This window comes from Delphinapterus leucas, chromosome 1 (genome assembly GCF_059928025.1).
Source record: "Delphinapterus leucas isolate spDelLeu-1000000601 "Yukka" chromosome 1, BTC_Dleu_Yukka2, whole genome shotgun sequence".
Classification (NCBI taxonomy): Eukaryota; Metazoa; Chordata; class Mammalia; order Artiodactyla; family Monodontidae; genus Delphinapterus; species Delphinapterus leucas.
In genome coordinates, this window is record NC_143129.1 from 52,041,627 (window position 1) to 52,329,984 (window position 288,358).

General features: G+C 41.0%; 2 protein-coding genes and 1 pseudogene across 12 annotated transcripts; all 3 read right to left on the minus strand.

The window, feature by feature from the left end:
* Positions 1–27,857: 27,857 nt before the first annotated feature.
* On the minus strand, positions 27,858–180,495 carry C1H1orf21 (chromosome 1 C1orf21 homolog). 3 transcript variants are annotated; one of them, XM_089910059.1, is made up of 6 exons: positions 175,288–180,495; positions 156,841–157,059; positions 124,273–124,367; positions 40,604–40,680; positions 32,464–32,524; positions 27,858–28,203 (listed from the first exon to the last, which is right to left on the minus strand). In XM_089910059.1, exons 2-6 carry the CDS (start codon positions 156,932–156,934, stop codon positions 27,991–27,993), a joined length of 540 nt encoding a protein of 179 aa, XP_089766185.1. In that variant the 5' UTR covers positions 156,935–157,059; positions 175,288–180,495; the 3' UTR covers positions 27,858–27,990. The 3 variants fall into 3 exon arrangements, with proteins under 3 accessions (XP_089766185.1, XP_089766184.1, XP_089766179.1); XM_089910058.1 differs by lacking the exon at positions 175,288–180,495 and adding an exon at positions 166,947–172,654; XM_089910053.1 differs by lacking the exon at positions 175,288–180,495 and adding an exon at positions 166,695–172,654.
* Positions 70,815–124,361, minus strand: LOC111184650 (geranylgeranyl transferase type-2 subunit beta-like; annotated as a pseudogene). Its single transcript, XR_016392924.1, has 3 exons — positions 124,273–124,361; positions 77,331–77,894; positions 70,815–77,156 (listed from the first exon to the last, which is right to left on the minus strand). The product of XR_016392924.1 is annotated as a geranylgeranyl transferase type-2 subunit beta-like (transcript).
* On the minus strand, positions 157,864–239,675 carry LOC149750504 (uncharacterized). Of its 8 annotated transcripts, none has more exons than XR_016392921.1 (4): positions 238,152–239,675; positions 227,008–227,062; positions 201,214–201,264; positions 157,864–167,007 (listed from the first exon to the last, which is right to left on the minus strand). XR_016392921.1 is itself a non-coding variant. In XM_089910037.1 (3 exons), exons 1-2 carry the CDS (start codon positions 239,209–239,211, stop codon positions 201,236–201,238), a joined length of 1,089 nt encoding a protein of 362 aa, XP_089766163.1. In that variant the 5' UTR covers positions 239,212–239,674; the 3' UTR covers positions 157,864–167,007; positions 201,214–201,235. The 8 variants fall into 8 exon arrangements, 2 of the variants coding, with proteins under 2 accessions (XP_089766163.1, XP_089766165.1); XR_016392918.1 differs by having other exon boundaries at positions 185,102–201,264; XR_016392919.1 differs by having other exon boundaries at positions 204,061–227,062; positions 238,152–239,674.
* Between the last annotated feature and the right edge of the window lie 48,683 nt (positions 239,676–288,358).

Here is a 288,358-nt window from a genome sequence, read left to right on the forward strand (position 1 = left end):
CATTTCCTGTAAAGCTTTGGTGTCTCATCCGTGGCTGGCGGTAGCCTCTGAGTCTAAACCAGCTGCAGCTGGTCACTGGCATGAGGTCTTTTTTTGAACACACAAAAGAGTAAAGGGAATATTTTCCAAACACACACCCTATTTCCCCATATCTGCTTCAGTTAATTTTTTAAAAGACTGAGACATTGTTAACCCTCCCCTGTGCCACTTCCTGTCCTCCCTCCCCCCTCCCTTTCTTGAAATTGGTATTTGTCTTTCCCATGTATGTTTTCCTATGCACGTTATTATACACGTAGGGCATTCACGCACAATATATGATACGATTTTGAAAACTTTCAAACTTTATATGAGTGGCATCATACTGTATCCTCTGCATGTTTTCCACTCACTGCTCTGTTTTTGAGGTTTATTCATGTTGATACAAAATTAACTAAACTACTGTTTACCCATTCTCTCTCTCTCTTTTTTTTTTTTTTGCGGTACGCGGGCCTCTCACTGTTGTGGCCTCTCCCGTTGCGGAGCACAGGCTCCGGATGCGCAGGCTCAGCGGCCATGGCTCACGGACCCAGCCGCTCCGCAGCACGTGGGATCCTCCCGGACCGGGGCACGAACCCATGTCCCCTGCATCGGCAGGCGGACTCCCAACCACTGCGCCACCAGGGAAGCCTGTATCCATTCTCTTTTTGATGGGCATTAAGAGTGCATTCTGTTTTTCCGTTAGAAATAATGCTACAACATTGTTTGTAATGTATAGTTTGGCGCACATCTTCCTCCCTCCTTCCCTTCCTTTCTCTTCCTTTCCTTCCTTCCTTCCTTTCTTTCTCTTCCTTTTGAAGTATAGTTGATTTACAATATTGTATTGGTGTCAGGTGTACAGCATAGTGATTCAGTGTTTTTGCAGATTATACTCCATTATGTTATTACAAGATAATGGGTATAATTCCCTGTGCTGTACATTATCTCCTTGTTGCTTATTTATTTTATGCATCTCCTTGCACACAGATGCTCCACTCCACTCTCTCCCTGAATACTCCCTCGATGACCATCACAGCTTTCAGATCTGCTACCTGCCTGCTCTGGCCTCTGCCATGGACTCACCCTTCCTCAGTACCAGCAACTCGGCTCTTAGTGTTTGAACTTGACCTGGTTTCTAGGCCTCACCTTACACTTGGAGACCTAGTCTTACACCACACCTCTCTGTGGCTCAAGCCTCTCAGGGCTTCTACCCCCCCCCAACACCTGGCCTCTGCTGAAAGGGGAGTTCTTTGGCAGGAAAGATTGGCATGTCTTGGGCCATAAGACGAGGTCTCATACAAGTGGTCAGTTTTAACTGGACCTCAAAGGAAGTTCAATTTTCTGTAATAAGGAGAAATGGGAGAATTTTCCTGAGGGGAGAGCAGGAACCAGAGTAGGAAAATAAACACAGCAGGGTAGTATAGGGTGAGGACCGGCTAAGAGCAGTGGCCAATGGAAGCTGGGTTCTGTCAAGAGAGTGGGTAACATGATGTGAATCTAGTAAGTTAAAACTTCATGTTCCTCACCAGATGACTTTAAGCTTTCGCGATGGAAATGGTGGGTGGGCAGTGCCCGTGGCAGGGGTGATGGTGGCCGGGAGACCCCTGAGGAGAAGCACCCATCCTCTACAGCCATCTGCTGGGCCAGGCTGAGTGTGAGCACTTGTGGTCTCGTTTCACTCACTTCCCTCCAATTTGTTGATGAGGCTTTATCAGATCAGTCTTCCTCTTCCCTCCATCACTCATGTGTCACTTCCCGCCACTCCCGCTTCCAAGTAAGAGAACTCCAGGCAACCACGTGCAGGCTTCAGTCCAGCTACGACCAGTGGACTGGACGCTGACATTGCTTACAAGAGCTTGGGGAGCGGACACGAGGGGCAGTCCTGCGGTCTTCTCTGCAGCTTGACTTCTCTGTGGCTTGAGATTAAAGTAAGCTCCCAAAGTTCCCAATCAGGGCTACGGGGGACCAGCATGTGTGTATGTGTGTGGGGTGCAGTCGGGAGTGAGGTGGGGTTAGGAAACCCTTCAAGCTTGGCTGGCCTTGTGATTTCAAGCGAGCTTCTGCAGGGAGAAACAGGCTTACTGTTTTAGAAAGAACAAGCTTAGGTCCCAAGTTTCCTCTGGGCAGAAGCTTGGGCTTTTGCCTTGTTTGACAACCTGTCAGAGGCGAACAGGCTGATGCTACAGGGAAGACAGAGCCAAGAGAAACTGCTTCTGGCTTCATGCTTTGAGACTATGTGTGTGTGTATTTCTCTCTGGTAGATCCTGGAAGGCGAGCATAGTGGGAGAATCAATTGTTTTCAGCGTCCAGAATGTGCCAGATAGTCATGGAGTTTGAGGGTGGGGAACGGGAGAAACTCTAAGGCACATACCTCATTTTTCATACTGCTCCCCCTGCATCTGACTTTGGAGAGAGGGGAATTCCTTAATTCCTCACATCCCTGAACCCCTACTTGGGAGACCCCAGTGCCCGGCATACACTGTGCAATTAACAAATGTCAGCTGGCTGAATGAGTGCCTTCAGGAAGTGGGTGGTTGTTTACTGAGCATTTACTATGGGATCTCCTCAAATCAAACCTATGAGAAAAGTATTGTTTTCAAGTAGGTTCAGGAAGGTTAAGTAACTTGTCCAAGGTCTCACATCTAGGACTGTGTGTGTGTGTGTGTGTGTGTGGTGGAGGGAAAGGAGTGTACAAGAGATTTGAGAGGCTCATGGCATCATTTTTTGTCATTGCTCTTTTTTGCAACTTCATCAAATCTATGAATTTATGAATTTGCAGAAGCTGATGGGACTGTCCCTGAAAGCTGATGGGACTGTCCCTGAAAGCTGATGGGACAGCTGAGTGGGCTGTCCCTGAAAGTTGGAGGCAATGAAAACAAGGTTGGGGGCTTTCCAAGTGGGTGCTTGATGTAGTACATCTCCTGTAAAAACAGAACTTGAACTTACGTACACACAGTAGGGAAGAAGACAGAGGAGTAGAGGGACAGGAAGGCCCCAAGATCTTTTGCAGACATTTATAACAGCCCCTTCCCTGAGATCCAGGGAGAAAGAAAGGCACAAAAGAGAACAAAGCCAGGTCATCTGTTAAAAATTATTTAATAGAAAGTCCAATGTCAAAATGTAACAATAAACAAAAATACACATGTATAAATATGTATATATATAATTAGACCTGTATACTTCCTCAGACCCTTTTCAAATGAAACAGAATCATCATCATATCTTGGTGGTCAAATCAAAAATAATATTCAAGCGACGTGGACCCACTGGTGCTGTGGGGAATAATAGTACTACTGAAGAGCTTTGAGGGTTCAAAGAATTCCAATCATGAGAGAGCTGGGGATATTGCCAAATGTCCTTTTCTGGAGACCCAGAGAGGGAATATGAGCAACCCCATGGCTCTGTACAGTGTACCTGATCTTTTCTTAGCACCTACAGCCACTACTGCCTAGGGAGTCCGCTCTCCTGTCGGATGGGGTTTTGAATTGTTTAAGTTTATGCTATTTGAGAGTTTGCTTGCCCTGTCTCCCAGATTAGAATCTCCTGGGGGTTTTGCTTTAAGACCTTCCTATTCTTCAGGCCAAGTACCAGCACAGTAGTTTGGGATGGATGCCATCAAGGTGAGGATTTGCTCTTGAAATGGTGGTTGGTATCCAAAGTGGCTGTGCACATATAGGGGGCAACCAAACCCTCAGGGCTTCAGAGTGAAAATACCAGAACCTCTGTCTATAATATTCTGTATCTTACTCTTTAAAAATTTCTATGTTGTACGCTTTAAAAAATGTGCCTAATGTTTTAGTACAGAAGTATATGAATATATACTTTAAATTAATAAACATACGGGGGGGATGCATCTCACAAGGTTTTTGCTGACAGGCACGTGTGGTCCAAACAGATGGGCACCCACGGCTTTACAGAATTCACGTGCATGTGGAGGGCTGGGCAGGCTTCCCTGCGGGGCTCCCACGCCCACCTGAGGAAGCCTCTGCAGGTGCTCAGAAGAGCAATGCCTCAAGATTATCTCCCAGACCTGAATGAGAGCTGATGTCTCCTGATCCTGCCACCAGATTTTCCTTGAATGTAACGCCTTATCCTAAATAAAACACAGATGCCCTTGGGAAGAGCAAATACACAGCCACTGACACCTGGCAGGGAAGCATTTTGATCTCTTCCTGGTGATGGAGAGGGAATTGGACCAGGGCAGACAATGGGGAGAGGGTGCCCTAAGGCAAACCTGGACGTATTCCATGACCACACCCCGACCAAGGGGACCTTCCAGGACCTTCATTTTAAAGTAGGTGTATTTGAGGCCAAATATTCTGTCAGTTTCCAGCATCGTGATTACTACAGGCCGAATTCTAATGAAAACGCCTAGGCTGGTGGGATAGTCGCGTGGGAACCACAAGACACAGAATTAGAAATTGCTCAGTAAGGAGCCAGAGGAATATCTGGGAAAAGAGTAGGTGTTTGAGCGACAATCTTTCCAAGGGTCCAGATGGCTAGTGAATATGCCAGGCTGCACCCAGGAGGGCAGGTGCAGAGGTCTTGCAAAATAGGTGAGCCAATAGGTGAGCCCCAAGCCGTCCTCAGGGCCCTCTGGGGTCAGGAGACCTGAGCCCCTCAGCTAGGAAAACTGCCTTCAGCCCCCGGTGCCTCCAACTTCTCAAGGAAATTATGTTACCTATTGTGGCCTTTTCTTGAGTTTCTAGCAACCATGCTGCCTCACAGCTGGTATTCTGATTCATCTAATTCTTTTTCTTCTCCTTATAAAGTTTCTAATTATTTGTCTGGGGGCAAAGGGAAGAGAAACCCAATGCTCTGAGCCCTGAATAGGTTCTTTGGAAAACCTAAAAGGCACCACGAGCTGTCTAAACAGAGAGACTCTGTCTGCTGTCCCTGAGCCTTCCCTGCGTCACTCCCAAAGAGCGCGGGGCTCCAGGGGCCTCCCCGTCCCCACGAGGCTCACGGCAGCTGTCTAGGCTTGCAGGTATTTTCCATGTGCACACAATCCACGTGTGCTTTTTTGTTTTCGTTTTTTAATTCCCCTTTCTTTGGCAGGACACAGGTGCACACTGCAGACACAGCAGAGGCTTGGCCACCAGGTATGACCCAAGCCGGGGAAAGGCTGTCCAAGGGAGGCTGCCCTTCGGTAGAATGAATGAAGACTTCACATCCTGAGTTGGGAAGCCCTAGGCGGCTTCCCGTGTATTTATCTTAGGGTGCACCCTCATCCCAGGGTCTAGGCCGGCCTGTTCCCTAGAGGTATTTTTAGCCTTGGTGGTTCTACAGCCAGGTCAGGATGACCCAGAGCTGTCCCCTGTATGTCTCTAAATCCAGCCCAGGTTAAAGCTCTTGATATCAAACAGCTCTGGGGGAGAGGACAAAGAGCTGGGGCAGGGGTGGAGGATACACAGGAGTAAATCATCTCAGCAAGGAACTGTGTACCTCCACAGCACGGAGGGAACTTCTGGTCCTGACGGGGATCACACTTATCTCTCTGGGTGGCCTCAGCAGTGGGCTTCAGAGGGGGCAGAGCATCACCTACAGCTCTCTTTATGCCCCCTGGGCTGGGTCACTGATTGCCCTGGCCACATCCCTCTCTTCTCCCTCCTCAACTCCTAGCTCCAGCTGCTTCTCTGCACACAGGCCCTGGCAACCCACACTGTCCCTCCTTTGGCCGAGTCCCATGCTGTCCCCTCAGCCTGGAAGGCCCCTTGCAATGCTCTCCCTCAGGCCTCTGACAACCTTGAGCTTTGATGTCCCCTCTTTTAGGAAGCCCCCGATTTCCAAAGCTGGGCGGCTGCCCCTCTGAGAGCCTCCCGCGGCACCCAGTAATTCCCTACAGTGGCACTTCCCACACTGTCTTCCCCACTAACGGTGGGCTCCTTGAGGGTGGGAGCTGGGCTTGGGTCAACCGTGTATTGCTGGGGATTAGCTCAGTGCCTGGAGTATACTAGGTGCTCCATATAATCTGTTGAATAAGTGAGTCCCCGACACTGGAAGAGGCAATGCTAAAAATGTTACATCTGGGCCAACCTAGACGAAGGGGCCCCAACCCCAGTCGCTGGTGTCCCAGTGTCCCAGTGGAGCTGCTGAAGTGCCACAGTCAGGGACATACTGGCTGCGTGGGAGAGTGTGTGAGAAATGCTGGGGTATATGGCTAGACCTGGCACGTGTCCTGAGGGATGGGTCCTATATGTGCCTGGGGTTGGGAAAGGCTGCCAGAGTCCAGGTTAAAGCCCAGGTGAGTGAAAGATGCTAGTGGCAGGCATCCTGGCACAGAGAGGGCACAAGACCAGACGACCAGCAGACCTTCATCCTCCTATCCGAGTCTAACTCAAACTTTCGTGAGAGTGATCACTAGGTTTTCCTAGTTTGGTATTATAATTACACTAATGCTTTCCTAGGCATTATCTTAGAGATTACAATACGGCAAAATGCAGCTCTTCCTTGAAGTACTTCAATGATAAAGTAGTTATATATTTTTTCTCCATGTATCTTTCTGTGGGGGGTGTGTGTGTTAGGAAATTGATCCAAATTTAGAGTCCTATAAGGCAGCTGCCTTGTTCTGCTCTAGGAAAATAGATACAGAAAAGCTGGCTTGCAATCTACTGCGAAACTTCCCTTGCTCACTTGACTGTCAAGAGAGAACAGTCCCTGAAGATCTGGACTGAAATGCCAGAAACCAGGGGCTGTTCTATCACTTCTGGGTCTAAGCCCAGGGGTCTCCGAGGTTCTAGAGCTATTCTCAACCCTAGGGACCCCTAAGGCAGTTCTGGCTGAGTTCACAGTGTTCTTTTTACTGCCTCTAAGTCTTACCCAATCAGATGCAACGCCTTGGGCTAAAAACAACCCCTGGAAAGGAAAGAAGGGAGAATTCAGAGTAGAGAGGGAAGACAGTATTAGAATAGGGCCTTTGGTTTAGGGGTGAGTCTTGGTGAATTAAAGCAATTTCTCTGGCTTCGAAGAGATAAGAGCCATTTCCTACATCATCTTGAAGGAATTTGACAGCTACCATGTTAGAAAGAGGCAGGAATCTTGGCAACGGTTTTCATAAGAAAACTGGACATAGCACCCCCTTGACACAGGAAATTCTTTTGATTCTTTCAAGCTAAGTAAGTGAGGGCGGAGGCGGGTCCCCTCTAGGCAGCACCTTTAACAGTTGCCATGGAGACATGAGTCATTTTCTTTAGAGGTTGTGCCTTTAGAAGCAAAGAGAGAAACTCTGGGGAATTCTTGGGCTCTTCTGACCTAGGAACAAATTAGTTAAATGCCTATCCAAGTCACTACCTGACTATCTAAAACATTTAAGGTCTTGAAAGAGATTCACATCTAGTTTCAATGCTTAAACTAGCCTGGAAAATACAGAGGCCCCAGTCCAAAGATCAAAAAGAGATGTCAAACCCTAGCTCACAAGAAAGGATTTCAAGTTAATGGTCCAGGCATTGTCTTTCCTCCACCTTTGGAGATCAGATTCTCCTAAACTTCTCCGGAGGTTAAGGCTTTTCACCTTAAAAAGATGCATCCTGGGATGAAACAAGCCTTGGGACCCAGGAAAGAAATCAGAGTACTCAAAAGCCTGTTCTGGTCACATCTGATACCTAACTGCAGATACCAGCCTCCTTTTCCACATGCGGAAAGGATTCCAAGGAAAGAGATATGCGCCTAAAATCCCAAAGCCGTTCTCTTCTGGGCACTAACACCCTGCTAGCCTCTCCTGGTTTGTGTGTAGCTTATCAGATATAGGAAGGCCAAGTAAAACACTCCCTACGAGGAAACCAAGCTGGTGGTGAGCCAAGGAGAGATTCTGGAAAAGGGAGATGCCCCCAAAGGGTTGTTTTCACAGTGTCGCGTTGCAAAGGGCATAGTAATAATAAAAAAAATTAGGAAAACACTTGAATGACATCTTTCCTTCTTTCAACATGGCCATTTATGTTGAATATATGAATTCTACACTTAAGATACACCACTTAGAACACGGGGGTAATAAATTCACTTCCCAGGATTATTGTGACAAGACAATTATAAAAATGCCTAGCACAGTATCTGACACAGAGGGAGTTTAAAAAATAAATGTTAGTTCCTTTTCCTCTTTCCCCAAGATTAGATTAGATCCCAGATAAGGTACAAGAGTCTTCTGAAAAGCATGGCATAGCTAGTGAGCGAGTCCTAAGGTCTGTCACAAAAGTAAATCTGTTTACCCACAATCCTCATTTTCTTCCACAGCTTTCGACCCTCTTCCAGAGACATACAAAAAGGTGACTGAAGTCAAGGGCATTTTTTTCCCCCTTGGAAAAACATGTCCATTCATTGGTAAAAGGCAATTCATAGACCTTATCCATGAAATTCCAAAGGTCTACGGCAGGGACATATTTGCAGGGTGGAAGCCAATTGCCTCACCCGGCTTTATACAAGCGCCGGGAGTGGAGGTGGGGAGGTCCAGTAATCCACCCATGACATTGAGAAGCCATGTTCCTGCTTCAAGCCACCCTTTCATTATGCCCTTAAATATATAGTCCCTGTCCCCAACCAGGCCTTATTCTTCTACTAGGGTTTTAAGAAAAACTTAGCAAAAAGTTTAATTTCTGAGACGTACAAAGAAATAAAGCTCTGAGCATGTCTTCCGGGGGAAAAGCATGTAGGGCAGATTTTATGTAAAATTATAGAGTGCAATCTGATACCTTTTTTTTTATGAGGGAGTTGGGAGGAGGAAGGAGAGAGCCTTAGATACCAATTGTTTTGCCTTTCATAAAAAAGATATCAGAGTCCCGGAGTCCAAGATTCAGAGTCAGTATTTTCCTAGATTAAGAATTTGATAATTTTTCTTCCTATGATACTGACAAGACCAGTAGACATGGAAACGCTCTTTTAAATTCTTGCCCAGTGTCTAAGCAGGACTTATAATCAATATGCCAACGGGCCTCATAGGCTGCTGAGGTAAACTGCATAAGAGGTATAATCTCTGTTCTTAGCAGGCTTATGGGAGAGTGTGGCCCTAAGAGAAAATAAGTCTCAATGAGACTGTAAGGGAGACAAAGTTATAACTCAAACTGGGACCGAAAGGGGGGTGCCATCATCCCTGGACCTGCTCCCGGGGGCTGTCAGCTTGCAGCTATGGCTGCTTCTGACCCTGGGTGAGCCCCTGACACGGAGGTGCAGGAGGCTGGCACCAGCACGGAGGACTAAGGAGCCGAGGCTCCTCAATCAGGGCATCAAAGCTCCGTCTCAGACCCTGGGCACTGCAGACGGGGAGAGACCTGTCTCCCAGCAGGCTGGTGGGTGGCCGCTGCTATGTCTGAGGGCCGACCTAGTTTTCTGTCTCCAGACTTTGTACCTTCTTTGTCCTAAATAGACCGTAACACCACCCTACGCTCCAGCCTGGGGCTAGGAGGCACCATGAGGTAAAAGCCTCTTTCAGGGTTCTCTGCCAGTAACAAACACGCATTCAATTATGACAGCAGTACTCCATGATCCTGAATCTCTGCCAACCAAAAGAAAGCTACGCACATACTGCTGAACTTTTACAATTCTACAACTCAGAGCCCATAAGGCATGTGTAATCTAGCTGTAAATCTTGCCTACAGTCTGCCCCACCCACTGGCCACTAAAGCAGCTGGATTTTGAATTGCACCGGGCACACAGCCATCGCCCTTCTCTGTCCTAAATGCCTCTCGGTCCATTTCTCATTCTTTGTCTATACCTCCATCCGCCAGCCCATTTCCCTCCCTCCTTCCTTCATCTCCCTGAGTCCTCAGAGATGACAGCCAGCAGAAGCACCAGCTTCTGGAATATTCTTTCACTGCATCTAAGACAATGGGCTTAATGTTCAGAAACACAGGGGAAAAAAAAGGCAAATGTTTGTGCATGAGACCTTTTCAGAAGGCATAAAAAAATAAAGTACAAACACAGATCCCTTGACAATTTTATGATTAAAACCAACAAATGGAAAACAGACAGTTTTGAGCGTTGCTAACATAGTCAAGTATTTCACGCCAACTGGCTCCGTCACCCCATTTCTCAGATCTGTTTCTAGATGTACCGAATGTGTCTGCAGATGACATCACTTTTGCCCATCAAAGAGGTACCCTGTGTTAAACCCGGGAGACAGAACTCCAGGTGAAAAGCCACTGGCTCACGGGCACACCACTTCAGGTTTCACGAAACCCTCAAAAATCAGATTCCCCAGAGACACGTGGTTCTGTGTACACGTGTATCATGTCAAAATGTTAAACGTGACCGTTAGAAAAATGATGTGAGCCTGTTTCATCTCCACGTGGAAGGTGGTGATTTTCTGGGAAGACACTGAGACACCAAATAGAGGAGCGAAATGGAAGACGTTTAGTGTTTGCTTCATTCTTGCCGGATAAGAACAAGGAATCTCGGGAAAAGGTCACCCTAGGAACAGTGAACAAGTCACTGGCGCACAAGTTTAAGGTGGGGCTTAGCAGTTCGTTTACAGTTGGGGAAAACTATTTTAGTCACTTGGCCAAAAACCATAGAAAGGGAGGGGACATAAAACCCTAGGCGACTCGAACTCTCCCTGCGTTTTTCCTGCTCGAAGCTGGATAAAAAGCCTGAAGTTTTGGCTGCGTCTCTATTTATGTAACAACCACAGCTGCTCCTCCAAATCGCTGCCGCTGCTGGCTGGAAGAAGGAAGGGCTTTTGTTGCTAACATTTGAGTCCATTTTCTCTGGTGCCTGACTGAGTTTCCCTCCCCTCACTTTTGGTGTGTGCCGGGTCTAAAAGGAGATAAGGAATCTCCCCCTGAACACGTTAGTGGTGCCACCAGCTCTGTGGATGGATTTGCAGGTCAAGGCTCATCTTCACAGCAAGAACACACTAAGCTTCTTATTCTATTCTGTGGCAGGTGATCTCTCAACTACCCAGAGCGTATTAACTACCCACCCTCGGAGGGTGGCAGTGTGGCTGATGCTGAGGCCTTTTGCGTTCACAACCCTGCAAACAGAGAGACACACAGTGCTTTTGCTGTGTTTCTTTTTGTGGGCCAAACCCACACCTGGACGGCTGGCGTGGCACTGAATAGGGTGCCCTCCCCTGAAAGTAACAAAGAGAACCCTCGTCAAAGCTATCGAACATGTTAAAAATATACAAAAGTTATTTTCTCCTTTTGATTGCTATTTTACTTGTGACAACATTTGTTAAAAATATTATTTCTGTCTTTGAGAAGAGACCATTCTCTTCATAGAATATGGAAAAATAAACTCTACCAAACCCACAGTTCATGTTCCCCACTACTGCCCGGGGCTTTGGCTTTCGCATCTCCAAATATCATCACCAGTGTCCATGTACTATGTTTTCTAGTCGGCAAACGCTTTTCACCACACCATCCAGTGCTGCAAGTAAGAGAAAGGAAGTGGCAAGGCCCACGTGCCATTTTGAAGGGAAGTAGGGTGGTTTATTTGCTAACAGGATGAAAGCTAACAGGGTGGTTTCAGGCCCTCCTAAAAAGCCGTGGGACGTTCCCTCACCTCCTCTGACCACTGTCAGCACTGCGAATGCTTGGTGGGTTATAAATGGGATGGTAGGGAGCCACTGAGGAGTCATTGCTAAGGAGGGCTCGTCTTCCGCACCCAGGATCATCATAAAACACTAAGCTGGATGAATGGGAGAAGACAAGGAAACATAAAAACAGTAAAATGTTTATTTTCTTAGAAAAAAAAGTAGGCAAGAGGGATTCAAAATGATTGTGATCACACTTCCGTCTGCATCGGAGCAAAACTGACGCTGCAAGCTTGATCTTTGATTAAGAGACCCAGGAAATGAAACCACCTGCCGTTCGCTCCTATGTCACCTCCAGGAGTCATGTCACAACATGCTTTTAATCGACAACAGCGTCTCTACTTCTTCTTCACAGAGAAACAAGGCTTTTGCCATAGCAACCGTCCCCTCTCCAAAGCGCGACACTGCCAGTGAGAAGCAAGGCTTTGGACTGCTCAGGGGAAGGCAGGGAAGGAGGAGAGAGGGAAGGAGGCGCTTGTCTTAGAAGCGGAACTGGTCTAGGACAGAAGTTGGATATCTGAGTTCACCACTACCTTATCTTATAGAAAATAGGTTGGAGAGCATCTGTAAAACCAACAGTATCTTTAAGGTGAAATTGCAGAATTTTGCTGCAGACCTGGACACTGAGAGAAGTGGAAAGTTGCAACAAGTTTTAACTAGCAGCAACAAAGAAAGTTCGATAACAGTTTTTTTTTTGTTTTGTTTTTAGCAATATTCCTTTGCAAGTTCATTAAGAAACATTGTAATTTAATGGGGCATACGATATGGAACGATCTTCTTTTGCTATAGTGCTGTTCGCTGAAGAGAACCGACCTTTGCAAAGATTTCAACGTGGGGTGTAACCTATTTACACAGTAGTAGCTCCCAGTTTGAGTGGTAGAATTGGTGCTATGTGATATCTTCTTCTTCCGAACAGTAATCTCGACCCTTGAGAGGAAAAGAAAAGAATAAGATGTGACTGAGAATCCAAAGCAAGGCTTGAGATAGTTACTTGCAATCGGTTGTCTCTCAGTATATGTCTCCCTGCAACAGGAGCCAGGCTCCGTCATTGACTACTGAGCACCAGGTAGGTTAAGTCATAAATACGTGTTGGCTGATTTATAAACTGTATATACCTCATAGCATGGAAGTTTTACCAAGCCCCCAATAAGCCCTTATTTTGTATTGGTAAGAACTTATACTAGGCACAGGAAAGACTCAGCCTTTCACCAAGTCATTACCAAATGGATTATCCATTCTGGAGACCAATTTGTCATGAACAGGAGAAACCAAAATGAACAGTGAACGGAGTCCCTTTCTGCTCGGGCTGTTCACACTCCACAGCTAAATCTCCAAGCCCAGAACTTATTACACTTTTACAGAGGAGGATGGCATAATCTAGGGATGTCTTAGTTTTAATCCACCCTAATGTGTTGGTGGTTTTTTTTTTTTTTTTTTTTGGCCACACTGTGTGGCATGGGGGATCTTAGTTCTTCGACCAGGGATCAAACCCATGCCCCCTGCAGTGGAAGTGCAGAGTCTTAACCACTGGACCACCAGGGAAGTCCCTTAATCCATTCTAAGTTAAAACAGGGATTAAAAAACAAAGATTCACTGAATATGTATAACATATCTAGGACTATGTTTGGTATGTGTGGGATGCACAAGGAAGGCAAAAATGCTTTTAATGCATCCATCCCCTAACAAAACAGGTTACTTGAGGGCTTAAGAACTATATCCAGCCGTTACTTTTGAACATATTTCATCCTCTCTCCAGCAGGTTATATACTCTATGAAGGCACAGTTAGGCCTGGGATTTAAGCTCCATGTCTGACATCACCGGGCTGTCTTGGTCAAAGCACATGGCTCCTTGGTCTGTAGTCTCTCACAGAGAGCACGGAAACAAGTCCCTGTCCTGCCTGTGTCACAGATAAAGGCTTTGTGTAAAGTCATGTATTCATACTATTTATCTCCTTTGACCACTTTCTTTTTTTTTTTAAAGAAAAAAAAAAAGAGGAATGCATTGGAAAGATACAAAGGTATCCCAAAGAAGTGAAGGTTCAGTAACCAAGGTTGGAAAGGACAGATGTGGGAACAACATGGACCTTACCTCCTGAGAGTGGCTATTAATGTGCTCTACTTCCAGTGACTTCCAGTCTCTGTGTCTGTTTGTTGTTTCAAATTTCCTGGAGTGACAATCATACTGGCTCAACTGGACTGAGCCCTCTACTCCTGGATCACACAAGTGTGAACAGGTAACATCCCACGATGCTCAAGTTTGCCGAATGCTCTCTCCATGTTGGGTACTGTGCTTAGCACTTTTCAAGTATTGCTGATTCTGCCACCACAGCCCTATGTCTTATGTACTGTTGTGTCTCCCATTCCTCAGATGAGAAAAACAAAGCCCAGAGAGGCCCAGAAGTTTTCCGAAGTCATAAAGCTTTTACCCGACATCCAATCTTTGGCATGCCATGCACATATCTTTAACTTTCTGACTAGACAGCATAGGTGGTAGCTGGAGTTGGTCTCTGCAAACATCCCATGTTAATACCTTAGGGTTTTGCATGAGTGATCAAAGTCCACGTCTTCTTTCCAACAGAAGTCAGAGCCATGTCCTGACTGTCTAAAGCGCTTGGCATCTAAGCCTCCCCACGACCTAGACAAGGGCGGGAGAAACATGTGGAGAGTAGGCTTGACCATGGATGGCTATGGGCAGGAGCAAAAACAGCTAGCTCAGCAGCAGTGGAAGGGGAGGGGACTGACTTCTTTCTTTCTTTTGTTTTTCTCGTGATTTTTTTTTTTTTTTTTTTGCGGTACGTGGGCCTCTCACTGTTGTGGCCTCTCCCGCCGCAGAGCACAGGCTCCGGACGCGCAGGCTCAGTGGCCATGGCTCACAGGCCCAGCCGCTCCACGGCATGTGGGATCTTCCTGGACCGGGGCACGAACCCATGTCCCCTGCATCGGCAGGCGGACTCTCAACCACTGCGCCACCAGGGAAGCCCCGACTTCTTTCTTTTTAAATACACACTACATGTTTCAATTCTGGGGGGAAAGTTCCTTTAAAAATAAAATTTTCTTTATAACTGGGACTTGTTACTAAAAGTATCTAAAACATAAAGAAAATAATAATTTCGCATACAGCTATTTCTCAAACGTATGACATGTTTCTTTGTCACAGTTATCTGTATATTGGAAGTAGCTCACATTCTCCTAATATTTCAGCATCATTCTAATGCATGACAGTACCACCTGGCTGGGCAGTCATCCTGGCTCTGTGACTCACTAGCTCTGGGATTTTGATCAAGTTACCTCTCTGTGTCTCACTTTTCCCATCTGTAAAATGAAGATAACAACAGTACCAACTTCACGCGGTTGCTGAAGATTAAGTGAGTCAATAGTAGTAAAGTGATTAAATCGGGCCTGGCACATAATTTTATACCTGTATGTGTGTACACATGTGTACACGTGTGTCTGACAAATAAAAAAGTGCTGCCACACCAAGAAGTCTTCGGGGCCTGCAAAAGCACGAGGGTGGCCCGTTCCCGTGCTAACCGGCCCCAGACTGCGTGTTCTCTTTGAATGATTCACCAATTAGCAGATTTTGGTTTCTTCTGCTATCACCTTGCCAACTCTCACCCCTGCTCCTTGCAGAGTTTTTGAGCCTGGTGTCATCTCCAGGCTTGTTTTACTTGCTGCGAAAAAAAGTCTCCTGGGCAGGGAAGCTGGGTGAGCAATCTTCCTGACAAGAGAAGTGTGTCCCCAATGACACCTCCCTGGTGACAGTGTCCAAGCAGATGCCAGCTGTTGCCTTGGCCCAGACCACCCAGGAGACACTCCTTGAGCCGCATGATGGAGAGCTAGAAAGGAGACCCTCGTGGACCCTGACCGTTGGGAGTTTATTCTCCACTGTGGGCAACAGGACACATCCAAACCTATCAGAAATATATCAGACGATGCTCTCCACGTATCCTCAACTCATGGGGCTCAGACAGTAGACCTGCGAGTGGCCTCTGAGCGTCTGGCTGGAGGGGAAAGGTGGGCTCATGGAGTTTACGTTAGGAAAGGAGAGGACTTCTCCAGTGTATATGTGGACACACACACTGTTGTGAGACACTGGGCAAATCTTCGGGCTTTGGTTTCCTGGGGATAATCATGGTCTCTGTTTCATAGGGTTGTGATCAGGATTACATGGGGAAAATACCGTTTCTAGCAGGTGGTCAATAAATATTAGCTGCTGCTATTATTACTCCTACTGCTGTTAAAGCCCCTGTTTGTCCAGGCCCTGGCAGGAGGATAGGGACCGCCTTCCTTACGGCGGTTGGGTGGGTGAGAACTGCCGTTCTCTGCCAGGTGTACTCTGGCAGGTGTCAGGGAGCCCTTCCTTCCACCTCGGCCTTGCATCCCAGACGGGCCAGAACCCCATGTGCTCAAATAAAGCTTCTATGGCAGACCCCTCAATCCCTTCCCTTCTTAAGAAGCCTCAATCAAAGCAAAGGCCTAGGTGGCCAATGTTGGGGTTCAGAGGGCATCTTATCCACAAGGAAGAACTTGGATGCAGTGACAGACAGACAGACACACACATGAACTGGTGCACTCGCTGATACAGCGGTGTCTCCAACTCTGTAAATGAGTTATAGGGTTAAACAGACCCTCCAAGTTTACTGTTACCATAAGGAAGTGCCCTCTTTTGAGGGGTAGGGAAAACAGGGTTATTATGGGATTATATGAAATCACGTGTGTGAAACTTTTGAAAATTGTAAAGCACTATAGAATTTAAAGAATCTATCATTCAATAAAAAAAAAAGAAAGTGCCCTCTTTTGAGGGACAAATCTCTTGTAAACCCCCTGCGTCAACCCAAACTGCAACTTTCATTTCTCAAGCATTTGCTCCTCTGAAATTATTAGAATTACTATGAGAAGGAGAAGGAAAATTGCATCAGCTGCTTTGCAGACACTATTTCATTGGTTACTCACACCAACCCTGCAAAATAGGTAGGAGTCCTGTGTCCTGTTACTTGTGGGCAAGCCTCAGAGAAGCCCAGAACACAGGGCTAATCCTTGCCTCTTTTGTTATGACTGTAGTGAGTGGATAACTGAATTCAAATCAGTTTTATTTTTGTTATTATCACCTGTCAGCAGCTCTGAGAAGCAATTATTTTACAAACAGAAAACTTGGAAATCAAAAACAAGGAGAGTAAGAGCTCCCATATGGCCAGTGTCATTTTAAGGGGAACCCAAGAAAACGTACCGAAGCAGCCCCATCTCAGCATCACAAGGGCCCCACCTGCACACAGGCTCTACTGGGCCAGATAGGGAGATTGTTTCTATAATATGACTTCACGTCTTATTGAAATTTTTAAAGAACGATGCTAAAAAGAGAACCTTAAAACCTGCAGCTGTCAGACGGCAGGAAGTGGGAGTGAGCTGGGTTTGGGAGCTACACAGCAATTCTCTTAGCCCAAAGCATGCCCTTTCCCCTTGAAGGGACTACAAAATAGAAGTCTTTGTAAAGACACTGTGTGCAGCCAGCATTAGGGACTGTTAGACACAATTCCACCCTTGTGCAAAGGACACACTGAAAGCTACAGACAGCCAGGTCCCCACGAGACCCCACATGTGGGAAGAACGGAAACGCACGAGGACGCTGACAAGGAAGGGTCGTATGAAGAACCACAGAGGCGTTTTGGTGTAGACTCAAAAAATCTCAAGGAGCTTTTTGCCTACCAGTTTCCCTGACCACAGCCCTACTCTGTAGAGTTTCCATGCCCTCTTCAACTGTCTGCATTATTTTCTTGGAAACTGGAAGTTTATGTCAACTCATACATTTCTGAGGTTCTAGGGTGAGGATTTTTTTGTTTGTTGAAATGTCTAGGCTTAGAATTAGCAATATTAAGGTGTAGCAAAGGAAAGGACATTGTCCTAATTCTGCTAGTTTAAAGAGGAACAGATCAAAGAGTGACTTCAAATAAAGGAATTATTCCTCCAAAGTGCCTACAGTACTTCTTCTCCTCAAGTTTACGCAGGCAAATAGTCTAGGGCTGGCTGTCCAGTTTCAGGGGTGAGTTTATCACAGGAGTCTCTAGTACTTCTCTGTAGATGTGTGTGCATTTGGCCTAATACATACACCTCAAGCATGTAATAGTCAGCTGTGAACTGAGTATTTCCCCAATGGAGTAGGCTAGAACAAGATGAAAGTTCCAGAGAGGAAGCAGTGAGCTCCAGTTTCCCCATCTGTAAAATGGGGACAGTAAGACCTAACTTGCAGTGCTGTTGGGAGACTTAGGAGTAATACACATAGGTGTTTGGTAAAGCTTGGCACATGGTACTTAATAAATTATAGCTCTTATGATGATATTGAAAAATGAGGTCAACAGATCCAACTGTTAATTAACTGACTATGTGAGAAATTGGGCCACCGCTGGATTACTCATTTACATCCAGGCCCTCAAACAAGCTGGCACCTCAGGGCCTGGATGCCTGTCCTTCCTGCAACTTCCAGCCTGGCTCCTCCTGCCCACAGCCCTCATCCCATCCATCACTTCACATTTTCTAGACCTCTGCTCAAATGTCACCTCACTGTCTTCCCTGAGCTCCTTATATACAATAGCACTTCTTACTCTGTTTCATTTTTATTTATATTACTTATCATTACCTGACATCATTAACGTATTGCTTTATTCCTTTATTGGCTGTCTTCCCCCTTGAATAGATGCATCCAGTGGGCTGAAAGTGTTTTCTGCACTGCTGCATCCCTAGGACTTAGACTAGTGCTGGCGACATATTAGATGATCAATAAATATTTGCTGAAAAAACGAAAGGAGGAACAGTATCTAGAGAGTTCTGAGATTTTGGAGTTGGAAGGGGACCCAGAGGTCTTCCTCCCCTACCTTGCATCTAATGTAGAACAGACCTCCACTGACAATATTATAGGCAGGGAGCCTTCTCTTTACGACTGGAACATGTCAGATACTTTTCCAGCTACTCATGAAATTGTTCACAGCTGAGCCCAAACCCTGCCTCTCTGTAACTCCCACAGAATGGCACGGTCAGGGCCTTTGTAACCAGAGGCTAGGTCTTCCCAGACTGATAGCATCCTTCGGTCCATTACCTGTGAATAACGAGGTTTCCACCTAGGTCTTACTCCCTTGCATGTGTGTCACTTTTCTCATGTTCTTTTTAAAGTGAAGCCGTCAAAAACATCACCAGTACAGAATAAGATATCCTGGTAATATGGCCTAAGATATGTAAGAATTAAGCATTTGACAAAGAAGGTCACCAGAAGTGACAGATTCCAAGAGAAATGATGTGCTAAATCTTAATAATAATACAAAACAGAACATAAAACTGAGCTTCTGTCAAAGCTCTGGAGAAGGAAATAACTCTTAGCCTCAAAAGCATAAAAAAGATCACGTAGAAAATAAAAAGATGAACATATTTCATCATGTAAAAATGAAACTTTGCATACCAAAAGAAAAAGAATAAAACAAAATAAAAAGGCAAACCTCAATGGGAAAAATACCTGCAGCATACAATGTGTAAGTGACAGGTTACATGAGAAGCTCATATCAATAAAAAAAGTTAATGTAAGAGGATTTCAACAAGAGGGAAGGGCACAGAGTGGAAATTCATTTAAAACAAAGTCAGCAAACACACAAATAGAAAAATGGTCTGCTTCAGTAATAAAAAAATCCAAATGAAGACAATTAGATATTATTTAAAAATAGCGATACCCAATTCTTGGGAGTGTACAATGAAATGCAGCTCTCATACACTGCTGGCAGCCTTGTAAAGTGGTATGGCTGCTTTGGAAAGTAATTTGGTAATATGTATTATGAGTCATAAGAATGTTCATACCCTTATTATAGCAATCATAGACATCAATATTAATGATAAACTCCCAAATATATGTTTTTAAAAATATATGCATTTATTCCCTGGGGCTGGAGATGGGAGAGGGGATTGGCTGTATGCTGGCAGGAGGGATCTTACTGATGTGATGAAAATGTTCTAAAACTGGAATGTGGTGATGGTCATGCAGTTTGGTAAGTTTACTAAAAATCATTGAATGGTACGTATAAAATAAGTAAATTTTATGGCATGTAAACTATATCTTTATAAAATTCTTAGAAGTGTACAAATATTTTCATTGCAGCATTTTTATTAGGCATGGAAAAAAACCATCTAATATCCCAAAGAAAAAATGGTTAAAACATATAAAAGACGAACAAAACAACAGGATCGGTCATCCACTGTGTCCGAAACTGGCAGATCCTTCTTGTACATCCTGCATTTCCACATCTATTGCTTTCTTCTCTCATACTCCCTCCTCCCCAGACTTCTCTTAGTGGCTACTTAGTCTTACGATCTTGTTCAACATCATAATTTCAAGTGAAAGCTCTAGGGAGAATTGGTCTCTTCCCCTCTCAGTCATCCTTCCATCCCACCACGTATTAAAAGTAATTTTAGCCAAAATGTTTGCTTCCGTTACTATAGGGGGCAGAGCAGAACATGTCTCTTATTCCCCTTTGTCTTTTTTTTTTTTTCTTTTTTGCTGATAAAGCAAAAGACTTTATTGGGAAGGGGCACCCGGGTGGAGAGGAGCAGGGTAAGGGAACCCATGAGAACTGCTCTCTCCTCTTTGTCTTTCTGACACTCAATGGAATCCCTGTGTGGCCCATAGAAGTGTGCTTTTAATAAGGCTTATTTCTGCCTGGAAGTGTGCACTGTTATACTCATGATACAGCAGGCTAACTGACAAATGAAGACTCTTCCCCTCCTCTCCTGAGCCTCTCTGGATGACTGGGAAGCTCCATAGGTTTCTGACCTGTGCATTATTTGAATTCTCCTACCACTTGTCTGCTTCCTTTATATGATTCATCTTCCTCCTCTCTCTTCCTAACTGTGGGCTTAGTGAGTCTGTTTCTTGACTTAGTCAAGCCTCCTTGGTAGCCTTCTACCCTGCACTGTGGGGCAGTCTGGCTTTCTGGGCACCAAAGAACATCTTGATTAATGAAACACAATTATCCCAACAGTATTTGGTACAGACGCTTAATGGGCCGTCTTGCTTCTCTGCCCACCTAACATCTTTCTCCCCAAAACTTTTCCTCCATGTATCACCATCCAGCGGCAACCTCGGATCTAAGTTTCTATGGGAGCCTGAACATTTAAACTCTGTCGAACCAGGAATACAGGGGCACGAGAGCTGCATTCCACAGCTTGAGCATCTGTGAACCACCAGCCAGAATCCAGAACAAAGATGATGAAGAAGAGGCGGGAAGAGGGTGGAAAAGCGAAATGAAGGACACCCCCCAGGGGCTGCTGTTTAATCCTCCTTCTGTAGGGCTGTGGGCCAGGAGTCAGGCGCCCTCCACTGCTTCCTCGGGGCTGCAAGTGTCAGAGCCTCTTCAGTCAGGGAGTGTTTCAGCAGCATTTTCGTTACAGCACAACAACAATTTATAACAAGTTTTGAGGCAATGCCGAAGAAAAGCAAAAATAATTAGCGGTGCTGTTCAAGTCTCCTCCCCTGGCTTATTTCATTAGAAAAATCAATCAAGGCATTAGTGGCCAAGCCTGTTTCTAATGAGCTTTATTCTAATTAGACTTGTGCATTATCATTTCAGTTGGAAAAAGGAATCGTTCGTAATGACCAGTAGGGGTATGACAGCCTCTGACTGTTCTGTTGACCATGTAGAGGAATGATCACCAAGATAACAACCACAGTGACAAGAACCCTAGTATACTGGCCTTTTCATTTCCAAGAGAGAATGTATTGACTAAACAGCTTTAAAACTCCCATGAAGTGTTTATTATACCCAAATCCTCATTCTACTGATTCTGTCCTTCTAAAAAGGATATTTTAGAAGCTTCAAGCGGCCTATTTCTCAAGGTCCTGCTTTGCCTGATGTTGGCACTCAGATGACTTCGATGATGCTCCTTTCCCCACGAGGAGGCGAGCAGGAGTGAGGACAGGGAAAAGCAGGGATGGGACTTCCTTGGCGGTCCAGCGGTTAAGACTCTGTGCTTCCAATGTAGAGGGCACAGGTTCGATCCCTGGTCGGGGAACTAAGATCTCACAAGCCACCGCATGGCAAGGCCAAAAAAAGAAAAGAAAAAAAAAAAAAGCAGGGATACAGAATGCAGGATGCCCATGTCTCTGGGCCATACTGAACTGATGTCCTAGAGCAGGGTTGGCGACTTCCTCCGTGAAGGACCGAAGAGTAAATAATTTAGGCTTTGCATTCTAAAGGGTCTCTGTTGCAACTCAGCTCTAGCTATAAGCATGAAGGCAGCCACAGAGAAAAGTAAAAGAACGAGTATGGCTGTGTTCCAACAAAACTTTATTTGTGGACCCTTAAGTTGGAATTTCACATGATTTTTCACATGTTAGAAAATATTATTCGGCCTTTTGTTTCCCCCAACCATTTAAACACATAAAAACTATTCTTGTCTGGCAGGCTAGATTTGGCCCATGGGCTGTATTCTGTCCACTTTTGTCACAGAAAATACAATTACCATCTGTAGGTTCAGAGGCTAACTCTGTCACGGGTTCGGTCCCTCTTCCTAAGAGCTCACACAGCAGAGATAAATTCCACCTTGAGAGACATTTCTCTCAAGATGGGGCCAGGGTTCTTCTCCAAAAGGTTGTTTTATAAAATTGTTCTTATAAACCAAAAAACCATCGATCAAAATCAAAATTAAATTTAAAAATTTTCTTACAACCCCGTCTTGCTAATAAATTAGAAAGTTTTCAAGTTTCATTTAAATCTCTGTCCATATGTATGTCATTTTTATATAGTTTCAATCCTATGATAGACAACAAATTTTTAAATTTTATTTTATTTATTTTACTTGATATTATCTTATAAAAAATTTCCCTGTTATACCTGATTCCTTATAATGATAAAGAGATACACCATAAAATTTTGTGTAATTCTTTGCAGAAGATTTCCAGGTCATTTGATGGACTTAATTCAAAGAGATGTCTTAAATTAGTCTATTCTCAGGTATAAGAGTTAAGATTTAAATACCACCCCTAAGCCAGCAGAACCCACTTGGTGGGTTGGAGCCTCATGGGTCTCCCCTAGGATTCACTTCCTCTAGGACATGAAGCTTCATGGGTCTCCTCTAAGACTCACTTACTTCAGGACAATGGCTTTAGCAGGCCTGGGATTTCAATCTATATGCCTCTTGACAAAGATGTGCCTTCCAGACAAACTCTTTAGAGCTCTTTGTTCTGAACTAATTGCTTATACCCTAGAATTTATTTTGAACATGGCTGGAGGTTTGGGGAGACTAAGAACACACCTACTTTCCTTATAGTTTTTAACTGAGAACAGTCAGTCAGATGAGAATCAGCGTTCTTGCTGGATTAGAGAACCCAGCAGGCTCTCCTTATCCCCTCTCCTCCCACCCCCCTAAGGCCTTAAGGATGGTGACTGACTCACCCAGTCACAGGTGGAGAGAGTAGAGAATGCTGGGTTTGCCTGTCTTAATGCTCCATGGGCTAGCCTACCAGACAGGGGAGAATGTGACAAGTTGGTTCCTTTCCCTCTTGACTACACAGAGGAGCAACACTGTTTGCTGGACCACAGCGCTCACCTTCCCTTTCCTTCTTCTTTGCTTTCAGAATAGGAAGCACATGCATTTGGCCGGCACAGAAGAGTGAACTTGCTAGATATGAGGGAGAAAAGGCCCAGAGAGCAGTGAGGAGTGGGTGTCCTGGGCCCATGGTTGGGGAGAACATGTCCGTTTGGCTTCCTTCCTCTTCCAGGACATGGCTAAGGTGGGCAAGCTGCACCCTAAAAAGAGGAAGAAAAGCAGGGTCCGTGGGATTTCATGATGGATCCTGAGGTTTCTATTGGCCTGATGAATCTAATACATTTCCTGGGAATTAATACTTTGGGAGGATAACAACTGGGGGAGGCCCAGAGGACATAAGAGAAGCTGGGCAAACAGAACTAACTGAATTTGCGGGGACTGTTTAGGCTAATAAGTTATGAAGCTCTGATTAAATTAAGGCTTGTCACACATTTGATCAACTGGCCAATAAGAACAGCAATGAATAGAGGTCAACTCCATCTGCGGCCGTGACTATCAGAGCCCGTGGAAATGGGAGCGGTTTCAAATGAAATTAAAACAGGAGCACTGGGCTTCCTTGGTAGTGCAGTGGTTAAGAATCCGCCTGCCAATGCAGGGGACACGGGTTCGAGCCCTGGTCCAGGAAGATCCCACGTGCTGCGGATCAACTAAGCCCAGGTGCCACAACTACTGAGCCTGCGCTCTAGAGCCCATGAGCCACAACTACGGAAGCCTGTGTGCCACGACTACTGAAGCCTGCACACCTAGAGCCTGTGCTTCACAACAAGAGAAGCCACCGCAATGAGAAGCCCATGCACCGCAAGGAAGAGTAGCCCCTGCTCGCCACAACTAGATAAAGCCAGCAACAAAGACCCAATGCAGCCATCAATCAATCAATCAATCAATCAAAACAACAACAACAACAACAAAAACCCAGAAGAACTTCAGGTGACTTAGAGCATGCCTTGGTGCCCGTGTATTAGTTCCTCCTAAAGGTTTTCTTCCACCAAACTGTACATATGTGGATGCAGTGGAAGGTGTGAGCAACGCCAGTGACCACTGTGTAATCTGCTTGTTTTCCACCTGACATTTTGTCATACACATATTCCTCTTTTCATAGACTTCTCTGAATTTTGAGAAATTTAAAAGATACAGAAAAGTATAATGAATGTAACAAGCACTGCATTTCAATCACAGGCATAAGAACTAGTAATATTTTGTAACATTGCTTCTAGCTGCCACTCTCTCCCTGAAGAAATGAAACTACCATCCCAGTCCCATTCCCCTTCCCCCATCCCCAGGTACAACAATGATCATGGGTTTGGTATGATCATTTTGATACTTTAATAATTGTATCATATTCATAATATACCAAATAAACTATACATCTTATATATGAATGTTTACGTATAAAACAGATATAAATACATGCCATTTATAAATATATCATACAAAAACGTACTATAGTAATGTGTGCACGCACACGTGTATGTATAACTGGTGTTTAATAAATATTTGTTGAATGTCCATCTAAAAACAGTGTATGGTTTTTTTAATTTGTATGGTGTCATACAATTTTTATCATTCTGCTTATTCCTCTATTCATTTAATAATATGATTTGAGATCTATAATTGTGGAGATATATATATATATGCACCTGGGTCATTTCTTTTAACTGCTGCATGATGTACTGTGGGACTATAAAGGATTTTATTTATTCATTCCTCTAGCGCTAGGCACTTAAACTGCTTCCAGGTTTAAAAAATTTTTTTTGCTACTGAGCATAGTATGTATGCTTCAGTGAACTTTATTGCACACATGTAAGAGAATTTCAAGGATATAGACTCATAACTTTAACTGATGGTTTTTATTGGTTAGCATTAATAGCACTTCCTTATATATGCTGGCTACAGATCCTCTTCATGTTTTAAGTATTGCAAATATATTCCAAACTTAGTTTACTAGAACCTCTGCACTTGGGAATTATGAGACTTATTAATAAGACAGATACTGACCCATGATACTCACCTGACTCTCTGTGTCTATTTTAAATTTGTTAACAACCCACAAGGGAGGCAGAATATGATTAAACATCTCCAAACCTCCAACAACCAATTTCGAGAATATGAGTTTAAAGTATTTGGTACTCCTCTTTTGACTCTATTTAGAAAAATGGAATTAAAATGAGGGCAATCTAGAAGTGTCTGCCCCAAGAATGCTTTCTCTAGGAATTCTCCACAGAATTTCAAAGAGAGGAATAAGTATCCCACAAATAACAAGATATATCAGAATAAACATTTCAAGAGATGTACAAAACATATGTTTTATAATTCCTTCCCAATTGATATAAAGGGGCATGCCTCATTCTTTGCTGCAGAGGGTTCTGTTTAGTGGGAGTTTGGAAAGTTGCGGGTAAATCAGATAAGATACTCTCTGAAGTTCCTCCCAACTGAAAACTTTATGCTGCTAGATTAGAAGCTCCCTAAAGGCAAGGACCCAATTTCCTAATTCCTTACGGTGCAGCTCCATGGCCCTGGCTCATCTCTGCGTCCAGAGAACACATTCCAGATAAGCTTGTTAAATGAATCAAAGAAGTTAGTCTTATTGCTTTAATGATCTTGTTAGGGATCCCCTTTCCTAACTTTGTGTTGTTGTTATAAACATTTTAAGACTAGTATTAATGAATATTTGCAAAAGCAGGTTTTAAGCAACCCACAAGAATTAAAAAAGAATGAGCCCTCCAAACAGCAAAAATACAGATAGGGATTCAGCTGTACCCGGGCCACTGACTCACAGACTCATTCTGTAATCAGCTCAAAAGCTGGCACAGGTAATTTAATGGCTCTATAAATGTTCACACGAATCTAATTCCTTAACGTGTTTATACCACACAGGAGGGAGGTGGGCCAGTACACCGGAAAATATCCTGTTCTAATCCTCTGTCTACAAGGAGACATCTATACCACAGGAAGGCACTTGCTCAAGCAAGGTTCAATCTGATAAGGTCTGCATGTTCAGTTTCAGTCACCACCTCCCCCAAATCCTTCCTCTACAAATGGCCTTTATGATGTGGATACAGGCAACTTCAACCAAAATAAAAGCTACCAATCACAGAGCACATACAACACATCAAACACTCCGCTATAGACTCTACATGAATTTTCTTTAATTTCCCGGACAAGTCAGTATTACTATCCAAATTTTTTGGTGAGGAAACTGAGGATCAGAAAGGTTAAACAATTGGCCTGAGGTCACACAGCTACTACTGAAGTGGGTCTTCGGATTTGCCTGGGGTTTGAAGCACAGGCTCTTTCACTTGCTCCGTGCTGCCTCTTTTCTTGACTTTTCTCAGTTCTGTTTCTTGGCACTGTACCTACTACATACCTGCCATGGGGCTCCTAACTGTTAAGAGCCCCTCCTATTCACGCTGAGCCCTCTGCTACAGGAGTCTGCCCCATCACACCTCCTTCCTTCGTGTGCTTCTGCTTCTGCTAAGCCCAGTGGTCTTATTTGCCCTATTCACTCATTCAACAAATTTATTAAGCCTCTGTTCTGTCCCAGGCCCTGTGCTAGGTTCTAGGCAAACAAAGAGACCCAATTTTTATCCTTAGGGAACCGTCTATGTAATGCTTCGAGTTCTTTTAGAGATTCTTAAATAATAAATCAGCAGTGACAGAGGCTGGCACCCTCTGTCCCCAAGGGCCCTCTGTAGGGCTAAAACAATGCCCCTGGATGCTAAGCGCAAAGAGTGGAAAGGCCATGGGGAGGAGGGGAAACAGATAGCCCAGGAAGAGGACGGGAAGGAGAAACCGAATGGGAACAAGACAAAAAAACGACACAAGCCAGCATCACTGTCTCTCTGCTCTGAGCGGTACCCTGGGCCACCTTCTTTTGCCCAAGTACTACACCCATGGCAAAATGACACCATTCACCGATTGTGCCCCAGGTTGCTGTTGAGTTCAGAGCACTGTCAGCCTCACTGCATTCATAAAAATGGCATGGTTTTTATTTGTATTCATGTACTCCACTGTTCTGGAACCTGGGCTCTTCTCCTTTGCTACTCCCTAAGGCACCAGGCTGATAGAACCTCAAGAATTCTCTGAAAATCAAGCCCTCCAGAAAAAAGAAAGTGAGCGGAGACTGGGTGTGTTGCATTCTTCTAGGCTTGCTGCCTCCTTTATTTTCCTTGGCTGCATGACCTATGACTAGTAGCTACATGGAATGCTGGGGAACGCTAGGATCCTCAAAGTCCACGGTGTGCACGCACTTCGCCAGTGGCTCCTGCACCAATGTTATCATAGTAACTATTAAGAAGTCACCTGCATAAAGCTATGCGGTAGGGAGAGAAACAAAACAGGGCTGAGTCACAGCCTTACCCTTGTAATTACAGCTTTACTCTGACCAGCGAATGAGGAAAGGTACGTACAGGAGAGAGAGCAGGCAAGACAGGGGGATGAAGGGGAAGGAGACACAAAGCAGGGTTTGGTTATTAGCAAAATTAAGGCCCTGCTGTGTTTCCCATGGAGCAAGGAGCTGTTTAATGGAATAACGGCAGCCCAGCCCAGTTCCAAAACACATATGCCAGCAAGAGCATCTCTCTGCCAGAGTGCTGAAGGCCCTGGTTGTTACGGAAATTGACAAGCTAGTGGGAGGGACATGCTATGACTTCCTCTGTACACATGGAGCAGGCCGGGTGACATTCTTCAGGATCTGATACAACAGTCCCATGTTTCTCATCACTAGCGGCACTGAGGAGACCTGTAAACGCACCACCAGAAAGTAAAACCTATCATCAACGCAGGTGCCAAATATTATATTCGATTCTATAGCAGCTCTGCAGTTAAACAGTCTTCTTCAGGAAGAGTTTATATATAGAGCCAAAAATCATGGCTCATAATTACACACAAGTCACTCTCTTTACCAGATGAAAAGCAAACACCTTCGGATCTCTGACACACTGATTCATAGCGTAGTTCAGACTGATCTGACATAATATTAAGAAAAGGAGCCCTTGAAATAAATTTATAAATGCAGACTTACCATGTTTCTCACCAACTAGGTTAGTTCTGGGGCCAAGGAAATCAGGCCACTTCAGGAACCCAAACATTTTCTAAGTGTAAATGATTTTTCAACAGATGTAAAAGGTCTATAGATAAACATATTTTAAAATCAGCTGATTTTAAATCCATCCGCTGCTCTTTCTAAGACATTTCCTCAAAAGGTCACATTGAATAATTCCAGTCAGCAGAGGCGGAGTCTCAAAATCGTACAGGAATATGCGAGGCATGGTGGCACGCTGATGGCTCACCCTCGGGGGGTGAAGTACTATGAGCTATTCTCAAAGAGGAGAAGGGAGCGATGAAAGGAAGGAGAATGGGTTTTCTTGGAGTTACCTGTGCTTAGTTTCCTAATTTTCTTTACAGTCAGAGATACATATGGATAAGATCAGACCCTGATGAGACTCGTGGGTGCTCATGGGTATAGTTGGGCCCTGGATCTGAGCAAAGCCCATAAGTGAAATGCACAGGTTCTTTGCCTGGGGCCCAAGGACAGGCTCCAGACAGTTAAAAAACTCTAAAATTTTACTTAAGAATTTTGTGTATATGATATCATGTGCAGTTTTATAGGGAGAGTCTTTCTAACTTTTACAACATTCCAAAAAAATGCCCATGACCCAACAGAGCTTAAGATGCTTTTCACAAGGAAAACTAACCAGATGCAACTGGCATTGCACTGAGACATTCTTTATTTAACATTCAGGGCTCTCTCTGAGAGAGCAAAAGACTTCTCAGTTGTCAGCTGTTCTTACATCTTCCTAAAGCAAAATATAAATCCCTGCGTTTGCCTGGGAAAGACAGTATTAATGCAGATACTTAAAAAATGTATTTACTTTTTCTGCTTCTTACAAGTAAACAAATATACCGTAGAAAGCATATCTTAAGATCTGATGTGATCTGTCTTTGGTATGATATTCAGAAACTCCTCCACAGGGCCAAGTTTTAATCATCTAGATCTCTTCTTTCTCCTCTAAATACAGTGAAAGACGAGAGTTTAAAATCATTATCTTGCTCTACAGTAAACTGTCATTTTCTTTAAGCTGTAAAATTAGGCAAATGTCACCACTTCACATAAAGTTCAGGAGCCTGTGAACTGTCAGGGACAACAACTACAGATTGTAATGGAATAATGGTTAGGTATCCAAGTGAAAAATAATGAGGTAAAGATAAATGAGGTGCTCCCATTGTTTCACAGCATTTTTTTACTCTCCAAAAGGAAAAGCAAAAGTAGATCAGAGCTTACAATGCTCTTTTGAACTCTCACTGCTCTCCTGACAAAAATCTCTCTCGTGGTCATCTCCAGATGCAGCTCAGTGTCCTGGCTTTCTTCACGCCAGCATAGTGAAATGGTGTCAAGTGTCCAAGGATGTCCCAACTGCCTGGTTCACGGACCTCAAGTTTCAGCACTTGACCCCTGAAACACCTACGTTCAATACAGGAGGACCTGACTCACGGTGATAATGGTGTAAGGGGTGATGGAAGAAGGACTCCTCCATTGGTAAAATAATGACCTTTTCAAAGAAATCTGCATTTAAAACTGAGCTCCTCAAGTCAAGGGACTCTTTCCTACTTATTCTGTATCCCTTAGTTCCTATCTGTTTTTCTATCCTGAGTCACAGCATAACCTGGTATGCTAAATAATTAAACGATGCTAAATAATTTAGCATCAAAAGTGCTAAATACTTTGTTAATGCATTTTTGCTACTTGCTTTTCTTCGACACCAGTAACTTCTTAGAAAACTGCTTGCCCAGCTGTGGTGCAAAAGTAAACTGCAGCTCGGCACCATGATCATTTTTGATTTAGAGTAGTCCACATTAAGTTTCACTGTAAGTATTAAACCACCTAGCAGTCCTTGTTTCCTTATACTAATGGTACGTTTGCATATATTTGAGAGAGACAGAACAGAGATTTCTCTTAGTATGGAGAGGAGAGTTGAAAGGTAAATCAAACTATGCCCCGTAGACATTCAATAAATACAAAGGATGAATCAAGGAACGGCAGGTTTAAATCTCTACAGATTCACTCAATTTTGCTTCTTACTATTCCTGGATATTTCTGAGAAAGATTATATCTCAAAACTCAAGGCCTCTCAGAATGACTCCAATTTGCACCACGAAGCTCTGAGTTTAGTTTTTTAAAATCAATCCTATATAACCTAAAGAATAGATGTGAATTGCATTTATGGTTGTCTAAATATTAGTTGGACCAAAGAAATATTTAGCAATGGTAAAAAGTCAGGAAAATGATTCATAAGAATCCAACTTCCAATTTTGGTTATATAAACTATGGTGAAGGCTATACTAAGCTGAACACATATATTAAAAAGGAACATTTCAATTTGGGGAGGCTTAATGTTTAGATGAGACATAGGATAGCATATTCACAAAATTCAGAAGGATGAACTTTAGGTAAGAGAGCAGAAATAGGAAAGTTTGGTTCAGAGAAGATACAAAATTCCCTTAGAAATTTGTAACTGGGCACGTATCACAGATTATATAACAGCTCATTTTTGAATATAAATATATTCAATATATAGTGGGAACACTGTATCCTGAATCTACAAATGCTCCTTTGTCCAAGGAAAGTTCCATCCAATAAATGATCAAGTTATAAACTTTGCTTTTGTTGTGCTAAACACATCACAGTCTACATCCTGGATGCAAAGTAAGAAGGGAAGTAGAATTCCAGATGGGAACAATGAATTTCAGTTTTGAGTAACAAAGAGGTAGAATTTCAATTATGGAAACACACCAGAAAGAGATTAGATCACTTAAAACACCTTGTCAGGGTCTGTAAATGTTGTTTAAAAAGATAACTTACAATTCAGGTCTCAATTTTTACAGACTACCTCTGACTACTAAGCAAATATTTTTATTGCCAAAAAGCTAGTGGAGGAGAAATAATCCAGAGAAAGAAAAGATCTTCACCATTACAGTAGGAACAAAATATTGCTTTTTATGCTTCTCTTTACTGAAAACAAAATGTTACTGGCAAGTTGAACAGCTTTTGAACCAATATGTGAAACCTGGTAATTATTCCTAGATGATGTTTTCAATCTAAAAAGTCATGCATAAGCTAAAATTTCACTAAAAGTAAAAAAAAAAAAATTATATATATATATATACTCAAATGAGAATGTAAGCATAGCCAAGGAACACTATAGATTAAACTATTACTTTAGTTCATTACCCATTTCTATTTTTCACATTGGTAATAGATGCTGGTCTTTTAATGGTGCATTAGAAGATTATATAATGACTCTTTCAGGAGAGGTCCACCTCAGAGAGGAGTCTGTTACTGAAGTACGGATGAATTTAAGACCTCCTTCACTATCTTCCATTGACTGATATATACATAGCCTAGGAATTCATGAAGAAATGCTCAAGGGCCACAAAAAGTAAAAAAAGAAGTAAAAATTAAAATGGAAAACATTTCAAAGGTAAAATTGGCCCGTGATGCCTTAACCATAGTCGTGATATGTTCTGAATTTAGAATTTAGCTCTTCTTCAGAATAAGGTTTTCAAATTATAATTCTCAGATGTATAACTTTAGTATTTAAAATTCACTCCCTGCAGTGATAAATTTAAACTCTCTAAGCACGTAAGCCTTTAATGATTACCATATTGAACCCTTCATTCAGTTAATTCTCATATGGCACTCTGAGATCATAAGTATGGGTTAAATTTCCACATGAATCAACTTTGTGTCTTACTGTCACTCTAAAAACCACACACTTTTAGAGAAGCAACCTGGAGACTCTGCTTTGGAGTCAGACAGACGTGGGCTGGAATTCCAACACGACCGCTATTAGCCTTGCAAACCTGGGTAAGTTACTCAAGCATGAGCCTCAATTTCCTTATCTGTAAAATGCAAATATTACCTGTCTCATGGCCACTTCCCTGAGGTAAGGTATTGACTGCAACATGTTTGCAACATGTGTCAATAACTCAGAGCAACATTGGGTATGTAGAAGACAGGTACTAAGGACCTCCCTGCTTGCAGTCTGAGGTCCGAGCAGGGCATCAGGTGCAGACAATACACAGTCATAGATAGCAACGCTCTGTTTCTAGGCAAAGGCTCTTACCAGTCTCTACCTGACTTTCCACACTTTAATGAAAGATCAACGGTAGCCCAGGATCCTGGGAAGCTCTGTTATACATTAAATATTCTCCTAGCCACGCTGTGATGTGTGGACGTTTGTTTTAACTCTAACCATCCCCTTGTAAGAAAAGCTTTGTAACAGAAACCAGAATACCGTTACTCTAACTCATGAGGCAATATTTCCCTTGAAACATGTAATTTTACTTCTTACCTTTTCAATTTTTTCATCCAGCATTCTGAAGAATTCTTGCTGGCTTTCAGAGATGTGCATGCTGAAAAACAGAGTAGGTAAGTGCGTATTTCAGTGTTTTCTTAAACCTAGCTCCCTCAGATGAAAAATGCTGAGTCCCTAAACTTCGGGGCAGTCATTTATTTCTTGCAGACTTTTCCACTGAAGTACTCTGAAGTCACACTAAGGATAAACGTCATTACAGTAACCCTGCAAACGTGTTTCATAACAGTCTATCAGTTCCTATGATTTAAGGAACGCAATTTCCTTTCAACGTACACGTTATTTATAGTGGTGCTACTCGGAGGTGTGTGCCCAATTTTTGCCTTGTACTTAAAACAAAAAGCACAGGCAAGCAGTACATGGCATATTTCAACCCTGTGTGGAACCATAACAAGAAAATATATCCTAGTTATTATATTAAAATGTGTATTTTACACAGGCTGTCAGCATGGTATTCAGCTGACTGTATAGGTGTGGGCTGGCAGCAAACGGACCGAGAACTTGACCTGAATATCTCCTGTACTGGTGACAGCAAATGCACCTCTTTGGAACTGAGATCCACTGGAAGGTGAGAGTAAGTGAGGAGGCATGTCTGAGTAGCCCTCGCCCTGCGTGTTTCCCTGTTCTTTGCTATTTAACACCATACTTAATGAGATGGACGTGGTTGGTGAGGACAAAACTAAGAAGGTAAGGAGAGCAGAGAGGATTCACGGACAGGAGGGAAAGGGTCTTGAATGGAAGGGTGACTTATGTATTCTCAAATCCCGATGCACTAACTGAGCTCTTTCAGATAAACTGTTATCCCTGGAGGTGCAGCAGACCCTGCCAGGTGGAGCAAACGCCCACCACGGAGATCCTCGTTACCTGTGTGTTGTCTTAGAGATGGTGTAACCAGACAGCGTGAGGCTTACTCTGCTGTTCTTCATGCGCTCCTTTCAGAGAGAAGCCCTAAATCTCTTCCATAGGGACAGAGACAGAACTTTCACCCTGATGAAGTAAATTACCCTCTATCGACTGACTCCCGCCTAGGTAAACAGGGGCCCTCCTCTCACGTGGAAACTATCAACACAGTGGCATTAATAATAGTTCTTACCTACCAGGGTACACATCGCACTGTGAGAAACAGTCCCTAGGTAACAACTTGATCCTTAAACCCCTTCTGATGGACAAGTTGATGATTGTTGAGTGAGGGGAGGAGATGGAAAAGCATGCTGGGCTGGCTTTACTGTCTTTCTTCAAGATTTAGGATGGGATAATTGGATTGTTTCTCATTTAGTTTATAAAGTATGAATACTAAGGGCTTCCCTGGTGGCGCGGTGGTTGAGAATCCGCCTGCCGATGCAGGGGACACGGGTTTGTGCCCTGGTCCAGGAGGATCCCACGTGCTGCGGAGCCGCTAGGCCCGTGAGCCATGGCCGCTGAGCCTGTGCGTCTGGAGCCTGTGCTCCGCAACAGGAGAGGCCACAACAGTGAGAGGCCCACGTACCGCAAAAAAAAAAAAAAAAAAGTATGAATACTTGATGCTAAGATTAATTAGATCTAAAAATCTTTTCTAAAAGCCTGTATGTTGGGATTTAACTACTACAGCTTAACAATTTCGGCTATTCCTATTTCTCTGTAATTACTAAAATTCCACCTTGGAAAACACAACGCTCCCCTGGAACATTTCTTTTTTATTGAGGTATAGTTGATTTGCAATATTATATTAGTTCCGGGTGTACAACACAGTGACTCAAAATTTTTATAGATTATACTCCATTTATACCCTGGAGCATTCTTGTGGCTCCCAGCGGTCCCAGCAAAGCTCTTGTGAGTTAACCCTGCCATCAGAGGCTCTTCTTTCTGTGACTTGTCAGTTTCCTGAGACTAGGGTGATGATGCTATGGAATCTTAATGACAAGTAATCAAACGAAGGAAAGGTGGACAAAATGAGCTCTAGAGCTGAAAGATACATGGCTCCCATTTTAAGTGACTTAAAAAAACAAGCTTCCAAACAATAAACACCTAAGCTGCCAAAGTATAAGAAGGCAAGGTCTTAATTCCCAAACACTTCACCTGCAAAAATGAAATTCCATTACTCCTGACAAATCTTAGCCTAAACGCAGTTATTTCTTTTTTTTTTTTTTTTTTTTGCGGTACGCGGGCCTCTCACTGTTGTGGCCTCTCACGTTGTGGAGCACAGGCTCCGGATGCGCAGGCTCAGCGGCCATGGCTCAAGGGCCCAGCCGCTCTGCGGCATGTGGGATCCTCCCGGACCGGGGCACGAACCTGCGTCCCCTGCATCGGCAGGCGGACTCTCAACCACTGCGCCACCAGGGAAGCCCCACAGTTATTTCTTCATGATCATCATTACTACTTTTCAATTGCACCTCAGGGGAGTGGGGTAATCCTAATCCTCACAGCAGGACACACCCTGGCTAGTAGTTCATGGCTCACTTTTATTGAGTTATTTTTTAAAATAATAGTATAATAAGCACCCATGAAACCAAAACAAAAATCCAAAGCTGCGATTTTTATTTTTTAACATCTTTATTGGAGTATAATTGCTTTACAATGGTGTGTTAGTTTCTGCTTTAAACAAAGTGAATCAGCTATACATATACATATGTTCCCATATCTCCTCCCTCTTGCGTCTCCCTCCCACCCTCCCTATCCCACCCCTCTAGGTGGTCACAAAGCACTGAGCTGATCTCCCTGTGCTATGCGGCTGCTTCCCACTAGCTATCTATTTTGCATTTGGTAGTAATATATAAGTCCATGGCACTCTCTCACTTTGTCCCAGTTTACCCTTCCCCCTCCCCGTGTCCTCAACTCCATTCTCTAGTAGGTCTGCGTCTTTATTCCCGTCTTGCCCCTAGGTTCTTCATGACCTTTTTTTTTAGATTCCATATATATGTGTTAGCATACGGTATTTGTTTTTCTCTTTCTGACTTAGTTCACTCTGTATGACAGACTCAGGTCCATCCACCTCACTGCAAATAACTCAATTCCGTTTCTTTTTATGGCTGAGTAATATTCTATTGTATATATATGCCGCACCTTCTTTATCCATTCATCTGTCAATGGGCATTTACGTTGCTTCCATGTCCTGGCTATTGTAAATAGAACTGCAACGAACATTGTGGTACATGACTCTTTTTGAATTATGTTTTTTTCAGGGTATATGTCCAGTAGTGGGATTGCTGGGTCGTATGGTAATTCTATTTTAAGTTTTTTAAGGAACCTCCATACTGTTCTCCATAGTGGCTGTATCAATTTACATTCCCACCAACAGTGCAAGAGGGTTCCCTTTTCTCCACACCCTCTCCAGCATTTATTGTTTGTAGATTTTTTGATGATGGCCATGCTGACTGGTGTGAGGTGATAACTCATTGTAGTTTTGATTTGCATTTCTCTAATGATTAGTGATGTTGAGCATCCTTTCATGTGTTTGTTGGCAATCTGTATATCTTCTTTGGAGAAATGTCTGTTTAGGTCTTCTGACCATTTTTGGATTGGGTTGTTTGGTTTTTTTTGATATTGAGCTGCATGAGCTGCTTGTATATTTTGGAGATTAATCCTTTGTCAGTTGCTTCATTTGAAAATACTTTCTCCCATTCTGAGGGCTGTCTTTGGGTCTTGTTTATGTTTTCCTTTGCTGTTCAAAAGCTTTGAAGTTTCATTAGGTCCCATTTGTTTATTTTTGTTTTTATTTCCATTTCTCTAGGAGGTGGGTCAAAAAGGATCTTGCTGTGATTTATGTCATAGAGTGTTCTGCCTATGTTTTCCTCTAAGAGTTTGATAGTTTCTGGCCTTACATTTAGGTCTTTAATCCATTTTGAGCTTATTTTTGTGTATGATGCTAGGAGGTGTTCTAATTTCATTCTTTTACATGTAGCTGTCCAGTTTTCCCAGCACCAGTTATTGAAGAGGCTGTCTTTTCTCCATTGTAAATTCTTGCCTCCTTTATCAAAAATAAGGTGACCATATGTGTGTTGGTTTATCTCTGGGCTTTCTATCCTGTTCCATTGATCTATATTTCTGTTTTTGTGCCAGTACCATAGTGTCTTGATTAATGTAGCTTTGTAGTATAGTCTGAAGTCTGGGAGCCTGATTCCTCCAGCTCCGTTTTTCTTTCTCAAGATTACTTTGGCTATTCGGAGTCTTTTGGGTTGCCATACAAATTGTGAAATATTTTGTTCTAGTTCTGTGAAAAATGCCATTGGTAGTTTGATAGGGATTGCACTGAATCTGTCGATTGCTTTGGGTAGTGTAGTCATTTTCACAAAGTTGATTCTTCCAATCCAAGGACATGGTATATCTCTCCATCTGTTTATATCATCTTTAACTTCTTTCATCAATGTCTTATAATTTTCTGCATACAGGTCTTTTGTCTCCTTAGGTTTATTCCTAGGTATTTTATTCTTTTTGTTGCAATGGTAAATAGGAGTGTTTCCTTAATTTCTCTTTCAGAGTTTTCATCATTAGTGTATAGGAATGCAAGAGATTTCTGTGCATTAATTTTGTATCCTACTACTTTACCAAATTCATTGATTAGCTCTAGTAGTTTTCTTGTAGCATCTTTAGGATTCTCTATGTATACTACCATGTCATCTGTAAACAGTGACAGCTTTACTTCTTCTTTTCCAATTTGGATTCCTTTTATTTCTTTTTCTTCTCTGATTGCTGTGGCTAAAACTTCCAAAACTATGTTGAATAATAGTGGTGAGAGTGGGCAACCTTGTCTTGTTCCTGATCTTAGAGGAAATGGTTTCAGTTTTTCACCATTGAGAACGATGTTGGCTGTGGGTTTGTCATATATGGCCTTTATTATGTTGAGGTTAAGTTCCCTCTACAAAGCTGCAATCTTTTTTTTTTTTTTTTTTTTTTTTTTTTTGCGGTACACGGGCCTCTCACTGTTGTGGACTCTCTCGTTGCGGAGCACAGGCTCCGGACGCACAGGCTCAGCGGCCATGGTCACAGGCCTAGCTGCTCCGCGGCATGTGGGATCTTCCTGGACCGGGGCATGAACCCGCGTCCCCTGCATTGGCAGGCGGACTCTCAACCACTGCGCCACCAGGGAAGCCCAAAGCTGCAATCTTAACAAGAACCTAGAGGTTACTTACGTCCCACCCTTGTGTGTTTCTCCCAACTCAAGGGAACTATCATGCCCCTGCTTTCCTTTTACATAGCTTTACTCTATCTCTCTATGTGCTTAAAAAGCAGATGATTTATTTTAGTTGTTTTTAACTTTATAGAGTGCATTATGCTCTGTGTAATGTTGCAGGACTTACTCTTTGTTCTAGTGCTATATTGCTAGGGTCCATCCTGCGTTGTGCATTGCTGCAGTGCATTCGTTTTAACTGCTAATATCCCACTGTGTGAATACAGTGTAGTTCATCTATCCAATTACCTGTCAAAGGGCATTTGGGTTGTTTCTGATTGTTAAGGTGTTCTTACCAAGTGTCAGACACTGTGATAAGAACCGGGTGTACATTATTTCATTTAAGCCCCAGCCCTATAAGACAGGATTTTTCACCTCCATTTTTCTTGGAGAAAACTGAAGCTCACAGATATAAGGTCACTGGCCTGAGATTACAAAGTCAGTAAGAATGTGGTCTACGTGGTGCATCATATGAAGATGTGAGCATTATCTGCCTTCATTATTAATAAATCTGCCATTATCAGGTATGGGATTGTCCTTCCACTCATGGGGAAAAAGCCTCATCTTATTTTATACAGCTGCATAATAAAGAATAATTTCCTGGAACCTATATTATGTCAACGAGTAGAAAAAGTAAAATCCTTCTCTTAGCCCTCCAGAAATATTTCTTAGTTGAATTCCAGAAACCCAATGATCTGACTCACAGTTTAAAATACACACACACACACACACACACACATACACACATACACACACACGAGCATTATGCTGTGTGAAGAACAGGGGATTTTCTTCATAATTTTAATGTAAACACACAAGCCAATTTAATCAACTTCTCTGAAAGCTTCAGCACATGCGTGTCTGCAAAGCATGCTATTTCAATGTGCCAAAGTTAAATAAGTATTTGTTTTAAAGGAAAAAAGAAATTCTCAATAGAGTCTTTTTCTAGAAGCATTTAAAAGGAGCATATATCTAATGGCTTGGATGAAAAGATGATTTGGTAGTGTTATCAGGTATCTGTTGTCCTCAGAGGCAGATAAAATTAGTGTAGATAAAAGTGATTACAACTGAAGTGGATTAGGTAGGTTGTGATTATAGCATGACATTTACCTGAGGGTGAAAAAAATCGGTTGTCCCATTATACTGACACTGTAAATGATAAATGGATTTCAAAATGTCCAGTTTTCTTTGGAAGTAAAAAATTCAATCCCTGAGCTCATTCACCACCCCTTGAAGAGTCCTAACCACCATATCACAGTAGCCATGGCTGCAGCAGTTCCAGACACTCAGCCAGGTTAAAGTGATTATGTTATTTTTGTCTCAACCTCCTGGGAAGAACCAGAGAACACAACTTTTTCCACTTATGATATTGATTTACATATATGTCATAGTTAAAATTATTTGGGGATGGTGGTGACTGTGTCAGTTGTACTTGTGTGATCAGCACCCTTAGGGAATTTGTTCATATTTAGGCAGAACAACACAAGAGAGGTTTGCAGCCTCTGGGATTACAGCTTCTTTGAAGAAAGGGCAGGTAGCTTCAAAGTCACACAAGTGCATTTTATCACCAAGGTAGACTCAGTTTTAGAACAATATAGAAACTACTCATTATTCTCTTTAGCATTTTAACTGTGAAATACTTAACACATAGAAAAGGAAACATATAATGTTATTTGTACATTTTCAAATAATAATAATTAAAGGAACACGCATGTAACCACCACTCGGATTAAGAGATAGAACCTCTGGTCCCACTGTCTTCTATCCAGTAGAAAGAACCACTATTCTGAATTTAATGCCTCTTCATTTCTTTGCTTGCCTTTATTGTTTTACCATGTACATATATATAATATATGGCTTAGCTCTGCCTGTTTTTGCACTTTATATGCATGAAACTGTACATAGGCAGGTACTACCACTTACCTTACTGGTACAACCTTACATTTCATGAGATTCCTCTATCTTGATCTGGGTTGCTATTGGTCATTCATTTTCACTGATATGTAGCATTCCCATCATAAGAATATACCACAGTTTTGTTATCCACTACATGTCTGATGGACATTTGGGTTTTATTTCCAAGAGCTTTTTTTTTTTTTTTTGGCCATGTCACCGCCACGAGGCACACAGGATCTTAGTTCCCCGACCAGGGATGGAACCCATGCCCTGTGCAGTGGAAGCGTGGAGTCTTAACCACTGACTGCCAGGAAAGTCCCATATCTTCAAGAGCTTTAAGAGCTCATGTAAACAGTGCTGCTATGGACATTTCAAAATATGCCTGCTGGCACACATGCACAAGAGTTTCTCTAGGGTATACACCTGATAGTGGAGTTGTTTTCCAAAGTAATTGTACCAGTTTATATCCCTACATTCTGGTAAACATTTTAGTATCATTAGCCTTCTAAATTTTTGCCAATCTTGTGGTGTGAAATGGTATTTTTTCATATGCATTAGCTATTCATGTTTCCTCTTCAGTCAAGTGGTTGTTTACGTCTTTAGCCTGCTTTTCTATGAGTTCTGTCTTTTACTTACGGATTCATAGAATTACTTGATACATTCTGGAAACCCGAGTATTGTTAATTATACATATTGTAAATATATTCCATCATTTTGTGGCCTTTTACTCTCCTACAGTATATTTTGATAAACAGAAGTTCTTAATTTTAATGTAGTCACAAAAATTAATCATTTTTCTTAAGATCTGCATCCTTTGTGACTTATTCAAAGTTTTTCCCTACCCCACGGTTATAAAGATATTCCCCTTCATTTTCTTCTAACTGATGTGAAGTGTCAGCTCTGTCATATATTGTGGGTCTGTTTTGGGTCTCTCTATTTTGTTCCATGAGACTAAATCACACTGTCTCAGTTACTGAGGCTTTATCATAAGTCTTGGTTACATGGCAAGCAAAATGGAGCTCACTCTAAAAACATCTTTAGCTTTAAAAACAATATAGGAAAATAGGAACTAGCACTTACTTTGCTCTGGGTTGATGAACTAATCCCGGAATCTCTTTATTAGTTTTAAGTCTTACATTTGAACTGGCACTTTTTTCCTGAAACACATAAACACACATGTAAAAGACAAGATGAGAATCAGCAATTAAACAAGAGCATAAATTTTCATCAACAAAACGTTAGGTTTGTTTGGGAGCCTCTGAGGTTGGGGAGGGCAAAAGTCCTTACAAAGATGTCACACAGTATAAGTAGAACTGCCAAATATTTTAACAGGGAACGTTGTCATGAAAAGAGGAATTAACTTTTATAAGAGCTATGGCTCCTTTTAGAAAATAACGTGTGAGTAATATTTGATTTTTAGGTGGAGTTACTGAAAACAGTAAGAGAATCAAAGAACAGAAGATTCTAGTGAAAAAGAACAGCGGTAGTACAACCACAGCCATTGTTTGCTTGCCCAGGTTAAGTGATTTTGTGCATTTTATTTGTGAAAGACAACTGCAGTTACTGACACATAAAGTTTGCATAAGGCCCTAGCAGTGACAGGGACAAGAACATGACTAAAAATAGCCAATATTTTCCATGTATAATGAATATTGAGATTGAATTTAATTAAATTAATGAAACTCAATACTAGCCTGTATTCCAGAAATACTTCTTTGGCTTTTAGCCTGATTTGATTTCTTATTCCCAGTAAACCAGCCGCATAGGAAAGAAATACTCTCAAATCTTAAAATACAAGTATATCAGTAAGCACACTGTCTCAATACTACTACTGCTTTGTGTTTTTCCATTATCTTTAAAAAAATATCTAAGGTGCTCTAAAATTTGCTCTCTAAATATACCCCCGAAAATGAAAGGAAGGACTATTCTAAACCTACTTAACAGGTGACTATATACACTCAAGCAACCTGAGGTGTGGCAATAATTAAAGACCTGGGGTAGGTAGGGGCAAGGAATAAAAAGTCCTGTGGGCCGACCCACCATTCTCACCACAGGCAGAGTGATGTGGGATGGCACATAAACAGATGGTCCCCAAATGAGCTCTTTCAAGAGCTCATTATTTCTCCTAGGATAGCAGAAGCCACGTAAATCAGTGAAAACTGCAACAACTTACATGCCTGGTTGTTTGCTATTTACCATCAAACATGAGCATATCTGTATAACGTCAGTCCTCCAAAATAGACGGTAATTTTGTTTGTGATCTTCCAGGAGAAGAAACAATCATTACCGTTCTTTTGCAGTCTAGCTTACCTTCTTTACCTCACACTAAACTCGAGAATGTTTTCATGAACATTTAAAAAGTATAAAATATATACTGTTCTCTCTGCTGATGTAGTCAGTGAACAACAGATGAACCACCTCATTTTTTTACAAAGAAGGTGGGAGAACAATTAGAAAACTTCAATGCACTAAGTCCAGGAGGGCGGGACCCACATCCCTTCTTTACAACTGGGACAACAGTGCCTGGCTAGGGGCCTGGCACTCCATGGGAGCCACTCATCGAATACTGGTAGAACAAATAAATGATGTCAGCACATAATTAACTTTTCTAAACATAGATAAAAATAGCTCAACTGTAGTCTCTCTGCAGGGCTGAAGATGTAGGTTCCCTCCAAATGAGTCATTTTCTCCCTTAAACTTTATGTGTGCTTGGATTAAGCACTGAAAATGGATGTATTTGATGTGACAGAACCTTATACTTTTTCTCTATTCACATAATTTGCTAAAAACTCTTTGAACTTAAATGATGCATCATAATTTTAAACATTGCTAAGGCAGGAAAGAGACTTCTAATTCTAAGAATGCAAAGACATATAATTATACTCTGTTTCTATTCAATTTATTAAACTGTACCCTTCATAACTATACTGTCTCACCAAATCTTCCTTAAAAACACATTGTGTGGTTGCTAAAAAAAGAAGGAACTGCCCCAAACAGAGACTCAATAGATGGGGAGGACACTTTAGGACATCTCAATAGATGGCAAGGACACTTTAGGACATCAGGCACAGATGTGCCCTTCCAGGAAGTGAGAGTACCCAAGGTGAGGCAGAGATGGGGGGTGAGGGCATGGGGGATGGGGAGGAAGCAGCTGGGGATTTCTTGGTTACAAATATATATATAATTACATAGAGATTTCTATCTATTTTGTACTTATAATGTATTTGTTTTTACAAATTACCACTCATCAAGATCAGTAACAACTCACCACATGTTATTCTAACTGGTTGCATACATCAACTCATTTTAACGTTCACAAGTATATATATATTAATTTACTTTTATGCCCACATACCTCTCTGAGATAGGTATCATTATTTTCCCCATTTTATAAATGAGGAAGCTGAGCCATGGAGAGATGAAACACTTACTGGGATTCTACAAGTAATAAGTAATAGCGTTGGGATTTGAATCCATGCAGAATGGCCCCAGAGTTCATGCTATTAGCCACTAGGCCAGTAGTCCTCAAAGTTTTTAGTATCAAGACCTCTTACCTATATTCTGCAAATTTTGATACATTTCATTACACAATATGAAAAAAATCACATTTGTTAAAATCAGCATCAATCTCATGAGAAAAATCTTTCCTTTTTTTAATTTTAATTTTTATTTTTGGCTGCGCTGCGCAGCATGCGGTATCTTAGTTCCCCAACCAGGGATCGAACCTGCGCCGCCTGCATTGGAAGTGGAGAGTCTTAACCACTGGACCACCAGGGAAGTCCCTCATGAGAAAAGTCTTGACAAAAGGTGTCAAGCTCATCGTGGTGGATACAAGTTTTCCAAAATTCTAATTTTGGTTTAATATTCGAATTTTATGACCAGCAACAAACACTGACAATTGTTTTCTTTGGAGTAACGGGCTCTATTTGGTCATTTTTGAGAAACTGTTTGCCAAATACCCAAGTCTGAATATCCATAATTTGTCTGCCAGGCACTATTTTTCTACAGTAGAGATGGTGTCCCACAAAAAAACATCTGCAAGTTCAGCTTGCAACTCAATCAATTGCAGAAGTGCTTTCCCTTGAGATAAAGATCTTATTAAAAAATAAAAAGATATGCATCTAAGATCTAAGAGTTAAAAACTTCAATAATTTCTACTGCTTCATTAAGGGCATTCTTTTTTTTAAGAATCAATTTTATTTATTTATGGTTGTGTTGGGTCTTCGTTGCTGCCCACAGGCTTTCTTTAGTTGTGGCGAGCGGGCTTCTCATTGCGGTGGCTTCTCTTGTTGCGGAGCACGGACTCTAGGGCATGTGGGCTTCAGTAGTTGTGGCTCGCAGGCTCTAGAGCGCAGGCTCAGTAGTTGTGGCGCATGGGCCTCAGTAGCTGTGGCTTGCGGGGTGGAGAGCACAAGCTCAGTAGTTGTGGCACACGGGCTTAGTTGCTCCATGGCATGTGGGATCTTCCTGGACCAGGGATTGAACCCGTGTCCCCTGCATTGGCAGGTGGATTCTTAACCACTGCGCCACCAGGGAAGTCCCCAACAAGGGCATTCTTAAGTGAAAATAGAATATATTCTTCCACTATGCTTGGTGGTGGTGACTACTAATAACTACTATTAGTACTACTAATAATAGTACTACTATGACTACTAATAAGGTGTGGTGCCAATGCCTGGATTTGTGCTAAGGCACAGGCAGTTTTACCCACCATTGCTTTTGCACCATCAGTACAAATGTCAACAGCTATTTGCCTTCAAAAAGGCAAATAGCTTCTTTATTATTAGGAAAATGACTTTGAAGACTCCCTGAGAATATTTCAGGAAACTCCAGGGGTCTGCAGGCCACACCTGAACTATATATAGTGCCTTTCTATTTCTTTTGCATAGAAAAGAACTTTCAATTATTTAATTGTGGTATATGCTTTAAGAAAAAATATTTAACTGCCTTATTGAGATAAAATCTACATTCCATACAATTCCCCCATTATAAATGTATGATTAAATGATTTTAGTAAATTTATAGAGCTGTGCAATTATCACCACAATCCAGTTTTAGAACAGTTAGATCAGCCCCCAAAGTTTCACCATACCCATTTGTTCTCATCTGTAGGCCCCGGCCACCACAGATCTGCTTTCTGTCTCTACAAATTTGCTTTGTCTAGATTCACATAAATGGAATCATACAATATATAGCCTTTTGCATCTGGCATTTTTCACTTAGCATAATGTTTTCGAGGTTCATCTATACTTCATCATATTTCAGTGTTTCATTTTTTTAATTGCTAGATAATATTCCAATGTCTGGATATACTGTATTTTGTTTATCCATGCATAACGTGATGAACATAAGGACTGTTTCCAGTTTGTGGCTCTTATGAATAATGCTGCTATGAACATTCGTATACAAGTCTTTGTGTGAACATACATTTTCATTTCTTTTGGGTAGACTCTAAGGAGCGGAACTGCTAGATTATATGATAAGTTTACATTTGACTATTTAAGATGTCACCAAACTGTTTTCCAAAGTGGCTGTGTCATTTTACATTCCCACCAGCAGTGCATGATGGTTCCAGTTTCTCTACCTCTCTGTCAACACTTGGTATTGTCTTTTCAATTAATCATTCAAGTGGGTGTCTCATTGTGGGCTTTATTTATTTTACAAATTTTATTTGTATTTGTTCTTATATGTCTTTCTATCAGAACACCTAGCACCTTGCTACATGGGAGCATATATGTGCTTACTGGTTCGCTGTATTTACATCAAGAAGTCAGTTTTATATTTGCTTACAAACACCAATTAACTTCTGCTTTGGGTTTGTTTGTTGCGGAAGGCGAAGTTTAAAGAGACCTGTCTTTAAAAAAAGAAACAACAGGGCTTCCCTGGTGGCGCAGTGGTTGGGAGTCTGCCTGCCAATGCAGGGGACACGGGTTCGTGCCCCAGGCCGGGAAGATCCCACATGCCACGGAGCGGCTGGGCCCGTGAGCCATGGCCCCTGAGCCTGCGCGTCCGGAGCCTGTGCTCCACAACGGGAGAGGCCACGACAGTGAGAGGCCCGCGTACCGCAAAAAGAAAAAAAGAAACAACAAGCAAACAAACAAAACCAAGAAAGGCGAGAGGAAGGATGAGACTGATGGGAGTCTCAGATGGAGCAGATCCAACAGAGAGGGCTGAGAGCCATGCCACATTTGGGGTACTCCAGGAATAGAAACAGAGAACTAAATTGGGAGATGACAGAAGAGGTAACTAAGATATTATTTCCCTTGGCAAGAAAAAACTATTTTAATGGCATTTGACACTCATAAAATAAGTATTAAAATAAACTGGGACCAAGTGGGATTAAGATGAAGCCACTGAAAGGGCCCTCAGCAGGCAGTTTGTAGAGCTGTGTTTTTATGATCCATCCATATTGGTATCAGAATCATCTAGGATGCTTGTCAAAATACAGATTCCAAGGCCCTACACAATACCTCCTAAGTGTCAGATTCTGGGATTGTGCCCAGGAATCTGCATTTTAAACAAGAGTCCTAGGTGACTCTTAACTCAAAAAAGTTTGAGGACTTTTATTTTAGAGAAAAGGTACCTTTGTACCTTAGAATTCTCCCTCTTGGCCTTCCACAGAGCAGTTTTCAAACTGAGCCCTGGGGTTCTGCAGAGCTGCCTCAGGGGTCAATAGCAAGGTCTCTCAGAGCAGCAATCCCTTGAACTGTACATTCAGGGGCTTTCAACTGATGCTGGACAAAAACATCCATTTCTCAAAAATGTTTGCAAACTAATGTCAGGTAGTGACAGGTTTATTTAAACAGCAAATCAAACAACTTCTCCTTTGCTTGCAATTTTATTTCTTTATGAACAGAACACACTTCTCAGTGTCTAGAGTAAACTTATCATTCTCTTCTTAGCTTCTCTCATGTTGAAGACAGTCAAACCGAAATATATTTATTCTGTTGCTTCCAATCTCGGGGGGCATTTCCTAAAGGGAAAGTCAGAATTCCAAGAGAAACTGACAGCTTCTTTACAAAGTCCTCTTGAATTTCAGCTCCTTAATTCTGAAGGAAGCAACACAACACATTCAGGGAGTTGAAGAAAGTACTCCACTCCCTGTTAGTGAAAGAAGGAGCTTCTTTCCTCCTATCACTTCTTTGCCTGTGTCGTCCCACTGAGTCTGGGTCCTGGGAGGTTCCCAGAGTTGGTCTGGGTTGGAAGTGTGAGGAGGAATTTCTTTTTTTTTTTTCTGGGCCCAATGGCAGGAAGTTCTGTCTTATAAAGAAATCTCAGGGGCCAGATGGATGGAGGAAGCTGGAGGCCTAGAGAAAAATAGTGGGAGTTGGAGTACTAGCTTCTGGAAACTGCTAATGAGGGGGCCACACAGAGAAAAGATACAAAAGCACTAAACACAAACTCTCAGTGGGTTTTCCTCTATACAAAGACTCTGTGTGTGTGTGCATTTTAACCACTGCATTTCAGAAAGTACCTGAAAACTAGAAAAGGTAAATACTTTAACTAGAATTAGGAGATTTTTGGGGGGTACACACACATTTAAAAATAAGAACATGTTCAGCTATAACATAAATAATGAGCAATCATTCCAGCTTCTGGGGAGTGTCCCATACGATATACTCTCTGAGAAAACAATCTCATTTGATGTTTTACAAATTTGTGTGATTTCCTAAGTAGTATTAACACAAGTAGGACACCACCTCCTTCAAATATAAAGGAATAGTATCTTCTATCTTCAGAGAGATGGTGATTAGCTGAGCCACATTTATTCTACCAGAATTTCTGGATGCCAGCAAATGGCAAGGCCCAAGCTACTCAATGCAACTGTTGACTTGGGCCCACCGGTATCATGATTACGTGAGGTCAACATAATTATAATTACCTGTCCATGCAGATTATTAGAATTATTAGTATTTTGTTAGAATTATTTAGTAGTGATGAAATTGGAATGGAAAGTCTCAACCTTATGGAAATTCTTTCTATAAATTAAAATATAACCCTGTACCTCATTTTATATCAAGTAAATGTTAAGTGGACCAAATCAGTTTTAAAGCATCGAGTATTTTTCACATAGTTGTTTCACAAGGTAGATTGGAAACATTTAAAATAATCTTTAAAAAGTAAACAGAGTTTTAAGAAATTGCTCAGAACAGATTTCACTGTTTACCAACAAACCTAGAACCAAGTCTTTAAGTTACTATGTCAGGAATTAAAAGAAACAAGCTACATTCACAGAAAGATAGACAAGATGAAAAGACAGAGGGCTACATACCAGATAAAGGAACAAGATAAAACCCCAGAAAAACAACTAAATGAAGTGGAGATAGGCAACCTTCCAGAAAAAGAATTCAGAATAATGATAGTGAAGATGATCCAGGACCTTGGAAAAACAATGGAGGCAAAGACTGAGAAAATGCAAGAAATGTTTAACAAAGACCTAGAAGAATTAAAGAACAAACTAACAGAGATGAACAATAAAATAACTGAAATGAAAACTACACTAGAAGGAATCAATAGCAGAAAAACTGAGGCAGAAGAATGGATAAGTGACCTGGAAGACAGAATGGTGGAATTCACTGCTGTGGAACAGAATAAAGAAAAACGAATGAAAAGAAATGAAGACAGCCTAAGAGACCTCAGGGACAACATTAAACGCAACAATATTCACATTATAGGGGTCCCAGAAGGAGAAGAGAGAGAGAAAGGACCCAAGAAAATATTTGAAGAGATTATAGTTGAAAACTTCCCTAACGTGGGAAAGGGAATAGCCACATAAGTCCAGAAACACAGCGATCCCCATACAGGATAAACCCAAGGAGAAACACGCCGAGACACATAGTAATCAAACTGGCAAAAATTAAAGACAAAGAAAAATTATTGAAAGCAGCAAGGGAAAAACGAAAAGTGACATACAAGGGAACTCACATAAGGTTAACAGCTGATTTCTCAGCAGAAACTCTACAAGCCAGAAGGGAGTGGCATGATATACTTAAAGTGATGAAAAGGAAGAAACTACAAGCAAGATAACTCTACCCAGCAAGGATCTCATTCAGATTAGATGGAGAAATCAAAAGCTTTACAGTCAAGCAAAAGCTAAGAGAATTCAGCACCAGCAAACCTGCTGTACAACAAATACTAAAGGAACTTCTCTAAGTGCGAAACACAAGAGAAGAAAAGGACGTACAAAAAAACCCCCAAAACAATTAAGAAAATGGTCATAGGAAAATACATATCGATAATTACCTTAAATGTAAATGGATTAAATGCTCCAACAGGCTTGCTGAATGGATACAGAAACAAGACCCATATATATGCTGTCTACCAGAGACCCATTTCAGACCTAGGGACACATACAGACTGAAAGTGAGGGGATGGAAAAAGATATTCCATGCAAAGGGAAATCAAAAAAAGCTGGAGTAGCTATACTTATATCAGATAAAATAGACTTTAAAATAAACAATGTTACAAGAGACAAGGAAGGACACTACATAATGATCAATGGATCAATCCAAGAAGATATAACAATTATAAATATATATGCACCCAACACAGGAGCACCTCAGAACATAAGGCAACTGCTAACAGCTATAAAAGAGGAAATCGATAGTAACACAGTAATAGTGGGGGACTTTAGCACCTCACTTACACCAATGGACAGATCATACAAAATGAAAATAAATAAGGAAACAGAAGCTTTAAATGACACAATAGACCAGATAGATTTAATTGATATTTATAGGACATTCCATCCAAAAACAGCAGATTACACTTTCTTCTCAAGGGCACAAGGAACATTCTCCAGGATAGACCACATCTTGGGTCACAAATCAAGCCTCAGTAAATTTAAGAAAATTGAAATTATGTCAAGCATCTTTTCTGACAACAACGCTATGAGATTAGAAATGAATTACAGGGAAAAAAATGTGAAAAACACAAACATAAGGAGGCTAAACAATACGTTACTAAATAACCAAGAGATCACTGAAGAAATCGAAAAATACCTAGAGACAAATGACAATGAAAACACGACGATCCAAAACCTATGGGATGCAGCTAAAGCAGTTCTAAGAGGGATGTTTATAGCTATATAAGCCTACCTGGAGAAACAAGAAAAATCTCAAATAACAATCTAACGTTACACCTAAAGGAACTAGAGAAAGAAGAACAAACAAAACCCAAAGTTAGCAGAAGGAAAGAAATCATAAAGATCAGAGCAGAAATAAATGAAATAGAAACAAAGAAAACAATAGCAAAGATCAATAAAAGTAAAAGCTGGTTCTTTGAGAAGATAAACAAAATTGATAAACCATCAGCCAGATTCATCAAGAAAAAGAGGGAGAGGACTCAAATCAATAAAATTAGAAGTGAAAAAGGAGAAGTTATCACAGACACCGCAGAAATACAAAGCATCCTAAGACACTACTACAAGCAACTCTATGCCAAAAAAATGGACAACATGGAAAAAAATGGACAAATTCTTAGAAATGTATAACCTTCCAAGACTGAGCAAGGAAGGAATAGAAAATGTGAACAGACCAATCATAGGTAATGAAATTGAAACTGTGATTAAAAAACTTCCAACAATAAAAGTCCAGGAGCACATGGCTTGACAGGTGAACTCTATCAAACATCTAGAGAAGAGCTAACACCCACCCTTCTCAAACTCTTCCAAAATATAGCAGAGGGAGGAACACTCGCAAACTCATTCTATGAGGCCACCATCACCCTGATACTAAAACCAGACCAAGATACTACAAAAAAAGAAAATTACAGACCAATATCACTGATGAATATCGATGCAAAAATCCTCAACAAAATACTAGCAAACAGAATCCAACAACATATTAAAAGGATCATACACCATGATCAAGTGGGATTTATCCCAGGGATGCAAGGATTCTTCAATATATGCAAATCAATCAATGTGATACACCATATTAACAAATTAAAGAATAAAAACCATATGATCATCTCAATAGATGCAGAGAAAGCTTCTGACAAAATTCAACACCCATTTATGAGAAAAACTCTCCAGAAAGTGGGCATAGAGGGAACCTACCTCAACATAATAAAGGCCATATATAACAAACCCACAGCAAACATCATTCTCAATGGTGAAAAACTGAAAGCATTTCCTTTAAGATCAGGAATGAGACAAGGATGTCCACTCTCACCACTATTATTCAACATAGTTTTGGAAGTCCTACCCATGGCAATCAGAGAAGAAAAATAAATAAAAGGAATACAAATTGGAAAAGAAGAAGTAAAACTGTCACTGTTTGCATATGACGTGATACTATACATAGAGAATCCTAAAAATGCCACCAGAAAACTACTAGAGCTAATCAATGAATTTGGTAAAGTTGTAGGGTACAAAATTAATGCACAGAAATCTCTTGCATTCCTATACACTAATGATGAAAAAATCTGAAACAGAAATTATGGAAATACTCCCATTTACCACTACAACAAAAAGAATAAAATACCTAGGAATAAACCTACCTAGGGAGACAAAAGACCCGTATGCAGAAAACTATAAGACACTGATGAAAGAAATTAAAGATGATACCATCAGATGGAGAGATATACCATGTTCTTCAATTGGAAGAATCAATATAGTGAAAATGACTATACTACCCAAAGCAATCTACAGATTCAATGCAATCCCTATCAAATTACCTAGGGCATTTTTTATGGAAGTAGAACAAATCATCTTAAAATTTGTATGGAGACACAAAAGACCCCAAATAGCCAAAGCAGTCTTGAGAGAAAAAAACAGAGCTGAAGGAATCAAACTCCCTGACTTCAGACTACACTACAAAGCTACAGTAATCAAGACAATATGCTACGGGCACAAAAACAGAAACATAGATCAATGGAAGAAGATAGAAAGCCCAGAGATAAACCCACGCACCTATGGTCAACTAATCCATGACAAAGGAGGCAAAGATATACAATGGAGAAAAGACAGTTTCCTCAATAAGTAGTGCTGGGAAAACTGGACAGCCACATGTAAAAGAATGAAATTAGAACACTCCCTAACACCATACACAAAAATAAACTCAAAATGGATTTGAGACCTAAATGTAAGACCAGACGCTATAAAATTCTTAGAGGAAAACATAGGAAGAACATTCTTTGACATAAATCACAGCAAGATCTTTTTTGACCCACCTCCTAGAGTAATGGAAATAAAAACAAAAATATACAAATGGGACCTAATGAAACTTCAAATTTTTGCACAGCAAAGGAAACCATAAACTAGACGAAAAGACAACCCTCAGAATGGGAGAAAATATTTGCAAACGAATGAACGGACAAAGGATTAATCTCCAAAATATATAAACAGCTCATGCAGCTCAATATTAAATAAAAAAACAACCCAATCCAAAAATGGGCAGACGACCTAAACAGACATTTCTCCAAAGAAGACATACAGATGGCCAAGAAGCACATGAAAAGCTGCTAACATCACTAATTAATAGAGAAATGCGAATCAAAACTACAATGAGGTATCACCTCACACCAGTTAGAATGGGCATTATCAGAAAATATACAAACAACAAATGCTGGAGAGGGTGTGGAGAAAAGGGAACCCTCTTGCACTGTTGGTGGGAATGTAAATTGATACAGCCGCTATGGAGAACAGTATGGAGGTTCCTTAAAGAACTAAAAATGGAATTACCATATGACCTGGCAATCCCACTACTGGGCATATACCCTGAGAAAACCGTAATTCAAAAAGACACATGCACCCCAATGTTCATTGCAGCACTATTTAAAATAGCCAGGTCTTGGAAGCAACCTAAATGCCCAGCGACAGACGAATGGATAAAGAAGTTGTGGTACATATATACAGTGGAATATTACTCAGCCATAAAAAGGAATGAAATTGAGTCATTTGTTGAGACGTGGAGGGATCTAGAGACTGTCATACAGAGTGAAGTAAGTCAGAAAGAGAAAAACAAATATCGTATATTAACGCATGTATGTGGAACCTAGAAAAATGGCACAGATGAACCGGTTTGCAGGGCAGAAGTTGAGACACAGATGCAGAGAACAAACGTATGGACACCGATGGGGGGAAAACTGTGGTGGGGGTGGGGATGGTGGTGTGCTGATTTGGGCGATTGGGATTGACATGTATACACTGATGTGTATAAAATTGATGACTAATAAGAACCTACAGTATAAAAAAACAAAGAAACAAAAAAAACAACTAATACTAAACTTTCTTTGGGTTATTTGTATGGAAATATGTTAATATAAATGTTTCAGACATTACATGAAATTTCTAAAAATCTTGTCATGTTCTGGTATAATGTTATAAGTCATAATTCTAGTTATTACTTTAAAATGTATATCTCAGAAATAACTAAATTTCCTTGTCAATTGCATTATTATGAACTTTCATCGAATCTTTAACCGTGGTCAGTTTTAAGTCTTTTGTCATTTACAGACAGTTCTGGGTGCACTCTGATGCTTTTGCAAAAATGTTCCTATAAAAGGGTTTCATCTTCCAGGAATTCATGGAAAAGACTCTGACAAGTACAGGTTTCTGGTAAGTGACTATACTGCTGAACTGAATGAATAAGCATTTTCAGAACTCTAACGGAAAACTGATGAATTCATAAAAGTGTTAACAAAAGATCAAGATGAAAAAAGAATTAATTACATGGGACTGAGTGAACTGATGAGGGTGATTATATTATTTGTGACTTTCTGTTTGAATAAAACAAAAAATCCCACAAGGACTCAGAGGCAAAAAATATACAAATCAGTTTTCACTGCAAAGTAAAGGAGCTGCTACAGTGGAGGATTACTAGACTGAATGTCAATATTATGACACAGTATGCGTGTGTTTCGTGTTTGGTAATTGCAGTCGTTGTTGCTTTTGTTGTGGTCATCCATTTACAATGCTTGGTGTCAGTTTATCTCTTGTAAAAATAAAATAGAGTGTGTGTGTGTGAGTTGTGGAAAAAATAAAAAAAACAAGCTATAATGTTATAAATCACACTGAGAATTATAAGTTAAGGATGTTTTCCACAAGATGATGTATCTCCAGGTTTTTCTAATTTCGAAGAACCGTATTCAGCTTTTGGCTAAGATGCTGAAAAGTTAGGACAGGGTAGGTTATGCTGCAGTAAAAAAACAACCCCTGATATCAGTAGTTTAATAATATACAAGTTTATGTCTTACACCTGCGACATGTCCAGTGCAGGCTGGCAGGAGAGCTCTGCTCATCCTCATCACTCAGGGACTCAGGCCAGTGGAGGCCACGTGTTTACGTGTGCTCTCATAATCACCGCGGCAGGGGAGGGGAGGATAGAGTTGAGCAAGGTTAAGTGCTCATATATACTAAGCCAAAGCATGTCACAGGACCACAGTAGTCAAGAGACTGGAGAAAGTACAATCCCACTTTTTTTTTTTTTTTTTCCGGTATGCAGGCCTCTCACTGCTGTGGCCTCTCCCGTTGCGGAGCACAGGCTCCGGACGCGCAGGCCAAGCGGCCATGGCTCACGGGCCCAGCCGCTCCGCGGCATGTGGGATCTTCCCAGATCGGGGCACGAACCCACGTCCCCTGCACTGGCAGGCGGACTCTCAACCACTGCGCCACCAGGGAAGCACAATCCTACTTTTTTGATTAGAAGGAGCAGAACTGGAATATTTACAAATAGCCCTAATGATGACCATAATGCTAATTTTTTAAAAAAGTACATTTTCTTAATCAAGAACTACCTAACATTAACCATTGTGATCTTCCTTTCTCAACAGTCTCATGTGTAAATCCATCAAGTATCTTATTTGTACTAAACATGGAAAACAATTATTGAAAGTTCTTGAAATTACTGAAAGGGCCAAAATGCCATGCAGAGTTTAGATTTCAAAACAAAGCTGAAACTAGTTGGTTAGCTGACATTAAAAAATTATGTTAAATGCCACCTAGACACAGTAAGACAGAATGGAGACAAAACTCTGTGGTTTATTCCCCACTCGGAAAACTGCACCGACACCCACACCTACATATCTCTTGATTTTTCCACTTTTCACTTCTCCTCTCCACCCATCAAATAAAACAAAACACATAGGAATGTGAATCATAATCATTGTGATCCATAATAAGAAGACCAAAGATTTTAAGAATCCAACTATCAATGGATTATGGTCCCTAAAAGATTGCATTTAAGAGCTGACTAGCCCAAAATAAGCATGATTTATGCTTGATTTTTCTGGTAGGTAAAAACATAGGCAGAAAAATCAAAATCAAAGTTAACAAAATTTTAGAACAAAGAACTGTATCATCCATCACGCCTTTAATATTTTAACAAATAAAAAGCCATCATTTGTGCAGAATTCCTAACCTTTTCCTGTGGTAAACCAAAATCTTGCAGGTTTTCCTAAGTTGAGAAACTGTAAATGTCAAAGCTAAAAGCAAAAACTTTAAATGATCCAGTTTTTCCTACAGGCATGATCTTTCTTCTTGCATTCACTGTGCTAAGCCAGCCAAAAATCAGACTCCAGCCTTCCTGATCTCTGGACATACCCACAACTCTCTTTAATTCCAAATATGTCAGTGCCCAGAAAACCTGGTGTATTAACTTCCTATTGCTGCTATAGAAAATGGACACAAATTTAGTGGCTTAAAAGAGCACAAATTTATGATCTTACATTTCTGGAGGGCAAGAGTCTAAAAATAGTTCACAGAGCTGCCTTCCTTCTGAGGCTCTAGGAAACAACCTGTTTCCTTTCCTCTTCCAGCTCCTCGACTTCACCTACATTCCTGGGTTCATGGTCCCTTCCTCCATCTTCAAAGCAGCAGTGAAGCATTGTCTCTCCTCTATGACCTCTGCTTCTTACACCTTCTTTTTCTAACTCTGACACTCCTGCCTTTCTCTTTTTTTTTTTTTTTTTTGCGGTACGCGGGCCTCTCGCTGCTGCAGCCTCTCCCGTTGCGGAGCACAGGCTCCGGACATGCAGGCTCAGCGGCCATGGCTCACGGGCCCAGCCGCTCCGCGGCACGTGGGATCTTCCCGGACCAGGGCACGAACCCGTGTCCCCTGCATCGGCAGGCGTACTCTCAACCACTGCGCTACCAGAGAAGCCCTCCTGCCTTACTCTTATAAGGATCCTTGTGATTATATTGGGCCTACTCAAATAATTCAAAATAATTTTTACAGGTCAAGATCCTTAATCTCTTTTCCCATGAAGGTAATATATTTACAGGTTCCATGGATTAGGATGCATACATCTTTGTGGGGAGGTATTATGCAGCCTACCACTGTTCCCCGTGGCTCCAAAGATTCACACCCATCCCATATGCAAAATACATTCACTCCATCCCTAGGTACCTAAGTCTCAGCCCATTACAGTATCAACTCAAGTCTCAAGTCTTACTTAAATTTCATCAGCTTAAAAGACCCATTATGTAATTATCTCATTACCTAAATGATCTAAATTATATATGGATGAGACTCTGGGTATAATCTATCCTAGGGCAGAATTCCTTTCCATCTGTGAACCTGTGGAACTCAGAACAAGATATCTGATCATAAAATACGTGGTGGGACAGACATAAAGTTACAGCTACAGGCGGTCCTATTCAAAAAGGAAGAAAATGGAAGGGAAAAGGGAGTCATCAGTCCCAAGCAATGTCAAAATCCAACTGTGCGAACTTCATCAGGTTTCAAGGCCTTGGAATAATCCTCTGTGGTTTAAGACTCTGCCCTTTGGGCCTGTGGCTCCATCTTTGTAGTCTTTCTTCCTTTTTCTTGAAGGGTAGCACAGGTTTGCAGCTGAGTTGTTTTATCACATTGTTTCCTGCCTACAGAAGTTTGGGAGTGCAACAACCTTCTTTCATTTCACCCTCTCTCTGTTCTTTTCAGTTCAAAGAAGCAGTATTTCTGTTGGTATAACTTCCTTGAGATCCTCATGGGTCTCCTGTGTATGCCATGGGTATTCACTCCATAGCACAGGATGTTCCTCCACAGATCTTTCCTGAATAATCCTATCTCTATTCCTGGCTTCTGCTGAGATGGCTGAGGGAATTCATGCCTAAATCACATGCCTAATCTATTCAAAGAGACATCTGTGTGATTAAATGCTCTGACTTTTTAATCCTTTCCAGAAACTAGCAACATATTGTTCAGCTACACTCTTGGTTTTCTTTCCAGAGCATGCTTTCCAGAGAGTGAATCTCTTAGCTTTAGTGTCTTTCGCAATCTGGGTAGGCTGAGAATTTCCCAAATCATCAAGTCCTGGTTCCTTTTTGATTAAGGAACAGCTCTTCCCTCAATTTTTCTCTTTTCTTTTGCATTTTACTATAAGCAGCAAGAAGAAACTAGGCTGTGACTTGAACACTCTGCTTGGAAATCTTAGCTAAATAATCAAGTTCACTGTTTATAAATTCTGCTTGCCACAATGCTGTAGGACACAATTCAGCTAAGCTTTTTCCTAGTATATGACAGTGGTCCCCTTTTCTCCAGTTTCAAATAACATCTTCCTTATTTCCTTCTGAACCCTCACCAGCAGATTCTTTTCTTTTCTTTTCTTTTTTTTTTTTTTTGCGGTACGCAGGCCTCTCACTGCTGTGGCCTCTCCCGTTGTGGAGCACAGGCTCCGGACGCGCAGGCCCAGTGGCCATGGCTCACGGGCCCAGACGCTCCGTGGCATGTGGGATCTTCCCGGACCGGGGCACGAACCTGTGTCCCCTGCATCGGCAGGCGGACTCTCAACCACTGCGCCACCAGGGAAGCCCTGCAGCAGATTCTTGAATAACCATATTTCTACTAGCTGTTCCGTGCAATCTCGGCTTTTTCTATTATGCTCTTTAAAATTCTTCTAGTCTCTGTCCACTACCCAATTTCATAGTCACTTCCACATTTTTAGGTATTTATTACAGCACTGCCATGTTTCAAGGTAACAAAATCTATATTGGTTTCCTACCGCTGCTTAACAAATTACCACAGACTTTTAGATTAAAACATAAATTTGGAGGTCAAAAGTCTAAAATTGGTGTTCAAGTCTTTCTTCCTTCTGGAGGCTCTAGGAGAGTATTTGCTTTCCACCTTCTAGAGGCTGCTTACCTTGACTCATGGCTCCTTGATCCATTTTCAAAGTCAGCAGCTTAGCATCTCTCTTCTCTGACCTCTGCTTCCATCCTTATATCTTCTTTTTCTAATGCTTATCCTCCTGCATCCCTCTTGTAAGGATCCTTGGGATAATCCAGGATAATCTCTTCAGGTCAAGATCCTTAGTTTTATCAAAGTTCCTTTTCCCATGTAGGGGAACATATTCACAGGTTCCAGGGATTAGGGCGTGGCCAAATTGGGAGGTGTGGGGGGGTCATTATTCAGCCTGTCACATCTGCAAAACTCAGTCAGTCATCTCAGGCCAAACAAATATCAAAACCCAGGTTCATGGCTCACAATGAAAAGTCAAACAGGGATAGAGACATATATTAAAAAATACTAGTAGAAAACTATAGTAGAGAAACCCAATGGCCCATTCTTCACTAAATCACTATTTAATGGTACCTATGTGCCAGGCTGTACTAGGGAATCAAAGGTATGATCTTCACCTACTAAAAACAAAGTGAACAGACATTTAAAAAAATAGAAGTTAAAAAGAAGATACAAGTATGCGTGGTGGAAGCACTTGCAATGACACAACCCAGAGGAGGAGATCAGGGAAGCTTCCTGCAGACGGAAAGGCAGGATTGGGTCTTGAAGAATGTATACCTGGCAGGGAGAGAAGAGAACCAGGCATGTATAGTTGTATGGAGCCCGGTAGATCCACAGAGAGCATGGGGTGCCAGGAAGCTGTGTGAAAGATAGGGTGGTGAGGTGGGCAGAGGCTGGCCCATGAATGGTTCATGTTGGGCATTTAGATTTTCCTTTGACATGAGGTGGAACTACTGCAGGAGTTTATGAAGCTTCTGTCACGTCAGAAGTGTGTTTTAAAGATGGAATCAGAGAGGGCTCGGGGGGTGGGGGAAAATAGGGGAAGAGGATTAAGAGGTACAAACTACTAGGTGTAAAATAAGATACAAGGGTATAATGTACAGCACAGGGAATATAGCCGATATTTTATAATAGCTTTACGTGGAGTATAATCTATAAAAATATTGAATCACTATGTCATACACCTGAAACTAATATAATATTGTAAATCAACTATACTCCATTGAAAAAAAGATGGGATCAGAGAGCTGGTCAGGAAGCTGTCAAGCTAGCAAGACAAGAGGGGACAGCACAGCAGATAACAAGAGTATGGGTTCTGCAGTCAGACTTCCTCTTCACTTTCTACTTGTGTCACCTTGAGCAGATTATGTAACCTCTGTGCTTCAGTTTCCTCACCTATGAAATGGGGATAAAAGTTGTACCTACTTCACTGGGTTGCCTGCTATATAGGAAGTGCATACCAAATGCTAGCTAGCTAGTGCATACCAAATGCTAGTGTTGATAAGATAGCTAATTACTCTGGGAATTAGAGACAAGGGAACAGATTTGAGAGTTATCAAGAAAATTACTGAGTGTCCACTATGTACTAGGCACCTTGCTAGGCTTTGAGGGTAACAACAAGAAAAGACCAATGAGATCCCTGCCCTCAGGGAGCAACTGCAAATATCTGAGAAAAAACTCCAAATGCAAAATGATAATATGAGAATAGAAAAGACTTGAGGTTAATTGAGTGTACACAGGAGATGGAAGAGGAAAAGTATAGTGAAAGATGACAGCCAGATTTTTGGCTTAGCTGACAGCAGGAAATGGTGGTGACTAAATGGGAAATAAAGGAGGTTTAGGGTTACTGATTAAAAGGGTGAAATATGGATATAAACAAGTGCTTTTACTTTCTTGCTACAAATGCATAATGGGTGGGTTGACATTTCAAGTAAAGGTATCTTTTTGGGCAAGCAACGGAAAGCTGACACGTCTGTTAACGCAGAAATGGTCTGGGCAGTGGTGCATTTTTCTAGAAGGGAATGAAACGGAAGCTTGAGGGCCTGTTCCTAGATGTCCTAAAGAATCAGAATAAATTAGGAGACAATTTACTGTCTCTCTGAATGGGTATATTAGAATGCAATTATTTTTTAGATAAATCCTTTACTTATTACACGTAGTCTATCCATGTGGATCCTAAGCAACATTCATGTAGGAGCAAAGGCAGATGAGACTGGGGTCACATCTGTATCAGAGGGATGGCAGAGGAATACTACAGACAGACAGAACACCTGTCTGAAGGCCCAGAATTTACCGGCTTACTTCACAGGGGTGAATCTGACCTCAGACCGAAAGGGATCTAGGTGGTCAAGCAATGCTCCCTCTCTCCCTGGCTCTCATCTTTGCTTATCACCTTGGTTTCATTTTTCAAGACCCTATGGCACTGTGTAATGACCTATATGAGAAAAGAATCTTAAAAAGAGTAGATCTATGTATATGTATACCTGATTCACTCTGCTCTATGGCAGAAACTAACACAGCATTGTAAATCAACTATACTCCAATAAAAATTAAAAGAAAGACCCGGGCTTCCCTGGTGGCACAGTGGTTGAGAGTCCGCCTGCCGATGCAGGGGACACGGGTTCGTGCCCCGGTCCGGGAAGATCCCACATGTCGCGGAGCGGCTGGGCCCGTGAGCCATGGCCGCTGAGCCTGCGCGTCCGGAGCCTGTGCTCCGCAACGGGAGAGGCCACAACAGTGAGAGGCCCGCGCACCACAAAAAAAAAAAAAAAAGAAAGACCCTATGGCAACCCCAGATTCAATCCTTCCAACTCTGTGACCCAACGTGCAAGAGGGACCCGTGTTAGCTCCAGTTACAAGGATCCCAAGGAAACACTGCTGAGCCTGCCTTTCATCAGGTGCCAACCACTAGGAAAGTGGGGTGGGGTCTCTTAGCAGGAGTCAGGGGGCTTGCTGGGGGAAGAGAAGCAATAGAGACCACAACATCGTTTACTCTTCTGCCTATGAACTCTTTGTATGAATTTCTTTTCTATTACTATACATATTTATAAAATATAGAAATTCTCTGTTGCATGTATTATGACTTTTTTTTGTTTGTTTTTTGTGGTACGCAGGCCTCTCACTGTTTTGGCCTTTATGACTTTTTTAAAGTAGGCTTAAAAAAATCTTTTTATGTTTTCACATACAGATGTTTTAAGCTTCTGATGGGTGGAAAAGAACTGATTTCTTTTTTTCATTTATTATCTCTTCCTTCACTTCTATGATGAATCCTGGCTAATTCTAAATTTAGCTCCCAGCCCGTACACTCTCTCCTTTACCCTTCTGTAACCTCTTTCCACCAGAAGTCAGAGGAAATGAGGGGAAGTCGTTGTTTCAATAGTACCCCCAGCTGTCTTGCTACTACAAGCATTAGTTCTGCCATGGTACGATTATTTTACAGTGTGGACACAGTCACTAGATTTTTATACACAGACTTGACAGTCAATAATCAAAGCTGGTGTTGTTCCATTAATTGACGTACTTTTAGCCCAGAGCTAGGAAAAGAATGATTGGTCGCAGCTAGCATCTGGATTGAAAAAGCTCTTTAAAATAGAAATATGGTATTTAGGGCAATAAAGAGTAATAAGCACATCCTTTTTTTTTTTTTTCCTTTTGGAGAAATGTGCCGCTAGAAATATCTTCATTCTAAATGTCACAAATAGAATTGATCCTGAGATGCTTTAAAAAGGAGTGTGTTTGACCATGACTGTCTTTATTTGCTTATCTTCTCAGTCTTTCGGAAGATTTCTAGAGAAGCTCTCATTTTGACCCTTCTCCACATTTTCCCTCAACTTGGGTGTCCATTCCCATCAAACATCAGAGCCGAGAACTTGCTATTGATGTGGGACCATGATTGGACTGGGCCCCCTTCGGCAGCCTGCCACCAAGCTGGGGAGAAAAGGTAAGAACAAGTGACCTATGTCCCCAGCTGCTGTCATTTATCTCTCTGAGGTTCTTTTATTATGAGGCTTTCAAATCAGGGTTTATTAATGGTGCAATAAGCCTTAGCTTACTAAGTCTACCTTATGTAAAATGGTTTCTGAGTGTTCGATCTATTTTCTCCATTCTTCTTACTCTCTAAATCCTCCTAGGCAAATAAGTCTTATTAAAGAAAAAAAAAATTTTTTTTTTTTTGGCCGTGCTGCATGCGGGATCTTAGTTCCTCAACCAGGAATCGAACTCACCCCCCTTGCAGTGGAAGTGCAGAGTCTTAACCACTGGACCACCAGGGAAGTCCCACAAATAAGTCTTAAGAGCCAGTTTGCTTGTTCCCTCATTCTTAGCCTCTTATTTAGGTGAAAATCTTTCCCCATCTGAGTATTAGGGAAAAAAAGGTAACTGGCAACGGGAGAAAAATATGTTAAAATACATGTTTAAGAGCTTTAATGAACAACACAGGCCTAAATACAAGGTGATCCCTGTTCTTCCAAATAAAATATCCTCAGAAATGTGTCTTGGAAGCCTAAATTTATAATCTTTTAGGTATGTGGTTGGAAGCTTCAAGTGACTACTTGTAATATATAATTTATTAATTCGGCTACACATATATATTTAAAATCACATACTGTGTAAAAAATCATATTAATTTAGAAATACTTTTTTCACACTAATATCTCAGGATTTAAACTTTTCAGGTGCATCGGACATTGGTGTTTTCACAGAGTCACTAACTTTTTGAGTCTTCTCATGTTTCCATCTTCACTTCTAATTTGTTTGAAATAAAATGCATTTTGAATTTTTGTATGCTGTTGCCTTGGAAATTTAATTCCAAGCCATAAATAAACATTTAGGAGTGGTGATCTCCACATTGTTCACCACTTACTGCATGGTTCTTTCAAAATCACTGTTAAAAGGTTGTTTACAATGACACAGTGATTTTTTTCTCACCTAGAAGCAAAACTGATTCTGTCAGAAGATCTCTAAAAGCATCTAAAGTGATCCCTAACTAATAAAGTCAAGTGTTTTAGGCTAATATGTCTCTCTCAAACTTCGCGTTTAAAACAACAAGAGAGCCCTGTACCACGTGACTCAAATACAAGGTGGCATCACTTTTCTGAAGGATAATTTAAAAAAACAAAACAAACAACCCTGTTTGTACCCTGGCATATACCACAGCACTGTGGAAATACCACGTGAAGGCGACTTAAAGGATATCTTTGACCAAAATCCAAGGTTTCCTGCATTAAAGACTTTATGGGATACTGACATAAAATCTCAAATGTGAACTGATATTTTACAAGTTGCCCAAGGTCAGAGTGTTATTGGCTGAAAGGGGATAAGAACTCCGCGTATACATCTTTCAATAAGTATTTCACGTTCTTAAAAAAGCCAAATCTATATGAATTAAAGAAGGTGGGAGTAAGCGAAGCTCACGCAACCTCAAACTTCCCCTTTATGTTCTAATACCTAAAGATGAGACACAGGCCTGGAAGGCACATACAATTTTAAAGACACAGGCAAGAACCTTGGCAATCCTCCCACGGCCATGACTGTGAAATAGCATCTGCACCTCCCAGACCAAAGCAAGTCAAGGCCAGGCCAGTAACGAGAGGGGAGGGAGGCCTTGAGTAAACAAGAGGGAACAGAGGGAGCAGGTACAACTGGTAAGAACAGTCATCAGTGAGTGTCTGTCCAAAGGCACTCAAACTTAAATTCTTAAAAATGGTTATTTACGCACATAATACACACATCCAGTGGTATGCTGGAGCTGGCTCTTACTAGGGAGTGCCAACTGTTAAATATTCAGGAACTCTGTGAGTGAACTGCTGGTGGTTTGAAATCAGCCTTTGTGGGTGTATTTACACTATGGAAATTCACAAATGGTATAAATCAGGACTTTTTTCACCCAGAGACCTGGTTTACCAGCACTGTGTGTGTGTATGCATGTGTGTGTATGTGTGTGTATTATCCCCCTAAAATAAATACACTTTATATGTGGTCAAGCGGAAACTCCAATCCAGTGGAATGTTTTAGATGGACCAGACTGGAGTGTCATCATGCTACTTTTTAAAAATTGGGTCAAGAGGACCTAAGTTCTTGGCTTTCCCAGGACAATGCCATGGCCTTCTCCACAGCATACAACCTCTTTCTGCACTGATGGCAGTGAGATCCTTCTCCACCCCTATCTCCCTGTTCTGTCACCTTGGGTCCCAATCTCCAATTACCACCTAAGCAAGACCCGTTTCTATCATCATTATGTCTTGTAGAAAGCTCTACTTGCCCTCCCCCAAATCAGGCAGCTGTCTATTCAGGAATTTTCTCTGAGAGAACACTTTAACCTGGATATGAATTAGTGTTCTCTGTTTAACCTTCTAAAGAAAAGTTCAGTCTCCAACGAAGTGTGAGGCAAATGACAGAATTTAGCTAATGCATGTACAATAGGACATTCAACCCTGCTCTAGAAAATTCTTACACTTCCATTCAATGACTGAGGAGGATGGAAATGCGAGACAAGTGGCAATGGGAACTGCTGCTTCCCTGTCCAAATGAATGGACCACCACCTAGTCTTCTGCTTCTGTGTCTTCCAGACGACTCCAAATCTATCTGGAGACCATGAACAGGAGCTGCAGAAGCAAGTCAAGTTGCATGGTATACTGCAACAGCCTTGTGAAGAAAGGCCAAAAGGCCAAAGAAAACACCATGACGACACCCTCACCCTTCTGGGTGGAAGCACTTCCTCTCTCAGTGTTGCTGGCACAGACTTCTGTGATGGCGCCTTGGCTTACCTGTTCACACATCTCTCTCTTCTTACCACACGAGTTCTAAATGCTTCAACCTAATAGAATGTAAGCCCCTTGCTGGTGTCTTGTCTATCCTTGCATGCAGTAAGTGACAGTGGTAGGTGTTCAATAAAGATCTGTTTTAGGAAAGAATGAATGAACATTTGTCCTCCTTTGTTTGCGTGCTACACTGTTTCACAACATTAATCCCACTCAGAATATGAGGCTGGGCCCTGAAAAGGCAGGGGGATCTCGGGAATGAACTTTGGAGCGGGGTCATGGGGCTGGGGGGACCAAAGGGAAGAAGGAATGGTGCTTTTATTGTAGTTTTCACTAAAATTGTGGTTGGGGCCCCATGGGAGAAAAGAGCGAGGGATAACACCTGTCTGAGCACATGGGCATCATCACTTTTAAGAAGCTGAGTTGTAAGAACCTCAGGAGTTTAAAAACAAATAGTTCATTACTTATTTCAAAGAAGGATAAAGAGCTTAACATATGTCATTTCACTCTAAATACCTTTGAAATATTTTCACCATAAACCTTTTGGGTGCCAACACATGTCAGCTGTTACTCTCTTAATTATAATACTGATCATGTCACGTAAGACCTACAAAATGCACAGCAAACTAGAGTAGTCAAATTCATGGAGACAGAAAGCACAGGGTTGTTGCCAGGGGCTAGGGGGAGGGGAGAATGGGGAGTTAAGTGTTTAACAGGTACAGAGTTTCGGTTTTGCGAGATGAAAAAAGTTCTGGAAATAGATGATGGTGATGGTTGCACAAAAATGTGAGTGCATTTAATGCCACTGAACTATCCACTTAAAAATAGTTAAAACAGCTAACTTTAAGTATTTTTTACCCAATTGAAAAAAATGCACAGCCAAGTTTGGAGGGAGTTCTCACCTCCAGCTGCCCCCAAACTTCTATAAGATTTTCCTGTTTGCTTCATCAAATCTATTTTATGTTCTCTCCTTATTTTTATACACTTCAAAATCAACATTAAACAGAAAACAGATTTATGTACCAAGATCTGTTAAAATATTTCCTTGTACATTTATATAGTCTGCAATCTCAAAGGGCAACTGGTATGTCACATAATCCACTGAAAAACAATGCATCTGCCAGTTTGGCCGCACTGGGAAAAACTACACATCCTATAGAAGTTCAGCTATGCAGAAATTTTAACATGTGTTATTTCACACATGCAGAACATTTTTTCTTTGGCCACACAGTGCAGCTTGTGGGATCTTAGTTCCCCGATGACCAGGGATCAAATCTGCGCCCCCTGCAGTGGAAGTGAGGAGTCTTAACCACTGGACCACCAGGGAAGTCCCACACACAGGCAGAACATTTTAAATGCCCTTGGACTTTGAGAACTCAGAGCAAACTAACTTTTTTTGTTTGTTTGTTTTTGCGGTACACGGGCCTCTCAATGTTGTGGCCTCTCCTGCTGCAGAGCACAGGCTCCGGACGCGCAGGCTCAGCGGCCATGGCTCACGGGCCCAGCCGCTCGGCGGCATGTGGGATCTTCCCGGACAGGGGCACGAACCCATGTCCCCTGCATCGGCAGGTGGACTCTCAACCACTGCGCCACCAGGGAAGCCCTGAGAGCAAACTAACTTTGTGAAAGGCCTGTAGGTCTTGGTTTGTTTATGATTCCAATGCCAATCAACTTTAGGGGGAAACATGTAACTTTCCAGGGAAAGGCAATAAAGCCAGACTAAAAACTGACAGCAGTTGAGAGGGAACTAGAATGAGTGTAATGATCTTACTGGGGAAGCACCAAACAGAGTTCAGAAAAGAGGCGCATGGTGAGGTTTGGAGAACTGGGCCTCTAGATGTGGCCATGTCTTCAAAATCCAGACTGTGCCACGTACTGTCTGTAAATTTTGTACGTAAAAATTCTTAGAGCCTCAGTTACTTTCTCTGCAAAATGGGGTAACAGAATGTCTTTCATAAAGCACTAGTGTCCCATGAAATGAGATTAAATATGATAATGCAAGCATCTGGAACATGGTAGATATTGGATCATTTTTTATTACTTTTTATCTTCATGATTTAAAGTTATTTATTACTACAGATACATTTTTTTATAATTATAGTAGTATGCATGTACACTTCTGAAAAGTAACCAGGTCAGCCTCAAAGACTTGTTCTGAAACACTTTTTGGCCTGATACTGTGGGGTATTTGGGAGCCAGGAAGCCGTGTCTAAAGGTGGTCTAATCTGTCCCCTTTACATTGGTGGTAACCATGGTCTAGAGAGATCAGAGGATTTCGTGAAGGTCATAATATTAGTGGCAGAATTAAAAACCTGTCCTTTAATCCAGGGTTTCTTCCTCTCTGCTGTGGAACTTCCACAAGTGGCAGAGTTATAAAAGCAGGTGAATGTTCAAATCATATCTTCTAATTCTGGAAGTAGGTGAAACAAGTGGAAGGTGACTTGCTCTGTCCTGTGATGGCTGAATGCGTAACGATGCCAGCTGACAGTCACTGAGTGCCAGCTAGGTATGAGGTATACCTGAGGACAAATCCAGGGGTATGCTTGGAACATGCTAGGATTGAAGCAATGAATGGATCCTAAAACCTAAACAAACATACCTAAGAGGCCTGAATGGCACGAGCAAATGATCTGCCTCATGTACACCCCACTATGATGCACCCACGGGGGACTGTGGTCTGGGATCCCTGACTCTGTCCCAGTGAAGCATGGGACGCTAGTCAGCCGACTGGAAGCCCCGTGCACACAGGCTGGGCATGTGGACTGTGGGCTTCAGGGATACGACAGGGCTTTTTAGCTCAGTAACCTCCAAGGGCAGCGTCCTTGGATCTATTTACTTGGGCTGGTAGGGATCCCAGAGAAGGCGCATCTCATCTCATCTTGGAGAGTCTAAACCTCCTTGCCAGCACCCTGGGAGCCAGATAGGGGAAGACAACCAAGGACCTTGGCATTCAGAATGCCGACTTTCACTTAAAAGCCCTGATTTCATTTTGGCATCCTAGCCCTCAATAGTGCCCGGCTGGAAGGAATGTAGAAGGCGACCTGGGAGTCTGCTTTTTATACTGACTTTCAATGAATCCTCTTGTTTTCAGCCCCACTTTCCCCTCCATTTCCAGAGATATCTCTGCTAGCAATTCCTGAGCCTTTCGTTCGTTCTACAGTGTAACTGGCTTTCTTGGGTTTGCTAAGTCAGTTTCCTGACTTAGCTTTCCATCTTACAGAATGTTGATATTTTTTCCTGTTCTTAGTCATAGAGGATTATTGCTATTCTGTAGAGTTCTTTAACTGTTGCTTTATCAGTGTTTCAAAAGGAAATAATGGGTAACAGCTATGATCCACCTGTCCTACCTAGTCTAACGTAGGCACCTTGCATACGTTGTCTAATTCGACAACTCTATGAAGTAGTTGTTATTATCATGCCCATTTAGAGGTGATGAATTGAGTTTCAGCAACTTGCCCAAGGACTCTCAGAGGGTTTGAACTCAGGTCTTTCTGATGTCAGGGCCCAAACTGTAGATCATGACCACATCCAAGCATTCATGGTGAAATAATGATAACAATGACCGTCGATCATCACTGAGCACTCATTAGGAGCTAGGTTTCCAAAGTGTTTGTATTAACTGTGGCAGCTCCCTGAGACAGGTACTATTACTATTAACCCATTTTACACAGGAGGAAACTAAGTCATGGAGCGGTTAAGGAGCCTGCCCAAGATCACAAAACTCAGAGAGTCTGGCTCCAGAGGCTGTGTTCTTAACACTTACCAAAGGCAATTAAACATACTACGTCTACCTTGTGGATTTCCACGATCTGCTTTAGGAACCTCCCCCAGCTATGCTTTTCCTCTTTCCTAGATGACTGACTCCAAAAGAAAACAAAAATCTCTTTACATCAGCCAACCAAAGCAGAGACAATGAATAGAAGACAGCCACAGTTAAAGTAAAATCATTTTGAAAATATTTGCACAAGAAATTATTCTACTAGATTACACTACCCTCTGTTTATAGTTACCTTCAGACATTCAATTCAGGAATAATGTGAAGAATGCGCCAATATAACTAGACACGTATAAAAGACATATACTTTTTAGATAGGACATGAGAACTAGAATCTGCTTCCTAGACTGACAGCCTAAATTTATATATGCTAGGGGGTGCTGCTGAACAAGTTTAGGGTTTGCGTCCATTTGGTGTTCTTAGATTTGCATGCAGTAGTGCTATGGGCTTGTAATTTCTAATTAAAGTCTGTTTAACCTCAGTCTGGTAACTGTTAACCAACACAATATTTCACTGCAGAAGAAATTTTAAAATAAGTTATATTCTTTATATGTACAGTTAGCTCTTATTCATGGAAGAAGCATTAATCACCCATTATTTTCTTTTCCATTTGTATGTCCAAGAACTCAATTAAAAGATAATGAGATGTAGGTGTTAAACCAAAAGAAGGTGGAAATGTCTCTAGGGCATTACGCATGGTGTAAAGACTTGTGTCTTGGGGTAGTTAATGGAATCTGTGAGCTAAAGGAAGCACAAGGTCAAATTAGTGGAACCAAAACACTAGAAATCAGGAAATCTTAGTTCTAACTACCTTGGCTCCACAATTAAGCTAAATGAGCTAAATACTTGTTAAATAAATCATGATGCAGGAAATACACAGGATTAGGAAGGTTAGCAAGCACAGCAGTGCTTGTGCTGAACTGATACAATTTTGGCCACATGAGCTCAGGTCTAAAATAGAAAATGTGATGTAGTTAATTAAACACATAAAAGGCCAAAGAGCATGCAGAACCACCCCCAAAGGCCACACAATTAGGAATTAAGCATATGTATAGATAGATATCCTTCTCTGAACTTTCAATTGTGGTCTAAAACATTATTCATTCTAGACTTGTGCCAAGTTCTACACAAAATAATTCTAGTAGTGGATGTTTAAATTTTTTTGAATGAATAACAATTATCTATTAACTCCAGCACATCACTCCCCCTTATGGAGTAAATGAATTGTTCTGATATTTTATGCAGCTGCTAGAGCAGTGCTAGGCAAAAGGAACCCAATGAACACTTGCTGATGGACAAATTGTATGGACAGAAATGTGGGCTAGTTCCTATGGAGTTTATCCACGTTGATGGGAGCATTCCTACAGTTCAGGGAGAGCTATTACTCTATCACTGCGGTTTAAAGTTGGCAGTGAACAGCCTAACACCCTTTTGCTAAAAGGACCATTTATTTACCTTCTTGGAAATTACTAAGACAAATGTAATTTTTTTTCCTTTCGGTTCTCAAGATAATTACTGCTCCTGATCAGAAGACCTGACAGATTTTAGAGCACTGAGGCCAAGTGGTTTTTCCTGCTAGACACAAAACCACGTGAGATACTCCATGTACTAGTATTTTAAAACTATTTAGTTTGTGCTTGAAAATAGCTTCCAGCAGCATACACAACACACAGGTCCTTTTTCAGTTGGCAACTCTGAAGCTACTATTCTGGAATATAGACTAAAAAAAGAAAACTCGAAAAGGCTTTTAGTGGGTGAAAACTGATTCTAGGGTGATTTTTTAAAAAAAGAAACTGGGGGAAATACCCAAGTGTCATATTTTAAAACATCCTAAAAATATATCTATTAATAGGCAACATCGGACTTTTGGAACCAAAAGTTACTTCTCGGGGAGCAATTTCAAGAATTTAGGAGAGAAAACATTTTGAATATGATATTGGGACTAAGACAAGTGATCTGATTATGTCCTATAACTAACACATCTATTGATCCCAAAATGCCAACTGTGGCTTCATCTTGTCATTGAATGTGTGCTGTCACCTGGGTAACATCTTATCAGACCAAGGGCCTATAGTATAGCCCTGCTCAAGGTGGTTTGGCAAGGTTTACCGCGGATCTGCACTCCCTACCCCTGCAGCCATGGAAATTGGGGGGCGCACTCATGTGTCTTTGAGGAGAGCAGAGGGTTTGGAGATGGAGCCAGCTCTGAATTACATGAAAGTGCCTTCTTGTTCTGCACTGGTAGACTCCCCTTGGACTAGGCAAACCCACTGCCCGGCAATGTATTCTAAATATGGTAAATGTTCTTGTCAAGATGATCTCCACTAAAATTGGATTAGTCCACAAAGGCTGGAAATGATCTCTACTTAAAAGATTTCTCACAGAGAACAAAAGTAGCACTGCAAACAAGCAATGCTTAACAAAATTAAGGAAATAAATGTTTTTCAAAAGGCCCTTAAGCAAATCAGAGGGCATCGTTTACAGAGACAACTGAAGCACTAATTAAAAATAATTCCCGTTTATTCATTAAAACAGGCAATGTAAAAGCTGCCCTTAGTCACCATCTCTTTAATCTACAATCAAAGTTCATTCAAGGTAAAGAGAAGAATTAATGTCACGGGGGCATCTTTGCCAGGGACTGGCTCCTTTTAGACGTGGTGAGCCAGGGATCACAGCATTGTATTTGAGGATTCTGGAGGTCATGACTTGTTGGTCTGGGGTGTCTGGAGTTGATGGTGGGGAAGAGGTTGGTTGCACCAGCTAGGATCTCCTTTACCTGCAGAAAAGACACCTAACAAAGACTCTTTCAGCTGGATTCTCCAGAAAGGGGGGTTACTGTAATACTTGAAAGGAAAAAGCCTGAATTTCCTTGAAAGTATTCTAACCTGCCTTTTCTTTTGGCTCGCATGAACCAGTGTAGCTTTGCTATCATTGAAGAGAAATATTACTAGAAACTCTGAGCTTATACACATCAGAGAATCTTATACATTCTAATAGGTTAATGTAACAGGTTTTTCATTTCTAGGTTTGCAAAAATCTTTCACGTCCTTTCTTCGGTTCTTAGAAGCTCCAAACCTGAATTACTCTTCAATTTCATCTTTATTCTCCTTTATTTACTCCTTTGAGCAAAATAGTCCAATATCTATTAGGCACTAATGTGACAAGCACAGTGCTATACTGTCTCCTAAGGCAAAGCAAACAGAATCTTCTTTTTTGGCCTCTTCAACTAAGCAGGAAACGTGAAGAATCATGATTGTTTAATGTATGTCTACCCTGTATCAGGCAACTTACATGAATTCTCACTAACCCTTTAAAGCACTTGGCATTTGACTGACTGCCTGCTACATCAAGTACATGCCAGGGACTCCTTATCCACATGTTACACAGAAGGAAATCCAAGCTCAGAAAATAGTAAGCATGTTCACAGAACTAGGTACTGGCAGAGTCTGAGCTCTCACCAGTCAGACTGACTCTCACCCCTCCTCTCTCTGCTACTCCAGGGTTCCACCTACAGAGGCAGCATTACGCACAAGCAGTGACTGTGCACTAGCTCTTGCCAGGCACTGTCCACAGGTTTTATGTGTGTTAATTGATTTAACACACTCAACAATTCTATGAGGAAATAACTGCTATTATTACAGTCACCATTTCATATGAAGAAGCAGAGAGCTTAAGATCCTGGCCTCAGCTCACACAAAGCATCTGACAACCCAGCAACCAGAGGGTACAAGCCTGGTGATTGGGAGTTTTCTCCCCTCACAGGGGTGGCAGCTGGCCGCCAAAGGACCCTGTGTTGGGGGTACTGGAGAGAGGTCCCTGTACTGTAGTAGATGGTTACACTTGACCTCAGCCTGTCTTCCTGCTCGATGCTTCTGTATATTTTGACTTTGGAATTCCTGGCATAGAAAATGGATGTTAAAAAAAAAAAATCCTAGTGGCTATCCCAGGAAATAAAAGAAAAAATCTACAACTTGTCACCTTGCCAAGATCAAATGTTCAGTGAGCCTGAGTGAAATTAGCAGTCATTATTCACACAAAGCAGGGCCACAGAAATCATTTATTGATGAACGTTAAGGACTGCGTTCTGCGACTCACGTGCTGAAAGCTTCTTATTGGTGAGTGTTGGGGAAGCTGTGAAGTGGTAGCTGAAGAGGAAAACAGAAAGCTAAGGGGAAAACTGTAAGCTAAGCTTCCACTTTAATGACTGCTAATGAATTAGTGAGAAGGGAAGGAAGAGGAGACAGGAAATGGGCTGGAACGGCCTGGCCCTGGGCACTGCAGCCAGCGGCCCTTAGCTCTTAGCATTCCGAAAACCAAGCGGGTAAAGCAGGACATGTGTTAGATTTTGTATATAGACCTATGCCTGAATTCGTTTAACAAACAGGGGCTTATCCTGATGTCCTTTTAGGACAACTGCACGTTGGTGAAGTTCCACTGCAATTCCCCACTTCATGAGTGAATGGCTGTACCCAAATCACAGTGGGGTTATTGAAAACAATGTTCCTCACTCAGAACATTCTGTGGTAGTACTGCCAAGCTACTGGTGGTGGTTTTTTAAAGTTAAAACAAAATTACTTTAAAATAATCCAAACTAATATATAATCAATTAGCACCAGAATTAATCTAAATACTTCCTAAGTGGAGATTAAAACTGCATGGGAATGATGTTGCAAATGGGGCTTCTTAGGCTAACTCAATACTACAAGAACAATAATAGATCAATTCATGACCCCCAAACTGATATTCTTGAGAGTCAGGGGGCCAAGGCATTTGGTTAAGAATTCCAATTGGAGAGTGCAAAGATGGGAGCAGAGGGCAGCTCACATACATGCCAAAAAAAAAAAAAATCAGTGATAATTCATAAACTGATGTAATGTTTGTCTATGAGGAGAAACTACTGTTTGAAGCAAGAGAAAGGCTGATAGAAAAAAAAAAAACCACTAACATTTTCGGGAACAGAGTGCGAGGGGAGATGACAAAAGGTTAGCAAATCTTGTGATGCTCAGGCCACTTTTATCACAGTGACTCAGTTGAACAAAAAAAAGAAATAGATTTTCTAAGCCAAGACAGTCTTCCATTCATCTCTTCCTTTCTAATATTATAGCCATCTTCCTTAATAGTAAGGACCATGTTTTTACAAAGCGTGGAGTATGGTTTTTCCCCATAGGAAAGGTCTGGTCCTGTTGGGCCCTGTCACTATTCCAGGATTTCTAAGGCTGGTTCTGTCTTCCCTTCCTTCATCTTCTTCAACATACTAAATTGTTTCAAAATAAAACATAATAGCCTTTTCCGGTTAAAAGCATTATAAGGGTACACAAACCTGAAAAAATAGTGAGCAGTGGTCACAGTGGTGGTGATGGTGGAAGCTTCCTTCTTTCTTGTTTTCTTTAAATAAATAGGGGGTAGTCCCCCGATTCCCTTTCTTTGTGTTGGCCTAGCCTCTGGCAGAAGGCCCCTGCCCTCTCCTCTGCCCAGATCCACGAGAGGCACCAGCCTTCTTAGAACAAAGCCTCCTTTACTAGCAGAGGCTCTGTGACTCTCTGCGCTGGAAGCTAGAACAGGTTTCTGGATACGCTTTAAGTTGCAAGAAGCATGCATGGAACAAGGTCATGCCTGTCAACAGGCACTGCATGTTCCTTTTCTTAGGTCGGGAGACTCAAATCCTACCACTGTGGCTGACCTACCCCACGGCTTATCCAGCTCTCACCTGCCTTGGTTTATTTGTCCAAGAAGCCAAATAAAACTCCGTGAGAATATATACTATGGTGAACATTGTGAATGTCTGTGTGTGTGTGTGTGTGTGTGTGTGTGTGTGTGTGTGTGTGTGCTGGGGAGTGAAGGAGTGGAGTGGGCAATTACTAATAAGAAATACCATTTCTTACATATCTTTCTAGAGTACAGTCCAAAATGAAGCAGAAAGGAAGCAGCTAAGCTTTATCACCCTCTAGCAGCCATCCTAGCCGGGGCTAAAGTGAGTTCATCTCAGGGGTCCATTGTATCCAGATGGCCTGGAGGGTCAGCGGGCCGTTCCACACAGTGACAATCTGCAGGAGGTACCACGTGGCCTGCAGGGAAGTTATTTCTCCTGCAGGAGGCTTGTTAGCTAATGCCTCAGTGTTGAAGCGGAGCTGTGATGAATTTTTCCTCACTCAGGACTTCTGATTGAGTCAAGCCTCCCACCCGCCTCACAATAATCTCTCCCCTTAGTCCCAATCCCTGCCCTAGGGATAAAAATAGAAAGGGAGGTTTCACCAGAACCTGAAAGAATTCAGGAGCACAAGGTAGCTCTGGTCCAGAACTTTGGGATAGGAAGGTAACAGGTGTCTCTGCATGTGGGTGTGAGTGTGTGTGCGCTCATTCCCACACCAGCAGAGAAGACTCACAGAACAGTTCCACGAAATGGTGGACTTTGGTGAGGATTCTTCCATAATGAAAGAAGCAGCCTCTGGCTGTGGACATCAGTGCCCTCTGCTTGGGCCCTGAGGGGCTGTGTAGGTGCAGGAAGCAGCAGCAGCTCACGGGGGCTTTGCCTGGCACTGATGGCTTCCTGGGTTTAGGGCTCCAGCAGCAGGTCCCACAGGAAGTCAGAGCAGACTGAGGGGTAGGGGGAACGGTGGAGCCACATGGTAGTGTTGGGAAAAGTCACCCATCAGGTATCTCCTGGAAAGCCCTGGTACAGCTTAGAAACCTAAAAATGGTGGGGGGGGGGGGAGTCCTCTGCTCCAACATAGCAGATAGAGGCAGAGAAATTCATTCATCCATCTATTCATTCATTCATTCTGCATAAATGGAACCGAGTAGCTCTGAGCAAGCACGGGAAAAAAAAAAAAGACAAAAACCTGGTCCCCTAACAGAACTTTCATTGTAGTGAAGCAAGGGGCAATGCAAATGAGCAAACACATGGATAATATCAAGTCAGGTAGTGAGAAGTAGTAAGAAGAAAATACAACAGGATAATAGAGAGTGGGGGGTTGGTGGAGAAGACTACTCTTTAGCTAGAGGTTGCAGTCTCCAGAGTTAGAAAAAATGTTTATGTTGTTCTTAGACATACACACATAACATAGACTTTTGAATTTAATAGTAAACAATAAAAAAGCTTCAATTTTTGTGTCCATTTCCAACCATCACAATTTAAAGAATTTATTATAGGCCAATTTAAGTTACAAGAAGTGATTAAGGGACTGTTCATAATTTTTATTATACATAGATTTTATTTTATAAATTATGATACAAAGGAAGTGGACCATAAAGGTTAAAAATCTTTGCTATACATGGACTTCCTTGAATTGATGTGTTTTATTCATTGGATGAGTGAATGAATGAATGAATGAATGGCGCATGATAGCCCGGTTAAGCAGACAGGTTCAAAGCCATCACTTAGTAACTTGACTTTGAAGCCTCTATTTCTGAAAAGAGGAGTAAAAACCATAAACATAGAATCGTGAGGATAAGATAGCGCCTTTAGAGTGTGTAGCACAGAGCTAGGCAAACAGTAAACGGACACTGACTTTTTTTGATTTAAGAATAAACAGCAGGATGTTATTTTTGTGAATTCTAAACTATCAATAGTTTTTTAAAATAAAAATTTATTTAAAGACAGACTGTGAAATAACTACTGAGCCTAGGATTATTAATAGAAATCCAGAAGTCATTCTCAAGAAAAATAATGGCATTAGTTTATTTCTCTTGGATTTATTTTTAAAGCTAACTGTTCTTTCCTAACCTAAAATAATAAAATACATCTTCCCTCATCCTGGTACCTGTGAAAAGTCACATCCAGATTGCATGAAGAATCAAGGAGATGTACACAGCAGGCTTTGGGCTCTCTGCACATGTATGAATAGAGATTTGAGATCTGAATGTACAGTGGACATTTTCTAAGTACTATGATGAGTACCAGGCATGGACCTAGATCTTTAGAGATGGATTCACTAATTTAATCCTTTTAAACTAATATGCCAGGAATATATGGAAACAACTCTCCTGAACAGGTATGTCCCTTCTCTAGGCCAAATGATAAAAATGTCTATTTTACTTTTGATACAAATATCAAATACGTCATTGTTGTTGTTTTTCTGATAACCAAAGTAACATTTTCTTTTCTTTTTTTGAAATATTCCCAAATTTCAGCCATTTATTTTTTTTCATCTTTTAATTCCTATGGGGTTCATCAATTCTTTATCAGTTAACATTCTCATTGACAAAGACCAATTTATGTTAACTATAGTTATATATAACATATCAAGGGAGTACATGGGAAAATCAGAACACAAGACTTCATCAGCTAAATAGAGTTCAACTCAGTTTGCTGTTATGGAGACAAACAAGATAAATACATTGAAGCATAAACAAAATATTAATGCTCAGAATAACAGCATTCCAGAAGAAAACGGAAAGCTGAAGATACAATAAAGGTCTCTAATTTACAATATGTATAATTATATAATTTATTAAAATCAACACAATTCATGTACAAAATATTAACATGGCAGCCATTAAGTTTGTTAAGCACTTCAAATACTGAAATGTTAAAACAGTAAAATTACACTAAGCACCTTTTGCATCAAGGGATCTAATCTAGCTCACTAGTTCAGGCTGAACATTCACTCCGAAGTATTTCTTCAGGCATGCAAAAAACAGGGCTAACAGGTTTCATCTGTTCTTCTCCCAAAGGTGACAATCCAGCAATTCCAAATAGAGTATGAAAAGGATCTACCATATCTCCTGGCCTGTCCGCATCCTCCCGTTTCTTCATCTTGACATGCTAAAATGAAACTGCGCAGTTTCTCTCTGTCAATCTAATGAAGGCTTCCAATTATCTTTAGGGAAGCCAACACCCACCACGAATAGCATACATCTGGTAACTTCTCTGGCCTTCCATTGAGTCTACCTGATGGAAGCTGTCGTTCACAAAGCCACCAACCAAGTAAATCAGAATTTACTCGAAGCAACTGACTAGTAATAGCCAGGAATCCTGCCCAGCATGGGATTCAGAACCTGGCCTGCAACCAAATCCACCATCAAAGTTCATACATGATAAAACAAATTCGATTGCCTTTTCCACATTAATAGCATCCAGCTTCCCCAATAGAGCCAAAGTTGTCACCGCACAAAAGGAGAATCTTGTGTCGATTTCTCCCTATTATATAAAAGTAGATTTTCACATCCCATGAAGCAGCTGGACTCTCCTGCCTGCACTGCATTCAGCCCTTATCTTTTAGACTGGCCCCCTCTGTTCCAGTACTCCTGTACGCTGATATAACTAGCACAGTGCATGCTGGAACTTCCAGCAGACCATCAACTCCAGTTAGACCAGCTGCTTAGTGGGACCCCAAATATCTCCAGCGAAAGAACCATCTTCTTTCTGTAGACTCTGAACATATTCCACAACTTTATTTACATCAATAACATTACTACTATCATAGAGAGTAAGAATCTGGACAGCACTAAGAGTGTACAAAAGATGAGGATCATGTCCAATACTAGCACTTATTCCACCACACTCGTGTTGACAAGACTTAATAAATGTCAGAATTTCTTCTCTATTCATGCGATGTAGCTGTCCCATGAGATCCATTACAGTATAGATGCCACTCATTCTCAAATATTCAGACATACAGTATTCGTAATCATCTTTCTTTGAGCCATAGGATGCTATATAATCTGCATGCTTCTCCACTAACAGGGTGTCGGGTGCATCTGACTTGATAATAACATCCTTCTGCGGTGTGCCCATGTCTGAGGCCGAAAAGAGGTAACATTTTCATTGTAGGAAATAAATACCTTGCCCTACCAAGTGCCTTAACAATTCGGAATATTTTCTTTGTTGGTTTTACATCTCTTTGTTTCTGTTTTTTTCTCTCTCTCTTCTGTTTATCTACAAAATTGGAATTATGTAAATAACATTCTTTGAACAAATGATTTTTAATGGCTTACACTATTTCATTTACTTCATTATATGGATAAGCTATCAAGTAACCATTAGGTAATATTGGGGATTTAGGTTATTTCCAGATTTCTACCATTATACATAATGCTACAATAGCTATCTTTATACATATCTTTGACAGCCTTTTTCTTCGAAGAATTATTTGATCAATTTGAACACGAGCACCTATTTTCATGGCTTAAAATATTTTCATCCGGAAAGGCTGTAACAATTTACACTCTCAGCAGAAGGATATGAGTGTCTAGCCCACTCTACCCTTGCCAGAATTGACAGCATGATTTTAAAAACACCAAAAAAAGGCATAAAAAAATGTCAATTTCCTAGAGCCAAAAATGTATCTTATTGTTTTCTTAAATCTGCTCCCCTGCTTTTTTTTTTTTGCTACTAATAAGGTTAATCTTCTTTTTCCATGTATACTACTCGTTTTTTTTTTTTTTTTTTTTTTTGCAAACTGTCTATTCATGTCCTCTGCCCATTTGAAAAACTGGATTGTTCAGGATATCCTTATTATCTGACAAAACCCCTTTCTATGTTAAAGATATTTAATATTTTGGGGGTAATATTTGTTGCAATTTTTTTTTTTTTTTTACTGGGTGGTATTTATCTTTTAAACGTTTACTGTATTTTTTGTTCTAAGGAGTTTCAAATTTGCATATATTAGGCATGCATTATCCCTGCCCTGCTCTGAGCCCTTTTCTGTCCAACTCACATTCTCTTCTCAGAGAACTTGCTCCTGTCCAGAGAAGGCAGTGGGTCCTCCCTCCTGCTGGCCTTGGTTGGAATAGCTGGTCCAGGGTGGAACAGCTAGCCAGAAAGAAGCAGGCATTGGTTGTGTAACTGAGCCCGGGTCCAGTGCTCAGATCCCTGGTCCTTCTAGAGTAGCTTCTCTGTCTTAGCCTTGGGAAGGCCCAGCCCAATCACTGTCCTTCCCTGTGGATTAATCCAAGATCCCTTTCTAGTAAACCCTCCATTTACTTGTGGTATTCTTGGTTTAGCTCCTCACACTCATAACTATTATATCTTTAATGAAACATGGTGAAATAAAGTAATTCTTTCACTTGTGGTTTCTTCCACTGCTCTTACATTTCAAAATATGTCCCCATCCCAGTATTGGTTAAATAGTCACCTATTTTTTTCTCCTAGATTAAAAAAAAATTTTTTTTTAAACCCCACATAATTCTCTATTTCTCTGGAGTGTATTTTGGTATGTGGTTTGCTGAATAATCCATTTCTTCCCCTACTGGTTTGCTGTGTTCCAAGTGATCACCAACTTTGTGTGTGTGTGTGTGTGTGTGTGTGTGTATGCGCCTTTCCGTGTATTTCAGGGCTATTTATTCTGTTGCATTGATTCTTACGCCTGCAGTACATTGTTTTAATTATTGCAGATTTACTATATATTTTGATATTTGAGATACCAAGTTCCTTTGCGTTGCTCTTTTAAAATTTTTCATAGCCACCCTGTCCAGAATTATTTGGGTTATCAGAATATATCTTTTGTGGGGGGCTGTGGGGTGGCGGTAATGGGGAGATGTTGGTCAAGGGGACAAACTCTCAGTTAGAAGATGAACAGGTTCTGGGGATCTACTGTTCAGCATGGCGGCTATAGTGAATACTACTATACAGTAGAGTGCTGTATACTCGAAATTTGCTAAGAGAGTAGTTCTTAAGTGTTCTCACTACAAAAAAAAAAGTAACTGTGAGGTGATGGATGTATTAATTAACTTGACTGTGGTATTTCACAATGGGTACATATATTAAATCACCTTGTATACCTAAGCATAGACACATCAAATATACGTCAACAGAGCTGAAAAAATCCATTAAAAAATACATGTCCTGGTCTTCCATCATGTCACTGACTAGACTAGACTATCTCGAGCTCTCAACAGCCAGTTACGGTTTAACCAAGTCCAGTAAGTCCATCTTCACAAAACTAGAAGAAACCTGACTTCTGGGCGGCCAGGTTTACTGCCACAAATTCTGCTCATCAGTCCTGCAGATTAAATCCAGAAGGTAGCTAAGAGAGATTTAGGTAGCAAACGTGCTGTGGGCAGCATTACAATTTGCCTCTTTTTTAAAAGTTGGGTGAAGAAAATTGGGTAGTCGGCAAAATTAAAACAAATTAACGTACTTTCCTTTCAAAAGGTTTTTAAAAACAGACGTTAACAGGCCTTACAATCTGATCTAGCACAAAATGCTTTCCTTGATATTTAAATCTTTTTGATACTTAAACATCTATTTATACCATTTGTTTTTACACAACAACATACAATAGTTACTGGTACATTAAGGAAAAATAACCATTAACATCTCCAATCAACTACTACATTTTGCTTTTTAACTATCATTCTAAAGGCACTTGCTATATATAATTAGATTTTTTGGTGACGTATATACTTATCTAAAATTAGCACTATATGAATACATAAAACAGAATAATTTTGGGACTTTACTGATAAATTTTTCATTAGAAGGAAAAGTGATGGACTAGGGAAAAAACACCTGCCAGGAACGTCCCAGAACTGCCTAGTTGGCAGTACCATCCCTGCTGCTCCACACCTGAATTTCTACACGTCACAAAAGCAATCAAACAAAAAGGCCGACAAAGATATTATTTTACATGCAGAGAATGGGTAAGGAATCCAGTGTTATTTCCTTAACAGAAAAAGAGAGACTAAAATATTTTAAAATGTAACAACTAAAATGGTATAAATGTTAGTATATATGATACTTTCCCTGACTTTATATATTTAATACATACATTTAAATACAGGTTTATTATATTTTAAAACACTGCTGTTAACAGAGAAAACAAAAGGCAAAGAAAACAGATTTGAGGATTTTAAGTGATTTCTTAGTGATTCTACTTTATCAATTTAAAAGCAGAGTACTCTAAACAAGGCCTCACACTTTAGTATATAACTAGAGGGAAAAGAATAAGTCCTTTCCTTAACTGAGATTTTCACCTACTTTACCTACATCATCACTATTATTAAACCATTTTGCAGATAATGAAACTGAGGCTCAGAAGTTACTATTCTAAGGTTACACAGCTAGGGGACTGAGCAGGATTTAAGCCTGGAGCTCAAGTGCTTTCCACCACATGGGGTTCAGAACCTTTTTGTGCCATGGACCCCTCTGGCATTCTGGTAAAGCCAATGTACCTTTTCTTGGAATTGTGTTCTGAGATTCCTAAAATAAACACATGGGGTTATAAAGGACAAAAATTATAACAAAATAGAGTTATCAAAATATTTTTAGGAAAAAAATATGTGATATAGCAATATATATTCTTTATTAATGTATTAAATAAGAAGATACACTATAGGATCTGATAACTATGGTAATTTTGAAGCAGTGATGAGCGTTAATATTTCAACGACTTTAACAAATAGTAATATCTACAATAACTTTAAAGTACTATGAAAACATCTGATTTCTATTGTTGAAAAGTCACAGGTAGTGCTACTGGTTCGTTGCCTACGTTCATAATTACTGTGTTGTTTTCCTAGACACCTTATTTCCTTCTCCAAAGGAAGGTACCCTACCTATTTGTCCTAATCAGAAATCTAAATTTTCGTCAGAGGTTAGTGAAAATAAAGATGTTAATTTGTTTCCCTCAACCATGTCACAGACTTCCTGAATTCTGTCTACAGACCCCTTAGGAACTGGTTAAGTACTCAACATAGATTCCACGTATGCAGCACAAGGACACCTACAACGAAACCGTGATGAGGGTGAGTCAAACAAATGAATGTCCCCACCAGAACACTGAGCAGGGTCAGGCAGTATAGGTTGCTGGCCCACTTCTTTCAGGGCCAATGTAACCAGCCTCGCCTTCCCGACTAGTGTGGGCTTGTGCGTGCACATGGGCGTCTGTGTGTGTGTGAGTGTGTGTGTGTTGCAGATGGGAGATGTGAGTTACTACACTTCCAAAAGGCACCTTTACTGTCCTGCCTGACCAGTGTCTGGTACCCGCCGACTCTTTCCTTCACAGTGTGCAGCTGAGGTACCACCACCAGAAGGTGTCAGCAGGTCTTTGGGAAGCACACCCTATTAGGGTACCTGGAGGAGGAGGAGGGAGGAGGGAGGAGGGAGGAAGAGGGAGGAGGAGGGAGGGGAGGAGGGGGAGGAGGACGGAGGGGGAGGAGGAGGGAGGAGGATGGGGTAAGAGGAGGGAGGAGGAGGAGGGAGGAGGAGGGAGGTGAGGCCCAGCAGAGAGTAATGGCCTTCATAGGGCTGTAGCAACCTCCAGCAGTGGTTACGAGGGGTAGGAGCCAGCGGGTGCCGAGGAGGCAGCAGGGGGCAGGTATCTGTTTCCAATCCCCTGATTCGCCTGCCTTGCAGATGCACATTCTGATGCCCGAGGTCAATCCTTCAGATGGTCGTCGTGAATGTCAAACAATGTCTGATATTCACCCACACCACATTCCTAGAGAACAGCATATTCATTTTGATTGTTCTCCTCATAACTGATAGGATATGTTCACTTAATGTATTCAAGTTAAATTAATTTAAGATGTTATCTAAAATTTTAAATACCTGAAACGCTGCCAGAGTAAAACAGACAAACACATTTGGCTTTATTTTCTCGACTTGGTACGTCGCAGAGAACATTCCTGTGGTTGTGTGCATGTGTGTATGTGTGTGTGGGAGCTGGTCATGGGGGAAGGCACAGACTTGCCTCGTGATTTCCTTATATTTCCTCCTTGGGGTTCTCAGAAACCATGTGCCCAGCAGCAAGCCCAAGAACCTGCCTTGAGCATGCATGCCATTTGCAATTCTTTAGGAGAGAAAGAAGCATTTATGTGCCTTTAATTGGCAAGGAAGGAGGATCATAAACACAAATTTATACAAGCAAAGAAGGATTATACTTAAAGACAAAAAGGAGGCAGAATAATTCAGACCCTCTGCAAATAAAAGAATGGTACTCCAGTCCAAATTTCCTAGCTTGGCATTTGGGGCCATCCTCAACCTGGGCCTCCTGACTGGTCCAGGAAGACCCTGCCCTGCGTGGTGTGGCCTTTTCTGGCTGCTATGGCTTCGGCTCAACCTACCCTTCCGCTCACTCTCCTTCTCTAGTCTCTGTTCCTGGAATATCCTAGGCTCTCTTGTACTTTGGGGGCCTTAGCGTGCAGTTTTCTCTGCCTGGAAGGCCCTGGATAGTCTTCCTCATCACTCCGCCCCCCTCCCCTTTGTCTGGTTAACTTAGCCTTTAGGCCTTACCCAATCCTCCAGATCAGCCAGCTCCCCTTTGGTTGGGCAGACTGTGTTCGAAATAAGGGTTCCTGATAAAGGTGGGCGAGTGGAAGGCTGCTCTACTGGCCAAGTCACATGCCCTGGTACTGGGCTACACACGCCTGGAAAAAATGATTCCTTTGTGTGAACTAGAAATAGGCTCCATCTGTTGCCAAACTCTGTGCCTATACGCTTGCATATACCTGAAGGAGCTGCCTTTTAATTTGTCCACAGAGAGGGCATGGCTTTTTCTAACTTGCACAAAGACACTGTATATCCTATCATTGGCTCTGCAAGTCTGCCTGCTTGACATATGCAACTGGGCTTTTCACTCATAGCACTTACCATCAGTCTGTAGTCACTGATCTGTATGCTTAACTCGGTAGTATCGGTCACTCCCACTAAACAGTAAGGTCGGTTCGGGGAGGGGACATGGCTTTTTGCTTACGATTCTCTCTCCAGTCCCTAACGCAGTGTCCTGGCATAGAGTTGAGGCTAACTGCATATTTGTGGAATGAATTAATGCAAAGGAGAGCCACGGAGATGCTGTAATGGAAGAAATAACCAGACTCTGGGCACAATGGAAGTACCTAGCAAATTTACTTACTCTTACTGAATAAATGAGGATTTGAAAGATAGTAAGAAGCAGAAGCTGGCAGACCAAAACACTGAGTTCGTAACTTCACAACTGAAAGCAGAATTTTCATTGAAGCATTTCACCCCGGGGCTAGAAAGAAACATGCTGCTTCTAGAAGAAAGCAGTTAGGCCGGTTGTACCTCAAGAGCCTGCCTCCGAAGAAAAGGAGTTTTAAGGCAGGATAGCCAGCTGGGAGGAAACCTCAGTGAGACAAAACCCCAATGATTCATGAGATTCCAGGTAGACCAGGCATCTTGGAACTTGCAAAACTTGTTCAAACAAAAATTCTTGCCCAGTTGGCTGAAGACACTGAGGCAGAAAGTGTCCACGTGTCACCCAGTCCGTGCGCCACAGGAAAACGGGCTGCAAATGAACAGCTGGGGCCAGTGTAGGAACAGTCACAGCCCAGCAACTCCTGCAGTCCTCAGGGACTTGGAAAAGAAAGATCAGTGTGGGGCAGGGCTGAGGCACTGATGGTAAAGGGGCAGGACAACAGCAGTGTTAGGGCAGACGTCCGTACCCCAATTCCAAATTTTAAAAAATTACTCATTAGGAAAATGGAGAGAGGGAAAAAGATGAAAGGTCCATCACCAGTAACAGTTTCTCATTCTAGAAAATAAAGTATGCTCTGCCAGATCACATACATACTTTTAAAACATTCATATGAAATATATCATCCTATAAAGCTTCCTCTACGTGAATTCTTTATTTACCTCATAGCATATTTTAAAGATTTTTATAGCTACACAGAGATCTTTTTCCTTTGTTTAACACCTGCAACACATCCTACAGTATAATGTATATTGTAATTTACGTAACATAGAGACGACCATTCAGGCTGGTGATATAGTTCTAGTTTTTGTTTGTTTTAAAGTAGCCACATGTGGTTGGCAGCCTCCAAGGGGGCCCCTGAGAATCTCCACCTCCTGGTTTTCGCACCTTGCATCGCCCCCTCCCACACTGTACCAGTGTTGGTCTATGTGACCCAGAGTCTACGGCAGAAATGATGGTATGTCACTTCCAAGATTAGGTTATAAAAGACTGTGCCTTCCCTCTTGGGCTTCTCTCACATGCTCGCTCTGTTTCTCTTGGTTCATTTGTTCTGGGGGAAGCCAGCACCCATGGTATGAAGACACTCAGGCAGCCTGTAGGGAGGCCCATGTGATGAGGAACCGAGGCCTCCAACAACCAGGAGAGTGAGCTTGGAGAAGAACCCTCCAGCCCCAGGCGAGCCCTGGGGTGACTGTAGCCCCTGCCAACAGTTTGATGGAAACGTCATGAGAGACCTTGAACCAGAACCACACAGCTAAACTGCCCCCAATTCCTGAACTCAGAAACTGTGCGAGATAATAGATGTTTGTTGTTTTAAGCTGTTAAGATTTGTGGTAATTCGTTATGCAGTAACAGATGACTAATACATCACACACAGTAAAGTCCTAGCAGTGGGCTACTTAGAAAAAAGGTATATGCATTCAAAAACCTGAAAGATACTGCCAAATTGTCTATCAAAGAGCAGTAGCAATTTATAATCCGCCAACAAAGCACAAGAGTGTTGGTTTCTTCAAACCTCAGCAGCACCAGATATGGTCAAACTAAAGCAATTTTGCTAGATTAATGGGTGAAAAATGGCATCTGGTTGCTTTGTTTCCTGAATTTCAAAAAATTTTTGGACACATACCACGCATCATCAGAAATGAAAAGGAAAAGGTGCATGGCAGAGTTCTAAATGATTTCTTAAAAAATGACAGAGCGAGCCACCATGCCTCAAGCTCTAAGCCACTATCTTATCATTTAAATTTCTATTAAATGATTAATTTTGTAAAGGAAATAACCACTGAAGTTTGAGTCTGGCAGTAGAAGTCAACATCTCGTTTTGACTGCTTTCTCAAAAATGCACAGAACATTAAGTGATTTCAAGACGCGTGACCTTGAACCTTAAAAGCTATCAGCCTTAAATCAGAAGTGATCTAAATCCAAATATTAATTCCCTTTAATGTTGCTGAACCAGAAGTTTAAAAACAAAAATAGAGTGAGTGATGGGGATCAAATGTATCTGTATTTTCCAAAACTACTTAAAGGAAACATCATAATAGTCTCAAACCAAATATGAACTCAACTAATTCCTTCCTTATTTGGCTTCAATTCCTGGGAAGAATAAATGGTTCTGGAAAAACCTCTTATCTTTTACAAAAAACTATAAAGAGGACTAGAAGTCAGTGGTGCTTGAGAATAGCAAAAATAATCCTCCTTACTAGAGAAAAGCATTTGAAATCACTACAGGTCTTCCACCACCAGCAAACTCTGAGTTTCAAAATAATGAAGACAAATACATATTTAGTTATTTTTTAAAGTAAACGATATTCCTGATGACATTTCACCAAATTATTAAATACATCTATCTGTTTCTAGTGCCAGAAGTCATAAAAAATTTTTTTAGAAAAAAAAATCTACTTCTTGTAACAATACAGTGGACACACTATACCAGGGAAATTCTAGAAAGCTAGAATTTCCCTGGTACAGTATGTCTACAGCCAAAATATCCAGGTATCTAGAGCCAAAAACCAAGACAAATTGGTTACAGATGATATCAAATGATCACTTTAAACACATAAATGAGCAACTCAGAAGGCCCCGAATGGTTATTAAACCAACCAGTTGACTTCTCACTTAGTACATGACAAGTAAGTGACAATATAATTTGATTATCATTGTTGCTTCCCAGGCTACACTGGTCTGAGGAAGGAAATCCCAAGGATGTGAGTAAAAACATGGCCTCCTCTCAGGAGAGGCTCTGGGACCCCCCCAGGACTCCTCCCAGTTTTCCTGGCAGGGAAACCCGGGGCGGGTGTTAGGGCACTAAGGTCTCCTTGCTGCCCTGCCCTGCTCCGGAGTCACCTCTAATGGGCAGCCCCTGCCCCAGCTGGCCCTGACCCGGGTCAGCCTAGGTGCTCCTGCCATGGCTGTTGGCTTCTGTGTCCGGCTCCAGCCATTCCTCCCCATCCACCACCCCCTCTGTCAGCACTCAGGTTTGTCCTTCCTGAGGTGAGGGAGGGCTCCCTCCCCAGCAGTGGTGCATCTGGGCCACTGCCCAATGGGACCTTGCTCTTTCAGTGAGCCTCAGCCCTCGTCTTCGGCTCCCACAGTAAGGTGGATGCCATGCTCTCAGTCCTCCACGGTTTGGGTGGGAGAATGTTCCAGTCATACTCCATAGCGTCATCCTTAAAGCATTCTTCCCTGTTCACAGTCTAAGAGAGTTTCGGATAAGGCCATGGAACTGCAACTCTTTCTTTCCTCCCTAAGGATGCTGTGGCCGTGGAGGCCGGCAGTCTCTGAGCTCTGCAGGACCTCGGGGTCCACTACAGTGGACATTACTCCTTCTCCCCAAAGGTCTGCTGGATCCTCAGGCAAACACAAAGACCACCAGTGCTGTCTCGTCATTGCTACATGATCCACACACGTACTCTGTAGAGATTTTCTAATGAGCTACCTATGCATAAGCTCACTAGGGCTTATACATAACTCTCTGTTATGCAACAACCCTCTGTTATGATACCCACAAAACTCCACTAACTCTGCATATAGAGGGGATAAAAGATTCTCCTACATGAAACTGTCTCGTCCAATAGCAGCTCAGAATTCTGACCTGCTTGTCCGGTAAATCTATAACCTTCTGCTGATAACAAGTAACATGTTCTGCTAAAATACTTCCTTCCTTCCTCTGCATCACGATTGATCCTATACTTTACCATCCTCTAGTGAACACTACGGTGAACTGTGATTGGGTCATTTCAGCTACTAGAGCCAGACTGCCTGGGTGTGAATCCAGGTCCAACTTTTACTGGTTGCATGACCCCAGGCAAGTTCCCTAAGTACTTAAAATTCCTTTATCCGTAAAGTAGAGACAGTAAAAGAATCTTCTCTATAGGTTGTTATTAGTAAGAAATGAGTTAAGGCATGTAAAGTGTCTAGAACTGGGCCCGGCACACAGTACTCGCTGTTAGCATTACTATATGAATCGCCTTGTGCTGTACTATACCACAGGATCCCCACGTCTGGTGAGATCTGCAGGTGAAATCATGCAGAAGGGATGGGGTTTTCACTCCATCACTTGCCTAGCTGGAAGTGGCTAAGCTGATGAGCCTCCCAACATGTTGTGACAATAACGTGCCGACAAGCTAAAGATGACTGCACCCTGTATGGAGGAGGAATTTGCCTGAAACCAAAAACAAGAGCACAGTTCAGGCGATTAATCACCCTCATTCCTTTTCCCCCAGAACATTCAACTTTAGCAAATTCAGCAATTACTGCACAACAGATTGTAAAAGGATGGCTGGCCACGTGGACACGCCACACTTGCCAGAAGCCACGTGGAATGCTGTCACCTTTCCACTCAAGCTCAGACAGTTCTGACTCAGTAACTCTGCACACCAGCCTGTGACACCCGCTGGCTTCCAGATCATTAAATGGAGACACACTCCTCGGCACACCTTTCTCAAAAAGCCAACCAAGATCATGCACTTCCCATCTGGACTGCCAAGTCTGCTCTGCTTATCACGCAAAAGGAGGAATCCAGGGCCCTGCTTTTAAAGTTTTAACTGGAGAACGCGCTGAGCAATTTAGGCTCTCTGGATCTGCAGCGTCATCAGGGGACCACAATGAGATCCCTAAGTAAATATTTAAGGATCTGATATTTTCTTCCTATCATTTTTGCTAGGGTCTGAGCACAAGATTTATATCCTTACTCTGTCACCTGAAGAGATCCAGATAGGCCACCTGCAAATGTCCTAGTCTAGGACCTACTGAAGTGAAGTCATGATTCTACCAGCTGAGATGAGAAGGGCCGGCCAGATGCACAGCAGATCACCAGGTCAAGGCTTATTCTAATAACAATGGAAGCATATTCACTTAGGATGATGCTGTAAATTAGTCCTTTAGAGAGCTTTACTTAAAATAAATAAACAAAAACCAAACAAATAAAACTAGTATTTCTGGGAGGTGGGGGGTGGTGATCACATACTGGTTGTAATTGGAAAATGAGGAAAGAAGTGTAATCAATATTTCATTTGCGCTGCTACTCACACAGTTGGGCAAAATCAACAATAGACAGGAGGACTTTGGGGATTCCCAACACTCCCGCCCCCAGAGGAGGCACTGTGGATATAAATGGAGGCTCGAGGGCCAAATGACATGGGTTCAAGCCAGTTCCTTCACTGGCAACTACATGGGCTTCAGTAAATTTCTTAGTTTTTCTGTGCCTCAATTTTCTTATGTATAAGAGGACTGTTATGAAGATTTAAAGAGATAATTTGTGGAATCACTTAGAATACCTGGTGGATAGTCAACATGCAATGAATGTTAGCTATTATTATTTGTTTTTGGAGTTGGCTTTCAAATAAAATAATTTTTTAAAAGTTATTTGAAAATTTACAAGTATACTTTGATACTTGTTTTAAATGGTTAAAAAATGCTAAATATTTTGGGGGAAAACTGGTATGATGGCATTTATGTTGTTCATGGCACTACCATTCACAGGTTACAGATCAAAAAGTCACCATTTCTGTTCCAAGGTACAGGGCCTTAGAACTACAAACAGAACTTTATAGCATAAAAAGCTTTTTTCCAAAACTAGATTACAAGTTTCTATAACTCAAAATACTGAAAACTGCCAGGCTCAAGGATATACTATGTCTGTCAATTTCTTTTAAAACCTTGGTATATCACATACCCTAAAAATTATGTTAAGATGAGAGTTTAGGAATTGGCATCTACTTAAAATATTGTCACTAACTACTATGAAAAGACAACTAAATTGACTTAATAATTTGAGCACTAGTTATTAGTATTTGGGTAAAAGCTTTTAGAAGGGACAAAAAGATGTGTGCATTATACACTGGATTTCTTTGGCACTTATTAACAATAATGGGTTTTTGTTCAATGATTTCACTTTCATGAATAGAGTAGTAACTGTCCCCCACCCCCATCAGAGGTGGGGGCATTTTTTAGTTTCTATTTGTATCAGCCAGGGGGTTATGCTGTGGTAACAAACATCCCCCAAACTCAGTGGCTTATAAACAAGGTTTCTTTCTATTCATGCTACATGCCCATCACAGGTCAGCAGGGGAGCTGTTCCATGTCACCATGTCATGTCCTCACTCAGGGATGCAGAGGCAAAGTGACCAGTAAGCAAGAACTTTGTCGGTCGCCATGGCAGGCAGAATGGAATATGTAGAATTCTACACTGGCTCTTAAGGTTTTCCCTTAAATGTGACACATATCATCTCCAACTCATATTCCCTTAGGAAAAGCAAGTCACACGGTCCCATGGGCAAAGAGGTGCCCCATGGACTCAGAAGGAGCAGATTTAGCAAACATCCCCAGTGGTAAAACATACACACTGTTAAAAGGAGTTCTGCAGGATCCTTTTACTTTTAAAGGTTAAATATGCAGCTGTAGCTAATTCAAACATCAGCCGTAACACGTCTGCCTTTACAATGCCCCCTTGCTCTATCCAGCCATATCCTGGGCTGGGCAAAGGAGGAAATCAGTAATTTGTATCCAACAGAAACTAACTTGATTCTCCCTTCTAACTGGAAACAAAACTTGGATATGAAAGTAGTAAGAAGAAATTAAGGTCTCAGTTAATTTGTTTCTTGTTGAGTGATAAGGGAAGTATAGAGAGGAACAAATACATTTCTTTGTTTTCAAGTAATCAGTTTTTTTCACACAGAATGTGCTCCATCGGGCTACTCTACGCGAGCTTTACAATGTCACCCTCTGCTGGGCTTTTCTCCGCCTGCCTCCTCTGTTACCAGCACTTTCAAACAGGTACTTGCAGGAAACAGACATGGTCTGAATCTTTTTCACAGGGAGATGAGAAATTAGACCTGGGACTTGCACTTGTTATCATTTATTTTAAAACTGGAAAGGACCTCAAATGTCGTGCCAGGAGACGGTTAGTTGTCCTCAGACATCTGCCCCCCTCCTCCCATATGGAGACGTATAGATGACAACTATCTGATAGGACAGCACCTCACACCTCTCACAGCTAGCTGTGACCATATGACTAGCTGGCTGAGTGGAAGCTAGATCACGCCTTTTAGATCACACCTTTGAAGGAATGGATGCGTCTTCCCCTTGGCCCTTTCTCTCTTCTCATTGGCTGGTATGTGGACATGATGGCAGGCGCTAGGGCAGCATTTTTAACCACCAGGGTTAAAAAGCTAATGGGAAGCTGTGTGTTGAACATAGCGCAGCAACAGGAGAGAAGGACTCTGAGTCTCTGAAACTATGAAGCTTCCGTGACAGCCCTGGAGTGTGTATGCAAGGACTATATGTAAGAGAAATACATGTTTATAATAAAGTGCCAACTATTTCCATGTCAGCTGGTTCAAATCTCCTGTTTTCTGATGAAGAAACTGAGGCCAGAGAGATTAAAAGATGTGTCCATGGACATACAGCTATCCCCTCTGTAGACTGTACATTAAAATGATGGAAAATGTCTCATCTCTCATGTTAATGGCCATGAGAGTAAAATTACTTACAATTTCTTTTTTAATGATTTAATGTCATCATATTCAGCAGAGGGAACAATAGAACTTAATGCTAATAACTACATCACTTCAAGTTTCCTAGGATAATCAACATGTCCTATTAATAGAAATTATTTAATTCAATGTAGATTGCCAGGGTTCAAAGCTAATGGGAAATTCTGAAGATTGAGGAAGCAGTCAAACTCTTGGAAAATATTCTCGAAATACATTTCCCAAAGTCTACCGGAACACAATCAGTGGGTTGTATTGTATTTGTCCTTCTTTCCGAGAAGGGGATAGTAAGGCTTCAGATGGAATTTGAATTTGGCTTTGATGGTGTAAGCACCCAGCTTTTAGTACACATACAAGAAACCACAAACTTAATTACCTAAACTGAAGTCCACCCATTGAACCACACTTGCTTTCAGTTAACTTTTTCATAAGAAAGGAGGAAAAAAATGGTTCTCAATTCACCATTTCTTTGACATCTCATTTGCTGTTTTAAAGTGCCACTCAACAGGAATTATGCTGTTTGACGTGGTTTGAGCATCTGATGCTGTAAAGAGTTGCGAAATGACTGGGAACTGTTTCAAAGAGCAAAAACATCTGACCTTGTTGGTTTAAGCTTTGGATGGTTTATGGAAAATGAGGATTCTTTTTCTCCTTTGGAATATACTTTTAGGAATATACTTTTGGAATTTCTTTTAGGTTCTACTTAGTTGTCCTTGTGTTTGGATGGCTGACAGTGAGTCCTAACATCACAACTAAGACCTCAGGGGACCAGCCAAAGCCATATGGTTCGATTTTATCCACTCCTCTTTCTGATCTCCCACACAGCTGTCCTGAGTCATTTTCGCTGCTAGCAGAAATGACAGCTAGTGTAAGTGGGGTTCACTTTCTCACAACAAATCATTGCTTTTTGCTTCACTTCACTTCTTGCTCTCAAAAATCTCTAATTTGGAACTCAGAATTGCTAGAAGGGAACACGTTAATATCAGTTATTTTTTTTAAAAATCTGATGTCACATACCTGCTTTAAAAAATATCAAGTGCTCCCTGTTACCTAAAGAATGCCTGAGCTTTACCATCATAAGACCTTCAAGTCTACCCATCCTGCCTCTCAAGCCCTATCGTCCCCCATTGCTCCTCTTTGCTACAACTACCTTGGACTATTCTCCACATCAGGGACCCATCCTTCTGTACTTTCTGCCTGGGGTGATCCCCTCTGCCCCCCCCCACCCATTTTTTTCTCTGAGAAGTTATCTTTTTGCTTGGCCTCTCTCCTAGTTTTTCCTACGTCTACAATATCACTGGTTTACCTGTATTTTAATTATTTATGTATCTGCACCCCCTGCTAAGTTGTGAGCAACTCAAAGAGAGGACTCATATCCTAATTTTACTCCAAACATCTGGTACAGTTCTTGGCACATAGAAGATGTTCAATATATGCTTGCTGAATCAATAGATACTTGGCAATAAAAGGAACAGAAAGGTTCCTAAACTATAGAGTCTAAATCATTAAAATGAAAAAAAACCCTAAATGTGTAAAAGAAATCATAATTTATAATAGTGTCTCTTTATCCCATCTTTTATGTTGAGAGAAAGAAGCAAAAAATTTATGGAGCAGAAAAGTTGCATGAGAGGCAATGCATGTCTTTACCCTAGGAATTAGAAGGCAGAGATTTTTTTGAGTTTCAGCTCCTTAACTCTAGGCAGTTTACAGTTATAAAATTAAAATATAAATCCCACCTCATTCTAAAAAAAAACACAAAGTAACTCTCAGGCAACAGTTGGCAAGGAATACTCCTCTGATATTTTCTTTTCCTTTTTAAAATCAGTTTAGAATGGAGATGAAAATACCTGCCGTACCTTCCTCACGGCATGCAAGGTTCCAATGAGCTGGTGGCCGTGAAAGCACTCTATAAACTATAGAATGAGATGTAAATGAAAGGCGTCATTATCCACAGACGGGGAAGAAAAGGAAACAAGTACCTTTCACTCAACAATCCTCTTCAGAGTGGTTACTGTGGACCAGGCAAGGTAGCAGGTATTAGGGATTCAAAGAAAATATGGAGATCAGGACTGCTCTGGCAGGTTCTCCCCCAGACAGATCTCACCTATTCTCAGGTGTACTTACTCTATAACTGATTCAGTCCCCATGGGTCTGGGTGTCATGGTCTGAGGGAAGGTCTGGATACAGCAAAGGAACAGATGCACCTCCAAGGCCAAGACATGCACCAAATACAGAAGAAAAGGCTCCACGATGAACCACCACCAAGCACCCCTCACTTTGCAATTTGAAAGGGTATAGCAGAGCTGGTCACTTCTTACTGGAACTGAGGACTGAAATAGAAATTAATTTTGCATTTTTCTTATGTGAAAGAACCAACAGCTCCAAATATCACGTTAGCACATTTTAAAAAAATTAATTAATTTATTTATTTTTGGCTGCATTGGGTCTTCGTTGCTGCATGCGGGCTTTCTCTAGTTGCAGTGAGCAGGGGCCGCTCTTCGTAGTGGTGCGTGGGCTTCTCATTGCGGTGGCTTCTCTTGTTGCGGAGGACGGGCTCTAGGCACGCGGGCTTCAGTAGTTGTGGCTCGCAGGCTCTACAGAGCAGGCTCAGTAGTTGTGGCGCACGGGCTTAGTTGCTCCATGGCATGTGGGATCTTACCGGAGCAGGGCTCGAACCCGTGTCCCCTGCACTGGCAGGCGGATTATTAACCAATTTATTTTTAAAATTGTTTATGAAGCATTCGTTCTTCCCTCGCATCCAACCTGTCTAAGTCTTGGATCTACAGGAAGTATTAAAAATCAAAGACTTTGCCTCTTTTAGCATTATGTTAAAGATTACGTTTATTCGTTTATCCATTCATTCATCCTACCAATATTTATTTAGCACTTATAACATGCTAGGCAGTAAGTGAGGTACTGGGGAAACAGCCATTAACAACCAGAGGTGGCCTACGGCAAATATTACGCAAGTAACTTTAATTACCATTGTGGTAAGCATTACAAAAGAGCTCTACGGGGTTCCAAGCGGTACAGTGAAATCTGTGGGGAGAAAGCAAAGATGGTGGAGGGGTAAGAGGATGCTTTCCTGAGGCAAGGACCTCAGGGCTGAGACAAGGGTAGGTGGAGCTGGTCAGGGTAAGTGGGAGAGAAAGCAATCAGGGGTGGGAACTGCAGGACTGCAGGCTCCGGGTGGGAAGGAGTTTGGCCAAAGTGTGTGTGGTGGGGAGGAACCCAGAGAGGCAGCGGGGGGTCAACCCCTCCTCCGGTCAGAACCTGAGAGCAACACAAAGCCATTGGAGGAAGGGTGTTAAACCGTAACATGATCAGATATGCAGTAAAAAGCAAAAACAAAAGGCGACTTTCATACCCAGGAGAGTGGTAAGAAGGATAGAGAATTTGAACAGAGTTGAGAGTCCGGAGCCATCCATCATGGTTGCAGGACCCCTTCATTTTATGCATGAAGACGCAGCCCCAAAAGTGAAGTCACTTCACCAAGAACACAGAGGGAGAGATACTGGCAGAACCTCCTTTTTATGACTCTTGGTCCAATGGGGTTTTTGTTGGTTTATTTCATTTTTTCTATAAGAGCAACCTCCACCGTTTAACTGTGAATCCGGAGTCGTAGCTTTCCTACCCTTCGAGTCACACCTACATCATCATAGCACTGACTGCTTTCTCGCCACTTTAAACGTCATGATACTACTAAAAAGAGCAGCAATCATTTACTAGAAACCTGCCCTGTGCCAGGCAACCTGTTAGGTGCTTTCCATATTTAATCTTCATAACAATCTTGTAAGGGGGGTATGATTTTTTACTGTTTTACAGTTGAAAAAACCTGAGGTTCAGAAATATTTTTTAAATTGCCAAGGTCACACAGGTAGTTAAGTGTGATCAGGGTCCACATCCATTTTCCTCTGGCTCCAAACCAATGCTACTATGCCCAATTCTTGTCTCTAGACTGTGTCATTATCTGATGCCCAATTCTTGTCTTTTGCGAAAAATCAGAATGAGAAGGAAAAGATTTCCTGGTATAAATTTTAAAAAGCAAAAACACCTACAGGAAATTTTCTGAAAAGTTAACTGAGTGCATAAATAAATCAAATATATATAGCTAAATACAAGGAGTAGTAAGAACTCAAAAACTTCAGAAGAAAATTTTTATTTTTAATCTACCACACTAACGGCACATTTTTAAAATGCTCCATCGGCCTGTTTCAGGAGATACATATTGGCAACAACCACATGCCGGAACGAGATGAAAAGAGACCCTTCAAATGGTCTGGTCTATAGGCTCAACTAGAATTGCAACGCTGCTTACTGAATAGCAAATGGGATAATGGAGAACAAAAGAGCACCTCTGACAGACCTGATCCCAACCTCCGAACAGGTAGAAATGAAATTTAAAATTAGCTTCCTTATAGTAAACACTCCAAAAATTGAAGAGGAAGTATAAGAAAACAGAAAAAAAAAATCTGGCCCTAATGAGAAAGCTATGTACCCAGAAAAAAAAATGAAAAGCAAGAAAAGTCTTAGAAGCAATTATCAACCCCCTGAAATAAGTCTTGCACACCACGCGAGAAATTTTCAGGGAACAGCTGTTATTCATTCTCAGGGAAAGAAAAAGAAACATCCCTATAAAGAAACAGGAACAGCAGGATGCACTCACTCCATGACAGAAGCAATAAGATCATCATTGCATAAATATTAAAATCAGTGCTGCAGAAAATTGGGTTAGTCAATCAGAAATAGATAAAAGAGGTACATATATGGAGGCTTGAAAAAGTAATTAGACATTGAAAAAGAGGGTAAGAGAAGATGGCATAAAAGAGGGCATTACAAATTAGGTGACAATCCATTTCAAAAAATAAAAATAATCCAAACATGCAAAAGAATAAACTGGCCTTGGGGTATCATTTTTATTCTTAACTAAATTAGCAAGAGTTTAAAAAAATAAAACACTCATTGCTAGAGAGGTTATCAATTCTGTCCCTTTATCTCGGTGTTGAAATTGGCAGTCTCCATTCACTGCTGGTGGAAGGCACCAGGTTATGTACGTCAAAAACAATAAAACTATTCATAATGGTCAACCCAATGATCCCACCCCTGGAAACTTATGTAAGGAAACAAATCAACATAAGAAAATGGCTGTATTTAGGGATATGCTTACAGTGGCATCAGGTACTATATGATAATGAAAAACAGCAAACAGACTAATACCCAACAGCAGGATAAAAGCTAAGGAAAATCAATTTGAAGTACTTTTACACATCCATTAAAATTTAACACGATGACCATAAAGGAAAATGGAAAATGATATGATGCTAAGAAAAAACTGGAATGCAAAGTTACACGCTGGCTATGACTGCCGCTCTGTAAAACAACTATTACTTGTACCTGAGCGAAGACAGAAAGCACCTGACAAGAATTCACAAAATTAAAAAACGTGTTGTGATGGTCAGACTTTACATCTTTTTAAATCAAATTTTAAGACGCAATTGCTATAATATGAAATGAAACACAGGTTCCACACTTTATTAGCTGTACTACCTTAGGCAAGAAGTTTAACTTCCCTGAAATGAGCTTACTCACGTATAGAATGAGAAAACCGTATTTCCATCCCTTAGCAGATTAAATTATGTGACAGACACTTACATAGCACTTACTATGATCCTGGCACTGTTCTAAGCACTTTACAAATATTACCTTTTAAAATCATCAAAACAACATTTTAAGATGAAGCAAAAAGAGGTTCAGTAATCCAGTGACAATAGCAAGAGAACAATAACTTTCACTAGCTTTCCGATGTCCATGGGATCAAATCCAGCAGTAAAAGCAACTGCTAACATTGACTGAGTGTCTGCTAATGTGCAATGTGTTGTGCTAAGTGCTTTCCTTGCATTGTCTTCTATAACCCTTACAACAGCCCCTTAGGTAGGTACTATAAGTGTGTCCTCAGGATATTCAGGCTCAGAGAGGTTACGTAACATGCTCATGAGCGAGAGAGCGAAGATTTGAACATGGGTCTGTGGGAGTTCAGAGGCTTCGTCACTACATGACAGTTCGTTCATTTTTGTTATGATGGTGTACAGTCTTTCAGACCCTGGACCTTGCCACACCTACCTCACTCCAGATCTGGGAGAGTTCTGAGTTGACACCAAGACCTTTTAAGCCCCTGGCCTCTGCTCCTACTTTTCCTCACCTGGTCTTCCTCAAAACTCCTATTCATCCCTCAAGGCTCCTACCTTCCCGGACCTCCAGAGGCACAGTTAACTGTTCCCTTATCTGCTGCTCTTTCAGTTAGAAATTTATGCTTGTAAGTCACCACGTACCATATTGTTTCTACATTTCTTTACCAGCTTGTTTCTTACAGATTATGACTTTCACAAAGGCAAAGACCATGTTTTATACAATTTGGTATACATTGTATTCCTGGCTCTCAGCACAATTCCCAGAACATGACAAGGACCGAACAACCACTTGCTGAATTAACACACACTTCCGGCGCAGAGGATATTCCCAAGAATCACCTGTAACATCAAAGCACCATATGCTATGTACAAAGGATGGAGAATCAAGAGCCCATATTTCTCAATACTCTTTTTCACAGAGCTTTGATGCTGAAGGTAGTTTAGCTAAATGAGAATATAAAAGGGACCTCTCTTGATAGAAGAAGGTCTTCTTCTGGGAAGAAGACTTCCCAGATGTAGTAAGTTTGGGTTCAGTGTGCATGGTACCATGTGTTTACTCATTAGGCCTGTTAGCCTGCTGCTTGGAAACTGCATGTTCACTGGCTTACCTTCTCCTTCTAGACAGTAAGCTCCTCAAGGACAGAAATGTGGGTATTCCTCATAATCTCCAAATCCAAGGACAGTAACTGTCATGTAACTGACTAAGGAATATTTGTCGAGTGACTGATTGAATGAATGGGGTTGAGACATTTTCCTTCCTTACAGTCTTGACAAGACAGTTCAACCTGTAGCATGCTCTATTATACCAGTGCCAGGCTTTAAAAAAAATCTTCAATTTCCTGATATTCCTAAAATTTTGTGAAAAAATTAAATGAACTAAAAAGGATAAACTACTTGTCCATCTATGTTGAATCTTTCTGTACTCTCTTCAATGATTGGGAAATCACTGTGAACCCTAACCCCATAAAGGATTTATTTTTTTCTCTAAAAAATGCTTCCCACTTGAACCTTCTTTAAAGACACACAAAATAAAAAGATTCATTTGGTGGACATGTTCCCTCCTTATCCTGAGATCAGTTCAGGGCTGAGGAACTATTATTGGAAAGCTCCCAGTTGAAGAGATGCCTTCAAAAAGGAAAACAAGATGTGGGATACTGTGTGTTCAAAGCTAATTTTAATTATACAGGCTACTAGGGTTACTGAGATATGCCAAACATTTAGCTAATTAGCAGACTCTTGAGACAAGAGAGCTGCCTAGAGCTACACAGTTTTTCCTCATTATGAGTGATGACAAATTCTAGTTAAACACCCATTATAAATTCACTTTATTTGTTCTTTCTTAAATTCCAATAACATGAGCTAATTTAAACTTGAAAATTAGTCATTAAGACTAAAATGGAGATCTTCCACTTTAAACACAATGATCCAACATCAGCCACCACATGGGAAACGTTTTTAGGAAAGTAAAAAATTATTAATGTTGATTTTGATACTATACTTATAAGTTCAAAGACCTGAAATTGAAATTAATTAGAAAACTTCACGAAAAAATTCTATGGATGATGTTCAACAGAATAGTAAAACCTAAGTTAGTAAACACTGAAGTGCCTGGAACTCTCTAGGAGCTGGTTTTGAGGGCATATGAAGCACATAGAAATCAGGAAGATAGAGATAAGAGGAAAACAGCTATCTTTCGTTAAGCACTTAACGGTGTGCTGCAGCATACTAGGCGTTTTACAAAAATCACCTAATTCCTCAAATCAACCTGGGGAAATCATTATTCCTACTTTACAGATGAGAGACCAAGGCTCATGCGGTCTGAGTAAGGTCATCCAGTTAGAAAGTAACCTGGCTAGGTTTGATGCTGAAGATTGCTTTTCTTAGGCTTGTTTAGATGTCATCTTATATCTGAGAAGACTCAGGAACGATGTAATTAGATACATTTAGCCTTTGGGGTATCTGGTACTTATAGAGGTGTTTTGCTCAGGACCCAAGCATGAGGTAGATGTGTCTCTGTCAGCTTTTCTTTTAAAATAGAAAGTAGATCCAAGGACAAAATCCAGGTTTCTGAAGTCAGTGGGATTTCCCACAAGGCTTTTCACATAAAGTGGTCCCTACCCATGGAAACATCTGAACAGGCTGGTGGTTGTAGATGGCAGTTCCCAAAGACGGCTGCTATAGTATCTCCCATGCCCTGTGCTCTGCAATATAACCTTGCCACTCCCATATCAAGAGGCAGAGCCTATAATTTCAACCCCTTGAATCTGGGCAGGCTCTGTGACTGCCCTGACAAATAGAATTGGAAGAAGGGCCGCTGCCTCTAGGAAGCCAGTTATCTGGTGAGAAGCATGATTACCCTCAGACCACCATGCTGTGAGAAGCCCAAGCCATGTGGAAAAGTCACATATAGGTACTTGTCAACGGCCCCAGCTGACCTCACGGCCAACATCCACTGCCAGCCCTGTGACGAAGCCCAGTTGAGCCTTAGGATGACTGCAACCCCAGCCAACAACTAAATGCAAGTGCGTGAGGGACCCTAAGCAGGAGCTGTCTAGCTAAACCCAGTTGCTCCACAGAACCATGAGATAATAATAACTTGCTATTTTATAGCACTACATTTTTCAGTCGTTTGTGATGCAACAATAATAGATAATCAGAACAGTGGTGGTATTGGTTTCCTTCTATGGGGTGAAGCAACTATTCTTTTAAGCAACTGGGAGTATATATTTGGGGGGATATATTAAAATATCCTACATCCCTGCCATGGTAGCTAAGCAAATTCTCCTGTTGAGGGTTATTCCTTTAAAGAACTGAGAGACTATGAAAATGTACCTATGTGAACATTCTTAAACACAGTGGGTTCACAGCAAAATGACTAGATATATTTGGAGTTAGTTTACCATATGGCTCCCAAACAATTCTCATTTTTTTTAAAGCAGTAATCAAACACAATTTAGTCCCTGAACAACTTCAGGATGCCAATAACCTGATTTATGCTTTGTATTACCTGCCAAATTCCACCTGAGCTGATAAGAGAGAATTCAGCACTAATGATTCTAAAGTAAAAAATTAAAATTTTGGAAACAGAAGGATACTCCAAAAATACCTGTAGGTTAAGTATAAGAGAAAATAATGTTTAGATAAAAAATAAACTCTTTTCTAGGGGATGTCAGAAGGCTAGCACAGATTTAGCCAAATCTCCTCAGCCTCTGGATATATTGTTCAGTTTTTGGTATTTTTAACAACAACCTTAAGGCCAGGGCAAGATAGTGAATCATGAAAGAAAAATTTACTAATACTCAAAATCCTGTACTTACTAACAAAAAAAGGGCAAATAAAATATATTTCAAAAAACTTTCAATAACAAGGCAAGAATAAAGGAATGATGGTACTTGATCGATATACTCTAAACCCTGGGCAATTTGGTTAACTCAAGTTTTCTTTCATTAACTCCAACAATAAAAATTTTAAATTATTGCCACTTTGCTAAATAATGGGAATAGTTTCACAACATTACTTTCATTGTATCTTTTAAAGAATTCCTAAAAAGCAAAGCAATTTGTCCACATGGACAAATTGTTTTTCCCTTCCTAGTTTACAAAGCCCTGAAAAGTTATATTCATTCATTTACCACACCACCTATAGCAGAATGACGTTTCCACTGGTTCTCAACTGAGATGGAAATTGGGTGAATGGTCCTCTTCCCTCTTCTCACAGAGATGTGCATTTCCAGAAAAAAAGCAACTAATATTTGTGGTAGCATGAATGTTGTTCTTCTGCTGTGAATCCTTGTGTTTTAAATGCTTTTTGTATAGTTTCCTTTCCCTGAGTTGTAAAAGTAATAAATGTTCATTAAGGAGGAAAATATTTTAAATGCAGAAAGGAATTTTTAAAAAAGAAGAATCTTCCATAACCCTGCAACCCAGAGATACCCTGCCCCCATATTTTTTTTTTGTTTTTTTGGTCAGCTGACACAAGCAAACTTCTCTCATGGATTCTTCAGATGCATTTCACGATCTGATCACAAAATTCCTGTGTATGTCACAACACTGATATGGCTTCTGCTTACACAATCAGAACCATAAGCCAACCTTTCTTAAGGCTGTTATGATTTCTCGGTTTAAAAAAAAAAACACAAAATCAAATGATGGAAAAGAAAGATGTCATGAAACAAAGGGATAAAATTAAAACACATAATACCGGAAGCTTATGATCCAACCACACTGAAGAGTACACTGCCTAAATTTTATGAAAATTTGATGACAAATTAAGATGTTACACTGGAAGTTAATTTGCCATGGAAACCAATGGTATGAAAATAATTATTATAACAACCAAAATTTATACAAAAATAAAACAAAGGAGGTGTTAATAGCTAATGTTAAGTTTAAAATAAAAGCTATTTTTTTTCCATTCATTGCTGCAGGTACATGTATCTTTGCCTTAAAACAAAGTAAAATATCACTGTACTACAGAAACGTAGATGCAGAACTATTTAAGGAGTAAAAAAAATTCACCATTGCTCCAACTCAGAAAATACTGTTATTGTTAGCAGGTAATGTCAATGTACCCCCCAAACTGAGAGATACCTTAAGAGTAACTTTTGAGCACATTTTCTATGACTAAGTGAGTAAGACCAATAATATCCAGTTCAAAGAGTTCATCTCAGTTCAGTTAGCGGGAATCACATAAGTTTTTTTTTTTTTTTTTTTTTTTTTTTGCGGTACGTGGGCCTCTCACTGCCATGGCCTCTCCCATCGCGGAGCACAGGCTCTGGACGCGCAGGCTCAGCGGCCATGGCTCACGGGCCCAGCCGCTCCGCGGCACGCAGGATCCTCCCCGACCGGGACACGAACCCGCGTCCCCTGCATCGGCAGGCGAACCCTCAACCACTACGCCACCAGGGAAGCCCCACATAAGTTTTGATTCTCTCAGTGCACAACACTGGGTAAGGGCACTCTTCTTCAGGAGTATGAAACCTATTGAATGACCTAAATCTCTCAGCAGTCAGGGAAGCGATGCTGCCTAACCATATTTATATGTTTAATTCAGCACTATTGGAATAACTAACGAATATTTCAAACCTGTTTAAAAAATACTGCTGTCCCAGTTCTTTATCCTAATTGACTGGAAAGAGGTACAGATGGATGGGTGGATGACTGATTCTAGAAGAAGATTTTAATCTGGGATTAATTTCACCTAATGTCATGATTCCCCAAAGGTCACGATTGTTCCCACCTTATGCAATGTTCTTATTGCAATAGCCAGGATCTTGGGTAAAACTCAAATGCAGAATAATAAAGGATGGGCCAACTTATCTGAATAAGATCCAAGGAGGCCATTACTTAGGAATTCCTCATGAAGATATGCAGTTTTATAGTTTCATATTCACATGTAAGAATAGAATTAACAAATTCTTTTCTCCTGCCTTTTTACCCCTAGGGTCCAATGAAAGGAAAACGTTCAATTCCAGCAAAAATGAAACACAAGAAATATGATTTATTCATTAAATGTTTATTAGTATTATTAGTATTAATATTAGGTCCTGAATAAAACAAATAGGATCTCATCCTTGTGGACCTTACATTCTAAGTTATAAACACATTTTTAAAAGTATAAACTCATTAGTAACCAAAAAAAAGCAAATCAAAACAAAAAGATACAGGGTAGCAACAACTAAAAGTTATAAAGTTCCCCACGTGGTAAAGGGTCAAGAAAAATGGACACTCATACTTTGGTGATGGGAAGATAAGTTGGTAAAAGATTGTTTTTGGAGAGAGGGTAATTTGGAATACATATATAAAAAAATCTCTTTGTCTCAGTCATCTTACACATAGGGATTTATGCTAAGAGAATGACTGGAGATACAAAGTATTATGAAAAATCGTTCAGACGAGAGCACTGGAATCACAAGTTAAGTGCTGAACAATCATCGATAGGAAGACACTGGAACTCACCAAAAAAAGATACCCTACATCCAAAGACAAAGCAGAAGCTGCAATGAGACAGTAGAAGGGGAGCAATCACAAAATCAAATCCCATAACCGCTGGGTGGGTGACTCACAAACTAGAGAACACTTATACCACAGAAGTCCACCCACTGAAGGTTCTGAGCCCCACATCAGGCTTTGCAACCTGGGGGTCCGGCACTGGGAGGAGGATTTCCAGAGAACCAGACTATGAAGGCTAGTGGGATTTGATTGCAGGACTTCGACAGGACTGGGGGAAAGAGAGACTCCACTCTTGGAGGGCACACACAAAGTAGTGGGTGCATCAGGACCCAGGCAGAAGGAGCAGTGACCCCATAGGAGACTGAACCAGACCTACCTGCTAGTGTTGCAGGGTCTCCTGAAGAGGCGGGGGGTGACTGTGTCTCACTGCGGGGACAAGGACCCTGGCAGCAGAAGTTCTGGGAAGTACTCCTTGGTGTGAGGCCTCCTGGAGTCCGCATTAGCCCCACCAAACAGTCTATAGGCTCCAGAGCTGGGTCGCCTCAGGTCAAACAACCACCAAGGAGGGAACTCAGCCCCAACCATCAGCACACAAGCGGATTAAAGTTTCACTGAGCTCTGCCCAACAGAGCAACACCCAGCTCTATCCACCACCAGTCCCTCCCATCAGGAAGCTTGCACAAGCCTCTTATATAGCCTCATCCACCAGAGGGCAGACAGCAGAAACAAGAAGAATTACAATCCTGCAGCCTGTGGAGTGAAAACCACATTCACAGAAAGATAGACAAAATGAAAAGGCAGAGGACTATGTACATGATGAAGGAACAAGATACAACCCCAGAAAAACAACTAAACAAAGTGGAGCTAGGCAACCTTCCAGAAAAAGAATTCAGAATAATGATAGTGAAGATGACCCAGGACCTCAGAAAAAGAATGCAGTCAAAGATCAAGAAGATGCAAGAAATGTTTAACAAAGACCTAGAAGAATTAAAGAACAAACAAACAGAGATGAACAATACAATAACTGAAATGAAAAATACACCAGAAGGAATCAAGAGCAGAATAACTGAGGCAGAAGAACAGATAAGTGACCTGGAAGACAGATTGGTGGAATTCACTGCCACAGAACAGAATAAAAAAAAAAGAATGAAAACAAATGAAGACAGCCTAAGAGACCTCTCAGACAACATTAAACATAATACAAATGCACAAACATTCACATTATAGAGGTCCCAGAAGTAGAAGAGAGAGAAAGGACCCCAGAAAATATTTGAAGCAATTATAGTTGAAAACTTCCCTAACATGGGAAAGGAAATAGCCACCCAAGTTCAGGAGGTGCAGAAAGTCCCAGGCAGAATAAACCCAAGGAGAAACATGCCAAGACACATAGTAATCAAACTGGCAAAATTTAAAGACAAAGAAAAATTATTAAAAGCAAAAAGGGAAAAACGACAAATAACATACAAGGGAACTCCCATAAGGTTAACAGCTGATTTCTCAGCAGAAACTCTACAAGCCAGGAGGCAGTGGCAGAATATATTTAAAGTGACGAAAGGGAAGAAGCTACAACCAAGACTACTCTACCTGGCAAGGATCTCATTCAGATTCGATGAAGAAATCAAAAGCCTTACAGACAAGCAAAAGTTAAGAGAATTCAGCACCACGAAACCAGCTTTACAACAAATGCTAAAGGGACTTCTTTAGGCGGGAAACACAAGAGAAGAAAAAGACCACAAAAACAATCCTAAAACAATTAAGAAAATGGTAGTAGGAACATACAAATCGATAATTACCTTAAATGTGAATGGATTAAAGGCTCCAACCAAAAGACACAGGCTTGCTGAATGGACACAAAAACAAGACTCATATATATGCTGCCTACAAGCAACCCACTTCAGACCTAGGCATACACACAGATTGAAAGTGAGGGGATGGAAAAAGATATTCCATGCAAATGGAAATCAAAAGAAAGCTGGAGTAGCTATACTCATATCAGATAAAATAGACTTTAAAATAAAGAATGTTACAAGAGACAAGGAAGGACACTAAATAATGATCAAGGAATCAATCCAAGAAGAACATATAACAATTATAAACATATATGCACACAAAATAGGAGCTCCTCCATACAAAAGGCAAATGCTAACAGCTATAAAAGAGGAAATCAACAGTAATGCAATAATAATGGGGGACTTTACCACCTCACTTACACCAATGGACAGATCATCCAGACAGTAAAGTAATAAGGAAACACAAGCCTTAAGTGACACAACAGACCAGAGAGATTTAATTGATATTTATAGGACCTTCTGTCTGAAAACAGCAGATTACACTTTCTTCTCACGTGCACATGGAACATTCTCCAGGATAGATCACATCTTGGGTCAGGATAGATCACATCTTGGGTCACAAATCAAGCCTCAGTATATTTAAGAAAACTGAAATCATATCAAGCATCTTTTCTGATCACAACCCTATGAGATTAGAAATAAATTACAGGGAAAAAAACATAAAAAACACAAACACATGGAGGCTAAACAATACGTTACTGAATAACCAAGAGATCACTGAAGAAATCCAACATGAAATCAAAAATATACCTGGAGACAAATGACAATGAAAACACCACGATCCAAAACCTATGGGGTGCAGCAAAAGCAGTTCTAAGAGGGAAGTTTATAGCGATACAATCCTACCTCAGAAACAAGAAAAATCTCAAATAAACAATCTAACCGTACACCTCAAGGAACTAGAGAAAGAAGAACAAACAACCCAAAGTTAGTAGAAGGAAAGAAATCATAAAGATCAGAACAGAAATAAATGAAATAGAAACAAAGAATACAGTAGCAAAGATCAATAAAACTAAAAGCTGTTTTTTGAGAAGATGAACAAAATTGATAAACCTTTAGCCAGACTCATCAAGAAAAAGAGGGAGAGGACTCAAATGAATAAAATTAGAAATTAAAAGGAAGTTACAATGGACACTGCAAAGAGTAGCCCCTGCTCGCCACAACTAGAGAAAGCCCGCACACAGCAACGAAGACCCAACGCAGCCAAAAAATTAAAAAAAAAAAATTTAACAAAAAGAAATGAAAAAGGAGAAGGTAAAATGGACACTGAAGAAATACAAAGCATCATAAGAGGCTACTACAAGCAACTCTATGCCAATAAAATGGACAACCTGGAAGAAATGGACAAATTTTTAGAAAGGTATAACCTTCCAAGACTGAACCAGGAAGAAAGAGAAAATATGAACAGACCAATCACAAGTAATGAAATTGAAACTGATTAAAAATCTTCCAACAAAAGTCCAGGACCAGATGGAAAGCTATACCATGTTCCTGGACTGGAAGAATCAATATTGTAAAAATGACTATACCACCCAAAGCAATCTACAGATTCAGTGCAACCCCTATCAAATTACCATGACATTTTTTTTTTTACAGAACTAAAACAAAAAAATCTTAAAATTTGTACGGAGACACAAAAGACCCCAAAGAGCCAAAGCAATCTTGAGGGAAAAAAAACGGAGCTGGAGGAATCAGACTCCCAGACTTCAGGCTACAGTACAAAGCTGCAGTAATCAAGGCAATATGGTACTGGCACAAAAACAGAAATACAGATCAATGGAACACGATAGAAATCCCATAGATAAACCCACGCTCCTATGGTCAACTAATCTATGACAAAGGAGGCAAGGATATACAATGGAGAAAAGATAGTCTTTTCAATAAGTGGTGCTGGGAAAACTGGACAGCTACATGTAAAAGAATGAAATTAGAACACTCCCTAACACCATACACAAGAATAAACTCAAACTGGATTAAAGACCTAAATGTAAGACCAGGCACTCTAAAACTCTTAGAGGAAAACATAGGAAGAACATTCTTTGACATACATCACAGCAAGATCTTTTTTGAATCACCTCCTACAGTAATGGAAATGAAAAACAAAATAGACAAATGGGAGCTAATGAAACTTAAAAGTTTTTGCACAGCAAAGGAAACTATAAACAAGACGAAAAGACAACCCTCAGAATGGGAGAAAATATTTGCTAATGAATCAATGGACAAAGGATTAATCTCCAAAATATATAAACAGCTCATGAAGCTCATTATTAAAAAAACAAACAACCTAATCAAAAAATGGGCAGAAGACCTAAATAGACATTTCTCCAAAAAAGACATACAGATGGCCAAGTAGCACATGAAAAGCTGCTCAACATCACTAATTATTAGAGAAATGCAAATCAGAACTACAATGAGGTATCACCTCACACCAGTTAGAATGGGCATCATCAGAAAATCTACAAACAATAAATGCTGGAGAGGGTGTGGAGAAAAGGGAACCCTCTTGCACTGTTGGTGGGAATGTAAATTGATACAGCCACTATGGAGAACAGTATGGAGGTTCCTTAAAAAACTAAAAATAGAATTACCATATGATCCAGCAATCCCACTACTGGGCATATACCCAGAGAAAACCATAATTCAAGAGGAGTCATGTACCACAATGTTCATTGCAGCACTATTTACAACAGTTAGGTCATGGAAGCGACCTAAATGCCCATCGACAGACAAATGGATAAAGAAGATGCGGTACATGTATACATGAAATATTACTCAGTCATAAAAAGGAACAAAACTGGGTCATTTGTAGAGACATGGATGGACCTAGAGACTGTCATACAGAGTGAAGTAAGTCAGAAAGAGAAAAACAAATATCGTATATTAACGCATATATTTGGAATCTAGAAAAATAGTACAGATGAACCAGTTTGCAAGGCAGAAATAGAGACATATATGCAGAGAACAAACATATGGACACCAGAGGGGGAAAGTGGGGGGAGGGGTGATGGTGGTGTGATGAATTCGGAGACTGGGATTGACATCTATACACTAATATAAATAAAATAGATAACCAATAAAAACCTGCTATATAAAAAAAATAAAATTAAAAAATTGTTTTAAAAAGTATTAAATTATGGCATATTCGAACAGTATATTCATAGTGCGTATAGGACAGGTCCATTATTTTATACTTAAATTTTATAAGTTAGAATGGTTTAACATTTACAGAGAAGTTGTGAGAATAGTAAAGAGTTCCCATATACCTTTACATCCAGTTTCCTCTACTGGTAAAATCTTAGATTAGGATGGTTCATTTGTCACAATTAATGAACCAAACATTGAAACGATATTCAGATTTCCATAGTTTTTATTTAGTGTCCTTTTCCTGTTACAGGAGTATAACCAGGACACTACATTACATTTAGTTGTCATGTCTCCTCAGGCTCCTCTCGACTGTGACAGTTTCTCAGATTACTTTTTGGTTTTGATGACCCTGAAAGTTTTGAGGAGTACTGGCCAGGTATTTTGTAGACTGTCCCTCAATTGGGATTTGTCTAATTTTTTTCTCATGATTATACTGAGGTCATGGGTGTTGGGGAGGAAGACCACAGAGGTCATTCTCATCACATCATAACAAGGGTACATGCTATCAACATAAACTTAACACTGTCACTGTTAATTTTGATCACCTGGCTGGGGTAGTGTTTGTCAGTTTTCTCCACTCTAACGTTACCTTTCTTGCCCCATATTCACAATGTTCTCTCTCTAAGGAAGTCACTGCGCACAGTCCATACTTAAGAAGTGGGAAGTTATGCTCCGCCTCCTTGAGGGTAGAGTAATACATAAATGATTTGGAATTATTCTGCATAGGAGATTTATCAGTTCTTCTCTATTTATTCAATCATTTATGTGTATCAGTATGGACCCATGGGTATTTTTTTGTATAATTTGTATAAAGTAAATGCATTGTGCACTATTCCATATTTATAGCACAATCTAATACTGTATGATTAATTTTGTTGCTTCAATTCTTTCAGCTTTGACCGCTCGGAGCTCTTTCAGTTGGCTCCTGTGTCCCTGTGACATACCCCATCATTGTGTGTCTATATTGTTAGCACTTCCTAATTTGGGCACTACAAAATACTCTAGGATCATCTTACATATTCCCCAGCCCTATAATCAGCCATTTGTCCAAAAAGTCTTGGTTCCTTTTTTTGGAGAATGGTACTAGAAACAAGATCTGGGTGCTGGGTATGTTTGCTGCTACTGGAGTGTCATTGACTCTAGGTCCTCTCAGCTGAGACAGCAAGAAAGTGGTGTGTGTGTGTACATGCATATCTACACCTGTGCATACATATACTACAAATACAGGTATCAACACATGCATGTACAGACATGTATATAAATATATGCATGCCCATACATGTGTCTATATGTTTACACATGTGTTTACACATATCTATCAATATTTCTACATGTATCCATCTATATCTATATTTGGCTAAACATTAATTCACAATGATACCACCAACTCTATACCACTGCCACCGGATGCTTCTAGCCACATCTCGTGTGTGTCTAACCTCTCACTCCAACAGTGAGAAACCTGCCTCCACCATCCAGCATCCACAAATTCATTAATTACAGTGTTTTCAGAATTGTTAACTCTTAGCTCCACTGCAAAAAAGAGTACAGTGCTTATGTTTAAAGTTTCTTTTACTTTTACAGTCTCCATCCATCATTTCCAAAGTTACTTAGGTCACCCTCTTCAGTGAGGTTATTTCATGTACTTGTAATACTGTTAGATTCTTTCGTCAGTCTACATTCCATCTTGGGATCCCCTGACCTCTTAAATTTTTTTTTTTAATTTACAAACATTAAAATTCACTCTCTTTGTTGTAAAGTTCTATGCATTCTAACAAATGCATAGTGCATTTTAACAAATGCATGGTGTCATGTATCTACCATTACAGTCTCATACAGAATAGTTTCACTCCCCTAAAAATTCCCTGTGTTTCTCCTATTCAGCCCTCCTTTTCCCATAAACCTTTGGAAACCACTTATCTGTTTACCATCTGGATGGTTTTGCCTTTTTCAGATGTCATATAAATAGAATGATATCGTATGTACTGTACATTTTTGACTATATTCTTTCACTGAGCAAAGTACACTTAAGACTCATCTATGTTTTTTCATGGCTTAGTAGCTCATTTCTTTTTATCACTAAATAATACCCCATTGTATATAGTTTGTTCATTCACCAGTGAAGGACATCTTACATGCTTCCAGTTTTTTGGTGATTGTGAATAAAGCTACTATGAACACTCACATGAAGATGTTTGTGGGATCACAGTTTTTCAATATCCTAGAAGTATGGCTGTTGGATATATGGTAAGAAATACCATACATAGCTCTGTAAGAAACTCAGGTCCACTTCTGTTCAGAAAAAGATTATATTTCTATGTATTTAGGCATAAAACATAAACAGCTGTGATGGGATTTATGACCAATTTTATTTATTTTTTACTCACTTTTATATTTTCCCAGGATGTTTTTAAGTAATTCAAGCAAGCAGTACATTTATAATCAGGGGAAAATTAATTTTAAAAGTACAATTAAGTAAGAGAGTAACAGGAGTAAACCAAATCCAATGGCTCTGTGCTGTTTATCTTGTTTCACTAGACCACCAGCTCCTGGCCGGCAGGGATTCTCTGATATGAGCTTACGCACTGTGACTGTTAAGGCATCACACGGACTGTGAAGCATTTCACTGTAAAGAGATTCTCTGTTCTTTGTCTACAGCTGGTGTTCCCTGACATTTGTTTTAGGCTCTGTGTTATCTCAGACTCAGGAGAAGTAATGGAACCCTGGTCAGCATTTGGGAGACCCAGATTCCTGTCAGTGTGCCTGGACTCCACTTCTAATAAGGAACGTTCTATTCTGTTTCTATTTTTATTTATTTTTAAATTTATAAAATCTCTTAGTTTCAGGTATACAGCTAAGTGATTCAGTGATGTGTGTGTGTGTGTGTGTGTATATATATACACACACACACTCTTTTTTAGATTCTTTTCTATTATAGGTTATTATAAGATACCTAATATATTAATGTTCCCTGTGCTATACAGCAGGTCCTTGAATTGTTTATCTATTTTATATATAGTAGTGTGTATATTTTAATCCCAAATCCTAATTTATCCCTCCTCCCCTTTTCCCCCTTGGTAACCATAAGTTTGTTTTCTATGTCTGTGAGTCTTTTTCTGTTTTCGTTTGTATCATGTTTTTAGATTCCACATATAAGTGGTATCATGTGATACCTGTCTTTCTTCTGCCGTGTTTCTGAGACCAACCTTTAAACCTCATCTTCCAGTTCTAGTCACTAGATTCCTGTCTTGTTTCTGGTCTAAGTGCCCTCAACTGTACAAATCCATAACGTACTAAAAAAAAAAAAAAAAGGTTTGCCTCCAATCAAGCAAGCCCTCAAATAATCTACTTATGAGCAGATGTTTTGTCAGTAAATGAAAATCTGCAGTATAACATCACACTCTGACATGAACAAAAAAATGAAACCAGCTCATTAAGTTTTAGACAATATATCTGTCATTACCAGTTGTTTCAATTTTCAAAGAAGGAGGAACTTTGGCACCTATTATCATAGAGTAAATAAATTAGATCTATTGTGAATGTGAAGTAGGCAGTTACAATGGCATCTTCATGTATCTATTATAATGTTGACAAGCTAAACAATACATCCCCCCCTTTCAAAGAAGATGTATGAATTTTTTATGCCTGGTTATTTATTTCTATCTTTTCGGAATGACAGGTATAGAATCCATTGTCAAAATTACCAAGAACCTTTTAGAAACAAATCATGAGGCTGTTGGGTACTATACCTCTGTTAATACTAAGTATTAATTACTCACAAATAAAGTCTATAAGAAGAGACACTACTCAAAGCCCAGACTCTTGGAAACATTACCACAGTTTTTGATATTCTCACCTCCAGGGCATAAATTATTAATTTTGGGTGAAGCTACCTCACTGAGTTTGCGAATCGATGAGTGAAACTTATATGCTTTGGTTTTATTTTTAGCATCACAGGGGAGATAAGAGAGAAATACGAACAACCTGCAGAAAAGGCACATGACTGTGTTATTGTTCTAGATACTCTAATCGGTGGTGAGCCTTAGGTGGCCCTCTCACTTGTCACTCATTTCCCCCACTCCACTGTTGTATCTGGGCCACTTGGGTAAAAAATACCCAGGCTAAAACAGCGAGACAAATAAATCCAATATCTAAAATGACCATGTGGATCCAACAGAATCAAGGTTTGAAGAGGGCTTCTTTCCATTGTCTATTTAAATATCATGGTATGGCTCTTGGAGAAGAGGCCAAAATTTTAAATATAAGGTATACCTTATACCTTAATATTTAAATATAAGGTATAATTTTAAATATAAGGTTTGTGTTTGCTGTACTTCCCAAAGTTAAACAGGGAAGGTTCTGGAGGATAAATAAGAAGCTATGCTTTACAGGGCAGAGGAGATCAAGAGTAACTATGCTCAGCAAATTTTAGAAAACACTTTGCATCCAAGGAAGGCATATTTAAAAGCAATCACATTTTGCAACAATGCTGGGAAAAGGGAAGTCATTATCAACACCCTCAACCTTTAAATTAGATGAGCAGAGATCTGTTCTATTTATTCTGTAGCTGCAAACTGGCTAAAGAATGTGGCTATCTGTATACCAGAAATTAATGTGCTCGTTTGGAAGAAAAACAGCTAAAACACACTAACTACCCAATGAACACTTCACAATGTGCTCCATCAGCCTCCACTCCATCAGCCTCCACTCACTATTCATGACACGTCTCTGTGCTTGGCTCCCACTGTCCCTTCTGCTTGAAATCCCTTTCCCCTCCTCATTTGCCAATGCAAACTGCTTTCGTTCAAGGCCCTGCTGCAGGGCTAGCTCTCTGTGAATCTCCTCAGATCTCCCAATCAGTGGTCCACCATTCCATTCCCATTCTCCCAAAAGACTGCATTAGGCCCTCTACTGGAGACTTCCTGTGTACATATCTGTCACCCCTTGAGTTTCCTGAGTTACACTGGTGCCTCGTTAATCCCTTTTTTCCGTCAGCACCCAGACAATACTTAGCTGACAGTGAGAACTGAGTGCACTGAAATAGGAATTTATTCAAGAGATATACTGTAAAAAAAAACTAAAAATAGAGTTATCACATGATCCTGCAATCCACTCCTGGGCATGCATCCGGAGAAAACTATAATTCAAAAAGATACATGTACCCCAATGCTCATAGCAGCACAGTTTACAATAGCCAAGACATGGAAGCAACCTAAATGTCCCTCAACAGATGAATGGAAAGAAAGAAGATGTGGTGTGTATACCCCCCCCACACACACACAATGGAATATTACTCAGCCATAGAAAAGAATGAAACAATGCCATTTGCAGCAACATGGATGGACCCAGAGATTACCATATTAAGTGAAGTAGTCAGAAAAAAACGAATATCATATGATATCACTTATATGTGGAATCTAAATTCCACAAATGAACTTACTTTATAAAACAGAAATAGATTTACAGACATGGAAGACAAACTTATGGTTACCAAAGGGGAAAGGGGAGGAGAGAGACAAATCAGGAGTTTGGGATTAACATATACAAACTACTATTTATAAAATAAACAACAAAGACCTACTGTATAGCACAGGGAACTATATTCAATATCTTATAATAACTTATAATGGAAAAGAATCTGAAAAAATATATATACATGCATGTATAACTCAATTACTTTGCTGTATACCTGAAACTAACACAACATTGCAAATTAACTATACGTCAACTTAAAAAATAGTTATGGAAAAAAGAGAGATGCTGTACCAGGACCCTAACACCGTGTTCACCTGCATAAGGTCGTGTCAGTGTATTAGTATGGAAAAGAGAAAAAGCTATTTGAAATAGGGTTTCAGTCATGTTCTGCTATGCCTAGCTTTCGGGATGATTATAGTAGTTGCTCCAAAAACCACCTGTGATTCATTGATTTCTGTATCTGTTGGGTACAGGTATCCCCTGCTTTTTCAAAGTTTGCTTTACACCACTTTGCTTTTACAAAAGAATTAGTACCTGTTTTCGCTAACCGAAAGAAATGTGAAGAGGATTTTTGCTTTTAGGAAAAAAGGCAAAAAGCGAAAATAGCATTCGGCGTTTGTTTGTTTTGCAGGAGCCATTATAGAGGCAGTGCAGTCCCCCAGCAGTGAGAGTGGCCCTACCACGCTCCTTCCCCAGAAACTACACTTAGCATCTCAGCATGAAGCTGCTGTACCTGTGAACTGTGTCTGTGCTTTACCTCAATTTATTTTGTGCATCCGTTAGCAAGACGTGTCCAAAGGTAAATGCTTCTTCACTTTGCACCATTCCAGGTTACAGGAAGTTTCCCAGTAACACTACTTTCGGATAGTGGGGGGAACCTGTGTACACTTTAATATTGCCCTTTCTCCGTGAGAGAATGAAGTGTGCTATGATGATATAAGTCTTTCTTCGAGGGGACTAGGTATTAACTCTTGCTTAGAACCAGAAGAATGCTGTTCCTTAACTTTGTTTCCACCATGAAATAGCAACTAACCTCAGAAACGAACCTAAGTGTCCTTTTAACTAGTGACAACAATAACCACTATAATTTGTGTTGGACTTTATGTTTACAAAGCACTTTGCGGGTATTCTTTTATTCTCATAACATTCTGTTCCTGAATTAGGAACTCTGCTTCTGTTCAACACTTAAAATTTAGAGGGTTGATTCAACAAATCCCTCCTTCTTAGTGAATTAAACTCTACTCCTGTTCTACTCTAAAATAAACTACCACAGTGCCAGGAGAATCTGTAAGACCTTGAATGTGCCTGGCTCAAGTAACACAAAAATACTAGTTGGATGAAGAATGTTTTCCAAGATCAGTGAAGAGACAGAATTCTTCCCTCCTGTTCCATCTGTGCTGCAACAAAAGAGAATGATGTTGCCAGAACTAAAGCTCACATGTGCTGTTTTTCTCCCCAGAAACTACACGGTTCTGGCCAGGTAGATCATGTCTGAGATCCTGATGCTGTTTCTCTAATTATCTGGAAGAACCCGAGGCTGGTGCCCAAGTCCTATGCATGTGAGAATAGGAAGTGAGAATGAGGCCGCTGAGTTAAAAGCAGGGAATCTTGGGGATGAGTCTTGGGCTAAAGTGATGTTTATGAAGCTGCTCTAGGAAGAGGTTTCTCTTGTCTAAAACAGATGCTCTCGGGAGCATCTTCACCCCCTATCTTCACTTTGGTTTGGGAACCCTCAACCCAAACCAAACCAGAATGTCTGCAAACCAGGAAGTAACTCCTTCAAGTCCAAATCCCACTTCTTCCCTCCTCCACAATTCATTCCAGCCCCAGCCTGAGCCCAAATCCAACCTGTACCTTGAAGGAGGGAGGGGAGGGGAAAGGAGGTGCTCTGTAGAGCTTGACCCTTTGTCTGTAATATCAGCTTTACCCTTGTCAGTTTATTTTACCTTATTCTCAAGAGTGCTAGGAATGTATAAATGACTTGGGAAACTGGGATGATTCAAAGTCATGGTCTTTTGCATTATCTGGTTTCCAAAAATAATTACTTGACCTTCCATGTGAGACGAGCACTCAAAGATAAACAGTCACTCCTAAGATCACCAAGAACAACCTTTAAACCAAAAAGTCAGTTTGCCATTATATTAGTTGCTCTGCAGAGTCATAGGATAAGTAAACATTGTCGTATCTGTTAAAAAGAAGAGTTTAAGTTGACCCTTAAGAGGGTTCCTCATTAGAGAACACCTGGATGGGAATTATATATCTTAGCATAATAAACATTATTGAGTCAAAGTTTACAATGTTCATTCACATGACTTGTTCCTCACCGGCATATTCTAGAAAGAGTGACATGGTGACTGTAGTCTTGAGCACTTAGCTTTCCTACTGACCTACAGGTAATGAGTGAAATTGCAGACTGTTCTCTGGTTTGTTTCAGGCTGTCAATCACTCCAATGCTTTGGAGAACATTAGTCCCCTCCAGGGGACTGCTTCAACCATAGCACATTCCGTGAGTCAGAGCCACTTCCCAGTTTTCACCAGCTGGATGCCACTGCTCCAAAGAGAGCTCTGGTAGCTTGCTGGAAATTTTCCTCTTATCAAAGATGTCTCCTAATCTCTAAGTCTTCATTTCTGCAACTGGATGTCCTGACATTTACTGGAAATGTAACGTACCGGAGATAGGTATAGGAGCTCTTACAAACTCAACAGGCGGGAAGAGGGCATACCTAGAGCTTGATTCATTCTCCTTTTCCACTAAAGCCCATTAGAATGCTCTATTTCTTATCTTGTCACTTGATTGTCCTCAGGAATTGGTAAGTTAGACAAGCATGTTTCAACTCAGTCTTCAACTCTCTGGATAATACTGAAATCAAAAGCTTACCCAACCATGATATGTCTCATTTGATAGAAAAGTGCCTTCTCATTTATACAAAGATATCTGGAAATAGTGAGTCAAAAACTATTATAATACATGTAAATCTAGGAAGCACATACAAAACCCCAAACTCAAACCCAAAAACCCCCCAAAACAAAAAACTAGCATCAGATGATTAACTCCTAAGGGAGGACAGCTTAAGAATGACAAATGTTAAGGAAAAAAATGACAATGTCTTAGCGTGTAGTGAGAGGGAGCACTTCAAAACTATGTCTTTTATTTGTCTTTGGAGAGGGAAGGGGACTGAATAGTGCCAAGACTGGAGTAATTTACCCTTAAATTATTTATATGCAGAACTCTTAACCTACATAAAATGAAGCTGGATGATCCTTGAGCTTCCGTGAGCTCCTTGAGCTTGCCTGCTGTTAATCAGATATCAGAGAATGGTGAAAAACTGAGGGTATTTAAGATAATGAGAAAATGACAATCCTACTTACATTACAGATCCCCAGGTATGCAAGTAGTTACTGGAGTTTTGTTATTATTATCCCCTTTAAAAATAAATTTTAAATCACACAAATAATATGCTCATATTTTCCTTAAAAAATTAAAAGTATTAAAATTTTAAAATATTTTTATAAGGATAAAAATCCCCTAACCACCACACCCAATCTAACTCCACTGTTGACAATAGCCAACATCTGCATTTTCTATGCCAGAAACCGTGCTAAGAGTTTACAGGAATATCTTTTTAATTTTCACAAATTCCTGCTAAAGTGGGTTCAATTATTATCCCCATTTTGCAGAGGAGGAAACTGAGCCATGGCACACTTATGTCCCCCATTAACTCAGGTGCCGACTCTTTTTTTTTTTTTTGCGGTACGTGGGCCTCTCACTGCCGCGGCCTCTCCCGCCGCGGAGCACAGGCCCTGGGCGCGCAGGCCCAGCGGCCACGGCTCACGGGCCCAGCCGCTCGGCGGCATGCAGGATCCTCCCGGACCGGGGCACGAACCCACGTCCCCTGCATCGGCAGGCGGACTCCCAACCACTGTGCCACCGGGGAAGCCCCAGGTGCCCACTCTTAGTAGTTAGGGACACATCCATCCAGGCTTTTCTATGGATCCCTGTACATTTATGAGTACTCATAGCACATGTAGGGTGTTGCTGTTTTGTTTCATTAAAAAACCTTAAACGGTATCATACTATACATATCCAATCTACAATTTGCATTTCTCCCTGACAGTTCATAAATTCTAACTCATTCTTTCTAATTGCTGTCTAGTGTACTACAGCTGTAGCATTCTCCTAGTGACAAGCATGAAGGTTATTTTTGATTTTTCACTTATAGAAACAATGCTGTAGTGAAAGTCTTGTGCAAGTTTTCTCATTCACAAGGGCAGCTGCTTGGGTGGATATCAAGATATGGAAGTGCTGGGTGATGCTGAGCGCATGTTTAAATTTTAAAAGATACTGCTAAATTGTCCTCCAAGATATGTACCACTAGTATGTAAATACATATTTTCCTATTACCATGCCAAAATCTGATATTATCAATCTTCAAATTTTTGCCAAGCTAAGGAATCATGTTTTAATATGCATTTCCCTGATTACAATAAACGTTGTGTTAGGCAACACCATCTGGACTGGTAATTAAATGATAAAGTGAGTTAAAGTAGGGCAACATAAAAAATGTATATATACATTAAGCATATTATTTATTTTAAAATACATAGATGTGCATTCCCCCTCCCATCTTTTGACACAGGAACAAGGCTTCTCAAGTAAGGGATCACTGACTGGGGCTCTACATATACCTTCTGCATTAACCACACCCTTATAATGTACATCTAAGATTCCCTGGTTTGGTTTCTTAAGTGAAGTGAGGACGTGAAAGCCTTGTGAAATAATCTGAGTGCAGAATTTAATTTAATTTAACCGTAAGTTTTTAGTAATTGGCTTCATCAAGATTTTCCAAAGCATTTAATTTAATTTTCACAAAAACAGCTCTCTTTCCACACTTGTGTTTCATTGGTTTATATATTACCTAACTAAATTACATAATTACAATGACATTCATCCAGTATAAGCAGGTTTGGAAACCATCGCACTGGCGCTTGGAAAACACACATTTAACTGAGAGAGCAAAAGCACAGAGGTATTCTAGAGAGTAGCCCACCAGCCATTCTGTGAGCCCACCCTAGACTGAAGTCAGCATCTTTCAGAGGGGTTTGGGAGAGTCTTCTAACGCAGCAGGTTGGGTAAGAGAGTAGCCACTGTACTAGTGATGTGGAACATCTTTTCATATGCTTATTACCCAATATCCTCTACTGTGAACCATCTGTTCATTTCATTTACCTATTTTTCTAGTGGATTAGCCTTTTCTTAATTATTTACAAGTGTTCTTTAGAAATCCCAGTACTAATCCTTTGTCTTTTATGTCATAAATATTTTCTCCCAGGATGTTGCCTATCTATTAACTACTTTTCTGTAGTTATTCTGTCTTGCAGAAGTACTTAATTTTGATCTAATGAAATAAACTATTTTTCTTTCTTTTTTTAATATATTTATTTATTTATTTTTGGCTGCATTGGGTCTTCGTTGCTGAGTGTGGGCTTTCTCTAGCTGCGGTGAGTGGAGACTACTCTTCGTTGCGATGTGTGGGTTTCTCATTGCAGTGGCTTCTCTTGTTGTGGAGCACGGGCTCTAGGGCGTGGGCTTCAGTAGTAGTGGCACATGGGCTCAGGAGTTGTGGCTCGTGGGCTCTAGAGCGCAGGCTCAGAAGTTCTGGCGCATGGGCTTAGCTGCTCTGCGGCATGTGGGATCTTCCTGGACCAGGGCTCGAACCTATGTCCCCTGCATTGGCAGGTGGATTCTTAACCACTGCGCCACCAGGGAAGTCCCACTATTTTTCTTTCTTCATAGCTTTTGCTTTCTATGTCTTAAGAAAGCCTCCCCTGCTTTGCTAAGATTCTGAACATATTCTCCTATGTTTTCTTCTAATACTTCAATAATTTTATGATTCCAGACGAGGAACTTGAAGTTCAGAAGTTTCAGATATTTGACGAAAATTATAAAGCTAGAAATAATCCGGGATCCATATTGATATATATTTATATATAATCTCCAAAGTCAATGCTACTACTTTATACTACTTTCCTGAAGAAGGAATTAAAGTCTGAGAGAAGTAAAGTGAAATACATGGATGTCCAACAGTGGTAAAAATTGGATGAATGCACATGTTTGTACTGAGTACATAAATGGTTGACATATAAATGACTCATCATCAGCCACAGAAAACCAGCACAACCTCTTCCACCCACAGAAACTGTGGTCAATAGAATTTAGATGTCCCAGGTGACTGGACATCGAAATACTATTGAGCAACTACCAGGTACAAAATAATAGTTGGACCTCGAGGTCCAACTTCTCTTATTCATACATTCCTCCATCCACATTCAAGCAAACAAAAATATACCGAACACCTAGCATGTCCCAGGTAACAAGCGCCACACACTCATAGATGTGGACTTTGCTAGACTCCTTTGCATGGATAGTCCGCAAGTTCCTAAAGCTTTGCTTGCTCAAAACCAACCTCTGCATTCGCAATGTACCTTGAGTTGTGGTCATTTAGGTCACATGCCTTCTATCTGCTACCAGAAAGTGAGCCCACTAGGGTGATGAGATTTACATTATGCTCCTCTGCATCCCCCAAAGCACAGAGCCTAAGGCCCTGACAGTACAGGTGTTCTGTTACTGCAGTTACTACACTGTCGTGTGATGGATGCTTCACTTCCTCTCTTGTGGACCACATTTGATCTTTTAAGGGTGGGCAAGAATGAGTAATGAATAATGAATGAATGAACACTTTGTATTTTCATCAAACAAAGCCTTCTTAGTGATTTTACCTTTTCATTGAGGTCACTATTTATTCTCACCACTACCGGTCATCTTTCCAGGTGTCACAGTCTTGTTATTACCATTATCTCCTGAGTCCTCTGTCTTCCTTTAATACCTATAATAAGCTGTCAAATCTTGTTGCTTCTATTGCAACCTTGCCTAAACCTTTTCTATTCTCCCTGCCACTGCCTTGGTTCAGGTTCACTATCTCTTGCAAAAACTATTATGAATGATCTCCCACCCAGGCTCCCCATACTACTCCATATTACACCTGCTGATTCCACATAAACTTTCCTGAATCATAATCTCATTCTGACAACCCCTAGCTTAAAAACTTCAAAGGCTCCCATTAATCCACTGAATTGATTTTGGACCTCTCAGCTGGACATCAAAGCTCTGTGTATGACCCCATCTACGTTTTGCCTCTAATTTCCCGCTGCTCTCCTACTGATGCCTTCTCCTGACCCCTCCCGCTCCCCAATCAAACAGGACCATGTGCTTTTTATTAAATATGTTTTGGGTTTTCCATCTCTGTTACTTCAGCCTGGGGCACTCTCCCTCATTCTATCCTTTGAGGCCCATTGTAAACACCAGCTCTTTCATCCAGTAGGTCCTGATACCACAACAGACAAGATATCTGCCTTCTTTGATATCGGCAGCTCTTTGTGTTGTCTTCTTGGAATCAATCTTGTTTTATTTATCTAACCTTGCTTTATTTATAGACATTAGGTACTTACCTTGTTTACTGCAATACAAGCGCCTTGTGGTAAGAGTCAGTGGTTTCCTTATTTTTGTGTTTATCTGCAGAGTTTGGGACAGAGCCTTGTACACAGAGGCACCCAGTAAGCTACTGGTTGACCTGAACAGTTCCCTCAACTTTACTGTAAGCTCCTTAAGGACAGTGACTTTAAGTACACTGTGTCTCTCAACCCAAGTAAAGGCCTTGTGCATAACAGGTACTCAAAACATACTTGTTTAAGTACTTTCATGGTTCCGGAGCAAGATTTTTCAAAACAGATGTAATACTGGCATTAACCTAAAACATTCACTTAAATCTCTCTCACCAATTAACGTAAAAGAAAAAGAAAAGGAACACTGACTCTAACGTTCATTATTCTTTCCTTTCGTTTTATGTGATAATGCCTAACTCTTATTAGGTGCTTATCACGTACCAGGCACTGCACTCAAAGTTTTACAACAATCACCTCGTGTAATCCTCCCAAGAGCACCATGAAGTACTGTCTTTTTCCCCAATGGGTGGACAAGAGGTTTAGAGAAGTGAAGTAACTTGATCCTGCAATGAGTAAGTGGCAGAGCTGAGATCTGAATCCAGGCAGTTTCTGCCTCCAAAAACCCATGGTTGTCACCATCATGCCATATGCCTTGGTTATGTTTGCCAACCCTCTTAATTTCAACAGTTTGCATAAAAAAAAAATCTTTTAAAAAGTACTTCAAGCCACATCTTAAAATCATTCTTTGAAACATAAGAACATCTTGACTCTCAGATTATTTTAATGGACGTAAAAATAAAGAATTGTTAAGTCTATCTCGTCCACCTTCCAATGTAAGCTTCAAATTTAGGAGGCTGTTTTCTCAAATGGTATGCATGGTCAGTACTTGATTATGCATCCCCCCAAATGGAGGTGACAAAGGTAACATACTTCCAAATAACTGAAAATCATTTAATTTTGGAACGCAGTCTAGAAATCTCAGAACCAAAAATAACCATTTAGTCCCCATTCTCCTTGTAAGTCTTCATATACCTGAAAACTCCTCTTGGTGGCCTGGACTCTGATTCGCTGGCAGAGTAAAGGGGTGTAGGGTTGACATAGATAATCCATGAGTAAATAGGCCAGAATTTCTCTCTTTTTGGATCTCCATTCAGTCTGCATGGAAAAGCAGTAGCACCAATTCTGACCACAGTGATGAAAAAGAATACACGAGCACCAAGGAACTGATAGACTGTGAATCTGACAGAGAAGGAAAAAAAGCTATACTGGCCCTAAATATGATGAGAGCAACACTGAGGAAAAACTCACAAGCTGTAAGATAAAAGTCATTGATTGCCTTCCTTAGGATTTCAGAGATACAAGCATGTGAAGTAGAGATGGACACTAGTAGTTACATCTAAGAAAGAGCCACCAGCAGACTGGTCACCAATGTCTCTTTAGCCTCCAATGGAAATACTATTACTAAAGATGAGATTCATAACTTAAGATGAAATTATATCAAGCAAGGACAAACTTTGTTCAATAAAATACAGCAGAGAACTGACTACTGATGTTTCAACTACTCAGATCTTCTATTTATCTATTCAAAGCAAAAAAAAAAAATTCATGTAAAAAGTCTGATAATATTAACTTCCCTATTTAGTCATAGCTACCTTTTCTGGATTTAAGTATTGATGTTAAAATATACCACAGGTATGATGAACCTCTGTGACTTAAGGGATACCTTAAAATCCAAATCCCATTTATAAAGCAAAATTTTATCAGAGTATTTTTCACTCCTTTAAAATGATCTAAAATAGTTGCTGATACTTGAGTTTTTCAAGTTGCAGATCATATGTTCAGAAAAGAATAGAGGAAAAAGAGTGAGCCTGTTATGTTCATTAGTGTATCATGGAAAAATGACAGCCTTAAATACTCATGAGCACTGGTGAATATTCTGCCTACTCCCTCTGCTGTAGCAGAAATCAGAAAAACAAAGCACATAACGGAAAAAGGAGTTTAAGTGAAAATATTTTATGACATTGCAAACTTCTTAAAAATACATTCACTCAAACATGAAAAAAATAGCAAGCAATTAATCCCAAAGCAAAAGAGAAAAACAATTCTGCTCCAACATAACTGAATAAATGCATATTCTTAACAATCTGTAATCTCTTAAGAAATCAGCTAATATGATAACTTACTGCTTGTTTAAGAGATGGAATATTAAGGTGGAACATATATATTGATTTGTATTAGAGAAAGAGGTTCCTAACTATGTTTCAGATCATTAGAATTCTCACGTTAACTCAAAACCCACAATACCTTAACAGTGTGAATGTGAAGTACAAATTTGATAAAGACCTACCTTCAAAGTACCTTATTTTCCTTTGAAAGGCAACTTCCTTAACAACACTACATATCGAGAATAATGAAACTTAGCCATTCACTGTGATCTGGACACGAGTTAAAGGATGCAGAGAAAAAGAAAAAAGGTAATGCCCCCACCCCCATAAAACTCATTCCTACTTTATGCTTTTTCCTTTAAATTTAACCATTCTGAAATACTAATAATTTTGCTACATTTCCCCTGAAACATTCTCTATGAAGATTAAAGAAGGGCTTGTTCAAAAACAAACAGGATACAGGAGTACTGGTACAGCTTCCAGGCAAGCTATAAATAGCAACGGCATTTTCAAGAAATCTCATGCCAGCGTGTAAGCTGCAGTTTAAACATGCAGTGAAGATTTTATTATAATGCTGTCACCAAAATTCATTGTTATACGAGAAAGTCAATGCTTACCAAGTTTTCTTGGTTCCTGGCTGCTATTTTTTGCTCCTCTTCTGCCCCATTTTTCATGTATTTGACCTCTTCCACCGGTTTGATCCTATACTCATCTGAGTGCCAAAAAAGAAAAGACATTTTATAACTTTTTTCACAATGGGAGAAAAGTGTCAGTAAGAAAAGCCCAACAGCATAATTTGTTAGAGCCCCTTCCCTGCGGCCTTTCTATGGGGTTCATCTGAAACAATCTGGAAGAAGCTTCACCAGCCTCTTTTTATGAGGCGCTCTCCTCTGTCTACTGGGCAAAGCTCAGCAACACGAAGGCAGCTAATGAAAGTGGCACTGCCTGGTCCTTTCACAGAGAGCAGATGGTGGCAGCAGAAACGGAGGTTATTCCATATCTAAAGCCTATTCGGAATTTATACACATTAGGGCATAGCGCATAATGGTTTAAGGAGATTTTTCTCCTTGAGAATATTCGTTCAAAATGCCTGTGGCAGCAACGTTATGCAGTACGTTCACACCTGAATTTCTTTCTTTTGGAAAAACAAAGTAAGACTAAAGAGCTTAACTGATCAACAAATAGATATAAACAATTGGAAACTGAAATTTTCCTGTGATCCCCATATTAAATGTGGAACAGTCTGCAACGATTTCATATGATACATACAGACTTTAATCTCTCTGTAAAGTCACATACATGAAGAGCCATAATATCACACGGCTCTAACTGGTAGGTATATCTATCACTCAAGGCGGGACAGTATAGTGGACCATGGACGGGACCTGGACTTTGCAACAGCCAGAGAGAGAGTACAACAAACTCCAATATCAAAACACATCATAGAACAAACTTGGGAAAACTTGCAATTAAAGTTCCTCTCCAGGGCAGAGGTTTGGTGATGCCAATGATGACATTTTCACCAGATTTCTGTCAACAGGAAATGACTTGGGCACACTAAGGTCAAAAACAGGTGTGACTTTGAGTCACCTTTAGTCCAGTGTGTAGGAAAAATCACAGACATTATGGAATTAGAAAATTTCATCAACCAACAAGCTGATGATTGCCTAGCATATGACATGGAATAATGTCTATAAAAGGCTACCTAATAGACAGATGTCTATCACTAGGAAGTTGCAATATATTTCCTTATTGCCTGTGGTTAATTTGCTACAATGACTATATGCTTATATAATTTCTTGCCTTACTATTTATAATACCATTTCCTATATAGTTTCAGGCTTCCTCATACTATCCCTTAACACGCTACCCCCAAAGATGTTTGTTACAGTTAATATTTCTTCAAGTAATTATGCTGTTCCAATGTTTCTCAAAATTATCATCCTTATGAAAGTAATACATTTGCATATATCTGAATAAAGACTCCATGTTCACAGCTGAGCCAATTGTTTTTTTCCATCTGACAATTCAAGGTAGTTATGGATTCTGCTTCTTTCTAAAGAAATTAGAAAGACTGGTATGAGGTTACAGTAATGAGTCCTTTAGGAATACCACATCCTAAATGTATTAACAAGTTAATCAATGGGTTCTGATCCACAATTACAAAATACAGAATTTCACATTCCAATTTGGTACTCAGAAGAGAAAAGAATAAGAGAAAGTTAATAAATTTGGCACATTTAATTAAGGATTATTTACTCAGAAGTTGGAAAAGCACTTGTTAATTGAAAAAGAAAAGACACTGCCTAATTATGCCTCCCATACAATTAAACAGAGACAAAAAATAAAGGAAAAAAATAATAGCTAAAGATGGGTCTCCCTAACTTCAGTTTGGAACATTAATATTTACAAATGATGGTTCACTGGGATAATTACTAACATTTAACTGATCTAAATTGTGATCTTAATTACTTACAGTGAGTCTCTAATTATTTAAATATAAACACACATACATACATTATTTGTTTTAAACACAATTCCAGTGGACTCTATCATTTTGTCTAGAGGACACAAAACCTCACATGATGAGATGGGGAAAGCATAACATTTTAGGACCTAAGCAGAACCTTCTGAAAGAGGCTTCCAAAAGACGGTCCTTTGCCTGCGGCACAGCAAAAGGTTTCTTCTAGAGGAGACCCGCCCTTGCCTTGCCCGCTGTCCTCTCCCACCCCTAAGCCACAGCCCACAGTAGACACTCTCTAAACAGCTGAGTGATATTCAATCTTCATTCTCTTTTTATCCCTACAGGAAACACAGCTGAATTCAAAGTATCAATAGTAGACAAACTATTAATATTTTTCTAATATTTTTCTTCAATGAAGAAAAGCTGCTGGCTACATGTCTTTCAAAGCAGTGTTATCCCACATACAGACTTTTTATAATATCACCAATTTAGAAAGAGGATAGGTTTTAGTGTGTCATTAACAAACACGCCTGGCTAGCCAATGCTGTCTTTGTGGAGCACGCTATAACTGGATAAAAAAGAAAAACAAACAGCCACGACTGCAAAGCCAGACCTATCATTATTACTTACATAACACACTGCACAGAATCCATCGTGGTATGAAACAAAAAAGCCAGCAAGACCCTTAGATAAACCACAATTTGTATAAAGCAAATACTTAAAAACGGTCTGTCAAGTCTCTCAAAGGCTGGTGCTGGGGATGAAGATGCCCATCTGGAAACAGACAACTCGCCAACCAACGTGTCACACATTTCCATGGCGATGCAGCCGTCAGGAACGGCACTCTGTGTGGACCAATGGAGCATTTAGGGTTATGGCAGTGACACAACCACTACGGAAATCCATTTTTCCTTTTGGTGAGGGCACAGGGGAATCCGTGTGGGACTTTAGCCCCTTCATCAGATCACACACTGGAGGCAACTGCAAGTAGCAGAGCCACTGTTACAAGCCAGAGAGCCCCGCCCGGCAACAGAACAACCTGCCAGCTTAATTAAGAGGAGCCACAAGCAGACTGTCTTCCTCTGGCTCCCTCACACCTGTTCACAATTTTTCTTTTCTTCCTGTTGATCTTGTCAGGTGGCTTCTTAAAATGCACGTCAGGAGCTGTTGGCTAACACCCAGTTTCGAACCTGCTCCCCTTTCTCCCTATGTAAACAGTTGCAGGCTGTGCCAGTCAAAATAGATCTGGGGTAAAAGCACTGCTGTGGTGATATTTTTAGCATTTTATTCCTCAGATTCCATCAGAAAGGGCTACACTTTCTGTGGCAGCTCTATCATGCTAAAGACACACTGTTGCCCACCAAATCTCTGCGCCTCACGTTTGACGTAAAGTACCTCATATATACATATATAAAATGAGGTTTTTAGAACTAGAAGGTGATCAGTTGGTTGGACTTGCTTCAGATGTTATGGAATCATCCCCATTTTCAGGATCCTGTCAATTCTTCCATTGTCAACAACTCACTGGCCCCTATCCTGTCCTCCCAAGTTTTGCAGATGGAAGATCTGCTATAAGGTTACATTTATAAACAACGGAACTGACTTCAAAGTGAGTGAATTAGAAGATGAATGCTGGAGTGAGTTCATAATGCCATAACTATTAAAAGGTTAACAATTCTCATAAAAGTACATATTAGATGGGGAAGGAGGAAGACAGGCAAGAGTTCTAGAAATGCTACTCTTTGAGGTAGGAAGGGATCTTTTTTTTTTTTTTTTTTTGCGGTACGCGGGCGTCTCACCGCTGCGGCCTCTTCCGTCGCGGAGCACAGGCTCCGGACGCGCAGGCCCAGCGGCCACGGCTCACGGGCCCAGCCGCTCCGCGGCACGTGGGACCCTCCCGGGCCGGGACACGTTTACCCGCGTCCCCTGCCTCGGCAGGCGGACTCCCAACCACTGCGCCACCAGGTAAGCCCGTAGGAAGGGATCTTACAGTTCTTTCCTAGAACGGTGAAATTCGTATCTATTGATACTTTCACACTCAAGTCTTCTTCTGATCAATGACATATGTACCAGAATGAATCTTTCCCAGGACTGTTCCGATTTCAAAAACTGCGCTAATGTCCTCATACCAAAACAATCCAACATCTGGGCATCTTCACTGGATTGCTTCATCATCCAAATTTTGCATGAAGATTCTCTAGTAGACTTATTATTATTATATGCTCAGGAAAATATGAGGACTTGGAACAAGAGGTAAAAGAAGTATTTATAAAAATAAACAAACCAGGGCTTCCCTGGTGGCGCAGTGGTTGAGAGTCCGCCTGCCGATGCGGGAGACACGGGTGCGTGCCCCGGTCCGGGAAGATTCCACATGCCGCGGAGCGGCTGGGCCCGTGAGCCATGGCCGCTGAGCCTGCGCGTCTGGAGCCTGTGCTCCTCAACGGGAGAGGCCACAACAGTGAGAGGCCCGCGTACCGCAAAAAAAAAATAAACAAACCAATTAAAAGACTAAACTATTCTGCATTTTAGTGTAAACTCACTTCCCTTGGGTTTCTCCCACTGAACATCCTGTCCCCCATGCTAACTAAATTCAAGTCCCAAAATCCTGGTACGACTTCAAATTCTTGCCTAGGATCTTTCTTTACTTGGTGAGATTTTTTTCAAGAGATGAGTATTCACGGTGGCTAAGAGCTTAGCCTCTAGAGCTTGAATGACTAGCCATATGGCCTTGGGCAACTTACTCACGCTTTCTGTGCCTTGTTTCTTCATTTGTAAAATGGGAATATTTATAGTACCTAATCTCACACATAGAGTCACATGAATTAATATATGAATATACTTAAAACAGTGCCTAGCCCATAATAAATGCTCAATAAATGTTGGCTGCTGTTTTAGAAAAACTGTGCTGGTTCTGCAGGGAACACTATTTCTAATGCACAAAATCCATCAAGGTATAAAAACAAAAAGCATAATGTAAACATCCAAAATTAATTTAACTGAAAATTCTGACTTAACTATGCTAACAAATAAAGTGAGAAGGGAATATTATCGTCCAGGATAAGCCTTTAGCATTTTTTAACTAAATGCATATAGTGCTTTAATTAAAATAAAACATAATTTTAAAACAACAATAAATAACTTTTATGACAGGAAAAAGAAAAGTGATCATTATTTGAGTGAAACCAGGGTTACAAGAAAATAATGTTCCTCTATCTTCCTTTATATCCTAACTCAATTATTGCCATTGGCACAGCTCCTAGTCTCGGCCTTCCTTGAGGGCACAAGAGTGAATGGGTGAGGTTCAGGAGAGTCTGAGAACCTACCATGGGCTGGGCTCTGTGATAAGCAATGGAGGGGGTGTGGAGGGGGGAGACAGTGCCCGGGGAAAACCACTGTCTTGGGGGGAGGCTTATGCTCTGAGAACCCTTCTGCTACCTGGAGCACGTTCCTCAGGCTAGACTGACCGCACAAGTAGGCTGACCCTATTCCACTCAGCCACAGTCCACCAAGACAGACTAACTCTGGAAAACCTTATGCACAAAGTAGAGACTCAGCTGAAGGACCTCATAGACCAGTATCAATTCTCTGAGTCAGGCAGTCCCTTCACGATAATTACTATATCCTCACTTGCAGAAAGTGATTTCGCCCTTTCCAATGTAATAGTTATCATTAAGCAATTTCTAGAGTGTGTCTCAAATCAACCTAATAAAGGAAAACTAATTTCAAAATAAGATTGTCTAATACATGAAGTGCTCATGGTCTAAAAATATAAACTGTTAAAAAATAACAAGCAGGGAAATTATGTTTTCAGACTCCATATTTGTAGAAGATTAAACCCTGGCCACTGGGTCTCCACTAGGGGAATTAGGAAGATTGTACATATTTGTACGTATCCCCCTTTATGATATCTCATAATTGAAAACTGTTAATATCACTAAGAGGGCAAGTCTCATATGTCTACTGTATCCTTATTCACTAGTGAAACCTAATGCTTGGATATATTTGAAAATCAGAGATAGCTAAAACATATAGTCTTGCTTCAGTCATGTAAAACTCATTTCAGCACACCCTCACTAATAAGGGGTATTATGCTTTTTAAAAATATGCAATGAATTGAAGGGTGAAAATGGTATCTAATTTTTATTTTAGTTTGATGTTTCAAAATTTACTAGTGATACTGAATACTTCCCCCCGTTTTGATCATTCATGTGTGCCCTTTGTGATATATCTCTTCATATCCTTTGACTCTTTTCTCTAATTGGAGTTGTAGCATTTTTCCTATTGACTGTGATATGAGCTCTCTGTAAACTATACCAATTTATGGACATACTTCTGGCCCCAAAAGGTCTGGGCAAAAACGCCTCTTGATTTTCATTCAGACATGAGGTGGTGGAAGGAACTAGCAGCTTTCTGTCTTTGAGGCAAGTGCTAGGCTATCCCCTGCTGTCTTTTCTGTGTTTCTTTCCTTCTTCATTTCAGCAATATTCATTGAGCACCTACTGCATGCCAGAGAATGTAGTACTCAGTCCTGGGGTTATGCCTAGGGAAGGGAAGCAGAGCCTGTTCTCAAGGAGCTCACAGCTAGTAGGGGAAGATTTAAGAAAATGAGCAAATAGAGTGCAGAATGTCTGCAGCCATGAAGCAGATGTGTGGGGTGACTGTAATAAGAACAGAAGGGAGGGACCCCCCTAAGCAAGGATGGGGAGAGTCTTGGAGGAGGTAACGTTATCTCACTGGAGCGCTGAGGAACACTAGTGTGTGTGTGGGAAGGACAGGTCTAGGCAAGGCGACGGTGAGTTTAACAACCAGAGAGAGCATGGCAGACAGGAACACTGCAAGTGGTCTAGTACGGCCAACACGCAGATTCCAGGGGGCCTCAAGGGATGTAGGGAGCAGAGGCTGCCAGGGCCAGTGCAGGAAGACCTGGTATGTGAATACTACCAGAGGCAGGCTCCATTCTGAGGGGATACGGTCTCCCCAACCAGGGCCCAGACTGAAGCCACCGGTACAGGCTAAGCTTCTGTCCTCTGGCCTGTCCTCAACCATCTCCTCTGGAGAGACCCCCCAACCATCGTAATCCAAGGCTTTCTCCCTCTCTCTGAAAGAAGGTGTAGCAAAGGTGGAACTTACATGGAGCAGTGGAGGTGGACCAGTCAGGTGAGGAAGGTGAGGAAGGACACACGGAGAAGACTGGCCAAGAGCCAGAGAAAGCAGCCACAAAGAGTCTCACGAGGGTGGAGTTTTTACCTGGAGTCAGCTGGTGGGGCACTGGTGGGGCTGGAGCTTAAGACACAACATCTGCCAGAACCTGTTTCCCGCCTCCCTGACAGGTATGCCTTCAACTGGTGATGGGGAGATATCACAGCATGCAGAACAGGGAGTGGCTGGGATGGGGTGTGATCCATCCTAGGGGCAAAGAAGCTGCCACTGAACCTGATCCCAGCTCCTTCCCCTTTGGCGGGACAGCAGTGAATCACAAGGGACAGAGCACCGGCTTCCAAGGGCCTTTCTCTTCTGGACCTGGCTTGGTGACTTCCCAGCTGTGTGCCGTGGAGGCAGGGGATAGACTTCTCTGAGTGAACGGAGTGCGTTGCGATGCTTGTGCATGGCTGCTATGGCCTCTTAGCATTCTTAGGGTCTTGTCCACGCCTCCGAAGAGGACAAGCTGAGAGGTGTCCACAGCTGCAAGGATGGTGGTAAAGCTTCCCTCATTACAGCACCCTTAATAATTAAGACTGGACCTGCAGGCCTCATTCCTGAATCATTGCATCATTTCAGAGGCCAGATAGCACATCTCCTCCATTCATCTGAGGCTCATTCAGTGACCAGGGAACTACTGGCCAGTCATTAAGGGCCCCGGAACATGCATCTTCTGACACACTCTGACAAAAGACATGCCACCAGATGCAAATCCAGCCTGGACTCCTTTAGGAATGCGTATGCAACCAAGGCTTTCCTATGGAGAGGGGGTTTAATTTTTGGATCATACAGTAATAATTCCTAACCAAGAAAGAGAATGAGTGGCGAGCCACTCCCAGAGAGGGAGGGCACGCATGGTGGTTCTGACAGCCATTTACCCAGCTTCTCAAGAGCCCTGCTCTGACTCTTATGGAGTGCTGGTTTTCCACCAACCACAGAAAAGCTGGAGGCCAGCTAAGTCCTCTCTACTATTCTTGGTGCGGTTCCTCTTATCCTTGATAACCGTTCAAGAAGAAGCCTGCCCAGCTGTCTGTCCTCTCCCCTGCTTTGATTTAATCCTCATGTCGGCCCTATGAGGCTGGTATTATAACCCATTTTCCAGTTGCAGAGATTAGTCCTTGATTGGCTGGTCAAGTGGCAGTGCTGGTTCTAACCCAGGTTGGTTGGAATCCAGGGCCAGGCTCCTAACCACGAAGCCAGTTCTTTTTTTAAACCGCAAAGCACAGGAAATAATTACCCTGAGAAATGGTACAGGCATGAAGTATGAATGGATTCAGAAAGGATATGGACATATTTGCAAATCACAGTGACATAAATAAAAGTTATAAAGACAACTAACATTCATGGGTAACATCAGGGAAACTATCAGATCCCTTGTCAGGTGTCTGGAGCTTCTGTCGGTGGAAGATACCATCCCTGTGCTCCTTAAGTTAGGAATTAATATACCAATCAAAGTAAGGGTTGTGAGACTTTTCATTACAATGCCGATTTGACCACCACTGCATCTAATGGAAGAAAACGGACGCTATTCTACAGTATACAGTAAATACTGCAATGTCTTTACAAAAACTTTGTATTTTGAAAGATAACTTCCTTTTAAGCCTTCTGTTATACACTACAGTTTTGATATATGATCCTAGCATTAAGACCAAGCAATAAATCTAGGATGTCTTCCTTCACTGGAGGTGGAGAAAGAGGAGGAGGATGAGAGCTTTCGTTTATAGAGCCCGTTTTTTGCTTGTTTGTTTGTTTGTTTGTTTGCGGTACGCGGGCCTCTCACTGCTGTGGCCTCTCCCGTTGAGGAGCACAGGCTCCGGACGCACAGGCTCAGCGGCCATGGCTCACGGGCCCAGCTGCTCTGCGGCACGTGGGATCTTCCCAGACCCAGGCACGAACCCGTGTCCCTGCATCAGCAGGCGGATTCCCAACCACTGCGCCACCAGGGAAGCCCCCTATAGAGCCCTTTAAATGTCCCCGATCCAGTTCAGAAAATCTGTTATACAACAGCCCATTTAATGCTCACAGGGCTCTAAGAAAGAGAACCGTCAATGTCTCCATCCTAAGGAAACATTCACTCATCCATCTAGCTATACCATCCAGTAAGTGGTGGGACTGGGGCCAGGCCTTGAACCAGGCAGTCTGACTCAGATCCCAGGCTCTTACTTGACTTTCCCACAAACGTGTAGTAAAGTTAATTCCTGATAAAAACAAAAATTCTCTTTGTTTGCTGATTTCCATTACAGAACTATTAGAAAATGTTATCACAATATGGATCCTCTCCCCGAATGGAAGTCACCTTTAAGATAAAGATAAACCTTTTCAGGTCAGGCATTAAAAAATGTATTATGATAAAATAAGATCTAAAATAAATGCAAACAGTTATTTTCTTTTTAGGGGTAAACTATAAGGCACTAACAGCAATTACGAACAGATACTAAGAGAGGGGCTCACATGCCTTCCTTTGTACATGAAGTCAATAAAACTCCAATGTCATTCCACTGTCAAGAGGGCTTGAAATGAGAGTTGCTTTTCTAGGACTGGCAATAAATTTCTGCTGATTCATTCACAGTTAATCCTTCACTGCTGCCCAAGATCAAGGGTCATGAATTTGCAGGATGGCTGGTCAGGATTAGGAAATTCTATGATCATTCCAGAAACTCTTCCCATTTAATGTGGCTGCCATAGAGTTAACCAAAACATTGAACAATTTGGCCAATGGTGTGTGTGTGTGTGTGTGTGTGTGTGTTAAGGAGGAAGGACATTTTAATGTTGATCTGATGTAATTCCTTTAACTGGGTTCTGACTTAAGTGGATTTCTGTTCGGGAAAAGATTCTCAGATAATAATCCGGATGCTTAAGCATCCCAATCCCCTCCCCCTCTCCCAAGGCACCTCACCAGCAGGCCAGACGTGCTTGTGCTCTTTTTTGATGCAGTCTGGCGATGGGGTGAGGAGGTTAGCGGGAAACTGCAGCAGCCTGGATTTACACCAGAAAGAGCAGAGCTAATGAGAAGAATTGGGCTAGAGTGGAAAGTTTTGCAGAAGATTAGAAAGGGGAGATTTTGGAGGTAGTCCAAAGAAAGACAGACAAAAAGTCACCAGAGTGGCAGAGAGCTAGAGATTCACGGGAATAGATTTCAGTACATTGTGAAGTACGTTTATGAATGAGATGCCTCTGGGATTCTTTATTCAGTAAAAATTTAAATTGCTTTTCAGTGATCTTTGGTGATTCTTTTAATATGCCTCTGGACTGAAGCTCACTTCTGGGTGCTACAGCCATTAGAAATAATTTAGTGGCAGCAAAATCATTAGCAAGAATAGGAAGAAATTGGATAGAGTTGTTTTCAGTTAAAGTAATTCCCAAGGCTATAAGCACTGCCACTGAATTTTTAAAATGGAAAAGCACAGCTAAAATACAATTTGTGATAAAAGAGTACAGCTTCCCTACTTATAAAAAATATTCATGACTCGACGTTCACTGCGGTTCTCATGAAGAAAGGCCCCAGAAGGCGAGGAGAGAGCTCGTTCACATGTGCATATGAGGGGCGAGGAGGGTTCTCGCTCTCTTTCTCTCTCTCCTGCCAAGTCTCTACCTCTTCTCACAAGAGATTCATTCACATAAAACAAAAGATCACTTCCAGTTGCTATGAGTCGCCAAGTTAGATTCCCCTTAGAGACTAAAGTGTGTTCTGACAGCGACAAAGAATAGCTCTTCAGGAATAACGTGTCTGGGTGAGTGGGGGGAACAGCATATTCGAGGGCACTTTAATGGCTAGCAGCACAGTAAATAAGAACACACCATCTTCCACAACCTGGTCGGTTTGAACGAGACTATTTTAGTAACACATTCTGCTCAATTTGTTTGTAAGAGATGGTAGCTGTTTTTATTATTTCTCTTTCGGGAAGGATTCATAAGGGCATTTGAGCGGTTCAGTTAAATTCAAATTGTGCAGTATCGCAATTGTGAGGTAGGCTCTGTACTGCGAGCCTGAGGACACAGAGCTGATGGGTAAGTGGTCCTCAGTGACCCTCACCCACCATCTATATGTAAGCTACTTAAATGTAGATTACGATAGTGAAAGTTCTCCACGGTCCATTTTGCTTCCTCAACGGGGATGTACAGTAGCAAAAAAGAACTGCTGAATCATTTCACACCTGTTAGAATGGCTATCATCAAAAAGACAAGAGATAAGAAGTGTTGGCAAGGATTTGGAGAAAAGGGGACCCTCCTGCACTGTTGGTGGGATTGTAAACTGATGCGGTCACTATGGAAAGCAGTATGGAGGTTCCTCAAAAAATTAAAAAGAGAACTACCATATATATGATCCAGCAATCCCGCTTCTGGGTATACATCCGAAAAAGATGGTGTCAGGATCTCGAAGAGATACCTGCACTCCCATGCTCACTGCAGCATTATTCACAAGAGCCAAGGTATAGAAAAAACCTAAATGTCCATTGATGCAGTAATGGATAAAGAAAATGTGGTACATATAGCCAATAAAATAGTATTCAGCTATGAGAAAGAAGGAATCCTGCCATTTGTGACAACATAGATGGATCTTGAGAGCACTGTGGTAAGTGAAATAAGTCAGAGAAAGACAAATACTGTATATCACTTACATATGGAATCTAAAAAAGTTGAACTCATAGAAGCAGAGAGTAGAATAGTGGTTGCCAGCAACTAGAGGGTGAGGGAATATAAGAAGATGCTGGTCAAAGAGTACAAACTTCCAGTTATAAGATGAGTAAGTTCTGGGGATGTAATGTACAGCATGGTGACTCTAGACAATAATACTGTATTATATACTTGAAAGTTGCTAACGAAATGATCTTAAATGTTCTCAACGTGTGCACACACACATAAACACACACACACAAAAGATAATTAATTATGTGACGTGATGGACGTGTTAACTAACCTTATTGTGATAATCATTTTGCAATGTATATGTACATCAAATCCTCACGTTGTACACCTTCAATTATACCTTCTATGTCAGTTACATGTAAATAAAGCTGGAAATAGTAAAAGAATAAATTAATTAAATTAAATAACTGCTGTAACTTCTAAGCCTTTGAATGACTTAAATCAAACATTTTCAACACATAGAAAAGTATGAAAGGCCCACACCATTCTATACAAACAGGCCAAAGGAGAATTTGGGAGGACAGTTCACACAGAGACACAGAACAGCCACAGTTCCTTAGCACATCTTCTGTACCGCTTTCTTTCAGCTACCTTTCTAAGATACTGCTTGCACACAAAGGCCTGAGTTAGGTAAAATCTCGAGAGTTCAAAGATCTTAAAGTATAATGCATGACCTGGACATGTTCCAAAGTTTCTTTTACATGGTGTAAAGAGGCTTTTAACCTGATCAAGGCCAGTGGGTCATAAGGTTCCCCACTGCTCCTGCAGGATCTGGTAGAGGTACACTCAACGTCTGGGTGTACAAAGTATCTGCCAGACCATAAGAGCAAAGATTGCAAGCTCACCCCTCTTACTCCACCACCATGTCAGTTTCCAGAAACAGCCGACATCACCGTTTGAGGCACCTGTTTCCCGTGGATCAAGCCATGTCACCCACTCTTAGGTGTGGGTTTCAAGCCTTGAAATCCTTTTGACCTCCCCTCAACTGGGGAGGGCCTAGAAATGATTCACTTGTCTCCTTCAGGAAGCTCTATGGGTAGACTTGGCCTTAGCCAGGTCTGACAGTCTACTCCCTACATAGCAGCCAGAGTAAGCCATAACATTAAAACCAAAGTCAGACTACTATTACTCCCCCACTCCCAAAACCCTCTCCTGGCTTCTATCACATTTAGAATAGAATCCAGAGCCCACATTTGAGCTTGGGGGCAACACACAGTCTAACCCAGCGGTCCCCAACCTTTTTGGCACCAGGGACGGGTTTCGTGGAAGACAATTTTTCCACGGACTGGGGGGGTGGGGGGAGGGGGCTATGGTGCAGGCGGTAATGCCAGCGCAGCGATGGGGGAGCGGCAGATGAAGCTTCGCTCGCTAGCCCGCCACTCACCTCCTGCTGTGAGGCCCGGTACCGGTCTGCTGCCCAGAGGGTGGGGACCCCTGGTCTAACCCCAGGCTGCCTCTCTGAGTTCATCACCCACCACTCTCCCCACCTGAGGGCCTCAGACTTTTCCTGGGAACCACCAGCTGCCCCCTCTCGGGGATTTGGCCCTGGTGTTCCTCTGCCTAAAACACTGTTCCTGCGTGTTCTCCTGGCCTGCTCCTTCCTTCAGGTCTCTGCTCAAAAATGTCAACTGCTCAGGCAGACCTTCTCTGATCTATGAATCTAAAATAGCCACCGCGGGGCTTCCCTGGTGGCACAGTGGTTAAAAATCCGCCTGCCAATGCAGGGGACACAGGTTCGAGCCCTGGTCCAAGAAGATGTCACATGTCGCGGAGCAACTAAACCCGTGCACCACAACTACTGAGCCTGCGCTCTACAGCCCGTGAGCCACAACTACTGAGCCCACATGCCACAACTACTGAAGTTTGTGTGCCTAGAGCCCGTGCTCCGCAACAAGAGAAGCCACACAATGAGAAGCTCACACACCACAACGAAGAGTAGCCCCCGCTCACCGCAACTGAAGAAAGCCCACGTGCAGCAATGAAAACCCAACACAGCCCAGAAAAAAGAAAAAAAAAAAAAAAGCCACTGCATCACTGTCTCTTGCGTTTGTTATTTTTCTCATTGTGCTCATCCCCACCTGATAGTGTATTATATGTCTTTCTGTTTACTGCCTGGGTCACTACCTAGGATGTGAACAAAATGAGGGTAGTCATTGTCTTTTTACCTGTTACGTCCCCTAGTAAAAGTCAGTTTCTAGCAATTGCTCAATAAGTATTTCTTGAATGAATAACTGTGATTTTCAGAGTTTTATCTGAGCTAAAAGCATATTGCTTTTCATTTTAATGCTTGGCAACTGAACAACTGCATTAGAGGAAACAAGGCAAGGAACAAAGGAGGAAAGCCATGGTCAAAACTCAAGATCTAAACACTTTTTTTTTTTTGCGGTGCGCAGGCCTCTCACTGCTGTGGCCTCTCCCGTTGCGGAGCACAGGCTCCTGACGCACAGGCTCAGCGGCCATGGCTCATGGGCCCAGCCGCTCCGCGGCATGTGGGATCTTCCCAGACCGGGGCACGAACCCGTGTCCCCTGCATCGGCAGGTGGACTCTCAACCACTACGTCACCAGGGAAGCCCAAAACCTAAACACTTTTAAATAAAGAGACATTTCTGGAGTGAAAGAAGGCAATGGGAAGTAAAAGATTAATGAATAAATATTGTGTTGAACAGCTGACACAATAAAGGCCAAAATGCTGGGTGCAACATTAAAAATAAAATCCTATTTCATATATAATTAGATCATTTCTTCTTTGGTTACAGATCAAAATCAACAGTGACATTTACACAGTGAAGCATGGGTGCCTGTAGCTAGAAGGGAATTTAAATGCAATTTAGCTTGGCTTGAATGTGGTTTTCAAAATGGAAATGCAACATAATGTAAATACAGATTTGTACCACTTTGGCTTTGTTTTACAATCTGAAAAAAATTCATTAGTTTCACAGATTGGTATTTTAGCACCATGCTTTTTCACTTCACCCTTAATCTTTTACCTTCAGTTCTTAATAGCCACGCACATAGCTTTTGAAAATATATTTTAAATGAAAATGTAAATATCTACTTACATTATAACTTAAGCATGACCTATTACTTTTAAGGAAGTGAACTGCATATACTTGTCCCTCTCCACCAATTTCCTTTCCCAGCAATGGCCCTTGTATCTAAGAAAATTTAATTAATACATTGTAATAACCTATAATAGAAACGAATCTGAAAAATATATATAGGTATAACTGAATCACTTTGCTGTACACATGAAACTAACACAATATTGTAAATCAACTATACTTCAATAAAAACTTTAATTATGCAACCTTTATAAACCAAAGACCATTTTTATTCATTGTTTAAAACTGTATCGTTAATTATATGTTAGTAGAATATTATTTATGCATATATTTAATATAACAGCCACAAGACTATTATCTCTTTGTTATCCTTTAGAATTTGACTTTCTATAAGTTGTGACTTTCTCTTGCTTTTTTAGAGTCTGGCTGGACCAACACAGTATAGCTACGTTAAGTCAACAACAAAATCACACTCTGAAAGTGACCAGGTTAGAGTCATCAACCTGGGAAAAGTCATCAACCTGGGAAATTAAATGTTCCCTTTTGTCTAAATTTTGTTTAAAACTATGTCCTATCATACATTTTATTACCCTTTTCAAAAATAGATCTAACATATCCCACTACTACTTCTAACAAAACTTTACAACAGAAAGTCAGCAATACAAATCTCACACTGACCAGCAGCTACACTGTACCAATTCAAGCATCGCTGCATGAAAGATAAACTAATAACCAGCCAGCCAAGATGGAACCAGGGATAGTTAACACCCATATCTCCAGCTTTCTTGCCTTCTACTTGTGGTAATGCTTTGAAGCTACAGAAGATATTGGGAATAATTCTCTCTAAATTTTTAGAAGAAAACAATTATAAAGCAATCAACACTTGGTCAACTTGGGACCATGAAGCTGTTATTTGTTGACCACTACCACCACCATCATTTTTCTTAAAAAAAAAACTCATCAAAACAGTATCATAGGGCTTCCCTGGTGGCACAGTGGTTGAGAGTCCACCTGCCGATGCAGGGGACACGGGTTCGTGCCCCGGTCCGGGAAGATCCCACATGCCGTGGAGCGGCTAGGCCCGTGAGCAATGGCCGCTGAGCCTGTGCGTCAGGAGCCTGTGCTCCGCAACGGGAGAGGCCACAACAGTGAGAGGCCCGCGTACCGCAAAAAAAAAAAACAAAACAGTATCATATATAGTCTTTCCAATGGCCCCGTGGCTCGAGAGAAACTGAGACCACAGAGTCCTGTGAACCGTCCACAGTCTGGGAAGCAGGTAAAGTAGAACCTTTGAACATGAGCGCTCAACACTCTCCCACCTAAGTTCAACACTCACTCCCAAAATGTGGAACTGAGGATGACAGAGATCGCCTTGTAGCAGCCAATCTGCAGCAGCACCCAACCACACCCAAGATCTCCAGCCACTGAGTCAAGGACTTCTCTATAAACTGGGCTTCCTGGGCCACAATCATTTGTTTTGTTTGTTTTAATAAAACCTTAAGCCGTATGTAGCCCACCGTGTGCTCTAAGATAGTTACTTCTGCAAAGAATTACTTACAGTAGAAAATGTGAGAAATGAGAGACTGAGAGTCAAGTCACAAAGGATTAAGGTGGCTCAATTTCGAATTAGTAATCTGTCAAGCCCCACATGACTTCTCCTCTTTATGCTATGAAATGAACAGCAAGACAAGGCCCATTAGCTAAAAATAAACTTCATAGAGGGAATTATATCATACTTATTTCCTATCTTTCAATTTATTTTCAATCTTATGTGACCAATTGGGTGCAGGGCTGAAGACAGGCAGAATGAAACCGAACTGTTTAGTGTACCAGGAGTTAGGAAAGTGAGCAATTTCTTCAGAGCCCTGGAGTTCAATGGGATGGTTCACGGTGAAGTTGGCACTGAGAAGCATGAGACAGAAGAACTTTGCTATCAGCAATAATTCCTAACGAGGGAAAGTGCTACACGTGTTGATACTTCCAGTGGCAACAGGTATATGAAAATACAGAACTTTCTCAATAAGCCAGCATCTTGACCACATTGCTTTTCATATTTTATAACCTATGCAGGTGGTAACTTTAAGTTAAAAAGGACTTGAAGATAAAATAGCATGGCATAGTGGCTGGAGGTACAGATTTGGGGACCATGCTGATAGATTCCTATTGGAACCTACCTCATAAGGTATTCTGAGGATTAAACGAATTAATAAATAACAAAATGCTTGAAATAATGTCTGGCACATAAAAAGTACTAAATAAACTCCTTTAAGAAAGTTTTCTAGGTTATTCTTTCTTTCATAAACAGCATATTCATCTTAACAGTGATGTTCATCATAGTATGTTTTTGAAAATAAAATTTATTTAATTTTTCAAAACACTTCCTTTAGAAAAGGAGGAGTAGATATTTGGAAATACAACAGAAGTGCAAAGCACCGCCTAGAGATAATCATCACTCACCTTTCCTGGTAAATACCTAGAGGCTTGTTTTCAGTCCATGACATTCTATATATACGAGTTTCATAACCAGTTTTTCTCCATTTAACATCAGAGCATCTTAATACAATGAAACGAACAAACAGAAATACCCGAACAAGGAAATGAAGCATCAACTATAGTAAACTCTACTGTCTTCCTATCCCAAAGTCTAGAGAGTTTAGGATTAATTATTTGATACACTTAGGTTTTCATTTGGTCCAAGGAACTGCAAAGCCAGACAGAGCCAGACATGCAGATGAGTTTCCAGACTCTAAAACAGAGGTGCCCTTGACCTTACTCTGGCTCAGATGTAAGTTTCCCAGACCCTAGTCAACAGGCGCTGGCTCAGAAGCAGGGTACAATAAGAGGGGGTGTTTTCCTACCAGTACTCAGTGATTGTTTGCCAGCAACAACAAAAAGAAATTCAGTGTAAAGCATGGCGCATCACATCTGTGGAGCCCTGAAGTTCACTGTCATGGGATGATCCATGGCAGTGAAGATGGCACTGAGAGGACTGGGCCAGAGGACTGCCATCAGATCACAGGGTGAGGGCCAGGATCAAAGGGCCCCACATGTATCAGGGCTCCAGCAATCAATGCTTGATGGACAGACAGCCAGGCTGAGAAAGGAAGAGGTAGGTGATCCACGGCTTTGTTCTTCCATTAGATTGAAAGTTCCTAGAACAGAGGAACTGTATCTTGTATATTTTTTAAAATCCCTTTCTATGCCTAACAGAATGCCTTCCTTGCTTCCCCTTCATAAAAGCACACATTTGTTCACTTAAGTTCTGAAACCAGACACAGCCGAGTTCCCTAGGTTAACATACTACCTGTGTAAACTTAGGAAAGTTGCTTAACTTCTCACCATCTCCATCCCCTCACCTATAAGTGGGCATAACAGCCCCCGGTAAATAATAGATATCATTAATATCAGTTCATTATTATTGAATAACTTACATATCGGACATTATATTATGTTAGGTAAGAGCAGTGTATGATTAAATTAAAAGCATTATCTGCAAGGAGCTCAGAGTCAATGATCATGAACTAATAACGATTTACTGAAGAGTGGCTACATCTTTCTCTAGAAGGGAAATGTCTTTATTTTCCCACCACATTTCACTCTTCTCTCTACCCCAAATGCAAGCCTACATTAATTTTTCCCATTACCCATGGTACCCAAGGATATTCTGTGCCAACAGACACTCAGTGTAGCACTTTGTTACATATTTTCAAGTTTCTATTTCTTGCTGAATATTTCCCGTGCATAAATGGTGTCTTTTCTAAAATAAGGTAAATTCTTTGAGGCAGGTCACTTGATTCTGTTTCCTGTGTATCCACCACCCACGAGCACACAGGGCCTGTTTATAAACACTGATTCAAGTGGAGCCATTCTAACCTTGTCTATCAACAACCACTGAATGAGGATTATTACCTTAGGAATACTGAATTGGATGAAGCAATTTTCCTCACTGTTTAGAATGTGTTATCAGAAACACAATTCAACTGTGACACCGATTTATGATCACAAACTACTCAACTGGAAATATTTCACAGCTGAAAGCTCAGGAAGGCCTGGTGGGTGAATGAATGCTAGACCTACTTCTGCTCTGTCCCATGGGGATGGACCTGCTATTGCTATCTCCTACTCTGTCCCAATCCTCCCCTCTAAAATCTGGGCAAAGATTCAGGGCTCACATGCCACAACTTCCTACATGCCTCTCAAGGCAGTAACTTATCTTTCTTATTTCACCAGACGTGAAGAATTTACACGTGACATATGATACATATAAAATCAACTTTGGAGACATCACCAGTGTGCAATAATAAATAACTGTCATGTTCTGATCCCTGCATGGGACAAATACCACACTATCATACTTTGTCTTGGCTGGCTCTATGATGCTTTAATGATAATACAGTCTCAACATGTATGCAAGATCATGTCCTGGCATTAGTATTTCAAGGTCTGTAATTATCTAACCTGATGTGAGGCTGATCATTTAAATGGCTTAAGGAATTAGCATCGAATCTCCTACACTATCTGTCCAGTGTTTTCTAAATGCTCGGCCAGGGCTTCCCTGGTGGCACGGTGGTTAAGAATCTGCTTGCCAATGCAGGGGACACAGGTTCAAGCCCTGGACTGGGAAGATCCCGCATGCAGCGCAGCGACTAAGCCCGTGCACCACAACTACTGAAGCCCGTGCACCTAGAGCCCGTGCTCCGCAACAAGAGAAGCCACTAGAATGAGAAGCCCGTGCAGAGCAACGAAGAGTAGCCCCCGCTCGCCACAACTAGAGAAAGACCGCGCGCAGCAATGAAGACCCAATGAAGCCAAAAATAAATAAATTAAATAAATTTTTAAAAATAAAATGCTCGGCCAATTTCCAGGTAACATAATTATGGTTCCTATACTGTCTGTGTGAGGTTTTCGGTGTTTTGGAAAAAAAAAATTACAGTGTAAAATTTCCAAATATTAAAATACTTGCCCTAATATGAAATTTTCTAAAGTTATTTCCCCACTGGTTTGGTAAAGCTTCCCAGTCTCCCCTTGACATGCCTGATACATAATGTACCTCTGAGCCTTTTCACTGTCTCTCAGCCTGAAACTCCTGCCACACCTCTGTTTCTTTGTCTGTTTTTCATCTTTTGAGACTCAGCTGCTGAGGCCTTAATCATCCTCTTTTTTTTGTAACATCTTTACTGGAGTATAATTGCAATCATCCTCTTTATGAGTCTTTTCCTACTCCTAAGATAAGAGACCCTTTTGCATTATCATCATAGGACACTGACATTTTTTGTTGAGATGCCCATCTGTTGCATCATTATCAGTTCCTAAAAGAAAGGGACCAGATTTAATCCATCTTTATAGCCTCAGTGCCTCGCACCCTGTCTAAGCCACATGAGATACTAAGCAGTTCGTGGACTGAACGAACTGCTAGGTTTTAAATGAAACCAACAAGCACCACTGATCAGACTCTATTTACCTGGACAAACAAGACTATCAGTTCAATCCCTGTTGCCCTGGGGCTATTTCCAGTGCTAGAGCTCTCTCCTGTGGGATGGAGTTCACATTACCCTGAAAGCACAACTGAAGGCCTTCAGAAGATGGGAACATAAAATTATATTTATCAAAATAAATGGCTGTATTAATGATAAATGTTAGCCACAAAAGAGTTAAATCATACAGGAAAATACAAAAAAAGGCATTAAGCATCACCTGAACCTCCACAATAGAGAGCTTGCCATTGTTAACGCTTTGGTAAACAGTCTTCCAAACACTTCTTTTATGAACTTGCACAGAATTTTACATATATTTTAAACATATAAAATTTACAAACAAGATATGCTGTGTAAAACCCTTTACCGACATGTTATAGACCTCTTTCCATCTCAATAAATAGAGTACTTTAATCCTTAATGGCTGCATTCCATATATGTTTCATCAGTGAGAAAGACCCTTGAGCATAGCCGTTTGCATGCTTGTCCAATTATCTCCTTATGATAAATTCCTAGAAGTGGGGCTGCTGGGGCAAAGGCTGCGCTCATTTAAATTTTACATATTATATATTACCATTTGGTGCCCCAGAAAAATTGTTCTGGTTTGACATTCCCAGTTACAGCACGAGACAGATGCCTGTTCCTGCCAATTTGAGTGCTGACAAATGCTTTATTTTGCTTTGGGTTTTGGTGTGGTTTGTTTGATTGCTAAGAAGTTGAATATCTTTCTGTATGTTTACTGGCCTTTTAAATTTTTTCTTTTTCAATTGCCTGGTCACAAATTTCATCCATTTTTCAATTGGAGTTATTAGTTCTTTCCTTATAGATTTTAAGGAAATTTTTTAATAGATTTTAGTCTTTTTATACTAGTCATTTTAACCCTATTTGTGTTACAGATATTACTCTCACTCACTTTGACATTTGTCTTTTAACTCAGTTCATGGCGGGTGGTGTGTTTGTTGCCATGCAGAGATTTAAAAATTTTATGTAGTCAACTATTTCTTTTAGGGCGTTGGGTTTTGTGGCATTATGAAGACATTTTGCAACCTAAGATTATAAAAACATCCATTTTTTATAGTACTTTTATGGTTTCATATTTTACAGTTCAACCTTTAGATTCATCTGGAAAATTCTAGTATGAAGGGATGAGTTAGAAATTCAATTTTTAATATTATACTTATGAATATAAGTTCATATAAATTCTATAAAATGATTCATATTTTAAAGAAAATAGAGTTGAATATGAATAAAGAATAAAACATAAGTTGAAATAGTATCTAATTGGTGCATCTTTTTATTTCAGTTAGCTATGAATGCATTTATCCAATTACAATCTGTGTCTGTTGCCTCTTGGCCTCTCCACAGTGCTTCACAAAGAAATGTCCTTCCTTCTATAAACATCCTCACTGTACATGATAAACCCAAGACTAGCAAAATGCTGATCACACCATATACAAAAATACAACACACACACAAATTAATGTTTGATAAATGAAAATATGTTTGCTAACTTCTATGTTGGTACTATTTTCTAAACCACACTTTTATAGTGATAAGGCATAATATTATATTCACCACTCTTAAATCATATACTTTAGTCTTTTGATTTAAAGACACATACACACTCACATTTTACACAGAACATAAGCTGGTCTAGGTCAAAAAAGAGAAAGAACAAATCACAGGGACACAAATATTCTAAAATACAAAATAAAGAGCTAAGTATTATGTAGACAATCAATAAACTTTTAAAGTTTGGAGAATGCCACATCTGCAACAGACTGGTTATGCTTTTTCCCCAGCAGAGTCGAGGGAAACTAGGGCCAGATGATGATGATAAATGGGCTTGGGATTTTCCTGGTGGCACAGTGGTTAAGAATCTGCCTGCCAATGCAGGGGACATGGGTTCGTGCCCCGGTCCGGGAAGATCCCACATGCCACTGAGCACTACTCAAGCCCGCGTGCCTAAAGCCTATGCTCTGCAACAAGAGAAGCCACCGCAATGAGAAGCCCGAGCACGGCAAGGAAGAGTAGCCCCTGCTCGTCGCAACCAGAGAAAGCTCGCTTGCAGCAACGAAGACCCAACGCAGCCAGAAATAAAATAAATTTTTAAAAAAATACATTAAAAAAAAAAAAAAGAATCTGCCTGCCAATTCAGGGGACTAAGGTTCGAGCCCTGGCCTGGGAAGATCCCACATACCGCAGAGCAACTAAGCCTGTGCGCCACGACTACTGAGCCTGTGCTCTAGAGCCCATGAGCTGCAACTACTGAGCCTGCATGCCACAACTACTGAAGCCCACGTGCCTAGAGCCCATGCTCCACAACAAGAGAAGCCACCACGATGAGAAGCCTGTGCACCGCAACGAAGAGTAGCCCCCGCTCACCGCAACTAGAGAAAGCCTGCATGCAGCAACAAAGACCCAATGCATCCAGATATAAATAAATAAATAAATTTATAAAATGCTAAAAATGAATGAATGAATGAATGAATAAATAAATGGGCTTCACTCAGTGCATATCATGTGGCAGGTCCTAATCTAAGGGCTTTCCACTCATTGATACATTGAAGTCCTCTGAAGGCAGTAAGTACTAGTACTGTATTCTGCATACTATACAGATGGGGAAACTGAGGCAAGGAGAGCCTTAGTAATTTGTCAAGACTACATGGTACTGAGTAGCCGAGGCAGGCTTTGAAACCCATTAGTCAGATTCCAGGCCTGTGCATTCACCACGAGTGAACTTCAGGTTCACTGAAAATAGCCCTAACTACCACATTAGTCTTGCAACATCCTCATGTAAAAAAAAAAAAAAGCTGAGGCTGAACTCGGGCAGCCAGTTAACAATTGTTTCATAAAGACTCTTGAGCAAAAGTGGGTTAGTATTATTTTTTAATTATTTATTTATTATTTTTGGCTGCGTTGTGTCTTTGTTGCTCTGCGTGGGCTTTCTCTAGGTGTCTAGGCATGCGGGCTTCAGTAGTTGTGGCTCGCGGGCTCTAGAGCTCAAGCTCAGTAGTTGTGGTGCACGGGCTTAGTTGCTCCGCGGCGTGGGGGATCTTCCCGGACCAGGGCACGAACCTGTGTCCCCTGCATTGGCAGTGGGTTCGGATTTAATGACAAAGACAGATATCTTATTCCTGAGAGTGGAATCACCCTTCTTCAAGAGTCTGCATCCTTAATTCTAGGCACAGTCCCACTTTTTTAGTTAAGTGAACTGGCGGGGCTCTTCAGTTTCCTTTTGTACCAAGTGGGGATTATAACTGCTCGTGAAAAGGCCTTATAAACTGTAAAGTGTGAGTCTGTGCTTTTGATGCCACCTAACAATTCAGGGGCAAAGGAAACAGCCATATTTAAGGCTCCAGGTGCAGAAGGTAGGTACTGCGCTTCTCTGTAGAGAGCTGGGGCCTAAATGAGGTCTAAGCACCAGACAGGTATGGCCAGGTGTGCACTGCAGGTGGCTGCTACCAGGTAGGTGCTGCTAGGTAAGTGCTACCTGGCAGGTGCTGATGGCAAAACAGGTCCTTTCTGCCACATCAGCCAGGATTCCAGGAAGAGGACATTGTTTTGAATTTCTGAATTCTTTGACGTCATTCAGGAGAAAATAACTCTGAGGAGAAGTGCTATGGGTACAGAAACCCTCCTACCTTCTCTCTTGTGGCTGAGTCACTTTTTTAGAACTTCCCCCAGCAGAGAACAAGCCTTGCCCACAGCTCCAGTCCTCTGTGCCTTCCACTGGATGGTACCAGGCCACCGGGAGGCACCCAGCAGCATCTCTGCTGCCTTCTCCAGGGCCAAATTCAGTCCTATTTTCTGCCTGAGGAAGGGTTCCAGGCAGCTACAGAGAAGACCAGGCACCTAGAGGGGCAAGGGAGCAATTGAAGGAAAACCTCAAGACATAAAACTGAAGTGACACCACCGAGGGCCCTGCCAGCACGTCCCCGTCTATGGCATCTGAGAACTCAGAGGGTCCCTCATCTTGCAGTCAGGCTGCCTTGTAGCAATAAGCAACAGACGGGCCTACTTTTCGGCTTACCTCTGTATATAATATTAAAAGAACACGCTCACGGTACCGTTGGCAAGGGAAGGAAAAATAGCACTTGGATTTTTCTTTCTTTAAATATATAAAGTATAGTGCATTTTGAGACTTTCTGTCATAGAAAATTTTTCCAAACAGAAATTCAGACTGACTCTACCTCAGCTAGATTAAATTCTGCATCACGTGGCATTCAAGTGTGGTCTGTTTTGAGGTGGCAAGGGGCCAAAGTGAAGAGGCTGGGCCAGGCTACTCCTATTTACAACTCATGCTCAACTGCTAATTACGCCTGACATCTTTCTAAGTGCTTTCCGTGGTTTGATCCTCCACACAGCTCTGAGTGGTGGATACCATTATTATCTCTATACTGTAGACAAGGAAACTCAGGCACTGATGAGACTCCTTGTCAAAGACAACACAGGAAGTGGGGAAGCTGGAAGAAACCCAGCTGGTAGGAGGGAACTCACAGTCACTGCCTTACATGCTCACGGTTTGGGCCTGTCTCCTCTTTCCTGTCAAAGTGATAAGCACCTATCAGAATGGCCCAGGAACGATCTAAAAGCAGAAAACGAAACTAAGATACTGTGAGACCTTCTCTGAGTCAGACACTGGCCTAAGCACTTTCCTTTCGGAAGTGTGAGATGGAAACTCAGGGCCAAGGTGGGCTGACTTCTATCATTTCATTAGCCCCATGTGCACTAAAAGCCTGTAAGACCTTTCTGATGCTCAGCTCAAGACCCTGTGGAATCTTCAAAGACTAAACCCAGGGCCAGGTTGCTCACTCATCTTGACTTAAATATTTTTCAGCTTTTATGACTGTGACCCAGCTCTATCACACACCCATCAAACACTTCTCTTTTAAGGTTCTTTACCAACTCACTGAAAAAAAAAAAAAAGGAGCGGGGGAAGGGGAAGATGTCCACTCTGACCTTTGGGAAATAACTTCAGAAGTCAAAAGAAGCTTCTGGAGGCCAGCAGGAAAGCTACAGGGGAGGCAGCTAGAGAGTACCACTAATTAGCATTGAGAGATGAGCAAGTTAGAGTTTGCTCTACCTCATCTGCCAGGCTGGCTCCCAATCTCTGTCTCGCTCGTGGTCTTGTGCTCTGCATGCACCTCCCACCTGGAGAGTCAAAGCGCAAAATGAGGGCTGCTGCCTCAGCCGAACCCCTTTCCTCTTCAATTCAATAAGAAGTAAACTCCAAAACTGAAACTTGAAAGGGAAGGAAACTGTCAACACCAACACTACCTTCTAGTGACTTAAACTAGCAGTATCCAATAGAAATATAATGTGAGTTATGTAAGTACTTGAAACATTTCCAGCAGCGACATGAAATAAGTAAAAAGAAACCAGGGAAATTAATTTTGATAATAGATTTTATTTAACTCAATATATCCAAAATATTATCCTTTCAACATGCAATCAATAGAAAATTAGTGAGCTATTTTATACTTTTTTACCATAGTAAGTCCTCAAAATCGCGTGTGTAATTCATACTTACAGCACATCTCAATTAGGATTAGCCTTATTTCACATGCTTAATAGTCACAAGTGGCCAGTGGCTACTGTACCGGATGGCAGAGTTAAACATTATGCTCTCTGCTACTATCTCACAAACACAAACACAGATTAATTCATCTTAATTAATCTTCACTTTACACAACCAGAAATTATTACAGGAAGAAACAGTGAATTATTACTTTGCTTCTAACTGCTTTGAATTTCTGTATAAATCTATTTTCTCATTTAATCTTCACCATAACCTGTAAAGTTGGTCCCTATAGTATTTTCTTTCCCTGTAGTATTTTAGATGGGTAACAGATTGGAATAACACCATCTCTCTCTCTCTCTCTCTCTCTCTCTCTCTCTCTCTCTCACACACACACACACACACACACACACACACCCTGCTACATGTTCTCAATTTATGTAGCCAAGGACCAGATCAGAACTGAAGCCACACAGCAATACAGAGCCCAAGTGAAAGACAGCTTTACTGCTGCTCTTTTATACACCACCATTCCAGAAGAATTTACTCTAATAATCTAAGCACTTCCACTTAAGGGGACACATACAAACAAGAGGACCGTCTTGGTCCTTAGTCAGTCAAGGCCACCTCATCATAGGGGAGCTGGCATGGTCAGGCCCCGGCTCCTGGAAGCCTGCGTCCTCTCAAGGTCAAACAGTCCCTTCCTCCAGGGGCTTTTTGCAGCTCATAAGACAGAGGACACACACACACACAAATAATGAGATTAAACATATAAGCAAATAAACCAAATACATAAGTATGTAAAAATGTACTCTGGGATGGCAGGAAAGAGATTCTTTCTGAAGTTATTAGGAAAGCTTTATGCAAGTTTGGAAAAAGAGCAGGATTTAAAGAGATGAACGCGGGAGAAAGGGCCCATGCCAAGCAGAGGTCATGGTGTATTTGACCTGGAGGACACAGGCGTACAAAGTGGTCACAGGGTGAGCTGTCCCTCTGGCTGAAGAACAGGGAAACATGAGGGACAGAGTATGAAACAAGGCTGCCAAGGTGGGTAAGAGGGTAAGAGCCATCGTCAGAGGTCTTGAATGTTAACTAAGGATTTAGGATTTTACTGTCTAAGAACTGAGTGCAGGAGAATTAACATCGACAAAGGAGTACTTCAGAAAAACTTGCTACCATCTGCAAGGGTGCAAAAAAATTGAGAGTTAAAAACAAAAGCAAAGAAGCAAACAAACAACAAAGAGGGCTAATGGAGCATCAGTTCAGAGGACACTGCGTTATTCTGGGTTATGGACTTATAACAACCTGAACTATGCTGGTGGTAGGAAAAGTGATGCTAGGAGAGAGTGAGATTCACAGGTCTGGGAACTGGGAGAGACAAAGGCCTCAAGTTTAAAGCCTCTGCAAGATTAAAGTCTACGTTACTGGAAGAATGATGGCGACCTTGACGCAAATAGGAAAGTCAATATAACTGAAGAGTTTCCCCCCTTGGGGATGGGCAGCAGAAGAGATAATGATCTCAGGTTGGATATGAAAATTTCCCTAATAAGGCCTGAATCTGTTTTGTGCACCTACTTTAATAGTCTAAGTGAATGATGGTTGAAAGAAATCCAATAAGCACCCGGCTTTTCTTAGAACTTGCCTTACTAGTTCCTGATAACTTGAGCCTGTTGGTCACTTACTTTATGCAAGCTGGTCTTGGCAATCTGCTCAGTTGTCCTCTGAATGACCTCAGCAGATATGCTGATCACTTTTCACATCTGCCCTAACCACTGAGGGAAGGAAAATTCCAATCTGGAGATGGAGCTTTCTGGCCCAGCTTTTACTTCTGAAAGGGCCACAAAAATGAGACACAACTTTAGATCTGAAACTTTTTATGCTCCTATACTTAAAGTAGAAAGAAAGTCTATAGGTCAACGTCCGTGATAAAGTTCCTTGTCAATGATCTCCTGAAGTCTATGAAATCTAGGAGTCAAGATGCCCATTTGTCAGTTAATCCTCAATGGTGGAATATTCTATAGCAATTCTGTTCCACACATTTTGAGTGGTGGGTCTCTGATACCGAGCAGGGCCCTGTGGGGCTCCTGGGCACAAAGCCTTTCTGTTTCCCCCATTTCTTTGATTACAGGAAGGAGCCTTCCTTCAGACTCCATGACCTTCCCTGAGTCCCAGTGGGCAGATTCAAACAGTTGTTAATTAGGGAAGGGAGGGGATGTGAGACCAGGGAGAAACAGTCAAGAGAAACAACAGTGCAGCCTTGGGGCAAGGTCCTGGCTCCCCATCAAGGGATACAAACAACATCTTTGAGCTGTTTTGCAAATACTGAAACCCCCTCCAGGTGGGAGAAGTTAATGATGGTACACTACCCACAAGCATGTAGACCCCAGACCAGTTGGAACCTGAAGGTTGATAATGCTGACTCCTACTTACCTCACCACCAGCCCATCAGAAGAATGTCCACAAGCTCATCATGCCCTCTTTGAACCATTACAATAAAACTTCTCACTATCCTCTCCAAGTGGGGACACATAGTTTTTCGAGGCAGGAGCCCGCTGTGTCCCCCTTTGCCTGGCAAAGTAATAAAGCTATCCTTTTCTACTTCACCCAAAAGTATGTCTCTGAGGTTCAATTCAGCACCGGTGTAGAGGGAAGCTGAGCTTTTGGCATCATCTCCTAAATAACCAAAATATCACAGAGACCAAAATGCTTCATATAAATGGAAATTACTATTTGTAAAAACACGCTGCTTATCAACGCTTCCCAGCATGTCCTTAGAAGCTATGAAATTAAATTAACACTTTTAGGAAAAGGATCGAATGTGTGTGTGTACACACACTCAGAGACATATACTTCAGAGCTATCCCCAAATGTGCCACCTTTCACAGACTTGGTCAGCTCTTCAACATGTGGTAATAACGTCTTTCAAGCATTAAGCTTTTGAAAAGTGAATGAGGCCATTTTATTCGGTGGAAAATAGAGGCGTGATTTAGAAAGCAGAATGTAACTGTCCAGGTTGGAATACAATCCAGTCATGAGTTCTCATTGCCTCTATCAATGGGTGTGGTAACCCATCTCCAAAGACGGCTCCCAGCAGTTCTTCGCCTCCCTATAGGCACAGACTCAACAGATGGAGAGCCTTTGTGCTCCCTTGACTCTGGGTTGGTCTTGTGACTTGCTTTGCTCAACAGAACACGGCACAAATAACATTCTTGTACTTTCAAACCCAGGTCTTAAGAGGCCTGGAAGCTTCTACTTCCTCTCTTGGAAGCTAGCTGCCACATGAAAATTTGACTACCCAGAGGGAGAGAGGTCTGAAGCCATCGTGGTCAGTCGAGCCCAGCTGAGCTCCCAGCTGAATGCAGCTGCATGGCTGAGCCCAGGCAAAAAAAAAAAAAAAAAAAAAACAGCAGATGAACCCTAGCCACCCCACAGAATTGGGAAAAATAATAAATCAGTGCTGCTAAGTTTGGAGTCCTTTGCTATGTGATAATAGATCACTGAAACAATGGGGGACAAAAGATATCAAATGGCTAAAAGTGAGCCAGATCTACCATTCATCTGTGACCATCTGTGGTTCTACTGGGATTTTGTAGACTACTGCTTGCAAACTAATTCAAGTGGAGAAACAGATAGGACCTTCTCTTGTCATATTCAAACTCTAGCATTCAGTAACATCTAGGATACTGGTACTGACGTTCACAATGGATTCTGACGATTCTACTCCCAGAACCCTGTAGGGCTAGGAAAACTCTCCCTGGACTGGTACATGAAGCTCTCTCCCTCCCTGTATTCCTGCTTTATCTAACACAATGCCACAAACCTGCAAATGCTGATGTAAGAAAGAGTAACAAGATGATGAATGCTGGAGTGAATGAAACTTCAGTGTGAGTACCAGGAGGATGAAGAGAAGCTGGCAGAGGCCTTGAGTGCACTTTATGGCATGGAGCCACACAGACAGCAATGACTGGGCAGGCATGGGGTAGACTGAATTATTAGTCCCAATTCTTGGCCCTTCTCTACATCCATACCCTTGCCATGAATGTGCTGTGGTCAGATGGACTTCTCTGCCCCTTGTCTTCGAGCCTGTTCATGTGACTTGATTTGGCTAGTAAAATGTGGGTGCAAGTGACAGTGTGCCAGGTCTAAGCCTAAGCTTAAGAGGCATCATGGGTATCACTTGTAATTTTACCCTTTTGCAAAAGAAGAGCATACCCCCCTTGGCTCACTGGTCCCACGAGGAAGCTGAGAGAGACATGGAGCAGAGCCACTCCAGCTGACCAAGCAACTCGTGATCAAGAAAGACATGATTATTGCTGAATGCCACTAAGATCTTGAGGCTGTCTATTACCCAGCAATAGTTGACTAATACAAGACTCCTTTATTAGATGCTAACGTTTGCAAACTACACATGGTACTTTAGAACAACAGAACGTCTTCTTAGCTATAAAAGTTGTAACCATATTAGCAAATGAATGGTTAGATGGTCTCACTGACAAGCAAAATATTAATACAATATACTGAATATCACTAAATTTTTGTTCTCACAAATCTAAGGTTACCTTTCTACAGATTGTAATTTGGTATTCCACATTCTCCATAATTTAACTCTAACTTAGTTTTGTACCCAATTCCCTCTCACTTATATTTTATATTACATTCGAACTGGATTACTTGTAATTCTTGAATATGGGTCACATCACGTCTAGGCTTTCCTCATCTAGTTCCTTCCCACACCCTTCATCCGACAGGTTTAGATTCTCCAGTCCTTTAGGGCCAGGGTCAGCTGTCACCTCTATAAGAAATCTGCTCTGATCCCACCTTTTAAGGCAGTCTCTCAACCCTCTGATTCTTATCATGATGTGTATGTCTTTTCCTTTTCTGGTATTTGGCTTATTCTGCCTCATAACACTTCATCATCCTCTTACGAACTCCTAGAAAGCAAGGTTTATCTCTGTATCCTCCATGGCATTTAGCAAAGGGTCTGACACACCGTGTACCGGCCAGTGAATACTTTTTCGCATTAAAGAATGAGTGACGGATGGGAGGCAGCAGGAAATGACATTGAGAAAGAAATGTGGACTTTGGAGTCTGAGACATCTGATTCTACCACTTAGTAGCTGAGTAACTTTGGATCAGCTAGTCACACTGTGCTCCAGCTTCCAAATCTGTAAAATTAAGATGGCACAGATTTCACGGGATTGTTGTGAAAATTCAACATGAAAATGAATGTAAATGCTTCTTGGTGTCTGACATATGGTGAAGGCTCCATAAGTGGTAGCTCTAATTACAAAAATGACAATGACACAGAACCTCACATAGAAGTTAATTTAAACAAATCCCTGATATTAGATTATTTCCTCTTAAAAGTTAAGTGTTTGAGAGTAACAGTAATGACTCTAGTTCCCATTAGCTGTTTTCCCAGAAGGTGTGGTTTCAAAGAGCTGGATTCTACTTTATTAAGATGCTCATATGTCCCTCTTCTCCACAGTTCTTGTTTCTATTGGTAGTGACCACCAGAAGCAAATTTGTTCCAGGCAACAAATACATCTCCTTAAAACAAAATGAAATCTTCCTCCGTCCATATACATGAGTCCACTTGTAACAGAGCATTACCCCTTCCACATTGTTCCCAATTCTTCCCCAGGGGACTGAAACAACCAATGCAATGGATCAAAAGTTAGAGATTGAAACGCAGTAGAATTCCTTGACAGAGACGGAATAGTGCAACTTGAGTTGTTGACATGTAAACATCATTGCAATGAGGTTCTTTATTGAATAAGAGATGTAGAGGTGCTTTTATGAATAAAAGTACCATGAAAATGTCAAGTCTTGGGTATTATTGTTAAAGTAATTCAGCAAAAACTGCTTCATCTGCCTGGACTAACTGGAATTTTGTACAAACCCATAGCCACCCTGCATCAGGGTAATCATTGATCTTCCAAAGGACAAACTCAAGATTAGGCGAACTCAAAAGGCTGTAAGTGGCCAGGCATGGAACGTCAGTGAGTGAACTGGGCCTGATGTGCATTCACGGGGAGGGCTCAGCCATTTACTGGAGGCCATACTCTGACTGAACCAGCAACTGCTACCCCGTTCCACCAACTGTTGCCTAAGGAAATGGAAAATCAGTGTTGTCAGACCTTCTCAAGAAATTTGGGGTTTTGTGTGAAACATCCTGATTTTTAAAGGCCGCCTTGCTTTTTTATTTTAAAATTCTCTGGGGGCCAAAGAAAATATATTTGTAAACCAGATGTGGCCATGGGTTGGCAGTCTGTGACCTCTGCACTAGATAGTCTCAAGTCACTATGAATCATCACAGGATGGTTAAAAGATGATTTCTAAGTTCACTGTAATTGTGTTTTTGAAAACGAGAATTTCTAATTCACGGAAAGAGTAATTCCTTGTAAACTTATAATAAACTCCAAAACACACGTCATTCCCTCCATTATAAATCCTTGCCCGCTTTTGGACCTCCATGTGCTCAGTCCTACAGTTCTGGACCAGGACACCCTGTGGCCACTGTCCCATGCACCTGTTTATGTCCTACTAGTTCTTCAAAGCTTGATTTAAATGTGAGCTCTGCATAAAACCTCCATGATCCTCCTCAAAGTCTTCTAGGTATAAATTATGATGAAAACTGTCCAATGTAAAAGATCTGCCTTGATTTTTATCATCTCTCATCAGCCCTCTACCCACACCCCCCCCATCACCCCTGCATCCCGCCCCGCCCCCCAGCAAACAGAACACAGGAACACTGCAATTGTTCACATGAAAGGCCTGGATGGAGGGGCCGAGGATGAAATTCAACTGCACTTACCACCAAACACGTCTCCATTCTGGTAGTTCTTCCCTTTCTGGGCTTCCTCTTCATTTTGAACAGTGGCAACATGCTTCGCAGAGGCACAGCCCATAGTCTCATTCGGTCAGCTTCAGCCGGGCTGAACTGCAAAGCATCTCTACAGACACGGGGACATTTTCTTCTCTTTCGACACAAGGAAAATCCACCTTCTTGCTCAGTCGGTCAAAATGTGCGCACCTGCAAGAAGAGAGCGCTAGATCAGAATGTGGGACACGAAGCCAGTGTCTCAATCTCCGTGGTGATTCCCGCCCGACCCCACTGGACTGGGGTGCGGCCAGGCGCTGAAGAAGGAAATGCAGCATGGGTTACTCTCATCTGACCCCCGCTTGAAAAGCAAGGTCAGAAGGCCTGTGCCCTGCACAACACGTGGCTGGACTTTTTTTTTTTTTAATCTTTATTGGAATATAATTGCTTTACAATGTTGTATTAGTTTCTGCTGTATGACAAAGTGAATCAGCTATATGTATACATATATCCCCATATCCCCTCCCTCTTGCGTCTCCCACCCACCCTCCCTATCCCACCCCTCTAGGTGGTCACAAAGCACCAAACTGATCTCCCTGTGCTATGCGGCTGCTTCCCACAAGCTATTGATTTTACATTCGGTAGTGTATATATGCCCATGCCACTTTCTCACTTCGTCCCAGCTTAACCTTCCCCCTCCCCGTGTCCTCAAGTCCATTCTCTATGTCTGCATCTTTATTCCTGTCCTGTCCCTAAGTTTATTAGTACCATTTTTTTTTAGATTCCATATATGTGCGTTAGCATACGGTATTTGTTTTTCTCTTTCTGACTTACTTCACTGTATGACAGACTCTAGGTCCATCCACCTCATTACAAATAACTCAATCTCGTTCATTTTTATGGCTGAGTAATATTCCATTGTATGTATGTGCCACATCTTATTTATCCATTAATCTGTCAATGGACATTTAGGTTGCTTCCATGTCCCGGCTATTGTAAATAGTGCTGCAATGAAGATTGTGGTACATCTTTTTTTTTTTTTTTTTTTTTTACTTGTTTGTTTGTGTTATATACATTTATTTTTGGCTGCATTGGGTCTTCATTGCTGCGCATGGGTTTTCTCTAGTTGTAGTGAGTAGGGGCTACTCTTTGTTGCAGTGTGCGGACTTCTCATCGTGGTGGCTTCTCTTGTTGCAGAACACGGGTTCTAGGAGTGCAGGCTTCAGTAGTTGTGGCACGTGGGCTCAGTAGTTGTGGCACGCGGGCTCAGTAGTTGTGGCTCGCGGGCTCTAGAGCGCAGGCTCAGTAGTTGTGGCGCATGGGCTTGGTTGCTCCATGGCATGTGGGATCTTCCCAGACCGGGGCTCGAACCTATGTCCTCTGCATTGGCAGGCGGATTCTTAACCACTGTGCCACCAGGGAAGCCCCATCTATCTTTTTGAATTATGGTTTTCTCAGGGTATATGCCCAGCAGTGGGACTCTTGGGTCATATGGTAGTTCTATTTTTAGTTTTTTAAGGAACCTCCATACTGTTCTCCATAGTGGCTGTATCAGTTTACATTCCCACCAACAGTGCAGGAGGGTTCCCTTTTCTCCACATGCTCTCCAGCATTTACTGGTTGCAGATTTTTTGATGATGGCCATTCTGACCGGTTTGAGGTGATACCTCATTGTAGTCTTGCTTTGCATTTCTCTAATGATTAGTGATGTTGAGCATCTTTTCATGTGTTTTTTGGCAATCTGTATGTCTACTTTGGAGAAATGTCTATTTAGGTCTTCTGCCCATTTTTGGATTGGGTTGTTTTTTTGATATTGAGCTGCATGAGCTGCTTGTATATTTTGGAGATTAAGCCTTTGTCAGTTGCTTCATTTGCAAATATTTTTGCCCATTCTGAGGGTTGTCTTTCCGTCTTGTTTATGGTTTCCTTTGCTGTGCAAAAGATTTTGTTTCATTAGGTCCCATTTGTTTATTTTTGATTTTATTTCCATTCCTCTAGGAGGTGGGTCAAAAAGGATCTCACTGTGATTTATGTCTTAAGAGTGTTCTGTGGCTGGACTTTTTTTTTTTTAACATCTTTATTGGAGTATAATTGCTTTACAATGGTGTGTTAGTTTCTGCTTTATAACAAAGTGAATCAGCTATACATATACATATATTCCCATATCTCCTCCCTCTTGCATCTCCCTCCCACCCTCCCTACCCCACCCCTCCAGGCGGTCACAAAGCACCGAGCTGATCTCCCTGTGCTATGCAGCTGCTTACCACTAGCTATCTATTTTACGTTTGGTAGTGTATATATGTCCATGTCACTCTCTCACTTCATCCCAGCTTCCCCTTCCCCTTCCCCATGTCCTCAAGTCCATTTTCTATGTCTGCATCTTTATTCCTGTCCTGCCCCTAGGTTCTTCAGAACCTTTTTTTTTTTTTTTTAGATTCCATATATATGTGTTAGCATACGGTATTTGTTTTTCTCTTGCTTATTTACTTCACTCTGTATGACAGACTCTACGTGTGGCTGGACTTTTTGAGGAGCTACAAAATTTCTATTTATTTATTCAAATAAATATTTGAGCACTCCTACTTGCCACACACAAACTTAATGGGCTATATAGGTCTGCTAATGTTCCGGAATCTCAAAAAGCTTCAGAGGGAGGAAAGGACATTGGTGAGATCCATCGAGTTCCAGAGGCTGGGAAAAGTCGTCCAACCTCCTCATCCTGTCCTGCACACAGGCCAGCTCTTCCTAGCTCCTCAGATTTTGCCAGGAGGAGGTGGGTTGGAACATGGGCTAGCATTTCCAGTGGGTTCCATAAATGATTCAATACTTTATTTTACTTGAGGCAATACTGTTTGGGAAGGAAGGAGATGGGGGTAAGGACTTGAATGTACTTTTTGTCAATTTTCTGCTTAGTTAGCTGAATGCTTTAAGGACTGAGCAGATGTAGGAATATGAAGGGAAGAAAACGAGGTGCTCTTCCACCTCTTTCAGAGCCTTTATGCCTCTGTTTGACCTCTACTAAAGGCTGCAAGCGCATTTACGGATAAACCACAAAGGAGATAATCCCCTAGTTAACTGGAGTGAATTTACCTTCCCCTGCCCCGCTCAAGGTCACCATCCAAACTCTCAAGGTGTGTCATGCTCAGGTTGCTCATTTTTATTTATTTTATTTTTTCATCATCCTTATCGAGCCATTCCAGTCTTGTAGACATTCACTTTGAAACATCTACCGATGCCTTCATCTCCATCCATCCCACTGTAACACAGGCCCTTACCCCTCACACCCACGGCAGAGCAAAAGAAGCTGCCAAGCCACCCTCTTAATCTTCATCAGCACCCATATTCCACTACTCTCCTCTCCGCTTTAGGAACAACTGACGTTTCTCAGTGTCAAGAACAGTGCTACCCAAAGGCAGCTGCAAGTTTTCTCTTCCAACAAAATTGGTGCCCCTAAGCCCTCCTTCCTAGAGCATTGACCACATCTATGGACACAGAAATTCTATCATTTAAACCACCTAATCTCAGCAAAGGGAAATTTTCAAATTAGCCCAATACTGAAAGATAATTCTAAATCAATCTAATAAATGAACTTAGATAACACAGATAATGATCTTAAATCAAGCCACGCAAATACAAATTTCAACATCAACTCAATGGCTATAATACTAACCATGTCTTTGTATAGTTCTCCAGACTAGTTTCTATCACTGGTTATATAAAATCATTAACAGAAAGTATGGGGTTAGTTGGTAAAGTTTTACAAACAAGAATGACTTTTTTCCTAGTTAATGCCTATCAGTTTCTCAACACTATTAGGTAACCTCATGTTAACACATTTCCCCCTTTTTAAAGCTATATGGAAAACACACACACAACTATTCTGATGATAGCTAGCAGCAATGTCATTAAAGCTACAGTATTTCCACTGATGGTCTACTCATATTCGTCTGTAGAGCTCCCGGGCCAGATGGGGGAGATGTGCTGACTTTTTTTTTAACCTACACAATACTGTGTATAAGTGCCACGATAAATGATTCACAGGAATCTATGGCAATGTAGAATTCAAGGAAGCAGATTAAATGATGACTGGGAAAAGGCAGGAATTAAAAGAAGTGATATTCTGTAGGGTCTTAACGTTCGGTAGAAACTTGCCAGGTTGAAAGGAGAGTACCATCATCCAGATGTGAAGAACTGCCGGAGCTAAGACACTGGAACTTGAAAGTGCGTGGCAGATGTGTGTGTGTGTGTATGTGTGTGTGTTCAGAGGGGTCAAGGTCGGGGCGGGGCAGGGAAGAGGACTGCACTGCTGATGCTTGTGAAGGCCCTGGAGGAGGCCTTGCTAACTTTATCCAACTTTAAAGATAAACTATAAAACCTCCTAAGATGTAGGAAGTCCATTTGATCCAAATTTGAGCACACTTTGAGAGACATTAAATTAGTAGTGCTGAAATCCACTCTGTTGACCTACTACAGTTTTTAAAGAAACAGCGCTGAAATATGAGACAAGAAGGATAGGAGAGAGGAATCAGTTCTAAAGGCAGAAGGGAGAAAACTCCTCTGTAAGCAGGTGGCTGCTAAGGGTTGTTGTTGCTGCCGCTTGGCCCATCTCCCTCGTTCCCTTTCAGCATCACCACGTAAGGTGACAGGTGTGGGCTCCCAGAATGAATTCCTTACTTTTCCAAAAGGAATGTGGGAAAACCACCTCACACGTACACGGTACACCGCAGAGCAACCCGAAGTGAGAGGGGAAACCTCGCCTCCCCTCCCAGTCTGTTGCCGCCTCTTCAGTATAAACAAAGTAAAAACAGGAAGGAGAGTGGGAAACCCTAGCAAAATCCAGAAGGACAGTAGGAATCCAGAGACAGTTTACAACCCTCCTCTCTGGGAGTCCTCTTCCTTTTCTGTTCCTCATTCCTATTTCACACTGACAGCCTCACAATCTACCCAAGAAGTTAATGTAAGAATCTAAGACGTGAATTACTCTTTGCTATTCCCGAAAAGCACTGTGCACTGTTTCTTCTGTTTTAGAAGTTCTGTTTGTAGCAACAAATCTTACTTGAATAAAAAAAAAGTTGAAATCACATGAAAATCAAACACACTGCAGCAGGCAAACAAAAATAAAACATAAAAAACCTTTTCAAAGGACTTCTCTATTATTCAGGCATGGAAGTGAGAGGCATGTTAATAAGCAGATTAGACGCGATTCTAATTAGACACGTCCAATTCAAGTGATGACTTGAGAAGTCTTCATTTAACTATATTTTTTAAAAAGCACTATCACTCGGGGCTTCCCTGGTGGCGCAGTGGTTGAGAGTCCGACTGCCGATGCAGGGGACACGGGTTCGTGCCCCGGTCCGGGAGGATCCCACATGCCGCGGAGCGGCTGGGCCCGTGAGCCATGGCCGCTGAGCCTGTGCGTCCGGAGCCTGTGCTCCGCAACGGGAGAAGCTACAACAGTGAGTGGCCCACGTACCAAAGAAAAAAAAAAAAAAGCACTATCACTCAATGTGAGTTCTCTCCAAATCACAATTAGGTGTGGGTTTTGTTTTTGAAACACACACATTATGTATTTTATAGCAGTAAGTTAATATTAAGAGTGAGGTTTTCAAGTTTTACAACCTTGACAGAAATATATTTTAATATTTTGCCCATTTCGAAGGAGATAATTATGAAGTTATCTGAGAGGCAGAGGATCTCCAACTCTCAAAATTTACCATTGATCACTGGGGAAAGTTTTTTACTATGTCATTTGGATTCTGCACATAAACACAACTGTCCATTCATTCATTCATTTAATCAATAGATATTTACTGAAAACTACTAAACCGACAGACATGTTTTTGGCAGACACTGGGTATATAGAGATAAACAGGACAAGATACAGTGTCCTCCCCAACCATCCCCATAGAATATGAACACTCAGAGAAAGGTGATCGTGAGAAAGACCAGTTTCACAACCATGTGGTACAGCAACTGCCGGTTAAATATAGGATGACAGGGTAGTTCACCCCACAGGCACCTGATTCAGCCTCGAGATTGGGAATGTCAAGAAAGGTTGAGTTTGAGTCCCGAACATAGCTGAATAAACATCATTAAAACACTTCTGAACTGCATCTCTTTTATAGCCTGATGTAATGCCAAGGTTTCATTTCTACTGAAAATTCTCTTCATTAACCTCAATCTAACTGAGACCTCAAATTGAGGAGACCTTCAGAAATGTACCCCTAATTACTGCCACCATTATCTGCTCAAGCAATTTCCCTTCAGTTTCTACTATCCTTCACATAAATTCCAGCATATTTTTTTAGCTTCCATTGGTTTTGCTCAGCTTTTCTCTCCCAACTCCCACATCATCTATTCATTCACCTCCCTGAAACCAGCCCACTTAGAGAGGTAACTGAGGGTGCAAATGAGCATGCAGAGACCGAAAGCAACAAGAAGATCTGAGTCTCGTTCTCACATATTGTTATTAACAGCATGCTATTTCTGAAGTCACAGATCACAGTGTGAGAATTAAACTGAAGCATCTCTTTGATGTTTGATGGAATCTTCTAATACCAAGTCCCACTGAGGATGATTTTTTAAAACTAAATAATTTATATGATAGGATCACTGGGCACCTCAAAAACACAGGCTCCAATTAATAGTCCACGGCTTTGTGTAAAAATCTCCCCAAGTGGCTATATGGCTATATTATCCTATATCATGAAATTAGAAGTTGTAGTCCCTTCATAATGCTATGCATTAACCTCATACAGTGCCATCTTTATAGAGTAATTTTCTTGCTTCGATAAAATACATTAGCAAATCTGTAAATCCAATTCAAAATTTTTCCAAAAGACTAAAAAACCTTCAACTGTGCACGTTTATCCCTCCTCTCCTTACACTATGCCTCAAGACTCTGCGTACTATTTTAGATATCCTAAGGGGAATTATTGTTCCAGGACACTTCACATTATAACCTGAGGAAGTTCTTTTCTGTATACTAGTAAGTCCATTACTTTTTTATGCATGTTATATATGTGTGATACATTTGCCCTTTTATAAGAAAAGATTATGGATTTATGATGGCTTTTTTCCAGTGCAGATGGGTTTCTTTTTATTTTTTCAGCTTTATTGAGGAATAACTGACAAAACTGCAATATACTATATTCAACAGGATGATTCAATATACTATATACATTGTGAAAGGATTCCCACCAAGTTAATTAACACATGTATCCCTTCACATATTTACTTTTTTTTTTTGATGCATCCACAAGTTCTATTCTTTTAGCAACTTTCAATTATACAATACAGTGTTATCAACTACAGTCACCATGTTATACCTCAGACCTTATTCATCTTATAACTAAAAGTTTGTACCCTTTTACCAGCCTCTGCCTATTTTTCCCACTCCCCAGCCTCTGGCGACCACAATTCTACTCTCTGTTTCCGTAAGTTTGACTTTTTTATTTTTAAGATTCTACATATAAGATTCTGTCTAGCTTATTTCACTTAGCTTAATTCCTTCCAGGTTCATCCATACAGTTGGGAATGGCAGGATTTCTTTCATAATCAGGCTGAATAATATTCCTCTGTGTGTGTGTGTGTGTTGTCTCACATTTTCTTGATCCATTCGTTCTCTGAAGGACACGTTTCCATACCTTGACTACGGTGAATAATGCTGCAATGAACATGGGAGTGCAGATGTCTCTTCAAGATAATAATTTCATTTCCTTTGAATATATATATCCAGAAATGGAATTGTGGATGGCTTTTTTCTTTACCTTAACTTTTTGAACTGGAAGCATAATTTCATCAAAAAACCTACTTTTATAAAATTGGGAAGGAATAAAATATGCAAAATCTGTTTTAAGAAAAAAATCAAAGCAATATCTGACCTTCTTAAAAAAGGCTATGGGAAATATTTCTATTTATGTAATATTATGGATAATTTCACTTTCCACCAATTAATCATGTATTTTTTCATTTTGGATGGAAAAGCCAAAAAAACTATAGACAGTTTCCTTGTCAAGAAGGACACTTCTGAAAAATGAATTAAAAGTGATAAACTCCATAAAGAAATCCTAGGCCAGAAAGAACACGAAGACACCACATGCAGCTTGGAGGGTTGGAGAAAATCGAATTCTGATTGCAATGGGCACAGAGAGCTATGAAGTCAGCAGTTAAGAAAAGGATAATAGGCACATTATTATTAGATCAGGAGCAAAGTACCCCCTTTCTTCCTTTGATTAAAAAGGGAAATCAAGACAAGGCAACATCTAAAAATTCCTTTCTTTTATTGAAGAAAGAGCCAACATCTAAGCTTCACAAAGAAAAATATATACATATAAATAACTAATCAGTCTGTTTGCCCATCTGTTCTGCTTCGCTGTAATGAGTGTTAATACAGCAGCCCACTGGGGGGAAGAAGAAAGACAGCCTGAAAGTGATTCCTAATCTTGAAGCTTTGGTATCCTTGGGCTACTGTTAACACCATTTCACATTTCATTGTGCATGTTAAAGATAATACACAAAGAGATGTCACATTTGACGTGAGGATACTCTGGAAAAGTCAAATCTTCCTATCACCCAGCAATTGCTGGCATCACAGAAGATATTCATTCCTCGTATCACACTCATTTGGTGGCATGACAATTGACAATATGCTATTAACGCCAAAGAAACAGGAATATCTGCTTCTGCTTGCTTTATGGGAAAACTCTCACTTCCACAAGTAATAATTGTACAGAGGTGTCTCCCGAAACATAACAATAGTAAGTCCTATGCCAGATGGTACATTTTTGTTGGGTCTCCGCAGTGAGGTATGAGGACGACGAGACAAGGCGACAAGTGGAAGGAGCACTGGAAAGCGGGTAGGGATGCTGAGCCCTGGTCGCAAGGGTTACATGCCTGCCTCAGTACCAAGGCTGGGCTGCCTCTCTCTGAGTCTCTTCCTTTTTCAATTTTTTTTTTTTTTTTTTTTGCAGTACGCGGGCCTCTCAGTGTTGTGGCCTCTCCCCTTGCGGGGCACAGGCTCCGGACGCGCAGGCTCAGCGGCCATGGCTCACGGGCCCAGCCGCTCCGCGGCATGTGGGATCTTCCCGGACCGGGGCACGAACCCGTGTCCCCTGCATCGGCAGGCGGACTCTCAACCACTGCGCCACCAGGGAAGCCCTGAGCCTCTTCCTTTTATTCTATGACCTACCTGAACTTATGTCCAAGTGATGCTCAGGATGAAATTACCACTTATAAAAAGGCCATTTCTCACCTAGACTCGGTTTATTTAGAAACTTTGTTTCAGCACTTACCCAATTAGGATATACTTGCAAATTTTTTTTTTCCAAAATATTTCAGGAAGCCCTATGAGGTCTAAAGATTATTATGTTTTGGCCCAAGGGTGTTGATTTCAATTGTGTATCAAGTGAAAAAATGAACAAGGCTTAGCTCTCTTATTTCCTCTTTTCTATTCTGCCTTTAATGGATAAAAATAAAATTTTTAAATGTTTCTTATAGAGAGCTGGATAGAAAAAGCTTGTGGAATAATTGTTCTTCAGCTAAGGACTTAGGAGTTTGGTGCCTTTACCCTGTAGCTGAAAACTCTATTCTTGTATTACCTATTTGTGTTCACACAGTTCATGCATGGCTGACACTACTTCTGTGAAGGCAAGAGACGAAAATACCAGATCTTGATTAAAGCCACCCATCCACACCAGGGTGAACCTATGCAGAAGAATTAGGCCGTTTCTGGATTTGCTCCTCTGTGATCAAGGCCAATGGTGGCTATTCGTGGACTTTTTGAGTTCTCCTTCTTTTTCCACCTCCAAGACTCAGAATACCAAGGGGATTTGCGGGAAGCTGCCAACCTGCGTCAGTGCGGAAACTTCTGTACCAAGACACCCATGACCAGGATCTTTTGACAGCTGTGCTGCTGGTTCAGCATGTCACTCGGGACAAATCCATGTGATTTCCTTGTCAGTATCCTAGTAGTAACGGCTGTTTTCCTTCTTTTTTTGGATTGTTTTGAAAATCTAGGTAGATTATGAAATGCTGCACAAAGCACTTATAAAATGCAAGGTAATGTTCTGTTTTCTGCTCTGCCAGATGCCTGACATTACCTATCAGACTCACGGCTTTTCAGGAGCACTGGGTAGAATCAGTTTGCCCCCATATGTGGCCCTGGAGAAAATGAGAGAAAACATTTGGAAAGGAAAAAATAAAAATCAAGAAATGACTAGAACATGTAAATAGAATAAGTATGAGTTACTTAAAAAAGCACAATTTGATTCTAATCTAAGCAGATAAGTCATGATCCTTCCTGAATGGCCAATGAAGGACATCCTGGGCGACCTGTGTGTTGAAATGCATTGTGAAGAACAGATAACGATTCCTTGCCTTTGAAGGGCCAGCATTCAGACAGGGCTAACAGATCATAAACATAATAAAGTAAAGTAAAATAAAATTCCAATGACTAATGGACATGGCAAGGAACAAAGGGATCAGAGATGTTCTTCAAAGTCATAGTATATTTCAAGCTAATTAAATTAGTGCTTGTCTCAGCTTTATTTTATGCAACAAGAAATGTAGTAACATCCAGCAAATGTGCTACTCTTCGCAGACCCTTGGAAAGAGACCCCCGGGTAAGAGACCCTCATTTACCGAGGAGGAGGACAGTGAAACAGATGTCATGTCAGTCTTGAGCAGCTGATCCCCTTTAACAACATAAACTAGAACAGAACTGCAGCTGGATTAATCCCTTGGAAATCTGGATGTTACTTTCGTGGTGCTAAGGACAAGGGTTGAATGCCACTGACCTTTGTCTGATTCACACACTGGAAAAAAGAGTGGGATGTTTTCCTTACTGAATTACAAAGACTCAACTTTTATACAAGGCTACTGTAGTCCACATTTCTGATTCAATTCAATCTCTAAACTTAATGCAGAAACTTGTATCTCAGCCTTAAACTGGTTACTGTGGTAGATACAAAGAAATACAACCAACAGATACAAAAGGTACAAATTACCCAAACTAACAATTAGAAGCAAACGTGAGAACTGTATAAAAACAAGAAAAGCCTGCTGCTATTTTATTTGTGGATTCTGGTGCTAATATTTGAGTACATGTATGTTTAATATCCTCAGAATTATAAATACTTTGAATGAAGCAATGTAGTAACACTTTGATAAGATGCAAACACTAGAAAAAGTGTTTCTCTCAAAATCTAAACGTGCATTCCTCTTTCCTCTCACAATAACCCCTTTCCTCCTTTTTTCCCCTCCCTACTAAAACAAATGAACTCATCCATCAGAGACTGCTGCAAAGTCTGGCCTAACAGTGCTTTCTTTCTCCCAGTGCTCTGCCTCAGGCCACACAATCCCAGGTCTGAGAGGAAGTCAGCAATGACCCAGTGATTGAGTAAACCCATCACTTGCCTGCTGGACTGAGAGCTGTTCACTGAAATGAGTGTCCCTAAGGGAAAGCCTTGGCCATCTGAAATTCTGCCTGCTAGAACCTTCAAGTTCCAACCAGAACAGCTCAATTTCTGGAAGTGGCCCAAAAACGTAGAGAAAGCAAACAGATAAAACCACTTTGTTGGTGAAGGACTCAGTCTCCCTCTGTTCACACACACACACACACACACACACACACACACACAATAAAAATTCTAGAGATGGAAAGATTACCTCCAGCATTTTGTGATTTTGTAAAGGAAAGGAGTTGTGTGGCTTTGGGCAAGTTATTGACTTCACACGGCCTTGGGTTCTCATTTACAAGATGTGATAAGACTGCATGAATTTTGAGGGGAGCAGATGAGACGATATATGTGAAGTGCTTAGCACAGCCCCTGGCAATTAGTAAAAAAATCAATACATGATAGTTACTGTCATTATCATCACCATCATCATGACTTAATGGGATGGTGATGAACTTTACGAAGAAAGGGGCAGAGGCAAAAGAGACTAGAAAGAAGAGATGGAAAGAGAGATGAGAGGTAAACTGTGGCAGCTTAGTTCTCCTTAGGAACTAAACCAAAGATAAGCAGGCAGGACCGAATACAGACAGAAGCCAAGAAACAGCACTCTGCAGCAGAAGAGGCTCATGGCCCCACTGCAGCTCCTGCACAGAGAGCCCTGAGCAGTGCCGTTGTTTCTGCAGCACTGGGGGTGGGCAGGCCAGCCTCTGTGTGGACATGGCAGGGCTGTGAAGGCAGAGGCCGCTGTGTGCAGACAAATCAAAGGTCAGTGAGCTCTCCTACACTTTGTCACAGCCTGGATGACTGTGCCACTCACATCTTCCGCTCTTAGGTGTTTATGTGTCTGTCTCCTTCACCAGACAGATTTCCAAGGTCATGACCATGTCCTAATTATTCCTCTCTAGATTCCCTCTGGCACAGGTCAGGCACACAGTAGGTCTGCAATATATGTTGAGCAGATGCATTCTCTTAGAAACCTCTTTTCACAAAGAGACATGGGGGGCTCTTAAAGAAGGGAGATCTCACATGAAAAGCTGCTCAGCATCACTAATTATTAGAGAAATGCAAATCAAAACTACAATGAGGTATCACCTCACGCCAGTCAGAATGGGCATCATCAGAAAATCTACAAACAACAAATGCTGGAGAGGGTGTGGAGAAAAGGGAACCCTCTTACACTGTTGGTGGGAATGGAGGTTCCTTAAAAAACTAAAAATAGAATTACCATATGACCCAGCAATCCCACCACTGAGCATATACCCAGAGAAAACCATAATTCAAAAAGACACAGGCACCCCAATGTTCATTGCAGCACTATTTACGATAGCCAGGTCATGGAAACAACCTAAATGCCCATCGACAGATGAATGGATAAAGAAGATGTGGTACATATATACAATGGAATATTACTCAGCCATAAGAAGGACTGAAATTGGGTCATTTGTAGAGACGTGGATGGATCTAGAGACTGTCATACAGAGTGAAGTAAGTCAGAAAGAGAAAAACAAATATCATATATTAACGCATATATGTGGAACCTAGAAAAATGGTACAGATGAACTGGTTTGCAGGGCAGAAATTGAGACACAGATGTAGAGAACAAAGGTATGGACACCAATGGGGGAAAGTGGTAGTGGTGGGGAGGTGATGAATTGGGCGATTGGGATTGACATGTGTACACTGACGTGTATATAATGGATGACTAATAAGGACCTGCTGTATTAAAAAAAAAAAAATTCAAAAAAAAAAGAAGGGATCTATCTCTCCTCCGCCTCAGGTCCTAGGTCACCTGCGTGGTCAGTGACCTCTTTAGCGTATCACCAATAGCTATAGTTAAAAATGGTCATCTGAGCCATGAAAGACAATTTAAAATTATGTTCAGTATATACTCCCTAAAAAGATAGGAAGGGAGTTATATGTAATATTATACTAGTATAATGGAATCTTGGAAGCATCTGGCACTTGTATACTTGTCCCTAATCTGCCCAAGAAAACTGTGCTATTTATTTCAACAACCATTTTTTGGTAACTTGTTTAGTTCTCAACATTTCACTAGGGACCAGAGATTCCAAAATGGATAAGTCAGCCAGACCTTGACTGTGCATGTCCTGACTGTCAGTTAGAGTCTAGAGCCGCGCTTCTAAAACTCAACCATCTGAAAAATCAAGGGTTTGGTTTTGTTTTTGCTGAAATTTAAATCTTTGCTAAGCTTTCCATGACAAAGAACTTTTTAAGGACGATGTCCTCAGAGGGCCAAACAAATTGAAAGTATAAATAACCATTTTCAGGTAGCACAAATCAATGTCCCTTTAAAAAACAAAACAAAAAAAAGCACTTCAGTTCTCATGCTGCTCTCAAGAAATGCATAGGACTTTTGGGAACTTCATCGATTTTGTACAGCTCAGTCAAAAAACGCATTCTGTGTGATCATCTACTTAAAGAAAACAAACGGTAAGAAGCTGAGAGAAAACAGACCTAGGAGGACAAAGCAAAATCAGGTGAGGAATAACCACTCCTCCCTAATGTACCAGCAGATGCTCTTCTGCTCCTGACGAGTTCGCTCCTGACGAGTTCGCTCCTGACTCTGCACTGGGCAGTCTTTCCACATACCTACCATGGTTTCGGTGATGTTTAGTGGGGTTTGAGACCACAAACACATAAAGGGAGGGTAAGAAGCTTTTCCCTAGCCTTGACGTTCATCTTCAGCCATTGAAAAGCTATTGAGGAACATCTAGGATTACAGGTTATGAGTTATTAGGACCTTGTAAATGTTACCAAAATTTGCAGTCTACTCTAAAACAGTTATTTGAAATCAGCCCAAATGTTCCCCATTTGAAGTAGCGTAATTACTGAACATGGTGTTCCTTCCCGCTTGTCCAACACAATGTACTTAGAGAAAGAGACCAGAGGGACAAGCCTGGTAGGACCCGACAATGCAGGCAGGAGCCACACGACTGGGGCCCACCAACAGGAGACCATAGCTCAGCATCCAGACAACCTGGCCAGCACCTCTTGGCATTAACACTCTCCAAAGATCCACCTTCAGTTCCAGTCTGACACATGAAGGTTTCAAGTCTTTGTCTGAAAAAGAGAACTAAATGCATGGCTTGATGGTAAACACTTCTGTTGGAGAAAGACATGGCAGAAATGGGTTACGTTTAGGGTCTGACCACGTTCTATTCTAACAAGGCCTTTGGCCAGCTGTCATCTCTGTGGGACCTCTAGCGGGGTCCAGGCTGAGGCAGTTTTGGTCCTGGATATGACAAAGGCACATCTGGCAAGCTTAGTATTCCCGTATCTGGGAGGAAGTCACGCCCATATCGTCTCTATGACATCACTGCCATTACCAGCCTAGGAATGGTACTGCAAAAATCAAAGACATAAATTTTCTAATTCCAAGATCTCCCTGAAAATGTTAAGGAATTTTTACGATTCACAAATTCAATTTTGTATTTGTAAATCATGTTCTGAACCCTTTAAACCTCTCACCATTCATGAGCATTTTCTAGGCCACAGATTTTGTGTCTTTGCTGTTTTGAGAAAGGAAAAAGTCACAAGGCAATGTCCAATGGACATCAGGATGGTCCTATTGGCAGTTTTAAAAACATCAGAACATGATTCAAATTTTTAGTAAAAAACTGTACTTCTCATAAGTTAGTAATTATCCCATTAATTTTCTACAACTAAGACAAATTAAGATTCTTAGTGCATTGATTCTGTCAAGTCCTTCCCCTGGTCCAAAACCCTCCAAGACTCACTCTGCCTCTAGGGTAAAGCCCAAGATACTTGGACTTTCAAGCTAGACATGGCCTCAAGGACCACTGAGGTCAAGGTTCTTAATTTTACGTATGAGAAGACTGAAGTCTAAGGAGCTTAGGCAACTTACTCAGGGTCCCCGAGGACCCAGACCCATGGACTCACTGTTGCCTCTTGCTACTGCTCCAAGGTAACCAGCATCCTTTTCTTCTCAATAGGTGGGTCTCACAGGCCACCCTTCTCCCTCGATATTCTGCTCACATGCCTGCCTCTCTACTTCTGCTTAAGCCTTTACTTATCCAGGAAGAAGACTTCACACCATTTCATGCCTTCCTTCAATCCTCTCTTTCCTAAACTCTTACTTATAGAGTCAATTATTTGGTGTTTCTCAGGCATCTCTCTCTAAATAGACACTAAGTACTTGGAGGGCAGAAACCATCTCCTGTATGTCTCCCCTGCTATGTTGGAGGCCCAACTAGACAGAGTAGGAACTCAATAAACCCGCTTCAAAATAGCCAGCAGCAGGCTGGCTTTGTCTTCCCACCTCTGCACCTGCTATCCTCTGCCTTGAAGGTTCTCCCTCCTTACCTCTGCCTGGTTGAAATTCTGGTCTATATGAGCTGTCCCTCCCCAAAGGTCTCAGAATACCTGATAGACCCCTTCGCAGCCCTCATATAGGGCAAAATATTCTTAATTCCTAACTGCCCATCTATTGGTTCCATAAGTCTAGGGTATAAACTCCTTGGGAGACACAGATTATGAGTTTCTTGCTTCCTACTGTATCCCTAGCTTCTAACAGTGCTTAGCTCAGGATATGTGCTCAGGAAATAAATAAGGAATGAAGGCCCCCAGAAGACAGTCTGAACTCCTCATGGAAATCAAGGCTTTCCATGCACATCTCCAATCTCATCCAGCTTTCTACAGGCATATTGCTCTAGCCAGTCTAGTCTCTAGCTACTAACCCCTGAACATACTTTCATATTCTAACCCGAACTCCCTCTGGCTCACGGTCTCACCTTAGATAGAAAGCCCTCCTGTTATTCATCTCCGCCTGTTTTCAAATTCTACCCATCCTTCAAGGTCCAGAACAAGTCTTATCATCTCTAAGAAAACTTGCTCCAGGCCACGCAGATCTTCCCCTTCTCTAAATTCATCAGCATGTGTTCACATGGCTCATTCATCGCCTGTTCACGTTGCTGCAAGTCCACAGTTATCTTTCCATCTCGGTGGAACCTGGCCTATGGAATCCCCTTTCCTCTGAAGTCAGCTCTTACCTCTCCATTTAGGACGTAATTATATACATGGTCTTGGGACATCTCCTGCACCGTTGTTTTATATTGTTAACTTTTGTGCACTTTTGTCTTGGTATCCTAGTCTACTTATAAATTTTTCAAGGCAAGTCATGCTTTCAATGTCTTTGATCCTCTGCAATTCTTTGCACAAAGTAGGAGATTAATAAATATTCGTTACTTGACATGTTAGCTAGAAAGCAAAGATGTGCAGGAGGAGAGAACTACGGAAATTATAAAAAGTAACTTTCGCCAAAAGTGAAGTTGAAGTTTCTGATTACTAGAGGCTGTCTAATAAGGTCAAATGGTGATAGTATAATTACACCATCATTTGGTAAAATTACTCTCTGAATAAAGGTTATTTTTATATAGAAACTTTTGTCCATATGATAAAAAATTATGAATAGAAAACAACAGAAAAGGAATAAAAAAGGAAAGAAATAAAAACATATACCCAAGATTGACACACACCCCCCGCCCCTACCCCTACATCAGGAGGGCTGGCTGCATCAGCTGACTTATATGACAAGGTCTAGTTCACGACTGAGTTAACATCATGGCTTTCTACAAACACCTGCCCAACAACTCCCTGAACATGAACAAAATAATTCTTCCAGAGTTGCAGGGAGAGGAGGGAGGAGTACCAATCTCTTTTTCCTACTTTGCCATAAACGTTTCCTTACAGTAATTATTTTTTGAGGGACTGTGCCTGACTATTTATTTATTTTGTATCTCACCATACCCCGCCCCCCCCCACGCAATGTGTACAGCATCTGCTTTCAACCATAAATAGCAACTTTAGAATACAAATGCTGTGCTGGGGGATCAGTAATTCAGGGTTCAGTAAGCTAGCAACAGTATGTCAAGACCTCCTAATCTATACCCTCAACTACCAAATGGCCACACACCCCCAAGACACGGGCCTGCAAACCCACTGTTCAAATCAGGGTTGGCTAATCACAAATCGATAGTGGCCAGCAACAGAAATATCACAAAACAGAGGAGCCTCTTTGCTGGGCTCCAAAAGCCAGGGGATAAAGGGATATAAATAGGAACCTAGGAAGCATACACACTAGTAGGAACTAGAGGCCACAGAGTTGCCAGTTAGGATCTGGCCCTGGGAAAATCCAAGTTAGTCAGCATCTAGAACCCTCTAACAACCCCCACCTCACATGGGTTTTATATGCCAAAGGCTGAACACACGTTTTAGTGAAAATGAATTTTAGTTCCATTACCAGGAACGTTCTCCTAGCTGAAGACAAGAAGGAGAGAAAAGGACACTTTAATTTTTTTCTAATAAATTAATGAAAACTGAATTCTCATCTCTGAGACATATTACCAGAAAGAAAATGAAGACTCATGCCCTCCTCCCCGTTGTTTAGTTTGGTTTTATCATCACCTCATCCATCTCGCTTTAATGGACCTGGGTTTCTAGGGGCATTTGTAGTGAAGGGTCCTCCATTTCTTAAAAAATATACATATTTCATTGGTTTCCTTTCCCTGTCCAATAGTGAAGGTCATGATATAGGAAAGCAGCATAACAATGTGGTTTTTTTGGGTTTTTTGTTTGTTTGTTTTGCGGTACGCGGGCCTCTCACTGCTGTGGCCTCTCCCGTTGCGGAGCACAGGCTCCGGACGCGCAGGCTCAGAGGCCATGGCCCACGGGCCCAGCCGCTCCACGGCATGTGGGATCTTCCCGGACCGGGGCACGAACCCGTGTCCCCTGCATCGGCAGGCGGACTCTCCACCACTGCGCCACCAGGGAAGCCCAACAATGTGTTTTTTTAATCAACCACTCCAGCAGTGGCAAAAAGAAATGAAATGTGGGAGGCGGTTTATTAGTATATCGAAGAGAAAGTGAAATTCCCCATAGGGTGACACGATCATTTGTTTTCCCCAATGAAGCAAACAAATGAAATAGAAACAAAACAGGAGCCTACCCTTCATCATTCATGGTGTAATGAGTTCTTGCGATTAACCATTCTCCTTCCTTGTTACACTCACTTCCAAAAAACAGATGTACAATGACATCAGCAAAACAGTCACAGATCATCAATCTGTAAGACAGGAAATGCAGCAGCTAAACTTGCGTCCTCTTTAAACATGAGCTGACTCCTGGCTGGTGGCTGTGGCTCTGCTGTGCAGGAAACGGGCTCACCGATAAGAGGTATTTGGGTAGCAGCAGTGATAAGGAGGATTTATTGGTAGCAGTACCCTAGGACAGGGAGACCCAAACTTGCCACGGCTCTCCACACCAGGTGGCCGCCTATACAGTGTGCTTAAAGTCAAAAATCTTAGACTCATTGAATTCAGTAAGAAGTATGCAGTTGGTACTTCTCCCCCCTCCAACTCAACCACCTGTTATTAGAAGCTGGACACCAACAACATTCTGTCAGGAAGACTAAAGACAGAGTATGTAAGGCATGGGGGAGCCCTGTCCACTGACATTAGGACAGTCTAGTAGATGGACAAGGCTACCACACCGGCATACAAGGAACACCCAGTTCAAGCCCTGATTGACTGATGCTCTGAGGTCCTAAGCAAGAGGTCTGGCCGACAGAATGGATGATGTGGGTGCTCCTGGGTCATGGGAGTAGGGCAAGGTGCTGATACTGAGAATGCTACCCCTAGCAGTGATGCTCAGATGACGGCAGGCATGCAGGCATCAATATTTTCTGCAGAAAAAATGGAGACAAAGAAGACAGGGAAAATGGAGACGAGTTGGAGATATGGAAGGAAACTTGTCCTCAATGTCAAAACAGTGATGGAGAGCTAGGGAATTCAGGGCCCCTGCTGGCATCACAGACATAAGAACAGCTGATGCTTATATACCACTTTACCACGTGTGGAGCCTTTCACACACGCTGGCTCTGTCGATCTGCCAGGGTCTTCAAGCAGATCATTCAGAAGACACTGACAACTCAACTCTAGACGCCAGTAAAGTTAATCCAGATCTAGGGCACCCCTGGCTGGAGAGGTAAGAAAGGGGAAATGCTCCCTTAGGTAAAGGGGTAGTCGCCCCATTTTGATTTCCTCTGCTTGAGAGTAACAGGATTTTAGTGAAAAAGCATCAATAAGAGTATCAGAGCATATTCAATGGCATTTACAGCATCACCGACCTTGTTACCTCTTGCTGGCACCTCCGCAACTCAATTTCTATTGAATGTCTACTGAAGCTGCGTTTTATTGGGGATGTAAATATCCATGAAGGATCCTGATTCTCCTGACAATGGTAGCAGTTGCTTGAAGGAGCAGAGTGAACACTTGGATTGGGGGACACACTGCGTGACTTCCCTCCACGGCTTGCTAGTCCCCCACCCCTAACCTGTTTCTATCACTACCTACCAAGATGATTTTGAATGAAATCTGTGGCTAAGATGTCTAGAGAAAAGCAATGATGGTTTCCAGCATAACAGAGAGGAAATGCGTTGTTCTCTCTAGGATGCGCCCTCGCACTCTCTGCTCTCTTGGTTGTGGAAAGGGCTGTGCAGGTAGTCCCGGTACGGAAAAGTCCTGAAGAACAGAAAGAGTTGGAGAGAAATGGGGTGCAAGGAAAAGACATGCTGAGCAGCCGTCAGGGTGGAGGAGTCTGGAAGCCACCATAGGAAAAGTGAAAAATAAGGGGATGGAGGCAAAAGCTTTTACCACTGCTTTCCTTGCAGAGTCAACTCAATCCCTAGACTCCACTCAAAGTGTCGGGTTTCTAGGAAGCCTCCTGTGATCTCTGTTCCCTGCCCCCACCGCCCGGGTGCCCTCAGCTCTTCCGGCACTTCCCACACCGCGTCCACACTGCCTGCTCATGTCTGTCTCCCAAACTAGACCATGAGGGACAGAAGCACAGACTCTCTTATTCACCAAAAAACCCCAGAAAATAATAATCTATCCCCAACTCCTAGCACAGTCACTGTTGCATAGAAGGTGTTCAACACCTGTTTGCCAAATAGTATGAATCTTAAAAATGGAGATGTTAATAAACAGCGGCCGTAACAATCCCAGGGCAGCTTTGGAATCTTAAACGAATACAGAGCACAACAAACTAATAAAACCCTCATAAAAGATGCTCAACATCACTAATTATTAGAGAAATGCAAATCAAAACTACAATGAGGTATCACCTCACTCTGGTCAGAATGGCCATCATCAAAAAATCTGCAACCAGTAAATGCTGGAGAGCATGTGGAGAAAAGGGAACCCTCCTGCACTGTTGGTGGGAATGTAAATTGATACAGCCACTATGGAGAACAGTATGGAGGTTCCTTAAAAAACTAAAAATAAGAGCTACCATATGACCCAGCAATCCCACTACTGGGCATATACCCTGAGAAAACCGTAATTCAAAAGGACACATGTACCCCAACGTTCACTGCAGCGCAATTTACAATTGCCAGGACATGGAAACAACCTAAATGTCCAACAACAGATGAATGGATAAATGATACATATATACAATGGAATATCACTCAGCCATAAAAGGGAATGAAATTGGGTCATTTGTAGAGATGTGGATGGACCTAGAGCCTGCCATACAGAGTGAAGTAAGCCACAAAAAGAAAAACAAATATTGTATATTAACGCATATAAGTGGAATCTAGAAAAATGGTACAGATGAACCTATTTGTAGGTTGCAGGAATAGAGACGCAGACGTAGAGAACGGATATGTGGACACAGCGGGGGTGGGGGAAGGGGAGGGTGGATGAACTGGGAGATTAGGTTTGACATAAATACACTACCATGTGTAAAACAGATAGCTAGTGGGAACCTGCTGTATAGCACAGGGAGCTCAGCTCGGTGCTCTGTGACGACCTAATGGGTGGGATTGGGGGATATAGGTATACATATAGCTGATTCACGTCATTGTACAGCAGAAACTAACACGACATTGTAATAGCAATTTTACTCCAATAAAAAAAGAAAGTCACTCAGTCACTGGGAAATAAACAAGGAGAGCTGCGTGCAGTTTCTTCAGTATTCCACAAGGCCAAATGAGGCATTTTTATAACTGGCATCAATTCCCTAAGGGTACAGGTTTCACACGTTGTACTCTTTGACCTAAAAGTGTTACAAGCAAGCTTTAAAAGTGTCTGACTAACCCTTCACCTTCCCCAGGAACAACTTATATGTTAGAAAAATATAGCCCATTCTGTTAAGGTAATGAATTTCTTAAATGTCAAGCTATTTACTAAAATAAATTACTCCCCAAACCACTTTCTAATCTACCTTTCTAGTGAAGACAGTACAAGCTGATAGGAAAAGTCATCTATCATGTGAGTGTTCCCCTGCAGAAACAAAATTATTTCATAACATACAACACAACGTGATATGCATAAAATGCAGTCAAATAATGTTTAAGTAAATATGTTTTTTTTAAAACATACACTTTACTCAAGGAATGGCAAAATCTTTGATAGAATTCCCTATAAAACAGAGACACATGATAAAGCTACGAATACTACTCTAATTCCTATTTATTTAAATTTACCACAGACTCATTTATGCAAGAGTTAAATTTCTCACTCTCTCTGAAGTTCCAGCATTCTATGATCATTTTGTTTCCTGACACAAATTTTAAGGCCCCTTAAATTCTGAATTAGTCTAAATTTGATTCGTTTAAAATTCTTTTTATAGCATACATTTAGACATGAATTAAAATTAATTCTGTTATGAGAAATTTCCAATCGCTTGTGATAACTGGCAATAAGCCAGATTGTTGTAAAAGCCAGAGTTGGTGTAAATAAATGAAGATGTTAAATTGAAATACTTTTGGAGCTGCTTCAAATTATAGCAGAGCCAAAACCATATCCATTTACCATTCAGTACACATATGCCAAGCATAATATATAGTTTTTTATTGCTTCAAATAGTCTAGATCTAGCAGTGTATATGTTAACTCCTTTAGAGAAGATTCATTTTATCTGTTTCCCCATTGGGACCCAACACAGATGAATGAATGACTAGAAGATTGTAACAAACCTTTTCCCCCTATCAATCTTTGGTTAAATTCCCAAAGAGAAGCAAATATTAGCAGAAGATGGACAAAAGGCCAAACGCCACTGGAACAATCTGTACTTGACACCACAAGATAGTAATAGTTCTTCTACTGAGATCAGTTATCCAGGCTTTAAATACTTTGGCCCCCAGCCAAAGCTCCATGAGGGCAGGACCATGAGTCTCCTAGGGCCCAAGTATCGCCCACACCTAGCACAGGACACTCGACTCCACTTACAGAGGCAGGATGGAGCAGTTGTAAGAACCCACTGTTTGGAGTCAGACAGATTAGGGAAGAAACAGGATCTACTATTTACCAGCTATGAGACCCAGGGAAAGTTAATTAATCTCTTAAACTTCAGTTTCCTCTTCTACAAAATGAATATAAAACCATCTACCTTGGAGGGTAGTTCTGAGCATTTGAAGCAGTGTCTACAAAGCAACTACCATGTATGCACTTAGTAGATCCTTATAGAAGACAGCTCTCATTATAAATAAGGGAATATGTATCAGGAAGTACACATGTCATTAAATGATAAAAAAGGCTACGACTGCCTAAATGATATTTACACTAAGCTTCACCCCCATAAAAATGCCTCAGGACACTCAAAACTGATGCAATCTCACTTTCCCTTTATCTGTTACAGCCTGTAACAAATCAGACCTAAGATAGGGAAGTCAGCACACTGACAGCTGGCAAGATTCCCATCAAAGAGGCACAAAAAAGAACTATCAGCAGATGCCAAGAGTCCAGAGGAGTCTGAACCACGTAGCACAGGGACAGCGGCTTTCAGCTGACTGAGCCCCCAAACCAGTCTTCACGTGGATGATCACAAAGAGGTCCGATTGCCTGCAGCATACTGATTCCACTTCAGAAAGCAAGAGAGAGAGAATCTATGTAAAAAAAATATTTCTATCCTACTAGTTCACCTCTACCACCCGCAGCTGGAATCCAGGTCTCTTTCCTTTGGGTTCTCGTAGCACTTTGCTTGCTTCTCCACCACAGAGCTCCTTACGGTTTTTCTTTTTTTTTTTGATTTTTTTTTTAACATCTTTATTGGAGTATAACTGCTTTACAATGGTGTGTTAGTTTCTGCTTTATAACAAAGTGAATCAGTTATACATATACATATGTCCCCATATCTCCTCCCTCTTGCATCTCCCTCCCTCCCACCCTCCCTATCCCACCCCTCCAGGGGGTCACAAAGCACTGAGCTGCTCTCCCTGTGCTATGTGGCTGCTTCCCGCTAGCGATCTATTTTACGTTTGGTAGTGTATATATGTCCATGCCACTCTCTCACTTCGTCCCAGCTTACCCTTCCCCCTCCCCATGTCCTCAAGTCCATTATCTACGTCTGCATCTTTATTCCTGTCCTGCCCCTAGGTTCTTCATAACCATCTTTTTTTTTTAAGATTCCATATATATGTGTTAGCATACGGTATTTGTTTTTCTCTTTCTGACTTACTTCACTCTGTATGTCTCTAGGACCATCCACCTCACTACAAATAACTCAATTTCATTTCTTTTTATGGCTGAGTAATATTCCATTGTATATATGTGCCACATCTTCTTTATCCATTCCTTACAGTCTATTTGGTGTTAGTCTACATGTCAGGAGAACATAAGCTTCTTGAAAGCAGGTAACCATTGTTATTCATCTTCGTTCAGTAAGTGTTTGCTGAATGTGCCAATTTTCCTCTCAAGATGACAGATGCAATTCTAGTAACTTCTACATCCCCAACAAGTCCTCTCCTACAAGTAAGAAACTCAGTTCGGAACACACTGTAAATATTGGCAGCTTACTGCTTTACGCAACAACACCATCTTCTTATGGAGCATTTATTTACAATTCTAACATTTTGGCAGCCATGTTACCATAATTATAAGGCAAGGCATAACATCAAACCAAATGATCAGCATCACCTTTTCCACCAAGCTGCCCCAGATAACTTCGCTTGGTTTGGTCTTCTCTCTCCTTCCAAATGCTGCGACCATTCATTCAATTTTTCAGTCAACATTTACTGCTGCTGTGGGCCAGCACTAGATTAGGCACACCTGGACACACATATATATCTATACAGACAAAAGTATTTGCCTCCAGCGGAGCGATTGTTAGAGAGTAAAAGAGATGAGCAAGTAAGAAACTGTGATACCATGAGATGGCTGATATGGCTAGCATAAAGCCAAATAACAAAGGATGCCTGGACGGATTCAAGAAAGAGTGGGCAGAAAGTGGGATCTGAGTGGACGCTCGGAGAATTTCAGCAGGAAAAATATCAAATCTGGGGCTTGTGTTATCATAATTGTTTCTAAAGGGGAAGAGTGGGAATATTTTACTATGAAAGAAAATAAACATATCATAACCTTTCTGAAGATCATCAAGTTTCTATTGCAGACGTGAACTCTTCATGTTGCCTTTAAGCTGTTTGCTATGATAATGAAATTACCTAACTTGGTTAATCCAAGAGGAAGTTAAATTTAAGCAGGAAGCAATGAAAAGACATCACGTGTCAACCTGACAAGTCACAGCAAGTAAGAACCATGTTCCAGTGCATGCATACACACACACACACACACACACACACACACACACACACACACACTCTAGTATATACACAGAGAATTATGCAGCTGCTTTTTATTTTGGTTATCATTGGAAAGTTTATTGGAAATTCAGCATAAAGGGTTTCTTACACTCTGACCTCATCTTGTACAAGCCATATTTGTGATACAGCATATCAGGTCCACTGATCTAAACACAAATGACATGATGAAAGGAGAAACAGCCCAGAGAAAAACAGAACAAAATGAAAACACTCCTATTTTAGGAAAGGCTGATACAATGAGTCTTCTTCAGTCTGTAAAGGTAAAGCTCCAAAGGGGACAGAAGGGTGTAAAAGAGGGAAAAAGAACTTGAGTGACTATACACGCTACACACATCAGAGAATTATGTAGCTTCTTAATGTGTTCCCAGGGTCTATTAAAAATTTGACAGTGAGAACCCAAAATGAAGACTCATAATATCCCCAAATCTGAATGTTATACGTTCATCTAATCATAACCTCTTTCAGCAGATACTTATTCAGGGCCCAGCATGGGCCAGGAGTAATTCTAGGTGCTTGAGATCTGATGGGGACAAGAAAGACATGGAGCTTTAAGTGGTCACTGTGAAAGAGATTATGGTAAATCTTGATATTAGCAACCCCAGAAAGGTAATTATGGTTATATTTTCACTGCTTTCCCCAAAGAGAGAATATACTGGAGCAAACACAACACCATAGGGAGAATGCATAAAAAGAACATAGATATATAAATACGTGTATATGTATACCCTTATCACTTTGCTGTACACCTGAAACTAACACAATATTGTAAATCAACCATACTTCAATAGAAAGAAAGAAAGGAAGAAAGGAAGAAAGAAAGAGAGAGAGAGAGAGAGAGAAAGGAACATAGAAAGGGAGAAAAGACTGATTCTAATTTGCGGGTGGGGGAGGGAAGCTGGCTATTTCACAGCTACTTTCTAAGACTTTATTTCTCAAACTGTGATCTAGGGACCAACAGGATTGGGATTCACCTGGGATCCTTTTAGGAAAACAGAATCTCAGGCTCCACCCTAGACCTCAGAATCTGCAAATCTAACAAGATCCCCAGTGACTCCTATGCACGAAGAAGTTTCATAAGCACTGTTCCAACAGGTTTTATTTACAAGCTGAATTACAAGACAGGTCACCTTACATTTGTGGCTGAAGGTGACCTCTAAGGCTCCTTCCAACTTTGAGACAGTACAGTGACACTGGCACCGAAAGTCTGGAGAGAGCTCACTTAAGCCTTTTAAAATGTCAGGTTAGGGACAAACCTACAAATACTGTATGCTCTTTACCAAGTGGAGCTTTGAGGAATACAAAATTCTGATGACAGGATAGTTATAACAGACATACACGACCCATCACACTTCATAAATTCTAATCCCTAATGTCAGAATCTAGACCTTTTTGAAATAAGGATATAATTAACTTATTAAAAATAGCCTATATAAAAGAAATATATTTACTACCCCCTAATTCCTCCAAAGAATGTCAGTATCTGAGAACAGTTTGTTACTTGCTTGGGATCAGTAATTTATAATTCTAAGGAATTTAGGGAAACTACACCATGGTACCAGACAATGTTGAGAGATCCTATCTCTTTCATATGTTTGAGACTAATGGGTTATGTTGCCCACTGCTGTTGGATTTACCACTAAATTTACCTCTAATTTATCTGTGACTGTAATTACTGATTTGATTTACACCAACTGATAATAGATTATCCATACAAAATTCAAAGTTCCTAATCTACTCAACCATATCTTACTGAATGAAGTGTATCAAATATATCAAAAATATCAAAACTTGAGGGCTTCCCTGGTGGCACAGCGGTTGAGAGTCCACCTGCCGATGCAGGGGACACGGGTTTGTGCCGTGGTCCGGGAAGATCCCACATGCCGCGGAGCGGCTGGGCCCGTGAGCCATGGCCGCTGGGCCTGCGCGTCCGGAGCCTGTGCTCCGCAATGGGAGAGGCCACAGCAGTGAGAGGTCCGCATACCGCAAAAAAAAACAAAAAAAAACTTGAAATATTCCTAGCCTTTCCTTTGATTTTCAGCTTCAATTACTGTATAAGGATTACATTTTAAATATATGTAATTCCCTACTTACTGTCTTTCCAAAAGTAAATAAAACAAAAGAAATTCACTCTCTATATGAAATTTTTAGTGTTTTCCTTATGGATCTGCTGCTATTGGTTTATGTTTAGCATAAAGCACTCGGAGTCCCCACATGATGCATGTTAGCCTTCTATTCATACAATGCTGTGTTTCTTTTTTTTTTTTTAAATAAATTTATTTATTTATTCTTGGCTGCATTGGGTCTTTGTTGCTGCGCACAGGCTTCCTCTAGTTGCGGCGAGCAGGGGCTACTCTTCCTTGCAGTGCGTGGGCTCCTCCTCATCATGATGGCTTCTCTTGTTGCGGAGCACGGGCTCTAGGTGCACGGGCTTAGTTGCTCCGCGGCATGTGGGATCTTCCCAGACCAAGGCTTGAACTCGTGTCCCCTCAATTGGCAGGCAGACTCCCAACCACTACGCCACCAGGGAAGTCCCAATGCTGTGTTTCTTGTTTTTCAAGTTTAGAAAGAAATTTCAATCCATCTCTCCAACCGCCAGAAAGAAAGATTAAATATAACCTTCTCTTTCGGAGTTGACTTTTCAAAATTGCAATTTAAAAACCCATTCTGGGGGAAGCTGGAGAGCAGCCTCCTTAAACTCTAACTGAGGTAGACAAAAGCTGTAACATATCGGGCACTCGCTGTCCCTTAATCCCTGAAGTTTCACACATAAAACTAACAGCTATTTCTTGAACAGCAAGTCAAACACGGCAGCTCTGAACAAATAACCTAATAAAAAAAGAGTTTGGGTTGAGATTTCTTTAGAGATTAAAGACTAAAATAGGTGGCGACGTCAAAGAAAGTCAAGGCTTTGGAACAAAAGAGGATATTAACATCGGTAGGTTCAGCAAAAGACGGAAAAGACAAAACACAGACCTATGTTTACACTGGGTTGTCTCCTTTAGGAAAACGAGACGGTAGTTTCATGAGAAACGTGGATCCAGCAAAAACGTGTTCCTTTGAAATCTCATGGAAAGCAAAGAAAGAACTGCAAAACAAAAGCAAAGCACAGGCAGAGGCATGGCTTTGGGCTCTACCTGCACTTACGGCAATGCTGCATTTACCTGGGGCTCCATGGGTGCCAGCCGAGTTCTCCCCTCTGCTCATAGACTCTCTGGAGGACCGAATGGGGCTCAGTTCTTCCAGATGAGTTTGGCTACAACACAACTCTGGCATCCTCTCCCCGCAGTGGTGTGGGCTGTGGCCCTCACCACTTAAGAGGCATTTCATAGTATACTTCCCAGCTCTAAGATTTTTCTAGAAACAGGCTGTGGCTCCTCGTCAGGCAGCTTGTTTACCACTGAGGAGGGAAATGATCCTAGCCGAATAGACACCAGTGGCCCCTGGAACATAGCAATCCTCTCAGCAAAGGGCTTTATGCTTCCTTCTGACTGAAAGTTTTCCACTCACGAGGCCAGGGAAAGGCCAGCCACAAACAATAGAGGTGAGGCAAAACTACTAAATTTTTAAAAGGCTTTCAAACTTGCTCATCAACTAGAGCAGTTTATAATAAAACTGTGCTGGGTCACAAGAAAGACAGAGAGAGCTCAAGAGGGGACAGGCGGAATCAACAAGCAAGATACAGATTTTGTTCCTACCTCTTAGAACCCGAACAATCCCACCCATCTAGTGTGACACCATAAATAAAGTGATTCACAGAAATTCTTATGTGTTATTTAGCTAGAAAAAGGCCAACCAAAGTTTGTTCTGAGCCACCAGGCACACAAACATGTCCGTGAAAAGGTATACAAATCACACAGCCTGGCTACGTGCAAACAACGCATGTGGTGGTTACACCCTCTTCTGCCACCAGTCCACGCTGGGGTCAGGCTGATAATACACAAGGCAAATATGACCTTATTTCCCAAGCAGAAAACCACAGAGCTTACTTTGGGGCAACCCTTAATTTTGCTGCTTCTGATAAACACAACATTATCCAGTGACCCACATCCTATGGTGACCCCACCAATGATGTGAGAAGTGCCATCTCCCTTTGGACTGGTAAGACCACAATTGCAAAGATGGGGAATTTTGCTCTGCACTAGGCTTTGGGGATTCTAGAAACCAAAATCTTTCTAAAGGGAATAAGCCTTTCATAGGAGACATAGTGGTGATACCATCACTCCTGCCAACCGAACCTTCTACCTTTTGTTAATGAGAAGTAAGCTCCCTCCAAGAAGCAGTCCATAAAAATTTTCACCAGGAACACTTCTGTATCACACACACACGTCTAGGAGTTTAAGATGCATTCTGTACACTACCCAGAGGGGAATTTCATTTAAGTAGTTGGCTTCGACTTCTGATTTCAATGTCACGAAATATTTCACCTTCCAGGGAAAGCAAAAGATCACTTGGGGACTGGCTGGCACTTTTATTCATCTCCAGTAACAAACTAACATTAACATTTATTTCTAAAAATGAAATTATTTATAAAGGATGTAATCACTCAATGGAGCATGTGCTCCTGAAGTTTATGAACATGGAAAACTTCCGCTTTCAGATGCTTATCATTTGCTAATGCCCTTTTTGTGAACTTGGAGCAGAAGAGGCTTCCAGTGCTGCAAGATACTCACTTGGGGGGTAAAATCAGCTGCTAACTTAATTCATTTGTTTTTGAACATACTGTGTACCCATGCCTAAGTTTTCAGAGAAGTGTGTGTGTCTGTGTGTGTGTGTATAGAGTTTTTTAGAGCCTCAAAGCACAATATTACAACTGTTGATGAGCAGATTGAGATTAAAACCAATGTCCCCAAATTGGGTAAAAATAAAAAATTTTAAAAAGAAAAGGGCATGGCGATTATTTTTGTGTAATTCATTTTTTCAAATCAGAGCTTTAATAAGCAATTTTTATGCTGGTGAATTCAGAAGTCAACTGACACTTCTTTTTTCTCCATCCTCATTTCTGATTTTAAAGAATAAAAGAACTCATTAGCACAGAAAAATGAGTTAGGTTTTCTTCCTGACCTTTATAAAGCCTTTCATCCAGATGAAATTTAATTAAGTTCAATACGGATATGGACATAGCAGAGAGCAGGAAAGTTAGAGAAAAGGACAGGCAATTTGGTTATATGTTTATGTTGGTAACCTTTATCTAGCTATGTGTGTTTGCGTGTGTGCGCGCATGTACACCTTTTGGGCATGCCACAACCTACCAGGTAGGTACCTCATCTCTGCTGCTTGTCACCATAAAACTCACAGATTTCTTATTCTTTTTATTAAAGCATTGTTGATATCCATTAAAATGCACATACTGTTGGGCTAACAACATATTCTACCATTAACCCTTCCCTGATTTAGTGCTCCAGGTTAACTGGTTAGACACCTAGCAAGTTCTGACTGGGGGCAGGGGGAGTCCAGGAAAGGGCAGCGATGAGCACCCTGCCTGGGGAGCATTGGGCTTGGAGGGTCCCAGAGAGGCCTGCACACAGTGTGGAGGCCGTGCTCTGCGTTTCACTGACCCGAGGGAATCAAGTAAAGGGGTGCTTCTCTGATGGAACCCTGGGCAACGAAACTTGCATGCAACCTCTGTGTACCATCCCCTCAATGACTGTACCAGGCATCCACCTACGACCTCACTGTGCTGTCTTCTAAACAAATGACTCATACGCCTGGAATCAAAGACACCACACACCCTGATCCTACCATAAAGATACCTCCCTCCATCTTGTGTTCTGTCTTACCCACACCCCACACACCAGACAGAAAGACTTTTATGTGATGTCCCAAATCCAGTGTAAGCCTTGCTTTCCTATTTTCATGACTAAGGGCTAGCAGATCCTGCCTTCTCCACCATGGACCTGGCAGGATGAGGTTACTAAACACTGAAGGAACACTGAAGGAAAACTATATGGAGATAACACAGCTGCTAATATGTAGGCTTATAAAAATATAAGCAATAGAGATCTTAATTTTGAGATAATGTTGTGATCATGGACAAAGCCTTTTCTGACTAAAACTGCTCTCAGAATACTTAATTAGTAATTTTCTGGGAAAACGGCTCCACTATCAATATTGAGTTCAGTGGCTCCTGGGTAGTAAGATAGTTAAACTCCAATTTTCATTGCTAAAAATACTACAAAATAAGTTGAAAATAAAATTCAATCACCCTAATTCATTTTAAAAATATGTGTATGTAGGCAAGATGTTTAGGAAGAGAGTAGTCTTATTTCAAACCCTTTACTCATATTTTAAAGGGGTCACTAGGAAATGGGAGGGAACAGGAATCTAGCCAATATTTTATAACAACTATAAAAGGAGTATATAACCTTTAAAAACTGTGAATCACTATATTGTACACCTGTAACATATAATATTGTACAGTAACTATACTTCAATTTTAAAAAAGGAGAAAAGAAATGGGAGAGAACAGAGGAACCTAGAAAGAGAGGGAAATAATCAAGTCACCAAAGAAAAACTTGTACTGGAAAACAGTCTCCCACCTACCCCTCCCAGTGGCCACTCAGGACACCTCTCTCTTCAGGAAATGGGATCCAAGAGGAAAAGGAGCCCTGCGGTCTCCCTGCCAATATCTCCTTGAAAGAGCTCAAGGTGGCACCCACATGAAGGAAAGAAGGTCCCTGGGGACCAAGGCCATGCAATCAGCAAGCACTTACTGAACACTCATGCCCTCACGACTGGGCAAAAGCTAGAGTCTCAAAGATGCTACAAAGGTAATAACGGGTTAGCTTATAGCCTGTAAACAATTACAAGGCAATTAAAAACAACACCACTTAATGGTAGTTTGTGCAAATGGCAGAGTGAGCATTTGAACAGCTCCCAAGTGCTCTAAGAGGAACATCTGGGATGCCTCTGAGAGAGGAGTTATCCTAACAGCTTGAAGGGTAAAAGCCGTACTTCCCATGTTGATGAGTAAGGTAGGCTGGTGGAAGGGGTGTTGACCTCCAGGCAGAGTGAATATGTAAGCAAAGCCCAGGAGATCTGACGACTATGTCATGCTCTAAATATGTCTGAAGAGGAGTGTCAGGAAATCAGGCTGCTTAGGGAGACAGGGGCTGGATAATGAAGGGCCTTGTAAGACCTTGTAAGCCACTGATGTCAACAGAGAGGTGAAACGATCAGATTTTTGTGTTAGCAACATCATTTCTGGGAACAGAAGGGATTGGGCTGAGGGCAAGAAGGTTGGTAACAAGGATTCCAATGGTAGTCTAATAGCCGGATGAGAGATGGTGCATGTCCAAATCAAAACACTGTACGGAATCTAAAAAAAAAAAAAAAAGGTTCTGGGCTTCCCTGGTGGTGCAGTGGTTGAGAGTCCGCCTGCTGTTGCAGGGAACACGGGTTCGTGCCCCGGTCCGGGAAGATTCTACATGCCGTGGAGCGGCTGGGCCCATGAGCCATGGCCGCTGAGCCTGCGCGTCCGGAGCCTGTGCTCCGCAACGGGAGAGGCCACAACAGTGAGAGGCCCGTGTACCACAAAAAAAAAAAGGTTCTGAAGAACGTAGGGGCAGGACAGGAATAAAGACACAGACGTAGAGAATGAACTTGAAGACACGGGGAGGGGGAAGGGTAAGCTGGGACGAAGTGAGAGCGTGGCATGGACATATACACACTACCAAATGTAAAACAGATAGCTAGCGGGAAGCAGCCGCATAGCACCGGGAGATCAGCTCGGTGCTTTGTGACCACCTAGAGGGGTGGGATAGGGAGGGTGGGAGGGAGATGCAAGAGGGAAGACATTTGGGGATATATGTGTATGTATGGCTGATTCACTTTGTTATACAGCAGAAACTAACACACCGTTGTAAAGCAATTATACTCCAATAAAGATGTTTAAAAAAACAAAACCAAAAAAAACCACTGTACCAAATAAGAAAAGGACACACACAAAAAATATCATTTATGAGGTAAAATAATAGGAGCTTGATAATTATTTAGGTGCAGATGTTCATGTAAGGAAGAAAGTGAAATCTAGGCTACTTCAGAGGTACTTGTCATGAAGAACAACTGGGTAAATCGTAAAACTATCACCCAACATGTTATCTTTGAGGTGTTGGTGGAGAAAAAGAGCAGACAAATGAATGGACAGGACTGAAGCACAGGACAGAGTTGTGGACCAGTGATCAGATCCAAGCTGCGAAATGTGCAAGTAGAAGACAACTCCATGAATGTGACTGTGGAGCACGGCGGCCAGTGGGGTGGTTGTTAACCTTCTAGAATCATATGGACCCTTAAAACTCTGGTCAATGCCAAGAGCCTGACCCCTAAAACATGCCCATTTGCAAATACAGAAAAGGCACCATATTTTAGAGGAAGTTCATCTATGAACTCACAGATTAAGTATTCCTAGTATAAAGCAAGAAGAGAAGAGGGCTTAGATGGAGACAGTTAAGAAACAGGGCACAGAAGAAGAAACTGCAAGAGCTGTCAAGAAAAATTATGCCTCTGCAGTGACTGCAGATCACTCTTTCTAGGAATGTCCATGAAATAACGGGTTGTATACACAGACAGAACTGGGCTTCAAAGTAGAGTTTTAGTTTGGTGTTGTTTTTTTTAAAGAGCTTTTATAGAAAATTTCGAACATATTCAAAATAGAGAGAACCGTAGAATGGGGCCCCTTGTAACCTAAGTCTGAACTTCGAGAATTATAAACTCATATCATTTCATTCCTAAATATCAGTATCTATCTATAAAAGACCACACTAGAAAAGCATAACCGTGGGCTTCCCTGGTGGCTCAGGGGTTGAGAGTCCGCCTGCCGATGCAGGGGACGCGGGTTCGTGCCCTGGTCCGGGAAGATGCCGCGGAGCGGCTGGGCCCGTGAGCCATGGCCGCTGGGCCTGCGCGTCCGGAGCCTGTGCTCCGTGACGGGAGGGGCCGCAACAGTGAGAGGCCAGTCCGCATACCACCAAAAAAAAAAAACAAAACAAAAAAACGCATAACCATGCCAACACTATCACATCTTAAAAAATACTAATAAATCCTTAAAATCAAGTATCCAGTTAGTGTTCAACTTTTCCCAATTGCCTCATATTTTTTTCAGTTTGTTTAAATCAGGATCCAAATAAGGTCTACACATTGTAACTAGATGACGAATCTCTTTTCATCTATAGGTTCCATGAATGTCTTTCTTCATCTTTTTTTTTTTTTTCCTACCCCTTTGGTCATTTATTCTGTAAAGTTGTTTTGTTTAATTTTGCTGATTGCATCCTTGACGGATCATTTAACATTCACTTTATTCCTCTGTGTCCTATATATTGGTACTCGAATATAGAGGTTTGATTAATTCAGGGTCAATATTTTGGCAAGAATACTTCCTAAGGGGGTGTTGAGTTCCAACAGGAGATCTACAAGCAAGATTTTGTAAAAGATGGAGCTGACAAATCATGCTTATCTGCTCTGGCACAGAAGCCAGTGAAAAAGGTGAGGTTGAGGAACAGTAAAAAGCACAGCAAGAAAGACAGTGGATGGGGCTTCCCTGGTGGCGCAGTGGTTGAGAGTCCGCCGGGGGATGCGGGTTCGTGCCCCGGTCCGGGAGGATCCCGCATGCCGCGGAGCGGCTGGGCCCGTGAGCCATGGCCGCTGGGCCTGCGCGTCCGGAGCCTGTGCTCCGCGGCGGGAGAGGCCACGGCGGTGAGAGGCCCGCGTACCGCAAAAAAAAAAAAAAAGACAGTGGATGATGAAAAAAGAAACAGAAAAATATAAAAAGCAACTGCTTCCTCTACTCATAAAGCACCACGCTCTCGGACCATTTCAAGCCGCCCTGAGCACCTCTCCAGAGCATTCAAGGTAATAACTGGCACTCATCGCAATAATCCTAAAGTCATAAAGAAGAAAAGACTACATTATCTTGCATTTACTTTGATGAAAAGTGTGAAGCATTTCCTGATTTTTAAAAAGTCTACCATTAAAATTTTCAGAATTAGAAGTTTCTATGCTTAAAGAATTAATCTCTCAAGAAAATTCATGGAAGAGGGAGCTCTACCATATAACTCATATGGGTAACTATTTTGTCTTATAAACACAAAGTCCATATAATGACATCCCTCAATCCCACAAGGGAAATATTTAGCCAATAATATAACACTGATGTAATTATTACAGTAAAACAGTAATATGGAGCAAGATCTAAGGTTATGTATACCCTTTTAATTAATTTTCACCATTATCCTCACATGACATTCTTTTCTAGGGACCAAAACTTTTATTTTACAAAATGCACCCGTAAGAAACAGATCTCCATTAACTGATGCCCCCTAAGGGACACATTCATTCTGTCAACCTGCCCCCTGGAAAATCTGTCTCATCGTCTGTGACTTTTCTCCTGTCCCTGCCTCAAAAGAACAAATTCTATTTGAACATCTATAGCAAGCATGTTCCCATTCACTGAGTGTCCCTGTGCACTATAATTACCCTGCCATTAGGAACAAGTGCCAGGCCTAAATAAAAACAAAGCATGGTTTAATTTAAAGTGCAGTAGTATCAGGTTAAAAAAGGGGGCTCATATAAATTAAGAGGTTTTTCATTATAAAATTTTATATTCTGAAAACTTTCATCTGAAAACAAGCCTGTTCAAAACATTTATAAACACACTGGCGAGACTATTTTATCAGGATTAATGGACAAGTTAAAAATCAAGGAGTGCTTCTCAGATGCCAGTCCAGAGACCCGTGAGAGCCCACGGTGAAATGCAACATATTAAAGTCTTCATAAAACTTCACTCATCCATCGTGGCTTAACTCAAACATTACCTCTGCTGGGAGGTCTTTCCGCACCTATGGTAGTACTCATCCGCCATCTTGCTATCGTCCCATATGGAGTCACATAGAATATTAGAGCACAAAGTACGCTACACATGACCACTGAACAAATACTGTAACCATACTAGGTGTTTACACACTGAGGATATGACAGGTGAGACGGAATCTTCTTTGCTTGGAAGAGTGCTCTCTTTATCTCCCCAGATAGGGAACTATATTACGCCTTTGTACAATACTAGCACAAACCACTACTCGGTGTTCATCGTGTGTTTGTCGAATGCTTGGATGAAGCACTATCCTTAGGTTCCTCCTAACAACCTTGCGAGGTGGACGGTAGGAATGTAGACTACCTATTCATTTTTACATGAGGAAATCAGGTTCAAAAGTAATGTTCCCTAAAGTCTCACAGCTAGTAAGGTGGCCCCTGGAACCCAGCCCATTTTGAGAGTAGATAAAGATAAGCAAGAGGACAGATGGATGGAGGAAAAAGATTCAGAATCCTCCTTTGCAGAGACTGTGCCGACTGGGCCCTGGCATCTCTTTCCAGGACTCCCTCACCGGGAGGCAGAGCCCTCCAAAGGGATACAAGTTAAACAAATTGGGATGGAAGGAATTTTAGGAGGTGGTACATTCCCTGCACCCACCCATAAGCAGTAATTTTTTTTAATTGAAAGAATTTTCGATTACCAGCTCATCCTAGAAGGCTGTGGTTTACTTCTGATCACTATGGAAAATGCTGCCCATATATACAGCCTGAGCCTCGGGACTGGGCCTTCTCCCTTCCTGCCCAAAGACTCTGAACACAGTGGAACCCAGGCCCTTCAGGCACTGCTTGGATTTCAGTGCCTGATACCCCCATTTCAGGGACTCCAGACCAGTGGGAACCCATCCCTTCTGCAGCTCTGGGAAAGGGGGATAGTTAAAGGGTCATGATGGAATAAACAAGTACTAGGGACTTAAGTACTGTCCCTCCAAGGAAACATGAACGGCGGGAAGGAGAGATGTGTACCCCAGAGGAATAAATTTCCAACAGTGTAATTTGCAGGGAAAATAACTTGGGGTGAAGAATCCTCCCAATGCTCCTGAAAACACACCAAGCAGTCAAACTGTCTTTTACAGGTACGGTGTTTATAAAGGAAATCTTGCTTTGAGGGCTCCAGGAGCCCACCACTGGGTATATGTTCATGATGATCGCTACTGGAGATGAAGTCTCCTTCTGAGACAGAAGGGAGGAAAGTTAACATGGTATTTATAGACTTGTTAGCCGGTGGAATATAAAATCTGGCATCCAGTGTCAAAAACAACTTTGGATTTTAAAACCAGATAACTATTCACATCAGAACAGCTATTGCACTCTCAGTTCCAAAACATTGAAAAGCAGGTTAGGTAAGATCTAACATTACACATAATAATCTCACCCAGAGCTATTTATGCAGGGCACACAGGAACAGCCCAGAGAAATCAAATAAATTTGCACATAAGGAGTAGAAACGCTAAGTATATGATTAAGGGATTTTGCACCTAAACCTTAGGGAAGATTCTGCAAGCAGGGGAACTCCGTTCAGGAAAATGCTTTATTTAGCTGGTTTATTCATGTTTTCTTTACATTCAAAGCCCAGCATAATACTATTGTTATTAACTGACTTCAAACTGTAGCACTTCATATGAAGGTAGACAGAAAGGGAGAACGGAGCAGAGATCAAATAAATTAAAATGTCACACTCAGCATTAAATTATTTAAAATGTTGATCTCCATATTAAATTCTGAGTCACAGGCAACAACCACACAGAGCACTCAACAATCCAATCCACTGATACGCTGCCTGTCACATTCCTCTGCTTTAGAACTTTTTTTTTTCATGTACACAAATATTTTTGTTCAGCACAGAATGTATCCAGGAAGATGGAGATAAAGATCAACTGCAGAAGAATAAGAATTTTAATCTTAACAATCAAGCAAGTGGGTTAGGGTCCTAACAATATTTCTAGATCTAATCAAAATCATGACCCAGAGAGCAAAAATAACTTTCCCAATCAGATCATGGGATTAGAGCCAAACTGGCAAATGTCACAGGGTAACTAAGGTTCAGTGTTAGTAAAACTCTAACAATTGTAGCTAGAGCTGCCCTGTCCCCACAGGTTATCGGCTTAAACGAAGGAGGTCATCACCCTTTATGAGGGTTAATTAGTGCTAAACACTTTACAGATGTCACATTTCATATAATCTTTATCATAATCCCCTGTTAAATATTATCTCCGTTGTACAGATGAGGAAATAGAAACTCACAGAGGCTAGTGACTTGGCTATCGTCACTGCTAGTAGAAGGAGAACTGGTACTAAGTCCATCTGACCCTAAGATCCTTCTCAACTCAGAGATTCTATTGTATGATTATGACAATTATTATTCACAACTGCCATTATACTGAATATTATGTGTAAGGCTCTAAGCAATTTATGTACATTTTCCCATTTAATTTAATCATCACCATAGCAATATGAGGTATTATTATTCCCATTTACACATGAATATATTGAGGTTAGAAGGGGTGAGTAACTTGCAAGGTCATCCAAGAGTAGGGGAAAAGTTGGGATTCTATTTGACCTAAAAATCCATGGTGCCCTCTACTAGGACTGTTCCATCCATCGACCACAACATAACTGAATGGAGTACAAGAGTTTGACTGTGACATTCACTGATATCTACTCATAATATTACTAATGATTATCGACCCCTATAAACATCAGTACCTGCTGGACATGAAGCATTGCAAAATGGGCCTATACATTTCTTTTATTATTGTCAAATGCTTTAACAGCTTCTAAACCGAGTCAAAAAACTGAACATTATCTTGGGTTTATAGCAGCTTTAACTACACAAATAAATTTCCAACTAGCTCAGAATTGTACCTTTACTAGACAGTATAAGCACAGTGGTTAAGATAACTAGCTCTGCCTACTCATCTATAAAATGGGGATGATATCACTTATCATAAATGAAGTCATGAATGTGCACAGCACTGGCACATAATCAGCACACAACATTGCTACCGCCCTCTTACTTTGGAACTGGGTCTTTTAGGTCGAGTAAGAATAACAATCTAAGAAAATAGTGAATAAATTCAAATTGTGTTATAAGACACACAAATATAAGCCTGGAATCAAACACCTGATTTGGGGCAGGTCTGATACCTCATTTCTAGACAAACCAGATATTTCCCTCTTTTTCAAAAGGAACATAAAAAAATTAAAATATTCCTCAGTGTGTGAAGGGTTTAAGGAAAGAACTAAGGGTATTAATTAATGGAGAAAGAGAAGTAAAAGATGCAGCATAGTTAAGCAGGGAATGAGAAGAAGCATGGTAACTCACTAAAAATAACTCAATCACAAAACCAAGAGGAAGCTGCATTGAGGTAAAAAATGAATACGTATCCTGGGAATGGAAATTTCCACCAACCAAAAGAAGCAGCTTTCTTCTATCAGAAGACTTATAATTTTAAGGAGGTACTTCTCCCCTGACACTCTCCAAAGGGAGTAGGTGGAATTTCAGTTTACCCAGGATGTTGGGTCCAACCAAAAAAACATCAAATAGAACCCTTCAGTTCAAATTATAGGGAGAACTTGGTAAGATTTTCCCCCGGTATCTTTGATGTATCTCTGGCACCAACATTCAAAAGGAAATGCAGCATTTCTAGGACTTGATTTTCTTGCAAAATGTAGAATCTGGCTGGTCTCTCAGCCAGGTTCCTTTAATTGAGAAAGGTAATTTTTTTTAAAACATAAATGCTTAATGCATAACTTAACACATACTTTTAAGGGACATACACTTCACAAACTTTACAAAGCACTCCCCTCTCCTTCATATATATATTTATATATGTGTATGTGTGTGTGTGTGTGTGTGTATTTGTTGTTCATATTATAGCCTTTAAAGTGTCAGAAATGTTTTCCCAAACCTATTATATTAGAATGTTTGTTCAACTTCTTAGTAAACTTCTTTCAAAGAAGCTTTTAGAATCATCAGATTTCCTCAGGGCAAATATTTAGACAGTTTCATCTAATACTAAAAAAAGAAAATAAGGAAATTGACGGTTTCTGGTGCTATTCATCTTCAGGCAAGTCTCAATCATGCTAATTTCTACCAAAGCAATCAATATCTATTGTGGAGAAACCAGATATCACTTCCTACTGTCCTCTCCCAACAACCATTTTAAATCCAGCATAGTGGACCCTCACTCTCATGAGACTCAGCCCCAATCAAAACTGGGAAAGTAGAAGCAAGAAACAAGTCTAATATTATTGGGGGGGAGGGGAGTTCTTTAAATAAATTGATTTGTAACCAAGCTGAATTCTTACTTTATTTTCATTTCTTCTAAGTTAACCACCACAAAAACCTTAAGAAATCATCAGGCTCACTTCTCCTACTTTTTCATACCATCTTTATTTTGACCACCTTTGTAACTCTAAAACATAATATTATGCCCAATAATGCATTGATATGATGACTCTCAACTGCTTTACAAATCCAGGCATTATTGGACAATAGCTATTTTAACTAACCCACAAAATCTTTCCCCAAAAAATGCAACCTCTGACTTTTCCAGCGTCTTATAAATGTGTTTGTGTTAATAAAAGAGTGACTTAGAGCAAGGGCTTTTAAGTCAGATAGTTCTAGGGAAGGGCCTGGACTCTGTCACATACCAAATAGTGTTATGCTCATTGCACAGATGAGGAAATGCCCTTGAGAGAGAAAGCAATCTGCTTAGGATGGAACAGCCAATGAGTGGCGGAACTGGAACTCCAACCTGAGCAGTGTGACTCCAGGCAGCCCAAAGATGTAACTTATCAATGAGGCTTAGCAAGAATTCTCTGTGGTTATTTCTCACCGAAGAGATCCTTGTTGCATTTAAGGCAACCATATTCCTGGGCTCTCTCCCAGTTGTAAAGGACTTTTCAAGGGCCTAAAGTATTCAAGAACAACTAAAAACAGCCAACTTGTTAAGGGGCCCGCAATCTAGTAAAGGACTACAGTCTACCAGGAGTGTTTCCTAAAAAGATACCACCAATGGATTCTACATGTGCCAAGATACAAACCCCCTGCTCTGCGCATCCGCCCCAACCCAGGCTCCCCTTCCCATCTCTAGCCTTGAGCAACCTTGTCTATGAACCCCAATTTGCCTTGCCCAGGTGATCATTTTCTACGGGTCCTGTAAAGTAGAAAAAGATCGGGAAGCAGTGCACTATGGTACTAGAGGGGCCAGTCTGCTCTGCCTGCACCAAGTCAACCAGACAAAGCACTGCCACAGAAGGAGAACCAAGGGACCGCCCTGGGTGACCTAGACAAGCTCCAAGATCCCTTCTGGCTCTCAAATCCCTGAAGGGGAAATATAATTGGCAAATGAAAATTTTTCTTGGAATGGTACCTGCTCAGGACTTCCAGGGCAACCCAGGGTTGGGAATTAAGCTAAGTTCTCTATAATATTTGTCAGAAATGAGGAGGAGAGACAATTCTGAGAGTGCCTAAGAACGCGACCTCTTTTAGCCTTCCTGGTTTGTTTTCCTTTCCCCTACTGGAAAAGGTCCGTATAGTGACGTTATGGCTGCAAATGGAACCTAAGTTCCTCTGGGTCCCACCCAACAAGCACACAGACAACCTGGTACCTCCAGCCTTCCAGCCCACCTTCACCCTCAGCTGCGGCTATCTTTCCATTCAGGATGTGACACCAGGGAGAAATAGTGAAAAAGACCCTCAGGTAAGATAGGAATCAAACATACCGAGTTAAGATAGGAAAAACTGAAGCCAAGGGAAGGTCTGGATGAAACTTATTAGAGAAAGATTTCCTTATTTATTGTTCTTTGCTTGCAGTTACTGAAACAAGAGCTTTGAAGAGAGAAGGAGGGAGAAGCAAGAGATTTCTTCCATGATGGGATTGAAACATTTTAACATTTTAATCACCGGAACAAAAATGTCAAGAGGGTTTCCTCACCCCATGCTAACACCCACTCCCACAGGATTGCTCTTTCATCTAGTCTCCCCTTCCCCACAAGGCACAGAAGATGCCCGCACCACCACTGCCAGCTTTTTCCTGCCCTTCAGGTCTCAACTCCAAGGTCCTGTCCTCAGAGGGACCTTCTGAAGTTCCTTCCCCTCTCACGCCCCAGTCACTCAAGCTCACTGTCTCAGTTTATTGACTTTACAGCACTTGGTATCTCAGAAGTATTGTGTGCAATTGTTTTTCCTTGGTTATGGATGCTACCCCTTCTTAGAACAGTTGTTCCAGGGCCCTCATCTGCCTTGTTCACAGCTGAATTCCCAGCACATAGACCAATGCCTGCTGCTGCTGAGTGATCAATGAACGACCAAGGGAGAGCTAGAGGGGTAACGGAGTGGGAGAAGGCCCAGGAAGGGCAAAGGGGAGGAAAAGGCAGCATGTGATCTAACAACAAGTCAATTCAGTGGGGAACGGAGCGGTATGGCACAGATCAGATCGATTTTTTGACCTTCAGGGAAGCGTGTTGCTAAGTCATGGGCTCCTGGGAGGTGGGTTCCAATGCCACTCTGCCTCAGACCACACAGGTGATGACTTCTCCTTACGCTGAGCATTTCTAATGGGAAGCCAACTTCGCCACGCACTCCCTGATGCTCCCTGTGTCTGTGCACTTGCCAACTCTCCACACTGACCACTCCCACTTCTTCAGATCTCAGATTTCCCCTGCTGCTCTCAGCTGATATTTATTACACGCATAATAAAGAAAAGAGGTACCATGAAAAGAGAATTACCCTGTCTTTCCGATGGTAACGCCACCAACTTCGCTGCATCTATTCCACATACTCTGCCTTCCGGCTGGTGACCATGCAAGTAGTATTCCTTCTGCTAATGCCAACCTCCCCTTCCTTTCTCACCTGACCAAGGCTGTCTCTCTTGCATCATCCTCTTTCTCCTGCATCACCAGCACCTCCCTTTCTGTTGGATCATCCTCATCTTCACATCCTACTTTCTTCTCCTCATAGCCCTGTTGGGCCTTGGTCCCCAACATGCTGCTATCCTTAGATGTTTACAGTTCTTCCCATAGGTAATGGGAGCCATTGGAAGCATCTATGTAGGCAAGTATTAATAGTATGTTCAGATCTACACTTTACAAAGATAAGGGACATCACATATGCACTGTATATTTTAAATCAGTCCTTTCTCAGTCCCTTGCAAAGAGGGAATTGGGAAAGAAAGCCTTCTGCATACCTACCCTTCTCTCTGCTGGTCTAGCACTACTCTTGGTGGCCTGAGCAGAGAGAAAAAGGGTTTTCCATGGCTATGGCTTTGGACCAGAGCAGGGAAGATCCAGGATGAATACCATGCACACACATCTTACCCCAACCCACCTCCCCCTGCAAACAGGCAAAGGGCTGCGTATCTGCTGTACCACTGGAGGCCAAGAGGAGATGGTCATGCACTGCTGCCTTGGGCTGTGGCAGACATCTACCTGCCTAAACAATGGCCAGAGTGAGGATGAATCCATGGCTCTGAAGAAAGTTCACCCACCTACGTCTGGGGACAGCTCAAAAACAGAGCACTACATATGGTTCCTCACTCTACAAACTTGACAGAACAAAAGCATGTGCCTCTTGGGTCTGACTTGGATACCACTGATCCTGAACTTTAGTGCCAAAATTCCATGACTGAATTAAGGTTTAAAAACAATATATATATATATATATATATATATATTCTGAAACTTTTCTTTTGATATCAAATACAATAATGAAAACCAGCAAATTCATTATTCCATATTCTCTTTTCCTTCACTAAAATCAGGAAAAGCAAAGCAGAAGAGTTCCTAATAATCTTAAGGATTTTGCAAAACTCTCATGTTCTCCATTTATATTCACCAAATAACTCACCAAAAGCCTATAAATTTTGCAAGAATGTAGAGCTGTAAATTTCCTTCTTCCTTGCAGAGGCACCAGATCTCAAAAGAAAGGATGATGAATGGGTATAGTTATAAATACTCCAAGGCTAATGAGAACCAAAGATGAACTGTAGAAAAATCTGGTATTTGGGGATATAGCTCCTGGCGTGTGCTTGAATTAAAAGGTCCCGACCTCACGTAAATTCCAGAGCTATTTTATCAGATAAGAAAAACAAAGCCCAAAAGTACTCATAAATTACTGTACATTGAAATTTCACCAAATATTATTTAGTCAAGAGAAGCATATTTTTCAAAATGTAAGTAACTGACTGCTAATTGAAATATAAATTACATTTATGGACATTTTAAGGATTTTATTAGAATGGTTGTTTGTCACTTCATTAGTAGTGCAGGAAAGAGAAACATTAATCAAAGCTCCACAAACAGTAAAATGTGAGGAGGGACTCAGACTGCAGAACATTCAGTGGAACATGAGTCAGACTTGACTGACTGAAAACTTTCTTACTATCTGATAGATACTTTTGTGCAGTATTACCTGTACCGAAATGTTCCCAAGATCACAGATTATAGGTGGATGCTGCCAGGGCTGCCAGATTTAGGCCGGAAAAAAAAAAAAAATCACCAGTTAAATTTGCATTTCAGATAAACAACAGATCATTTTTTAGTATAAGTACGTCCCAAAGTATTCCACATGTGATATACTTACACTAAAAAAATTATTCATATTTTTTAATATACTGTATTTTATCTGGCAGGCGGTCTGCTAAGGTGCTAGGACATTTCAACTGAATATTGGAAGGACAGCAGATCCCTCTAAGTACCTTGAGTTGCCCTCAGACCAAAATCCAGTCACTCTTTCATGCCAGATGGCACCAAATGTGACTAAGCAGACATCTCAACACAACATCCATGGCAACACGTTCAGAAACTGTCTGCCTGCTTTCCTAATTTAAGTTAGAATCATACAATTGCAGAATTTTAGAATTGGAGACTTGCACAGATTTTTTTTTTTTTTAAAGAAAAAAAATTATGTCATTCCCAAGTGCAAAGAACTTTCCTACAACCAATTACCAACGTGGGAGTGAGGGGAGTGATGTGGGCACCATATTTAACCACAGGAGAGCCAAGAAGATTCCGGTGCCTCTCCACTCCCAGAATTTATTTATTTTCCCAGTGTCAGCAACTTATTAAGGGCCCTTTTCACAACTGGTGATATAAGCAGAGGAGAACTGGACCGTGAACTCTTTGAGGATAGGATGGGTATTGAATTCATCTGTGTAATCCCAGAGTTTGGCACTTGGTGGGCACTCAGTGAATGTCTGATGAATGAATGCGTGATGGTGTATACGGTCTTGAGTCACCGAGACCAAATGTGTGTTGGTTGGGAGAGAGAGTGAGGTGGGGAAAAGCAACGCGTAGGGAAGCCTGAGGGCAGGGTGATGGAAGAAGGCAGGATGACCACAGCTCCTGCCCCAAGTCCATCTTCCTAACCGAATCCCTTTGTTTGTAATTCCCCCAATAATGGTGCAAAGACGTCATCACTCCCTGCATGTGGGTTTTCAGGAAGGCAACCTGATCTCAGTCCAGTGTCTGCTCAGAGCCAGCTGCCTGCCCTCTCTAGGACCACCTTATCCACCACAAGCACAGGTAGTGGCCCACAGACTCTCACCGAACTACAGAAACATCTGCAACGAGGGGGAAAAACATTGACTCCAGCACACAAAAGGAAATTAGAACTACCAAAATTAGCAAATGTTTGCTTAAATGTCTACAAAATATTACTTTAAGGCAACAATCAAATGCTCACACAGTTAAATATAAAGGATATTTAATATAAGATATGGGTACATATTATGAATTATGATACACTGTGATGTATGACCAGCCCTGTCCATGTTCCTTCCTCCCTCGCATCTGAAGCTATTCTAATGTCAATTACCCGGTAGAGCACGTAGAGCAGGTCCCACAACGTTTGGAAAAAGAATCATTTCTCCTGGTCCCTCCTTGCCTCCTATCCTCTTCCTCCTCAAAGCTGCTCGCTGCAGAAATGCCCTGATTTTAAATGCTGCTTCATGCAGCAAATCTGTTTACCTGTAGAGTTTTATACAGTCTTCTACAGCAAGGTGCCATACGGGACAGCTAAAGAATTCAGTGTAAGTTTGCTGGGAAAAGTTCTAATGGTTGAAGCACAAAAAGAGGCACAAATATTAAAAATGGCTCTTAAGGAGTGCTCCCCACATGTAAAGTACTGTGTTCAGGCAGGGTACTGACACCTCGCAACACCCGCTGAAGTGGGTGGGACCTATGGTCATCTTCACTGTACAGCCTAGGAAACTGGGACCTAGAGGAGGCTAAGTACCTTGCCAGAGGCCACACGCCGAGCCAGGATGTAAACTTGGAAAACCTGGTCCTGTTTTAGATACGTCATTGATTGCTCCAGTCCTGGAGTCAAGTGGACAAAGGGTCATTGCCCAAGAATGATTCAAACCTGTAAAAATGTTAGGATGGCCATGCCCAAAATGAGCGAAGTCTGGGGGGAGGCGGGGAGAAAAGAAAGACAACCAAAGAGATTTTTCCAAGCAAAGACGATGGGAAAGATAGAAAAGGTAAGATGCACACTTCCCAAACTGAAGGCAGAGCTATTGCACCTACTATTTGGGAATTGGAGGATCACTATATTAGAAAGGAAAGCTTCCGAACGCCAGGAGCCAGAGGGAGACACCAAGTTCATTCATTTCAACCTCCGCCCCCCATTTAAAAGATGGGAAGCCAAAGCCAAGAAAGGTTAAATAACTTGTTCAAGATGGCCCAACTGAAGAGTATTCCTGCCTTCAGACTCCACTCCAGGGTTCCTTTCCCCCAACTAACTCCCTGGGCCTGCTGGTGAGAAGTGAAAGGCCAAATAACTTTAAAAAAAAAAAAAAAAGCAATCCAGGACACATAGAAGATCCTGACCTCAGAGCCTCTCTAGAGAAATCTTTGGGGATCCCCAAAGACTAAGGAAAGGAGATAGAGTTTTGTTTTGTTTTTTTTCAAATAGGGTAGATCCAGGAAACTAAACCATAGAAAGATTCCTGTCCAAGCCATAAAGGAGTTTTAGCAGATTTTTGCAAACACTACACACTAATAATTCACTAAGAGTATCACGTCAAGTTAACTTTATATACGGTGTTTGACAGAGTTCTTGGTGAGCAGGAAAAGTCTGGTCCACTTAAGGTGTCAAGATTTAGGCAAGCTACGTGGCAGTCTGATACCTGGAGTTGAAAATGGCAAAATATGGGCTGGATTCAGCTCAAACATAACCTTCTCAAGACACCTTCGCCAGCCCCACCGCAGACCTGGAAACCCCACCCTCTCCACTCTCAGAGGTCTGTACACTCACCCTGTGAGCAAAGGTGACATCTTCCTGTGGCTTGTTTACCTGGTTGAAACCCCTAAGTGGTCTGTGAGTTGATGGATCCAAGGCCCCTGCACACGGGAGAATCCGGAGAAGTATCAGTCCAATGAATGAATTCGTACTTCTGTTTACAGAGCCATGATCTATTGAGCGCCTGCAGTGTGTCAGGCATTGTGCTAAGTACCCAGTGTGCCTTGCTTAACAAGACACACAAGGTCCCTGCCCTCAGGGAACTTAAGAGTCTTGTGGGAGGGATAGGCATAAAGCAAATAATTATACAAATAATTATCAGAGTTACTAAGGGAAAGTACCAGATGCTTCGTGAGGGTGCACTTCTCTGAGGAATGACATTTAAGCTAAGAATCAAGATAGGAACTAGCAAATTAAAAGATAAGGGGAGGAACATTTCTAGAAGAAAAAAAGAGCCCTTTCCCTCTATCCCCCATAAAATCCCCAAAGTAGGAAGATGCAGGGTGCTTTCAGAGAACTGAAAAAAAGGCCTGTGGGGCTGGAATAAGGAAGAGTGCACCCCAGTAAGGAGACAGGGCCAAGCATGAGGGGCAGGCAGGTCCCATTGAAGATTCCTGCCCAGAGAGCAAAGAGGCATGTCACTGAAGGGCTTACAGCAGGGGAGCAACATGATCAGACAGGCTTTTTTAAAAGACCACTCTGGCTGTGTGTGCAGAATAAACTGGAGGGGAAAGTTGGAAGGAGACCAGCTAGGAGGCTCCTGCAGTAATCCTGGCCAGTTTTGAAAGGACAGACAAATTGACAAGAGCACTGTTCTGAGGAGTCACCATTATATAACAATAACCCAAGAGTTCATTCAAGCTTGGGCAACAACTTGAAGGAAGATCTTCATCACACAGGGCCACAATATCTCCTTAGCTCCACTCCATCCATCCCTTCCAACATCTTTATCTTGACGGGAATAAGGTCAGAAGGGAAACTAGCAAAGCTGCTAGTACATAAATCTAGGAGGAATGGCTATGAACTACTATTTGACTCTCTTGTAGGCTCAGGGAAAGAGAAGGTTCATAAAGATGAAAACTATAAGGTCTCCATTCTCAAGGAGCTCTCAGGAGGCTAGTAGGGATATCTGAGCAAAACAAATATTAATACAAGGCCAACTGAGATGAGGGCTATAATGATGCTATAAACGAAGTTGTATGGGGACTTCCCTGGTGGTCCAGCAGTTAAGACTCCACGCTTCCACTGCAGGGGGCACGGGTTCGATCCCTGGTCAGGGAACTAAGATTCTCACATGCCACACAGTGCGGCCGGAAAAAAAAAAAAAAGAAAGAAAGGAAAAAGAAAAAGTTGTATGAACACACACTGGCAATAAAAAGTTAATTCTGGCAGGGAAGTAAGGGAAGTTTTTTCCCAAAATTTACTTTTGACTTTGGCCTTCAGGGCTGAGTAACATTTTGAGGGGTTGGAGGAGGGCAGGGAGGGGGGTATTCCTGGGAGCAGGAAAAACCTGCAAGAACAGAGAGGAGCAAGTTTGCTAGAGCCCAGGGGCAAGGCAGGCCCCAATCCACGTTCTAAAAAATCAGGATTAGCATGAACTTGCGGTTTACAATGCCCTTCCACATATACTGTCTAATTTGATCTCACATCCACACCGAGGTCAGTAGGACTGGTTGTGATTGACATCTGAGAATACTGACGCTCCACTGACCCAACCATATGGGATAGAGCCAGCAGTCACAGCCAAGTGTTCCGGCCCCATGCATGAGCCTTGTTCCACTCTTAACCAATAAGACCAGATAAAACCAACAGTGCAACATTTAATAGAAAGAAAAATAAAGACCACAATAAATTTTTATAAAATTTCAGAAATGCAAGGTGACCACAAACTCAACACATGCTCACAAATACTACGCTTCAGCCAATACAAGCTTCTTTAAGATACATATATCATTAAGAAATTATTTAATAATGGCCCTTCTATGACCATGAAGTCAGAGAGCCCTCACTTTGATTTCCAGCGCTTGCACTTACGAGCTGTATGGCCATGGAGTGGAAATTACTTCCCTCTTAAGTGCAGTTCCCCCGTCTTCAAATTGGAGTACTAAACCCATCCTGTAAGGATTATTGGGAGACTGAATGGGAAAATGCAGGTAATGAGGCTGGCACGAAGCCTGGCACATTCTGTTAATGTTGGCCTTTATTAACTCTCATTACAGCTCTCTCCCAAGGTCGGAACACATTTGAGACACCTCACTCAACTTCTGGTTCCACATTCTGTGAGAGATAGTGAAAATTTATAGAATGTTTGGGAAGGGTTATCAGCAGAGAAGGTTTGAGAGGGCACTACCCTTGCAAGTATGGACACCTAAAGCCTGAGTTCTTGTCCCAGTTTAGCCACTACCTAGCTCTGTGATCTTAGGCAAGTCACAACTTAACCTGTGACTCAGATCTTACCTGTAAAATGATGAAGTTTAAGATATAAATTCTAATTGACTTCTAAAGTCCCATTCACGTCCAAAAGTCCTTAAATTTTATAAATCCTGCCTTACGAGGACCTTTTAAAGGAAGTAGATTTTCCAAAAGAAGAGAGAAGAAGCTGCATGATAGTTTTTAAAATAATAAAAGCAGTCACATAAAAGAAGAGCACACTTAGTGTGTTTTAGAAGAAATAATGAGAAAAGTACGACCAGTAGGAGAGAGGCTCAAAAGCAAGCAGCTTTTGGCTTAGGCTAAGGAGAAAGGAACTTTCCAACAATAAAAATTATTCAATAATGGACATGTGATCATTCAAGACTGGAGATCCTCAACGGCAGAACAATATTGCATTCACCTTGCACTCTCGTCACCTAGCCCAGTAAGAGGCACAAAGGAAACCCTTAAGAAAGGATGGATGGATGGGATGGGTAGATGGGAGGGTAGGTGGGTGGGTGGATGGGCGGGTAGATGAGTGAATAGGTGGGTGGATGGATGGGAGGAACGGAAGGAAGGAGGGGATGAAAGAGGAAAGAAGGAGCTGCCTTAAGAGGTAGTGAACTTCCCCTTGCTGGGTGTGTTCCAGCAGAGCTGGATGACCATCTATCTGTAAGGGGGGCTGCAGAATAGATTTCTATCACGTGTAGGAGGTTCCACTGAAGGTCTATGTGATATTTACTTCCTCACTTTTCTCCCCACTAACTCATCCTACATATTTTTGTCAGATTCATCTTCCTAAAAGACAGTTCTGTTGATGTCACCCTCCTACTCAAAAAATTTACTGGCTCCCCATTGCTTATTCAGTTAGGTCCACAATCCTGATATCTGAGGGCTTCGTTTGACTTTGCCTTAAGGACTTCTACTCATTTTTCAAAACCCAACTTGGATATATCCTCCGTCAAGAAAATGACCACTCTTCACCTTTCCCCCACAGTTTATCTGAATCGTGTCATTGTTGTATACTATTGCACACAATTATAATGCATTTGGCGACAGTTCTCTTCTATGAGGCTGTGACGCTCCTGTGTGGAAGAGGAATCTTTACCTCTGTACTCCAACAAATAGCACAGAACCTGCCTTTCAGCAGTTATTCAATAATAGCAAAATAGGAATTATTTATCTGAAACCAGGAATTCTGTTAAATTCAAGATATGCAATATCTTCCCTGGATCTTTATAACAACTCTATTGGCCCCATTAAATAAACAGGGAAGTGGAGACTGAAGGGAAGATAAATAATTTGCACAAGACACAAAGCAAATAGATGGCAGGGGCTAGATTCAAACCTGGTACTGCACGCCCTAAATTCCTGGATAGGAACCACTCTACAGTGCTGCTTTCTGGGCAGCAAGACCATCCATGACAGCCCAAACATGTTATCCACTTACTCATTCAACAAGCATTTACTGAGCCATTAGGGGACAGGTTCTCTAGGTAGAGGTCCTGCCCTCAAGAAGCTTACAGTTCAATGTGTGAAACAGACAAATCAACAATTATGGTGCAGTGCAATAATGCTATCAGAGAGGTATGTACAAAAAGAAAAACATGTCAATCAAATTGGGAAGACAGGAAATATTAATTATAGCAATGATTTCCAATTAACAAGCACCCACTGCATGCTAAACAAGGGTGCTGAAAATCATATCACAAGGCTTTACAAATAAATAAGCTGTGGCCCAGCAAGGTTACAGTGCATTTAGCGTTGAGACAATAGTTTCTGGTGTCCAAGTGCCATTGTTCTACCCTCAGTACTGTTACTTTCTAGCTGTGTGCCCTTCAGCAAGTTACTCACGCTTTTTGCCCCTTAGCTCCGCCATCTGTAAAATGGGAAGAATAGTAGTTCCTATCTCAGAGGGATGCTGTAGTGTTCAAAGACTAAACCTATGCAAGGCACTAAAAATGCCTCCTGGTATATAGCGTTACATAAATTTCACTTATTATTACATAACTGACCAAGAGCATTGCACGTAAATGTCTGATGCCAGTACTCATATCCATTTCACACAAAGCCTTCCTCCAGAATGCACCTAAGACAAGGTGATGCTTGAGCTGGGCTTTGAAAGGCAAATGAAGGGATAAGAGCAGGGAAGGGTACGATCAGCTTTGGGGACAGCCAACATTCCACAATGCCTTATTGCTGCACTACTGCTCATTCTTTTCTCTGCCTGTCCTTCTCCAACAACCTTGACCCACTGAAATCCTATCCATCAGCCAACAAAGCCATCATATTAGACTTCTTCGATGAATGTGCCCCTGATCACCTTCCCATGCACTTGGTTGATACCTCTCTGGTCAGGGTTAGTCTTATGTATGCGGTTGTATTTATACACTTTCATCTACACAAGTATGCACACACATGTATGCATATAAACAGAAATCTTCAAGGCTTCCAGAATGCCTCACATTCATGGAGCAGGTACTTTATAAAGCCCCACAGATAATGTTCTCAGCTCCAGTTCAGAGATATTTGTTATACTAATTACCATTCCAGAGCTGAATTTAGAAACTACCCCCAAACTGCAGACAGCTCCACTGTAAACAATATTCCCTAATCATCCTAACTCATCATGAATATCTCACTGATGGGGGAGGTAAACTGTGATTTATTATTTAAAACTGCGACTCCATCTAAATAGTTTAAAAAATGGACAAGGAGAACTTGAAACTAAAGAAACTTCTCTCAAATACACATTTATCTGAAATTGTCACATTTGCTTTCTTGGCTTCCTTGTAAACTGGGGTGGAAAAAAGCAGGAAGGAATTTTATATTAAAAATTATCAGAAGCATAATAAAAATTTCCTAATGACAGCCTATGTCAAATGTTTTATTTTAAAGACTGAAGGAATTTTATTTTTCTCATGGCCAACTTTCTCACCGCTGTGGCCTCTCCCGCTGCGGAGCACAGGCTCCGGACGCGCAGGCCCAGCGGCCATGGCTCACGGGCCCAGCCGTTCCGCGGCACGTGGGATCCTCCCGGACCGGGGCACGAACCCGCGTCCCCCGCATCGGCAGGCGGACTCCCAACCACTGCGCCACCAGGGAAGCCCCTCATGGCCAACTTTTGATCAAACACCTCAAGAATGCAATCAAACCAAAGTATAACAGCAGGTCAGAGGGAAAGTGCAACAAAAATGGTGAAACTGTGTAGTTAATGGATGAAATGGACAAATATGAATGTCATCTCTTTTCCCTCTTCCAGTCTAATTATAGGAGTAGGCAGATTTGTGGTCACAATATAGTCAAAATAACAAAAGAAGTAGAAAGTTCAAGAAGATCCAAAATTAGATAATCAGCTCTCCTTCAAAGAATTAACTTGGCCTCTCAGCATTGATTAATCTCTATTTATTACAGTTCTCCTTATTTAAAAAAAAATCATGGGCTTAAAAATACTTAGAAAATTTAAATTTTTTTTTTTTTGCTTTGGGTTTGGCTTTTTTTTTTAAGGCATTAGCTTATTTTTAACAACTTCAGTTTAAGCAAAAGGGAGGATAAAAGTACATTTTGATGCAAAATAAGACATATTGAGGGCTCTCCAAAGGAGAAAGACTGGGGGGGATGGAATATTGACCAAGGTTAAAAATAAAAAGGCCTAACAGGAAGGCAAGTCTACCAAACTAAGTTATTTTTTCCTCCTAACAGTCTAAAATTAGATACCTCAGCAATGCTTGCTGTCTTTAGGTAAAAACGATATCACAAACCTCCCTTTTTAACACCACTGAAGTATTTTAGTTCCCCAACTTCTTGACAGCTAACTTCACAGCTAACCAGAACTAGAGAATTTAAGTCTAATAAAATGTCACAGCCAACCTAATGAAATCTCATCTCTTATTTGAAGTATCCAATCTATAAACCCAAAGCTGTGGACAAACACCCCAAAAGTAATTTTAGGCTACAAAAATGCCTCAGCTTTCTATCTCCCAAAGATACATTGTTAGTAAAACAATGGAATCAGCATTTTTCTCCCCTTTTTGCACAGCCTAAAGCCTGGTTCTCAGGCAGTAACAGGATATTTGGAAGATTTCCTTCCCTTGGGGATCTCTGACACCCATGGCGGTGCAGCAGCAGACCCAGATTCAAAGGCTGAATCCAAATTCTATTCTAACATGAAGGGGTTAAAGGTGACCCCCAAGATCTATGCTTTTCATCTCCACTGCTCTCTGAGCAGCAGCCAGAGTGATCCCATTAAACCTAAGTCAGATACTGTCAGTCCTGTCCTCAAAACTCTCCCTTCACCTTCCCTATCAGAGTAAAACCAAAGCCCTACCATTGGCCTCCAGGCCACTACATATTCTGGCCCCTGTGCCCTCACCTCCTGCCCTTCCCTTTGCTACCTACTCCACACTGGTCTCTCTCTGCACTGGCTGTCCACACCCCTGCCACCTGGAATGCTCCTCCCCCAAATATCTGCATGGCTAACCCTGTCACCGTCAGATATTTGATTAAATGTATCCCTTCCAATTAGATTCATTTAAAATCACATGGCTGGTCTTCCCTGGTGGCGCAGTGGTTAAGAATCCGCCTGCCAGTGCAAGGGACAAGGTTCAAGCCCCGGTCCGGGAAGATCCCACATGCCACGAAGCAACTAAGCCCGTGCACCACAACTACTGAGCCTGCGCTCTAGAGCCCTCGAGCCACAGCTACTGAGCCCGCGTGCCACAACTACTGAAGCCCGTGCACCTAGAGCCCGTGCTCCGCAACAAGAGAAGCCACCGCAATGAGAAGCCCGCGCACCGCAACGAACAGTAGCCCCCGCTCACCGCAACTAGAGAAAGCCCATGTGCAGCAACGAAGACCCAATGCAGCCAAAAATAAATAAATTGTAAAATCACATGGCCTTTAAGCTCTATTTTTTTTTCTTTTTTCCATGGTACATCACTTTCCAACAAATGATACAATTGACTTATTGTTTCTTATTTATTGTCTGTTTCCCCCAGCTGGAGTAAACACTCCTTGAGGGCAGGGATTTGCCTGTGTTGTTCAGTGATGTATCTCGTGAGCCTAGTATGTAGTAGGTCTTCAATAAATATTTGCAGAATGAATGAATAAGATCTTTTCTTGTTCTTACTTCTTACGATTCCATGAGGTATCCAGTACTTCCTGCTTGGTAAGCTGGTAACCAGTTATTTCCCCACAGAAGCCAACCCATGAGACTGAGTCAAAAACATTGGATTAATTGCACCATGTATTGAGAATTTGCCATGGGCCTGATACCTTTTTTTACATGTATTTTTCTCATTTAATCGTCACCAAAAGCCAGTTAGAAAGACATTCCGTTCCTCCCTATTGTCTTAAAGAGCCTAAGGAAATTCAGGCTCAGAAAGATTAAGTAACCGAAGACCATGCTGCTATGAGAGCCTCTGCTGGCCTTTCTACAGACCCAGGACAGTCTGACACCCCATCCTCCCTCCTTCATTTTAAGATGGATTCACTTCTTCAATAGCACCAGATAACAGTGAGACCCCATGGACGTGTTATAGAAAGAATCCAGAGTGCAGTTAATTACACAGAGAAAACCTGGACTAAAAAAAAAATGCAATAAAATTTTGTGAAAGAAACTGTACTTTTATAATAAAACAGTCACTCCTATGAAATCATTCTGTTACTGTTACAATCAAACCAACAGTAACAGAAAAAGTAAGGGAGATGGCATGACCTACTAACTTCAGCACTGGTCTCCCTGAAGACTTGTTGTGTGACCAGGATGAACTGACCCCTTCACTAAGCCTCAACTAACTGGCGTGAAGCCACCCAGCCTATGTACTGCCTGCAGATTTTGAAACACGATGACAAAAATCCATCTGCAGAATGAATGAATTTACAAAAGAAAAGCACTCTGTAAGTTCAATTATCTCCTGATCACCATTTCTGAGGTTGGTAGTAGTCGTTTGAGAGCCATTACCCAAGCCCAACAGAGCAAAACCTACGTCAACTCAGGCAGCTAAGTCCAGCAGCCCCCAGACAGTGGCAGAAATAGAGTAACTCTAACGGAGGCTCTTTTCTCTGAATCATCTCAGTGGTGGACCAAAGTCTTAGTTGCCACCAAGCCACAAAGGAGACAGGGTCCATAAGCAAAAGTTTCTGTTAGGGTCAGCTTCTTTTCAGGCAGAGGAGGAAACAGTCCAAACCCACTTCTATGGCTCAGTGTAGGCTGTGAGGTTAGGCAAGGCCGGAATGTCCTCCCCAAGCTACTGTCACCACCTTAACCAACTTCTGAACTACAGACATTGGGAGGAATGGGGAGAAAGACCAACCGAGGGTTCTGCTGATTCCCACACACAGAGCATGACAATGTTTTGTCCCCAGCCAGACCTGGCCTTATTCCAACACAGTTCATTAGACCTTCTACACAGATTCGCCTGGTGGCTTCTCAGACATTCCATAAGAAAATATCTGCTTTCACCTTTCCCTAGATGCGAGGTGGCAACCTCAGTGACTAGGGACAGAAGTAAAAGGAGGATCTAGCAGACGCTGATGTTGGAAATTGTCTCATCCACATGAAATGTCTGAAACTTCAACGTATCCTATGGATAACTGAAGTTTTTCTTTCACTTGACAATTCCAAATTGTGAGCTCAAATATCTAAAATTAGGTTACACATATAAATGCCAAGAACTCCTTTAGTGATAACTGTTAAAAATCCCAAATTTAAAATGCCTGCTTAAACTGTTTTAATCAAGATGGCAATCCTTAAGTCTTAATTTTTGAAGTCTCTTATTTGCAGACATTTTTACTTTATTAGTAATGTAAAATAAACACGCCTTCCCTAGAAAAAAAAATTTAATTAAAAGCCTTCACAAGTATTCCACAACTACTCTGAGAGCTGTCTTGACGCATGGATGTCTTTGGGGGAGGGGAGTACTTAGGCTCTAACTGTACTTGAAAAATAGCATTGTCGCTATGGAAGCAGCTCAAAATTTTGGCTGTTTTTTCTTACGCTAGCAAAGGCCATATTCTTTACATGCAACTCTTCTTTTCACTGCAAAGGGCTTTGACAGTAATCCACCTAGTTTGTAGCAAGCCCTGCCTTGCCTAGGCAGTCACCCTTCCCTCTTACTGTTCAAGCACCACTCTTTTAGCTGAGCCACAAACATGCAGGTACAGTACAGATGAACCGGAATATGAGCATTCACCAGCAAAAGAAAAAGGTGACTTTCATTCATCAATCATTCGTTCCTTGGAGGAATCACAGACAAGGCCTATTCAGGTTCCTGTCACTGGTGAAACTGGCCTAACTTCCAACCATTCCTTGGGTCTTTTTGGACCCATCACTGGCAACTTGTCAATCAAAATGGAGTAAGCGTGACCAAGTTTTGTTTTAAAACAAATGCTTCAAAAATGTTACATTTAAGAGTATCAGCCTTTTGGAGTGGTCACCTTTAGAAACTAGTATTTCTTCCAGTGACATGACGAAGAGGGTTGCTCAAATATGTTTTGAACTCCCATTTCAATAGCTCAGTGACAGTACACTGTCATTCTCTGAAGATGTCTTTGGGACGCAATCAACAGGCATTCCGAGCCACGCTTGTCAAATAAGGTAGGTTATCATGTTGAGTAATACTGTTTTTCATAAAAATGAGGTGTGACCGTAAAAGTGATAAAACTGGTTTTCTTATGAGGATCATAACTAGACTCTGAAGGCAAATACAAAAAATAAAAAGAGTTCAAATCGTGTTAGTTGATAGATATTCTTGTTTTTAAGCAGTGGCAAGATCTTTGGAATTAGTACAAAATCACCAAAGCTACTTTGAAGACAGTGTTTCCCATTTGGACACACATATGTGAGTATATATAATAAGTTAAATTAAATGATTAATTTCTGCCAACTGCCTCCAAATTTAACATTTTGATTATTTTCCCAAAACTTAATTTTTTTCCCACTATCTTTCTCATAAGTTAAAATCATTCACTGACAGAAAAAAAAATTAAAGTATATGATTCTTTCAAGGAACAAGTGGATTGAATGAATAAAGAAAAGTCTTATTTAGCATCTTAGAATTGAAATGGCTCTAGAAAGCATTCACCCAAAAGATACTTACTGAGCAAATACTACCAAAGAGAGAGATGTTCAGTTTTCCGGGAATAACCATCTAGAACTCCTTTCAGTAAATCCTCTCTTAAGGAAGATGATTTTGCTGCTGTGAGTTTGTCCCTGGCATTATTTTTGGCCTGGGACTATTATTTCCATGTTATCCAAGTTGTTTTCAATAAGTGAAAGGGAGCAGGGCTTCTTATTATATTCATGAGCAGAAGACTCAGGAAGGATCTACTTACTCTGTTATGATACTGAGGAAGTTTCCCCTGCGATGGTGAGATCAACACTTCTATCCTAGGGCAGGTCGGGTGGTACCATCAATATTAAAACCCCTATTCCTGATCAATTCACCTTCTTGAAATAATTAGTGCTCCAGGAATAAGATGAATTCCAAATCTGTTTGCACATTCAAATCAATTGGCAGAGAGTAGGCTTGTTTTCTAGATTCCTGGAAGTAGGGTGCTGCTGTAACAAACACCCAAAAATGTACATAATGGCTTTCTAATTTTATTTATCTTTGCTCTACAATGCCTCTGATAATTTCTCCACTCTTCTATTTCATTTTTAAAAGCTTTTCAAAATCTACTAAATTGATTTCATGACGCATTAATGGGGCACCTCCCATGGTTTGAAAAACAATGATCTACACCAGGTGTTTCTGACAGTGTAACCCACAGACCACTTCCATCAGAACAGAACATGAAAAAAAAAAAATTTCTGGGCTCCATCCCATACCTACTGCAACAGATTATCTGTTGTTAAAGCCCAGGACCTGTCATTTTCATAAGCTTTCTAGGTGATTCTGATGTGCAATGAAATTTAGAAACTCATCTAGACCCCAATCCAGTCATGAGTTATAAGGCCAATAGGTCCAAAGAGGCTTCATGATTTTTCAAGGTCACATTGCTAATTAGTAGTGGAGCCAACAGTGGGGATCCTTGTCTGCTGTATTCCTGGGTAGTGTTCTTTACGTACATAAAGACCACTCATGCCCATCTGTGATCCAGTGTCCCACAACTTTACTCGATGGTCACGTTCACTGCTGTATCTCCAATGCCTAGCACAGTGCCAGGTGTGGGTGGAGATAAGGAAGAACCACAGAAATGTATGTCATATCATTTTGAAAATTAAAGTTCAAAGAACACAAGAGTGCAAAATCACACATATGGCCAATCCAACAACCAGCACATTGTTTAATAAGTACTGATCCTCATCAGATGCGCCTCTGACTTACAAAACAAATTATCTCCAAAACTGAAAACTGAAATAATGGAGGCAACAGTGCTATGCTTTCCCTCCACAGAAGAAGAAAACTTTACATAAATGATTCAACAGTGGCCAAAAGAAGCAAAAAAATTAGTAATGAGAAGCATCACTTTTACTTCCTAAATCACAAAACTTACAAATGGTTTTCTCAGATTTTAACAAAGGAACAGTATCAACAAAAAGCAAGTCAATCTAGCACACTAAAGCTATATGTAAGAGAATAAAAATAGACCATGGAATTGGAAGGTTTACTGCCAAATCCATGGTTTGGTTAGGCTTTGTGATTTTGCCTTTCTAAAATCAAATTTTCCATCTGAAGGGCTCCTCCAGTTAGTTCAGGTTTACATGGGTCAAGCTTTAGTCACGGCCACAGGAATACCTATGGCATGACCAGCGATCTCCGAGGATTCCACCAAGTAATGTTTGCTCCCTCTTCCAAAAACAGCCCAAGGATGGTTTTCGCAGAGTCTAAAATCAAATTAATCCAATATGCATTTATTGAGCAACTATTAACTTCTGGGTCTAGTGTTAGGCTTTTGGAGAGTGGGAGGAGATACAACCAGACTCTGCAGCTCTCAGGTCACATATTCTATTACAAAGATTTCCCAGTGTCTGCATAAGTGTAAGGTTATTATTAATAATCACTCAAGCAGGTACACAATGGCCAACGGATTTACCTGGAGGAAAGAAGGAAGCAGCTGCAATGTGCACACAAGGGGACCTTTTTTTTCCTGGGAAATATTCAAATGTGAGGCCGAGTGACCTTCCCTTGCCCTTCCTCTCTTTCCTTTCAACTTCTCTGTCAAACTATAGGTGAAAAAAGAGGTTTGAAGATGTCCCCACCACACATACACTCATACACACAGGCCATATTTCAAGGGCAGAGAGAATTCTTCACAAGGCTCTAGGGATCAGGGCAAAGCTGACACACACTCTCACTTCATTTCCTGCGTCCCTCTCCAAGATTCCCTGCAGTCTTCTCTGTAAACTCGTGGTCGGTGAGACAGCCAACACTAGCTACAGACTCAATGACTCCAGTTACTGAGCGTTTTTCAGAAACATACTTTTCTGATAACTCAGGTCTGACCAGAACTCCTTCAGGGACTTACTGGCAAGCTCTGCAACTGGTCAAAACCACAAAGAGGGCTTCCCTGGTGGCGCAGTGGTTGAGAGTCCGCCTGCCAATGCAGGGGACACGGGTTCGTGCCCCGGTCTGGGAAGATCCCACATGCCGCAGAGCGGCTGGGCCCGTGAGCCATGGCTGCTGAGCCTGCGCGTCCGGAGCCTGTGCTCCGCAACGGGAGAGGCCACAACAGTGAGAGGCCCGCGTACCGCAAAAACAACAACAACAACAAAAAACCCACAGAGAAATATCCTACAGATTTCAAAGGCTTTTATGAACCTAAAAAGAAAATCAACGCTGGCATCATTTAAGACGTTCAGACAGGACACCTATCCTGACTAAAGCAGTGACTCACACTCCCTTACTTTGGTCATCATTAATACTGTGAGATTTAGCTCAAATAAATTCGACAACTGACTATAAGTACACTGTATAATTTTTATCAGGATGTGAGAATGAGCCTCACCTCTCTGGAGTCTGATGACAAATAGGGTTTTAAAAATCTCTCGGCACACAATATTGTCATACACATACCTACATGCACATCACAACATGCACGAAGCCACAATCATTCCTTCCCTTGAAGAATCTGAGAAATGACTCATGGTGGACGTTGCAGGGTCACCCCTGCTAACACAATCCCACCAGAGAGATAACAGGGAAACAACAGAGATTATATTTCTTTCATTTGCTCTCGGGGGTTTTAGGATAACTGTATCCTGAGGGGAAATCCTTCTAGATGTGTAAAACATGATGCCTTACCATTGCTCCCTGCCTCCAGTAATCAAAGAATTATTTCTAAAAAAGGCTCAGGAAGAAATCTGGATTTTCCCAAGCAAAGATAATCTGTCATCATGCAGTTGTCCATTAACAAGGGGGAATTTCTTCTATATGAGAAGCAGCGACAGTTGCATTTGGGCAAAGAAATGACATGTTTTTATTTTATAACTGAATCTTGTAACTGATGATGTTTCTTCCTCTCCTATGGTTACAGGGAAACTCAGGGCTAGACTTGCAGACTACCTGTAACGTAATTAGGCAGAGCCTTCCAGAACGCATTTCTGGATTTTAACTCTCTTCTGATGTCATCTGTTTAATCCCTATGCCACTGTTGTTCTGGTTTCTTTATCTTTATTAACGTGTTTCTTTAAGAAACAGATAAATGAGTACCTGAGCATTATTTACCCCTCATGAGGCTTCCTCTAAGTGTTCACCACCTGTGAGGATGTTCCCAGGCATGGAGACGTGTTCACATTACCCTGAGTCTATAATTTATATTGTATCTTCAAGCACACATTCCTTACACAGGAAGACCCGCTGCTGGCCTGCTGACAATCCCTAGGGATGATACCCTCACGGGTAACTGTGGGTTGTCTGCTATCTTCATTTGAGTGGTAATTAAACCTGGCTACATCGTTTCCTAAGAACATCCTTGTTTTACCTGACAGGAATTGAAAAACAGGGGTTAGGTAAGTAAAATAACTAAAATAAAAACACAGAAATAGGGCTTCCCTGGTGGTGCAGTGGTTGAGAGTCCGCCTGCCGATGCAGGGTTCGTGCCCCGGTCCGGGAAGATCCCACATGCCGTAGAGCGGCTGGGCCCGTGAGCCATGGCCGCTGAGCCTGCGCGTCCGGAGCCTGTGCTCCGCAATGGGAGAGGCCACAACAGTGAGAGGCCCGCGTACCGCAAAAAAAAAAAAAAATCACTGTAATTCATTTTAATTTATGGAAATATATTCACTTGGAAAAGGACTGGCTTTCAATGTTGTTTCAACACTGCACACCAAATCACAGGTTGAATCTAAGATATTTCTTGTGCTATTACAAATTTGGTCAAAATCAGTCAACATGTTCAAAAGTTATGACTAAAGTATGAAATCCAAGATATCCACCTGAAAAAATCCTTAATCTTAGTATAACCCTTCCTCCCAAGACAAATTCTAATGTCCTGAAACATTTTTAACTATCCGGACACAGGCATAGTTATCAGGACACTGCTTCCAAAGCCATATTTCCTAGATAAACAAACTATTCACAGACCTTTTATCTATTACAGTTCTTTTTTTCCTTTTGCTGACCAGAACAATAAATTCTTTAAAAAGAAGAATTTTGAAGCATATTATTTATTTATCATTTTAAAATTTAAGAACGGACGCTTTATTTCTATTATATTAAAAAAATAAATTTCCTACTGTCCCTACACTTTCTTCACCATAGTCTATCACTTTTATTTCTCGTAAGTTTGCCAATTTTTTATACTTTATCCTTATTCTGCTATAAGTCTTTCCCTTCCATTATACAAATTTATATAAATGGTTTGATCCTCTTCTGTTGATAGCTAACTCTGCAGTGCTGCTTGAGAAAGGGCATAAATAAGAATAAAGCCAACTGAGAGTATAGTTTAGAACAGTAAAATATTACTCAGAAACCCACAGAGAAGGGAAATGAAACAATGAATACTCAGAGCCCCTGGAGTCACCATAACATTTAATTCAATTCCGCATGTATTTCTCGAGGCCTGCAGTTAACCAGGCAACGTGTTAGGTAGACAGTCAGCTTACAGATTTGTGGTGGGCCAGGTGGACTGAAACCCTCACTCTGCAGAGTGATTAATGGGTCTGTAAAGAGCTGTTAATTCATGACTAAGAGAGTTATTTTACTTTGTTATAGATCACTTTCTTGCTCTTTCTGTTTTTATTCACCAAAATCCATTACGAATTCCTTTATTCCAATAGAAGACCTGAAAAATCTATCTGCAGTCATTTCCTGCAGTCCTCCCATCCCCCATCTCAAGCCCACATTGCACACCCCACATACACTCCATTACTACCTCATTTCATTTACTTCTTCCCCAATACTGGGAGGTAATTTCTTTCTACAAAGGCTGAAGATCAGAATCAATTCCAACACAAGAGCCCACTCACTGAAAAGTACAAAGAGAGCAGCTTCCTGATCCCTCAGCTGTAACTCACCTGGACCAAGGAGAAACTACAGTAAGTAGTTTACCCAACTGCTGGCCTGAGGTCATCCCTACACTACAAACACCAATGGAAACTTTCTTTGAAAATTGAGTAAGAATGAAAAAAAAAGTGCTGAATAGATGGAAACTACCCATATTTCACCTTCTCAACTGAAATAACTCTTGGTAGTCTAGTACTGAAAGAACACTGACATTCAAACCCATTAGTTCACTGTGAGAATAGCCCTGTGACTAAGAAACAGACTTTGTTCTAAAATTTTCTGGTGGGTCATTGTCAGAATTAAATAAAAGGATCCCAATTCACCATTTTTGTTATGCATGAGACTTCATCAGATTGGGATGCAAGAGAAAAGGTGGTGAAATCTGACCACAACAGCTTTTTCAAAGGTCATACTATCCCCAAAGGATGGTTAAAGCCTTCAGGGGAATGTGCCTTCACATTCTATCTATTTAGCAGTTCAGTGACTATTCCTATTTCTAAGCGCTTATCAGGGATTTCTCATTCCTCACAAATACCTAACATAGACAAAACATTTTAACCTATAGCTGAATTTAGCAAAGCTCCGGGTCCTAGCAAGTGACCCAAATAATAACCCTTTGTTGAGCTGGATTCAAGATAATGAATAATGAATTTTAAAAATCAAGGTAATAAAAAGCCCAGTAGAGTAGTGTTTTCTCACCAATACAATGGTTCCCACTGTTGAGACACAGAAGTCTCTTTGGGGGCAGGGTTTTGCCAAGAAGCACAAACCCTCCACACCCAGGGCTTCTGCTGCTGTAGAATAAATTCACTCACCTTCTCTGTTCATTCAGCTGTCTGTCTAGTTGATGAAAAGTAATGTTTCAGTTCAGGCTTTATGTTTGATTTGGAAATAAACTACCACCAACAAAAATAAACCATTCCTGACTGTGATGTTACAATATTAGTATACATTTTCCAGTTTTAATAGAGCAATTCTAATGTATTACCAAGTGCATCGAGTTATCTACCTACTCAGCAAGGAAATAATGAATTGCTATGATTTCGATTTAGGACATGTTTCTCATTCTTAGCTGCCCCATCTCAGTATTAATATCATTGAGTTATTAATTCTCCAACTGCTCTTTCTTGTGTTGACAAGAAACAAAGGTAGAGCCAGTCTAGTAAAAAGTGAAAACAAGAACTCTGACTTCTTGTGGCCCACTTGATGGTTTCTAAAACCCTGATAATGGAAGGTTACGGCTCCTTTCCTCACCTGATACCCGTTAGCTCGTCTGCTATGGAATCCCTGTGCCCATGCAGTACAAAAACCAGACCCTGAGTCCTCTTCATCATGACGGTCTTATCATGACTTATCAGTGCAAGGAAGACACAGAACTTTTTATTTTAGACTTCTTTACACTGGATAAAAAAGATAAATGGCCATGTCAAATACAATGTTCATTGGGCATCATGAATGATTTGCTAGAGACCTGGTATACTTCCTTAAATGCCCCAGTCCTACCTCCCACCCTAAAAAAAAATGGCAATATACTTCAAAGGTAAGAGGTTTATTAGAGCTATCAAAATAACCCAAGATGATGTATTTTATTTACTTCAGAGAGAAAACGGTGTTTGTCGATTTCTGAACTACTGTGCATGCGTTTGTTTAGCAGATGCATTCATGGCACTAAGTGGAGGTGGCAGAGCACAGGATGTGACCCGTGGGGAAAGTTCTGTTCAGCTTAGAAAGAAAATCTTACCTGAGAGGTTATCTGAGTTTTTCATATTAAATGTTACCAAATGTAGCTGTAGTCATTCAATTATGGGAAATACCATTTAGGTACCTATTTAATTTTTGCGCACTCATTTTTAGACGTGTAAAATGTTACAGCCACTGTTAGTTCCACATCAAAGACTCAATTCCATAGAGAAATGGGGGTGAGGGGGGCAGTGTAGAAAGGAGGAAAAACCCCACTTAATCTCACGAATGCATCCAAATTTAGACCACAGCCTCTCAGAGTTTCTCTTACTCTTTCACATGCAAGCAGCTGGCCCATTAAAGCACAATGTAACAGAGTGAGAGGCTCAAGTCCTTCCGGAAGAGTCCTTTAAAGGAGCAATCAGGAAAATACAGTCTGAATGTGTTTCTGTAAATTACAAGGTTATCTTCAGGCTAGGTGGGCAAGCAGTGCTATCTGAACTGAATTTCCCTCATAATTCTGACCCTCTTTGCCACTTAACAAATAACCTGCTACAAGTTCTAATAGAAATGCTATTTTCCAAAGAACAACACTTGATCATAAACACCACTGCTCTTTTTATTCTCTTCCAAGGCCATTTCTCCCTCACCCTCACTCTAATGCCACCTTTGTAACTGACAACATCTAAGATCCAAAGAAGAGCCCTCAAAAATCATTATTATAGGATCTAACCAAGTACTAGAAAACCAGTATAAATCTCACAGGCATTTCATTTTCTGGTTATACTCATTTTACTTCCTTCCTAATCATAGGGGTTTATTTAATTTTATTTGATTCCTTTTTAACTTTGTTAGCCTTAGATATTATGCTTTTTAAAAAGTGAAATATCAAAACACACGCAAGGGATTTTATCTTCACACAGAATACCGTATAGCTCTCATTTGAGATTATACAAAGGGCAAGTCTATTTCTTGACATTAAAACCTAAAGCAAACTTGATGCAAGTTCAAATATAATGAAAATAGAAGAAAGATACAAGGATGGCTTCAGTATCACTATAAAAACCATCCTCCTAAGGCTCAGAAAGGCACATACACATCCACAGATCACAAGATGTGATGGGGATTCACCATCTTCACTTGTACACTGACCTTCTCATTTTTATTAAAAAAATGGTTTTTACCACATACGTTCCCTTGAAACAGCGAGTCTAATAGCCCCCAGAGAAAGAGGCTGTGTACATTTAGAAGCTACTGTCATCTCCAAAGTGAACGCACAGTAATCTAAAGAGGAATGTGCCATTGGACAGAGATTCCAAATAGCTCTGCATTTAATTTCTACATAACTTTAGGAAGTCACAAATCCTGAGTAAGCCAGGTTACCTAGCAACCAAATGCTCATTTGAATGCTCCTTCCCACCCTATCCCCTTCATCAGCTGTGTTCTCTCCTGAAAATACCAGTGGAAAGAAGGGGTAGGAATGGGGGAACTTTGAAGCTAAAACATGATGTAACTTCAAAGCATAATAACAATTATTAGTGCTGGGTCTGATAATAATATGCCAAATAACGACTCAGATAAAAGACCAGGAATAAGTTTCATTTGTTGATATCACAATTTGGGATACGTAAGGTAATTCTTGAAGAACCAAGAATAAAAAAAGGTTTTAAAATTTTGACAAGCTGGAGAAAGAGATACATACAATCTTAATGCCAGAAGGGGAAATGGGCTGCAAAGGTTTTGCACAGGCATGGTCAAGAGAGGTTTTAGGGTTCAGGCTAATCTTGGGGATGGAAAATTAGGAAAAGCTTCAAATCAGAAAACCAGCAGAAACCCTGGCAGGTCTCCCACTGCCCAGCCAATCAAATTCTTTAAGGCCACCAAGTGGATAAGAGGACCAACCTATCACACAGAGGGGTAGAGAGCAACTGCTTAATGCTATTGAAGACAGCAAACTTAAAACTGATGTTAAAAATTCACAGAGGGCTTCCCTGGTGGCGCAGTGGTTGAGAGTCCGCCTGCCGATGCAGGGGACACGGGTTCGTGCCCCGGGCTGGGAAGATCCCACATGCCGCGGGGCGGCTGGGCCCGTGCGCCATAGCCGCTGAGCCTGTGCGTCCGGAGCCTGTGCTCCGCAACGGGAGAGGCCACAGCAGTGAGAGGCCGGCGTACCTCAAAAAAAAAAAAAAAAAAATTCACAGACATTGTGAAGAACTGCCACACTAGAATCAGGGATTTCCTTCTCCGAAATGCTAAGGCTAGAAATACGAACTTTCTGGGACAGGCCTCCACTGAGCAAAGGATAGATCAGTTCCTGAAGTTCTTAAAAAGATATTTTGGAATATAAACTGGGAACATGGGATTTGGGGTCAGACAAGCTTTCATGAAAATCCCATCATGTATTTCCTGTGTTGACTTTCTGACTTGCCCTGTGTGGCTTCACATGGGACTATTATCTAGATTACATGAGTTAATGTACGTGTTGCATCTGGTGTATAGCATATGCTTCATAAATGTTTGCTATTTATGATGCTGTCCCTTCAAAAATATTCTCTCTGAATAAAGTTTAAAACTGGCCATGATTATATTTTGCAAAAATGGTACCCAAAATAATTGCCTGGTACCAAAAAAAAACTGCTTCAGTGTCAAAGAACCCATGCCTCTACCTATAGTTGTACCTGGTGATGTGACAGTCACTTGTGTGTGTATAACACACAGTAACATATTTCTTGCTGCCCGACCGAGACACTAAAAGCAAATCTGTCTTCAACTGTTATTCCAGCCAATTAAAAAGTCATTGTCCCTAAATGAGACATGGTGAGAGCCAAGTGTTTCACATCTAACAGAAGTTTTGGTTGAGCATAAATTTAATTATTTGAGTTTTGGTTAGCCTACTCCTGAGTCTGGATTTTTGTTGTTGTTTTGCTATGAAATAATCACATAACACATGCACAATATAATGTATATTTTTAAAAATGCCTATGTAGCTACCTAAAGAACCTTACAAGCACCTTGGAAGTTCTCTGTGTAGCCCTTCCTAATCACACCCTCCCCTTTGCCCCCAGAAGTAACTACTATCTTCCTGCATTTTATGTTAATAGTTCCCTTGCTTTTCTTTAGTCTTCCCATACATGAATCAATCCTTAAACAATGTATTGCTTTGGTTTAGCACTTTTTTTGAATTTTACATAAATGGAATCACACTGTATTATTCTTCTACCTTGCCTCTCCACTCATTGTGTGCTTGTGAGATTCATCCTTATGGATACACACAGTTGTAGGTTACTCCCACGACTATTTACCATAAATGTACCACAATTTCTTTATTCAGTATACTGCTGATTGACATATAGGTTGTTTCCAGTGTTTTGCTGTTATGAATAGGGTTACTATGAGCATTCTTGCACATGTGTAAGTTTCTCTAAGGCACTGCCTCCTAACCTTTTTCACCATCCAATTTATATAGAAAATGATAATATTAGAATGGCAAACTGAAGTTATTAGACAAAACTGCTCCCACTCCAGGCTTGGATCTGCTCTGCTACCTTGCTCTGCTACGCTGAAGGCTAATGGGGTCAGGGGACCATCTCACAAGGCATTCCAAATGTCTTTCAAAAATCATATACTAATTTATATTGTCATCACCATTGTATGTATATTCCCTTTGCTCCACATTCTTGCCCAATGCTTGATGTTGACAGACATTTACCAATCTACTAGGTATGAAATGGTATCTCAACATGGTTTTAATGTTAAAACGTATTTATACTGCCTCTATGATTAAAACTGTAGGGTACTGGAACATGAAGTGACAAACCAATAGAAGAGAATAGAAAATGCAGAAATATAGCTAATTAATTACTCATAGCAATTAACTATAGGATAGGGGCACATCCCAAATCAGTGGGGAAAAGATGAACCTTTTAATAAGTAAGTGGTTTGTGATTTCCAAATAGCCATGTTAAAAAAAAAAAAAGAGAGAGAGAAAATTGGGTCCATTCCCCAGACCATACAGCAAAATAAATTCCAATGGTCACAGATTTAAATGTTAATTGATAAAACCACACAAGTGCTAAAAGAAAATATGAGTGACTATCCTATACTGTGCTGTCCAAAATGAGAGTCATTACCCATACATGGCTACCAAGTACCTGAAATGTGGCTAGGAACTGAATTTGAAGTTTTAATTTATTTTAAATAATTTAAATTGAAATTAAAAAACTGACACTCAACTCAGTTATTAGAAAACTTCTACGTACACTTAGAACAACTTGGTTATGTGAATTTACTTTTTCAACTGTAAATTTTATAGTCTAAATACAGATTAAGTATTTACAACGAAAATTTAGTGACCACACTGAGATGTGCTAAGTATAAAATACACATCAGGGCTTCCCTGGTGGTGCAGTGGTTGAGAGTCTGCCTGCCGATGCAGGGGACACGGGTTCGTGCCCCGGTCCGGGAGGATCCCACATGCCACGGAGCGGCTGGGCCCATGAGCCACGGCCGCTGAGCCTGCGCGTCCGGAGCCTGTGCTCCGCAACGGAAGAGGCCGCAACAGTGAGAGGCCCGCGTACCGCAAAAAAAAATAAAATAAAATAAAAATAAATAAATAAAATACACATCAGTTCTCAAAAATTTAGCATAAAAAATGTAAAATATCTCATTAGTAATTAAAAATGCTGATTACTTGTTGAAATAATATTTTTGATATATTGGGTTAAATAAAATATGTTATTAATTTCACCTCTTTCTACTTCTTTTATTGTGGCTGTTAAAAATTTACATATGTGGTTCCTATTATGTTTTTATTGGATAGTGCTGCTCTACAATCTAGAAGAAAAGTTTTTCCACATCCTGATTCAAATCCAAGAGGCAATAAAGAAAAAGACTGATGTAACTGACTAAATCAAGGAAAAACAATTTACACTAAAAAAACCATAATCAGAGGAAAAAGACAAATGATAAACCAGAGAAAAATTGTCAAATGTTAGGGATAATATCCCTAGTATATAATATTCCTAATACATAAAAAGCTTCATAAAATAAAGGGGAAAAAAAGACCTAAAATCCTATAACAATCGGCAAAAAATATGAAAAGGCAGTTCACAGAAAGAGAAATGCAAGTGGCCCCAAAACATATGAAAAAGAACTCAAGCTAGCTCATAATAAAAGAAATGCAAATTATAATTACACTAAAGTATCATTTAAATGGCAATGACCCAAAGGTTTTTACAACATGTCTACTGGTAAGACTGTGGAGTAAGAAGGCACTCTCATTACCTCTGGTGGGAATGCAAAATTGTGTAGCACCCACAGAAGGGACTTCGGCAATATTGAACAAAACTGCAAATCTATTCATCCTTTGACCCAGCAATCCCACTTCTAGGGATCTATCTAAAGATAAACGGGCAAGAATACGTACATAAATATTCACAAGGCTATTCACTGCAGCACTGTTCATTCAGCTGTCCATTGAGCTATGGAAAAATAATGTTTCCGTTCAGGCTTTATGTCTGATTTGCAAATAAAACCCCACCACCAAAAACAAATCATTCCCAATACAATGTAAGAGCAAAAGACTGAAAATAACTATATATCCAAATGAACAAAGTTTGGTTTATTTACACAGTGGAGTCTCTGAAGTTGTAAAAGGCACTAAGGAATGTTCATATATGGCTTCTGAGTGATCTCTGAAAAACACCATTAAGTGCAAAAGGCAAAGTGCGTAACTATAGTAATGCAACCTTTTTTCTAAAAGGGAAAAATAGAGATGTTTGCTTACATTAAATAGAAACAATATGCACATATGTATATATACATATGTCACACATACACCATGTATATACAAAAACATATCCATACACAAACATACGTATATATCCGTATCTCAGTAGCTAGATATACATACTTATATATTTTTCTAACTTTGTCCACTTGAACAGACCTAGGAATAATGACCAGCCCAGAGGCAATGAAAACTACTAACACCCGTATTGTGGTATCTAAATACCATTTACCAATAAAAAGATCTGGGACAGGAAAAGTACTAGATCAGCCTGAAATACCTTGTTGTACCACAAAGTAAAGACGTCCTCAAAGACCACGAGAGTCATATCAAAATGATTCAGAAGCCAATTTAAAGAGTCTCCTACAGGCCAAAGATAATTTGAACTTCAAAAGAAATAACTTCAAAGGACTATAAACACATGAATTGTGCTAAAATCTATGAGCCCATAATGATACTTTTAAAAAAACCTCATTGGTCTTCTTTGGAAGATGTTAGAAAGTCAACTCATAATTCTGAACATTATTTAAAACAGAGGGAACAAAACTGAGCATTAATTTTCCTATATCCCGAGGTAACCAAGTAATTGATGTGGAAAATTTCTTCTTAATAGAAAAACTCCAGCTAACAAATGAAGAAGGGATGATAGAATATCATCATTTTTCAACTGTTTCTGAAATAATACATCTAAGCAATGGCCAAAGTGGTTTTTGAAGGGCCTGGGGAAGCTTTATAATGGCAAGGTCAGGCTGACAACACCTAAATCCACCAATTAGTCTTAACCTCACAAATACAGAAACAAGAAGGCCTCCTGATGTGATATAAGAGGAAGTACAGAAGAACACTTTCTATGAGGTACTCTTGCCAAACTACCTGATCAAGCTTCCAGTCTAGATCAAACTACAGGAAATACTGGAAACTGAAAAATACAGTGAAGAACACTAAGAAAGAAGATGCAATCGGCAAACTACAGAATGCAGGGAATCCTATAGATTAAATCCCTGTTTCTTTAACAAATAAACTGCTAGGGGAGAAAAAGAAGAGGGAAAAATAGAGAAAGGAAGCCTATAAAGAAAGACGGGGACTACCCTGGTGGCGCGGTGGTTAAGAATCCACCTGCCAATGCAGGGGACACGGGTTCGAGCCCCGGTCCGGGAAGATCCCACCTGCTGCAGAGCAACTAAGCCCGCAAGGCACAACTACCGAGCCCACACACCACAACTACAGAAGCCCGCGCACCTAGAGCCTGTGCTCCACAACAAGAGAAGCCACCGCAATGAGGAGTAGCCCCTGCTCGCCGCAACTACAGAAAGCCCGCACAGCAATGAAGACCCAACGCAGCCAAAAAAATAAAAACATAAAAATAAATTAAAATAACATAAAAAAAAGAAAGACGGATGCATCTCTCAAGTGTGAAACAAATTAATCATTAAAAAAATGTTTGGGCCCACCAGGAAAATTTGGTTACTGACTGCATACTTGATATTAAGAAATTATCGTTAAAAGTTTTTAGGAATGATAATGATATTGTGGTTATGTTAAAAGGAAAAAAAGCTGTTATCATTTCGAGATATAATCTAGTATACACAGACAAGATGACATAAGTGTCTGTGATCTGCTTCAAAGAGAAACAGTAGGTGAGGGGAAAGGAATGTGTGTGTGGTGGGAAGGGCAGCGGGAATGGCGAAAAGACAACTGCCCAGGAGTTGATAATTAAAAGCCTGACTTTAGAGTCAGAAGGCCTGGATTCCAGTCTCAGCACTACCACTTGCTGGCTACAAGACCTTGGTCAAGGTCCCAGAGACCCTAAGCCTCAGTTCTTCTTTATCCATAAAGTAGAGGTAACAGTCGTAGGTTCTTCATAAGGTTGTCGCAAGCATTAAAGACAATGCACGTAAGGTACTTAGCACAGCACCTGGGTACAGAGTAAGCACTCAATACATGTTAGCTTTTATTGTTACTATTGTCAATTATTACCACTGATATTCAAGATCACGAAGCTAGAGTTAGGAGGTGGTGGAAAAGGGATAAAATTTGCTGAATCCAAAGCCCACACTCTTTCCAATACATTTATGATGCTGCCCCCATCTCCATCCAGGGTCTCTCACTGGAGACTGAGGACAAGTAACAATTCACTCTGCAACAAGAGTCTCTATTTCTACCACAAACCTTTAATGACATTGCTACTCAGCCTGGCTTCTGCAACTAGCCGTCCTTTGTCACAATGTTGTCACTCAACGTGTCCTTACTGTGGATGGCTCCTCATCTGGTGGAATGTAAACACTCAAGTGTTTTAACCCCTTTATAAATCACTATGCACAATCATAAATTCACAATGATTAAACACTGTGTTATTTCATCATCCTCCCAAAACATGGCCTCAGGTTTTTACTGCACCAGGTACTGGCATAAATTATATAAGGCAAACCTCAGAATCCTGACATATAAAACTAACAAAGTGATAAAACTTCAAACTTTGCATGCAGCATGAATATAAAAATAATACTAAGTACCTATATCTTGTTATCTCCCATAAGGTAAATATTTCCACTTCTATTTAATAATAGAATTACAAACTCTGAGAAAAACTCTTCAATGCCATTTTACTTCATGGAACAATTCTAAGCACACACCAATTCTTGATCCGTCCTCTCTTCCTGACACCACCTGCCTGGTTCTCTTGCTTCAGTGAGGAGCCTGCACTTTTCAGTCTCCTTCACTATCCTTTCCATCCACAGCCCATAAGAGTTGGTGTTCCCTGGAACTCATGGTTCAGTGTTTTCCTTCTATAATATTTACTTTCCCTGGGCAATCTCATACAAAACCATGTAGCTACAACTACCACAGATTCAAAAACTCTCTCTCATTCATTCATTCAACAAATATGTGCTGGGCCCCAATTGTGTGGTAGGTGTCCTGGGGACACTCTCTGTTCCCCTCCAGTCTTTTACCCACACTCACAAAGGAACCATCTATCATGCAAATTATATGCTAAACAAATTATCTCTCCCCTGTTTACAATCTCTCAATGCCTCTTATTTTGGGCAATGAGTCCAAACTATGTACTGTGAAGCCTTGCATGGTTGATCAGTCTTATCTTGCATCGTGCTGCAAGATGCAGAAGCTCCAGCCACAATGACCCACATCCACGTTTCTCCACATCACTGTGTGTCCTCTGCTGGAATGCCCTACTTCATCTTCCATCTGCCCCCAAATCCCTTTATCCACAAATGCCAGTCTGTGAATTAGTCTATGAATCCATAGTAAATGAGGAAAAACAGTTAGCAAACCAATGTTGGTCCCCCAGTATTTTTGGAAATGTCAGCAATACCCTAGGGGACCCTTGTGCAGCTTTCGAGTGTCATCCAGAATACTTCCTTCTCTGTGAAGCCGTCTATGACTTCTTTATGTTGGAGAATCGTATAATTCATTGTCCAAACTGGGAGACCTTTGAGGGCAAAGGGGGTGCATTAATAACTATGTTGAACAATGGGCACAGACCAGGACTGTCCCAGGGAGACAGGGTGCCGGGTCAGCCTACCTCTAGACAGAGTTGGCTGCTTTCTCCCCTCAACTTCCAAAGCACCTTGACTCTTTATTTATGACATACCATGTGCTTGCCGATTCCCACACTTGTCTGAGAAGTCCACAAAGTCAGGGCCAGGCCTTCTTATCTGTATCTCCAGCATCTTTCCAGTGCCAGGCACAGAGATGACACGAAGTATCATCAACAAAAGTAAATGTTTGTTTAATATATTATCTAAGAGAGTAAGAGAGATTAGATGCTTTAACCTTGGGCAACAAAGGAATTAAACAATTCCCATTATCTTTTCTCATTCCTGAGAAACTCCACTTCCTCATTTGGTTAAAGAGTCTTAAATGAGAGCAAGGTCTTCACAAAGAAAAATTCTAAGCCTCAGACCAATGACCAGCTGTCAATCAACCAACAGCTGCTTATTCAGCATGTTATACTCTTAAGGCCCAGTGGGCACGACAGAAGAGCTGATAATTCGGTGGGGTGACAAATAAACATAAATGAAGACCAAAACTAATAATGAAATAAAATAAACAACAAATAAGTGTTGCAGGAGTTCGTGGAAGCCAAGGGAGAAACCACTCTGGTGGTCAGAGAAGACGCTCCCTGAAGGAGAAGGGATTTGAACTGAGACTCGAGAAATGGCTTGGACCCCAAGAGAAGCCACTGAGGGAGGAAAGCTCAAGGTCGGGCAGGGGTGGGTGTTCGGGCGGCCACCAAGGGTAAGCAGAGCGTTTGTTTTGGGAGCTGTACCTAGACTGTCATGGACTCCTGGCATAGAAACCAGAACATCTGAATTTTCAGTAGATATTAAACAACTCAAAGAGGTTCCTGGATTCTCACCTCCTTCCTCAAAATAGTAATAGTATCCGCCTGAGACACAGAGTTAGATATTATGTAGCTTATTCCTTTATAACCTTTTAATTGTAAGAACTGTTACAAAATTATCTTAGGAAAATTGCTTTTGGCAGAACTTTCAGATAGAACTGCTGAAGTCACCCCTTGGCATGTATTAATTATCTATGTCTTTGAAAAGTTCTCTCCAAACCTCAGCCTGAGCCTGCAGCATCTCCTTACTCTACATCTGGCCTTTCAATCCTCTCCTGAAAGAAACTGTACTGTTGATATAGGAGCTCCCCTGCACTGTCAACGACATGTGTAGATCTCTTTGTCAACTGTGGGGTTCAGGGAGAAGCTTTTAGCTGTGCCTGTGATGATACACACTGCATCTACTGGATGGTTGAGTGGGTGTCACCTACTCCACCAGCATCTGTGATGATGGGTATGAAAGATGCCCTCACAATCCAGCAAAGACCACCAACCTCTCATTCTCCTTCTTTACCCTGCTCAGGGAAAAACATGTCACCAAGTAAGGTAGAAAATGTCCTAATGTAAGGTGTAACAATAAGCTGAAACTACTGCAATAACCACTGCGCTCAAATAAAACATAGATCCATCAAAGAAAGGGAACTCTTACTTAAAAACAATTGTCCTCGTTTAAAGCACCTTCTTCCAAAAGCCCTGGAGCACTCAGGATATTGCGTAACTAGTGCTGGATCCACTTCTGAAGCACGGTTTTGTAAAAAGAGCATAAAAAGAGCAATGTAAGTTCGTATGCCATGAGTCAATAGGCTGTGTTTTTCCAGTAGCAGTCCTCTTTCTCCCACTGACCCTACTGGTAGGGCCAACAAAGGTTATAAATTTATAAGGGAAAGCAACAATGTTAGGTCTTAGCTAAAGAATCCTTGCTTGGCAGAAATGTGTCTAGTGAGCTTATAAAATGTTCATGGAGAGCAGTAAAACCACCACAAATGAGAAAAAATTTGGTTCAAATTACAGTAATGTTTATTTAACCAACATTCATTTAACCAACATTTATTTAACCAAAGGAGAAAAAAATAAGGTACTGAGGATGAAATTAAACAAACCATTCTACCTCTGTGATTAGTAAGTAGATTTGGGTGTACAGGAAAGCCTTTCAATGGTGCCATTATGAAAATCTCTGAAATGCTTCTCAAGATATGTTGTCCAATCTTTAAAAATAACAATAGTCACCTAGATATTCCTTTATCTATTATCCAACATAGGCTGTAATAGCTAAGTGAAGTGAAGAAGCAAGTGCTTCAGCTATGATTAAAGGGCTTAAGAGCCTTTAAAAGTCAAAAATATTGTGTAATCAAAAGTGAAAACAAAAGCAGAAAGATCCCCAAACTTGGGGGTGTTCTAACTCCATTCTTCTAAAGGTACAAAGCATGTATGCGGACTTCAACTCATGAATGCTAAACACATCTGCTGAGGTGGCGTGAGCCTGTGAAACAGGCAGAGGCAGGCATGTGCTGGAAGATCTGAGGGCTTGATGGAGAGAAGTGGGTGGAAGGAATAAGGGAGGTGTAGGGGGCAAAGTAGGACAAGGCAGAGGGGCCCTGAGGGTAGAAAGGAGAAGTGGCTGGAAGCAGAAAGTCTACACTTGAGCACAGAGGTGGGAGGAGTCAGAGGGAAAGTGGGCCTGGAGATGCGGTTCAAGTACTGGAAAACGTCATTCGGAAACACACAACCCAAGTCTTGCAGGCAAAAGTAAGGTGGTGGGAGAAGAAGGAGAGCCTATGGATGAAAATCTGTGGGACAGAAAAACATGGAAACACTTCAGAAAGGATAGGTAGATGAAAGGGACACTTGGCAAAGGGGCAAGGTAAAAGGCAGCCCAAGGAGAGCGAACAGATGTAGGGGCAGAGCCACAGAATGAATGCTGGCAGGTTGAGTGTGCTCGCTGCATGAGACAAGTCTCAACTTTGCTTGTTTTATTTTAGAGGGACCAGCAGTGAATACCAATTACGGCTCCCTTGAGAAAATCCAGTAAACCAAGAGGTGGGGCTACCTGTGAGCTTCCCCAGGACCTCTCCCCGACTCCCTGATGCAGGCATCTTCTGGGAGAGACCCCAGCATGGAAAGCCCTGAGTGCTATGGCTGCAGTACAATGCCAAGTAAGACAAGGGTACATGAAAGAACTCTGAAAACCATAAAGCACCCTATAAATAGGAAGCATTGTTATTCACTGAATGCCTCGGACAAAAAAAGAAAGACCACAATCAGTCACAATCACGAGTGAAGAAATATTTGTCAAATACGGATACTATCTATATTCCAAATCGAGATGACCCTAACTAGAAATTCCTATTTGAGAAGACATTATGCTTGGTATGTTTACTTTCCTGTCCAATACCTCTCAACATTTAAAAACCCTACCTGAGGCATAATATGGAGCTCTTGATAAACTATCCTACTGATTTATTAAAATGGAAATCCGCATCTAATGCATTTCCAAGGAGGTTTTTGACACATTACAGATCTTAACTAATTAGGTGAATTCCATTCAATTCAATCACTCATTGAGTTACTCCAAGTGTAAGGTAGTGTACAAGCCGCCATGGGGGTTGCAGAGATGAGCAAAACAGTCTGCCTCTAACTACCTAGTTCGGTTAGTTAACCTTCTCAGTTTCTATTCAGATTGGGGCAGCTGCATCTCCTCTCACAAGTATAGAGAGAAAGCAATCTTGACATTATGTGACTACCCTACAAACTAGGAAATGCATTTTCCAGGAACACAATGAATTAAAAAGGAAAAAAAAAAAAGGACTTCTTTTTTTTTAATTATTTTTTTTTTTGGGTTTCTGCGCGAGGGCTTTCTCTAGTTGTGGCAAGCGAGGGCCACTCTTCATCGTGGTGTGCGGGCCTCTCACTATCGCGGCCTCTCTTGTTGCGGAGCACAGGCTCCAGATGCGCAGGCTCAGTACTTGTGGCTCACGGGCCTAGTTGCTCCGCGGCATGTGGGACCCTCCCAGACCAGGGCTCGAACCCATGTCCCCTGCATTAGCAGGCAGATTCTCAACCACTGCGCCACCAGGGAAGCCCAAAAAGGGACTTCTTAATACCTGGTGACTGCGGACACTGCTGTGTGTTCATTTCCATGTTCATCCTAGCCCAGTTTACGTGCAACCACTCTTGCCCTGACTGCATAACCACAGCACGTCAAGTTGTTTCTTGTTGCAATTGTAACTTGTAAAATTAAACTTCAGAACCAAGGGAGTCAAGCAAAATAATTGCCTACTTTAAAAATATGTATGTATATAATTTACATGTCACTTTAGATAAGCTCTTGATTTACGATCTCTTCAAGTCACAACTGTCACCAACTTTAAAATACAGTTTCAGTGTACAATTCTCCCTGCACACAGGCCCTATCCCTGTCTTCTCAGTTTTCTAAGTATTATATATTGATCTATTGCAATCTGCCTTTCATGGATTTTTTTTTTTTTTTTTTTTTTTTTTTTGCGGTACGCGGGCCTCTCACTGTTGTGGCCTCTCCCATTGCGAAGCACAGGCTCCGGACACGCAGGCTCAGCGGCCATGGCTCACGGGCCTAGCCGCTCCGCGGCATGTGGGATCCTCCCGGACCGGGGCACAAACCTGTGTCCCCTGCCTCGGCAGGCGGACTCTCAACCACTGAGCCACCAGGGAAGCCCCTGCCTTTCATGTTTTAATGAGAGCCTAAGTAATCACAGCTTTTACTTCTCCCAAGCTCCAAGGCTTCTAAAATTCCAAAGAAGGAACATAAGATGTCCAAAAATGCACTTGCTTGTGCCTCACAGGGTTCCAAATTCTATCGATAAGTTCACGTGAAGCTGGTGATACTTATCACACTTAAGACCCTCTGTGAATAATCTCCTGCCCTCTCCTTTTCTAATGGGTGGTGCCATGATTCTTTCTCTCCAACCTGGGGCATCTCATTCCCTGACAGAAAATAGCTAGAAGAAAGGGGCCACAAGGAGCCTGGAGCAAGCCACTCAGGATGTGACAGTCAAGTCTTGCCTGGTCAAAAATCCAACACAGTGCTGAGGCACCATCAACCTGGAAATGATATTCACAATGGGACACACCACCTTCCTCCTGGGTAGAGTTTCTGCATCAGTCACAGCAAATAGTGCCAATTAATGAACAAGCTTTTGATGTATACCCTGTGATTCTTCAAGAAGCTCAAACCACTTCAGCTGTGGCCTATTAATTCCCAGAAATCCATGCTAGATGATAAAGTGACATCAGGGGTGAGAGGGTAAAGGGTAAATTACTAGCCAATAAAACAAAATTATCAGCTCTCTCAACCACTGAAACTGAGTCAGCTGAAAAGGGAAGCTAGAACCTCAGGATCCTTCTAGGATGAACTTTTCCTCCCTACCAACCAAGTCCAGTTTTTCTTGGGAAAAATGCCCGAATGGAGATAAGCTTGACAACAGAAGCACCCCACTCCTTCGCAGGCATCTGCTCATCCAAGTGCTGAGTCCGCTTGTCTTTGTCGCTTTTCCGAGTAGCCCTCTGGAGCTGCTGGTTCTCCGAACCCAGTTTGCACAGCAGGAAACACTAAGGGAGGTTACATTTCAATGCTGCATTTCTGATCCGTGAACTGCTAGTTAAATGCAGAGATAAATACACTCAGCTGTCCTATCACTGGCACTTACTATTTTATAAGCAGCAAAAGAAAAATAGATAATTAAGTCTAAATTAATTTCCATGCCTGATCAATGGCATTTCCAAACAGCCAACACAGAACATGTTCTATTGATCCTACAATCCAGCTCTAGAAGTATGAAAAAGGGGGGGAACCCCCAGATTGAGCATCTTGAACTTAAAGACCCTTCAGAAACATCACCTTCTCCCCCCAAGAAAGCTAGAGTAGCCCAGGCCCACTCTACCCATAATTTTTTTCGATCCTGGTACATCCCAATTCTACCAACTGAAAGCTTATTCCATTAGGTAGAAGGTGAGCCCAGCCCATGAAGTAAGGAAGTGTTCATAAGATCTGTCTGTGTAATGAACGTGTCATTTCCCCAAACTGCCCAACTGTTTCCTTAAAAAAAAAAAACTATTACATGGAATTTATGGTGTCAGTCCCCCTCCCAAAGTCTGAGTCAGAGTATATGTGTCTTTAGTGAAGTTCTGGGTGACCAGGGTGTATCACTTTCAGACTTGCTCCAATAGCTGAACTTAGGGCCGTCTTCCAGCCACGGTACAAAATAAGCAACTATCTATTTTAAAACAATTTTCCTACCTCACATGCGATGGGAGATACCTCATACACAGGTCGTCAACTTCCTACTGGAAAACAATCATTTCTATCGCAAACTGTGTTTGTCACCTCCCAGGATTAATGCGTGTTTATGTGTATATATTTTTATCCTTGACCGTGCAACTCTTGGAGCAGAGAAAGCCACCCCAATTTTTACCATCGTGCCTGAGACAATTCAGAGCTTTAGAAGAGGGATGAATGGGAGATGAAAGGCTCTAAGCCCAGGGGCTTCTCTCACACAAACAGTAAGTAGAAAAAAAAAAATCCCTCCGAGGAGGGGGTGGGGGCAGGGTGGAAGACCGGCGAAGGACGTCAGGCAACAAACCAGAGGCAGCTGCGGCGGCCGCACTTCGCGAACTGCCTGCAGAAGGGAGTGAAATCTTTCCCCAGTACAATAACCAGGCACCCTCTGGCTGCCTCGCATGGGCACGAATAATAAATACATCGAGGTGGGCAAATCGCTGCATCGAGACAAGTCACCCCAAAAAGGTCAAAACTTCAGAAATCCGGGGGATCACGGCACCCACATAAACACATCAATCAGTCGGAGCGGGAGAAGAGACTCGGAGATTTAGCAGAGAATTCTGAATTTTCCTTTTTCTTTCAAGCTCTGGCTTGCAAAGTACGGCGGCTACAGGCAAAGCTCGAGAGGAGCAGGAAAGGCTGAGGGCGGCGGGGAGTGCGGATGGGAAGGGAGGGGAGTCGAATCCCAGACACCCAGGCCTCAATGTGACGAAAGTCGTCAGCAGCCCCAACCGCATCCCAACCCCTCCGCCCCGGCCAGCAGACGCCCCCAGCAGCTCCCCCCAACCCCAGCTTCCGTCCCCGCCAGCCCCGCAACGGCGGCGGCGGCGGCGGCGGCGGCGGCAGCGGCAGGAGCGGCAGGAGCAGCGGCAGGAGCAGCAGCAGCAGCAGCAGCAGCAGCAGCAGCAGCAGCAGCAGTAGCAGCAGCAGCCCCGGCCCGGGCCGCGCGCGCCGGCAGCGCCACGACCGCGGCTCCCATCCCCGCCGCGCGGCAGGCACCCCGCAGGCCTCCCTCACAGCCCACCCGGGCGCGCCCGGAGCGGAACCCGGGCGGGCTGCGCCGCCAACTCCCCCCGCCCCAGGTCGGCGTGGGCTCACGCTTACCTTGGGCGCTCGCGGGGGGGGCTGAAGGTGGTAAGCCTCCCGCCCCCCGCCCGGATCCTCCTCGCTTGTTTTCTTCCTCCCTTCTCCTCCTCTTCCTCCTCCTCCCCACAGTGAGTCCGGGTCTCCCCCTCCTCCCAGACGCCGGGAGTAAGAGCCGAAACCCCCGAAGCCCGGCCCGCGTGCGTGCGTGCGGGAGGCGGCGGCGCGCGGCCAGCTCTCCAGTAACTGAGCGCGGCGCGCGGCTCCTAACTAAACTGTGAAAGAAGCGGCGGCCGCTGCACGGAACGTCCCCGTGGGAGTGGGCAGGGAGCAAGCCGGAGCTGGTGGGGAGCGAGCGAGCGAGCGAGGGAGGGGACCTGGAAAAAGGGAGGGGGAGGGAGGGAGGGGACCTCCTCGCCCAGTCACTCACTCGAGGGGCGGGGGCAGCCAGACACTCCCCCACCGCCGGCCCCTCCCCGCGCCCGGCTCCCGCGCGCGTCCGGCACCCAGCCTCGCCCCTGGGAACGGCCTGCGGAGGCCGCGAGGGTGCCGCGCACCCCGGAGAAAGGGACCAGGAGAGCGGGGCTGCCAGGGCTGCAGAGAGGGAAGGAGGGTGAGGACGGGCGTGTGTGTGTGAAAGCTGCGTCCTGGGCCTGACACCCGGGCGGTGGCGTGGAAGCCACGGGGCAGCTCGGAGGCCGGGGCGGCCCAGCTTTGCGGGAAACCGAAGCCAGCCCTTGGGCCCAGCCGCGGGGCTGCGCCTGCTGGAAGCAGAGGGAGGGAAGGCCGGGCATCCTCGCCGCGCCGCGCGGCCCCTCCCTTCGCTGGACCGGCGGGCGCTGCCCAGCGGCCCCGGCCCCTGCCCCGCTACCCTGCCCTGGAGCCGCGGCGCCTGCAAGATGAATGAAGCGTCGGCCACTGGGCAGAAGCTGCACTGGGGAGGGGAAGGAGACACCGCCTGAGACTTTGCGCCTTGCGCCCCCTCTTTGCCCCTCCGGCCTCTTGGGACTAAAGGGCGGAGGCCGCGCCTGCAAGGCGCGTTTGGGATGATTGGGGATCCACAAAGATCGCCGCCCACCATTTTACCTGCTCAGTTTTTTGTGGACACTCACAAGAGATCAACCAGTTTCTCACCCTCTGGGAGAAGGTATTTTTTCTTCTTTTCCTGGGCATACTGGGTGTTTCGTGTGCGCCCTGAATTGATCTTTCAACATTGATAGTGGTTGGATGTCTTTTGTGTGGCTTCCCCGCGCTTCGCTGCTCCTGCATTGCCCTAGACACGTGAGGAATGCCAGGCCTCCAGAGTGAGGACACCCAAGAAAACAAAAGGGGCAAAAGATCCTCCCTGGGTCCCGTGGATTACACACAAACCGAATCATTTCTTACTTTGGGCCAAGATGAAGTTGGAAAACAGGAAAGGACACATCGGAGCTGTGACAGTGATGAGACAGTTACTTGAAAAGCAAATTCATAATTTAGTTTAATGAAATGAGTTAATAACCCACCCATAATGTCTAGGAAGTTGGCCTTTTTGAGCAAAAAGAAAAAAGAAAATGGTTTTCCAGTGTGTTTACTTTTTTAATTTGAAAGGCTGGTATCACATTGTTTTTGAAACTCCTTTGTATTCCATTTTTTTTAATTATCCATATTCTCGTTTATTTTTCTCTTTGGAACCAGAATTCTTTGTAATCTGGCTTCCTGAAGAGGAGTGGTTTAGAAGAGCTGGTAGGCTAATTAGGATTCCAGTCAGGCACTGCAGCCACCATCTCTGTTACCTTAGGTGACTTGTTATTTCTTTCAGCCTTCCTTCCCTCATCTGTAAAATGGGATTGGTGATACTAGTTCCTATCTCATAGGCATGTTGTCAAAATAAAAGGAAAATAAAATGAGGTGGCAATGCATATAAAAAACTTTGTATAATGCCTGACACATGGTAAGAACTCAATAAATATGAGCTGTTCTTTCAAATATATAGTTTAATCCCAGATTTGGTAATTTGGTAGACTTTTTTTTTTTTTTCTCTTTGCCTTCCTTCTTAAAGTTGGGAGTGAAAATCCATCTGCTGGGTTTATCCAAATGTAGTCAACATTTCTCTGGGGTTTTTAGGCCACTCCTAAAAACCTCCTATGGTAAGATGAAAGAAGTATATCACTAAGATGTGTGTGTGTGTGTGTGTGTTTATTTACATATAATTCTATATAAAAGGATGCTTGAGGATAACCAGGTTTTTCTCTTTCCCCAATTCTCTCCTTCCCTTATTGTTATTTGAATAGACCGAGCTCTATAAATGTTGAGCTGTGTTGTAATCTATCTTTTCAGGGCTCAGAACAGTGACTGGCACCATAGATTTCTTGAGAGCAAGGCAATGTAGGTCTCCTCTGAATTGATATCCTCAGAAGTAACAGAAGGCCACAGAGCAAGCACTCCATAAATGTATAAGTTTACAAAATCCATACTATGAACTTTTAAAGCAAGTTTTTAATTATTCAAAATAATACATGTTCACTGTGGAAAAATTTCAGAAACTCAGCCAGGTATGAAGGAAATAAAAATCACCATAATCCTACCCTCCAGAGAGAAGTACTCAGTAAGTGCTTCAAGTATATCCATTTTCCCTTCATTTATTTCACTATTATTCAATCAGCAAACGTTTGTTAAGAACCTAGTTTAGGGACCAGACATCTTCCCAGGGCTGAGAACAGGTGGTATGTTGTGTTAATTCTCACTAGAAACTACTCCTTAGAAGCAACATTTTATGTGGTAGTAAGGTTCTCAGGATAGTCACAAAAGTCCATGAAAGGAATCCCATAATTAACCTATAGTGCTGACCAGAAACAATCCAGGTTTTGTAGGGTTTGAATCACTTACAATTTGGGGAGCCACTTTCCAGATAAGGAAGCTAAAAGTGCAAAAGGCCCCTGGGAAAGGCTCATGTGAATAAGGTGTCCTGGAACTTAAGCCCTTTTTGCCTCTCAGTAAACCCTGTTTGGTGCTGGTATTTCTGTAGAAATTAACTGCTCTGATAAACTTTTTTTTTAATGTGAACATTCATTTCTCATTTACCTGGGATCCCTGGGGCACCTTTCCTTTCTCCCCCAAATGTGGAGGACATGGGAGTGGAGATTCCCATCACCACCACAACCATGACACACACACATTTTCTTCCTTTTTTTTGTTTTTTGGGCCTTGCCAGGGGGCATGCAGGATCTTAGTTCCGAGACCAGGGATTGAACCCTGCAGTGGAAGCTTGGAGTCTTAACCACTGGACCGCCAGGGAAGTCCCCTGCACACACATTTTCTTGCACGTAGCCACAGCAGGGGCAGTGGGGCCATGGGGATTTGGGTAAGGACTGCAGAAGAGAGGGTAGGAAGGGTACAGTGGGGGGGGGGGGGTGCAGGCAGGATGGGCCTCTGAGGTGCTGGAGAGGCTTAGGTATGTACCCTAAACCAGTGGTCCTCAACCTTTTTGGTACCAGGGACTGGTTTTGTGGAAGACAATTTTTCTGGGGGGGTTGGGGCAGTGAGGCAAGCAATGGGGAGCAACGGGGAGTGGCAGATGAAGCCTAGATCACTTGCCAGCCGCTCACCTCCTGCTGTGCGGCCCTGTTCCTAACAGGCCAAGGATCGGTACCAGTCCATGGACCGGGGGTTGGGGACCCCTACCCTAAACCACACAGCAAGAGTTGCCTGCACATCTGTTTGGTCAGCACAATCTAAATCTACTATACATTTATATTCGACTGTGCTAATTACTTCACCCCTCTGTGCTTATGTATCTTCAAACACTCTAAATACAATTTTCAAAAAAAAAAAATCTCTTTTGCCCAGAAAAGTTAAGTTTTGACCTTCAAAGGCACTTCTTTCATAACTGATTTTCTTTTATTTCTAAAGCTTTAACTTATAAATATTTGGCTCTATAGAACCATTTATAACACATAAGTTTGAAATTTTTGTTTCTTATGTTTCTTTTAAGTACAGCGTTATGGATTGAATGTTTGTATCCCCGAATTCATATGTTGGAGCCTTAATCCCCGATGCTGGTGGTATTAGGAGGAGGTAGGCCTTTGGGAGATGAGGTCATGGTGGGGAGCAGGAGGCCTCATGGTGAGATTAGTGCTCTTATAAGAAGAACCCAGAGAGCTCTCCTCCACTCCGCCTCTCCCCACCCAGAACACAAGCAAACCGGGAAAAGGGCCCTTACCAAGAACTTGACCATGCTAGCACTTTGATCTCAGACTTCCAGCCTCTAGAACTGTGAGAAGTAGATATATCTTGTTTAAGTTACCCAGCCTGTGGTATTTTGTTTTAGCAGCCCAAACTGACTAAGACATATAGGGTCCCTTTACCATTGACTGTAAAAAAAGAAACCAATGAAAGTACAGGTTGATTGAATAAAAGATAGTAAAATCTATACACTGCTGCCTCCTATAATTTCTCATATGAATTTAAATGAATTCAATTTATGTGATTTCTTTTTTCTTTTTTCTTTTTTCTTTTTTTTTTTTTTGCGGTACACAGGCCTCTCACAGTTGTGGCCTCTCCCGTTGCAGAGCACAGGCTCCGGACACACAGGCTCAGTGGCCATGGCTCGCGGGCCCAGCCGCTCCACGGCACGTGGGATCTTTCCAGACCGGGGCACGAACCCGTGTCCCCTGCATCGGCAGGCGGACTCTCAACCACTGCGCCACCAGGGAAGCCCTATATGATTTATTTTAAAAAAGCTTCCAATCTGGTTAATTTTTCTGAATAATCAAGTCAAAAGTAGCTTTGGCAGGATTATTCAGAAACAAGTGATCCTAAAATAAGTACTACTCTGAAATGTGCTTTCTTTGTACTCGCTCCATGCAATAACAGCTGACACTGATTGTCTGCTGTGTGGTAAGCATGGTATTATGTAATTCATAATGTACATGAGCTAACTCACTTCATCTTCCCGGCAAAGCAATCAGAGAGATATGAATATTATCATCATTCCCATGCAGATGTAGAAATGGAAGCACAGAGGGGTGAGGTAATTAGCACAAGGCCAAGATTGATTTTCACCAAATGCCAGAGCCCACACTCTTAACTGTTGGAAACATGTTTTCTCTTCAACCTCTCCCACTCTTATACCTCAGTCTAACTCCTACAATGGCTGAAGAACCCCAGCCTCTGAGTTTCTGAACCTTTGGAAAATCCATAGTTGCCCTCACTTGCTGAAATTTTACAGACTTATACTACTGGGGTCCCTCCATATCTTTATGGTGGCATCAAGATCAGTAGCTATTGATTTGAGACTAGATAGTTGTGTGTGTGTGTGTGTGTGTGTGTGTGTGTGTGTGTTTAAATGTTTAAATCTTCTTTGGGGGTACCACAATGCACATTACCCAGGTAATGGACCCAATAAGCAGTTGTGGATTGAGTGTTGTTTTTGTATTTTTTTTAATAATGGTTAATTCTAGTGACACCACACAGCTCCTTCTGAATGGTTGGGGCTACATCAGAGCAGGGAGTTTAAAGTCAATGCTAACAACTTGCTAATGGTTCTAACTGGTCTCTCAAGTATGTGTGAAGTACTTTGAGTAACCTGCTTTTCTAGATAGGAAAATTATGATTCTTACATCTGTTTTTTTTTCTTCCTCTGGTTTCTCCTTAGGGTATGTATTTTCTTTATTTCATTTTCAAAATTGGAGTAGATGAAAACACGGACCATAGTCACTTGGAGCAGGAAGTGTTAGGAATCCATGACCAAGGAGTGAGATTCAGCCACAGGTCAAAGAGAAGAATGGAGCAGAGGGAGGGGAACTCCCGGTACCTGGGAGGGGTCGGCCAACCACCACCCCCCACCCCCGCCCCCAGGCTGTCTGCTTCCTCTCCTTCTTGTTTCATGGCCTTCTCCAGATAGCGGAAGTTCGCTTTCCAGCTTGGAGCCCCTTTTCCCAGGTCACACAACAGCTCCACCACTGTGGGTGTAACAGATGAATCTCCAGACGCTGAAGTCATTGGTTCTTACTGGTATCCACTAGAGTCCTATCTTGCTTCCAGCTTTTATGTGCTAATAGTATTGTTATTTCACGTGTTGGTCTTGTCTCTCCAATCAACTGTAAGCTCTGTGAGAACTGAAGACCTTGATGTTCCTATAGCACTCGAGCCAGACAGTGGGAACTCTATACAGCCTTAGGAGTAAGGGTTGCTATTAACTTATTAAGTCACTATGTGGGCTCCTCTTAGTGACAATGGAAAGGAAATATTGACATCCAGAAACTTCAGCAACTGTGATATAACCAAAGGAATGTGGCTAAAGTAGAAAAGGAAATTGTGTGCTTGTGTGTGCGTAAGTGTGGGTGTGTGTGTGAAAAAGAGAGAGTAAAAACAGAAGCAAACAAAAATTTTTCATCTCCATCTCAACTTTACCTCTTTGAAAACCCCCTCTCTTTCCCCTACTCCCTTTCAGAAAGTGAAACAATATTGAGGAGGTAAACATAAAAAGTTGCAGCTTCCTTCACCATAATTAAGCAAGAACCCCTAAAAAAGCTAATAAGTCATTACCTCTCATTACACTGCAGTTCAAAAGCTATACTGGTTCTGATGTTATGGACTGATTTCAGATTCAATTATTGAGAATTAAAGTTTTTATTTTATTTTTCTGTTACAAAGTGTTAGTTTCTTTTTTATTTTCAGTTGAGATATAATTGGAGAATTAAAGTTTTTACAAGTTAATGGAAAATATTGCTGTCATTGAGATATAAACAACCTACTCTTTTCAGATCATATTCTTAAAGGAAAGGAAAGAACTGAAAAATTCCAAAACAAGTGTTTCAAGTGGTTTTTGGGTGTTAGTGTATATCAAGCAGTTTTCTAATCTCCCTCACATGTTTTAACTGATTTAAGCCCCCCTGCAATGCTATAAAGGAATAAAGTTATTAGGAATATCTCCATTTTCTAGAGGCGAGATCTGAGGAACAGCAAGGTTAAGTAATACGGCCAACACCAAGCTTACCCCAACTAATAAGTGACAGAGCTGGGGTTTGCTCTTAGACCTGGTGCTTAGACTACACATTGACGATGGCCACTGGGCACAGAAAAGAACAATTTTATCTTCTGGAATCTGCTGGATGATAGGTAGCCTCAGTACACTTTCTGTCTTCTCCAGAGTGGTCTTTATCACTTGCGAGGGGCCAGAACAAGAAAAAAGGATTAACCCTGTCAGGCCGTGACACCTGCTGGCTATTCAGAAGCTTCCTGTGGGTTCTTCTAGCCAGAAGACTGTTGACAGAGGTAGGAGATTACAGCGCCAGGGTGGCTAGAAGGCTTGAGACATGATGACGTTTCTATGCTTCAGCATTCAATTTAGTTAAATCAGTCCTTAGTCCAAAATACCTCTGTCGATGAACAGCTGTGCCTTATTCAGAACGCTCAGTGTTGATGTAAGGTAAGCATTAGCATGAATATTTAAAATGCTTTCACCAGTTTGAAATGGTGGCTTTATTCTTTTCCTCCTTTCCTCCTTGCTTAGTTCTGCAACCCCAGTCCGGGCCTCAGTCCCTCTCTGCTGGACTCTTAGTCAGTCACCTTGGCTTCAGACTCTCTGGTTGAACACTATCCTTGTTGCTGTCAGAGTCCCTTCTCTAAGGCACAGATCCATTTAGCTTACATGCCTCCAGCTCTTTGATGGTCCAGAATGAATTCTAAACTTCTCCATCACGACACAAAACCTTCCATAATTTAGCCTCTGCTTACCTTTCCAGGCCAATTCTCAGTTCCAATCGCTAACTGGATGGATGATGGCCCAGCTACCCAGCTGATTTGCTGTTTCCCATTCCATATTCTGCTGTGTTCTACCCCTGTGCCCTTGCTCATGTCCCTCTGTGTAGACTACTCAAACCCCTACACATATCAAGAGCTTGCCTCTCAGCTGATCCCAGTATTCTCTGCCACTCACTAGCTCTGTCATGTGGGGAAGACATCTTGACCACTGAGCCTCAGGTTCTGCATCTGCAGCAGAGTGACCATACTATGTATACAGAGAATCAGAAATAAAGGCCTGGTGTTTGGCACACTTAGCTATTTGTAGATGGCTACTGTATTATCACTTGTTCTCTGTGGTATGGCTTAGAAGTCATTCGTTCTGAGAAGCTTTCCAAAGTCCCCCTTGTCAGAATTGAGCTCTTCCTCCCCCACTTCCTATTGAAGTTTTAGGGTTATTTTAAAGACCTTTGAGATTTGGTTTATTTGTTGTAGTACTTAACCCATTCTGACTAATACATGTCAAATACGTGTCTTGCAAATTGTACAATTCAGTCGTTTTCAGTATATCGACATGACTGGGCAACCGTCACCACTCTGTAATTCTGGAACATTTTCACCACCTCAAAGAATAGGAGGGTTCCAATTTCTCCACATCTTCACAGACACTTGTTATTGCCTGCCTTTTTTCGTGTGAAGTTGTACCTCATTGTAGGCTTGATTTGCATTTCCCTAATGACTAATCATGTTGAACATCTTTTCATGTGCTCTTCTCTTGAAGCTTGCTTATAATTTTATGATGGCAATTGCTATAGCCAGCACCTGGTTACCCTTTACATTTCCTATAACCTTTTGCTGAAAGCTTTGTAAATGGTGGGGCTCAAATTGTGTTTCATGAATGAGTTATTTATTCCTAAAATCACCCACTAGGTATCCTAATATGAACTGACTATGGAGAGAAGAGAGAGAACAAAGAACGTATGGAGAGGGCTTCCCCGGTGGCGCAGTGGTTGAGAGTCTGCCTGCCAATGCAGGGGACACGGGTTCGTGCCCCGGTTTGGGAAGATCCCACATGCCGCGGAGCGGCTGGGCCCATGGGCCATGGCCGCTGAGCCTGCGCATCCGGAGCCTGTGCTCTGCAACGGGAGAGGCCACCACAGTGAGAGGCCCGCGTACCGCAAAAAAAAAAAAAAAAAATGTATGGAGAAAAGGATAGAGCAAAAACCCCCAAAGAATACAGTGCCTATTATTCTGAGAGTATCCAAATTACATGTTAAATAATACTTTACAGCTATTAAAGATATCCTGATATTTCTACCAGGTGATTTGCTTTCATTGCATTTTCCCCTCGATTAGTTGGGCAGATTCAATAAGGAGGTATTATGTAAAAATTAAAACTTTTTGGTTTTAAGTGAGAGAAAAAAAGAATTAAACTGGAAAATGTAATTTTCAACTCATGATAATAATTGAGCACAAGGGCTTTGCTCCTTCAAAGGAATTTTTAAAAATAGGAGGAAATTTGTAACTATCTGAGAAATTCAATTAAGATGCTACCACAATCCAGAAAAATCTAAAAAATATTTGTTAGATACTTTCTTTAAATGAAGTGAGACCCATTTGAAAGAAAATAAAGGCAACCCTCAATCTGCTAAATGCAAAAGCAAGACCCAAGGAACTAGAAGAAGGAGTTTGTGATGGAATCTCACTGTCACCCATGCAGAGAGGCTGGAGCTAGACTTGCCAGGGAGTAGTGAATCATCCCTACAAACCTCTTGGAAGTGTACCAAACAGCCAAGTGCAGAGTCAGATCCCACTGCAGTAGTGCTCAGGGCCAGGTGGTAAGGGAGATACTGGAGAGAGAGCCTAGCCCAGGCAATGGTGGGCTACCCCACAATGGGCAAACTCCGCCACTCAGTAGAAGGCTCCCACTCACCAGGGCTGCCTGCCTTCCTTAGAGATCCATGCTTGAGTTTCATGTCCACCTTGTCAGGTTACTGCTCTGATTGGTATAAACTGGTCCCCTCTTCCTGTGCTGAAGAAAGTGGTGGTGTTTTAGTTAGGCTTTGTTCATTGTAAGGAATAGAAGCTTAATCATACTAGCTTGAGTTGGAGGGACTAGGAAGAATTACTGTAAGACTTTAGAAAGCATCATAGGAAGCAGAGTCCTTCTGGAAATTCAAGAACAGGAACCCTATAATGATTAGGCCTCGTGGACACCAGGGTAAGGAGCCACAGCAGGAACCCACAACTGATGGGGTTCCATACTGCTCCTACATGTCTGCCCCACTGTAAAGAATTGTCATGCCTCCTAGGAGTTCTCACCACAAGGAAAATATTTTTTTTCTTTTCTTTTCTTTTTTTTGGTATCTCTGTGAGATGATGGATGTTAACTAAATTTATTGAGGAAATCATTTCACAGTATATGTAAGTCAAGTCATTACACTCTGTACCTTAAACTTATACAGTGTTATATATGTCAGTAAAACTGAGGAAAAAACAATTGTAATGCCAGTAAATGAGAATGATATTATTATTGGTGATATATCAAATAGACTCTAATTCATATGTACACCAATCACAAATTTAAATATTTTATGAGTAGTAGCAATTTACTTTTCAAAATACCACACAGTAGTTCACAGTGGCTGAGATCCACTGTGGTCAGCAAAAGAGAAAGGCTGGTATATTTCCCAAAGTAGAGAAATGGATAGGCCACATTCTTTGATGGCAGTGCAGTAAAACTGGAAATGAATCAAAAGGAGATTTTTTAAACCCACAAAAATTTAAAAATACTATCCTTGTGTGTAATAAAGATGAAAATTCAAATAAATGGGAAAGGCTAGATTATGCTATAAATAGTGTTGGAACAAACTGGTAACAATTTGCAAAATGACAAAATTAGATTCTTACCTTGAGAAATATATAAAAATAAATCCCAGATGGCTGACATTTTTAAATGTGAAAAGTAAAGCCACTTTTATATTCTTTTCGGTAGGAAAATAAATAAATCATAGGTAAATTTTTATATAATCTTGAAATAGGTAAGGCTTATCTAAGCAGAAATCATAAATGAAAAGATCACTAGTTTTGAATGCATGAAACAATTGTACATTAGAAAAACATAAACAAAATTAAAAAGTAGATGACACATGGGTAATATTTGTGATATATTTGATAGATAAATGGTTAGGTCATTAATATGTAAAGAGTCCTGTAAAACAATAATAAAAATGCACAAATTTGATAGAAAACTGGTCAAGGATGTGAAGAAATAATTCATCAAAGATGAACTATAAATTACTAATAAAATAAATAAAAAGTTAAATATTACTAGTGTTTAAAGGAAATAAATTAAAAATATGATGCCATTTTCTCCCTGACAAGGGTTTTTTTTTTTAAATACTGTCTTTAGAGTTAAGGAAGGTTTAGGGAAACAGGTACCCTTATATGCCACTGATAAAGTAATTTATCAATGTAGATCAAAAGCATTAGAAGGTTGCATGCCCTTTGCCTTAGCAATTACTAGCCTTCTAGGAATTTATCATAAGGAAATATTCAGAGATGTATGCTAACACATACCGTGCTAAGGAGTTTTTAATGATATGGGTAAATGTTTGATACATTATACTATAAAAAAAGGATATCAAATTATATGTTAGCAAGATCATAAAAAAGTTAAAAGATATACACATATGCTCTGAAAAATATTAAAATGTTAATGATTTCTGTGGTAGAATTTGGGGTGATTGATTTTAAAATATATTTGTTCATTTTTCAAAGAGCACATTTTACTTTTATAGTTAGAGAAAAAGGGTATTGAAAACAGTCTACTCCTTTAAGAATCTTTCCCTAAGAACAATTAAAGAAGTATAGCTATTGGGACTGAAAACGACCTTTAAGATTTTTAGTTCAAACCCCCATTCTGCTCACTGCAAACTCATTTAGCATTTATACTATAATTAATACGTTTTGAGATTGCTCTTTTTTCTTTAGGTACATACACATATACATTCATATATATGTATATATATGTATTTGTTTATCTAGAGTTTTCAGAGGAGTGTCGTACAAATACAAGACCTTAGTGGACAGGTAAAGAGACAGTGTTCTAAGGATGTAAGGATGAGGGGAAGGAGTGGCTGGCTATTTTAAGTCTTTGCTCCCTGGCAGGGAATATTCTGGGCATGCTTTTTTTAGGTTGATTAACGGCCTGTTAGATACCCTCTACCCGGAGATGGCTTCAGTGGCAGACATTGGGATGCACTCGCAGACTTCCAACCAGAGACAGTTCAGTTGACCAATGCCCCAGCTGTTGCACTCTGAAACCCATGGCTGAGTCTGTGCAGAAGTCATACTTCCCAGTGTCTGTGCCCAGCCAATGGCTGAGGGCAGCAGGGATACTAGCAGACCCATTCCTGGGAGACACAGGACTCCTCTGACAGCCAGCTTTGCCCCCAGGACTCTCCACTCTTTGCTGAATCCTCCTCAGACTGCTCGGCGGCCTAGAACACTTCAACCCAACTTTCCCTTCCTCTCTCCTTCACTGCTGCTCAGACTTGCCCTCCCAGCCTTCTCTGGGCTTCTCCCTATTTTTTCCTCATAGAAGCATTTTCCCTAATAAAATTTTTGCATATTTAATCCCATCTTGGCATTTGCTTTGTCAGAGGACCCAAGCAAACATAACTTCCCAGCAGTTTTGAAATCCTGAATATTGCTGCCCTCCCCAATCTTTAATGTCAGCAATTAATTCAAATTTGAAATGTGTACGGGTCAGTGCTAGCTTGTGGAATACACGTGTTTGTGACTAGCACTCTCCACTGTATTTAACTCCTTTGAAGGCAGACAAAATACACTGACAAGCTAATTTGCATTAAGAGAATTAAACAAAAAAATCATAAAAGCTGCCATTTTGCCCTTTTTTTGTAGGGGGAGGGGTGGTGTCACATATTCTCCAGAGCTTGGGTTAGCCTGTGTTAGAAATATTAAAATCATGTGGTTTCAGACTATGGTTTCTTAATCTCTCTTTGTACACGTATAGTTGCATCTTTCCTTAACATTTCCCTGTAGAAATATAGCTCGATGGGGTACAACACCTTTAAATGCTTGACATAACCATTGCTAACTGAACCCATGGGGCAGAAAATGCTTATTTAAATGCAGTCATTTCAAAGTCCTTCCCACTCTCAGCTGTGAAACAGCTGCAACCTTTTGTTGGCAGAGACAGCCTGTCAGGAAGTCACCTTGTGATGCACCGTTACAGCTAGACGGCTGTAACCCACACTACTGAGGTTCAGAAGTGGCCAACAAGCTGGGGACTGAGCCCTCCATGGTGTCACTTCCCCTGAGGGTGGGGGAAGATGCACCTTATAGGTGATAATGATCAGTGGGCTTTGATACACAGTATGTGCTAGTTCTCTTACCCAGCACCATAAACATTCTGAAGTGCAATCCTGTGTGCCATCCAGGTTGACCACCATATTCCTATAGGTAGGGGATTCAACTCTAGAACTGGGCTCCAAGTGAGAGAAGCTGCCATTTCTACTGGATGTCATGCCTCTGAAGACAGACAAAACACAGTGACAAATTTCTGTGAGAAGCGACCAGTGTTCCCTTCACCACTGGGACTGACCTGCTGTCACCCCATCTTGAGTCTTAAGGAGAAGAAGCCATAAAGCTAGTCAACAGAAGATTCAAGATTTCAACCCACGATTTTCCGATTCCAAGGGTATGATTCTTTCACAATACTCACTGCATGAAGAGCCAGAGGCTCTGGCCTGCACAGATTGCCTGCACTGCTCACTGCTGTGCCACAGCCTTCAAGCTGTTTTAGATCCAACTGGGCTTGGCCATTGGATATGGGGGTGGAATAGCAAAGACTGCAACAGCTTATATGTATTGAGGTTTCCTGTGTCCAGGCCCAGTGCTGAGGGTTTGATCTGAATTATTTCCGTTTGATCCTTACAGCATCTGCATGGGGAAGGTGCCATTAAAATATAGATTTATATTAATTAATACAAATTATATTATATTTAACAAACATGGAAGCACACAGAAGCTTATGGAGTTTAGGTCCTTATTCAAAGTCACAAAGCTCCAGATTACAATATGGGCTTATGTTTTTTACATTTATTTATTCCATACCCTTCCAAAAAAGGATTCGAGGTTGATAAGTCATATCATAGTGATAAATCATAGAAGATACTTTTACAAGGAGAAATGACTTTAGTGGAAAGTGAGGGAAGGATGATTCAGGGCAGGCTCCAGTAAACCCGGCTACTACAGGAAGCAACACATCTAGGCTAGTCTGTGTCAGAGACTAATTTAATTTAGGTTGTTAACTATAAATTAAGGTCATATTTTACTGGATTGCCCATGCTTGGGGTTATTCATCACTCCTCCCTTTCTCACACCTGTCCAATCATTTGGAACTTAATCTCCTCAAATGTGGCCCCTTCTCTGCTCTCATCAATATTCCCTTTTCAGGTTCTCATCATCTCTTGCTGAATATGGAAGTAGTTTCTCAACACTTTTTCCTCCCTCTGTCCCTTTTTTTCTCTACACTATCACCAGAATCCTGTTGCCTTTGCTTCCTAAATGTCTACCTTTCAATTTTTTCTCTGTTTCAACTCAGAACCTACCATGTCTTGCCGGGATAGTGTGGCTATTTAATCTATTTCCCTGCCTTTTGACCTCACTCCACTCCAATCCACCCTTTACATACCAATTGGAAAATATCAATTCTCTGCTTAAAATTATTTAGTCCCCTTTGGTGCATCAAAGGGCACTATCAAAAAAGTGAAAAGGCAACTCATGGAATGGGAGAAAATATTTGCAAATCATATATCTGCTAAGCAATTAATGTCCAGAATTCATAAAGAACTCCTACAATCCTACAACAAAAAAGGCAAACAACCCAATTAAAAAGGCAAAGGATTTGAATAGACTTTTCTCCAAAGGTGATAGGCAAATACCTCATAAGCACATGAAAAGATACTCAACATCAGTCCTTAGGGAAATGCAACTCAAAACCACGATGAGATACAACTTCACACCCTTTAGGATAGCTACTATCAAAAAACCTGTGAAATAACAAGTGTTGGGGAGGATATGGAGAAACTGGAATCCTTGTTTATTGCTGGTAAGAATGTAAAATGGTATAGCTGCTGTGAAAAACTGTTTGATGATTCCTCAAAATGTTAAACATAGAATTACCATATGATCCAACAATTTTACTTCTAGGCATATACCCCCCAAATTAAAATCAGGAACTGAAACAGATACTTGTACACAAATGTTCAGAGTAGCGTTATTCACAATAGCCAAAAGGTAGAAAAAAATCAAATGCCATCAACAGATGAGTGAATTAACAAAATGTATGTATGGGTAGATAGTTAGATAGATAGACAGATAGATAGATAATAGATAGATAGGAAGAAAATTCAGGCTTAAAAATGAACTTCTGATACATGCTACAAATGGGTGAACCTTGAAAACATTATGTGATGTGGACTGGCACAAAAGGACAAATACTGCATGATTCCACCTATATGAGGTTCCTAAAATAGGCAAATTCATAGAGATTGAAAGTAAAGTAGTGGTTGAAAGTAGAAAAGAGTCTGGGGATAGGAGCGGGAAAGTGGGGGAATGTATGTTTAATGAGAAGAGTTTCTGTTTGGGATGAGGGTGTAAAGTTCTGTAAAAGGATGAGGGTGATGTACATACAACATTGTGAATGTACTTAATGCCACTGAATTGCACACTTAAAAATGATTAAAATGTTAAATTTTATGTTATGTATATTTTACCACAATAAAAATATTATTTACTGTCGGGGCTTCCCTGGTGGCGCAGTGATTAAGAATCCGCCTGCCAGTGCAGGAGACACGGGTTTGAGTCCTGGTCCGGGAAGATCCCACATGCCGCGGAGCAACTAAGCCCGTGTGCCACAACTACTGAAGCCTGCGCTCAAGAGCCTGCGAGCCACAACTACGGAAGCTCAAGGGCCTAGAGCCCATGCTCCACAACAAGAGAAGCCACCGCTATGAGAAACCCGTGCACCGCAACGAAGAGCAGCCCCTGCTCGCCACAACTAGAGAAAAGCCACACAGAGCAACAAAGACCCAACGCAGCCAAAAATAAATAAATGAATTTATTTAAAAATATATATATATATATATATGTTATTTACTGTCAACAGGATAAAGTCTAGACTACTTAGCATGGCCAGTAAGACCTTTCATGTCCTCACCTCTGTCAATACCTCCAGGTTCCTCTCCCACATGTCTCCCTGACTATGATAAGGTACTTGAACTATGCTCCTTTCACCATGGGGTTCCATGCCATCCTCCTTCCTTCAAATCTCAGCTCAGACTTCCTCCTCCAGGAAGTCCCCCCCTTGACGCATCATGTTTAACTCAGCTCCCCATATCTGTACTTTCCATATTACTTAAACAAACTTCTACTCATCCCTCAAGATGGAAATTCACTGTAGTCCCTCTGTGAAGCTCTCCTTCCCTTTCTCAGACAGGGTTGCTTCTCCCAGGGTTGCTTCTCATGGTGTTCTCCCTGAGTGTATGTCTGTCTTCAAATTTCTCCTTTTTATAAGGACACCAGTCATGTTGCATTAGGGGCTCACCCTACTTCAGTATGACCTCATCTTAACTAATTGTATCTGCAATAACCCTATTTCCAAATCAGGTCACATTCTGAGGCTCTGGGGGTTAGGACTTCAACATATGCATGTGGAGGTCACAATTCAACCCATAACACCACCTCATTTATCCCTCCCAACAGCTCATTTAAAAATTTGTCATTATTCCCATTTCACAGAGGATGAAATTGAGGGCTGGGGAGGTTAAGCAACGAACTCAAAGTAGAACAACCAGTGGGTTGCAAAGCTCAGGTTCGAAACATGGCCTGTCTGATTCCAAATTCCAGACTCTTCTCATTATATAAGCAAAATACCTCTATTTACAGTCTCTGCCTTATTTCTTCTAGGCTTAGTAAATATAAGCCTAAATATTGAGCCTGGGCCTTTTCACTATTACATAATGAGTTAGTTCCACTTCCAAATATTTACTGAGTGTCTGCTACTGTAAGTATTCCAGGCACTGAGTTCAAAGATGACTTGAAACATGGACCAGGTTTCAAGGCACTTAAAATTTAATGGGAGAGACAGACATATAAGCAAGTCACTGTTTCATAAGGAAATATTAAGTATTAGGTTGAGATTCAAGTAACTCTGCTGTGGAAGTATTAATACTAATTAATGGGATTCAGCCAATAATTTTTGTGTCGTCGCACAGGTGACAAGGGACTGCAGGAAGCACATTTAACTTGCAGGTTTCCTTTGCTCCAGCACGTTGTCCTCCTTCATGGGACTATTGGAGAAGCGCTATCCCCAGAGGAATTAATTTCTGAAGCAGAATGAGCTTCAGAGAAGCCTGATCTTAGCATGATGCTCCTTTCTCTCCATTGAGGTCATTCTACCTTTCTCAGGGAGAAGGATCTGGTTCTGGAGACATTTAATCTTAGTATGAAGTGACTCACTTCTCCGAGACAGATGACGAAGTTTCCACAATAAAACAGGAAGACATTTTCTTCCTTGCCCAGGCTCACCCTGAATGTCACAAATCTGCCCTTCCCTGGGGGAAAGTACACTGGATGTTGAACAAAGCCAATCTTTACCCCAGATCCCAAAGTCAGTCTGCTGGATGAAATATTTCTGACAAAGGCACTTCTTCAAAGCACTGTTATACACAGTCCCTTGCCTTTGAAGTCATCCAGTAAACTAATTACTATAGAACGGACATGACCGCATAGCCCTCTTAAAATGCACACACACAGACACAGACACAGACACACACACACACACGCACACACACCCTTATGCGTCAGAAACTCTTAATGAGCAATGATGGAATTCTTTGGGCTTCAAAGAAAGATCTGCTTGCAGACATGAAAATATCTGCTTTTAAAAAAATATTCACAGGGACTTCCCTGGCAGTCTGGTGGTTAAGACTTCACCTTCCAATGCAGGGGGTGCAGGTTCAATCCCTGGTCGGGGAGCTAAGATCCCACATGCCTCAGGGCCAAAAAACCAAAACATAAAACAGAAGAAATAATGTAACAAATAAAGATTTTTAAAAAATGGTCCACATCAAAAAAAATCTTAAAAAAAAAAAAATTCACAGGATCAGATCACTTAAATTCTGAAATTTCCAGAGAGAGAGAAAGCACGAGAATCGGAGCAAGAGAGGAGAGAGGGGGCACCTCATTCTTAAAAAGGGAGGGGCACTACTTAACACTCGCTGCTTTTAACTAGATGTGGCAGAAAAAGACTAGTTAGTACTTGGTTTCTATCTCAAAAATGGAGCCTCAAATATCTCCAAGTCTCTAAATCCTTCTTGACATGCTATTTGCAAATATAGTTTATTCATGCATTCATCCAACAAACATTTATTGAACATCTATTATGTGTAGAACACGTAGAGAAGGTTTTGACAGACTGATGGTTATGGTAATGCTCAATATCAATGTTAACAACAACAACAACAACAGATAAAAAAAATGCCCGCAGTGGCTTGTTAAGGCCCATCTTTCCTTGTACCTGTGTCTGGTGTAAATGGCACTACCATTCTGTTTTAGGTTGATGAAATATCAAAGTCAATGGCTCACTCAGGTCTTCGTGAATAAGAGTGGTAAAGTACTTAGGGAGACATAGCCTGGTGGTGGAGACAAGCTATGTCTGTAAGGGAAGAAACTAAGAAAGGAATGAGTAAAAAAATTTTTCTCCCAACAGAAAATTCCCCAGTACTAAGATGCATGTTTTTGGAGTAAGCAACCACTTACTACAAGATTCTTCCACATCTGTTTATATGGCTAACACAGATGTATTAGTTGGGGTTCGTTTGGCTGTAAGAACAGCTAATCCACCCAAAGTGGCTTAGATAAGAAGGACATTTATAATCTCACATAACAATGAAATATGGAGGTCAGGTGGTATCCGTGTCTTTAATTCAGCAGCTCAGTGAGTTCATGGGGGAATGAACTCATGGGGGAATTCATGGGGGAATACAGATTCTTTCCCTCTTTCTATTACACCATTTTCACTGTGTTGGCTTTTGGTTCCAGACATATTCTCTCATGCTTGCAAGATAATTACAGCAGCGCTAAGCATCGTATTTTCACAAATCTATATCCAGTGGCCTAACAAGAAACATCTTCCTTTGTGTTCCTTTTGAACAGCAAGAACTTCCCAGAAGCTCCCTCTACTCTCATAATTGGCCAGAATTATGAGTCACATGCTTATTCCTAAACCAATCACTGGCAAAGGAAATTGAATTACCACAATTTATCTAAACCGACAAGATTGAACCCTGGGGACTTCCCTGGTGGCGCAGTGGTTAAGAATCTGCCTGCCAGTGCAGGGGACACGGGTTCGAGCCCTGACCCAGGAAGATCCCACATGCTGTGGAGCAACTAAGCCCGTGCGCCACAACTACCAAGCCTGCGCTCTAGAGCCCGCGAGGCACGACTACTGAGCCCGCATGCCACAGCTACTGAAGCCCGTGCACCTAGAGCCTGTGCTCCGCAACAAGAGAAGCCACCGCAATGAGAAGCCCGTGCACCGCAACAAAGAGTAGTCCCCTCTCACCGCAACTAGAGAAAGCCCACACGCAGCAACGAAGACCCAACACAGTCAAAAATAAATAAATAAATTTAGTAAAAAAAAAAAAAAAAAAAAGGCTGATGAGGAAACCCTTGTTTTAAAAAAAAAAAAAGATTGGACGCTGTGGGAGCTGGAAAGGAGGCCAGCATCCCCTGAAGAATATGGCTATCTGATTCCTGAACAAAATGGAAATACCTCTAGCAAAGAACACAAGGCAGTAATTGGTGGTGGGAGGGAATGGGTATAAGGTATGCAACCAGAGGGACCACCACAGAGTTTCAAAGCAGAAGTACCTACAGGCAAGGAGAAATTCCATTAAGCGGACCTTCTCTGATGAACACTGGGCTCGACCTTGCCTCACAGATGAGCTCTTCTTACAGGAATGAGTTTTGCTGATCTTTAGGTTGGCTGCTAAGGACACCCTGTGCTGTATATTCTGCTGGTTCATATTACACCGCCTTGACCTGAAGCCAAGTTACGCATAAGAGTTCTAAAATGGTTTATGGCTAGGGTAGGCTAGCTGACGTCATTTGTCAAATGTGGCACTCTAGAATTATCTTACCAATATAAAACCATGCAAAGGCTTTTCCACAGAATATTTATAGGAAAATGTGTTTTTGAAACAAGAATGAAACACCCTAGAACTTACTCCATGTGGAATAATGGAGTAACGGACCCAGCCCACTGTAGTAGTGGTAAGGGGAGTGAGGAAATAGTGACCAGTGACCAGGTTTAAACCCAGTGAAAAAGGAAATATGGGTGGTGATTCTTGAGTTGGTCCTTCCTTGTAAAACTGAAATTATGAGCTTCTTTGAAATGGACAAGTTTGCTTTTCATATGCAAATTACTCAAAGGTAGATGGGACCTATTAATATACTTTAAAAAATATTCCTAGTATACCTAACATAGTGCTTTACATGTAGTATGAATAGCTATCTTTTGATCAGTGGATTGCAGTGAGATTCCTTCATAAAATTTTCAAAACAGGAAGAGACCCAAATTTACTGGCTACCTTGGCAATATCATTAGTATTAAAGCTTACTTTAGGGCTTCCCTGGTGGCACAGTGGTTGAGAGTCCGCCTGCCGATGCAGGGGACACAGTTCGTGCCCCGGTCCGGGAAGATCCCATATGCCGCGGAGCGTCTAGTCCCGTGAGCCATGGCTGCTGAGCCTGCGTGTCTGGAGCCTGTGCTCCGCAACAGGAGAGGCCACAACAGTGAGAGGCCCGCATACCGCAAAAAAAAAAAAAAAAAAAAAAGGCTTACTTTACAGGTGCAAAAGCTATCCCCCAAGTTTATACCAGTGGTTCCCAACTCTGGCTATACATTGAATCACCTGTAGGTGATTTCAGTACCTATGCCTTGGTTGCATCCAACAGTCTTTCATCCAACAGCTGAAAAACTATTAACCCCCTACTATGTGCTAGGAGAATGAAATAATTTCACTTATCCTGACAACAATGCTATTATTATCACTCCCATTTTATAGCTCAGGAAATTGAAGCTCAAGAGATATTAACTTACTAGTACATAAAGCTAAGAGATGATGGAACTATGAATCAAAGATTTCTATCAACTACACTGTGTCCCAGAAAAGCTTAGAATTCTGTTTAGAAATGGATGTCTCCCAGAGTGAGTCTAAAAATATAATAAGCACTAAAAACATCTATTTTTTCCCCCAGTGGTTCAATTCAATTTGTTATTGACTGTGTTTCAGGCTCTGTGCTACAAAAATACATGATCTATTATCCCTGCCCTCAGGGAACTTACAGTCTAGTGAGAGAAACAGACATGGGATGAAACCCATACAAAGTCAGAGGAGGGCCTAGACACCAGAGCAGTCAGGCCAGACTTCAGAGTAGAGGTCTTTTAAGGATTCTAGTGTCCCAGATGGACAAGGCTTGGGAAGGTTTGCAAGCAGAGCAGACAGCACTGATATTCCAGCATAGGCAAGTCCCAAATGGAAGGATTTTACTGGCTTGCAGAATCTTCCTGCAGACCGCAGAGCTCACTGTCGCCTTGGCCTCTGCTGTACAAATGAGACAACTGGGCAGCTAACAGAAAAGAGGCCCCTGGCTCAACAGTCCAGGAACAGCCAGTGACCACAGCAGTTAGTGTATAACAGGAAATGTTGGTCCAATTTCAGTGAAATGAGAAACTTTCAACTCTAGTTCATGGTTTTAGGCAGTCATTTCCAAGCAAAGTTATTAAAAGAAGGGGTTATTTAAATTAATGATTAGTGTGTTGGATGGAGAGAGTCGTAAGTGAACATGTGATAATGATCCAAGGGTTGGGTTTCATAGAGCCACTTTTGGCCAGAACAATCCGAAACCACCAATTTTATATATGTCTGATTTGCCATGTGGAGTTGAGGAAGCAGGCAGGATTCAACGTCGTTCCCTGATCTTAGTTTCAAGAAACTAATATTTTCACTTATCATTTGAATTTGATTTTAAGGGTCGAGGTGCAGGTGAAAGCACTAGGCAAGAAATGCTTTCCTGATTGACCACTACTGTGTTCTGAGGCTACAGAGATGAGTAAAACAGAGATTTGTGACAAGGAATTCTCAGCCTGGCCCGGGAGGGGAGAAGGGCACACGAATAGATGATCTCAGTACAAGGAATTAAATGCTGATATCAGGTCAGGACAACACGAGAAGCCAGAAGAGGAACCCCTAACCCTCCAGCGGGATTCAAGGAAGGCTCCTGGGAGGGACAGAAAGCTTGCTCCTGAAGTCTGACGGGGATCCCTTTGATTATCTCTTTGTAACTGTCTGTCTGCTTTTCTTACTGCAAACAACACATCTGGTTTGACCTGGCTTTTAGTAACTTAGGTATATAGTCTTAGAGAAATTTTATCATCCATCACTGAAGTGCACCTGCACCTGGGGAGGTACGTTGAGAACAGCTTCAGGGCATAAAACACCAGAACCCAGAGAACAACAGAGCCCAGAGAATGTACTCACCTAGAAAGAGCTGAGGGGTTATAGGGAAGCATTCTAGAATTTTTCATTTAGATCAGGCATTCCATTTTTTATTCCATATGGTACCTTTTAAAACTTGGGAGATGGTAAGACAGGAATAAAGACACAGACCTACTAGAGAATGGACTTGAGGAATGGGAAGGGGGAAGGGTAAGCTGTGACAAAGCGAGAGAGAGGCATGGACATATATACACTACCAAACGTAAGGTAGATAGCTAGTGGGAAGCAGCCGCATCAGCTCGGTGCTTTGTGACCGCCTGGAGGGGTGGGAGGGAGGGAGATGCAAGAGGGAGGAGATATGGGAACATATGTATAACCGATTCACTTTGTTATAAAGCAGAAACTAACACACCACTGTAAAGCAATTATACTCCAATAAAGATGTAAAAAAAAAAAAAAGAACATCTCAAAAATAAATAAATAAATAAAACCTGGGAGAATAATACATGAGCTTTGGCAAAAATTTTGGAAAATGAAGGAAAAGTACAAAGAAGAAAAAATCATTTATATTAATACAACACAGAATTAATCTTTTGGTATATTTTCTTCTAAACTGTTTCTACGCATATACAGATATATAGGTTCTAGATAACTGAAATGACACTGTATGTATATCTATACACAGTTTCTTTCTGATCATTTAATATTACTTCATATGAATTTTCTCATGATTTCACAATTTCATCAAAATTTTTTCCCATGACATGGTTTAATTACTTTAACCATTCCCTTTCTCTTTAGATATCTAGATTTCTTTCCTAGTTTTTGGCCATTGTAAATAACATGATAAAAAATAACATCATACCTACAACCTTGCCCTGGTTTGCCCAGGAACTTTAAAGGTTTGGGGCACATATTGCCAAAATGCTTTCCAGAGAATCTATACCTTTGCCAGTATTAAGTATTATTATCCTTGAATTTGTACTAAAGTGATAGGTCAGATTGAGTATGTCGTTTTAATTTCCATGTATTACTGTAGTGCTGACCACTTTTAAATGTTTTTCATAGCTATTTTTACTTTTTCTCTTTAAAATTGTCAATGTCTTTTGCCAATCTTTCCATTGAGAAATTACTTTTCTTGTTGATTGTATGAATGCTTTGTAAATGAAGGCTAGTAAACCTTTACATATTAATGAAAATATAGTCTTACTTTTTGTTTGTCTTTGGGTTGTTTATGTGCAGAAGAGTTTAACTTTTACACAATAAAATCTGTAATTTTTTCTTAATGTTTTAATGCTTAGATTCCTTTCTTAAATGTGGGCAAGATAAATACTATTCATCTAAATTTTCTTTTAGTTTTTTCAATTAAAACTTTTTTTTAATTTTCCTGTATGCGGGCCTCTCACTGTGTGGCCTCTCCCGTTGCAGAGCACAGGCTCCGGACGCACAGGCTCAGCGGCCATGGCTCACGGGCCCAGCCGCTCCGCGGCATGTGGGATCTTCCCAGACCGGGGCACGAACCCGTGTCCCCTGCATCAGCAGGCGGAGTCTCAACCACTGTGCCACCAGGGAAGCCCAAAACATTTTTTTTTAACTTTCTACATTTACCTCTTAAATCCCTCTGGAATTGTTTTTTTTTTTAAATATTTATTTGGCTGTGCCGGGTCTTAGTTGTGGCATGCGGATTCTAGTTCCCTGACCGGGGATCGAATCTGGGTCCCCTGCATTGGGAGCGCAGCATCTTAACCACTGGACCACCAGGGAAGTCCCATCCCTCTGGAATTTAGTTTGGTTTATGGTATGCAGTAAGGATCATGCACATATTATTGAGAGAAGATTCAAAACGAAGGCAATGTTCCAAAACAGGAAGGGTCTTTCATTCTAGGTGAAATTCAGTAAGAATCAAACAGCACATTATCGGAATTAACAGGGTCAAAGTTATGTCATGCTGATCTGAAAATGCAAATTCATTATTTTTCAAATGCAAATTGTTTACTAGACAAACTCAAAACCTAGAGCATGTGGGAGAAAATAATATAAGAGGGCCCTTGATATTTATTTATTTTTCTTTGATATTTGTTTATTCAATCTATATTTATTGAGCACTTAGGTGTACCAGGAACTGTTCTTGATTGGGAAGTGACTGACATTACAAGTGCTATGTTTGAGAACACAGTACCAGTATGTGCTACTCTATGGAGTAGAAAAACATTGTCAATTTAATATGTTTCATAAGTTTGCAAGATGCAATTCTTCTAAAATATAACTAATTCAGAAATATCTTATTATAGGGCATAGCAATGGTATGAGGGAATGCAATGACAGAAGTTTCTGGCAAACTCTAAAAATTACTTAAAAGGGAGAGAGGAAGAGTAATATTTTATCAGGTCTTACCCAAGGATGATAATATTTTTTGGTATTATGGTCATTAGAAAGTGATACTATGTAGTGGGTTGGCAAAGTTGTACTATATAGTGGGTTGGCAAAATTGTACTATATAGTGGGTTGGCAAAGTTGTACTGTATAGTGGGTTGGCAGTAGTTTCCCAAACGTAGAAAATATTCTGCAAAACCATCAAATTCCCTTTGGGATTATCCACCCACACTTCTCAGTAGTCTAGGTTCTTTTTTTGGTATCAAATTAGAACACATTATCTTGACCCACTATGAAACTGCCTTCATTGAATTCTGCCTATGGCTTACGCCCTTGGCATTTACTGAGGAATAGCCTTAAGAGGTTCATCGCTGCATGTGTCACAGAAATAAGGACACTGTCTAACAACTCACTCATCCCTCATGTGACAATCCATCCAAAAACTTCCTCCCTCCCTTCCCTACTCCCTTCTTTCATTTCCTTTCTTCTTAACTTCTGAATCCAGTCAATGTATATCAAGTTCTAATGACATTAACTACATAAAGCCATGCCCCTCCTCACGTCTTGACTTCCTACTCTACTTTATAATTCCTTAGTTCTAATTTATTTTCACTTGTGTTATTTTATTTCCTAAATTGTTTTTTGTAATACGTCATTTGCTCTGGTTCCATTCTTACCAAATAATATTCTGATAAATTATTACTTCCTAGGTATTTTGATTTTAGGAAGAATAGCCGTGGCAGAAAGGTTTTATCTTGCATACCAGTCCAGAGCAATGGCAACGGTGGCCTGGAGCACTGTATTGAAGGAAAGGATGATGGCTTAATTAGCAATGTCTGCTGTGAGCATGCTAGGAGAAATTGTTGACACTTCTACCAGGTATTTGACATCTATGTCTTAAACAGAATACGTGAAAATTCTAATAACAAGCAAGCATAAACAAATTAATAAATGTCTTTCTGATTTATAAACCAGTGATTTGTAAGTATCGTTAGCCCAAATCCATTCCCCAAAGCATGACCATAGCTATGTAAAATGAAAAAAAATTGCGTTCCTAAACTTCATATAGAAATGGGCTTCTTTTCATAAATCTTACTAGCACTGGCTTCCTGAACAGGTAAAATGGGATTCTTCCTAGAAGGAGAGATTTAAGGAACCCGGTCCCTAAATCTCTCTCCCACTGGCTTTTCAATATATGAAAGTGTACAATTTAGAGATACATTTCTTTAGAGTCTAAAAGCTAGCTCTTAAGGACTCCTGTTCTAAAAGAAAAGTAGTCCTATAGAAGGGTAATACTGTAGCTCTTACCAGCTAATTGATTGGTTGACTGACAGTTAAGAAGAAGATGGGAGAGTGGGGTTAGGGGGATATTTTAGGAGGGTATGAGTAGCCAGAAGAAGGAGGGACATCAGAGCTAGATTTTGCTTATTTCACCGTCTTGCCTGATTTGTCCAACAGCTCACTTGAGATGAGCAACGAGTAAACTTATAGATGCATCATTATTGGCCCTAAACAATGAGGCATGCAGTAATTCTCTAACAAGGAGTTAAAAGGAATATACAGGTAACCATTAATGATCAAATAATAACTTGTCATGTGCAGATGGAGAATTCTTAAGCTTTTTAGTAGATAATTTGTTATTCAACTTCTCTCAAATCCAAAAGACATATTTCTGAGAGGAGCTGCTTTTTTAATTGAATAATAGGAAAAATGGACACTACCACTCATTTATTCATTCATTCACTGCATTCTGTGAATAAGTTGATCAATGTTCCTTCCGTGCTTACAGGGGTCTGGTACAGTGCAATGCTATTCAGGATGCAAAAGTAATGGAAGACACAGTTCCTGCCTCTGAGAAGGTTACATCTGGGTTGGGAGATGAGTGATTTGTACATGAAACAACTGGGGAAAAATACCGGGCCGGATAAAATCAAGTGTTAGGGTGCTGGGTTCAGATTGCAAGCGCTACAGAAATTCAGAAGCAAGAAAGATCACAGTAGGAGAGAAATCAAAGAGCAGTCACTCTGAAAGAGATTGCAAGAAGCCACTCTTCCTGTCTCAGATGTCAGCAGTAAACTCTGTGGCTCTTATCACCCTGGGAAAGACTGAAATCAAGACTGTGTGATATTCCACACCTGCCCTGGACAATTCCAGCACATCCCACTCTGAGAACAGCATGCTAACCACCCAAAGAAGGAAATCAACCACCAACTATTAAAAGCTCAAAAATAATTCAAAAATGAAAAAAAGAAAACAATTTCTATTTCTTGGTGTGTAAGTTCTTTGTGATGAATTATGAACTTCACTATTCTGTTCTGTGAATTAAGATTTGTATCTACCACACCCACAGACAAAGTCAGGTTCATTTTCGTTCAAATTTAGGAAACTGTTGCTACAGTTCCAAAATCTAAAATGCAGTACATATCTGAAGGTATAAGCCAGCTGTTTGGTAGAATGTCCCTCGATTTGAGTTTTACCAATTGTTTCCTTGTAATTAGTCGTTTTGTGTTTTAGAACTCAACTTAATTTCTACTTTATGCCTCCATCAGGCCCGTCTCTTGGGTAGGGTAACTGAGGCAGTCATTTCAGGCCCAAGCTTGAAGGGTTTATCATTAGGTGCTACACCTTACTCCTGTTGACTAAGCATCATTGGAATTAAATTTTCAAAATCCCTATCTCTAAGGACGTGGGGCGGAAGGGGAGGGTGGGATGAACTGGGAGATTAGGTTTGACATAAACACACTACCATGTGTAAAATAGATAGCTAGTGGGAATCTGCTGTATAGCACAGGGAGCTTAGTTTGGTGCTCTGTGATGGCCTAGATGGGTGGGATGGGAGGGGAGGGAGTTCCAAGAGGGAGGGGCTATACGTACACACATAGCTGATTCACTTTATTGTACGGCAGAAACTAACGCAACATTGTAAAGCAATTATACTCCAAAAAAAGAGAGTATCTCAGAGAGGCTATGAGAGATGCTAACAGAATGGACCCTTTCAAATATACTATCTCGGTTGTACCCTGACCCCCGCTTCCTTCACCCTTTTAGGGATGGTGTTGGTCCTATCACTACATGGTGGGGAAGACACTCTAAGTCCATTTGGAAATGTCACCACTTTTCCTCAGTTCAGGAGTGAGTTCTGGAGGCTTCTGGAGGAGCTAGGTAGTCAGGGTCTGAGGAGGGGGATCTGCTCTACAAACTGATTTCTCCCCGTAGGTGTCTACTGACCTGTCACCATCATGGTTGGTCCTTGATGCTTGGTTCATGAAGGCCACTTTGAAGATTGTCTCCTTGGTCCTTTCTGGACTGCTGGCTCTTTCTACTACTTTCCTATCTCTCTCACACACGGACAGCAGAATCCTTGGTGAGTGAAACGAACCCCCTGACTTCCAAGGCCTTGCTGCCTCCCCAGAGCCCAAAGCAGGCCGAGCCTTTCTCTGTATAAATCACTGACATGTGTGTGCAGTGATCACTTCTCTTCCCACCCCACACCGACCCCAACTCCTCAGTCCAGAAAATCCTTTTTTAACCTGGAGCCAAGGAAGTCTTGCACTTACTCACCTTTTTTGTGTAGACCAGTGGTTCTCAAAGTGTGGTCTCTGGACCAGCTGCAACAATAACATCTAGGAACTTGTTAACATGCAAAGCATCTTCCCCCCTACCCAGCCCTACTTAATCAGAAACTCTTAGAGTAGGGTCCATTGATCCTTGTTTTAATAAGCTCTCCAGGTGATTCTGATGCTAGAGAAACTTTGAAAACTATTGATCTATACCTTGAGTTCTTTTTCTTCCCCTAGTGTGCTGGTTCTCAAATTTTAACGTACATCAGAATGGATGGCTTGTTAAAACAGATTGTTGGGCCCCACCCACAAAATTTCTGACTCACTAGGTCTGAAGAGAGGCCTGAGAATTTGCATTTCTAACAAGTTTCCAGGTGATGCTGAAGCTGCTGGTCTGGGGACCACATTTCAGAGAACCATTGTTCCATAAGAGGTTTTAGCTCTATAATTGTCAATTCCCTTCCATCCGTCTCTCCCAATAAGATCCATCTAGTTATTACTGCTAATGTGTTAATCAAATACATTCTCTAGAAATCTACTTACATGTAGTTATTTCTAATCCAGAACCATCTATCACAAATTTGACAAGGGCTTATGCTAACATTTTTGAAAGCCAAGAGCTGATGTTAGGTCAGCAGGGCTTAAGCTTTTTCATCCCAGGTTCCTCTCCAGTTCAAGGGCTCCCATAGCTAGTCCATCTGTAGGACATCCCACAAGACTCAGAAACAGAACAAAAAGCCCGTTGTTCACCTTGTAAGATCTGTTTTACAAATAGCAGGTCAGAGCTTCATTGGTTTCTTCCCAGAACCCAGAGACTGAGAAGAATATGGTTGCTGGTGAATACAGAGGAGACAGAGAAAAGGGAATGGACAGGAAGATCGGGGCGGGGGGGGTGGGCGGTAAATGAATGAGCAAATGCTTTGAGAGTCATTTGCCAGTTCTTTGAGGTGAAGGCTTTTTGTCATGATTTGGGGCAGACAGGAGGAGCAATTTAACCTCGTGAAATCTTGCAGTTTAATTTTTGGTCCCAATACTCCCAGATTTAAGGAGAATAAAAAGTGGCCACCAACTCCCTTTCCTGCTTAGTTGTGTTTAAATCCATTTCCTTGCCTGCAGCATCATCAGGGTCCCCAAAGCCCCTTGATCCCATTTATTTTTTACCTGGCCTCCTGAAGAGACACAAAGTCTTTTTTGGCTTAATTACCACAGAAGAGTGATCAATATTTTCAGCCTGCTGGGTACAGGCACACTCCTAGCTAGGCACACATTCCTAGCTAGGCAAGGAACCACTTCAGAGAAGTGTTTATCCTAAATTTGGTCTTTTTTTTCATGAAATTCTATTTTGTTAAGTGGCCCACATGGTTCTGAAAGTACCGACCAAAAAACATACTGAATATTAGTTACCATAATTATTTAGACGGTTCAGCATCATTTATTAATAATTCCAAGCACCGTTATTATTAGGATAGTTCTGAGGGTTCCCAGAACAGAAACTGGACTATTTCGCTTAAGGCAAAGTTGCAAAGACTTTTCTGCTGAAACAACAGTCCTATTGCCACTATAGTGATAGATGTGGATTTCTTTCTTTTCACTTGTGTTCCAAAAGAATGGGATTACTTGTGTTTTTCAGATGCTTGCTATGGGTTTCTACCTCTATCTTTTTACTCTCCTTGGCATTGAGCACAGACCCTTTTTCCTCATGGCACGCAATATTTATTGAGTTGAATTACATTAAAATAAACTGTTGAGACTTCCAATTAAAGATTGGAATCAAAGCTTCTCTTTTACTCTGCTCGGTGAAACCAACAATACCAAAACAACAATAGCAAACCACAGAGAAGAATATGAAATACGGAAGGAGCAAAGCCAGGGAACAACAGTCTACGAGGAGTAGCTGTCAATATAGTAATATGTGGACCAAATAATGGGACCCAGCAAGGGTGGGCACATACCTTGACAGACTTGGGAAGCACATGCTTTTTTTCAAAGTAGGCCATGCTGAGAGCCAAACCATTATTTACTTTCTTGTATCAGTAGATCTAGCAGGGTGGAGGTGGAGTTGTGGGAGTATCCGAAACCTGACTTAACACCAGAGAGAGGCAAGAGAGGAGGGGTTGAATGATAATCTGAGTGGACCTGCCATTTCTACAAGAAGAAGCTGTCAGCTTGATAGGGTAGATGAGTGAACAAGCATAAGTGACAATCAGTTCAGCTACTGATGATAATAAAATAACGAGGAACAATAATTACTAAATCATCATTTAAAAAAAAAAACATTGCATACTGGAGACAAGTGAACTTTCTGCTTACCCCCAAAGTGGCTCCAGAACATTAAACTTTGAGAACAGGCAGTGTTGGCACGTACATGGTAGGAAAGTGTGAGAAAGTCCTAAGCCCAAGGTGCCTTCTGTCTCTATTCAGTTCATGAACCATTCCTGCACAAGCTTTTGTAAGTAATTGCTCCAGGAGGAACTGATCTCATTCAAAGTTGAGTAATAACCAAAAAGCATCCACAAAGAAAAAAGTACATGACAAGCAAAAATCAGGTAAAGGATATTCACCATATGAAGACTTACACCACAGAATGTTTCCCCTGATCACAATTAAATTAAAAAAATGTGGTCCCTAGAAGTAAGAAACTAAAGAGGAGATAAAAGTATTCAAATATAAGGTGAAAGGAGATGAAGAGTGAGTAGTCAAAGTTTTGGAAAGGATGAAAGAGTAAAATAAAACCATTATAGATGTAGAAGCCACAAGAGAAGCAGCAAAAGGAATCAATAATAAGGGAAGGGCTTCCCTGGTGGCGCAGTGGTTGAGAGTCTGCCTGCCGATGCAGGGGACACGGGTTCGTGCCCCGGTCCGGGAAGACCCCACATGCCGCAGAGCGGCTAGGCCCGTGAGCCATGGCCACTGAGCCTGTGCGTCCGGAGCCTGTGCTCCGCAACGGGAGAGGCCACAGCAGTGAGAGGCCCGCGTACCGCAAAAAAAAAATAAATAAATAAAATAAAAATAATAAGGGAAAAGAAGACAGGAGAGAGACAAGTACAAAAGAACATAATTAAACAGACTCTGAGACAAGAAGGAACATACAGAAGATAATGGAAAACTATCCTTACTGTATTAGAGGAAAAGAACAGGTTAAATAGGAAAAGGTGCTAAAAGTATAATAGAAAAAGATTTGGAGGATGATGAAGACTTGAATCTCCTGACCTCACCTTCTTCAGGACTTTGCTCAAATCTCACCTTATCAGTAAGATTTTCCCTGATGGCCGTATTTCAAATACCCACCTGGCTTCTATCTCCCTTCCCTACTTTATTTTTCTCCATGCAATACCTGAAATGAAAATCACACTGAATGGGATTAACAGTAGCTTAGACACCACAGGAAAAAGACATAACTTCAAATAAAAGGCAGAAGGGGAAAAAAAAAAACTGAGGGCAAATTGAACAAAACATCACTGTAGTGAGGCAATACCAAGCAGTCTAAAATTTGTGTAACTGGAATCCTAGAATGGAGGAGGAGAAAAAAAAATTTGAAGTAGTAATGGCTGAAAAATGTCTAAATTTGATCAATACTCTAAAGTTGCACATATAAGAAACTCAATGAGCCACAGATTAAATACAAAGAAAGTCACACCCAGGCACGTCATGACCAAATTGTTGATAAGTAGAAAATTGTAAATGCAGACAGGGGCCTGGGGAACCACAATATAGAGAGAAGAACAAAGGTAAGGAAGACAACAGACTTCTTGTCAGAGCCAGAGGACAATAAAGTGGTATTTTTAAATTGTCAAAGGAAAAAAGTGTCAACCTAGAATCCTATAAACTACAAACCTCTCTTTCAAAAATGAAAGTTAAATACAAGTTTTTTAAAGGTGAGTAAAAACTGAGAATATTTATTTCCTGCAGGCTTATGCTATAAACAATGTTAAAAGAAGTTCTTCAGAGAGAAGAATATAATACTAGAAGAAGTTTGGATCTACACAAAAGAATAGAAAGCACTGAAAATGTTAAATATGCGGTTAAACAGAGATACATTTCTCTCACGTTTAAAATCTCTTTAAAAGATAATTGACTGTTTAAAGAAAATAAGCATGTATTGAGAGGTTTATAACATATGCAGAACTAAAATATATGACAAAAATGTGTTTGAGGGGAGAAGTAGGAGTATACTGTTGTAAGGTTCTTAAAATATGTAGGAAGTGTTAGAAAATTATTGGAAGGTAGAAGATAAGATAAAGATGTATGTTATAAACTGTAGAGCAACTGCTACAAAAGAAGTATATCAATAAGTCAATGGTGGATAAAATGGAATACTAAAATTTTTTTTTTAATGTAAGAAAGAGAGAAAAAAGCAGCAAAGGATAGACGGAACAGATAGAAAACAAATAGCAAAAGGGTATATTTAAACCCAACCATATTACTAATTGCATTACACGTAAATGACATGAGATTTCTACAAGAAGTCCACATTGCATAGAAAGATACAAAGAGAATAAAAATAGAAAAGAAAAAAAAACTGATCTGAAGAATGCTGGAGTGATTATATTAATATCAGACAAAAGAGATTTCACAACAAGGAATGTAACCAGGAGTAAATAATACTTTTAAATTTGTTTTATGCTTTGGTTAATTTCTAGAGTTTGAAGTGATTGTTTTTGACAATTTTGTTATGTTTTCTCATTGTTTTGGGGGGATAGTATTTTCTGAGCTTCTCACTCAGGCCTTCTGGAAGTTCCACCCCCTACCTGGAGTGTTATAGGAATGATTGTTGAATTTATTAAATCCCTTCTTTGTGTCTTTGATATGATCAAATTTTTCCCTTTTTGCTCTAACAAATTACTTTGATAGACTTCCTAATGTGCAACAACCTTTGCATTTTTTGAATAAATCCTATTTGTGTTGTTTTATTCTTTAGTTATCCTGCTAGATTCTATTTGCTTTTTTAAAAAAGATTTTTTTGCATTTATATACATAAGTGAGATTACAGTCATCTATTTCTTCTTCAAAGTTTTGGTGTTAAAGTTGTGCAGACTTTGTAAAATGTATCAGGAACCTCTGTATTTTTTTCTATGGCCTGGAATCATTTAAAAGATATAGGAACTAGCTGTTCTTTAAAGGTTAGATAGATTTCAGCTATGAAACCAGTAGGTAACATTTTCAGTGGAAGATCTTTTTGATCTTTCCAATGTCTTCTGTGGTAATTGGTCTATTCGAAATTTTTCATGCCTTCCTCTTGGGTTAATTTTGGTCATTTTTATTTTACTGAGAAATTATCCATTTCCTCTAGATTTGCAAATTTGTTGCCATGGAGTTTCATATAATTCTGTCTCATAATTTTTTAAAAACTCTCTTACATTGTAATTTGTCTCTTTTTTCATCCCTAATTTTTCATATTTTTACTTTCTCTTTTATTTTCTTTATCAAGTTTGCAATAGGTTGTGTATTTTATTGGTTCTTTTGAAATACCAGCATTTGGCTTCATTAATCATTCTACTAAATTTTGTTTCTTATTTTGTTAGGTTCAATTTTTTTCTTTATAAATTCTCTCTTCCTAAATTGCAAAATAAAAAAAAGTTTTAATAATCTTTTAAAATTTCCTATATAGACAGCAAATTTTTCTTCATCTTTTATTTTTCTTACTTAAAATAATAAAGGCATTGTGACTATGCATTATTATTTTTTAACTCTGAATACATCTTTGTGTACCATAAGTTCATGTATGAAGTGTTTTCCTTTTCTATTGCTTTCTATAGAGTTTATCATTTTAGCTTTGAGATCTTCTTAACCTAATGGCTATTTAAAAATATGTTTTTACTTTCCAAGTAGTTAATATTTTCTACTTTGGCTCAACATTTCATTATTTATTCTTAATTTTATGGGTTATTAATAAACTTAATTTATACAGTTTTTGGATATTTATATTATTGATTTCTGTAAATATTTAATGGTATATGAAGACTGTATATTTCTACTTGAGATTTCCAAATTTATTCTAAAGATTTATTAATTTGAATTTGTTGATATACTGTTCAGTCTCTCCTTGTCTTTGAGTACCAGATTCTCTGATTCCGAAAGAAGTATGCTGACTTCTCCCTCTCTAACTGCATTTTAAAAAAAATTATTTATTTTATTTATTTATTTACTTTAATTTTGGCTGCATTGGGTCTTTGTTGCTGCGTGCAGACTTTCTCTAGTTGCGTCAAGCGGGAGCTACTCTTTGTTGCGGTGCACAGGCTTCTCATTGGGTGGCTTCTCTTGTTGCAGAGCACGGGCTCTAGGCGTGCAGGCTTCAGTAGTTGTGGCACGTGGGCTCAGTAGTTGTGGCTCGTGGGCTCCAGAGCGGAGGCTCAGTAGTTGTGGCACACAGGCTTAGCTGCTCCGTAGCATGTGGGATCTTCCCGGACCAGGGCTTGAACCCACGTCCCCTGCATTGGCAGGCAGACTCTCAACCACTGCGCCACCAGGGAAGCCCTCTAATTGCCTTTTAAGTAGGTTCTAGAAGACTTGCCTTATGTATGTAGCTCTTATTTTATTAGGCGTAAGAAAGCTTTTGACCATCATGACTTCTTGATAAATATTGTGCTTTTTAACCATCACATTATATTCATCTGTATCCCTTTCAGTACTTTTAACCTTACTTTCCACCTTGCCTAATTTTAATATTACCACTCCTTTTGTTTGTTTGCTTATTTGTATGTATTTGTCTTGTAACTCTGACAAGTCTTTATTTTTAACCTCTTGAAATCACTTTGTTTGAAACGTTCTACCATGTGTGGGTTACTCCTAGGGTATGTAATTATTCCACTGTGACAGTCGGTGTCTCTTTTGTAAATATTTTATTAAAGTATATTATATACATAGAAAAGTGCATAAATCATAAGTACATGTAGTTCACAGAATTTTTACAAAGTGAACACGTCTGTGACTACTACCCAGATCACAATATAGAACAATATCAGCACCCCAGATCCCTCCCTGAAGCCCCCCTCAGTCCCTGACCACCCAAAGTTAACCATTGTTCTGACCCCCAAAACCAGAATTTACTTTTGCCTATTTTGAATTTTATATAAATGAGATCATATTGTATATCCCCACTTGTAACTGGTTTCTTTGGTCCAACATTATGTTTGTGTATTTTTCCATGTTTTTGTGTGTGGTAGTGGTTTATATTTTTTATTGCTGCATAGTATTCCATGATGTGAACATACTAATGTTTCTTTATCTAGCCTATCATTGATGACCATTTAGGCTATTTTAACTTTTGGCAGTTACAAATTATATTGCTATAATAATTTTTGTACCTGTGTTTTTGTGTACATATGTATGCTTGATCCACCATTTCTATTCCAAAATATATGCCTCACGAAAATTCATAGGGCTACACACCTATGATATATAGTTTTCTGTGTGTATGTTATACTTCAGTAAAATATTCACTTAATAAAAGGTAAAAGGGAGAGAATGCAAATAAGAATCAAAATTAAAAAGCAGAAATAAGGTCAGTCTCAAGAAAGATTTAAAAAAATAAGAAAAGAGTATTATAGCATTTGAAAACCTATATGTAATAGACAAATGCCAAGAAATTACAAGATGTCAAAATTGGCACAAGAAGAAATGGATAACTTAGATATACCAGTTAAATATCAATAGTACTCAATACTTAAATATCAATAACTACTAGCTAAAAGGGTGTCTAAAAGACAAACCGTCCCCTCAGATCTCAAGTACAGATGGTTTTTTACATTAGTATTAGCAACATTTGGAGGAACAGTCAATTTCTATCTTATATAAGTACTTACAGAACATAGGAAATGAATTGAGCAGATCTTTCTGTGAGGCCAGTGTAATGACTTCGGAAGTAGATCGGAATAACACAAAAAAAATACACATAAGAAAATGATAGGTCTGTTTTACTTATGATCATAAATGTCAAACTCTATATAAAAGATTAGTTATCCTTCTTATCCCTGGAATGAAGGGATGGTTTAACATTAGAAAAGTTTATCAACATAATTCACCACATGAGTAGACTAACGTAAAACATTTATAATTGTTTATTAAAATATTATTAATCTCAATTGATGTAGAAAAATCATTTGATAAAACATAAATAAGTCAATACCTGTTTATGGTAAGTCTATCAGAAGACAAGGAACTGTAGGGACTCACTTTAACTGAAAACTCACAACAAAAGCTATACTTGTGGAAAAACTGAAGATGTAGTTACTTTAAAACTGGGAACAAGAAAAAAATGCTATTATTGCTACTATGTAACATAAACTGGAGGGCTTTTCCAAGCAATAAGAAATGGGAAAAAAGAGCTGCAAGCCCTGGAAGGGAAAAACTAAAAGCCTTATTACCTGCATCTTGGTGGTGAGAAAGGACTTCCTAAAAATATTCAGAAACATAAATCATGAAGGAAAGAAAGGTGAATTCAATTTTATCAAAGCAAAAAATTGCTACTTAACAAGAAATAACATTGATAAAGTTAACAGACAGATGATACTTTGGGAGAAAATATTTTCATTGTCTAACATCATTCAGGGAATTATATCCAGCATTAGAAGGGAGCTTTTGCAAAAATCAGCAAGAAAAAAACATAATCCTAGTGGGAAAAATAGGCAAAGGCCATGAACAGGCAATTTCCATAAGAGGAGACCTAAAGTGCTATAATACATATAAGATGCTCAAAGTCATTAGCTATCATAAACTTTCCATTATTTGAGTGATGAAATTCAGAAAGCAGGATAATGCCTAGGTTGGCAGGAACACTGGGTCAGGGATTATGGTGCTGTTATGCATTGCTGGGGGCAACATAGACTGTAGCATTCTGGAGAGCAATTTGGCAGTATATTTTCAAATTAAATATACAAGATTACCCAGCCACTCCACTCTGAAATATATTGCAAAGCAATTCTCACATAAGTCCACAATAATGGGATGCTTATTGTTTGTGGTCGTCCAGAGTGGGAGCCAGGCTGACCTGGGTGTCCACTCCCCAGGGGACAGATAGTCAAAAAGTGATGGATGGACCAGAGAGTAATATACAGAAATGAGAGGACAGACTAGAGGCAACATGCAACATGCAGCATAAACGTATCTTCAAAACATAGCACTGGATTTGAAAAGAAGGAGAATGTGATTTATTACACAGTATCATTTACATAAATTAGAAATATATGTACACAAAACATCAATACACAATTTATAATAAGACATAAAAATGAAACACATTAGGAAGAGGAAGTGCAAGTGGGGAATTTGGACAAAAGGAAATAAGCCAACCAACTAACAAACAAGTGAGGGATCTATGTTGATCAAAGATGATAATGCACCGTGTATTAAGGAGTATGATTGACACAGCTCTCAGTTTTTGAGTTCCCCTTCCCAAACAACAGCAGCAACAATAAAAAAAGACAATGACAAGCAATGAGAGGTTGAAAAGTGGCAGGGATGCCAGATCAAGTAAATTTGAAGGCTATAGAGAGGAGTTTAGTTCTCATTCTACGTGCAGTGGGAAGAAATCATGGGAGGGTCTTAAGGGAGTGAGTGGTACCTCTTCATAGAGACCATTATGGCCACTGCAGGATGAGCAAATGAGAGGATGCAGGGCAGCCAGGCAGGAGACTCTCATCTCAGGTAGGAGGTTGAAGATGGCTCAGATTAGTCTTGTAGCAATGGAGATGAGAGAAGTAGGCAGATTCAGGTTACATTTTGGATAGAAACCTAACAGGAGCTGCTGAGAAATTGAATGTTGGTGTTGAGGGAAGGAGAGAAATGAAAAATGACATGTAAGCTTTTGTCCTTGGCAACTGGGTGGTGCCATTGACTGAGGCTGGGAAGATGGGGATAAAAAGGGGAAACCAAAACTTTGCTTTTTCTTTTTTTTTGGTCCATATGCTTTTTTCTTTAATTGAAGTATAGTTGATTTACAATACTGTGTTGGTTTCAGGTGTACAGCTAAGTGATAATAAGTTTTTTTTTTGCAGATTATATTTCATTATAGGTTATTACAAGATATTGGGTGTAATTCTCTGTGCTACAAAATAAATCCTTGTGTTTATCTATTTTATGTATAGTAGTTTGTGTCTGTTAATCGTATACTCCTAATTTGTCCCTCTCCCCGCTCCTTTGGTAATCACAAGTTTTTCTCCTATGTCTGTGAGTCTGTTTCTGTCTTGTATATACATTCATTTGTATTATTTTTTAGATTCCATATGTAAGCGATATTATATAGTATTTATCTGATTTATTTCACTAAGCATAATATTCTCTAGGTCCATCCAAGTTGCTTCAAATGGCAATATTTCATTTCTTTTTATGGCTGAGTAATATTCCGTTATATGTGTGTACCATTATATGGTACACATTATATGTGTATCTTCCTTGTCTATTCATCTGTTGATGGACACTTGGGTTGCTTCCATATCTTGACAATTGTAAATAGTGCTGCTGTGAACATTGGGGAATATGTATCTTTCCAAATTAGTGTTTTCATTTTTTCTGGGTATGTACCCAGGAGTGGAATTGCTGGATCATATGGTAGTTCTATTTTTAATTTTTTGAGGACCCTCCATAATGTTTTCCACAGTGGCCGCACCAATTTACATTCCCACCAGCAGTATACAAGGGTTCCCTTTTTCTCCACATCCTTGCCAACACAAAATTTCTGAGTTGGATCACTTAGCATGTTAAGTTTGAGATGTCTATTAGACATTCAAGTGGCGAGATCAATAAGGCAGTTTGATATATGGTCTGAATTCAAGGAAGATACACACTTGGGGATTGAATCAGTCTATAGAGAGTTAAATATCTGGCTCTAACTCCCAATATTTATGTCACCTTGGCCAAGATACACAATTTCTAGGTCTTAATTTGTTTATCTGTAACATTGCAATAGAATCTGCTTCCCAGGGCTGTTATGAATATTAAATCAGATAATACATCTAAAGAACTTGCCACAGAACCTGGCACATAATAAGTGCTTAATAAAGGCCCCTGTGACTAGAGAACAGGGAAGGGAAAGACAACGTCAGGTGAAAGAGGTTGGCAGTGGGGAGATCATGTCAGAATTTTTCAGCTGTGGTAAGTAGCTTTCAGTTAGTGGCTCGTAGGGTCTTTTATGCCAGGAGGGACGTGACCTGGCGTTACTAATAGTAGTGGCAGATCATTTAAGCATTAGCATTCAATATTGTTTTTTCAGATTGTAGATAAAGAGTCTGGGTTGTTGTATACACACACACACACACACACACACACACACACAAACACACAACCAAACAAATGAATTTAAAACTTTGATTTCAGGAGAATACACTCAGAAATTATAACAAGTGGAAGCATTTTTAGCTGAATGGCGTTAGCATAGTCCGGACAATTCTTGCATCTGCAGTACCCACAAGGGCTTCTCTGCCAGTTTGGGCACAGGTCTATACTTTACACTGAGTGTTCTTGAGTGGCAAGCGATTGGTGCTTAGGGACAGCTGGCATTTTATAGCTAAGCCCGTAGAGTGAAGCCTCAGTACTTTGCATTTATCATACTGCATTAGCACAGAGGCTGAAGTCACACATTGCCCAATATTTCAGAAAATAATCTTCATTCTGCTGCATCCAATGGCTTCTCTGTATCCAGTAAATGATGCAGTGTTTCAGAAAAGGTTACCTTTCGTAGAACAATTATATAAGTATCTAGTTACTGCACAAAAGCTTGAAGTTGTTTAATTTTGGGGTTAGGAGTGCTACAGATCACCTATACCTTACCGTAAATACAATGAAGAACCATCAGTAGCCCTAATGCGGTAGCTGAGCAGGGCGTCCTGGTGGTTCTAATTTCACATTTCTCTTTATTTATAGACTTGCTGTAACAAGTGATGATGGACCTCCATAATTCAGCTCTTCATCCTTTATTGAGCCCATGAGTAGGACAATTATAGTAGCACATCTGGAATGCTAGAGAGAGAGGTTTCCGTGAAGCACTGAAAACCCCCAGCAGCAACAAAAAGGGAATAATGCCCTTCGATCAGTTTTCCAGTTAACTGCTGCACGACAGAGTACCCAAAACTTAATGTTTAAAACAATAGCTTCTAAATTATATCTCATGATTCTGTGCGTCAGGAATTCAGGCAGGGCTCAGCTGGGCAATTCTACTGCCCCATATGATGTTGTGTGGGGTCATTCAGTAGTATTCATGCAGGGGTTGTCTGGTCTGGAGGGTCTAAGACATTTTCACTCATATACTTTGTGTCTTTTGGAGAATGGCAGGAAGCTGGGCTCGGCTGGAGCCCTCTCCCACTCTATGAAGTTTCAGGGCTCTGAGCCATGTAGGCTCTCAAGCAGGGTATTTTGGCCCCTTGTAAGGCATCTCAGAGTTCTAAGAGACCAATGTAGAAGCTGCCAGCCTCTTAAAGGGTATCTCAGAACTGGAATAGTGCCATTTCTACTTTACTGTATTGGTCAAGGTGCTCACAGGCCAGCCCACATTCACAGGAAGGAGAACTAGACTCCATCTCTTGGTGGGAGGAGTGTCAAGGAATTTTAATCCACACAGTTAGGGACAATTGTTTGCGTTGATGGTACCTGAATAGCCCTGAGAGGCAGTATTATCTAGTGGTGAGAGCACAGACTCTAGAGTTGGACGGCCTGGTTTCAAATCCAAGCCTTATGACTTTAGCTGTGTGACTCTGTAAATTGTTTAAAAATCAATTTTATTGAGGTATAATTTATATGCAGTGAAGTGTTCTCATTTTAAGGGTTAATTTCTACAAATTTTGTCAAATTTATATACCTGTATAACTACCAACACTATCAAGATAAAGAACATTTCCATCACCCTAAAATGCTTCCTTGTACTGCTTTCCAGTTAACCTGGAAACCTCCAACCCAAGCAATCATTGATCTGCTTTCCTATCACTATAGATTAGATTTGTCTCTTCTAGAGTAAATGGAATCATTCAGTATGTACTCTTTCGTATCTGACTTCTTTTACTTAGCATGTTTCTGAGATTCATGCATGTTTTGCGTGTTTCACTATTCCTGTTCATTGTTCAGAAGTATTCCATTATATCGATATACCAGAATTTGTCCACTCATCTATTGATGGACTTATGAGTTATTTCCAATCTAAGTTATTGTGAAAAAAGCTGCTAGGAACTTTTGTTTTGTGTATTTAATAATAATAAAATAACAAATATCCGTGTGGACATATGTTTTTATTTCTCTTCAGTAAATTCCTAGGAGTGGGAATGCTGGGTGTCACTAATATATGCTTACCATACAAGAAACTGTGAAAATGTTTTCATAGTGATTTTTATCATATTACACCCCATATCAATAATATATGAGAGCACCAGTTGCTCAATAGCCTTGTCAACACTTAATATTGTCTTTAGCCATTCTAATGCATATGTAGGTACCTTATTATTATTTTAATTTGCATTTTTCTGATGACCAGGGTGCTGAGGATCTTTTTATATGCCCACTGACACTTTAATATTCTTTTGTAGAGTGTATATTCATGTTTTTTGGTCATGCTTTTAATATTTTCCATGCTGCACTTTGCTCATCAGAAAAATAAGATAATTGTAAGGTAATGTATTCACAGGTTCTGGGTATTGGGATGTGGAAGTTTTGAGAAGGCTACTATCCAGCCTTCCATACCAGCGAAACCATTGTAAACTGAGGTCTCACTTGTGGAGAAGCAGCCAGAAAGGGCCCTGTCAAGTAGAAAGTGGGAAATTGATTTGGAGAATTTCTGAACCTTCCAAGCCTTAGTTTTCTAAGCTAAGTTTAGTTTGGTAAATGGACAAACATGTTATTTACTGTACACTTTTTTGGCATGGGGGAATAAAATAAGAAAAATGTTTACCTATCCTACTCAAATTTCCACCCAGCACCCTTAATGCTCTTAGCAGACCACGGGCAAATCTTGTAGCTGCAAATTTTAGTCATGACATGTCTTTGAAGTCTCATCTGAGAAATTCATGTGAATTATGCATTATACTTAAAATAGATGTGTATTTGTTTTAATACAAAATAACATTTTAAATGTCTTACCAGCAGGAAAAATAAATTGATGCTCTTTATTCTTTGATCTTCTATTCCCCCATGACATCTATGATTAGCTCTGTTTGAGAAACAATGTTATATAAAAGGAAGCGCATTGTAAACTATAATGGGCAATGAAAATTCATATTATTAGATTCACATATCAAATATTGAAAGCATCACATTGGTCTTAGCTCCACATAGTGAATCCAAGGAGAAAAATAAAAGGTATTTTCTTTAAAGTTAGGGAAAGCAGAACTCTACAAAAGTACATGATTCCTGGAATTTACTTTGCATCAATACAGTATGAAATATTCTTCAGAGTATGGTGCAGTAGGCTTTTTCAGTTTGGCTGATTGCCAGGGAGGTGGGAGGTTCATTATGAAGGAGAAATATGTAAAGAGGAAGAAAAGCCAGTGTATGCAAGTGTGGGAGATACTGGGGTCTCTAGTCCCCCCATAATCTCCATAAACCTCTTAAAAATCATTTTTTGAGATGGTCAACTGATGTTTTCTCAGTCTTCTTTGAAATTTGTGCAGCTTCAAAAAGTGTCACTTTCCCTATCCAGAGCACCACTTTCTTTAGAAATTCCAGTGCCATCAGTTTTAAATCAATAAGACCAGTATTCACAAGGGCACCATGAAAGGAAGATCAGTGTTCCCTGAGACTCCTGGGTAATGGCAAAGAACTAGATGATTCTGGATGTTGGAAGCCCTTTAGAGATTTGTGGAAGACCTGGGCTGTGTTTCCTTTGCTCAACTCTTAAAGTGGCCTTAGCTCTATTAACCCTTCTAGGCAGGAAAGCAAGGGAAAAAAAGCTTTCATCAGGGGCCCCAGAATTCATTTCCATAATTAACACCACTGGAGGAATAGCTCATCCACTTACAATTTCTTTTCATCTCCTTTATTTCTGTTAGAGAGTGTAATACAGACTTGGTATGTGGCTCCTTCTCAAGAAATCCTTAAAGAAAACAACACTCCTCCCGTCCAATAATTTTTCAAATGCGTGCTAATATTGTTGTTAAAAGAATATTGTTTTAACATGTAGAAATTGTGGAGCTGTGTCACAACAATTGTATCTTTCATTGAAAAAGTTACCATATAATTTTGGCAAATAGATGAGCTAGATAATATTCTAAAATGTGTAGCCAGTGTTTAAATGGCTGAAAAATTGAAGTCTAATGAAGATTTGTTATTGAAGGAAAGGAGGAGCCTGGGGAGTGCACACAGAATTGCTAACAGCGCAGTGTCAAAACAAGCATTCATGAAGGCTGATTGAGAATCTGTAGAATGAAACAAGCAGACACAGGCTTTTGTGGGTTCATGTGATTTAACAGCGATAGGGGGATCGCGTCTGGTGTAAGAGACAAAGACTGCTTCAGAAGGTAAAAATGAATAGCTTAAAGCAGGAATTTAAAAATAATATTCCTGCCAAATAACCCTTGGTGATTTTTCAAAGTATGAAAAATGTTGCATGTTTGTATTCATGTCATGTGAGAAGTTAAATTCCAATTCTTTTGTCTTCTATTTTCTACTAAATCATCAGTTTGCTTTTGTTTCCTTTTGGAAAAATGAACAAGTCCTCAAATGCTATGAACTCCATCCTGATTCAAACTCTATTCGCAAACAAAAGAACCTCCTTCACTCTTTGTCCTCCAATAACCTGACCCATCTGCTATTTTTACCTCTTAACCCTGATATGACTTTAGCTCTTAATTTGAATTTTTCTCACTTTGTACATGTTTTAAGTAAACTTGGAGATGTCTGCGTTTGGTTCACTAGTCACAGTATAATTCTGGTGACCCCTTTGATCCTCACCTCAAATTTCCATTTATTCATACATCGAATTGCTTCTAGGGGTATGACATTTTGGACGTGATTAGAAGGCCAAGTGAAAAATATTTAATGATGTCACATGACAGGGCCACTTGGACAAAAGGACTTTGTACATGTGACTTCACACAATGGGAAATCATGAACTTTTCTCACCCTGTAAGTGGCATTGTGCCAGAGCACACTAAACTTCTAAACTTAGAAGCTACCCTCTGGCATGGTTCAGGAAACCTTTTCAGTTCTGATATCTGGGGGTTTTATACAAAAATATAAATTAACATTGGGAATAATTCATTATTTTTCATGGATTAAAACCAAATCTTGTTCAAGAACACTACTCTCTTATAGGCTATAAATCTCATTCATTACTAACATTTTCTTTGTTTACATAATATTTTGTCACATATGGGAATATATGTAAAAGATAAGAGCATACCAGAGCAATAAGAATGGAAAAAAACAAGAGAGTAGGTTTCAACTTATTGTTCATTTAAGTTAATATTGTTCTTTCAGAAAACAACCTTTTTTTTTTTTTTTTTAAACTTAAAAATGTATTTCTGATAGCCCCACGGTATGCTCTGAACGGCGCTGGTGTTATGGAGCATATAGGGCACTGATACAACATAGAACATACTTTCAAGGAGGTTGGTCTTGTAGAAAGAGACAGTGTAATAAAATTAAGAAAGAATGGAAACCTGCAGTTAAATTTCGTATGTCCGGTATTTTATGTACTTTATCTCTTACCTTCACAACAATCTTGCAAAGAAGATATTATCCTTCCCGATTTATACATAAAGAAAAAGTGGTTCAGGAAGGTGAAGTAATTTGCTTGGGGTCACTCAGCTAGTAAATTGACAAAGCACGATTCACAGTCAGGTGTTTCTAACTTTAGAGAACCAAGTGTTTTCCACTGTGCCCAGCTACCTCCTATTTCTAGTTTGTTTCCTAGAATGAGTCACTCAATCACTCCATGCAATAGTTTCCTATACTATAAAATGCAGAGGTTTCTTTCCTGGAGTGGAATTTCACTCGATATCATCTTGAGACCAACCCATGAGGCACTGGAAGAGCAATCCCAGACGGACGTCTAGGCGGGGTCACGAGCCTCCACACTCAGGACCAGGGCCATCAGAGTGCCCTACATTCAATGGGGCACACACTGATCAAAGCACCTGGGTCCTGGAGGAAAGAAGAATTTGGATGGGCACAGAGGACACGGAGGGTTTTGTAGACTGAGAGGGTAGCCAGAGCAGAAGCATGGAGCCAGAGTCAGGAGGGATGCTGGCATGTTTGCTGGGTAGTGAGGGGATGGAGAGATTGGAGTGTGAGGGGCCTGTGTGCAGTGTGCAGAGGGGGTTTGTTGGGTCAAGATGAAGGAGAACCTTGAATGCTAGGTGTTTATAGTCCACTTGAAAGGCTCAGAGAGCCATTTCAAGACTTTTGCCACATCCCTGTGCCACTACTTATGGCTTTAGATCTTGAACTTGATATGTCAGCTGGCTGAGGTGCTCAGACCCTGTAATAGAAAACAGAACTCTTGGAGTCAGAAGTATTAACGATTGGGTAGTGTCTGGCAAGTAATAGAGCTCACAAATTCATGGTAAATGAGTGAATAATGTCTGAGAGGCATGCAGATTTATTCAATTTTCCTGGAGGGTTAATGGATTTGCCCTGAGCTACTAATATCACCTGGTTCTCTTAGGCAAACTCTCTTAGACCCGTACATGGGAGAGAGGGGCCTGGATGAGGGCACCTTGTGTGATTGTGAATGTCTTTCATCTGTGAGAAGTGACTGACCCATTTAGGGGCTCAGTCTGGGGCGGGCCTGATGACCGCCATGCTCTAGCCAGCCAGGCCAAAGGACCCGCAGGTGGGCATAACTGCTCAGTAGCATAAAGTGCCCAGTCAGAAAGCTGTGGAGGAGAACTAAATGTGGACCACTCTGTTCTTTGGGATTCCCACAATACAAGGGAATATTTGAGACCAGAAGCCACGAAGACTCAAAAGCAAAAGCAAAATATTTATGTTCATGAGTTACAATGTAACTGAACAGTAGTTATCCAAGGCAACATTGAAACACAACTGTGGAGGAAATGGATCAAATCACTGCCCTCATGGAGCTTCCTTTGCAGTGGGAAAAGACAGATAATAAATAAACAAATAAAAATAATTTTTCAAAATATAAGGTCAGTTATCTCAGCATGTTATATCATTTGCCTACTGTTTAGAAAGCCTCCTCTGTCATATATCAAGTTTCCATATATGTGCAGGTCTATAAATAAAATATCTATTCTGTTTCCTGGTTCTATTTGCCTAGCTCTGCCTACATTCTTGATTACTATAGCTTTAGAGTAAACTTTGATATATGATATAGCAAGGTGCCCAAATTAGTTTTCTGCAAAAGTGCTTTAGCTATCTTTATTCCATGTTCCCCAATTAGAATCAGTTTGTCAAATCCCATGAAAACTCCCTATTGGCTTTTGATTGGAATTGCACTGCATTTATAGATCAGTTTGGGAAGAAACGACACCTCAATGACAATGAATCTTCTCATACAGGATTATTGTAAATTTCTCTGTTCTTATGTCTTTAATATCTTTCATTACATTTTTGTAATTTTCTTCCTAAAGCCCTTGCATATCTTTTATTAGATTTATTCTTTCTAATTTTTATTGCTATCATTCATCTTATTTATTTTAAAATTACATTTTCTAAAGGTTTATTACTGCTATATAGAAATGTAATTTATTTTAATATTGATATTTTTAATCTATCAACTAACTTTGCTGAATTCAAATATTAATTCTGATACTTTTTGAGCAGATTCACTTGTGTTTCGTATGTGGACAATCTTACCATCTTAGAGCAGTGGTTCACTCGGTGATTTTGTTCACAAGGGGACAGTTGGCCATGTCTGGAGACATTTCTGTTTGTCACAACTGAGGGTGTCAAAATTTTGTAGTCATTTACTAAGTCATTATTTAGTGAAGTCGTACTGTGTATTAGGCCCTGTTTGAGAAGCTGAGTATTCAGTGGTAATCAAAACAAATATGTTCCTACCCACTGCAAAATTTAGAGTTTAGTTTATACCTTGCAAACAGAAAATATAACTTCTTTCGTAGTATTCGTGGAAATACAGAAAGCACAGAAAGTAATCATACAATAGAACAGAATAAAAACGAAGTTCGAAAAGGCAAAAGTTATATAAAATTACTCTTTTACCACTATGCTATAAACATAGAACTCAATAATAAATGTTTAAACATTTAAACAAATAACTCCTTGCCAACTGGAGATATGTATCCTTAAATGATTTATGTATTTTTTAAAAAAGAATAAAAATAAGTCAACCTAAGACTTAAGAAGTTAGAAAAAGAAAAAAAGGAGCCACAAGCATAACAGAAGTAATTAATCAACATAAAGGAGACATTAATTACTTATAAAACAAAAAAACAGTGGAACTGACAAATTTTAAAAGCTCCTTATTTTAAAAACACTAAACAAAGGAAGGGAAAAGAGTAACTTTATGGTAGAGAAACTGACAAACACTACTTCAGCCAGATGATCAAGGTCAACAGCAACAATGATGGGTCATGTTGTCAATATGTATCCTTGAGTGATGTGATGAGAGTGGCACTTTATCTCTGTGGTCCTCGTCCCCAAAACTCATAATCCCAGGCTAGTCATGAGAAAAACAGCTGTTAAATCCCAACTGAGGGGCATGCTAAATAATACCTGATCAGTATTCTTCAGACTGTCAAGGTCATTCAAAACATGGTCTGTCTGAGAAACTGCCACAGCCAAGAGCAGCCAAAGGAGACACGGCAACTAAACGTAACGTGGTATCCTGGATGCGCTCCTGGAACAGAAAAAGGACACTAAGTAAAAAACTAAGGAAATTTGAAAAAAGTATGGACTTTAGTTAATAAGGTATCAACATTAATTGCGACAAATGTACCATCCTAATGTAAGATAGTAACAATAGGGGAAAATTGGTTGGGGCATATGGAAATTCTGTAGTATCTTTGCCACTTTTCTGTTAATCTAAAACTTTGTGTTAGTGTCCTATTGCTACTGTAACAAATTATCACAGATTTATTGGCTTAAAATAATGCAAATTTAAGAAGTTTTGGAGGTCAGAAGTCCAAAATGAGTTTTAGGGGGGCTAAAAATCAAGGAGCCGGCAGGGTTGGTTCCTTCTGGAGGCCCCAGAGGCAATTTTGTTCCTTGTCTTTCCTGGCTTCGAGAGACTGCCAGCATTCATTTACTTGTGGCTGCATCACTCCAAACTCTCCTTCTGTTGTCATGTTGCCTTCTCCTCTGTCTGATCTTCCTGGGCCGCTCTTTTAAGGACCCTGTGATCACACAGGGCGCACTCAGATAATCCAGAATAACCTCCTCATCATAAAATCCTTAATTTAATCACATCCGCAAAGTTATATGATTGCCCTATAAGATAACATTCACAGGTTCTGGAGATTAGGACATTGACATCTTTGTGGGGATATTATTCAGCTTACTTCACTACTCTAAAATTAAAAGTTTATTTAATAAAAACAACAGATAGATACTTAGAAAATCTAGCTGAGACAAAAAGGGAGCACACAATTAAATACCAAAGACCAACAGGAATATAACAAAAGATATGGAGATTTTAAGACCATAAGAGAGTAGTACCTATGACGATGAAAAAATACATTTCATTATCCAGATGAAATAAATGATTTCTTGGGGCAACAGGGTGTTATAGAAAAAAAATATTAGGAAAAGACCCAGGCATAAATGAAAATGTTGTCATAGAAGGCTTAGGGACAAGATGTTTTTATAATGACCATAGTTTCTATGTATTGAGTGCTAAGTGATGGACAGAGCTGGAATTCAAACCAGCATTTATCTGGTTTCAAAGCCCATGAACTTTCACAGCATCATTTTGCCTCCTGTACACATATGAATCGGTCTTTTCATTCTTTCAAGGAACAGATTTTTCCTATTCTATGTAGTCTATTCCAGAGCATGGAAAGCTACCTAACTCATTTTTAACTCTTCAAAACTAAGGAGCACAGCCTGGAGAGGCAGGCTCCTCCCTCGAGCTGTATGATCTTAGCCTCAGTTCCTTATCTGCAAAATATAGATAATGCTGTATCTCATTGGTAAATGTTGTAAGAAAATATAGGAGAAAATGTAGTGTTTGGAACATGGTATGAGCTTACAAAATTATCACAACTGCCATTATTATTATTAATAATAAAACTTAACAAAGACAGGATAAAAAGGAAAGAACTTATATATTTAAAAATTCTAGGGCTTCCCTTGTGGCACAGTGGTTAAGAATCTGCCTGCCAATGCAAGGGACATGGGTTCGAGCCCTGGTCTGGGAAGATCCCACATGTCACAGAGCAAGTAAGCCCGTGAGCCACAACTACTGAGCCCTCGTGCTACAGGTACTGAAACCTGCATGCCTAGAGCCCGTGCTCCGCAATAAGAGAAGCCACCGCAATGAGAAGCCCATGCACCACAAGGAAGAGAGTAGCCCCCATTCGACACAACTAGAGAAAGCCCACGCACAGCAACGAAGACCCAATGCAGCCAAAAATAAATAAATAAAATAAAATAAAATTAAAAAAATTCTAAATACTAGCCAATGGGACTGAAAAGAAATATTTGAAAAGAATAATCTACCACGACCAAGCAGAAACTATCAGTTTAGTTTAATATTATAATATTTATTGTTATATCATACTGAGAGGTCAAATAAAAAAAACATATGATCATTAAATTTTGAAAGGCATTAGTAAAGTATTACAATCATTTCTGATGGGAAAAATATTTTTGTTATTTATGAATAAAGGAATAATTCCTTAACACATTAAAAAATGTTTTACACTGACAGCTCATATAATTTATTGCGAAAATACCAATGGAGACATTTCCATTAACATCAGGAACAAACCAAGAATGTCTGCTATTCTCCCTACAGTTAATTATTATTTTATAAGTTTTGGTCACAGCAGAGCAAAAATAAGAAGTGTGATTACTAGAAAAAAGAGAACAAAGTTATCATTGTTTGCAGATATCATCATATACCTAGAAAACCCTA

Excerpts from the sequence above, each read along its gene's own strand:
- C1H1orf21 (XM_089910059.1), bottom strand. The coding sequence starts at position 156,934 with ATGGGCTGTGCCTCTGCGAAGCATGTTGCCACTGTTCAAAATGAAGAG. Across the intron at positions 40,681-124,272 it reads CCAGGAACCAAGAAAACTTG|GAAAAAAGTGCCAGTTCAAA; the intron begins GTAAGCATTGAC and ends TATGTGTTTCAG. Across the intron at positions 32,525-40,603 it reads GTTCATCAACCCAGAGCAAA|CATGCACATCTCTGAAAGCC; the intron begins GTAAGTGCTAGT and ends TCTGTTTTTCAG.
- LOC149750504 (XM_089910037.1), bottom strand. The coding sequence starts at position 239,211 with ATGGTGGGCGGCGATCTTTGTGGATCCCCAATCATCCCAAACGCGCCT. Across the intron at positions 201,265-238,151 it reads CCCCCCCGCGAGCGCCCAAG|CCCTGGCAGCATCCACCTAT; the intron begins GTAAGCGTGAGC and ends TAAATCTGGCAG.